This window comes from Anolis sagrei, chromosome 5, assembly GCF_037176765.1.
Source record: "Anolis sagrei isolate rAnoSag1 chromosome 5, rAnoSag1.mat, whole genome shotgun sequence".
NCBI classification, from domain to species: Eukaryota; Metazoa; Chordata; class Lepidosauria; order Squamata; family Dactyloidae; genus Anolis; species Anolis sagrei.
In genome coordinates, this window is record NC_090025.1 from 118,910,187 (window position 1) to 119,154,738 (window position 244,552).

The 244,552-nt window shown below is 39.7% G+C and overlaps 5 protein-coding genes and 1 long non-coding RNA gene across 10 annotated transcripts; 4 read left to right on the forward strand and 2 right to left on the reverse strand.

Annotated features, from left to right (window-relative positions):
- Nucleotides 1–9,977: 9,977 nt before the first annotated feature.
- LOC132775397 (uncharacterized) lies at nt 9,978–18,467 on the forward strand. The gene is made up of 3 exons (XR_009631527.2): nt 9,978–10,046; nt 14,811–14,890; nt 16,573–18,467. It is a non-coding gene; the product is annotated as an uncharacterized lncRNA (long non-coding RNA).
- A 35,401-nt stretch (nt 18,468–53,868) lies between these two features.
- On the forward strand, nt 53,869–102,351 carry KLF3 (KLF transcription factor 3). Of its 3 annotated transcripts, XM_060777829.2 has the most exons (8): nt 53,869–54,438; nt 61,959–62,011; nt 64,075–64,230; nt 81,927–82,024; nt 87,580–88,057; nt 88,827–88,977; nt 93,423–93,583; nt 97,117–102,351. In XM_060777829.2, exons 4-8 carry the CDS (start codon nt 81,968–81,970, stop codon nt 97,296–97,298), a joined length of 1,029 nt encoding a protein of 342 aa, XP_060633812.1. In that variant the 5' UTR covers nt 53,869–54,438; nt 61,959–62,011; nt 64,075–64,230; nt 81,927–81,967; the 3' UTR covers nt 97,299–102,351. The 3 variants fall into 3 exon arrangements, with proteins under 3 accessions (XP_060633812.1, XP_060633811.1, XP_067325128.1); XM_060777828.2 differs by lacking the exon at nt 64,075–64,230 and having other exon boundaries at nt 53,871–54,438; XM_067469027.1 differs by lacking the exons at nt 53,869–54,438; nt 64,075–64,230 and adding an exon at nt 54,584–54,663.
- Nucleotides 102,352–103,936: 1,585 nt separating this feature from the next.
- LOC132776322 (toll-like receptor 6) lies at nt 103,937–115,949 on the reverse strand. 2 transcript variants are annotated; one of them, XM_060777826.2, is made up of 2 exons: nt 109,602–109,702; nt 103,937–108,009 (listed from the first exon to the last, which is right to left on the reverse strand). In XM_060777826.2, exons 1-2 carry the CDS (start codon nt 109,638–109,640, stop codon nt 105,589–105,591), a joined length of 2,460 nt encoding a protein of 819 aa, XP_060633809.2. In that variant the 5' UTR covers nt 109,641–109,702; the 3' UTR covers nt 103,937–105,588. The 2 variants fall into 2 exon arrangements, with proteins under 2 accessions (XP_060633809.2, XP_060633810.2); XM_060777827.2 differs by lacking the exon at nt 109,602–109,702 and adding an exon at nt 115,844–115,949 and having other exon boundaries at nt 103,938–108,009.
- A 6,726-nt stretch (nt 115,950–122,675) lies between these two features.
- On the reverse strand, nt 122,676–130,657 carry LOC132776321 (toll-like receptor 1). The gene is made up of 2 exons (XM_060777825.2): nt 130,555–130,657; nt 122,676–126,950 (listed from the first exon to the last, which is right to left on the reverse strand). The coding sequence occupies exon 2, from the start codon at nt 126,894–126,896 to the stop codon at nt 124,515–124,517; it is 2,382 nt and encodes a 793-aa protein (XP_060633808.2). The 5' UTR covers nt 126,897–126,950; nt 130,555–130,657; the 3' UTR covers nt 122,676–124,514.
- A 2,270-nt stretch (nt 130,658–132,927) lies between these two features.
- LOC137097184 (uncharacterized) lies at nt 132,928–144,465 on the forward strand. Its single transcript, XM_067469029.1, has 3 exons — nt 132,928–133,156; nt 139,177–139,499; nt 144,194–144,465. Exons 1-3 carry the CDS (start codon nt 132,940–132,942, stop codon nt 144,308–144,310), a joined length of 657 nt encoding a protein of 218 aa, XP_067325130.1. The 5' UTR covers nt 132,928–132,939; the 3' UTR covers nt 144,311–144,465.
- Nucleotides 144,466–156,084: 11,619 nt separating this feature from the next.
- On the forward strand, nt 156,085–186,663 carry LOC132776320 (protein NOXP20). Of its 2 annotated transcripts, none has more exons than XM_060777824.2 (11): nt 156,085–156,194; nt 156,332–156,441; nt 158,749–158,883; nt 160,282–160,434; nt 163,384–163,507; nt 165,926–166,011; nt 167,620–167,793; nt 171,587–171,726; nt 173,313–173,385; nt 180,428–180,481; nt 185,452–186,663. In XM_060777824.2, the coding sequence occupies exons 2-11, from the start codon at nt 156,406–156,408 to the stop codon at nt 185,551–185,553; spliced, it is 1,077 nt and encodes a 358-aa protein (XP_060633807.2). In that variant the 5' UTR covers nt 156,085–156,194; nt 156,332–156,405; the 3' UTR covers nt 185,554–186,663. The 2 variants fall into 2 exon arrangements, with proteins under 2 accessions (XP_060633807.2, XP_067325129.1); XM_067469028.1 differs by having other exon boundaries at nt 165,929–166,011.
- The last annotated feature ends 57,889 nt before the right edge of the window (nt 186,664–244,552 follow it).

Consider the following 244,552-nt stretch of genomic DNA (forward strand, 5'->3'; position numbering starts at 1 on the left):
GTTCTACACACAGGTAGTGCCACTCGCGCCGTCACAAACAATATGAATGAGAGGTTTCCAAGTCACCGTATCCTTAACAGTTCTGCTCAGTTCTTACAGATTCAGGGCCATGGCTTGATTAAGACTATCCATCTGAGATTTACGACTTCATCACACAGGCATAATGGCCTGTCCTATGATAGTTCGACCTCATTTCAGTCACGGAGACCACCAGATCCCATCATACAATGTAGACCCGCTCCAGCAGGGCTCCATGCTTTAAGTGAGATCAAATTATCACAAAGGCAGAAAGGAGACATGATGGCCACGTATAAATATGTGAGGGGAAGTCATAGGGAGGAGGAGGGAGCAACCTTGTTTTCTGCTGCCCTGGAGACTAGGACATGGAGCATTGGCTTTAAAATACAGGAAAGGAGATTCCACCTGAACATTAGGAAGAACTTCCAAACTGTGAGAGCTGTTCAGCAGTAGAACTCTCTGCCCTGGAGAGTGGTGGAGGCTACGTCTTTGGTGGCTTTTAAACAGAGGCTGAATGGCCATCTGTCTGGGGTGTTTGGAATGTGATTTTCCCTCTTCTTGGCAGAGGGTTGGACTGCATGGCCCACGAGGTCTCTTCCAACTCTTGATTGAGATTATCCATTTGAGATTTACGACTTCATCACACAAGCAAAACTGCCTGTCCAACAATATTTCGACCTCACTTCAGGCACGGAGCCCGCCGGATCCCATCACACAATGTAGCCCTGTTCCAGCGGGGCCTCGTGCTTGAAGTGAGGTTAAACTATCACAATAGGCAGCACTGACAACATGGGAGGCTTCCCCTGTTGCATAGAGAAGAAGTGGGGATGTTCCAGCAGCATTCTCTCCTGATATTTCACCTGCATTTGTGGCTGGCATCTTCAGAGATTCTGAATTTATGCTTTGCGCTGGACTTTTCTCCCATCCTGGGCAGAAGCTGCAGGACTCAGTGAAGAGTACAGGACTGTCACAAACTGTAGTATTCTCCACCACAGGATGTTCTCTAAGTTCATTATGCTGTTAATAATTAGTAAATGAGTTATCAAACATAATTAAACATAATTAAATGTTAAGAAATACAATGTAAGATTTTCATAAACACAATACAGAAAGTGATTTTTGTTTTGGTCTAAGATTTAAGTCAACATTACAAAATCTCATCCAGTGATAGAAATTCTTCTCACTACTTGTATATCTCATGGAAGGACAGGAAGTTCTCTCATGCCAAGTCCTCGTTTGCTAATAACTTTCTTGTGATACAAAGGGCAGAATCATTGACAGAGGCTTAGTGTTTGACATGGTAACACTTCTACCTTATGTTCTCACACCATGGAGAGTATATATGTTGCTGAAATGAAGAGTCACTCAGCTGTGAAGGTAAATCTTGAATATTCATGTCCAATAAAATGAAGATATTGTATACCAAAAGAAGCTTTAGAAAAGATATGGTGGATTTAGTCACTGGCTTTAAAAAAGGAATTAACTTGGATAAAATCCAGATGTGAGCCGTGATTGCAACGTTGTATTGGGAAAGGGAATTATTGGGTGTATCACATCCTGTCAGAATACACAGCTATTATAACTCTTGCTTATATGTGACCAATCTTTCTATCTCTTACTCTTTAGATGCAATTCTCATATTCCTTACTTACTTACTTAGCTCAAAGATGATGGTCTTCCAGATGTGGTGTCTTGGTGGTGGGTCCGTAAGTGGCTGTAGAGCCCTATTCTTGATCCGCATGTTTTCCCGCAGTGAGGACATTGGTTTCCAGATGGAAGGCGGTCCCGGTCAGGGTTGACTTGATGCGCCTTCCTCTTAGCACGTTTCTCCCTTTCGCCCTCCATTTGTGCCTCTTCAAATTCTGCAGTACTGCTGGTCACAGCTGACCTCCAGTTAGAGCGCTCAAGGGCCAGGGCTTCCCAGCTCTCAGTGTCTATGCCACATATCCTCATATTCCACCCCAAGACCAAAGGAGGAAAAAGCATACCTGTGGAAGTTCTAAGGTTTTGAAATTAAAATATTAGTAATGAGCAGCAAGGTTGAATAGTGTTTACAGTAGCAAGCTGATTCAATATTAGTTCAGCACTAAGGACAGACTATCAGAATATAATAAATCTCAAGGACTAGTTACGGTATACACATGTTCATTTTTCTATATTTTAACCATTGTATTTAATAAAAAAGATTTTTCAAAAATAATGAAGGAGAAACAAGTTACCTTCCAGTAGAAAGGGTAAATTCTTTATAGATAGAACTGAAGAATCTTTCTAACAATATTTGAGCTGTATTTCAGTTATGTAACTGTCAGTGTTTTTGCCTAGGTCATTATATATAGGGGTTCACCATGCTGATGTATAGTCTCTGCTCTGTCTGTACATGTTCTCAAGGTGGCTCCTCCAACTGTCAATGGGGCAAATCCACATGACAGCAGCTCCTCCCATAGTTTCTTCAGGCTATATGGGGCCTTTCCTATTACAGAACCTCTGTTGGGAGTAGGAACAGAAAGAATATCCCTTGCTACATGTTTCCCAGTGAAGAAAAGGGTTTCCCAACTCTTAAGGAACCCTACCAGAAATAATAACACAGCACCAAGATTTTTGCACATTCTTCTTCCAGTATTTGCACATCACAAAATGTTCCTTATTCTATGCAGTAATACACAGGATTTTTCTGTGACAAAACATCCCACCAACAATGGTTCTGAGCCAAATGTGGCACATATACCCATCATGGCCAACTTAAAATACTGGTGGGGTTTGAGGGAGGTTAATACAGGATGGTGGGAGTTGTAGTCCACCCACATCCGGAGATCCTTGTGAATCCCAGCAAGGATGGATTTCAACCAAACCTGACACACACTCATATCATGGCCAACTTAAAATATTAGTGAAGTTTAGCAAAAATTTACAGAAGATGGTAGGAATTATAGACCACCCACATCTTGAGAGCCATGTGAATCCTACCAAGGATGGATCTGGATCAAACATGGCACACATATCCATCATTACAAAAAAAAATCCTTTCAGGGGAGGGGGTTGATCTACAAGATGATGGAAATTGCAGTCCGCCCACACCCAGTAAATTATATGAATTCCACAACAATGCACTCCATCACTTGTACAATTTTACAAATGATCCCATTATGTGGTTATGTATTTTAAAAATCAAACAATGACTATTTCTAAAAAAAAATTGTCATGTCAGGAGCGACTTGAGAAACTTCCCCCGGTGACGCAGTGGGTTAAACTCCTGTGCCGGCAGGACTGAAGACCGACATGTCGCAGGTTTGAATCCGGGGAGAGATGGATGAGCTCCTTCTATCAGCTCCAGCTCCTCATGCGGGGTCATGAGAGAAGCCTTCCACAAGGATGATAAAAACATCAAAATCATCCGGGCATCCCCTGGGCAACGTCCTTGCAGACGGCCAATGTTTTAGTTGCTCATATGTTTTAACTATTTTATAATTTGATGGGGTGTGTTTTATTGTTATGTCCATGTGGCACTGAATTTTGCTGGAGTTTGTAAGATGCCTTGAGTCCCCAGCAGGGTGAGAAAAGTGGGATAGAAATGAACTAATTAAATAAATAAATAATTTAGGCCTCAACAGAAGAGAGCTTTCCTTTCCCCAGAGGTCTGCTAGGTGGGGAAGAAGAAAAGATGGAAGAAAGGCTGTCATCTCAGTCAACATTGGCTTATATCCTAATTATTACCAGCATGTGAACATCAACAGATTACCTTCATGGAAAAGCGGCTCAAAACAGAAGAAAGGTTGTCCATACCTGGACAAACTTGTCCATCCTTCCTCCTCCTCTCTCCAAGCACACTTATGTTCCTGTTTTAGGGGTCCCCAAAACCCACAAATCTAAGCTGTCCATTTTTGAAGTCCGTAAAACAGGGGCAAATGTGTGCATCTTAGACTCCGTGAAATACAGTAATTGAGATACTATAGAAATGGCATAGGGCACATGCTATTGATAATTAAACTGAATTACATTTCAGTTTGAATAGATATATTTCACTGGGAGAGATTAATATTATTTGATGAGTGAGTCAATAACCCTTGACCACACGGACGGATGGTAATGAATTGTAATTTTATTCGGACAACTTGGCCTTATGTAATTATATGATTGTATTTTAATGTGTTTTATATTAGAATTTTATAGGATGTGATGTTTTAACTATTGTGTATGAACTCCTCTGTTTTAAACCGGCCTGAGTCCCTCGTCGGAGGTGAGAAGACCGGTATATAAAAGTTCTAAATAAATAAATATTATCCATTGTTGTTGTTATTGCTTTAGTCTGCTTTGTATCAAATGAGATGTCCTAATAGCATATGAAGCCGATAAGCTTAAAAAATGTGTTGCAATTCCTTTTGGATAATTCACTATTTTCCTGCAAGATATTTTGAAAGAATGGAGCATCCAGCAGGCGGGGTGGGGGGAAAGGATAGGCTCCAGTCAGACGTAACTGGGAACAGCTCTATCTCTACTGTAGCTGTTATCATTTACTTAACGCCAAACATAGATTTGGCATCAGATCGTTTGTAGTCTAAAAACTGCTGAGCAAGCACAGAAAAGGAATCTTTGTCTTAAATGTACAATTTTTTAAAAAAGAGTAAATCATCATGGAGCAAAATAAGAATTGGAAGGAACAACATTTGGACCATGGAAGGCATCTGCTCAGGCAGCCAGAGCGTGAAGTAAGGAAAAACTGCAAAGTGTTGGGGGACAAAACTAGATATTCCCAAAAGCTGCTCCACAGCCCTTACGTGAGCCTCTTGCCTTCAGATGCGCTTTCCTATTGCCAGTTACCAGAGCAAGATACAAAATAAATGGTCGCTTGCCTATGGAATGGGGCAGTTTGTCAGGTTTGCCTTGTTTGCTTTTACTTCAAGCAGCAAAACATTAAGTGAAAACATTGATTCGCATGAACAAATTTAGCTAGGATTAAATTTTATCATGATTTTAAAGGGGAAAATTATGTTTTCTGTGCGACATCATTGATGGAATATGGTAGCAAATGCCACACAACTAACAGTTGAACAGGGATAATAAAAAGATAGATGAACTCACCCGAGTTCACATCACACAGTTCCATGGCAGCATCTTATGGACTTTGGGGATTCAAAGTTTTGATAGAGGTACTTAAAAAGCCCAGCTAGAGAGGTCTAGTGCCTTGCAAATGCTAAGATTTCAAAGGCTATAGCCATGGTAGTTAAAAGGAAATCATAGTGCTATAATTATGTTGTGTGAAAGGGCCTGAAGTAAAATGTTGTGGTTATTATCTCTGCTGCTAAACAGCATAATCAGTGGGTCAATCCAAGGGTTTCACTTGTTTGGCATCCTTGTACCATCTGCAAATTCTCCCTCAGAACATGCTTCTGCTTTCACTAAATTGAACAGCTGAATTCCCAGTGTATTACTTGAGGGGTAATAAATTTGTTAAAATCATGGAAAGCAAACCTGCCTCAGAGAGAACAGAACAGAGCACTTTCTATGGCCTCTATTACTATTCAGAATAATCGAGGAACAGGAAATGGATTTCAGTTTCTGGTAAAAGCAGAGCAGCCAGTATCTTAAGCAAATACACAAGGGGTTTGGGGACAGGGCTGAATGGCTGGTGATAAGACTGCCTGATACAAAGGAGCATTTGCATCATCACATACAAAAAAGGCTGTGAAGCTCTTACTGTTGTTATCATTGTATGCTTTCAAATTGTTTCCAACTAATAGAGTCCTTAAAGTGAACCTATTGTAGGGTTTTCTTGAAGTGACAGTGTGATTTACCCAATGTCACCCAGTGGATTTGTATGGCTGAGTGGGCCACCAAAACCTTGTCTACAAAGTCATAGTCCAATGCTTAGATCATTACACCATGCAGACTATCCAAGATCTAATTAGAATAATTCAAAAAATATCACTCATATGACCTCTTCACACAGGCTACCGGAATCACCACACACCCAGTGACTGGCATTGGGGACCATGGGGAACCCGTCGCTCCACACCCCGCATTGCCCAGTTTACCAGGAAGCTGATCCAACGGAAGCATCGGTTTACCAGGAAGCATCAACTAGGGCTCTGTGGGTCAATTAGCTCTGTGCTAATTGATCCCCAGATCCCTGCCAAAAGTTCTGCATCATGAGATGGGAACTGACAGGCTCTGTGGGTCAACTAGGGCTGATCCAGCATATGCAGCCAAAGTAAGCCCCGTCTGATGAGGTCAATAGTCTCTTTGTAACTCAATGTTGGTTCTCCACTTTCTTCCGACTAATCTCTCAGAGTGAATGTGGCCACAATTTCACAAAAGATAGTCCTCTGTTTGAAGGAATATCCAGTCTACATCTGTTGATAGATGGATAGATCAAGAATGATGTAATGATTTGCTTGTTGGACTATAACTGTGAGAGAACAAAGTTTGCCTCCCCACTTGGGTATGGAAACCCAGTAAGTGACCTCAGCAAGTTGCACTCAAACTCAGGGCAAAGCCGTGACAAAACCACTATGAACAAATATTGCCAAGTAAACTCTGAGATAAATTCACGTGGGAGTACCATAAGTTGAACACAACCTGAAGGCACACAACAACAAAAGCAGCAGCTGCAGCAGCAACAAGAACAACAAGAACAACACAGAAAGCAGAAGTATTGAATTTGCAACAGAAGTGACTGGTCTCGCGAAGCTCTCTTATAGGACCAGGCCTGATTAAATATGGTTTTCTGTGGGCGAGCAGATGGCAACTACTGGATGGCATATGTTCTGTATCAGAAACTAGAGCTGATGTGGTCTATCCAATGTACTTTTCTGAATCAGCACCCCAAATAACCAAACCGAATTTAAAGTTGACCAAAAACTGATGCGTATCCCTTTTGGTACTAATATTGGAGAGTGATCCCTGGTTAAAGTGATCCCTGGTCAAAAAAAAAAAAAGGTTGGTAACCACTGATATAAGGAGTTTGCTTATCTATTTTTTTTTTCAGGTCATGAAAGGGTCTGCTTTCACTGTTACATATTAGTGCTAATTCTAGAAGGGAGGGAGTATTTGAGGATTTTATTTCTGTTTCTGATGGGATCCCTCTCTGAGAGCAGCTAAGTTCTCTTCCATATTGTGGATATCATTCCTACTCTTTGTGAGCCAAATTTGCTTCATCTTCCTGTAGGAGAGGTTGCCTTGGTTCTTCATGGCTCCCATAAGAAAGTATAGCAAGGTACAGCAGTTGAACCAAAAGAGTCCGTAGATGGGCAGTGATTCGTCTCTTTGTGGGTGAATCTCAGTAGTTTAAGCCATGTGATATATATGCAAACAACATACAGCAGACTACTCCTATGATCTTATGGCTATAAACAGGAGTTACAATTTCAGATATTGTATTAAAGCAAAAGAAGAAGAAAACCCCTTTTGCTTGTTGTTTCAGGAGTTTCTTCAAAGACGGAGGAGGAGAGAAATCCCTAGACTTATAAAAATTTCATACTATACATGTATAGCATGTTGATACCACTTCAATTGCAACAGCTGTGTCCTATAGAATAATAAGATTTTTAATCTGATGAGGACTAGAGCTCCCTGGCAGAGAATTCGAAACACCTCATGTAACCTTTTTAGAGGTGATTCATAATGAGTTCTTAATATCCTTCAAGTTTACATAAAATACTCGGTATCTGCTTTCATTTATTATCATCTCTCAACTCTGCTGCTCATCATCTCAAGATATAAAGGACTCAGATTTTATACTGCCTGAAGTTCTTTCGGTGAAATCTTTATCGCCGTGATTCAGACTTTACAACAGCATTCATAAGCAATGATGAGGAGCTTACTAGACTAGATATGGAAACTGATAGCTTGTTGTCTTGCTAATCATGATCTCTGATTGTGCAGGCACGCCCCATTATCTGCCAACATTATCTATTCACTATCCTCCCCCGACTGTTTTCACATAATGAAGTTATCACCCCTAGAAATGACTGCCTGTCTTAACACTGTACAGCACTGCTCTCTATATAAGTGTGCCTCATGATTGCATTAGTCATACAAATAATGAATTTGGCTGAGCTCAAAGCAACCAATTTCCATGTCAGGGAATAAAATCTAGGCAGCAATCTTATACCCACTGAGCAAGGGAATTTATTTCTGAGCACACCTCCACAGCACAGATGTGGGATTGGTTTCCCCACTATGCCTGTGTGAGCCAGATGACATCAGGATAGCCATGCTATCTGACACCCTAGGCAAAGCACTAGGGAATATTTTCCCAAACTTGAATTCTACTCTTTCTACCTGTCATGCTCCATGAAGATCCTTGCTGTTTACCCCCAGTTAAGCCTTTTTTCATTAGAGGGAGCTGTCCAGTCCAGGTTAAATATTGAGGCCATTTTAGAGACAGTTGAATAACACACAAGAAAGAGACAATAAGAAGAAATAAAGATTCAAGAACCTCATTTCGGCCAGAACCGTGTCTATCTCTCAAGGACTTTACTCATAAATACTTTGTAGTGAGATTCCGGAGGAGAGAAAGTCTAAAATTCTTTTCAGTTAATAAACTCTTATTCAACCATATAGTCTCCAATCTGTTCCCTGCACAGCCAGTTCACCTTCCAAGTAGTTAAGATAGCATGGGGGCAGAACACTACCCAAGTACTCTAAGGTAGTGTCTTTGTGTGATATGTGATGTTATTTTATGTGATGTGTTTAATAATGTTTTATCGGGGGAGGGTCAATTTTGATATTTTATACTGTTTTCATCGATGGCATTGGATTATTGCCAACACTGTGAACCACCCTGAGTCCCCTTCAAGGTTGAGAAGGGCAGTATACAAATACTGCAAATAAACAAATAAGCGCTCAACTCGCTGCTCATGATATATGATCCACTGACAATGGCACCATCCATTATGCAGGTGAAGAGTAGGAATTGATGACTAATGCAATTTTTAATATAAATTTACAGATTTCTACAGGATTGAAAAAAAATGTCCAAACTGGATGTGGAGAAAACCAACATGGATTTGTCCATCCACATCCAGGACTTAATTCTGAAAGGTCTCGCTGTGAATCCCTGCTTATTCGACTACGTCAATGCTAAATTGAGCATTGACAAGTGGTAGTTTTATTAATCTGTTGTAGCAAAAACAAGAGGAAAATGTTGGTGGTTCCTTCAAAGATAAGCACAATTCATTTGGCATAATATTTCAGTTGGGAAAATGAATTAGCGTTCACAAACTCTTAAGCCAGATGAGGCTCTTTGCGGGTATTAAACACGAGACTCAATGGCAGACTGGTCCAACATGATCCTCTCCATTTTCAGAATTTTTTATTTAATTTAAATATATGTTTATTTTGTAATTTATTTGATTTACAGTCTACCTTTCTCCCAGTCTAGTACTTGAGGCAGAAGTGATAATCTGCCTTCTAAAATAAGTTACTAAATAAATTCAGAGTGTTAGGAATTAATATGTTTAGGAAAGTGTGTGGATTAAGAAAAGGGTTCTTAATGAATAGACATGCAGAAATTCTAGAAGAATCCTGCGGTAAAAAATAATGAAAAGTTGCCCTTTTCAGTACCAAAACTGAAACCAAAACCAAAGAAAAAATCTGTACCAAAAACTGCATGTAGAAATGCTATTTAAAATGTAAGAGTCAATCATTCTTTGTTGTTCAATGGATGCAAATCTTCTCTTACTTCAACATGAGTGTTTCACAAGTCAACAACAAACACGTGGGTCACTTATTAAATCTGAAAACATGACAAACAGGATGACTTATTCAGCATGGTAACATGCTTAATAACTGCATATGAAGAACAAATGTATCCAAGAAGATCAATTTTAAATCTTCTCAGTCACATATCAGAACCCAGTAATAATTCATTCCCCTGAATGCCAACAAAATTGGTGAACACGCCAGAGGTCAACCCTCTCTTAAGGGCTAAAGTCAATATTTAACTGAGCCACAAGAGCAGAGCTCAGGATGGAATTCTACTCATCTTGCTTCTGCTGTGCATCCAGAAAATGTGTCTTGGGAGAAAGGCAGTAAGTGCAATTGTCTCTTTATTAAATCCTCAAAGTATGCTGGTGAGGGAAGAGTAATTGGAAAAATAAATAAACAGGGAGTTTAAAACTTTGTTATATGATAGTCCTGATCTACACTGAAGACTCACATGCCTAATTATAGGCACTAGTCGAGTGTCCATGAAAGACCTCATCGTACTGGTTGCCAGAATCGCCACACATTGTGGTGAATCCAATAGTGCCCGGTGGGGAGGAACCTGTTGCCCCATGCCCCGACTTCTCCCCTACCTCATCCCACAGGGGGAAGCATCTAACGCCTAGCTTTCCCCCATTGATTTCTATGTAACACGGGAAGTAGCTCTACTTTGTGGGATGGGTGCAGGGGCGGCTCAACCCATTATGCAAAGTAAGCATTTGCAGTATAGTTGATTTTGCCCAGGGGCACTCTTGAGGCGCTCTTGGGGGAAAATAGACCTTGGCATATGCGAGTTGTAGTTACTGGGATGTATAGTTCACCTACAATCAAAGAGCATTCTGAACTCCACACAGAACTCCCACAACGAACAGAAAATATATATCAGTGATTGGTTTGGGCTGGGGGGGGGGGAAGGGGCTCCAAAATACTGTTTGCTTACCGTTGAAAATTACCTAGGGCCGCCTCTGGATGGGTGGCAATGGGCTCCATCACAAAAGGGAAGGCAAATCAGCATATATCGCCAAAAAAGTACCCCACCTGATGACACTGCAAGTCTTGCAGGGTGAAAGCAATAGGATTTTGTTTTCATGAGCAGGGTTGAATATGGCATCTGCCGCTTCAAATTTCCCTGTTCCCTTTGACTTTATATTTAATTTTCAAAATAGCTTCAAATAAACTTATTCTCACAATAAAATATGTTGTTCTGAATTGTGTTCTTATGGCTTGGTCTTGGATAGGAAATTAAAGCATATTAGTTTTTTAAAAAGACTTTTTTTGGATGGATCTCACAGAGGCAAGTAATGGCTTGCTGATATGGATCAAAACAAAGCTCACTTGCATTATTGGCCTTTCCATGGAGGTGTGGTGCTACGTAACCTGTCATGATGAGCACCCGCATCTCAAAATATATGACTGCATTACTGCTTTTAAGTAAAAAGTGGTTGAGCCACACAGTACATATTCATGTATTTACTTACTTGTGTATAAGAGGTAGACCTTACCTTATAAATTAGATGTGTTCCTGGGCATTACTTTTTAAACAAGGGAAAACGGTGTAAGAAGCAGCAAAATATGGTGCCATAAGCACCACAAGACAGCAATTCTACATGTTTCATCCAAATGAACACGCACATAGATAATGAAACTATCAGGTCCAAACAGAATATTTTGAGACTTCTCAAAAACTTCTTCCAAGTGTAGCCTGTTCATGCATGCTCAGTAAGGGAGTCTGGAGGCAGCTGCCTTTTATGTTGCCTGTTGTAGACAGGTAAATGACGCTGTAGTAGAATCACCTAGAATTACAGTGTCTCCTCTCTACTCCACAGTTCACTTATTGTGGATTCGCTGTTTCGCAGGTTTTTCCTTCCCCTTTTTATACTTTCCTTTCCTTCTTATACTTTCTATGCATGTTTCTCACAAAGAAAGAACAACGCTAATTGCATTTTCTGGGGATTTGTGGGGGGGGGGGAAGGAAGAGAAGGAGAGGAGGGGGAACCAGGCGCTGGGCCTTACCCTGGGGCTTCTCTCTGGACTGGGGTTCGGCGTGGCCCTCCTTGGCTTGGCCCTCTTCCCCTGCGGTCTTCTTCCCCACTCCTTCCTTGGAGGCCCCTTGGGTGCCGTTGACGCCACTGCCAGGCTGGGCTGAGGCCTGGTCTTCTGCATTCGGCACTGAGGCCTCAGCCCAGCCTGGCAGTGGTGTCAACGGCACCCAAGGGGCCTCCAGGGAAGGATTGGGGAGCAGCAGAGGTAGCAAGGAGGAGGAGGCCACCACCGAAGAGGACTGTGCTGAGGCCCAGCCTGGAGACAAGCCCCAGGGTAAGGCCCAGTGCCTGGCTCCCCCTCCCCTCCCCTCCCCTCCTCCTGCTCCTCCTTCTCCCCTCCCCCCCCCCCAATGGCTCCCCGGAAAAGGAAATTAGTGTCGTTCTTTCTTTGTGAGATAGATGCATAGAAATTATAAGAAGGAAAGGGAAATCCTACTTCACGGATTTTCACATATCACGGGTGGTCCTGGAATGTAACACCTGTGATAAGTGAGGGAACACTGTATGCTCTTTCTCAACTCAAGCTTTATTGTTTTGTTTACAACAGACATAATGCAACCTAAGACCAAGCAGTGTTTCTCCACCCCATTTTCACCACCCTCTCATTAAAAAATACCCTTGAGGCTAGGCAGAGGAATAAAAGGGGGCTGAGTAGATCTTTTAAAAAGAAGCTTTGTAAAAAGAAGCTTCTTTTCTTGTTATCTCCAGTTAACAAGAGGCTTCATTAACTGAGATACGTAATTTTTTTTATCTCGCCTTCCTCCCAAATGAGATCAAAGGTGGCTCACATCATGAATGAAAACAAAGTGTTACTACCGATAATTATGTTTAAAAATTAAATAAGTGACCATAAAAAAGTGTCAATGCTTTACAACAATATACAATCATTAAAAACATGGGAATAACAATAAAGATGCAGTACACATAGCCCATTAAAGACCTTTCTACACTGACATGAAGTCATCAAATGCCTATCCAAATGAAAAGGTCTTTACCTACACTGGAAGGAGAGCAGGTCAGGGGAAAGATTAGCCTCTTGTGGAGAGAGTTCCCCAGCCAAGAAGCAAGCCACAAAATAGGCTCAGGTGATATATAAAATATCATAAGTGTATAGATTTGCATTTTGATGTTCCAGCTTTAATGTATCAAGCAGTGTTAGCTCTTTCTTCAGAGCAGATAATAGTTATTTAGGAAGCAGAGGTGGGAGGGGGGATGAGAGCAGTATAGGCATGTAAATCCCCATCCTCTTTCACAAGGATTAATAACACTATGTAACAAAATTTGGGGGAAAATCTGTTCCTGGTTTGAAAGTGTTTAATTGTGTGGTTGAATTGGTTGAGACTCAGTGAGATATTCAATGAAAAATTACAGCAAAATGTACTGCAGGATGATAAACTTTCTCCCTGTTTTTATGATAGAACCAATTAGGAAATAACATTTATAGCTCAGGAACATAAATCATATTATATAGTGTAATTAGTTTTCTACCTGCTATGGAAGAAAATAAATTGCCCAGCACATTATGCAAGAATCAGGATATCATCACATTAATTATTAGTAGTATTATATTTATATTTATTTATACCCTGTTTTATCACTCCTGAAGGGGACTCAAAGCGGCGTAACATAAAAGCATTAGTAACCAATTTAAAATATACAAGTATACAAACAATGAAATAGAATTAAATATAAGGTAAAGGTTTCCCCTTGACATTACGTCTAGTTGTGTCCAACTCTTTTGGGGGAGGGGGGGGGGGAATGCACATCTCCATTTCTAAGCCAAAGAGCCGGCATTGTCCGTAAATGCCTCCAAGGTCATGTGGCCGGCATGACTGCATGAAGCGCCATTACCTTCCCACCAGCGCAGTACCTATTGACCTACTCACATTTGCATGTTTTTGAACTACTAGTTTGGCAGAAGCTGGGGCTAGCAGCAGAACCTAACACAGCTCCCCAGATTTGAACCACCAATCTTTCAGTCAGCAAGTTCAACAACTCAACAGTTTAACCCGTTGCACCACCGGGAGCTTCTGAATTAAATATGAACAGTATTAAAAATCATTCAAACACATTCAATGTATATTCAAAGTGAAAACCACAGCACTCCCTGAACTGATCTTTAAAATCTTTGAAAGCCTGTCTGAATAAAAAAGGTTGATGAGGTCCTCCACATCAATTCATCACCACCATGTTGAATCGAGGGCAGCAGGGTAATTCCAGCACCCCTCCCTCCACTTCGTTGGCAGCTGACAGTTCCCCATCACACATGAGGAAGCGTCACCATGTGGCTTCTCCCCGTGGTGGTCCTGTTGTTCCAAATTGAACACATGGAGGCTCCAGTGGTGATGGTTCGGCATCATAGGATGCTGCTGCCCCAGTTGAGTGACAGAGCTGTGTGATGGGCAGTGGGGGGCTCCATGGCTCAACTGGAGCAGAAGGATCCTAGGATGTTCAAATTTCCTCCTATTATGAGGTTGTCAGTCTATGGATAAAAGTCTTTTTTGCACAGAAAACATTTCCATGCAGAAAACAGGTTTCCAATACAGGAAACCGTGTTTTTGGTACAGAGAACTCAGATTTTTTTCTCAGTAGAATAATTTCTATGCAACCCTTCAAAATGTTAAATGTCAAGGGGAAAATTTTCAGAATTAATACTGCTATACTATTTCTCATTAAGAAGGTATTGATTGTTGAATAACTCATTTTTCAACCTGGAAACAAATGCTAACAAATAGCCTTTTCATCTTTAAGATAGGATCCACCTGAATGGCTAAAATTGGCCTCGCTACAAGTTCGGATCCCACCCCCTTTCTTTTTGGAAATGGATCTTTTGAAGACATTCATGCCACATGTGGAATTGACTTGCAACACCATTTCTGCTTTGTTGATTATTTCCCAAACTGCAAAACTATCCTTGTTTTCCAAATAGAGAGTAAGAGCAAAGTAAACTTACTGTAGGACACATCATCTTGTTGTGTTAGGTAAATGAAATGTGAATTCTGGAGAAAGAGAAACGTGAGAACCTAACAATTTTTCTTCCTCATTTAGGCCAATATTCTGAACTTCCTGACACATAATACCTCTGTGGTCAGGAGAAGCAATGTGGTTGCTGCTCAACAGAGTGCCAGGTAATGGATGTTTTCTCTCATCAGGGTGTAACCAGTAGAGTTGATGGTTATCAACACCTCACCCACTTTTCCCAAATAACAACCTTCTTGATTATACTGAGCAATAATCCTCTCAGAAGAAACAACATATTAATATGAATTTCACACCTGTAGCAAGCGCTTGTACATTTATACTTACAACTGACTTTCTGGAGTGCTCCAAGCATTTCACCAACATGATTATCTCAATAAACTTTACAACATAATTGTAGGTGTGAAGAAAATCACCTGGATTTTTAAAGTGAGATCAATGAAACTGTCCTGCTCTTCTGAATGTGTTTGCTTGGTGGGGCAAGCAGGGAGGTGTATGCAAACACACGTGTCATTTCCTTTGTTAGATGAAATCTGCCATGTAGCCAGACACCTACAGAATCCTTACCTTTTTCATTCTGTTGGCTAAATTATGTGAATAATTGTGATTCTGGAGTAATTGTTGGAAAGTATTAAATAGATTTTTTTCAAACACATTCAACATTACTTCTTCACAGGTAAGTGTTATCTCACTAACCAGTTAAAGTTCTTTGAAATTGCCAATAAGCAAATTGACAGGAGTGATCTGATAGATAGTGTTTACTTGGACTTCCCATTTTTGATGAACCGCTTTACCTAAAGTTATAGGAGAAATCATTTTGCATTTTGGGGTGGTAGGAAGATGAAGAATACAGAGAGTAAGGAGAAATAATCCATTCTTGGCAAGAGGAACATGAGCACTATGGTCTTCAGGGCTGGGATGTTTAGCAATTTGGAACCAGTACTTTCTAACATATGGAAAGGTAAATGGCGCTCCATGCAATCATACTGACCACATGACCTTGGAGGTGTCTACGGACAATGCAGACTCTTCAGCTTAGAAATGGAAATGAGCACCACTCCCAGAGCTGGAGATGAGTACCACCCGCCCAGAGCCGAAGATGAAAAGGAGAAGCCTTTATCTTTATCTGTCATTGTTTCTAGGCATTGATTTTTACCTTTGTGTCTGTATATGCTGGAATCCACCCTGAGTCCCCTCAGGGAGATAGGGCGGAATACAAATAAATTATTATTATTATTATTATTATTATTATTATTATTATGCATTTTTTGTGATTGGAATGGATAATGTGATGAAATTGGATTGCTTCGGGTGGTAAGAAAACAAATGAATCAAGGCATGTACCACTGTGGCCAGATCTGACTTCTCCAGGAACTGGCACAGTTGGCGCCCAAGCTTTAATCATGCAAAAGCATTCCTGGTCACTGCTGATACCTTGGCCTCTAGGTTCAGAGCCAAATCCAGCAGTACTCCCAAATTGTGGGCCTGCGTTTTCAGGGAGTGTGATCCCATCTAACACAGACTGACTCCCTATTCCCAGATATGTCTTACAACTGACCAGGAGCACCTCAGTCTTGTCTGGATTAAGGCACTGGTCTAGCACAGGAACTGCTTCCTTGGAATTAGGTGGAAAGGAATAATAGAGTTGGATGTCATCTGTGTATAGATGACACTGCACTCCAAAACACTGGATGACCTCTCCCAGCAGATTCATGTTGAACAGCATTGGAGATAGCACAGAGTCCTGAGAGACCCCAAAATTCAATGGCCAAGGAGTCAAACAGAACCCCCCCCCCCCCCAGCACCGTTTTATGGGACTGTCCCTTTCCAGGAAGGAATGGAGCCACTGAAGAAGAGCACCTCCAAACTCCATCCCAGAAAGGCAACAGAGAAGGCTGATGGTATCGGAAGCCGCTATTTCTACTAAGACATTTGTGTGACATTCTTTTCTGCTGAGATGGGGCTACGATGGTTCCCACAGCATTTTGATACATGTGTGGAACTGACCAGAATATAGTGAAAGAGGTCTATGTTCTATAAAAGCACTTAGAAATATTGTGACCTGGGACAGAAGGCTGAATCCTCCTTTTTACACCAGCGCGTCCCTCTTGTTTAAGTTGCCTTTTTGATAAAAAGAAAAACATACAAAACCAGGAAGTAACAGATATAACACATATAAAAACAGATATTAAAATCCATTTTTAAATATATAAAAAGAAATACCTCATTCTAGGTCCTTATAAGTCATTTTTGTGTGTTCTTGTTCCTCTTCTGCATTTTTCCCTATTTTGAAAAGCCTTTATATAAACAGCTGCAATAACTATGAAGAACGGGGAGGGATCCCTAACCTCTATAAGTCCACTCAGACCTCCATTATTTGTGCATGAGGGAAAAATAAACATGTTAAAAAGCAAATTAAAGTACAAATATAAAGTTACTGTACAAATATAAAGTTACTGTGAAAGAAGAGAGGAAAGAAATGACATATAGAGAAGATGTAGGTTCCCCTTTTGAACACTGCAATAAGGGGAATAAAGAGAGGCACTGTATCCTTCCCCCTCCATGGCTTCTTGGACTATGAAAAGAGGTTCTGAAAATGCACATCATAATCCGTCCACCTTCAAATTCAAAAAGTATTGTGCCACTTTCATGTCATGGCCTTTTCAAATTCCCATGGCTAGCAACTATTGGAGATAATCTTGGCAGACCCTCAGCTGTGTCCAGCCAAGCTCTTCTAAGTTTCTTCTTACTTAATGCCTCTCTGAACTCTAAGTACAGGCAGTTTATAAAACACTTTAGATCTGCCTTCAGGAGTTTATCTACAGACACCTGAACCGCCATAAAGTAAGTAATCAATGATTATCAAAAGCAGAGCTCCACACCTAACTGTGCAATCAAACAAGTACCTAAGACCAAAGGACTGGCCAAGCTGTAAAGTACAAAAGGGTGTGGGGTTCATGTAAGACGAAGTCATCATTTCTCCTTGAAGGGCCTACATATAGAAAGAGGAAGGATTTCTTCAGATGTAAGCAACTTTGTAGAAATATACAGTGGTCAACCAAATCTAAAGAGGGAAGTTACAAGAACTTTAGAACTGCTTGTAGGATGGTCATTTGATTTTAATAATTTAGTTTCTTGCGAAATGCTGCCCTTGATTTTGGCTCTTCCCCTAATCACAGAGCTCTATACCAAGCAAAAGGTTGGCCTTGTAATTTAATAATACAGGCTGCTGCACCAATTTTAAGGATTATAAAGGCTCTTTAGACTCTTTGGAGTGAGTGATGGCTCCTATATTTCTAGAGTACACAATATGCCAAATCAAGTGATTACTTTACCACACATGGCAGAAAGCCTAACAAGTTATCTTATTATCCCTAACAATAGAATCTAAGAATAACAAAACAGATTCTGTACATGTCAATCTCATGTATAATTCAAGGACAGAATTTTGGATTTTGATATGACCCATGGATAAATCGAAGGCCATTCCAGATAGAAAAGAAACTAACAATGTAATCGCAGGAGGGCCAGCCACTCCTGGCCACCTCCAGTTTCCCTCTCAGGGATTCAGAAAGGTAAGACGTTTCACCACAGTTGAGAGTAGAGCAAATCAAAATGTCTTTCAGCTTTTCCTAGGATGAACTAAACTCTTGCTTGTACTATTCTACTCAGAGAAGGCATTGACCCATGGACCTAGGGTTTTCTTATTGATTCTTTGATGGGAATTTCTAGACTAATAGATGAATATATAGGGTAACTAGGAATTTGCCATTAAAATCTGCTGCAAGAATCAGATATGGATGTAAAATATGCAGTATAGTCACCTCTAGGTTATTACAGATATATACAGATAGCACATAAGTGTTGACATCTTGAAATACTTGGATTTTTCTGAGTGGTTGTCAGATTGTGGTTCAATTATCCAGGAAGATTTTGTTTTATAAAAATGAAAAAGTAAAATTACACATATTGAAGCTGAGATTCAGCTACCCACCAAAGGAGCAAGCTGGGAGTCCAGTGCCCATGTGCCCCACTACCTTGCAAACTGAGTTCAACATGCAAACTGAGTTTGAAGGCAACAGGAACAGAGGTTTATTGCTTTCAGGCCTGAAAGGTTGTCTGATACAAAGTCTGTACTCACAAACATCAGTCATAGTATGCAGTACTGTATAAGACATTTATTCTATTTGACAGCCATTCAAAGTCCCCGTGCCCTCTCTTGATTGGTTAGAAAGCCAGTCCAGACAGGATCTAGGTTTTTGTTGGCTGGAGAATCCTCATGACATCAAAGGTGGACAGAGTCTCCTCCATGGTACGAAAAATTAACAGCTGTCATTTGCTAGTTTGAAACCAGAGGTGTTCAGAAGATCCACCCTGGAAAGGGGCAGACAGCCCAAAATGTGTTGAGGCAATATGTAAAACAGTCCATCATGAGATGCAAACCAAGTCCGGTTTGCACAAATGGTGAGCCTCATAGAACACAATGGGCTGTTATGTAAATAAGAATAGTTCCATATAAGGCATACAGATTTAATCTATATGCTTCTGATGTCTGGCGGCAGCTCATCTCCAGACTCCCCCGGGAGATTGAAATCATTATTTGATAGAACTAACTTTTTCCAGCTGGCATTGACATCTCCTGATGGACCCACCTCACAGCGGCGGGGAGCCAGAAAAGCCCACAGGGACACATACAAGTATGACATATTTTGAAATTTTCCCAAAAAGCAAGTGATGCATACTGTAAATGCAGATATGATTCCCCGCTCCAGCAAATCTTAGTTTTTTTAAAAAAAATAAAACATATATGTAAAACATATATGTGAAGGTTTCCAAAAGCTTATAACCATGTAAGTGTCATAAACATATATGTGAAGGTTTCCAAAAGCTTATAACCCTGTAAGTGTCATAAAAGAAGACAGTTGTATAGTTTCGAGACACAGAGCAAAACTCCTTTTGTTAGATTTGTAGATATGGTTTTTGTCTGGGATTAGTGGGCACACATTTCCTCCTCAAGTGTTATATTGATGAAAAGTTAAGTAATCCCCTTTGGAATGTGTCGTTTCCTGGAAATGAAGTTCATTGCAGGGAGAGGGAATATGATTGTTTCAATATTGTGAAACTTCATAAAGTGTAAAAATTATAATAAAATTTATATTTGATTTTTGAATTCATGTTGAGTTTTTTTGGGGGGGGATTTTACAACAACAATATCCTTTCAACATGCCCTCTCACTCTCATCATTTTAAAAAAGTATAGTAAAATTTATTAAGTTTCATAAGGCTGCAAAACATTACCTCCAAATTTGCAACAATGAATCTATCCCATAATTTCAAGTGTTTGCTTGTTTGGTAAGCTGCACAAATCATCATGCATTATCACAAAACCAGGAATATTATCTCATGGGACCAAAAGAAAAGGTGCAGTAAGATCTTGGGCCCACTTTATAAAGAAAGTATCAGGAAAATCCCCATAGTGTATAATAAAGAACACCACCCTAACAGTTATTATGTTGGAATCTGAATTAAAATTCACCCATAGAAATAGTGCACATTAATGATGTACGTAACTGTTCCCCAGCTAATATATGTGGACTGCAATTCTCATAACACACTACCATTGTGTATGCTGGCCAGGGATATTGCCAAAAAAGAGTCAGTATTCTGTAGTGGTTTGGATGTTAGATTTAGGGCATGTCAACACTGGCCAGTTAAGCCCTTGAGATGACCACATGCACCATTGCAGGTCAAAGTCCAGAACTATACAGCTGGGCCAAGACCAGCTAAGTACCATATAACATCTACATGAAGCCGCTGGGTGAGATCATCCGGAGTTTCGGAGTGCGATGTCATCTGTACGCAGATGATGTCCAACTCTGTCACTCCTTCCCACCTGCTACTAAGGAGGCTGTCGAGGTCCTGAACCGGTGCTTGGCCGCTGTGACGGTCTGGATGGGGGCGAACAAATTGAAATTGAATCCAGACAAGACAGAGGTACTCCTGGTTAGTCGCAAGGCCAAACAGGGTATAGGGTTACAGCCTGTGTTGGACGGGGTCGCACTCCCCCTGAAGACGCAGGTTCGCAGTTTGGGTGTGATCCTGGATTCATCGCTGAGCCTGGAACCCCAGGTTTCGGCGGTGACCAGGGGAGCATTCGCACAGTTAAAACTCGTGCGCCAACTGCGACCGTACCTTGGGAAGTCTGACTTGGCCACGGTAGTCCACGCTCTGGTTACATCCCGTCTTGATTACTGCAACGCTCTCTACGTGGGGTTGCCTTTGAAGACGGCCCGGAAGCTCCAATTAGTCCAACGGGTGGCAGCCATGATACTAACAGGAGCGGAGCGCAGGGAGCACACAACTCCTCTGTTGCACCAGCTCCACTGGCTGCCGATCTGCTACCGGGCTCAATTCAAAGTGCTGGCGTTGACCTTTAAAGCCCTAAACGGTTCTGGCCCAACCTACCTATCCGAACGTATCTCGGCCTATCAGCCCACCAGGACCCTAAGATCTTCTGGGGAGGCCCTGCTCTCGGTCCCTCCTGCTTCACAAGTGCAGCTGGCGGGAACGAGAGACAGGGCCTTTTCTGTGGTGGCCCCTCGGCTTTGGAATGCCCTCCCCATAGAGGTGAGATCAGCCCCTTCGCTGATGGTATTTCGAAAAAGGTTGAAGACATGGATGTTTAAACAAGCATTCGATTAATATGGTGCAACGAAATTGATGAACAAGGACTGGTTAATCACAGACGACGAAATTGGATTGCGATTACAATTAAGAGATGCATTGGATTTTATTGGTGGCCCAATAATACTGTGTATTGTGTATGTGTTTTTTATACTTTTTTAATGGAATTTTGCTGCTTCTCGTTGTGTTGTAAACCGCGTTGAGTCGCCGATTTAGGCTGAGAAACGGCGGTATATAAGCACAGAAATAAATAAATAAATAAATAAATAAATAAATAAATAACGTGATATTTAGCTGCATGAATCTGCAATACATACTAGGACTGAAGAAATCTCATGAAGATAGCCAGGATCCAACAAAAGGTGATTATGAGTTATTAGGCTATGTAGATGAGTTCTTTGACACTGGGAGAACAGGGTTTAAAATCCTCCTCAACCACGGAAACCCACTGGGTTACCTTGGAAAGTCACAGCAGGTTGGACTAGATGGCCCTTGTGGTCTAGTCTAACTCTATAATTCTACATTTCTTTGGCCACAGAGAAAGGGAAGGGAAAATTCTCTCTGAACAAATGTGAGAAAAATGCTGCGATGGGTTCCTCATAATTTGGAAATTACTTGAAAACACATAGCAACAACAAATGGCAACAACATCTGGATAGACTTAATCCCACCCAGTACAGTCAAATCTATTTTAAAAGTTATAAAACTATTACAATATGTGTCAAAGGAGATTAATTGTAGCAATTTTAAAGGAAACAGTCTAATTTCTCACTAGTGTCTATTAACTCTTACTAGTTCACAACTTTTTTCAGATCAGGGGACATTCCACAATTAACTGTACCAACTATCTGAAATTAAACCTGTATCATATCCATACTTGGTCCAAGTTTGCTGGTTGACCTACATTACCAGCTGCACATAATAATTACCATCATGAGGTTTTTTCTTCAACACACACACGGTCCTGCTACAACTTACTGTAACAGGAAGAACACATACACATGTATACACATGTGTGAAATGTGGAAGGATGCATACACACATATACCAATACATGTGAAATTGGGAAGGATACATACACACATGCATACACAGATGTGTGAAATGTGGAAGGATGCATACATACACACACATACACATACATGTAAAATGTGGAAGGATACATATGCACACCCTGCAGCAGGGTTTCAAAATAGACCGGCCACCCTTTCTCATGAATTGCTCATTTCCTCTTCATCCCCAGCCCGGATCTGTGACTTTTTGACCCCATCTGCAGCTTTTTTTGAACCTCAGGAGGTCTGAGAAACAGTGGCTGCTGCCTGCTTGATTGAGGAAAAGTGGTCTGCTGTTACCTAAACCAATTCTTCTCCTCTGTTTGGCATCCGTTCTTGTTAAGCTTGGTCTGACTGAGCTTAAACACCATTGCTGCCAAAGAGATCAGCTGGCAAAGAAGTCCGCATTAGTAATGCAGCTGGCTCTTTGCCTCCAGCCGCTGAGATCACTTATTTTTTTTTCCACTGGTCCGCTAGACAGAGGAGCCTACATTCTTAGACCACCACTTCTTCTACATTTGACTCCTTCCTTTATGTATTTATGCCTATCCTCTCAGAAAATAAATAGCTATAGATGATTTCCTTCCTTATTTTTCTACAGACCTGCACACATACACAGTTTCCTTTTATCTATTGATACTATAAAAGGATTGAAATTCACCAAGCATCTGTGTCCTCATTCCACTTGTAAATCTCCTGCTGGCTGGCTCTGACATCCGTTTGCAGGCTTTAACAACAAGTCCCTTGGGGAGTTGCAGCATGCCGGCCGTCAGATAAGTCGCATCTGGCGGTAGCTCCGCACAAGGAATGTGAGTAATATAGATATCTTTATCAGAATTACGAAGACTCCTTGCTAATAACGGACTATATGCAGCTCTGTAAGAAGAATTTTCTATCTCACAACATTTTATGAAGGAACTTTATAATTAAACAGCTAACTGGCTTTAAAGGAGGGCAGCTGTGGCAGGCAGTTTGCTATCTAACTTCTGCAACAGAGAGCTCAGGAGCCGTTGATAGCTCTAAAGAAGTTCAAGTTGCAGTTAAGAAGAATTGAAAACAATAACACTGGTATTTCAGTGTATATAAGAGAATATAATCACGATGGCAACAAAGCCTAAAGATAAGACTGCACCTACATCGCCCAGCAATTCGCCCAGTAAATCAATAGAAACAAAAATCGACCAGCTGTTGTTGGCGTTTGAGTCCATGCAGGCATCGCAAACTCGGGTCGAAACATCAGTAAATGTTTTAGTGGCGGAGGTGGCTCAAATACAAACAAAAATGTCAGAAATGGACCAGCGCATGACAGTGACAGAAACCAGAAGCAAGGAAACCGAGAAAGACTTACATGCTGTTCATCAGGACATGGCAGACTTGAAAGCTGAATTATTAAATCTTCAAAACAGATCAAGAAGAAAGAATATCAGAATTAAGGGTCTGCCCAATGACCTGTCTAATACTGATTTACTAAACAAACTGATTGCCTGGGGAAGAACTTATGGCATCAAACTGCAGCCATCCCAAATTGAAAGAGCCCACAGAGTTTACAGTTCACAAAAATACAACTCCCAGGATGTTTTGGTTGCTTTTGTGAAGGAATCCCAAAGAGACTTGGTCTTAAAACAATTCAGACACATCAAAGATTTGCAATATGAAGGGAGAAAAATTTTGGTATTTCCAGATTTGGCAAAGGAGACGATCAAACAAAGGACAGATTTGCGCCCTATTACCCGAAGTTTGATAGCTGCAGACATCAGGTTTTCCTGGGGCTTTCCAGCCGTTATAAAGATTTACAAAGATGGGAAACTTCTAACTGCCAAGTCAATAGATCAAGGAAAAATGTTACTGCGAAAATTAGGACTGGAACAATTAGCAGCCAAAGAAGATAATGAAGAAAATCATCAAAAAGAAGACTCCGAGGATTAAGAGACATTAAGAAAAGGACTCACAGTTAAAAGTCTGGAGTGTTTGTTTTTGGGGTTTTTTTCCTTTTGCTTGCTTCTGAGTGGGGAAAGGGAGGTTTGGTCTAGTTGATGTAAACTCCAGGTGCACAAGATTGTGGAGAGAAGTTTGGCAGCATGCCTGGCTGCCAAGGTTATATAAACACTGATAACTTCAGTCAAAGAAAAGTTAGAGAAAAATATTAAGTTGATTTAAAACAAAATATAGCATAAAATAAAAATGAAGGAAGTTAAAATGAGAATGGTTGTAATTATGATAAGCGTATAAGGGGTCAAAGGAATGTATTTGGTAATAAATATTACTCGGTATTATATATATAAGGGTAGAAGGGTTAGGATATAATTAAGTGCGGGCCATCTATTGTGGTTTCTCCTCCCGATTGTCAGACACATGTCAGTGTCCAAGCTAGCTGGAGATACAGTCAAAGCAGAATCGGGAAATGCATATGTATGTGGGGGTATAGGGGAAGTAGGGCAAGTGGGGCATTCTGTTATGTTTTTTTGTGTGTCAAATGGGGTGTATGTAAGGCCTGTAATGAGGAATTCATTTATTATGTTTATTACTTTTGTTGATAATGCATAGTTATAAATGTATTACCCTTAACGTTAGGGGTATCTCATCAAAACTTAAATCTCAGAGATTGAGAGCGTATTTAAAAAGGTCAAGACCAGACTTTATTTTTCTGCAGGAGATCCACCGGGGAGGGAGCCATAGTGATATTCATTTGAATTGGGTAGAGCATTATATAAAGGGATCTGGAAGTGCTAGGGCCAGGGGGGTTGCAGTGTTGATTTCACAAAATGTGGGATTTAAGATTGACTCAATTGATAAAGATGACGAAGGGCGAATCTTGATTATTAAGGGTACAGTAAATAATGAGGATTATGTACTGGTGAATATCTATGCCCCAAATAGTGGTCAAAGGGATTTTTTTAGAGGGGTTGACGAAAGGATGAGAAAAGTACAAACAGACAATATGATAGTGGCAGGGGATTTTAATGCAACATTTAATCAGGAACTGGATTCATCATCACAAAAGAGAGGGGATTTACAAGCGAGGCGTGCTTTTGTTCAGTTGATTAATAATTATAACTTAAAGGATGTACTGAGATTAATGAGAGGGAATGAAAAGATATACACATATTATTCAGGAGTGCACAAGGTGTTTACTAGAATTGATTATATTTTCATAACACCACCCCTAGCAAAATATGTTAAAGATGTCTATGTAAATTTAAATTCTATAAGTGACCATCGAGATGTGAATATGATATTAGATTACCAAATTGACTATGAGCCTCTAAAAAGAATGTGGATGGATATAAATATTATTAACAACAAATCTATAAGGGAAAATATTTTAAGAGAATGGGCTGAAATTTGGGAGTTGAATGCAAGGGAACCCCCTTCATATGAGGTGCTTTGGGATGCAATGAAAGCAGTCTTGAGAGGACTGTTTAGTAAATATGCGGCTATACGGAAGAAACAGGAAAGGGAAAGAGAGAACCAACTGATAGGAGAAATAAAAAAACTGGAATCAATGTACCTGTTAACAAAGGATCTAAAGATTATAAATAACATTACAAGATTAAAGAAAGAGTTGGAGGCTAAAGATATAGAAAAAGTTAAAAAAGATATGATGTACACAAATAGATACTTTTTTGAATATAATAATAAAAGCTCAAAACTGCTGGCAAAATTAGCACAGACTAAAAAAGTAAGAAGGGAGATTGGATGTATCAAGGATAGTAATGGCATTATATGTGCCAGAATGGTAGATAAAATTAAAGTGATACAGGATTTCTACTCTAATATGTACAGAAATACAGAAGTGGATATAGCTCAGCTGGATAAATATCTGGAACAAAATTTAGGTAAGAAATTAAGTGAGACACACAGTAAGGAAATGGAGAAATCTATATCTCAAGAGGAAATTAAAGACATCATACATAAATTAAGGAAGGGTAAATCACCGGGTGAAGATGGTATTCCAGCTGAAATTTATAAAACTTATATAGAATTCCTAGTTCCCAAATTACAGATATTATTCAATGAAATATTAAGGGGAAAACCCATACCAAATTCATGGAAACATACTAGGATAATACTAATACCTAAACCGGGCAAAGATAAATTATTATTAGACTCTTATCGTCCTATTTCTCTAATTAACCAAGACGCAAAAATTTTTACGGCAATTTTGGCAAATAGATTAAAAAACTTCGTAGAGGAGTATATTAGCCCAGACCAATGTGGATTTGTTAAGGGCAGGCAAATGTCTGACTTGGTCCGCAGACTGATAAACATTATAGAGAACGCAAAAAACGAGAAAGCTCAAGTAGGCATTATTGCATTAGATATATATAAAGCCTTTGACTCGGTGGGTTGGACAGTGCTGAAATCATTAATTAAAAAATATGGTTTTGGAGAGGGGTTCCAACATATAATAGAACAAATATATTCGGAAAATAGGGCAAAAGTTATAATTAATGACTCAAGTACTGAATCCTTTAGTATCATGCAAGGAGTAAAGCAGGGTTGCCCTCTTTCTCCGGTACTATTTATATTAGTTATGGAATTATTGGCCTCGGCAATCAGGAAGGATAAAGAAATAAAGGGAATGGGAGTGGACAACAAAATCAAAATTAGTTTATTTGCAGATGATACACTCTTGACAGTTAGAAATCCAGATAGGGCACTAGACCGGATAAACCTACATTTAAAACAGTTTGGCAAAATAACAGGCCTAATAATTAATTGGAAGAAAACGGAGGTAATGGCAATAAACCTGGAGAGAAAAGACAAAGAGAAAATAATTGATCAATTTAAGGTTAAGATTAGAAACAAAATTAAGTATTTGGGAGTTACAATACCAGTCAATTATTCAGAGTTAAAAATATTAAATTTTGACAGATTATTTAGGGAAATTCAAGAAAGACTACTAGAATACAAAAAACTTAATCTCTCATGGTTTGGTAGAATCGCAATCTTTAAAATGAAAATATTATCCAAATTTAACTTCCTATGTAATATGTTACCTATTAAACTGCCAGAGGTTGATCTTAAAAAATGGCAGAAAATAGTAAATGAATTTTGTAATGGATCTAGAAGATCTAGGCTACCGAAAGGCCTATGGTATACTTCTCAGAAATTAGGGGGATTAGGAATACCAGACCTAAAAACCTACCATCAGACACATATAATAAAAGGAGTGTTTAGGCTGCTTTCGGAACCTAAATTAATTTGGCGGGAAGTGGAAGGAAAATGCTGGCACAGAGATTATGAGGAAATGTTTTTTAGGTCAAAAATAGGCAAGGAAATTAAGGGGTGTAAAAATAACCTGGCTAAAGATGTCATGGAGACATGGGTTAAATTAAAAAATAAGATATTCCCAGGAGTTTCCCCCCTAACTCCAATAGTTTTACTGGAAAATTTTCCAGAAGACCTGAGAATTAAACTTAAACATAAAAAATTAGTGGAGGGGGAAACTGCTCTCTCCTGGAAGGAGTGGACACAAAACTCGAAGGGCAAGTTTAGTAAGTTAGAAGAACAAGGTGCCCTGAATTGGTTTGAGAGACAACAGCTGTATAATTGGAGAAAGGATTGGTTAAGCAAAAATCCCAGATGTAGAGCACTGAATAAATATGAAGAATGGTTAAGTAAGCTCAAAAACCAAGAAATAATGGGGAAAGGATTAATTGGGAAAATATATAATGGACTAATTGGTGAAGAAATAGGGCTGAAGCTGTTAGAAAACGTATGGGAGGGAGACCTAGGGCCTCTAATAGATTTTGATTGGAAAATGGTCCTGAAGTGGAGAGTGGCTAAGAACCTATCAATAAGATTAAAAGAAAATGTATACAAAGTTATATGGAGATGGTATACTACGCCAGTCAAACAACATCAGATGGATAGCAAGCAAAGTAACCTCTGCTGGAGATGTGGCAAACACAAAGGGACATATTTTCATCTATGGTGGGAATGCCCCCAAGTGAAGAATTTTTGGAAGGATATATTTACCGAAATAAACAACATTATGGGATCAAATATTACTCCGGATGCTAGGTTAGCATTATTAATGGACACCACAAAGTTGAATGTAGAAATAACTAAGAAAGAATTGGTGACTATTTTGCTCACAGTGGGAAGAATTATAATAGCAAAGAACTGGAAAATAATAACCAATCTAACACTGGATGCATGGTACAGGGAAGTTTGGAATGTAGCTTTAAACGATAAACTAACAATGGAAATGAGGGTATTCAGGGGGGAAATTAACAGGTCAGATTTTGAGACATACTGGTCGGTCTTTATTAAATATGTCTTAGAGAGCGAAAATGGAAAACAACAGAATTTGGTTGGTCAGGAATTTTGGAGATGACATTTGATTAATGGCTGATTTATAAATACATGGTGAAGGAAATTATACTTGTTCAGGCCTTGGTGGTGGGGTTATGTGTTTGTAAAATGTTCACTGTTTTGGGTTTTGTCTATTTTGTAAGTTGTTATTGTATTCAAATAAAATCTTAAAAAAAAAAAAAAAAAAAAAAAAAAAAACAACAAGTCCCTTGCGCTGATGTATATTTATTGAATTAATAATTTTGAACTGATACTGTTGTGGATGCTAGGAGATCTTGCTTCCTTTGTTAAGACTGATGGTCCCTGGAACATGGCCTGGAATGAGTTTCCTCTGCTGCCAGATTGTGGCACCCTTCAAGATACAGGGGGAAAAAACATTTTTCAGACTGGATTTCAAAAGAGGAGAGAAGAGAAGGAGAGGAAGCCGTGTCCTGATTGAATGTAACATACTTCAAGTTTCATGGGCTCTTTCTGGAAACTGATTCTGGATTAGAGTATTTGTAGGCTGCTGCAAGGCTCTTGGTTCACTTCCAGTCCACCCTGCTTGTGTATTTATAAGCACAACAGATCTTACGAAGGCACCAAAGATCTCCAATGCTCTCTCGTCCAAAGAAAACTGACCTTATAGCACTGATGCTGGAAATATTCACTACTCACGGAGAAGGAACAATAATAACCATGCTGCATAGTTTTCAGCAAAGTGGACAAATATCTGCAGAAGATTTTATTTCCTGTATCTACTCAGACTCCCCAAGCTTATGTAATAGGTGACTGTGATCGTTCTAGCCCTCCACAGTGACTCAGACCTTTTGAGGCCAGTGGCAGAATGAGTCAACAAGGGGGTGGTGGATAGAAGAAGCCGCAGAGAGATTCATGCTTATAGGAGGATGCTAGGGAGGGGGAAACAGCTGCCAGACTGACTAGTTATATCAGATCAGTGTCTGATGAGAAAGCCTTGACTGTTCTTGACCTAGTATTTGGGTAACTTCTTATTTTGCAAATGTTTGGGTTTTTTCATGAAGTCGCCTTGATTTCGTCATCAGATACATGCATTATCCCACAGGTTTTAAACAAAATAAAACAAAACTCTGCAGTTACATTGGCTATATGTAGATGTGTTTTTCACATAGAGGCAAGTTGTTAAATCAGATTCACACTGGTTGAGAAACTGTGGGATTCACTAAAGCTTCATAATGCTATTTCTGAGGGACTACAACTTTTCTAACCAACCTGAGATGTACTGCAGAAACATTCTGAAGAGATGTTCTCTCTGGATCATCCTGGAACACACCACTTCTAGTTTTAGAAGGATTGTCTCTTCCCACAATCAAAGCTCTTCACCAAAATGAGTGAGATGGATGGCTATGTAAGAGGGTCTTTCCAGTGGTGTCGCACTCTTTTTGGAATGCCTTATTTTGACAGGTATGCTGTGCACCTATGCTGGGGTCTTTACAATACCAAGTGAAGACCTTTGTATTCTCTCAAACATTTTAAGACTCATTTTGCTTCTTTCTAACTGCTAATACTTTTTTAGTTTGCTGCTAATTTTATTTCTGCTCCTTATATACTCTGTTGTGTGGGATTTCAAAATCTGTTTGCTGTTCGTTTCATTGCTTATTATTATTATTATTATTATTATTATTATTATTATTATTGGGCACTGTTTCTAATTTTTAAATGTTTTCATACCACCAGACAACTCTGATTGTCTTGTAGCTTTACAGTGTGATCAATTGATCCATTAACGCAGTGTACCTCACCACTCATTTAGTAGGGATATAAATAATCAGTTAACATCCCTATAAGTACATAGTTCTGCCAGAAGTTCACCATCAATTCATACTGGAAGTCTAGAGAGAAAACCCTATTTTCCTCCCATCCTTCAGGATGTGCTTTGATTGTGCTTTTTCTTTATGGCAGAAGAGGGATAGACTGATGGCCCCTGGGGTTGCTTCTGTTGTTCTTGTTGTTATTACTACTGCTACTACTACTACTACTACTACTACTACTACTACAAAGGCTGGATAGCCATTGGTTGGGGGAGTTCTGATTGTGCTTTTCCTGCACGGCAGAAGAAGGTTGGACTGAAAGGTCTCTGGGGTCTTCCACTGAAATACTGTTACGTTTATTTTGGTCTAAAAGTTTGCCCATGTGAACATTTATTGAGGCTCCATGAGAAACTTTTGTTTCAAAATGAGCTCTGCGGCTGAAAAGGTTTGTGAACCCCTGCTCTAGACAAAATAGGAATATTTAGGACAATAATCATAATAGAGATGAGGGGTGACTGGGCAGCATATCTGGGCAACTTCAGAGTAATTTCAAACATGCCAAACCTAGTGATGCTGCCATATCAAGGCAAGCTTGCCAATGTAGTGAGATCAAACACAAACATCAAGCCACTGGAAAGTGAAATGCAGTGTGGTCATTCCAACCTGTTTTTCAATATTTGTAATAAAGTTGCACCCTAATTTTTTTAATGCTTCAAGTGGTGTCTGCCTCCTCCACAAGCACAGATTTGTCTTTTTTATTATTAAATATAGTCCTCTTTTTGGCTTTTTATGAATGGTCATCCTATGATAAATCCATCTCTTCCAAGAACACTGTTTTGCTCACTCCTTAGCTTCCCACAGTCTATGCCTTAGGAAATTAGTTAAGTGAAAGAAAGGACCTCATTTCTAAAGAACAAAAATGAAATTGTGGAAACTAGAAGCAAATACAATTTTCTACCCATCACAACTTCATCCCCCTCCATTTTATGATAACTAATAGGCTTGTCTTCAAGCTGTCAGCCAACAGGAACTGTGGTAGTCCAGGAAGTTCAGAGCTATCTGGGTTTCAAAAAATTGCAGAGCAGGTGCAAGCTGCAGATGGGAGGGTTGGGTGTGAAATCCTGCCAAATACACAACAAAACCTAATTGAAGGAAGCCAATATTCACAGTCTAAACTGGATAATTTGAATATGGGTGGCTAGGATTCCTGAGGCAACTTAAAGAGTATTCTAGTAGTTCTTTCAGTTGACATGACTATTAAAAACAACTCTGATGCATGCTTTTTCCTATGCTATGGTCTCAAGCTGCTCCTGCATGTAGTAAATATCCACATAAATCACATTGAAATCAGTAAGACTTATGTCTGTGTCACTCTGTGATTGATTCCGGATTAAGTCTGATTACAATACAACCAATTAAAACAAGCTAGAGGAGAAACTCAGTTGAATTCGGACAGTAAAAAATAACATTTGAAGAATTGCAATGTCTAACATTAATTCTATTTTAATATTAACTTTCTGTATGTTTATAAGTGTTTTTTTTTAAAGACTGCGAGCTGCTTTAGGTCTTGGTTCCAGAGATAAAAGCAGGGTATTGATGATTATGATGTTACAATTACGGAGAAGCAGAATTTAGCTCAGATGATGTGTCCACTTTATGCCCATTTCTTCTTTAGTCATTGAAAAGGTGGGGATATTTGGCCTCCATTTGTGTTGGATTATATAACCCACAATCCCTTGCCACTGGTCATGCTGCATTGGCCCCATGGGCATTGTAAGCCAAACTATCTAAAGAGCCAAGTGTGCCCCACTCACTTTAAACTATAAAGAGATTGTTTTCTCTGCCATATTAAATGATCCTGAATGTTCAGATTATTATGTGGAGATGAACACCTAAAATATGGGCTTGAGGGGGGATAGTGGCGAGCAAAACAGGTTGGTAGGAAGTTACTTGGGCCAGGGAGTAAACTGATAGTTCCCACCAGGAACTGGTTCTTTCCCACTGTGGATTTTAAATGTTAAGTTTTCAGTGTGATTGATCTGTTTGCAGATATTATGAGTATATCATGTTAACATACCTCAGCTTTAACAGCAAACATTTATATTTGTATTACCTGGTGGGGAACAAAAAGTGAAGCGGCAATGGCCATGTGGCTGACAATAATGCTTGTTTCTAGCAGATTGGTCCTGGGCATTGTTGTTGTGTTGTTTCTGACTTATGGTGGCCCCAAAGAGGACCTATCATGGGTTTCTTGGCAAGATTTGTTCAGAGTGGGATTTCCTTTGCCTTCCTCCGAGACTGACAGCTTGACTTGGACACGGTCTCCTGTGTTTCTATGCAGCATACCTACTTTACTCCTATAAGGAATTATTGTAGTAGCATATCACAGAAATTAATAATCTGTGTACCTGGCTAAGATACAGTGTTCAACAAATGTCTATTTTAAGTAGTATTTAATATCTGACTCACATCCCAAAGGTATCCACCCTGATGTGTTCCTGTGCATAATCTTTTGGTTAGCCAGCCTACTAGGTATCTCCTTATCATTTTGAAATGACAACAGGAAAACAAAAATGAAAACTCTCCTTTTCTTCTTTGGAAGACTCCCAGAGTTCAATTGTTAGGATAAACAAATCTGCCATGTTTTTCTATGTAACTCAATCTTAATATCACAAATATTGTTCCGTTTAAAATGTGTAGGTAAAGGTTTTCCCTTGACATTAAGTCCAGTTGTGTCCAACTCTGGGAGTTGGTGCTCATCTCCATTTCTAAGTCAAAGAGCCAGCGTTGTATGTAGACACCTCCAAGGTCATGTGGCCAACATAGAATTGGTCACCATGTAGAACTCTTCTCTGGCACAACCTTGGATGCCACAAATAGTCCTTCGAAATATCCACAAGTGACTAAATCATCAGACCGATTGGACTACTATGTTTATCTTCATGTATATCGACATTTATCCATGACAAAGAGAAGTTGTTCCTCTATATTGTGTATATAAGTAATAAACCTGTCATATGACATCATATTTGAAGTTTCAACAACAATAACATAATACTTTATGTATCTTAGTTATAGATATCTGTGTTCTATATATTGCAACATAGGGGCGTGCCATTCACAAAATATCTACCATAATAGGTGTCAGTAACCACAAGGTATTAATTTTCCAGGGAGCAAACTGATGAGTCTTTTACACAAAACGTATGAGTTCTCAAACACCAAATCATTTTTTGAACCTACAACTCCAAGATTCGTTCCTGAAAAGTCAAATAGTCAGAGACGAATTACTTGGCCAAGAAACTGAATACAAGATAGTGGAAGGGTTGGAGCACTGAATACTCCACAGACCACAGAAAACCAATTTCACAGAAGGCAAACATGATGCTCAGAAAAATACTCATACATGAATGAGAAGAATATTCATACATGAATGAGATAATCCCAGTTGATTACCTCCTTTCTCCACAAGTTGGATGGGTGTACATACAGCTGCCAAATTTATTTTGTACAAATGTCACTGTAGGTCCTTCCACACAGCCATATAACCGATAATGGCAAGGCCGATAATCCACAATATCTGCTTTGAACTGGATTCTCTGAGTCCACACTGCCATATAATCCAGTTCAATGTGGATTTTATACAGCTGTGTGGAAGAAGCCTGTGTTTCACATACAGCCCAGAGGAATTACTGGAAACAACAAAGAGATTTGGAAGTTGGTACATCAATCTTCTAGCATGCAAAGCTTCCACATGAATTTTCAAAAGGAGGGAGCAAAGATTGTAAAGTGAGGTGTTTGAAGGCACTTCTCAGTTTATTGTAATCTAGGCAGCCTAGAAAAACTAAGGCTAGACCAAAAATCTTTGCAGATTAAGTTTCTTGTTGCCACAATAATAACCATAACAATAATGATAGTAGTACTTTATTTGTATCCTGTCCTGGAGACTCAGGACAACTCACAACAAAAATGGCAGCCATTCAATGCCAAAGTACATAATAACTAAACCAAATAATTAATATAACACAGGTAAACAAGGCAAATAACAAATCAATAAAACACAATCAAACATTTTGAGCAAATATTATAAGCCGAGTCAATAAGTTAAAACACATATCCGTATTTAAAAGCCTTAATGATTGTCTGAACCAATACTTTAAGAGTTGGTCTATTAATCTGTAATGAAATTCATATTTACTCAGGGAGGGTGGCTTTTGTACTATTTAACCCGCATTAGTGTCTAGAAGATGTTTAAATTGCTCCTCCCAAAAATCAGTGTTATGAAGCTCTAAAATTATATTGGTCACACCCTAATGATATGATACATACACCCATGGCATCTAGATATTAAAATTCAAAACTATGTTGCTTGAAATTAAGAAATAAAGAAAGCCATGCCCTACGTGCTATTTTAACTACATGACAAAGCAGATACAGCTCATCAATATTCAGCATACCAATTTTCCCTGAAAATCAGGCCTTAACATTTTCAAAATATAATGGTCAGTATTCTGCATCATCCACTTATTGAAATGGAAGAAGGAGGAGGAGGAGGAGGAGGAGGAGGAGGATATCATCCTGCAATGGTTCAAGAGGTGTGCAAGGTAAGAGACCAATAGCACTTTTGCACAATTGTTTTGGGATAGGATTATTGGGCAATGAGGCTCTTATCCACATTTGTGACACTATCACCATGATTGTTATACCAGTTAACCTTCTTTAGTAATTGGAGCATGTCAATGGTATTTTTGTCAGGTTTGGAAATAGGGGCAGAAATTACTAAAGTATAGAATTTATTTAAGTACTTAGGTTACTTCCTTATGATACAGAATACTGACCTATTATCACATCATTATCATCTACAGCAGTGCTCTAAACCAGGGGTCCCCAAACTAAGGCCCACAGGCCAGATGCAGCCCCCCAAGGTCATTTACCAGGCCCTAACCCTTACCCTAAACTTTAGACTTGAAAATCCACAACAACAATTCTAATTAACTTTATCTCATCAGCCAAAAGCAAGGACATACTTCCTATTGAAATACTAGTACGTTTATGTTGTTAACATTGTTCTTCATTTTAAATATTGTATTGTTCTTTCTTTCTTTCTTTATGCACTACAAATAAGGTATTTGCAGTGTGCATAGGATTTCGTTCATGTTTTTTTAAATTACAGTCCGCTCCTCAAGAGTTTGAGGGACCATGACCAGCCCTCCCCAGATGATCTTAAGGTCCTTGATGGTTCATAGGGGGAGACAGGTAAGCTGGGCCAGAGCCGTTTAGGGCTTTATAGGTCAAAACCACCACTTTGAATTGTTCTTGGAAGGTAATTGGCAGCCAGTGGAGCTGGTGTAGCAAGGAAGTTGTGCACTCCCTGTAGCCTGCTCCCGTGAGCAACCTGCCTGCCGAGCGCTGGACTAGATGATGCTTCTGGGTCTTCAGAGGCAACCCCATGTAGTGTGTGTTGCAGTAGTCAATTTGGGATGTAACCAGAGTGTGGACCACTGTGGCCAAGTCAGACCTCCCAAGATACAGGCACAGCTGGCACACATGTTTTAATTGTACAAAAGCTCCCCTGGCCACCGCTGAGATCTGGAGTTCCAGGCTCAGCAATGAGTCTAGGATCACTCAATGGTTTGTGACACTGATTTTAGTGGCAGACCTACATGGGAGCAAACAGTCTTCTGAAGATTTTGCTAGTTACTGCTGCAGATGATAATCTGCTTGATTCTAGAGATTAACATCCCTGTCTCCACAGGCTATCACTATGTGCTTCTTTCTAGCTCTGAATGTCAAATAACTTGAATTGACTGACACCACAACCCATTTAATGCACTGGAGAGCAGTGACTTGCCATGTGTTCTTTAGTATCTCTAGCTGTAATCTGATCATCCTTAGGAAATACTTCTGCCAGGTTTTATCGCCCATAATTTCACTGTTGAAAGAATGTCTGTATGTGATATAGTCTAAATAAATGTGCAATTTCACTGGGAGATGTAATATGGCATCTGAAAGTGGTCTGGGAAGATCCCATCTGGGAAATGGAAAAAAAGACCAAGGCCAAATAATGAACAAATGATCCTCAATTTGTATTTTATATTGAAATTGTTTTTCAAAAATTTAAGAAGACATATTAAATTCTGCACAGCCTACTCCTAGGTAGTGAACCTGATTAAGTCAAATATGGCCTTTATCAGAACATCCCAAGTGACTGCATACAGATTAATGGCAAGTGTTTACTTGTGTGGAAAAGAATAAAACAAGACACTTGGGAACATTTTCAAGATGGAGGGTTAAATCTGGTCCTGCATCGAATGTCCTCAGTCTCTCCAAATCAAGTTTGTTCCTATCTGCATTTTGGTTTCTGTTCCTTTCAAAATACTGGGAACTATCTACTTAAACATACATATATCTGTGCATGTGTGTCATAATCTCTTGTTGTCCCAATTTGGCAAGAACAGTTTTGATTAATCTTCTGTCAACTCATTTTTAGCAGTTTTTGAACCGTGTGTGTGTGTGGGGAGGGGGGGTAAAAATCACGAAGCCTGACTGCAGATCCCCACAAAGACCTGTTAGTCCCAGGATCGGGTCCCCCGCTGTCCTCATGAGCTTCTTAGAATCTAGAATCATATAATCAAAGAGTTGGAAGAGACCTCATGGGCCATCCAGTCCAACTCCCTGCCAAGAAGCAGGAATATTGCATTCAAATCACCCCTGACAGATGGCCATCCAGCCTCTGTTTAAATGCTTCCAAAGAAGGAGCCTCCACCACAGTCCGGGGCAGAGAGTTCCACTGCTGAACGGCTCTCACAGTCAGGAAGTTCTTCCTTATGTTCAGATGGAATCTCCTCTCTTGTAGTTTGAAGCTATTGTTCCGCGTCCTAGTCTCCAAGGAAGCAGAAAACAAGCTTGCTCCCTCCTCCCTGTGGCTTCTTCTCACATATTTATACATGGCTATCATATCTCCTCTCAGCCTTCTCTTCTTCAGGCTAAACAAGCCCAGCTCCTTAAGCCACTCCTCATAGGGCTTGTTCTCCAGACCCTTGATCATTTTAGTCGCCCTCCTCTGGACACATTCCAGCTTGTCAATATCTCTCTTGAATTGTGGTGCCCAGAATTGGACACAATATTCCAGGTGTGGTCTAACCAGAGCAGAATAGAGGGGTAGTATTACTTCCCTAGATCTAGACACTATGCTTGTTCTTCTGTATTGGAACAAGATGGAGTGCAAACAGGGGACATCAGTTGGAAGGTATATATGTGTGTGTGTATATATACACACATATATGCAGAGTATATGCATGTATTGATGTATTGTGGGCTCGGCCTCATGCAAGCCGCACCGAGTCCCTTGGGGATATGGTAGCGGGGTATAAATAAACTATTATTATTATTATTATTATTATTATTATACAGTCCAGCATATAACAGAGTGATTAAAAAAAAAAAAACCTTCCGCAGGATCTCTCTCTACCCCAATTGTTCATTCAATCTCTGTTTAAGATTCTAACGTTTAAAATAAAGAGTTTCAGAGAGTTCCAATTGCTCTCTGTTTGTGCTTCCTTTAAACCAGCTGTGAATCCATTTGACAGCCCAATCAGCTGATCAGCTGTTTCAGGCTTTTTTAAAGCACACATGCACTGAAGCAGTCTACACAGGGGATGGGAAATAAATGATGTGTTTTTTGCAAGTCCAGGGATATACAGTGATGTGAACGTGTGTATTTTCCACCCAAAATTGGGATATAAATGGACTTTTTAACACATTCTTTGTCCATTGAAACAAATCAGCTCGGCTTTATTGCTAGTACCATTTAGCCACACACATCCCTTTTAAACCAGTACCTTCCACATTTTAGGTGCTGTGTAGAAGGGCCCTCAGTTTTTCTCTCCTCCTGCTTCTCTCCCTTTTTGACTTCAGCTTACTTCAATTGCTGCAAGCTGCATTCAAAGTGCAAAAAATTCCAGACAGTTAACTAAGCAGGGAGGTAAGACAGGAAATAATGCTGACCTTCCCAGTAGGCTTAGACAAAAGCAACCTGCTGCAGACTCACCTAGTTTGTGTGTTCTTCCTCATTAATGACCTTTGCCATCTTGACCACCCTCTTTTGCTTATCACAATACACTCATTCCATTTGAGGTAGAAGGTGGAAGGAATCATCTTCTTACCGTAATATTTTGTTCCTTTCCATTTATAAGAAAAACGGATAATATATTCACCCCATCACATACAATGTACTTTGTTTCTACATAAATCTCTCATGTGCTGAGCTAGCACATAGGCAAGTGTATTCCCCACCCATTCCACATTCTTTTTATTTATTTTTTAAAAGGGCAACTTCACAACTGCGGGAGTCCAAAAGCAAAATTAAGAAATCCCAAGTCGAAAAAAGGAGAAAATATCTGTCATATTCCAGGGCTCTGTTTAACCAAAACAATACCATGTTTGTGTCAAAAACCTGCTTTACTGAAAGCAATAACTTAAACACTTAGTGTCTTCAATGTCCGACTACAAAACATAAAGACAGCACATGGCTGAAGTTATAAAACAAATTCCCAAGCCCAATGGCACAAGCAAAGTTCCCAAAATAAATTAAGTAATTCATGCAAACCAGTGTCCATTATCCAGAAGTTCAAGCTGTCTTTCCAAACCAGGAGTCACACCAAGAAGTCAGTTCAAATTCCAACACAGAGTTTCAGGTCAACGAGCACACAACCAAGTCCAAGGTACATCAAAGCACAAAACAAGATCTCAGGAATCAGGTCTGGGCATCAGAATCCACATAACCTAGGGGAAAATAGCTAGGTTACACATCCTAATACGATGGATGCTTTTCTTCCAGTGAGCAGTCTCTAGAAAAGCGCCTTTATGAAGCTGATCAGAGATGCATCCCATTTCAGCAGGCTTCCCAAATGATCACTACAGCCTGTGAATCATTATTTGGAAGGGAAAGTCAACCTGACCTCTTACAAACAGGAAGGAGATTAACCCCTTCCAAGCATTCCACAGCAGTTACACTAATATCAACAGACCGTGGGTCATGACAATATTGCTACAGCAAACTAGTGATATATCAAAATTGAGCAATTCGTGAAGAATACATTTTAAAATTACCATAAAAGCTTTGTTCAAGAGGATTCATGGAGAGAAAAAGAGCATTAAAACACATTTAGAAACTGCCTACAAGAATACCCACTCTTAAACGTCACCACAACAATCTAAAGTGAAGGAATCTAACAGATCCCATCCTATGTTAAAATAAGCACATTTATTTTTGCATCAATTGGGAGCTCTGAAGATGATTGCTTTCCCGACCCCACAAATTAAAGATGGAGTCCCACGGGAAATGGCTGGAAGTAGTGTTGTGTTATTTGATGGGCTTTGTAGGACTCTGCCTTTAAAATGTTTTTAAAGTTTAAAGTCTGGGTGTCTGTGTCTCCTGAGAAATCAGTATAACAACCAAGTAGCGACAGTAAGAACAAACCATGGAACAACAGACTGGTTCAAGCTTGGGAAAGGCATACAGCAGGGTTGTATACTCTCACCCAACCTATTCATCTTGTATGCAGAACACATCATGCGATGCGCGGGGGCTTGAGGTATCCAAGGCTGGAATTAAATTGCTGGAAGAAACATTAACAATCTTAGCTATGCAGATGATACCACTTTGATGGCTGAAAGTGAGGGGGAACTGAGGAGCCTTATACCCAAGTTGATAGAAGAAAGTGCAAAAGTTGGGTTGCAGTTAAACATAAAAAACCAAGATTATGGCAACCAGACTGATTGATAACTGGCAAACAGAGGAAGAAAAAGTGGAGGTGGTATTTCATATTTCTAAACATGAAGATTACTGCAGATGCAGACTTCAGCCAGGAAATCAGAAGATGTTTACTTCTTGGGAGAAGAGCAATGCCCAATCTTGATAAAATAGTGAACAGTAGAGACATCACACAGGCAACAAAGATCTGCATAGTTAAAGCAATGGTATTCCCCATAGTCACCTACAGATGTGAGAGCTGGCCCATAGGGAGGACTGAATGAAGGAAGATAGACACTTTTGAACTGTGATACTGGAGGAAAATTCTGAGAGTGCCTTAGACCACAAGAAGATCAAACCAATTCATACTCCAGAAAATAAAACCCAACTGCTCACTGGAGATAAGGATATGAGAGGCAAAGTTGAAATACTTTGGCCATATAATGAGAAGACAAGAAAGGCTAGAGAAGACAATGATGCTGGGGAAAATGGGAGGAAAAAGGAAGAGGGATAGACCAAGGGCAAGATGGATGGATGGGATCCTTGAAGTGACTGGACTGACTCTGAAGGAGCTGGGAGTGGCCACAGCTGACAGGGAGCTCTGGCGTGGGCTGGTCCATGAGGTCACAAAGAGTTGGAAGCGACTGAACAAATAAACAACAACAAAGAAATAGGGGGAACCCTGCGTCTGATGAGGTCCACAGTGATATTATTCCACTTATACTTCCATGGCAACTTCCTATGGAAATCTGGGGTTTGTAGTTTAGCAAAACCCAAGTACTCTCTGCCTGAGAATTCTAAATGTCCCTTCCTAAAATTCAGATTCAAGGATTCCACAGAACATCACCATGGCAGTTAAAGTGGAATACAGCACTGTAACAATATAAGGATCACAAGTGCCCATTTTCTTCTGTGAAATGTTGATGGCATGGTATGTCTTAAATTTATGGTGGGTTCCAGTATTATTACATTATAATTGCTGTTGTAAGCACATTGAAGGGGAAAATGATGATGATATAGATTTTTAATAGTCGAACTGTACAGTAATGGAATAACGAATTCAAAACCAACATTGGTCTTACTATGAGGCAGAGTCAGGTATTGTTGATATTAATTTGAACTGTTCAGCCAAAATATGCATATATTTGTAAGAAGAAAAGGTTCTTACAAATGTAAACTATTATTTATCAGTGAATTGCCCTTATTTTAAAGCATGCAAACTGTTTTATGAGTCTCATTTATGTTATCATAGATCTCTAAGGCTGGTCAAAAGGAAATCTACTCACTGGCCTCAGGCCACTCAAATAAGCTATAAGTAGTGATCTCAAACCAATGCCTCAAATCCAGATCCACTGCTTTCTCCACTCCCTCGTGAAGGCCCTCCCATATTTCAACAGTCAGTGTTATTTCCCTGTTTGCTGAATCTGTAAATAAGTAATTATTTAGTTTACTTATTAAAGTGATACCACACCCTAACTAGGATGAAAAACCAGCCTTACAGGATAATTCTCTTCTCACATTTCAGGTACTTAGAGTGTCACTACATAGTTTGTGCATATCCTAGCGCATGAAACTCTAACAACATATTGTTTGTAGTAAAGGCCAGCTAGCAAGGCCAGCCTCATTTCTAAAAGTTTTACTTCAACTCAGGTCTGCACATGTCCATGTTACATGTAGCCTACCCATAACATTACTTTTCTTCCTCCTTTTAATACCAAATGCATCTCAGAATGGCTTCCATCTATAGTGAAAGATACCATGACAAGTGTTAGTGATATGTTGTTTTTGTCGTTGTAGTTTATTGTAAAATGTGTTTTTATATGTTGTACACCGCCGCGAGTCGCCCTAGGGCTGAGAGCGGCGGTTAACAAATGCAGCAAATAAATAAAATAAATAAATGACAAGGAATTGTCTTTTTCACCCCTTTCTTCTTTATGTTTTATTTTTATTGAATCACTTTTTTTTCTTAAACACCCCCTGCTTTGTTTCCACTAGAAACATAAAATGGTTAGTAAAGGTAAAGGTTTCCCCATGACTCATGGCCAACTCTGGGGTTGGTGCTCTATTCCCTTTCTAAGCTGAAGATCTGGCATTGTCTGTAGACACCTCCAAAGTTATATGGCCAGCATGACTGCAAGGAGCACCGTTACCTTCCCACTGAAGCAGTACCTATTGAGAAACAATGTGATATACTGGTTTGCACACTGAACTCTGGAGACCAAGGTTTGAATTCCCGCTCAACCATGGAAACCCACTAGGGCCGGATCCAGACAGGCTTTTATCCCAGAAGCATCACTGTAAAAAAAACAAACACTGATGTTTCTGGGGGACTGTCCACATCCACTCCAGAAAGTGCATACTTTCTGGGGTGGGTATCCAGATATTGTCTCGGGACTAGCCTAAGAGAACATCTGGAGACTCTACCCTCTTCCCCCCAAGCCTCCAGGCCCCTTAGAAAAGTAATAAAAACTTACGTGCCCTCCATTACAAGCCTCGGATGTCTCTCCCAGCACATAGAAATGATGCACCAGGAGAGTGAGGGGGGGGGCAATTAGCGAGTCATTTCTACATGCCAGGAGAGCCAGCCAAGGCTTATAATGGAGGGCACGCAAGTTTTTATTACTTTTTAAGGGGTCTGAGGGCTTGGGGGAAGGGGATGGGTATTCCCACAGTTTACTGGGCTTATTTGGCCTGGTAAACTGTGGGAATAGTGTCTGGTCAAGGAGGTGCAGAATAAATCCACTATCAAATTCGTTCGCTACAAACCAGGGTTTTCCTGGCTTGTAGCGAATTAATTAGGGACTGTCCAGAATGTTGTGTGGACAGCGCCTCCTTTATTGTGGTAGATACCACAATAAAGGTACTGTCTGGTTGGGCCCTGCTTGTCACATTCCCTCAGACTTAGAGGAAGATAAAGACAAGCCCCTTTAGAACAAATCTTATCAAGAAAACCCTATGATAAGGTCATCAAAAGTGGGAAACTACTTGAAGGCAAACAACAACAACAGCAACAACATTTCTTCAGTGTTCACCTATGAGAAGTCTCTAAACAATTCAGGTGTGGCTGTTCCCTCTTGCTCATGTTCCAGTAACTAGAATTCTGAGGCAGGCTGCCTCTGATATCCAGATCAGGAACCAGGGTTTCCATGAATTTGTCATCACTAAATCCTGAGACAGTGAATTTCACAATTTGTCTATGTGAGTAAAGTAATTTAAATCACCTGCTGTTTTGTTTTGGTAAATGCTTTATTTTTTTTAATACTATTCATAATTCTTATATCTTCTTTCATGCCTCCCCACCCTTTGTGTTTCTGTTTAACAACTTCTCCATCTGTATAATATAATCATTGTATGTAGTACTTTCCTGGTTCCATCCACACTTGACATAATGATATCTGCAGTTTTATTTTCAGCTCCTTTTCCAATAATCTCCAATGTGGATTTTGTTTCTTTTCTTTTCTTTCTTTCTTTCTTTTCTTTTTTTTCTTTTGCGCAGCAGATGAAGACTAGACGGAGGTTTTCATCTGCTTATATGAGACTGCTTTATGGTATCTGGATCACAGCCCAACAGTGACTAGGCAAATAAATTCCTCAGAATAATCCTGAGTTAACAAAAAGCAGCTAACTATTGTCCCTTTCCATTCCACTATTTCCTTATATAGAATACGAGCAGTCCGTGAGTTACAAACATCCGGCTTACAACAATCCTAGTTAAGAACGGGGGTAAGACAACAGGAAGCAAGAGAAATCTATCCCTAGGAAGGAAATTCACTCCTGAAATATGGGGAAATGGTGTCTCCACTGAAAGCTTTATCACCAGTACTTGTTTGCACTTTTATTTTTCAAAATGCAGTGATCACAGGGACAGATAGTGTGGTGAAATCTTCTGAACAGGGGCACAGAGAGCAAAGCAAACTCCACATGGATGTTAACCCTTTTTCATGCTATCCAGAGCTTATATATATATATATATATAGAGAGAGAGAGAGAGAGAGAGAGAGCTGGATATATATATAGCTGGATATATATATATATATATATATATATATATATATATATATAGATGTACACCTACAAATGTACCTGTTCTGAGTCCAGATGTTTTAGACTACAACTCCAATCCTATCTAGCCATACTGACTGGATATGATAAGCAGTAGTGTAGAACATCTGGAAAACAGCAGGTGGGGGAGGCTGTTCCATGTGAAAACAGAGGTATCTATGGAGAGAAAATTCGGGATCACACCAGCACAGTTGACCTAAACACAAACCTATGTGTATTGGGATATGTTCATGTAGTCATGCATGGGGGAGGGGGGAACCCCATAAGTTCATGGGATATAGATATGGCAAGAGGACAAAAACAGAAAATAAATCCCAAACCTTGTTGCATACATACACATCTACACACAAAGGACATATTCCAAGTTCAATGAGTCACTTAGAATGAAAACTATAAACATCATAAAGGTTTGAGAAGGCTTTTGTTTCTAACTTCCATGGCAAAGTTAACTAAGTACATAAATATCATTTCTTTTGTTATGTGTAGCATGTAGACAGACTTGTCAGCCAAAGAAATTCTGCACTGATTTTAATACAGCTTTGCTGATTCAAGGACAAATACTTTTTTGTTACTCTGATATTGACAGTGGTAGCATTATTATTTGTTTGGGATTACAAAAAAGGAACAATGGCAAAATAAATTAGAATGCATCACCTCTTATCGCTATAGTGCAAACCTTTAGCAGCTATTACATTTCTTAGGAACCACAAGAAACAGGGGCATTTAAAAATCAGGTAAAATTCTAGACAATTTGGACCAAATTAGGTTGATCCTCAAGAACAAGTTTCTTAGAATTCTAAATGTACACCAAGATATCAATGTCATGCAAGAGGGTGGATCATAAAAATGCTGGTGGCATGTGTAGAATTTTGTCACCATTAGTTTTAGCATACTGGGAGTGCTGGGAGTGACTGTCCAAATATCAGTATCTGCACTACTACACTTCAATAGACCTGGGCTCACCACAGGCAAAAACATCACACAAGAGGCACCACTTCAATATCATTAGCATTAATAGAAACATGTAACATTAAGAGCTGTCAATATAAGTGTTGCACTTACATTTGTTGAACTAGAATGAATTCCACAAAAAGTTAGAGTTTTAATGCTGTTTTTATGCCTTCCTATTTTAATTGTGTTTATAATTGACTGTCGTATGTTATTATGTTTTAAACTGCATTTTTGTTGGCAAATTTTGTTGTACGTCTTGGGCTTGGTCCCGCTTATAAGCCAGCCTGAGTCCCTTCTGGGAGATGGTGGCAGGTTAAAAAATAGTTTTTGTTGTTGTTGTTATCATTATTATTACACAAAATAAAAGGATCAGTTTTTTTGAAAGGAAAAACTTCAACATGAGCATCTATTACTTTTTTTGTAATTTTGCATGACCTGATAATCCTGTCTCTAGTTTCACTGGTTAGCTATCAGCACAAGTGGGAGGTTACCTGTAGAAAAGAGAGGAAGAATTGGAGTTATAATTAGTGTTATTACATCTATTACATCTTATATCTAAGCATACATGTGTGGCAACAGCACAATCTTTTCATGCAACACCCTGATGAAATACATTCTAAGTATTCTGCAGACACTAAATGAGCAGGCTAATTCTGCTTTTATTTTTTGAAACTTTAAGCATTATTTTATGTTACAAGGCTGTAAATATGTTTCAGAAAATAAAAGCAGACATTAACCTGCTCATTTAGTTATATGGCTGTATTTCAATAGCTACACTTAATGGCATGCTATGTAATTGCTTAGCCAGACATCTCAGGTTGCAACTCATTTTTACAACTAGGTCAGGATAAGTGTGTGATATTTGCCAGTGTTACAGATCAGATTTTGCAGCACTACGATGCCTGACGGATGACTGAAAGTGAAATAAGACAAAGGATGCATTATATATATGTGAAACGAAATACATGCACACGCGTGTGCATACACAAAAGATTCTAGGAATTTGTCTATAGAAAAAACAAATAAACAATGGCCCGATTTGGTCTTAAACCATGGTATGATCATTCTTCATCCTCCCAGTAGACTCAAATCAAGGAAAAGCTTTATGAGAACTACCACTCTTCTTGGCATCCCTCCAGCAACAGCAAAGGTATCCCTCTGAGCAGCTAAATCAGGAAATCCCAACTGGAAGTCGTTGTCTGCCCCCCTCCCCGGCGAGGGTCTTCCTCCAGGGGCAAACCAAGAATGTGCAACCTGGAAGTCACTGAATAGACTCAGAAGCGGATTGGGCAGATTAAAAGACAACCTAGCAAAATGGCACTACCTAAAAGAATCCCATACTTTGTGTGACTGTGGAGCAGAACAGACAACTCTGCACCTGTATTCTCGTCCATTGTACCCTGCCTCATGTACAGAGGAGGAATTGTTGGAGGCTACAAACAATGCTGTTGCTGTTGCCCATTTTTGGTTGAAAGATATTTAACCACCTCCACACCTTCTATTTCTGTCAGTTTTATGCTAATTTATGGAATGCTTTTGATACAAAATAAAAATAAATCCTATAGTACTAGATCTCAGGATCATCCAATCAAATGGGCAGGCAATACATTCCAAACAGCTAGAAGGAAGTTATATTAAGGTACATACAAACAAAACTTTATTAACGTGTGGTGACAGTCAACAGGGGCCCTTCCAAACAGCCCTGTATCCCAGAATATCAAGGCAGAAAATCCCACAATATCTGCTTTGAACTGGGTTATCTGAGTCCACATTCAGATAATGTGGAATTTTCTGCCTTGATATTCTGAAATATAGGGCTGTATGGAAGGGCTCTACATCAGTGCTTGCCTAGACAGAATTACTTTTCTACATACTGTTTTACCATACAGATGGACCTCTTGGTGGTGCAGTGGGTTAAACCTCTGTGCTGGCAGGACTGAAGACCGACAGGTTGCAGGTTCGAATCCGGGGAGAGGCGGATGAGCTCCCTCTATCAGCTCCAGCTCCTCATGCGGGGACATGAGAGATGCCTCCCACAAGGATGATAAAAACATCAAATCATCCGGGCGCCTCCTGGGCAAGGTCCTTGCAGACGGCCAATTCTCTCACACCAGAAGTGACTTGCAGTTTCTCAAGTCGCTCCTGGCACAACAAAAAAACAACAACAAAAAATCCATACAAATCATTATATAACACAGCTGTTGGCATTTTAAGCAATTGAAACCTTGCTTAAAATGCATTTCATTAATTTCTAAAGGACGTATAAATCATCTTTTTTTTCTATATTCCCCAAAATTTCCAGTTTTTCCAACGAAAAATGTAGCATTTGTCCTAGGAGTACAGAAAAGCTTCCATGATCCCTGAAATGAGGGTGGAGGTCAAAAGGGGCATGAGCTTCATCTTTGAAATGACCTGGTTAAATTAGTCCATCAAGATTTCTATGTTATTTAGCCTCTCTGGGAATTATCAATCAGAAGACTATTAAAAGATCACTCACTAAGAATTACTGAATAGCTATTGTCAATGTATAGTCAAAGGAAGAATAAGGGCTCCCTGCAGTATTTTCAGAATGGCATCGTGGTTTGACTACAACTCTGGAGACCAAATCTTCATTTGGCCATGGAAAGTCACACGCTTTCAGTCTCAAAGGAAGACAACGGCATGCATCTTCTGACCAAAACTTGTTTAAAAAACCCCTATGATAGGGTCACTTGAAGGTTGCCATAAACTTGAAGGCACACAACAACAAATTTACTTGGACATAAGTGATACTGAACACATGGAAGGCACTTCTAAGTCACACTGCTTTTAGGAGTCTTTCTCTTTAAAGAAGTTTTAATAGAGGAGAAAAGTAATTTGCCCTCTTCCTGAAAATATATGCAAGCTGGCAAAATAACAACTTGCCTGCCAAGGTGGAGCTTCTGCTTAAAAATGGTTCCACGGTCCCAACTTTCTGGTTTCCTTGTCATGCCTTGATATATGTAGATGAGAGTAAAAAAGAGGCATAAAAGGCACCAAGGTATTATTTGGGTGGCACTCCCATTATGCAGAGATCAACACAGTACTTGCATATGTTGTTGTTGCTATGTATAAGTTATTGTTGTTATATGTTTTTCATATGTGGGAAGACCTCCAACTATGAGCTATATGCATATGTATATGATAATTGATTATATCATAAACCAATAAAATAGCAGATACAATCCTTAACAATTAAAACATATAGAACAAGTATAGATGGCTGAGTAAATAAGAATATTTTAACCTGATGCCAAAAGTATTTCAACACCGACACTGTGTGAGTCTTTTTCTAGAAGGCATTCTGTAGTCAGGATGCCACCGCCAAGAAAGCCCTTTCTTATGTTGTTAGTTTCCATGCTTTCAACACACTTTGCAACTTGTATCTTACTTATCTTCTCAGCAACCTTGTGAGATACTGCTTTATTCTTCTGATCTGATGGACAGAAAATGAAAAATGACACATGCACATGTGTGTGCGTGCACAAATGTATGAGACACTTTTAAGTTGCCTGTTGATTTATGGCAACCACATGAACTTGATAGGGTTTTCTTAACTTTGCGGCAAGACCCAAGGGCCAGATTATCAATGTTTGAATTGCTGCAACTAGATCAGATGAAGCTGAAGACTATGTCTGAGAAGAATGACTCACCTATGATCTTTGTGACTCACTTATGGTGAAGCAGTACCATGTCTTCCTATCTTTCTTTTAGATATTGTGCTCTTTCCCACACAATTCCATCACCAAAAGAAAAACCATCCATCTGCAGATGGAGTAATACCAATTCAGAACAAGAACTGAATTTTATATTGGGTTTTGAAGTATGTAGCCTGGAGGATGAGTGTTTACTTCTTAAGCAATATTTAAATAAGGCCCACCAGATATTGTTGATGTGGACTCCCAACTAACATGAATAATATAAGAGAGCATAGTAGTTGTACATGACAAATCACAGTTTCCTTCTCTTACATTACGTTGAGATCAAATAATACCGGGCACCTATCTACATTTTTAGTGTTGTAGTATCAAAAGTAAGATATTACCATCCACATCTCTCCACAAACTGGATGTGTCTGCATGAAAGTTTGTAAAATAATAATAATAGCATGGGGTCTGAAATCAATGAATAATTGTATGAGCTTCATAGAAATCTGTGGCCACAGAAGGTTGGGTGCAATGGGTATGTCTACTTGTAACAAAAAACAAGATACATTGCAATGGAATTTTAAAACAAAATGATGTGATATTGATATCCAAAAACCCAATAGGCTGGCCTCAGATTTGCATGCATTGTAGGTTTGATTGTCACGTGCAGTGAGACTAGATTCTCAGATTGCCTACCACACTTCCTATGTCACATAACAACAAGCAGCATATGAACCAACTCATTGCTATGCTGGGGTGGCTGCCACACCACAATATGCCACATTACTTGGCCAACACATTCCAAGAGCCTTGCTCCGCTTGGGATGCTCCACAAATGATTCCACGTAAGGCATGATAATTCAGGTTATAGTGCTGTGACATATCAACTTGAGCACCAAATTGTTTTAGTCAGAATGAAACACTGCTCATCCTAGGGCAACAATCCAAATAGTCTTCAATCAGGATATTTAAGCACTCATTCTGGACATTATACCAGTTGCTGTGGGATTCAGGAATTGAGTTCTTTCAAAGAGTCTGTGTGTTTATCAATCTGCTCCTGAGAGGGAAGGAATGTGGTGTGGCAATCTATGGGCTTAATGTTCTGGCTCTGGTGGGGACAATTAGTTTAGTTCAGATAAAATTGGGTGCTTCAAGGGAGGGTCTGAGTGGGGGTATGGAAGAAGAATAATTCCCACTGACAACTCAGACCGTATCATCATCCAATATATAGCACATTTTTCTTTGTTGAGTCTCCACTAATTTGGTGAAGTTTCTGCCACAAAAGCAAAGTTTCTGGAGTAGTACAACTGCTTTCAAAGTAAGGACAACATAATTAAACAGAAAATAACACTTTCTTTATTTTTAAAAAAGTTTATAAAAATTTCAAAAATTTGCCAAAAAACCATGGATAGTTGAAACATTCTGAAATTTGGTGGGCTAACAGTGGTAAATGTGTTCTACCATTATAGCAGGTTTCATCCCAAATGCTTTAAAAATGAGGGATATAGGAGCCCCTGAATTTTCCCCAATTATAATAATTTAATTATGCACAATTTTTGTAACGAAATAGTAACAAAATTTCATTAGTCTCATTATAGTAATGAAATTTTCATTACTTTAGCCCCTGGTGGCGCAGCGGGTTAAACCACTGAGCTGCTGAAATTGCTGACCAAAAGGTTGGCAGTTCGAATCTAGGGGGTGGGTGAGCGCGTGCTGTTAGGGCCAGCTTTTGCCAACCTAGCAGTTCGAAAACATACAAATGTGAGTAGATCAATAGGTACCGCTCCAGCAGGAAGGTAACAGCACTCCATGCAGTCATGCTAGCCACATGACCTTGTCTATGGACAATGCTGGCTCCTCAGCTCAGAAATGGAGATGAGCACCGCCCCCAAGAGTCAGACATGACTAGACTTAATATCAAGGGGAAAGCTTTACCTTTATAAAATAACAACAACAACAACAACACTTTATTTCTAGACCGCCCTTTCTCCCCAAAGAGACTCAGGGCAGTTTACAGACATAAAACAAAAGGAAAACATTCAATGAATAGAAACACATCAAAATAATACAAGATAAAGCACAGAAACAACAGTAAACTTACAACAAAAAACTAAACATTGAGAAGAAAATAATAAAAAAAAAACAATCCAATAAGACATAGTAAACTAAAACATGAGGAAAACATTACAACATAAACCCTAAAAGCAATTATAATACAATTACATTTAAATGGCTTTAAAATTGTTAACACCAGTATTCATTTAAGATGAATTGTAGCAGCCATAAAAGACAAGTGGGTTAGCCAGCGTACCAATGGGTTAGAATGTTCTAACCCTCCTCCTCCTCTCCATATGGTAAAGTGCATAAGTGCTTTTCGGGAGAGGAGGGTAGGGACCATTTTTACTTCTTTAGGGAAGAAGTTCCAGAGACAGGTAGCAGTCAAGGAGAAGGCCCCTTGCTCCCGCCAACCAAGCTTGTGGTGGGGGTGGGACAGAGAGCAGTGCATGGGATGGTCTTTATAGGCAGATTTTTTTTGTTGTGTCTAGAGCGACTTGAGAAACTGCAAGTCGCTTCTGGTGTGAGAGAATTAGCCGTCTGCAAGGACGTTGCCCAGGGGACGCCCAGATGATTTGATGTTTATATCATCCTTGTGGGAGGCTTCTCTCATGTCCCCGTATGAGGAGCTGGAGCTGATAGAGGGAGCTCATCCACCTCTCCCCGGATTCGAACCTGCAACTTGTCGGTCTTCAGTCCTGCCGGCACAGGGGTTTAACCCACTGTGCCACCAGGGGATGCAATTAGACAAATACTTGGACCCAAACTGTTTGGGGCTTTATAGGTAACGACCAGCACTTTGTAGTTAGCCCGGAAGCGAACTGGCAACCAGTGGAGCTGCTGCAGCATGAGAGTCATCCTCTCACAATATGGTGTTCCAGTTAGCAATCTAGCCACAAATCTCTGCACCAATTGCGGCTTCTGAACTATCCTCAAAGGCAGCCCTCCGTACAGAGCCTTTATACTTTTGAAACGCTTTACAAAGCACTAACATCCTCAGTTTTGTAGTGACTGTTGAACCATTTTTGTTATAGATTGCACATCTCTAGTGACTACAAATGAAACTCTCCTGCAAAACATTTTTTGTTTTGTTTCCTGATGACACCATTGCTGTCATAGCATATGTCACTATAAACATATAGCAGCACTTAGGGCAGTGGTTCTTAACCTGTGGGCCACGGAAAATTTGGTCTGCAAGCCTCCTTCCTCTTTATTTTATTTCCACTCCTTTTGCGCCGCCTGCTGCTCCTTCCGTCTCTGCCCACGGCATATGTTCTGTATCAGAAACTAGAGCTGATGTGGTCTTCTTCAGGCGGCTAAATATCTTTTGACCAAAAACGGGCAACAGCAATGGCATTGTCTGTAGCCTCCAAAACTTCTTCCTCTGTACATGAGGCAGGGCATAGTGGACAAGTATACAGGTGTGGAGTTGTCTGTTCTGCTCCACAGTCACACAAGGTGTGGGATTTTTCTAGGTAAAGGTAAAGGTTTTCCCCTGACATGAAGTCCAGTCGTGTCCAACTCTGGGGTGTGGTGCTCATCTCCATTTCTAAGCCAAAGAGCTGGCGTTGTCCAAGGTCATGAGGCTGGCATGACTGCATGGAGCGCTGTTACCTTCCCGCTGGAGTGGTATCTATTGATCTGCTCACATTTGCATGTTTTCGAACTGCTAGGTTGGCAGAAGCTGGGGCTGACAGAGGAAGCTCACGCCGCTCCTTGGATTTGAACCTGCAACTTTTCGGCCAACAAGCTCAGAAGTTCAGTGGTTTAACCCACTGCGCCACCAGGGGCTCCATGAGATTATTCTAGGTAGTGCCATTTTGCCAGGTTGTCTTTTGATCTGCTCACTCCACTTCTGAGTCTGTTCAGGGACTTCCAAGTTGTCCATTCTTGGCTTGCCCCTGGAGGAAGACAGTCTCTCCTGGGGGGGGCATCCAGTTGGGATTTCTTGGTTTAGCTGCCCAGAGGGCTCAGGTTGCATTGCAGCAGGTGGTCAGTGACCTCCCAATTGATGCAAAAATGGCCAAAGATGCTTATTTTAACATAGGATGATTTTTGTTAGATTCCTTCACTTTAGATTGTTGTGGGGTTGTTAAAGAGTGGGTGTCATTTCTAAATGTGTTTCAGTTCTCCAGTTCTTTTAGGTAGTGCCACTTTGCCAGGTTGTCTTTTGATCTGCCCACTCCGCTTCTGAGTCTATTCGGGGACTTCCAAATTGCCCATCCTTGGTTTGCCCCTGTTGGGATTTCCAGTTTTAGCTGCCCAGAGGGGATACCCTTGCTGTTGCTGGGGGGAAGCCAAGAGGAGTGGTAGTTCTCATAAAGTTTTTCCTTGATTTGAGTCTACTTGGAGGAGGCTGGTAGTCATTCATTTAGTTCACAGTGTTCAACCTGAGGCAGAAGGGGATCCACCTCCTTGGCTGGGTCACTTCAGAGACCGACAACAGAGGAGGCCTCCTCCTCCTCCTCCTGGTGCCTCTGAGGCGACCCAAGGAAGCGGCCCCTTGAGTTCCCTCAGAGCGGAGAAAAGGGCGGGAAGGGCGTGACTGCGGTTGTTTTTCCCCGCTTTAGGTTCGCCTCCAGGCAGGGAGGGAGGGAAGGAGGGAGAGAGAAGGCGAGAGGGCGTGTGTGTATATGTGCCTCTCTCTCTCTCTTGCGCTCTCTCTCTCTTCCTGACTCCAAGCAAGGCGCTCACACCTCTTTCCCTGACAGGAGGAGGCTGAGGCAGCTGGAAGGGCGAGTTTGTCGGCGGGGCGGCTCCTCCTCCTCCTCCTCCCGGGGCGCTGGGGGTAATTAGGAGCGTGAGGGGAGCCGCCGCCTCTCCCTCCCTCCCCACCTCCTTCCTTCCTTCCTGAGGGAAGGGCAGAGTCAGTGCGCGCCCGACTTGTTTGTGTGGGAAGGAAAGGAAGGAGGGAGGGAAGGAGGCCGAAGCCTCGCCCCGACCCCTGGCTCGGATTGAGGCCTCCGCCCGAGCCTAGCCGAGCGGAGACGCCCTGCCTGTTTGCCCCGGCTGATCCCGGCCCCTCCCCGCCCTCTCCCTCCCTCTCTCCCTCCCTCTCTCCCTCCCTTCCTTCCAGGGAGCCTGGCAGGGCAGCGCGCGCCACAGAGAGAGAGAGAGAGAGTGAGTGAGCGCGCGGCGCCGGCGTCATGTGACCGCGCTCTTGCTGCTGCTGCTGCTGCTGCTGAGTGCCAGGCGCCTGAGCCTTCTGAGAAGCAGGCGGACGGAAAAAGGAAAGGACGAACGGAGGAGGCTTCGAGTGAGGAAGGAAAGAAAGCCCTCACGTTTCCCCCACACACACAAGGCGACGAGCAGATACAAGGGAAAGCAGGGCCACCCGGACTGCAGGAGCCACTTTTCCGCCTACTGCTGGAGAAAGTTTCCCAAAGTGAGTCTCTCCCAGGGAGGGAGGTGGGGAGCGAGCGACGTGTCTGGTGTGTCCTGAGCCTGGGAGGGGAGGGAGGGAGGGAGGGGGACGGACGGTGACCCTCGAGGCCTGGCGCCTCCAGGACAGTTGCCCAGAGCGAGGACTTCTCTCTCTCTCTCGTGCCCCTTCCTTGAGGATGGCCGGGTGGAACCTTCTCCAGGGACTCTCTTTGGCAGCTGGCTCCGGGTAGGCTTCCCATGCTGTGGGTTTGTAAACTTCTCTGGCTCTGGGAGAGGGAGCGCCATTCATCCTGTCACTGGCAGGTGTGGGATCTGGCATCAGAGGCATCTGGCAAAACCCTCAGGTACCAATGCCACTGTGGAGAAGGAGCGCGTGTGTATATATACATTCATACATACATAAATTGCCTTTCTACTTTTGCTTTAGATCAAATTTATGTAATACACACAGAAACACACACACATATACATTACCTTTCTAGTTCTACTTTAGACCAAATCTAGGCAATACAAACACACACTCACACACACACACACATAGATACATAGATTGCCCTTCTAGTTCTACTTTAGATCAAATCTATGTAATACACACAGATACACACACACACACATACATACATTGCCTTTCTAGTTTGACTTTTGATCAGATCTATGTAATACACACAGAGACACACACATATAAATTATCTTTCTAGTTCTACTTTAGACCAAATCTATGTAATGCAAACACACACACATACATACATACATTGCCTTTCTTGTTCTACTTTAGATCAAATCTATGTAATGCACACATAAATACAGATACACACATACATACATTCATACATACATATATAGATTGCCTTTCTAGTCCTGCTTTAGACCAAATATGAAATGCACACATATAGATGCGCGCACACACACATACATACATTGCCTTTCTAGTTGTACTTTAGATCAAATCTATGCAATGCACATTTATATACAGATGCGCATACACACACATTCATACATACATATATACATTGCCTTTCTAGTTCTAGTTTAAACCAGGTCTATTTAATGCACACATATATACAGATGTGCACACACATATATACATAGGTTGACTTTCTAGTTCTACTTTAGACCAAGTCTATGTGATGCCCACATATATATGGATGCACATGCATACATATATATATACTAATGCACTTTCATATAGATACACACACAGAGATCTATAAATGCACACCAATAGGCTGTTAGGAATTGTAGTTGAAGTCCCAAATTATTATTATTATACTTATATTTATTCCCCGTCCTATCTCCCCCAAAGGGGACTCAGAGCACCTGGAGGGCTGAGGTTTGCCCATGCCTGATGTAAATACACACACACATATATATATATGCACATGCATGCATACATACACACACACACATATATATCGATGCACACATGTACATACATATAGATACATACACACATATATAGATGCACACATATACACAGGCATACACCTGGGATCATTGCAACATTGGACTTGACAGGACTTTGTAACTCACTTTAGGGAGGCATCCCACTTTTCAAGTGGGGAGGGAAGTTGCCCCATGTGGGTTTGTGTCTTTTTCTTGATTTGAGTCTGCAGTGCATGGGGATGCTCCTTTTTGTTTTGTGTTTTTTCAACTCAGACTGCCTCCATTATGACATCCTTGGAGGAAGTCCATTTAAATCGTGACGTTGGTAGTGCTGGCTGGTATTGGGAGCCTATGTGGTGAAGGAGTTTGAGTGTTGGACGACAACTCTATAGATGCCAGGGTTCAATTCCTGGCTCAGCCATGGAAACCCACAGGGTGACCTTAGGGAAGTCACACCCTCTCAGCTAGAAAACTCCAAGATAGGTTTGCTTAAGACAGAAACAGCTTGAAGACACGCAACAACAAAGTCATGTTTTGAAGAGAAACCCATTAGCCTCACCTTAAATTTTGTATATACTGTACTTAATATCCTCAGTCACATCTAAAGTAATGCCTGTTGAAATGGAATATAAGATCCAACATGTTTGGATTGTTTTTTATGTATTATTGTTTCACTGTACCTAAATTCAGTTGCAGGTTGGAAGAATAAATTAATTCCAATGTCAATGTTCCTATTGAAGTCCATATTTGTTTTGAGATGTCATGTTTTCAGTAGAAGTTAAAAGTAGCAACAATAGTATTCCAGTAGTCTAAGCCTCATTGGTTTCATTTGAAATCAGTGTGTTTTTATTGTTTTTAAGACACAACAATCCATCAGTATTAAGTTCTTTTGGGGTAAATGGGTCATCTTGCACACGACTGTAAACATCAGTATTGGAAACATTATTGACACTTCAGCTTCCTCCTTCTCTGAAAGTTGCTTTCCTTGTTCTTAAAGGCATTGTGATGCTATTTATTTTGGATGTTTGTCAGGTCCAGGCTTGGTACTTAAATGCTACATATGTGAGATATAAGAATAGTACTTCCTCTTGAGAAAATTGTGCTTGAATCCTCCAGAGTTTTCTTCTTAAACCAGAAATTCATAGATGAATTCGGTCACACTGTCCCTTCTCATGCTGCTTGCTGGGGGGCTGGATGTGGGCTGTCATCTGAGCTGTATCTCTTGCACAGTTGTGTGTGCAACTTTTTGTAAAGGCAGGAAGCGCCACTGTTCACAGGGCTGAATTTCTTTGAGTTGCTGGGAAAATCTGGGTCTCCTTGATGGTGAGGTCTTTGATGCTTTATAAAGTTTTAAGTCCGCAAAGCTTTATTAGCTGCGCTGAAAACCCTTGAAAAGTTCTTCAATCGTGTTTTCCATAGAATAATTTCCAATGTTTTCCTTATATGGATAGATTACAGAATAGGAATCAGATGTAGATTATGCCACTAGTTTGACCTATAGATAACTTTGTTGTTGTTAATTGCCATCAAGTCCACTTCAGTTTATGGAGACCAACTCGGATTAACTTAATTTGGTTCTTTATGCTTTAAGACAATGGCTTTGTTTTGTTGCACCAAACTTTTAGAATGCTTATTTCTCTTTCCTTTGCTCCCAGTCAGAGTGAAGGCAGACTTCCAGGTTTTTCTTTCACTGAATTTTACACTGGGGAACAAAGATAATACAAAAAAGCAAAATCTTAAAGAATGGCAATGCTTCATAATAATAAAAGCCATTTTCTTTATTTAGGCAACATGTCTTAAGTTTTAAGGTCACCAATGTTGTCGACCAAAACTAAAGTTATAATCTAACAAGTAGAGAAGAGATTTAGCATTCTACAGACTGATGCTCTCAAGATGTGTTGCATGACAGTATCCATCATCCTCAGCCATCATCAGCAAGCAGAGCTAGTATGGAATAGTGAGGGGTTGGCCATCTGCCACATCTGGAGTAATATGTTGGATTAAATAAACCTTCTCTTTTGCCAAAGAAACAGGCCTATAGCAATCTAGTCAGCAGTTCTTTGTAGACATTTACTTTGAAATAAACCCCATTAAACTCAGTGGGACTACATTCTGAGTAAACATGCATAGAATTTGCACAGTAAGCAGATTTTGTCCTTTACATTTCTGAAAGCTGAAAACAAACAAAAATAAGAGAACTGGAATTCTTGTTATGAAAAAAAACCCATGTCATTTAGAAGTGTAAACTTAGACCCCTTCAACACAGCTGAATAAAATCCCACATTATCTGCTTTGAAATTGAATAAATGGCAGTATGGACTCAGATAACTAAGGGCCCTTCCTGACAGGCCCTATATCCCAGGATCTGATCCCAGGTTTTCTGTTTATCCCAGATATCTGACAGTGCGGACTCATATAATCCAATTTAAAGCAGAAAACCTGGGATCAGATCCTGGGATATAGGACCTGTCTGGAAGGGCCCCCAGTTCAAAGCAGATATTATGGGATTTTCTGTCTTGATATTATTCTGGGTTATATGGCTGTGTGGAAGGGCCCTTAATCTAAATTAACATCTGTAAGCCTCTCTAATTTCATAACAAAGTATGGGGCATCTCTATATTTATCTCATCAATCACAATAAAGCAGCAATGTTTATAATATGTTCTTGTCAAAAATGAATACCGTAAGTGCATTTAGATATAAATAAAACTAGATATAAAATGAACTTCAGAAGTGTGCTTCCTGGAGTTTCTCTGACTGGGTCAGTTCAGGCTTCATAACTAATGATGATTTATCATAATAGGAATGAGTGTAAAGATCTGAAACTATTGCTTCTGTTTTTAATTAACCATAATATAGTCTGGCATCTAAATTGCAAACTGTTGTTAATTTTAACTATGATCTGTTTGAAAACAGCCAGCTACATGACAAACAGTTTGAAGTTGTCATATTTCGAAGAATCAGTAGTTAAGATTTGCCAGAGTTCATTAAGCTGTGCTTAATTAAAATAGATGCAACAGCTTCTTCTCTGAACTCCTCTTTCTAAGAAGAGGAGAGAGGGGATGGAAGCACATGGGTCCAAGGTTTGATGCAACAATAAACTATGCTTTTCCATGAAATATGAACCACCAGCTCATCTTTTGTTTTGGTATTTTTTTTCTTTAATATATATTGGTGTTGTATAATAATAAGATAATGATAATAATAATAATAATAATAATAATAATAATAATACTTCATTTGTATTCCGCCCTATCTCCCCAGTGGGACTCAGGGCAGTATAAATTTTTCTTTCTAGTTAACTTTTCCTACACGTGTTGTATTCTGTCTGTGCCTCTATCAGATGTTAGTATGCTCTGACATCTCATACTAAAGACATCCTATATGACTGAAGGCTAAAAAGTACCATGAAGCATAATTGGCTGTTCCTTCTGTTGTCATAATTGGCTGTTCCTTCTATTTTCTATTTTTTGGGAGGGAGGGGACTTTGTAGGGTCCATCCTTGGAGCTATGAGAACAAAGTTTGTGCTTGTTCAAAATATCAGAGTGTTTAAAAAGAACAGGTAGTCCAGGGTTAATTATTATCTTGAACTGTGTTGAAGAACCCTTCCCTTTTCGCCACACCATATACGTTGTGGTTTACTTTGTCTAGTATAGATATTAGCCCAGTGCTTATCAAGGGCAGGTCTCCTTTGTAAGGACAGTAGTTTATATTCACACCCCTCCCTGACTAAATGCTTACACCCAGCTTGTTTGTTTGCTTGCTTGCTTTTCCTGTTTTGTTTTGTTTTGAATCCAGCTGCACATGAATATAGGGGTCAGAGAGGGCCACCTAAATGTTTCTCTGTGCTTTCTTTCCAGCCCAGCCAGCAGAGCTGTTTCCTGTTCTTTGTTTCAAGGCTGGGGTTTGCGTCATACATTCCAAGTAGCATATGTGTGCTCTTTCCTGTTTGAGGCTGTTTTCTGGTAGATCAGTAGCCCAGACCCGGCCCCTTGTCACTGCCCTGCAACTCCCAATCCCCACCCAGTGAATTATCATGTCTCTACACACTCACTGTTGCCTAAGATGCCTGGGTTATGTCACCACCAAAAGGCCTGCATTCACCTATTAACTTACACTATTCTGTACTGTGGTTTATCCTCAAAGATAATTGAGGATTCTTATCCTGAATTTGACTTTTAAAAGAAGAAGAAAAAACAGATTTGACTCCTTTAAAAATAACTTGCAGTAGTTTGAATTGGAAACAATCCTTGCACACCCTGTATATCTGCTGTTCTTTGTTGTTGTTCTTTTCATGTCAGGGGCAACTTGAAGTCGCTTCTGGTGTGAGAGAATTGGCTGTCTGCAAAGACATTGCCCTGGGGACCCAGGCATGGGTTACAATCCTGTGGGTGGGTTCTCTTGTTCCTGCATGAGAAGCTGGAGCTGACAAGATAGGAGCTCACCCCACTTCCCAGATTCGAACCACCAAGCTTTCAGTCAACAGTCCTGCCAGCACAAGGGTTTAACCCATTGTGCCACCGGCAAAGGGACATCCTTTAGTTGAGCTATTCACCAATTTGTGTTAAAATATATTCACATCTGAAAGGTTTTATAGGAATCACTTTTAGTGTTTTTTGATCAGCTTTATTTTTATGTGGAAAAAAACCTAATATTTGCAGCAGTGGTTCTCAACCTGTTGGTCCCCAGATGTTTTGGCCTTCAACTCCCAGAAATCCTAACAGCTGGCAAAATGGCTGGAATTTCTGGGAGTTGTAGGCCAAACACCTGGGGACCCACAGGTTGAGAACCACTGATTTACAGTATTTAAAGTACATTTCCAAGCAATCAGAGAACATCGGATTTGTTATTTCAATAGTGCTAGAAGAAACCTTTTTAAAAAAAGAAATCCCTACGCAAGCCAAAAATTATACACAAATTAAGGCATTGATACTTTTGGAATTGAAATATATTTACAGTTTCACTGTGTTCAGCTTCTACATTGAGACAGAATGTCATACAGGGTTAGTCAAAATGCATAGGCCAAAGTATTCCTAAACCATTAATACTTTTCAGTTGTTTCTATTCAAGACAAACAGTCACATAGATTCTTGTAAGAAGTGCTTCCGAGTCTTCATTTTGAACAGACAGCTGTCATTTTTCTATATTATGGAAAACATTCCTCTGATATGGTAGTACACTGATGGATACAAGGACACATTCGCAGTGAAAGTAGTTAGAAAATCTTCAAGAAGAGTTTCAAAAGAACTTGGAATATCTGTGAATATCTTGGTTTTGCTAGTAATTGAATTAAAATACATTTAGCAGTTAACAAACATTCAAATATAGCCCCCCCCCCCCCCCCCCGGTGGCACAGCGAGTTATACTGCTGAGCTGCTGAACTTAGTGACGGAAAGGTTGGCGGTTCAAATCTGGGGAGCAGGGTGAGCTCCCTCTGTTAGGGCCAGCTTCTACCAACCTAGCTGTTTGAAAACATGCAAATGTTAATAGATCCATGCAGTCATGCTGACCACATGACCTTGGAGGTGTCTACAGACAATGCCGGCTCTTCGGCTTAGAAATGGAGATGAGCACCACCCCCCAGAGTCAGACATGACTTAATGTCAGGGGAAAACTTTACCTTTACCTTTAACATTCAAATGGAAAATTATATTATTATAAATCAGTAAAAAAAGAAGGGGTGCATTATGAATTTAAGGTCAATTAAAAGAATGCTACGAATTTCAGTATTTGTTGTTAGCTGGTATGACAGATCTGAATATAAGAAAAAACACCTTTTACCAGTTCTGCATATTATGCATGTTCAAAGGAAGTTTACAACCAATCTCCTCTAAATTCTGAACTAACATTATTAATTCATCTATGATTAATAAACAGTATCTCAAATGATACCTAATGTTGTCTGCACTAATGCTTGTTATATTGTACAGCCACTATCCAGACCAAGAAACTTGGCCATGGAAGAAGATTTTGTGGGTCTTAACACAGACTAGGACAACCAGTTACATACATTAGTTTTAACCAAGTGCTTTATGGCTGAAACTTGCTTATATTTAGACAGATTGTTAAATTGTCACATATGCTCAGGTTATGCATGAACTTATGATATTTTGCTTTGTTTTTGTTTTCCTCCTCAGAAGCACAGTTACCCAGAAAATACTTGCATGTAATATACAAGATAATCTCTTGGGTAAGTTTTTAAAAATATATATTCATTCTTCTGTCTAATAGCTTTTGAGATATAAAGAGGTATTTTGATTCACAGCATTGTGTTCATAAAAGTGTACCTTACACAACAGCCTCATCTGGATGTCATGCTGTTCCTTGGTTCTGCAGTCACCCTCAGTCTCATATTCTCTTTCATCCCTATTCCTCTCCCTTGTGGCCAAAAGGAGGAATTCAAAACTTTTTACTTCTTGTTTTTCTTAACTGTGTTTTTCATAGCTCACTGACAAACTGGTTATATTAGCTCTTCAAATCACATTTTTAAATGTTTTTTTAATTAATTTAATGTAAAAGACGTGGGGGAGGGCAACCTGTCCTAAAGTCACATATAAGCAGACCAATTAAGATATTTTTCTTTCTTAAAAATCATCTCCCTTGATTTAAACTTCCAGCTATCTAGCTCCAAATACAAAAGGTTATAATAAAGCAATCACGTCTAGTTTTTATTTTATTTTACCAGGAATTTTGTAAAACATAGGAAAATTAAAATATACAGCTTAAAATTACATATATAGGAAGGGTAGTGGCAGAATAAAATAAACTGGTAAAAGTTATATTTAAAATGTCTGGGATTTTTCAAAAAATAAAGTTTTGACTTGATTTCAGGTATAAGACATGGAGTTTTTTTGTTTGGTTTGGTTTGTTTTTTTTTTTTTTTGCTATGGCTGAAAAGACCTAATCACCATTTGTCCCGCGCTGTATGCTGATAATAAAATTAAGACTCAGTATGTTGGCTGGCTTTTATGGATGCTCTACTCTAAATTTACATAGGCATACTAAAATGCTTCTCATTTCAGATTAATGTTTGTAGAATTAAAAACCCCATTCAATCATTTGTGTTCAGAAAAGTAAGGTTGAGGCACAGATGATGCTCCCACTGCAAATAAAAAGGACTTCCCCATAAATTTTAGTGCAGCAGACTCTCAGTTCACTGGAACTCAAGCAACCAGAACTCTTAAGCAACTGGAAAAAATAAACTACAATTGTATACTGCATTCACAAAGCTGTTTTTATAATGCAGTAAAACCATGTCTATCCTAAACTAAACTTAAGTTTGTTTTTATTTGTTTTTAATTATAGTGTTTCAGTATTAATATCAAGTCAAGTTATAGTATGGTATACTTGTGGTGTAGTATTAGGCCTATTTTAATAGTAACTCACAAACAATCAGAAACTACATTTATCCAACATCTTTGGGTGCAGGTTAACTGAAGGTCCTTCCAGACAGGTCCTATATCCCAGGATCTGATCCCAGGTTTTCTGCTTTAAACTGGATTATATAAATCTGCACTGCCAGATAATCTGGCAGATAATTCATTGATGCTCATCCCATTATATATAGCATAGCAAAATGGCATTCCTTATGTAGAGTGGGATAATCAGTTCATGTTTTAGAATTGTTAAAAATGTTTTCAAACTGTGGATGTTTGAATCCATGGATTTCGAATTCATGGCTACAGAGGGCCGGATGTGATTGGGTACCTAACACCATATAGATTATTATTGTAATACAATACACTTGTTGTGTTGATCATTGGATTGCTAGATTGTAATGTACATAGTGGGCCGTTTATATCTGCTTGGGCACATGTGTTAAACTCAAATCCTGTGGGGTGAATGTGGCCTGCCATGTCAGTTTACGTGGCTCTCCAGATGCTTGACCATAACTCCTGTGTTCTTCATAATTAGACATTATGACTACTGCTGATGAGAATTGTGATACAGTAACATCTGGAAGTCTGCAGTGTGTTCTGTTTAGACAGGATAGACAGGATGAATTTAGATACAAGACTTGTGAATATGATGCTTGCCATCAAAATGTTCTTTAACCTTGCTCCAAACTGTCACATGTGTTGTTGGGTTGCAATTCCCATTAGCCCAAGTTTGCATGCCGGATAATCAAAAATTATGGGAGTATTCAATAACATCCAATAACATGTGGCCGGCATGACTGCATGGAACACCATTACCTTCTCGCCAAGGCGGTACCTATTTATCCACTCACATTTGCATGTTTTTAACTGCTAGGTTGGCAAAGCTGGGCATAACAACAGGAGCTCACACCACTCACTGGATTCGAACCGTCAACCTTTCGGTCAGCGATTTCAGCAGCTCAGCGGTTTAACTCGCTGTGCCACCAGGGGGGCCTTGTTCATACATAATCCTAAATCAGGAATTATCACAGTATGCACACATTGTAATAAGTCTAAGTAAATCCTTGGATTATTTTCATTTCCTACAAAAACTGGGTTGATACATGTTGCATTTCTTAAATTTCCCAGAGTTCTGTGGTTCAAAACCGATTGCCTTATTTGCTCCATTCTAATGCTCACCTTTTTTGCTAAATGACCTCAACAAAATTACAATGTGCATTAGATTCGCATCATACTGTAATCTTAGTACTGAGACAAAGCAAAAGGGGAAGTTGCTTCAGGAACACCTGGAGCTCCTATTTGAGGGACATAATCTCTAATATAATGGCCATGGCTCATTGCTATGCCATCCTGGGATTTGTAGTTCTGCATTCTTTGGCAGAGAAGGCTCAAGACCTTGTAAAACTTCAGCCTCCATGATTTCATAACATTGAACCAAGTCAATTAAAGTGGATTCATTTTACCACATAGATGCATCCCAAGGTTTTCTTTCCCGTTGCTGGAAGCTTTGGTGTTCTAAATTACAAAGAGTGCAGTTTTTGCTGCTACACATTATATTCCGCAGCAAATCCTTTTTTTGTTTTCAAGGTTTTGAAAATCGAGTTGTGAATTAGATTCGATGGCGCATTAGACTTAAGTGAATACGGATGGTTGTTCGATAAACAAACAACAAAAACAGGTTTTGAGCATGTGCAGTTGAAACTGACCAAAGTTTATTTTACTTCACTATTTCTGAAGCTAGCTTTCATGGAAAGTGAAAGAAACTCATCTGGGACATCAATGTTTTGTTTAACAGCCCAATGTCAGGATTTGGACATTTATACTTGTTAGCTTAACTCAGATACAGGTCTCATTAAGATCCCAGGTGAACTGGATCATCCTCGTATTGTATTTAGGCACCACAGGGCTGATAGATGTTACTTTGTATGGTGTTTCGCTGCCACAGGGCTAATCCATGTCAACCTAAGGGGTCAGTGTGGAAATGAGCCCAAGGTCAATTCTGCAGTGTGTCAAAGGCTTGTAAAACTGATTTATGCAGTCAGTTGAACTTGCAATAAATCTTAATAATATTTCAGGCCACTAGCTCAATTTTGGAATGGATTAGATTATGCTCATATCAGAATGAAGTTGTGCACTTCATTGATGATGACAGTGTGGATGTAAAATTAAATTAAATCAGGAAAAATCATTTATAGATGTATTAGATCCTTATATTCACAACTTTTAGCAGTGAAAATATGTACAGTATCTGAAAGGTAAATTTGTATAATCTTGCATTTTGGAGAGACAATAACACCGGAAAGAACCCATAAGAGACTCTTCAAAACAAACAAAAATGCCTATGTCAACTAGCTTTGAAATTTTATGTTTTCATTCCAAGGCTGGTTGCCTCCATTCCATGATTTGACATGTGACATGTTTACTCTAAGGAAGAAATAGAATGCTTCCCTCATTAAGATTTCATCTAATGCCAGAGCTTCCTTTTAGAGCTGCTAATAATCATTGCTGATTTACTTTAAGAGGAACTATCATAACATTCATGTAAATTAAACAGAAATATAGTACAGACTTTAAATATTAAGGCAATCCAAAATGGGAAAATGGTTTGTTTCTGTCTGGTACTTGTGGTCAGCATGCAGCTTGAAAGACTTGGCATGCCAGGGAATGACCAAACAGTATTTTAAAGTAAAAATCCAATCATATTTAACTATTTTTCCATACTCATACTTTCTGTTCTTCTTCTTTGGTTTATATTTTTCATGATTCATATATATCCATGCTAATTTTGTGTCTTACTGATTTTCCCTCTGATTTTTACATCTCAATCAGATCTAATAACATGAGCTCTTGCCTCTTTCTGTGTAGCTTGCATGAATTTTATTCCAATTTTCATCAGCAGAGATAAACGTTTAACCTTTGGTAAGAGCATGTAACAGTAATAGGTGTACAATATATAATCTCCCTCTTGAAACTTGTTCTTTGTGTTGTCACCAAAGGAAACCACTGTTAAATTAAAACAGAAGTTACTTTGAACCCTAAAATATGCAAACATTAAAATAGAAGTAAATATTTTAATGATTTTAAAAACAATTAAAACCCATAAAACCGATTAAAAGCCTATTCATGACTAGTTCTTAAAGGCCTCCTTCTTTAAAAGTCTGTCTGAATCAAAACCTGCTGCCAGAAGCATAAGGAGGGGGCCATACTGGCTTTCCTGGGAAGAAGGGAGTTCCAGAATCGAGGGTCAGCCACCAAGAAATAAGGCCTTCTCTCTCATTCCCACTAACCAAGCTTGCAATGAAGGTGGGACCGTGAGAAGGGCCTCTCTTGACTTTGGGCTCAGGCAGGTTTGTACAAGTAGATGTGCTCAGAAAAATAGCCTGACCCTGTATCTGGTACCATAAACTTTTCAAAAGCCTTCCCTTTCAACATAGTTTGTCATGGGAAGGGCTACCACTTGAGAAAACGTCTAATTTATGTCAGCGATGATATTTCCTAATCTACTTGATTAATACTTGAGTTATCTAATTGCACCTTAACTCAAATGGATTAAAATAAATAAATCTCGCATAAATAGTTTGTATTGCCACATAACTTTGAGAGCAACTGTATGTTAAAAAAATTGCATGACATTTTCAAGAATGCAAATTCTCTCAAAACACCTTCCCCCTAAAAATTAATACTGTGCTGTATTGTTAAGACAAGTCTGGAATTTGAGATATATTGCTTGCATTCAAGAAAACACAATTCAGAGCTGTCTGGTTTCAGCAAACTATTGTTGTAGCGACCCTAAAGTGACCCTATCACGGGGTTTTCTTGGCAAGATTTGTTTAGAGGAAGTTTGCCCTTGCTTTCCTCTGATGCTGAGTGTGACATCTGAAGTCTTCCAATGGTTTCCATGGTAAATTATAGTTAGTATTAGCCATAGCTCAAAACTGCTAACTAAGAAAGAAATAAAGGCAGACATTTCCAATCTCCTTGCAACAAAGGTGCAGCTTTATATTTAAAATACTGCTTCTTATCCATGCATGGATTTCATCTCCACTTATCTACACCCCAAAAATATGCATTCTAGGTCCTCCACTGTAATTCTGTAATATGCCTATGCCCTAAATGTAGTGAAAACACAAGGCTTGCTATTATCCATGGTTCCAGATACCTACATGGATCTTGGAATTTATTTCATTCAGATATGGGATTGTACTGTACTATGTAGAAAAACAAGCTGGAAAAATGTTGAACAGGAAAATTACTTCAGAAGAAAGTGTTAAATAGCCTCTCTGTTGCCTTGCCGTTTATTTTTAGAGCTGTTTTTTGTTCAATTTGTTTTTACTAAGAATTTTGAAAATTCACAAATTTTTAAAGTGAATAGAATGTAATTGAGGTTATTAAAAATGGTTATGGAAGAAACTGAAGCTATCTAGGCACAAGGCTTTGGGTTCCTAGCCCTTAAAAGTCTGGATTTGAATCCCTGTGTACCCTATTTTTATAAAACTGACAAGACATTTTTTCTGACAGGTTCCTCTTTAACAATGGGTCTTTCTGTTGGAAACAATTATCTGTTGAATTTGACTTGAGTAGTTGAGAGAGAATTATGTATTTTTGAGGACTGATAAAAAAAATCTACATAATGGGGTGGAATTTTTATAACTAAAGTTTATCTAATACAGAGGGAAGCAAAACTGACAAATTTGTTGATCCCCGGTGAGAACTGTTAATTTTAAAGAAATGCTGGAAATTACTGGCCTTATTGTTTTCATATCTGCATCTCAGACTTCAAAATAGCAGCTCTTCCTCTTATTTCACACACACTTTTTAAATTATTATTTATTTGGTTAGATATGTTTGTAACTTTTTACATTGCAAAATATGAATGAAGATGTGTACTTTCTTAAAATCAGTAGCTATAGGACATTGAGCTACTGAATGCTGAAAATGTGAGTTTTAAAATGGGAATGGAAAAGTAAGGAAGGCTTCAGGAAAGAGATCTCCATATTTCTTCAGCAGGTTTAAGCATGAATGAGCAAGCTTTATCCCTCAGGCCAAATTTGGGCTGGCCCGTCTGTCATGCCCCTCAGTATGAGGCTGCATACTGAAACTGAGCCAACTCAGAAAGGAGGGCAACAAGAGAATGTTTTATCTGTGCCGTGGGAAGTTCAGTTGCTTTGCACTTTTTCTGAACAGAGTTGAAAGAAAAGCAGGACCAGCTGAGTCCCAAGGTTGGGATTCCTCAAACTTCTCAAAGCACTGGCTGAATTTGCTCCTCCTTGGCCTCCTTCATTTGGGAAGGGAGTTAGAGAAGGCCTGAGGACTGAGCCTTGCTTTCTAGCCTTCCCCGTGGAGTCTCCCTCAGCTACCAAATGAAGGAGTTCATCTGACATTACCTTCCTTTCGTGGACTCTTTGGAATTAACAGGTCCACAGATGGCATCTTGCCCATAGGAGGATTCCTTGCTCCTCCCAGTTTTCCTATTCCTTGTAGTAGCAATTAGATCAGGAGGCATCCAATATGAGGTTAGGATACTTTTTTCTATGTTATAATTCACCTTTCCTCTTTCTCATTAGCAATATATAAAGTATTCAATTTTGCGGCTAGCTGAACTAGAGCGTATTAAAGCTCTATTAACACAGTGGGAAAAATAACCTCTACAATCTCCAAAGCAGACACTTTAGAGTAAGTAGAGCTTTGAAGAGTAGCACTTCTGCTACATTTATTACTCGTCTCTCCTTGTGGTTTGAGGCAGGTTACAACATGGTTAAAGCAGAGAGACTATTTGCAGAACTTTTACAGATATAATGAACTTTTAATACTTTAAGTAGTGAAAATAAGTGTAATGGAAATGGAAATATTAGATGTAATAATTATAACTATGTACATTAACTATTCTCCTGTCACCCTCCCCCCCCTCATGAAATAATAGATATCGATAAAGACTAAACTTACTAACAATAACCTTAATACACCCTTCTCTCCTTTTTGCTTGCTCTTTTTGGCACAAGTCTGTCCACACGAAGCAGATGAACATAGCACTGAATGAAACATGTAGAATAATCACAGGATGTCTTAGACCTACACCTATTGATAAACTCTACAAGCTAGCTTGCATTACCCCCCTCCCCTTCTCCGATGTATGACGGGATTTACGACTGTGAGAGAAATAAGGTTGAACATTTTGAAAGGCATCCTCTGCATGGCTATCAGGCTCCTCCCAGTAGACTCAAATCAAGGAAAAGCTTCATGAGAACCACCATCCCTCTTAATGTTCCCCCAGCAACAGCAAGAGTATCCCTCTGGGCAGCTAAACCAGGAAATCCCAATTATGCAACACTTTTGACATGAAATAAATAAATAAATTTGTAACTTCAAAAAGATAAATCATTTTAAGTTACATGGCACAATTTGGGAGAAGACAGGAGAAGGCCACTGTCTTGAACAAGTAGTCTTTTTTCATTTCTGTCCTTTGCAGAAAAAGGTCACCTCCTTTTCCTACTCTCTGGAAACATCCTTCTCCTTGCTACATAGCAGTGAAAGCCAAACTTAAAGGTGATAGTAGGAAAGTGTCTTCTCTCTCTCTCTCTCTCTCTCTCTTAAAAAGTCTTCCCCTCATCCCTGTTTTATTCCGGCTTGAATTTTACACAAGTATTTAATGCTGTTCTTTACTGTTTTCAAATTTTATTTCCAAGGATAAACTTTTCTCCTTCTACTTGGAAAAAAAGTGCCATGCCAATTCATGTACTTCATTTGTTTTTCAAAGTCTGCTCTTTCGTCTTGCTCAACTTTGTGTCTGTATTTCTCTGGAAGCAGGAGCTTGAGACAGGAAGTCAGATAACATTCTGGGCTGATAAGGGTGCACATTGTCTTATTGAGGTGTCTGGAGACTCCTAGCAAAGTTTATATAATTGGAGGGTAAGAGGAAAATTGGAGGTTTAAAATATTTAAAAAATAGTGGTTAAGAAGAATAGCACACTGAGTTTAACTGCTGAATTATATTAATACTAGTATTGGTATCCCACTTCCTCACACCAAAAGTTTACAGTTACTAGAGTAATATTGTTTAGAATACTGTCCTAATTCAGCTTGACATTTAGTACATATTAAGTAGAATACCAGCCTTGTGGTGTCTATATCAAATTTATCAATTCACCTAACAATCATATCAAATGGCTGCAGTTATTCCCAGGTCGTTTAGAACACAATAAAAATGTTTCCTACTTTCCTCCTTTATTTTTTTTATTTTTTATTTTTGCTTTGATCTAAGCCTACAGTTTATACTCTACACTACAGATAAATATTCAGTTGCAATGTAATCAGTAGAGCCAAGATGTTGAAGCATCTTTTCTGTTAAAAATATTAAAGGATTTTCTATCTTAACAAGGAATTATATCTTCTAATACTATTCTTCTTTATTTGGTCTTTATTTTACTTTCTCCTATAGCTTCCAAATGTACATGGATTTTAGTAAAGCAGAAGTATGTGTGTAAAATTGTCATCCATCTCATTACCATTAGATTGATGTAGTAAACCTGTTTCTTTAAAAACCTGTTTCTCTTATCACCCTCTTTGTACTTGCATGTTTTTTTTTCTTTTTCCCTTTCTCCAATCATGTTGTTTCTAGATTTTTCTCCCCTTTATATTTTATATTTTCTTAGATGGTTATTGGGATAGACATTAATTTTAAGATACCCATTTGCATTTTTATTTAGTGAAGTTCTGAAGGAAATAATGGAGACAACATGTGCTAATGATACTTGTTAAAATAAAGCATATTGAATTTCTTTTTGTTTTGATTTTTTGATATTTAGCAGTTTATTTCATGATCTGCGAAGAATTTTGATTCAAATAAGAAAGATTGCTACCATACTTTAGCCATAGAGTCTTTTAATGAAATAGGATGGGCTGTGGATGAGATTTTCAGATAGCTTTGCCTTCAGTGACAAAACTGATTCCAGTTTTAGGAGTTTTTAAGGGTAGGAGACAAAACGCTAACTCATGTTCACTGTTATGGAAATTCCATAATGATAGCAGTAATCCAGATAAGTGTTTTGATTTCACCTTTGAATCAATGCTATTAATATCCTTATATCTTAGAGGGCTAGACAGAATGAGGTCCTTGCATCATTTGTTTTCATTTGATTTAGTTAAGACTCAGTACCTAACACCAAATAAAATGGGCCTGTCTTCTAGAAATGCAGAAGGGAAAAGTTTATAGCTTCTGACCGTTGAAAATGTGCAACCAAGATAAAACAGTTATTCAGGAGGAAAAAAAATTCTACAGAGTGAATTAAGACTTGGGATATTTTCCAAGAATTGTTCTCTAAAGTTTTGCTTCTCGAGTATTATGCAGAGATTTGCATAAGAGTGCTTAAAAGAAAAGGTGTCTTGACACAAACTCTTTACATAATTTTTAAAGTACGTTGCTACTGTGTATACTTAGGCAAATTGACTTTCCTTGCCTTGAACACACAGTTATGTCATAGAGACCAAAAGGACCATCTAGTTTTAGTTCCTACTGTGAATGAATACAGAACTAAAGCACTCATGAAAAATAACCACTCTGATTTCTATTTAAAGATGTCAAAGAACTCATGTCCACAGTTGATCAGAGCAGTCCATTCCACTGTTGAACATATGTTACAATAATGATGTTCTTCCTATTGCTTAGAAGGATATTTTTCTTGTCATGCATACTAGTGTGAATAGAGTTCATCAAGAAAAGCACTATATTTCCTGAGGAATGGAAAGTCATTATTTTGCAAAATTGCAATTACTAAATAGCATCGGAAACTACTGGTCTATAGCACTGTTACTTCTGGTATATTTTCTTAGAAGTGTAGCCTTTAGGCCCTAGAACAAATTGAAAAATGCTAACCTTGGCCTTAATTTGAAAGAAGAACCACTGAATCAATGGGAAATATGTAAGCCATCATTTATATAAATTCCATAGATTCTTTGGATCCAATCTGGTTGGGACCATCAGTTGTACACCCTCCACCTGTACCGATTTTACAGGACAGTCCCAGAGCAGATCTAGACAGCCCCTTGTAGAAACTTCCACAATAAAAAGGGGGCTGTCCAGACAACGTTCTGGACAATCCCAAATTAATTCGGCACAAGCCAGGAAAATTAATTTGATAATGGGTTTATTCTGCATCTTCTTGGAAGGCACGGGATAAACCAACTACTTCCGGGGTTGGACTGCAGTCCAGACACCATTTCCACATTTTTCCAGGCTAGTCTCAGAACATCTGGACATCCACCCCAGAAAGCACACGCTTTCTGGGGTGTGTGTAGACAGGGCCCCAGGAATACCCGCATTCTTAAACGTGGATGCTCGTCTGGGTGGGCCCCCAGTTAGTCCTTGTTGCCTCATTTTAAATTTGCTTTTAAAATACCCCAGTTTTTTTCACCATTTCCCATTTCGCTTTTTATTCTCAGCTTAGTTCAGTTGCTGAAAACTGTATTCAAAGTGCAAAAGTTGTTTACATTCAGAAAATTCAACAGGATTCTGACTTTCCCAAAAAGCAGTTTGTGGCACTTTCACCCAACTTATGCATTCTTCTTCATTCGTAACTTTGCCATTTCTTTCTACACTCTGATGTTGCTTGTGACATTTCATTTGTAAAATGTTGGAGGAGATACAGTTCAATGTAGGCCATAATTTCTTTTTTTACTACAGTGATACTACTACATATTAAGTGTTTTAAAACAGCAAGCCGACCTCATAGCATAGCATCACTATAGAAAGTTGTTTCATTTCATCCCATTCACATGCAAAAGTGCTGATTTTGTTTGCAGAACTGTACAATGTTCAGAATATTCTCTTTGATTACTCAGAAGGAACCCAGGGAAGATGTTAAAAGTAGCTTCTTGGTATCCTTCTGTAATGTAGCACCAAAATAAATTTAGGAATAAGTTGGATGCTGCCCCTGATTTAAGTATTTGGGTGCAAAACATAAAGCCCAGTTTCAAAACTATTTTTGAAGCTAGAAATGAAACAATTTCATTCATCACCTTAGATGTAAATCCAATATTTTCTTGAAGCAAAATAAAGGTTTGTGGTTACATTTTAAATGTTTTCTCTTTATTTCTAAACCTACTCTGTTATACAAAACACTCAGGTAAAAGAATGAAGAACTTTGTGGGTTCACAATGCTTAGTAAAGATCAGGAATACAGTTAGAATTCTATTGGGAAAAAAGTCCTCTGAAAGATTCCAGGATCAAAAAACTTTGGGCACCACTGCTGTAAAAATCCAGAGTGTATAGATTCTAAATCTTGGAGCTTTGTGAAGCACCTCTATTTTCTAAACTGTCTGATCTGTTATTTCACATGTTTAGCAACATGAAGTCGCACACTTACCTACTCTGTGCCTTCTTGTGGTCATCCTGAATAGATTTTTTTTTCTTTGTACATTGAAAACAGAATAATCACATGCTTCCAGGCCATTAGTTTTATGTACATATAGTTAACCTTTTTAAACTGCTTTTTCAAAAAAAAAACCTAATAATAATGTTTTTAATCCTGCAATTTAATTTCAAAATTGAGTTGTCATTGGAACATAAAAGGCAAGTACATGTTTAATATCAGTTGAAATCAGTAGGATTTCTGTACGGAAAAGGTCAGAAGACCATTGTTGCCTCAAGGATTTTCCCTTGATTGAATCGTGTTTTGCTTCTTTCAGTCAAAGCAGAAACTATAACTTCCTTCTTCCTCCTGTCTTCCTTATGCCTGCTCATGCACTCTTCTATCAGGCTACCGTTGCAGAAATACCTTGAGACTTTGCTTGGACTTTACCTTTGCACCTATCCTTATTTGCATACAACAGTAAATTGCTTCACTTGCCTTGCCAAAGTACAGGGTGTGAGCAGAATCTTATCAAAGCTGTGTCCTGTTTGGACAAGTTGTATTGCCTTGGCAAAAATTCATAGGGTGGAGTGACTGGGAGGAGGCAGTAAAATAAAACTGTGTGGCTTTTAAAAACACACGCACATGCATAGAATGTTTGCTTACTGGATCACGATTAATTATTTAGTTTCACTATTTATAGTCTTCATACTTTTACCTATATAAGATATTTGGATCTAAAATAGCATAAATAATTTGTTTTTCAAATTCTTAAAAATGATCTTCCTTGGACACAAATCATTCATTTCCAACAATATTTAATAAGGAAAATATGAACTATTTTTAAAGAGAGGAGAAAAGTTATTCACACAGTCAAGAATGAACCCATTCCAGAATATGCTCAATGTACAGTAGTTTAATAATTTTGGGGATCTGTTTTACCACATGATAATTCTATTTTGTTGTTCCTTCTTGTAGCTTATAAGGAAAACAATTTTGATGTTCAAGTAGAATCTAATGTAAAATTTGCTCCTTCTCTAGAACTTGAAAAGACTATTTTGATCAATGGTTTGATATTGCCAAATACATACTGAAAAGTATTTTTAAAAAACAGTCATAGTTGCCACTTAGAATTAGAACACATTATCATATCATGTATGCAAGAACAAAAAAAAACTATTCTATTTTTTATTGTGTTCCAGCCAAATTTTTGCATCATTCTTTTCTCATTCTCATTGTCTCCATGATCCTCCCAAACATTGATATATCATTTGGTCATTTTAAATAAGAGCTGGGCTTCCATGGCTTCTTAAAGCTGGAAATTTTAAAGTACGTGTTTAGAGGGAGCATTGGTCCAAAACAATGTGTACTTGAAGGCCCCTTGCTTGCATGAATAAGCCCCAGTGTGCCAAATAACACCACAACACTGAAACAAAGTCATGTCCTCGTTTAGTTTAAGAAGTTCTGCTTTTGAGAAAAGAGTAGAATGGGTCATAGGTTTTTTCGGGCTATATGGCCATGTTCTAGAGACATTTCTCCTGACGTTTCGCCTGCATCTATGGCAAGCATCCTCAGAGGTAGTGAGGTCTGTTGGAACTAGGAAAAATGGTTTATATATCTGTGGAATGACCAGGGTGAGACAAAGGACTCTTGTTTGCTGGAGCTAGGTGTGAATGTTTCAACTGACCACCTTGATAAGCATTTGATTGTCTGGCAGTGCCTGGAGCAATCTTTTGTTGAGAGGTGATTAGATGTCCTTGTTTGTTTCCTCTCTGTTGTTGTGCTGTTCTAATTTTAGAGTTTTTTAGTACTGGTAGCCGGATTTTCTTCATTTTCATGTAGACTTGTCCACAGCTGCATGGTGTACGGTAGACTCCTGCAGAAGCGAGAGGATCCCTCTTGTCCTTTGCTGAACGAAGCATTTGTTGGATTTTTTAATTTTATTTTATTTTAGCATATTATTTACCTTGGGCTTGAGAAAGGCGGGATAGAAATATCGTAAATGCAAAGACACCCCCCCCCCCCCGCGGCCAAACCTTGGATAATAGTGAGCCATGTATTTTGGCAATACTTGGGCCATAGAATCACACTGAAGGACCTAGATAAGCCCACAGAGCATTTTTTTCCTTTGGACCTTGGCGAAGTGAAAATCGTTGATAGCAAATCCATGGATAAGGGGGTGATACTATATTTGGCATAACCACAGTATGAAAAAAAAACTCGGCTTTAGGTCCTCGAAAGCCACAGCCAATCTGGCTACCCACTTCTGGTTGCCAAGGGATGTTGTGGCTTGTCACTTAACACTTGGAATGTATCACGATCCAGAGTTACCATTGTCTAGGAAATTGTAGGTATTTGAACCTGAGCAAAAATACAAAATAAACCAGTATGCTGCCAACCAATTGCATGTGGCATTACTTATAATGCATTTCACTTGCATATAATTTTCATGAGCAGTTATAATTGCAGTCTTTATTGGCTTGATCAGGTAATGGCAACAACTGGTAATGGCAAGCGCGGCTGGTGGGGACGAGGGACAGGGCCTTCTCGGTGGTGGCCCCACGACTCTGGAACTCTCTCCCTCTGGAGGCCAGAACCGCCCCATCCATCCTAACATTTAGGAAACGGGTGAAGACGTGGTTGTGGAGTCAGGACTTCGAGGAATGAGACAACACCATAGGACTCTGGATGGAAGTGGATATAGATCCATCTTATTAGGACGACTGACCACTGTAGTTTTATATTTAGTGTTTTTAAAGTTGTTTTGTAATTTGTGATATATGATATTTTAATGAATGTATATGTTTTTATGGCTGTAAACCGGGCTGAGTCCCTCGACGAGGTTGAGAAGCTCGATATACAAAACTGTGAAATAAATAAATATAAATAAATAAACTCATAGACTAATTAAGGATGGGGGCGTTTCTCACTCTGAAATAGTTTGGTCTGTAGATTCCAGCAGCTGACAGAGTATAAAGTACCCTAGGGGGTAATCTTGTCTACAGGTCAATGTGATTTCTGTAACTTTCCTTTTATCAAAAAAGAAAACATCCCCTTCTCAGAAGAGTGGCAAGAGGCAACAGCTTACTCCTTCCAGGAGAACCAAAAAGAAGCATCAACCCTCTCTACTTTCTCCACCGCAATAGTGCTTCTGGCTTTTTTTAATATCTGGATGGAGAAATGACTACAGCAGTCATGGTCAGCTGGCCCTGAAACAGCATTGGTGCTTTCTCCTCTCTGCAGAATGACCCTCAATTTATCAGTGGGTTATATCACAATATACTGTTATTTGGCCCACAAACCTGCCCTCGACTTAAACATGAGGTTGACTTGTACATTTGGTAATGATGAAATGTGTGGTTTCATAGTCATCCATTCTAAATCTGAGAAAGCCCTCATATGAATGCTTCACTTTGTTCACTTTTAAGAACACGCCAGAGATCAAAAGGTTGCCCCTGTTCATTTTTTCATCAGGGTCAGCTTTGGGGGACATGGGTGGGATTTCTGCTCATTTGGTCATTTTAAATCATTTTCAGATGGGGAGATGGGATAGGCACATTGTCCAGTGGATGTCAGGGCCTACAGTGGTAGTGGGCCCTAAAGGGCTGCTCACACACACCCCAGCCACACGCTTGCAATTCCCACCTCTGATTTAATAGGATTTCAACTGTTAACTTGTTGCAACCTCCTCCATTTTCTTGAGTTTTCATAGGCAAGGAATATTAAGAGGTGGTTTGCCAGTTCCTTCCTCAAAAATATAGCACCTAATGCTCTTTGGTGGTCTCTGATCCAAGTATTAATCAGGGTCCACCCTGCTTAGGTTCAAAGCTTAAATAAGATAGAAGACAACATTCTCAATTTTATTCTACAATAATAACTTGTGTGTATCATACCATAGTTTCACAGTTTTCCTTTTGAAAAAGGTTATTTTGAGAAATAATCTGCTTAAAACCTGTTACTACTGGAAATTAATATTGTTCCTTTAATTTTGAGATATTTTGCATTGTTATAATTCTTCCATATTCCTTATTTTGGAAGAAATCGAGTTTAAATCTGGTACAAAAGCACTTACATTATTTGCAGTGTGATTTTTAATGCACTCTTCTTTAGAACTTGCTTGTTTAATATGAAACTATTAAATTCAAATATTTTCTTGTGTCCTTTGTTTAATCTCTGTTTTGTGTATTTTAATATGTATTTTATAGAAATACATTTTAATATGTGTGTTTGTGGTATTTCTACAACGTTTATGGGTTTTAATTATTCCCATAGGAGAAGTGGGTAAAAAACAAAATTATTATTAAATAATGTTATTGAAGAAAAATTCAGGAATGAATTTTAAAATAACATTATTTTGAAATGATGCACATATAAAATACAATGTTTTAGAAATATTTTTAGCACCATCTGTGGATACTGTCTTGCTTATAACAGTTACATATTGTCTAGATCAGGACTGTATAGATATTGTTGAGTGTTTTCTCATTACCAAATGAACCAACATGCCATAATTTGTATGTGTAGAACAAAGAGCCAATTTACTTCTGTCACATATATTGTACATAGTCTTTGTAGGAATAATTCTGGAAGAACTTGATTTTAGTGCAACCCCCCCCCCCCCCCCCCAACAGCCTTGGTTTTTGTCTTTCATAATTCAGGATGTGGGTTTAGAGATCATAGATTTTTGGTGTCTTAAATTGTGGTATTTTCAACGGAAGCGCTTGTTGCCATCATATCTTTAAGCAGCTTCATAAGACTAAGGCTCAGAAGTATATTTTTCCAAAAATTAAAGTCAGGCTACTTTAAATTGGGGAGGGGGGAGGGGTTGCAGGACTAGTGACCAGATTTCTGCTCTAGAGCCTATGGGAATTAACAAATGGATGAAATGGAGGGGGAGGTGTCAATGGACAAATTCTGAAATAGCTAAAAGTCACAAACAACAGATCACCATTACTGAGGGCTATAGCCCCCCTGTTGCCTAATCCTATTTCTTGATAATCTTGATTTTTCAAGACCATTTACTTTTACTGTAACTCCAGGTAGCTACATATCTTGGACAGAAGAGATTTAAGGAGTTTCTTAACTAGAAACCTCCCCTGTATTTAAACCTAGAGTAGTACTTATTAAGTTGCTTAAGGAGACTATCCTTACCACTTGGCTGATCTCAGATCACACCAACTTAAGTGATCGATGTAGATGTACCCCTGGTCTTTTTTCTGATTTCTTGAGTGCAGTCTCCATTCTAATTAATGATTAGGCTAAAATATGGTAAATATTGAACTATTTTAATTTCTTCATTGTCTACTTTAAAGTTATGTAATTCTTCCTTGGTCATTATTAGTTGGCTTTTTTTGATGTTCAACTGTAGACCTGCCTTTTCACTTTCTTACTTCACTTTCTTCTCTAATCATTCCAAGTCTTTGCTCTTTTCTCCTATTAATATGGGTTCATCTTCATGTCTTGAATTGTTGTTTCATGGATCTGTAACTGGTGTGATGAAGACATGCCATGCCATGAGTTTCATGGCCAAGGTTGAGGAATGAAAATATCTGGGGCCCTGAGCAGGAAGGAGCCTGATAACACAGACTGGAGGACTTGGAGGCTGGAGGGAGGAACTTTCGGGTGCTCAGGGGGTGGATTTTTTGGGAGATTGAAAGTGAGAAGTTGCCCATGTTTTCTTCATTCGTAACTTTGTTGTATAATAGTAACCTAGCATTAAAGACATTTCCAAGATTTCCTTGTGGGTGAATTTAACTGCTATAAAGGTTCTGCAATCATCACATGTTGTTCCTTCCTTCAATTTTCATTTTTCCTCCTTCCTTCCAAGTCTAATCCTGCTTTACATATGATATGTTCAGCATAGAAGTTAAACAGAATTGGTGGTAAAATGCAGCCTTGCCAGACTGCCATTCCAGTTAGAAAGCATTCCCTTTCTCCATATTGAATCTTTCCTGTAGTCTCTTGTCGTAAATGCAAGTTAAGCATCAGGGGCTTCACATGTGTCACACTCATTTATTTAACCCCAATCAATTTTTTTCATGCTGTACAAAATGAAAGGTTCTATAACACAATATAACAAAATTTGAAAAATAATATTCCTGGTTTGAAAATTGTATTCCTGATTAATTGTGCGATACTTACGGTACTTTGAAAGTAGTTGTTATACTCTAGAAACTTGGTTTTTGTGGCTGCCACAAACTATGTTGAATTGGTTGAGATTCAGTGAGATATTCATTGAAAAACTAGCAAAATGTGCTGCATGATGTCCCACAAAAACAAAGTTTTTGCAATTTAAAAAACATGTTTATGACAGAACCAATTAGGAAATGGCATTTATAACCCAGGAACAAAATCGTGTTACATAGTGTAATCTATAAAGCACAGGATGTTTTCTTTTGAAATGCTTTAGTATACTCATCCAATATCTGTTTGCAGTATGGCCCTCTGCTTACTACGGTCCCTGGTGTTACCTTTCTTGGAGAGTGGATTGTATATTGAAAATTTCCAATTTGCGGGTTATGATTTCGTTTTCCAAATTTGTTGACACATTTAGTTAGAATTAGAGTAAAATTTGACTCTGTAGTTTTAAGCAGGTGTATTGGTATGCCATCTGTTCCTAGTGATTTATTTCTCCCTGGTAATCTGAATGCAGTTGCCACTTTTCTTTCTAACATTGTATGTTTATCTTCAAATGTTTCTTCCTTGAGTGCACCTGTTATCCTTTCATCTGTTTTATGTAGTTCTTTCAGTGTATTGCTTCCAAAGCTTTTTATTTGGACTTAGTCATGAAATGCATTCTTCTGCTGGTTATAGAGCATCTTCACTCTTGGCTTAAATTTTCATTTGATTTCTTGGATCTTGTGGAAAAGGAATTTTGTTCTTCCTCTCTTTTTGTTATCTACTATTTCTCTGCCTTGATTATTGTAGTCATTCTCTTTCTTCATGTGCACAAGTCACCAAACAGTTGCGTTCAAAGTTCTGACCCTATTTCTGTCATCGTCTACTTTTGTTCTCATCTGTCCTTAACAGCTCAAAGAGTTTCGTCTGTCATTCATTGAGACATCTCTTTCTTTTTTGTTGGGGATAGTGTGTTCATTCCTCTCTAAAAAGGTCTCTGTTTTCATTCCATAGTTCTTTTGGCTCCTTGTCAATTAGGTTTAATAATGCCAGTCTATTTGTTACATTATCCTTAAATTCTATGGAGATTTTCTTCATAATGCTATAGTGTTCTACTTTAGTTTTACTGTGGTATTTGATATTAGCAATTCATAGTCTGTTCTGCAATCTGCTCCCAGACCTTATTTTTAGGGAGAATGGAGCTTCTCCATTTGTGCTCCCACTAATGAAGTCTATTTTGCTTTTATATTAGCCATTTGGTGATGTTGATGTATACAGTTGCCTCGTTGGTTTCTTGAATGATGTGTTTGCCATGAATAAATTGTCAGCCACATTAAACTCTTGCTTTATTTTTTGATCATTGGGGGTAAATCTTGCAGATTTCTTCCATTCTTCCCTCTCTTTTGCTGAAAGTACAACACTTTTTATTTAATTTATTTATATTGTACTTTCTCCCAAGGAAACTCAAAGCGGCATGTATTCTTTCAATATATGATAATAGTTTGATGCTGAAAGTTAGCATTTGGATTTTCTCTATTTCCCATTGAACGATGACATGATTTTCTACCATAATTTATCAGTGCTGTTGTTAAGGCTTCTTTGGGAATCTCAAATATAGGCTGATGTGTGCATGATCCTCAAGCTGACTTACACTATTTCCAAACATAATGTACATTTGTTGCTCTTGGCGTGTGCCTTCAAGTAATTTCTGATTTTTGGCAATGCTAAGGACAAGTCTATTGTGGGATTTCCTTGTTAGAATACGTTTAGAGACAGTTTTCCTTGCATTTCTCTGAGAGTGTGACTTGCCCAAGGTCACCAAGTGGATTTCCATGGCTGAGCAGAGATACTTCTAGTGTCCTAGCCCAACTCACGAACTACGAAACCACACTGGCTGCCATAAAGAAATATTGTAAATTACCATTTCCCTAAACTCCCGTCATACATATCAGCATGCTAATGACTGTAGCATACTGAGATTTGTGGGCAAGAATCATCCAATGAATGCAATATTGTTAGTCATGAAAGCAGGTACAACATAGTACGAACTGAAAGACATGTATTACTGGTTCAAACTGAATTAATCCCCTGGTCATTAGTATTTCATTCTGAGGCATGAACATGCACACAATCTTAATATGAATAGAAGTATGCTAGCAAGAGTTGTTCTAAGGAATAATCTAAGAATATGTGTGTTTCGAATATGTGAATTACAATATGCTTTTTAAGAACTTTTTAAAGTCAGTTTTTTCCCTTATGTTTTTAGAGATCTGAGCAACCTTACCACAAATAGAGGTGGCTGAGAAGATGCTAATGTTTGACCCAGTACCTATCAAACAAGAAGCAATGGAACCAGTTCCAGTGGTCAGTATTAATTTCCATTAAAGTTTTTGTTGTGTATTAGACCCTTGGCAAGCTAAAGGTGGCATCTATTTACACTAATCTTTGGATCACCCAAGAAACAAAAAGTGACCCACTATTTCCCCTGAAAAGCACTGATGTCCATCATGCCCAGGAATATTAATTAGAGAACATCTGAAGTGTTGCATAATCACAGAGAGGTTTGCCTTTAATTATTTCTTATCAGGTAGATATTAAAAAGGTTTGGTTCCCCTGTTTAGAAGTGCAGGGGTGAGGAAATTGCCTCTTGGATTTCTTTCTGCCATGCTATTTTAAAGACATATGGTCTCTATAAAGAAAAGTGGGGGAAAGAAACAGCCTTGTTACTTAGGCTGTAACTACCACACCTTTGAGCTTCAAATAGAATTCCTTTTTTAATGCAATTATTAATTAATTTATTTACTTACTTCATTTCTACCCTGCCTTTCTTGACCCCGAAGGGGACTCAAGGCGGCTTACAATTCCAGCAAAAAAGTCAATGCCGCACAGGTAAACAGTAAAACATATCTCATCAAAATATAAACAATGTAAATATATAAGCAATTAAAACACATATTTCTTTAGAATTTATGCTAGACCAACACAGAAATGTGTAGGAAATAAGGTTAGTTTAGGATCTTCTAAAGTGAATTCGATGCAGTACGCCTATTTGCTTTGTCTGCCCCTGTGTCCTTGGAAAATTATTGTAAAGAGGAAAAAATGAATAAAGGACTGTAGCTAAGACATTGCTGGTAATAAGAAACTTATACAATTAGATCATCTCTGTTTTTGGCTAGTCATATTCCTTCCAGCAGTGATTATACAAGATGTAAGGGTGACTTTAAAACAAAGTTGTCATGGATATTTATAATATTTGTAGAAAAGGATCCAAATGCCAGTATTCAGACATTGGTGGCAGACATGTCAAAAATACATCTTTATAAAATTTGAATATTAATGAATCACTGTCTTGAATTCAGTTTAAAACAAACAAGCACCTCCTTTTTCTGATCAAGAAAACTGAACACTGCATAGTACTTAGTGAAAATAAATCTCTCTTTAAATAATCAGTATGGTTAAAAATGTAAAAGAATTTTACTTTAAATTGCTCTTGAGCCTAAATGGGCAGTATCCACCAGATGCTCTGTTGTCCTCAAATGTAAGTGATGCATTGAGCTTCCTCAGTGTCTCTGTGTGACTGTCCAGTCTCTGAGGGCCCTTTCAAGATTTCCTACCTTGGTTGAATATTAGTAATTTTTAAAGGAGTATAATAAGTATGGTATTCCATTCATAACATTCCCAAGAATTTTGGGCTTTGTGTACCTACCTATTTGAATCTGAAGAACTGAAATCTGGAAAATATATTCTAATTGTATGAGTTCATGGGTTAATTTGGTTCTCCAAATGCATAATATAGTAATTAATCAATTGCCCTATTGATATACTGATTTTAACAGTTTACATTGAAGTATATCCCATTGTTTTCAATGGAAAACCCTACTTCCAAATTGGTATACTGAGGATGATGCTGCAAAATGCAAAGGATTTCGAATACCTGCACAGTTTTGTAGAAACTTTTGACAAGATTTGATACCATGGATGGAAAAGAAACATTCCCATGAATTGCTAACATGAACCCATATTTTAAAACACAAGATCTTACCCTGTTTCCAGTGATGTAAATTAAACTTCCAGCAACTCAAAATGTTTACACCCTCTCAAAAGTGTTCACCCTCTACAATATCTGGACTACTTTGTACATTTTATATATCTTTTCCACAAAGCTATCTGTATTAGGGGTGTGCAAATCTGTTTTCATTTCGAATTTTGTGTGCCCCCCGTTCTGTTTTTGGGAAGATTCCAGGAGAATAGGAGGAGGCAGTTCAGATTCGTAAATTGAAGCCCTGAGTTCCGTTTCAGGTGTAAAAGGTTGAGGCCTGAAAGAAGAAGCACAGTGCTGATTTTTAGGTATATGGTGGTATGGGTGTGATCCTGAAAGATTTACCATGATCACATAATAAGAGTGCACACCCAGAGTATTTTGTCATCTCTGTCAGACTATTCAGTTGTTTCAACACACAAGTGATAAGTTGGTTGCAAAGTTAATTACAGTGTCCCTTGAGTTCCACCCTGTTGATTATATGTAGCATGAAACAGTTAATGTGGTACTTCTATGTGTGTGCAAGCAGTTTTCTATCCATTTAATTTTCTAGAAAAAATGGTTTTGCTATACAAATAGTTATGGTTACATGCCTTTGCTATATGAATAGTCGGCTTGAGGGCCCAAGTACCATTAAAAGGCTTGACAAACACAATTTCAATAAATATTCCAATCATTCACAAGAAATTAGGATTTGCTGTTGATTGTAGAAACCTTATAAAATGAACGTGTACTATGTAGCTTAAAATATGTGAATTCTTTACGATAATAAAACTCTTTCATCATCACAAGAATCATAACATATAGCATATTACTTCAGATTAACTTTATAAGAACATCCACTTCTGGGTGTAAAATGTCAACTGTTCAGCTAGGCTTTGATCTGGAACATGTATGTATTAATGGCAACAAAATATGCATATCTCTAATTGGTAATCCCAGGGAGTAACAAATAGATTTAGGCCAAAATGTTTGTTTCACCTTTGAAGTCTGACATGTGAATGGGGGGGGGGGGGGGGGCGTGTAGGGAAATTGTGCTATTGGGGTTCTCTTTCACCAACCTGCTTATCTCATTTGCATGAAATCTATGTTTTCCTACTAGATTAATTCTTAAGAAAAAGGTTGACATAGATGCAAAACGAAAATCATTAGTTTTTAAAGTTATAGAAACTAGAGAGCCTTATTTATTTATTTAGCTACATCAAATTCAAGTATGTATGTTGCCAAACTCAGATGTATAGAAATGAGAATAGTGATAAATTTGTAATGTTAACAGCTGTGGTGATACTATTTTTTCTGTAATGCTATGCTACATTTAACATTGTTGAAACAGCATAACATTTGAACATAGAATTCATTAGTGATGTCTGTTGTGAATGGGTACAGCTAGCCTTCCACTTTCACAGCTGTTAGGGTGCAAAAAATGGGGAAAACATGAGATACCCCAAACGCACACACCAAAGGCCCTATAGTGGCACATGTGTTCCCTTGCGCACACATTCAAGTGGCATAGGGAAGAGAGTGGGATGAGGGATCAAGAGGAGGAAGTGTGGATAGTGCAAGGGTCTCCTGGCCAGACAGAGGCAGTGCTGTCATTTCCTCCATAAGAGCAGCTGCCAAAGCCCATTCCCGCTGCTATTGCCCTCCTCACAGTACTACTCACACATCCACTTGCCCCATCTCTCTCTTCCTCCCTGCCTCCTCCCTTTGTCTGTCCTAGACACATTTATACTTTTCCCACTGCCTTCATGTGATCCTCTGCATGCTCACATGAACATGCCTCTCCTCCTTGCACTCTCCACATCACATCCCCTAGTAATGGTACAAATGCTTTTTTAGATGATATGTGCCTCTCTGTTCCTGCCTCAGTGGTCACATGCCATCCTTGTGCAATTCTGAGCCTTATAGCACCTTGGGTCTCATTTAGTTCTATTATGTCACTTCTAGACTTGCATTCAAGTGCTCCGTATTGGTATAGCATCCAGGATTTGTTTGTCAAATCACCCCAAACATGCTTTTGGACTAGCTCAAAGTGTCAGTCCTCTCAAAGCACTATATTATGTCAATGTAATTATTTTACCTGGATGAAACATATTTCTGGAATCCTCCTGCTCTTCAATTGCACTTGGTTAATGGCTGTATGATTATCCTATGCTCAATTATAAATATTTAATACCACAATGTTTTGTAAGGTAATAATACAAGATTTAATGTAGGCCTTATCATGGCATTTGTTTGCTGCACATAGCCATACTTTAACTACTGTAGCCAGCTTGGCTGCACAGGCATCCCACGCAGTTCCTTGGGGCATCAGCAAAACAGTCTTCCGTCTGTGAGGAGTGCCATAGGATCCCTGGCGAGGCTCCAGAGAATGCTGTGGTGCACCTTTTGAGTTTCACCATCTCTGCAGTAGTTTGGGCAAACCCTGGAAGCCATAAGGTGTTTAATAAAGTTAATTATCCCTCCTTGATCATTCAGAACCTTAATAAATTATTATTTTTTTCAAATAGATCTTTAAGCTATGATAGGTACAAGATTACAAATTCAGTATCTGGGAAAAGACAAAAGGCAAAGAAGGCTTGATTCCTGAAAATGTATTAAAGGAATATTACACCAAGTTTTAATGCCTTAAATATAATTGTCAAAAGGTGTTACATATTCCCACACTTCTGATTAATTCACATTAAAGCTGGAACTGGAGTTGGTTTGTTATTGTAGGTCTCACTATATCCACAGCACAAAGAAAACACCCCAATAGATTATTCCTATTTAGAAACAGAATGCTGCAAAATAACTCTTAGTTTTGGCAGAAGCAGTAACTATGAGGGCTGATCATGCCAGAAATACATTTTAGATACTCCAGGGTCCTGTTTGCCCACCTTGGACCTCAGTGAATCACACCCACAAATCTTTTAAAACTACAAAAAAGTAAGCAATCTGCTCTGAAAGAAAACAATCCCTTTGTATGTGCCTTTTTGAGTCACCTCTTTATTTCAAAGAGCATTATGTTTTACCACAGTTCTCACCGTAGATTATTGGGCACTGTTTTGAGTTTAAATAATTGTTTTATATGCTTGTGGTTTTCTCTATCATTGTATTGTGTATTTATTTTATGCGTTGTTCCAGGCACAGTATGTAAACCGCCCCAAGTCCCTTCGGAGAGATGGAGGCAGGGTACAAAATAAAGTTATTATTATTTATAGTAAAGGTAAAGGTTTCCCCTTGACATTAAGTCTAGTTGTATATGACTCTGGAGGGTGGTGCTCATCTCCATTTCTAAGCCTAAGAGCCGGCGTTGTGTAAACACCTCCAAGGTCATGTGGCCAGCATGACTGCATAGAGCGCAGTTAGCTTCCCTCCAAGGCGGTACCTATTGATGTACTCACATTTGCATGTCTTTGAACTGCTAGGTTGGCAGAAGCTGGGGCTAACAGCGAGAGCTCACCCTGCTCCGCAGATTCTAACTACCAACCTTTCGCTCAACAAGTTCAGCAGCTCAGTGTTTTAACCCACTGTGCCACCTGGGGGCAGGTATAGATATCCACTTTATAGATTTCAATTTGTCTTCATAGTTAAATACAGTAGTTACGTTAAATTACTATGAAGATGATTCATAGGTAAGCAATGGCCCAAATGCTGTTGTTAGTCCTATCTAGAATAGACCCATTAACTCTGTGAAATTTACCTAAATATTGAATTTATTTATTCAGTAGTTGGTTTGTTGACTCTATCCTAATTAGAACTAATCAAAAAAATTCCTGGCTCGTTTTTTATTTTGTTTTGTTTTGTTTTTAAAAAAACAAACACGTGTGTCTGTTTTTTATGCTATTAATATCAGTATCCATTTCATTTATCTGTCTCCCTTTCTTTTTTCACATAGTCATTCAATTCTAGTTACATGGATCACATGAAAGCCAACAAATACAGTGTCATTTATTCAACGCCGAATATGATGCACAATAAATTCTATCAGTTTCCAGAAGAATTGTGCAATGGAGTTCAGCTTGAGCCCGTTGATCTCACAGTGAACAAGCCACCTTCAGCCGGAAGTTCTCCTTCTCCCCTGAAATTCCAGAATTCCCACAGGATAGCCTCACCTGGATTAAATCTGCCTTCACCCAGCCCGCCAATGAAGAAATTGACGCCACCAGGAATACAGCCTTTCCCTATGCCATTAACTATTCCTCCAGTAATGGCAGCTCTTTCACGCCATGGACTTCGAAGCCCTGGGCTACTTCCAGTTATACAGCCAGTTGTAGTACAACCTGTCCCTTTTATGTACGCCCCTCACCTTCAACAGCCTCTTATGGTATCCACAGTCCTTTCAGAAGAATTGGAAAGTCCAAGTAGTGTGCCAGGTAAAAGCATGCATTTTTGTGGTTCCTTACTACTGCTCCATTTCTTCTCATTTAAAAATTATGAAAGCAGATCCCATGTTCTTCCACAGATAGATATAGATAGATAGATAGATAGATAGATAGATAGATAGATAGTGCTTTGTATCTTTTAACTAGAAGGTGCAGGGTATAGGTTAAATATCCCTTATCTGGTATTGCAAAATACAAAATACTGCAAAATTGCCCACATGTTTGACTGTGAGAGTGACACTGTTTTTCCCTAATAATTAACTAACACAAATATTGTTTCATGCACAAAATTATTTAAAATATTGTATAAATTTTCCTTCAGGCAATATGTATGAGGTGTACAAGAAGCAGAAATGGATTTCATATTTAGACCTGGGTTCCATCTCAAAAATATCTTCATATATACATATATGCAGATACAGATATTCCAAAATCTGAAAAACAATTAAAAATCCAAAACACTCTGCTCCCAAACATTTTAGATAAGGGATACTTACTCAGCCTGTTTTAAAATATCATGCCCAACCTTTTCCACAATTTTTGTGACAATAAAGGCAACCAAAAAGATAAGTGCTGCCTCGAGCATCATTCATGGAGGAATGGCGGTGTTTTCAAGTCTAGGATTTTTCTTTATATTCAGAATTTCCTGTCTATAACTCCCCAAATCACCTTGTCAGCATGTAACTTTTGCAAGCTCTGTTTGTATTCACTCATTCACTTACTCATTTTTGTTTTATGTCTTTGTTTTTGTTTTTGGTAGTCTCTGTCATTGAGTCTTATGAGAAACAAGCACTAAAGAAATCTATCAAGGTAGAACCAGGTCTGGAATCACCTAGGAATGACTACTACACCGAACAAATGTCCCCTCCATTGATGACTTCATTGTCACCCCCTCAAGCAATGTTTCAAGAGTAAGTAGTTAATTGCCTGTTCTAAAATAAGACTTAAATGTTCTTTTTCATTGCAGACTAGATCCAGAATATTCAGAATAGCACAATTTTTACAATTGCGGTGCTTTGTGCCATTTGAAAATAATTTTTGTGGTTGAAAAAGATGAGAGAAAGGAAAACACAGAAGGGCAACAAATGGAATACAATAACATCTGGATTCCTTTGTAAAATTCCGTTGAGCAATCAGAGTGATCGTATTTAAAAAGCTTCATCTCAAAGCACATTTATATTCAGGCAGAATAATGTTCAAAACCTTCAGAAATAGTGGCACTCCAGGCTCCCTTAGACTTAAAAAAGGAGGGAAACTTTGATATGATCAATTAAAATATATTTTTCATTAGTGCAACTATGGTGTTGCACTATTGCCAAAAAAATGCCCAGGAAATACCGAAGTGGAGCCATTCAGAACCTTGTTGGAGTATGTCCATGCTGTATGGTTTGGAGATTTTTTTTCCATTGCCATTTGTGTTTTTCATTACTCTTGAATAGATTTTGTCAGTGATTGATTGCTACAGTTGGCAAGTCAGAAAAGATATTTTTCCACATCAAATTGTCTAGAACACCAGCACTAGAGGGCTTTTTCCCATTCTCCTGCATCACTTGACTTAGCTTTCTTCTTATTTGAGGCATCTGAAGCTACTTGTTTTGATGGATGGTCCTTTCTTTCGGTAAAACATTGTTCTCAATGTCTTATGTCGGCAGTGTTACCAGTAGTAACCATTTAAAATTTATTGAGAGCCATCATGTCATGAGAGTCATCAGTAAAAGCTGTAATATATTGAAAGATAATCTGACTAATTCTTTCTAGCAACCATAAAGACTGCTTGTGTGTGTGTTTTTTTAAAAAAAAAATCCTACCTTGCAGAAATTCCAACAGAAATTTCTATATTGTAATCAAATTCCTTGATTTTATTAGAAGTGCTCGGTGCAAAAAATGAAGTTTGGGCTTCTTGCTTGATAAATAATAAGGAATAGTAGTGGGATAAGTTTCTGCTTCTCCCTTACATCAAGGGTGGGAAACCCTTGCAGCTTTTTTCTAAATAATGTTTTTCTTAGTTTATTTCAACAACGGTAACAATACAAAATGATAAGATGCATATAGCACTATATGACCCAAAAATCATTTTTTAAAAAGAGATCTTGTAAAAACGTTTTCCAGTATTACTTCAATCCCTGTGGAACTGGGTTATCACCAGCATAGTTTTAAACAAAAATGAATGTGTGTGCTCCAATTTCCCTTTGAAAACTATACACTTAGTTGTTAAATTTTCTCTTAAGGCCATATCCCACAGCTTCCTGCATCCTGTGAGCAGATTTAATTCCTCAGCATATTTCCCTCCTCTAGCAATGGCCCTTCTCACCACTGATAATAAGAGAATACACAACATTTGTAATGCAATCTTTTCATTACTATTTGTAAAACTGAAAAGTAATAATAATGTGCCATTATTGTTGATGTACTGGATTAGGTTCAGTATATGTCCCTGGAAGACATATATTTGGTAGCAGTTTAGCCAAACTTTAATCTCTGTTCACATCCTCTCCTAAAAGGAGACACTGTTATTGATTAATGAAAATCAATTAAAGTACCTTCTATATAATGTTTTGCATAGATTTACTTTTTGAAATATGCTGGAATGTCTTCAGAACAAGAGCTGATTCAAGTAGTGTTTCAGACTGTCTTGAGTTGGAAGCATCTTGACCTGTTTAATAGTTGATTCAGGTGTATAATTCCCACCTACCAGCATTCTCAGTGTTACATAGATGATCCTGCCGTTATCCTCCACCATTGGCCAGGCTGGCATAGGCCGATGGGAATTGGAGTTCAACAGTATGTGGTGGGCCACAGCTTTCCCAACCATCAGCTATTTTTTATGTAAACAGGGCTACATGGGTATCAGTGCTAGCCAAGAATGAAGGCTTTCACAGTTATGTTTTCGTGGGTGATGTCCCTTGAATTTGTTTCCATTCAGCACTAAAAATATATTCTAACAATATATGCATGAGCAGTTGGAATCTGAACATTCGGCCCATGTGAAATCCTTTGTCCTTGGTTTATAGGAAACAATTTTTAACACAGACAAATATCACAGTAGACACTTTGTGTGGGGGAGCCATATAAACCACAACAACATGTCTTTTTGGAAGATAATGTTTTATGTTTCAGAAAGACCTCTCTGTATGAATGTCTAGTCATAAATAGCCATGTAAGCTGGACCAGTCTGCCATAGAATACATTCATTATTACAATGAGCAGTAAGGATTGGTATCACTGAAACTTACGTCATGCAATATAGCTTTAACCTATCTATCTATATCTATCTATCTATCTATCTATCTTCTTCTTGCAATCCTAGAGTTTTCCTTTGATTGGAAGCAAATAAATACAGAAAGTTGCCAGTATTATCATTAATGTTATTTTTTGTTAAATATAACTGCTGTTGTTGCAAACAGCACAGCTCCCTCATGCCAAGACCCAGCAGCTAAGGAAAGGCCTGCCCTTCATGCCAATTGCCCTGGTATTGTCCTTGTAGAGGGAGAATACTAGGAAGACATTGCGCCCAGGGCATCAACTCATGAAAGGCCTTCCATGCATCCCGCTGCCACCCCCATTTCCTTGTGTATCTTACGTTTTTAGATTGTAAGCCTGAGGGCAAGGAACTGCCAAATTCACAATTTTGCACTGATTATGTAAAGCACCATGTACACTGATAGTGCTAAAGAAAAATGAACAGACAGACCTTTGATATTTGTAAAGTAGTGACAACTGTACATTTATTACAGTCAGAAGCTGTAATTGCAACTTATTGTTTTCCTGGCAATTTGTCTTGTTGGAGTAATACATGGTATAGATGATGGTGACCACTAATGATGTATCACTATGGTTATTGCCTCTAAAAGTGCAAATTGCATGGGATAAAGGAGGGATTTTTTTAAAAAAAAATCCAACCGACCATTGTTAATTCTTGCCAATTTTAGTATTTCCTAAGATGTCAGCTGCTATACATTTGGTTAAGAACTTTGAGTTCTAAGCACTTATGAAAATCAGACTTCAAATCTAAATAGTGCAGAGATCTTTGTGGCCTCAATTCAGCAAGTTAGTATAAATACCCCTCGTGAACCTATGCTGTATTGAGTGATATTGCCTCCCCTCAATTTACTGAGAAGCTTCTGATGCCACTTCACGTGGTCACCCTGTGCTCCATAGTGAGCAGTCAGGTCCTGAGAAGATCTTGCTATATCCCATAGCTAGGAACAACATAATAACAGCAGCGATGAGATCCTTGGAGAATCCCAGAGGACCTCAACACTGATATCATAATTTTGCATCTTACTTTGGGGAATTAGCCAGACGCCTTCTCACTGAAAAGAGTCGAATAGCCATGTGGGTTACTTGCAGGGGACTTTCAGTGAATTGGGTTGGGACCTTTGGGCATCATGGGAGGAAGAAGGCAATCCCAACCAGAAAAGGGTCATTCATATGTATAGGAGAGGTTTACATCTGTCCCCAACAGATTTCTGACATGCATCTTATAAAATTATCAACTGGTATCTCAGAATTGGGACAGGAGGCATTAATTTCACATAAAGTTACAAGCATTTCTGGAAATGCTAATTAGGTTTAGAGATCATTACTGCCCTGTTAATAGTCAAGTGTTCTGTATCCTTTGTCATGTTCTAAACAGATTGCAGTGGTGGTGTCTTATTTTGAACATCTCACCTGCACAGTAGTTTTTAAGATGCAAGCTGGGAAAACCTTTTTTTTTCTTTTTTCTTTTTTGAGGCTAGAGAGATAATTTCAGACATCCTGTGGGTGTGACACATTTGGTCTGCACACTACTTTTAGGAATTGACATCATTGGTGAAGGGCGGCCGCACCCTTTTGCCAGCCCTAAACAGGAAATTCTTAATTGGTCTCTAAAGGAGTGGATGAACAATAAAGCCATTTGATTTAGCTTTAAAGGCAAAAGAAGTGATAGAGTTAATAACATGAAAATGCTATCAGCCAAATGGGTTCTTTTTTATAAAAAAAAAATCCGTGTTTTACACAGGAAAAGAATGTATGAAGTTTACTGCTAATTGAGCATTTGGAAAATCTAAGCACACTTGTCTAGAAAACTAGAGCCTACCTTAAAAAATAAATGGAAAAAATCCTAACATGTTAGGTAACTTTTTTATTGTTCTTCATTCCAGAAAATGAATAAAAACCTCATTGGGGAAAAGAGCCAAAGTTTTACCACAAAAGTCCATGAAATTTGCTAAGCTTGCTTGAATTTTTCCACATGCATGTAATGTTGATCATGCTGCCAAAAGACAAGAGGGGGGCGGATAAAAGAGCTTTGTGGTATAGCATTTTAAAAGATTTAGCTAGAAAGATTTAATTTTTGAACTGTATCTTCTTTCAGGAATCATCCTTCAGTTATAGTTCAGCCTGGTAAGAGGCCATTACCTGTGGAATCTCCTGACACACAAAGGAAGCGCCGGATACACCGATGTGATTATGAAGGCTGCAACAAAGTTTACACTAAAAGCTCCCATTTAAAAGCACACAGAAGGACGCATACAGGTATGAAACAAATTTAAATAACATTTATTTTCTTTTTAGGAAGCTTCATTGGGTTGCATCAAAACAGTATAAACGTCATTTCTTGGCACATAGAATTAGATTGCGACTTAACCCCAGCCTGAATGTATGAAGTGCAGTGCTTTGCAAGTATCACTTTGCAGGCATCACTGAGAACGGGGAGAAGGGACAGAGTGACTCAGCTTATAATACTTAATTAATGTTTTAATGCTATGTTTTTAATGGGTTTGGTTTTAATGTTTTTGCTTATTTACCAATATATTAATATATGGCATTGAATTGTTGTCTTTGTAAGGCCGCCCTGAGTCCCCTTTGGGCTTGAGAAGGACAGGATATAAATGTGGTGAATAAATAAATAATAATAATTTCTTGAAACTAAAGAAGTGATCACAAATTTGTGCGTGTGAGCTACCTGTGGCTGTAAGGTTTCAGGATGATTTGGACAGCAGAACAACTATAGCTGCAGAAGCAGTAACTGACGTTCCTAAAGCAGGGGCAAAGATGTGGATTCCTCTTTCAGATTGGATTGTCCACCCCTCCTCCTCAGAATGAGTCATGGAAGCCAATGGTCAAATCCCAAGCCCTATTCCTTGCCTGATTCGATCTAGTCTTTCTCCGTCCCAGGTGTCCCTTCCCTTTTTTCAGATATCTAAGAATCCCAGATGATGGGTGCTTTTGTCATCTATCCCCACCCCTTTCCCAATGGGAAATGCTGAAAGAGTAGAGGAAATCTTGCCTCTGTTTCCAGCCTCCATTCTGAGAATGGAGATAGCAGTCTGCATTCATTATTGCAGGGAAAAGTTTTGAGGTGGAACACCCCTATATCTCTGAAATAGTAATGGGATCCCTTGGCTTCAGCTCGCATGGCCAAATTGGAAGGCAGAATACAGAAAGAAGGCTACATGAGGCCTTTACTGAACATGCCTTTGCTGAACGCCGCCATATTAGATAATCACCAACCAGCCCTCAGTATCCCCTCTGTGGGCAAGGCTCTTGAGCACGCGATGGCTTCCCAGTTCCAAGGTGTCAAGGATAAAACTGGACAGAGTGATGTTCCCTGTGGGTTCTGCTGGGTCTCTTATTGGCTTTCAGTACCATCAGCCATTGTATACTTGGCCATCTCTGTGGAATCCGGAGGCACTGTCTTGCAGTGGCACCAATCGTTTTTGGAGGGTCACACTCATGCTATTCCCATACTATTTAACATATGCATGTAACTAGTTCAGGCATGGGCAAACTTCTGCCCCACCTATCTTTTGGACGTCAATTCCTATAATTCCTAACAGCTAAAACACCTAGAGGGAAGAAGTTTACCCATGCCTGAATTAGTAGGACAGGTTTCCCAGCGATTTAATTGTCAGCAGTATGCCATTGACACTCAACTCTATCACTCCTTTTCATTTAACTCTGTACCATATCAGTGTCTGTTGTCACTAATAAATTGGATGAGGGTGAACAAATTAAGAATTTCACTGTGGTGACACACAAACACTTCTGGTTATTTGGAAAGCAGATCAGGAAATACCGAGCACAATTCAAAGTGCTGGCTTTAGCCTATAAAGCCCTAAACGGTTCTGGCCCTGCTTATCTTTCCGAGCGTATCTCTCCTTATGCACCATCCAGGAATTTAAGATCTTCTGGAGAGGCCCTGCTCTCTGTCCCACCTTCTTCACAGGTTCGGTTGGCGGGGACTAGAAATAGGGCCTTTTCAGTGGTGGCCTCTCGGCTATGGAACGCCCTCCCCAGGGACATTAGATCAGCCCCCACCCTCTTAACATTTTGTAAAAAAGTCAAAACCTGGCTTTGTGAGCAGGCTTTCTCAAATGAAGTGTAGCAAATAATTACTTGACCTCAGAACAGCTGGACAAGTGCAATCGAATAATGATTCTGGAAATTAGATGCGTAGGATTTGTTTTTATGTTTTATTGATTTTATTGTTATGGAATTTTTATGGATGTTTATATGCTTTTAACTGTTTATTGTGGCATCGAATTGTACCGGTCTTGTAAACCACCCTGAGTTGTCCTCGGGCTGAGAAGTGGGGTATAGAAATATAGTAACTAATAAATAAATAAATAAATAAATAAATAAAGATTCAATCTGTGTTTGATGAGGTTACGTTTCCCTTGAAGATGCAGATTCATTGCTTGGGTTTGCTTTTCAACTAAGTGAAATCCTGTGGATTTTCCTCTGGAGTAAATCTTGCCATGTTCAGTGTTTATTTTCCATTAGAGATGTGTAGAACTGCAGCACTGGTTATATTTTTCCGTGCAGACTTTGGCCTGCTTATTTTGCTTGCCAGCTAAATGGTGACTCAGTGAAGTTTGCTCTACCACACCCTTTTACATCATCACCAAATTTGTCCCAGATTTACTGCATTATATGCTCACATTTCAAACTTCTTTTTTAAATGTTCCTTTTAAATGACAGAGAGATTTATTAAGACTTGGAGGAAGGGGTGAAGGGATTTCTTTTCCTTCCATTTTTTGAGAGTGTCTCTAAACAAAAAGCATCAGAAAGACAACTGTCAAAAGAAGTCCAGGATAAAATTAAGCAGAAACACCAATGTGGATTTGATTAAAAAATACATCAAAAATCCCACCCAACCCATGGGATATTTTTTAAATATTTCAAATTATGGCTATGTCCCAGAGTACCATTAAATCCACTATTGCAAAATTAAAAGAACATGGGTTAACCACAAGTCTGCCTAGAGAACATAATCCATGCAAACTCAGTGACTCAGTAAATTAGGGGCACATTAGAGAGAGAAAAAACCAAGAGACCAGTGGTAGCTCTGAAAGAGTGGCAAGAAGAAAACTATTGTTGAAACAAAACAACATTTTAAAAAATTTAAAAGGTGCATGCATGGCTTGGTGAGACTAAAATGAAACATTTTGGCTATGCATTAAAGCACTGTGTGTGGGTGCTAAGCCAGCGGTTCTCATTGCCCTGAGAACATTCTCTACATGCTGAAGCACAGGGGTGGCAGAATCATGTTACAGATATGTGTTTTCCTCTGAAGGCACTGAGAAATCTCTCCAAATTGAAGGCAAATACAAGGCAATTCTAGAGGAAAGGGGCCTGGAATCTGGCAAACCTGTTTCAGACTGCAAGGGACCTGGAATTCAGCCAGCGTTTCACCTTTCAGCGGGATAATGACCTAAACACACAACCAAAATAACACTGGAGTGATTTATAAAGGAGAACCCAAATGCCTTAAAATGGCCCAGAGAATATATAACAGTATTTCAAAATATGCTAAATTCCCTGTCTGATCCAAATAAGCAGGGGCAACTTTGCCAGGAAAGAATGGGCAAAAAACGCAAGGTTCCAATGTGCAAAACTAATAGAAACCAAGCAGGAAAACTCACAGCAGTCATTCCTGTCAAAGGTGCTTCTATCAAAAACTGACAGAGAGAAGTCAATGCTTACATAAACAACAAGAGCTATTTTTCACTTACTGATAGTGTTTTTTGCTTTGTTTTAAAAATGTCCTTTTTGTTTTTTCTCAGGGGAAAAGCCTTACAAATGCACTTGGGAAGGTTGCACATGGAAATTTGCTCGATCTGATGAACTAACGCGGCATTTCCGAAAGCACACGGGAGTCAAGCCATTCCAGTGCCCAGACTGTGACCGTAGCTTCTCTCGCTCCGACCATCTTGCCCTTCATAGGAAGCGCCACATGCTAGTCTGAATCTCTCTTCGTCCAGTTTTCTTCGTGTTTCCTTTCTTCTTATTTTTACCTTGTTCATATTAACTTAGATTCAGCTGGCCTGAATCTCTGGATTTTATTGCCGAAAAATCTTCCCAATGGCCAGTAAAAGATGTTTGCTGGACCCTTATTTGCCCTTGTCACGGGTCAGACCTAAAGAATGTGAACATTTTTCCTTCTCCTGGGGATGCTAAGCAAACCCTACCTGCCAGCAAATCAATTAAAATTTCTGTGATCAAGCTGGTTAACTTTGCCATTCAATCAGCCAGTAGATACTGATCATTTGGTTGCTGTTGTTGGAAATCCAGCCTGCTAGTCCTTGCCAGAGACTTTGTGTGCCCTTTAAAGGTTACACATCTCCTTTTTATGCTCAGCAATGCAATAAATGGACCCTTTCTGATGTGGTTGGTGATAGAAGCTTGTTCACAAGACACTTTTTGGATTTTTTTTTAATTCTCAACATGAGAGTGAATGAAAAATTCTTGACTGATGGGTGGCTGTTCTCAACAGAAATGTTGTCAATGTCTCATGTTGTACATCCTAACCAGCATTGCCTCTTTTGTGTGATGTGTAAAATGCTAGCTTGTGTTTGCCTGGATATCTTGCCTCAGTAGTTTTGTTAAGCAAACACGTTCACATATTGTAAGGTTTTGTGTGCAACTGTATGAATGGAGCATACATGGTACTGCTATGATGTGGCATTCAACGATACATGCAATAATCTACCTCACTGAAGAGGTGTGGTAGGCCTGTTCTTCTCTCATCACTCCTCTGCATTTCCTGTCGACTAGAAAACCTCTGGCCCTTGCCTGTCGTAGAATAAGCAGCCACATCTGTAAAATGAAATCTGTCAGCTCACTGCTAGAAATTAAAATTGGGGATCCTACCATGTACACAAGAGAAATGACACAAGGAAGAAAATATCTTTGCTGATGCGCCTCTGTACAATATCACGCACACAAAAGGTGCATCTTCCCCCTGATAAGTTTTGCTGGCCAAACACAACAAAAAAGCTTCACGGATTTATATAAATATTTTGTTGCACAATTCCTTCATTTCCAGTATTGGACAAAAACACTAAGATTCACATAATTAAAAAGTCAAACCTGGTTGATATTATTCTTATTATTTTAAGAAGCTATTGGTTTTAAGGGGATAGCATTCTGTTCACCATCAGGCTTTTTCCTTTGTAAACTTTGCAGTCCTTTTAAAATATTGGAACTTTGGGTTTTCATGTTTTGAAAGAATTAAGTAAATAGAAGCAGCGAGAATAATTAATAAACAAGAGAGAAAAGGACATAAGAATGTACTAGGAAACACTTGTAATGATCTGCTATAATCACATACATTTCAGGTAAACAGCCATTCAGGCGCAACATGGTTTATTCTCCATTTTTAAGATAATGTCTGTTCATACTGTTCCATAAATTGAGTTGGACTTCAATGGTTCATGTTTATACATTATTTCCCAGCACTTTTTGTACTCCTGCGTCCTCTCCCCTCACTTCTTTCTATCTATCTATGGTACTGCTTAACTCTGAAACATAGAACTCCTTAACTTTGGTTGAATCAAGCCTAATTTGGGTACCAAACACTTGCCCGAATAAAATTTAATCCAGGCAAGTTTGAAACAATTTAAATTGCCTTCCTTTCAAGAAAGTGTTCAAATTTAGCTCTCCTGAAGGAAAAGAATGCACAGTTGAAGTTTGGAGTGAATAAATTGTCCCTTTGGAGCAGGCTGTTGGATCTGTTAAATGCATGGTTTGACAATGCAAATATGCAATATTCTGTAGATAGGTATAAGATTCATCCGGGTTTCTCAAACTGCTCCTCCAGATGGTCTGAACTTCAACTCCCAGAAATCTTACCAGCTGTTGGGAATTGTGGGAGCTGAAGTCCAAAACATCTGGAGGAACACAGTTTGAGAAACTCTGTTTTACATCTTGGTACTGGGGAAGAATGAAGGTGAGGCACTTTCCTAGTAATTTTCGTAGGAAATTAGCAAAATAGTCACTTTTCAATTATATTTAAACTCAAACTTAATCATATCTTTACCTTGTTGAACATTTAGGTGTTTTGGGTTTTCTGTGCTCTAGAAATTAAATTGACAAAACAAAGGAGCCATGGCATAACTCGGTCTAGTCAGTAATATGAGTATGTATGTGGCCATTTCATAATCAAATCTTGAAATAATTGGGAATTTTAAAGATCAGCCCTCAATCCTAAAAAAATCTTTATCAGAATTATGGCATGTCTTGCCTTTCTAATGCCAGTTTAAACAAGAAATGACTGTAACATCTTCTATCACAGTAAAAAGAGCAAAAAATCTGTTTTACTTTCTCTAGCATGGCCAAGTAAAATCTGGAAAATACATTATTTTATGTTGTGTTGATAGTCTTGCACTATGTTGCTAACATGGAAAAATCTGAATTGAGAAACTTAAAAAGAGCTTTCTATGTGTCAGCAGCTTAAGACTGGGAAGTAGAGGGAACCATGCCAGGATATTAACCCGAGTGCTTTGAATCCTTCTAAAATTAAATGGGAAATACTTTTTGAACCAAAAACACATGAAAGAAAGAAAAAAAACCAACAGAGAGAGGACAAGGCCCCATGAAATATAACCTGCCAATCCTCTATACTTACTATATCTAAGAAATTATATGGCAGACATCTAGCCTCATTAGGCTTATGATGTCATTAATTTCTATTACAATGAGAGTGAGAGCTACCACTTTATGAGTGCCTCAGATTTTGTAAAAATTCAGATACGTGTTTAAAACATTGGTGATGCTGCTAGTTTCTGAACAGTGTTTAATTCTTCCCCTCAATGTTTATCTGGGGATAAATAGTTCAACAGTTTAACATAGAATGTATGCCGAAAAGTGCCAGAAGACAATGTTGCCTTCAAATTCCAAGTTGCTAGTATTGTTTCATCTGTTGTTTTAAAACCCAAGAACGAAATTGTTATTAATCCCACACCAATTTGTATTCCATCTTATTCTCCTAAAGCAAACACAATTACATTATTTTCATGTATATGCATAGATGTTGCTGTCCTGTTTTAGAGCAATTATGTTTTAAGATACGATTGTGCATCATAAGTACATATATGGAAGAGCAGTTATGGCTAGAATTTGAAGAATTGCTTAAATTTGTTGAAGATGCTGTAGAGGTGGTGAGATTTTTTTAACTTCTCCTGGGAATATCCTGTTGTCTAGCATTAGTTTAATAAACCGGGAGTGACTGATCCATTGCAACCCAGACCATTTCTTTTACACCCGTCAGCTTCAGAAAAGCTTTTACATGTATTTGGGGTGTGAAAGGGTTGCTATTTGGGAAGAACAGGTACAAAATCGTTGAATCTATGGTGGTAGCAGGAATGTATTTTGAGTCTTGGCCAGAGACTATGAGGTTATCCTTCAGATGGAAGATGTTTGCTAAGTTAGGGGAGGAACCTTTAGATTCAACTCTGTATCTACATGAAAGTAAGATTGAGAATTCCTAAATTCCCTTCTGTTGAATTAAATAAGGAAAGATAACAGTCCATGCCTCGAGAAGAGTAAAAATGCCCAGTAGGAGGACTACTTAATATGATAATACAGTAGAGTCTCACTTACCCAACATAAACGGGCTGGCAAAACATTAGATAAGCGGAATGTTGGATAATAAGGATCAAAGAAAAGCCTATTAAATGTCAAATTATGTTATGATTTTACAAATTAAGCACCAAAACATCATATTTTACAACAAATCAACAGTAAAAGCAGTTTAATACACAATAACATTAGGTAGTAATTACTGTATTTACGAATTTGGATAATACAGAACGTTGGGTGAGCGAAGGTTGGATAAACGAGACTCTACTGTAGTGAGATTCACAGCATGTAACAGCATTTCAGGAAGTTGGAAAGTGACTCCGCTGCCATTTTAGTCACGATCCTTAAAACAGAATCATTTGAGTGCAATAGGTAGCTTAACCAGGAAATTGTCTCCTTCCTGAAATCTAGCCCAGATTTTAGCACATGCCTTGAATGTTCTAGGAAAGGGAAAGCAACCGCATGGCAATACTTGTCATACTGAACGCTTGCGAAGCCAGTGCTTCCACTCTAATAGGACTTTCAGGACAATATATCTGCTACATAGTTGCTGCTACCACTTCAATGCTACTGTTGGAAGTGGAATGCGCCTCTTGCCAAGTGAGAAAGGCTCTTTGCATGCAGCCCATCCTCTCAGAATAGTTCTGCTTTTAACCAATCCATGCACACATACAGTGTTGCGCTGCATATGATGCCACCTTTAGGATACCGCTTTGTGGAGGGTGTTATGCTGAAGAGCATTCCCTGATGGACTGCTCTTTTTCCATGCAGAGTGAAGCTGACATGTTTGTAATGTGGTTTTAATTATGCACAATCTGTTAAACAGAGAGAGAGAACAAAGCAGAATCTTATTCCTATTTAGTTTCCAGGCTTAGCAAGGTGTACTTGACTGCAAATCATTTCCTCTTAAACAGAATTGCAAAAGCAAAACAGGAAAAAAACCAAGTATTTTACACGTTTTTTTGAAAAAGGCTATAATTCCCATTGTGTTTTACAAATATTAGCACTTTCTTGCTATTTATATATTTTAAATGTTATACAGTCAAAGTAATCTTCCTGCTTAGCATTTCCCTACGTCTTCACCTGCAAATGTAGCAGGGATATTACATTTACTTTAATACTTGTATAAAACTATGCAGAATTTAAAAAATAAAATGTAATATATTTTATAAGCTAATAATAATTGGGTAATTAATGGTTTCTAGCATGCATTCCTATCATTTGCCAATACTGAAACATTTTGGTAATCTTTCTCACTAAAGATGTGAATGTTTTTATGTACCTTCACTATTTCTACTTTTGGTAGTCCAATGGGAATTCAGTAATGACATTTTGTCATGTCAAACTGTGAACATAAATTTGTACTGTACAGTCCTCATATGTTATATATACCATGCTATATGTATTGTTAATAAAACAAAACAGATACTAAATGTAAATATGTAGTTAAAACTATCCCTCAGAACTCCAAACGTTCGTTAAAAAACCCATTGAAGACTGTCGTGGGTTTACAGTTGCTTTCAATTGTTAACACATTCGTTTTTAGAACAGCTGAAAGTAGCATAAAGGAATCTGTAGTCCACTTGCTTGGGAACAATGTCAAATATGTCAACAGATCATCAAATCACCAGATCCCTTTTGTCCTGCTACATTATACATAAAAGGTGTCTTCTTGAACACATCACTTGCTAAATTAGTACTTTGATGGGAGATCAATGAATCTTGAGTGCTAAAAGGAACAGGCAAATTATTCCTTGCCCATGAAAGCCCCTAGCACATGTAACAGATAGGGATGTGCAAAATTATCATTACTCTGCATATTTTGTATCAAATTCATTTTGTGCATATGAATCGATATTAGAAACATGCAGAAAAGATGGGGGTGGGGGGGGGGAGAGAATTTAAGAATCAAAACACCAATCATTTTCGGTAAGATTCTGTAATATTTGGATGCCTCCCAAGGTGAGTTTAATTTTCTGTATAAGCATTAAGCAACTTTGGTAAAGCCAAGAGGACATAATGTGTTTTTAAAAACCAATCCTGTGTTTTGTTGGCCCGATTGCCTAAGGAAGGCAATGGAGACAGGACGAGCAAACGGGTAGGAGACTGAGAACACAGCATTCTTAGACATGTAGTTTGGGAAGATGAGGGCCCTTGTGGCAGAGAATGCAAAAGGCTCTGCCCTAAACTACATTTTCCAGAATGCAGCGCTCAGCATCAGAAAGCCCCAATGTCACTGTTTAGAGTCAGTATAATAACAAATAACATTACCTGCAGAGGACGTAAGTAATAGTATAAATCTGCTAAGTTGAAGTTATGTGGTTATGTGTCATAAAGACAGACATTCAAGGGGATTGCTGTTGTCATTTTGGAGGTGGGAGGAATAAATTGTTTTTGTCTAAACTTTTTAAAATCCCCAAAAATCTGTAGATGTGCGAATCTTTCTGAAACTACTTGGGATTGATGCCCTGGTTATCTTGTACATTGTATATAACATTCAAGTAGATAGCTCTTGTAGGTTTTTTAAAATGTTATTTATAAAAACTTTGAAAATCCCCCAAAAATCTGTGGATAAGTGAAACATTCTGAAATTTGGTGGGCTAACGGTGGTAAATGTGTTCTGCCATTGCAGCAAGTTTCACCTCAACAGCTTTAAAAATGAGAGAGATAGGAGCCCCAGAAGTTTCCCCAATTATGGTAATTTAATTATTAATTATAGTAATTTATGCAATTACTGTAATGAAATAGTAACGAAATTTCTTTACTCATATAGTAACAAATTTCTCACAAACTATACTTTAGAAACACTTCAGAAATGAAATGCCAGCACCCCAATTTTTGTAATGACTTTTGAAGCATTTTTTAAAAGATAGCACATCCCTAGTAATGGACCAGCACCCAGGGCAGGATTTAGTGTCAATATCCTGAGTGCTATCCTCCTTTCATACTATGTTTTGGCTTGTATCCTTAGTCAGGAAAACATTGCAGTCTTCATGTTGATGTTTGAATAGATGTCCCACACATATAGACACATATATACTAGTGGACTTAAAATATTCCCAAACAAAAATATTTATTCAAGGTAACAGTGCATCTTACCAATAACAGCAACAAAGTCAAAATGGCATAAATATTTCTTTAGTGCAAAACATGTGACATCATTCTGTGATCTAGGTTTAGAAATGGAAGTCTTTGGCCTCTAACCATGCGGCTAATTCAAGACTACCAATTTGTTCACAGATGTCTTGTAGAAATTTGCAAGCATTTTCTAACAATCTGGTGTAGAAGTTTGCAAACAACTAGGTACAACCAAGCAAATTTGAGACATTGTAATACAAATGCTAGCCAGCAGGTGGTAGCAGAAGAATGTAGTTTAATCTGTGCAGCTCCAAGACCAGGCTTTAATTGATGCAATTTGACATCATTTCAACTGCCATGGTTTAAAGCTATAGACTCCTGGGATTTGTAGTTTGGTGAGGTTAAAGATCTTGCAAAACTACAATTCCCGTTATATCATAGCATTGAGCTTCATTAATTGAACTTCATTAATTCTATAGTATCGTAGAATTATAGAGTTGGAAGAGACCTCATGGGCCATCCAGTCCAACCCCCTACCAAGAAGCAGAAAAATCGCATTCAAAGCACCCCTGACAGATGGCCATCCAGTATCGGTGCACCCTAGGAATTGCTAAATCAAACTGAAGCCACTAGTGTTGCAGCTCAAAACCTCCCAGCATGATAATGACTTCAGCTGGAAAGATAAGGCATATTTAGTTATTTCAGCCAAAAGCAAGTACAGATTTGATACAGAAAAAAATACAACTTTCTGTGTCAGGTATTAGCATGAGGACCATTTTGTTTTTGGAGACTCGCGATAGGAAGTTCACTGCAACCTCCATCAGCATATCCAGTGGTAATGGAGGATTGATACTAGTCAAACATTTGTACCCGCACGTTCAAGAAAATTATGCAAGACGGAAGAGCTTTTCATCAGCAACTCATAGTGGCATTGTTATGTGTGAACAGCAGAGTCTTTCTTAACAATGATCCCATCATGCTTCATGGGTCATGAGTGGTTTTGAACTATACTTGGTCTTTTTCTAGAAATGCTACATTGCAGCATTGCTTCATAAATATTACACCATGGTACAGTGGTCTGAGTTGGATTAGAACTCAAAACCAGTGTTCAAATCCACATTTGGCCATGGAGATAAACTGGGAGACTTTGGCAAGTCATACTCTCTCAGCCTCAGAGGATGGTCAACCTAACAAGAACAAATCCTGCCAAGAAAACACCATGATAGGTTAATCTTAGGTTCAATGTATTGTCGAAGGCTTTTATGGCCAGAATCACTGGGTTGTTGTAGGTTTTTTTGGGCTATATGGCCATGTTCTAGAGGCATTTCTCCTGACGTTTCACCTGCATCTATGGCAAGCATCCTCAGAAGTAGTGAGGTCTGTTGGAACTAGGAAAAATCTTAGGTTGCCACACACCAGAAACAACCTGAAGGCAAACAACAATGACACAATAATTGTGTTCTTCATTTCATTTAGAAACCTTTGCACATTTTCAAAATGCTTGTTTTAGAAATTGTGATCCTTGAACTTTACATTTTACTCATAAAATGAACACTTTCTCTGACTATGTGAATATACAAACTGATTTTTAAAAAAATCTAGAATTCTTCCATTTCTTCATTATTAGGAAGCACAATCTGAATGGCTGCCCTAAGGTTAGCCCAGAAAAGTCCATGCTTGCTCTTCTCCTTTGGCCACTCCAAGTACGTTCTCTTGGCCATCAAGGCCTTCAGTTTGTGATACCTGGCAGGAATGATATAGGTAGGGATTGGCTCTAACAAAACAAGGATTAAGCCATAAACATCTTCACTGAACAACTTATGATGGGCAAAGTAGAGCTCATAATGGCACCATTCGCTCTGCACAAAGTTGGGAGACAGTACAAAGATTGACTTGTAACTTTTCTCAACGCAGTCTATGATGTTCTCGACAATGCTCTTCCCTGCCACAAAGTTCCTTTCATGCTGGCAGATCCGGATGGAGCCATCTTCCTTCTCCAGGTTTGGAATCAGGACAGTTTTGACCCAGTCAGAGTCATGCTCGCTATAGGAGACAAAGGCATGGAACTGTATAGTGTTCAGCTGCTGACTCTTCCAGTTCCTACGTTTAACTTGGGTCCACTGCCATATCATCTTCAAATACCATGGGATATCGAAACGGAGGCAGACGATGCAAACAGCTACTCCTAAGACCACTGTAATAATCAGAATTACAGCAACAAGGAGAGTCACATTACAAGAAAGTTTTGAAATGTGAAAATTTGCTAAAGGTGTTCCCCTTACATATTCAGGTTTTTCACACATGTAAGAATCAGGCCATCCAACCAACTCCACTGATCCCTGTTTCCCAAGATTAATGAACTCTCTTAATTCACAGGAGCACTTGAACGGATTGTTTCCTCCTTTTAATCTTTGGACGTATTGGCAGCTTTCAAAGAATTCAGAAGATTGAGAAAGAACAGAATTATTTTCTATGTTCAGCAATCTGAGACTTCTGAAATGATCACATCCAGGCAACGCAGTTAACTTATTAAAAGCCAAATTCAGCTCTTCTAAATTGTTCAGCTTCAGCATCTCTTTGGGAACCCTTGAAATATGGTTCTCGTGCAGATCCAAAATTTTAACGTTGACTGGCAAACATCTAAAGACTAATTCAGACAGTATGTTAGATGACAAATTCAGTTCAACCATATTGTCAGCCCAGTGGCACTTATTCTCGCTATCATATTGCAAGAAATTGTGACTCACATCCAAATATTTCAGAGACTTCATGGTATTTGTCATTAAGCTCACTTTTGTAAGATCTTTAAGGTAATTCCTCTGCAAAATGAGTGTTTCTAGGAGAGGGAGGTTGTTGCAATTTTGGAAAAGTATGTCAGTCAGTGTGTTGTTTGAAAAACATAAGTACGTGAAGCGACTGGGTTCTGAAGGGCAATGCATGAATAATATACCAGAATCAGAGATTGTCAGAGCTGGAATGTTCATGTCTGAAAAAGTTTTATAAACAATGTTTTGATCAATGCTCACGGTACCAAGTCTGGTCTGTTCAATGGTCAAAGCCTGTAGAGAGGTATCAATGTTACTGAAAACTGCATCGTCAAATTCTAAAACGGTCACATTATAGATATGGAAATATCTAATGGTAGATTTCCACACAACCGTGAAAACATTCACGATATCTCTCCAGCCAAGTTCTATATTAGTCACTGTTAAATTCAGCAGTCTTCCGTTTTTGTTGAGTTTCGATAGAAACGTTCCCAAATCCTTGATTTGGTCACCTTGAATATTTGAAAGCTCTAAACGTTCTGTAACATTGAGGTCTAGATTCGACAGAATGGGGAACCTCCTTATGTTGGGGAGCGCAATCCGAAGGTTTTTCATATTGAATGCTGGAAGGAAAGTAGAGTTATATTCCGAGAGATCTTCTAAGCCCAGGAATAGAGTTTCTACTTGCAAATGAGCCAGAACACAGAAATCTGGTTTCTGCATTCTCCTAGTACTCAGGCCAAAATACTCCAGCTTCCATGTCGTGCTTGAGTCAGAGCAAAAGGTCATCTTTATGTCATTATTATAAGAGACATCTAAATGCCTGAGACTTGGCACAGGAAAACCAAAAAGAGCCTGCAAGTTGTTGTGGGATAAATCTAGATACTGTAGGTCTTCATTGTATTGGAAGACACTGAAGTTAAGCACTCTGATCTGGTTGTCAAACAGCATTAACACTTGCAATTTGGGAAGGGAACGGAAATCAAAAATCCGAATTTCTTTAATTTGGTTGTGGGATAAATCCAATACTGTTGTTCTTGATGGTATGTTCTTTGGAACTGTGTATCGGGTTGTCCTAGAATAGTTTGCTATGAATCCATCTTCCGTAGAGGCAGAGATGATATTACAAGATACTGCAAATATACAAATAGAGACAAAGCTGCTGGTGCTGGAGTATTTTCTTTTGGCCATAGAGTACGATGGTTCTTTCAAATCCCTTTGGAAAGCTTGTTTTTCAGTATTGGTCACAGGATCCTGAAAAACAATTCAAAATTGCATATTAATATTATTTAAAATTAATTTACCAAGGATTTTTAAATTTAATTTTTGAATATATTTATACTAAAGAAAGAAAAGAAAACAGGCATGGAAAAATACAGTAAAAGAAGAAAATTTACATAGAGTTGGAAGAAACCTCAAGGGTCATCCATTCTAGCCCCCTGCCAAGAAGCAGGAAAATCACATTCAAAGCACCCCCAACAGATGGCCATCCAGCCTCTATTTAAAAGCCTCCAAAGAAGGAGCCTCCACCATACTCCGGGACAGAGAATTCCACTGCTGAATAGCTCTCACAGTTAGGAAGTTCTTCCTCATGTTCAGGTGGAATCCTTTCCTGTAGTTTGAAGCCATTCTTCTGTGTCCTACTCTCCAGGACAACAGAAAACAAACTTGCTCCCTCCTCCCTATGACTACCCCTCACATATTCATACATGGACAGTTAATAACTTTCACTTTCATGTCTCCTCTCAGCCTTTTCTTCTGCAGGCTGAACATGTCCAGGTCTTTAAGTTGCTCCTCATAGGGTTTGTTCTCCAGACCCTTGATCATTTTAGTCGCCCTCCTCTGGACACATTCCAGCTTGTCAACATCTGTCTTGAATCGTGGTGCCCAGAATTAGACACAGTATTCCAGGACAGAATAGGTGTAATTTCCATCTTTCTCTACAATGCTTATAAGTCTTAATATATGAAATATTATGCAATATATAAAACATCATTCATATACTTCTACTAAACCAAACCTACTAATGATCAAAACCCACAGCTATTATATTATTCCTCTGCAAAACGACAATTAAAGATTCCCAGTCTTTCAAAATGTTAGCTATGACTTCTCTCTAATCAAAGCAGATATTTTGTCCATTTTGGCTAAATTATTCAGTTGCAATGGTCAGTCATTGTTGGTATTGCACTCTTCCATTATTGTGCATAAAATATTGATCATATCAATCATTCTAATACCAATGTAAACCTTACAAAATGCCTCTTCTTTTATTAAATGAATGTCAACAGCAGTTGCTTAAAAGAATCACATATCTATTAAAATATTCACTTAACGCATCTTTTACAAAACCTTTCAGTGGAACTAGCTCTGAACTTCTTTTCAGTATGGATCCACAAACTCCCTCATCATGCCCAGAAACCCTCCAACTCCTTATGAAATACGTATTTCGACTACCTCACTGCCCATTAAAAGAGTCCCTGGGATCAATGCACTCCAAAGAGAAAAGTTCTAAACATCTATAAGCATAAGTGACACTTAACAAAATTGTTCAAAACCTTCTTCTATCACAGTAAATCAGCATGCAGTTCAGTAATTCTAACACCCATCAATGGGTGAAACCCTTGTGTCACCTGAACTGCTGACCAAAAGGTTGGCAGTTCGCATCCAGAGAGAGGAGTAAGCTCCAGCTTCTCATATGAGGACATGAGAAAAGACTCCCACAGGATGGTAAAACATCCAGGCATCCACTGGACAATGTCCTTGCAGACGGCCAATTTCACACCAGAAGCGACTTGCAGTTTCTCTTTTTTTTCCTGACATGAAAAAAAAAACAAAACACCCACCTTAAGGCTTCCAAAGAAATGGAAGAAAATAATGTCCATTCTTAAAGCATTGCCTTAAAGTGAGGGCAAAAAAAATGGTCCCTGGCTTTCTAATCCATAAAATTCATTTGCTTGATAACCATAGTTTACAGAAAAGACTGATTTTTAAAAAAAATCAATAAAATAACTGTATTTTTTTTAAAAAAATGCAAACTTATTGACCAAATTAACACGGTTACAGAATTTGTCTCACTCCTCTCTTATGAACTAAAAATAATGTTCTTGTTACAAGAAATCACTGGGTGCTCTATACTTCCTCTTTCTAGGGGATTTTTTTTCATATTGCAAGCTGTGTGGTGGTGACGCCCACATTAATTTATTCAGTCATTTTTAAACTGGCCCTTCTTCCTTCCGCTTTTAATGGACTCTGAAAATGTAGCTAAATTACTTAAACTATCCCAAACATTCCATCATAATTTAAGAAAGGCAAAGAAAAGCAGCAGATGCAATAAAATCCCGAGACAATAATTGAATTCAAATGACTTAGCAAAGAAAAAGGTTTTGAACTGTTCCCCCCATTTAATTCCATATTCCTTGAGAATCTAATCCATAATAATAATAATAATAATAATAATAATAATAATAATAATAATGCTTTATTTATACCCTGCCACCATCTCCCCAAGGAGATTCAGGGCGGCTAACATGAGGCCAAGCCCAACAAGGCAAAAAGAGTACAAACATACAATAATACATCAAATAAAATATAACAAAAAATACAAAATAAACACAGGATATAACATAAAATAACAAAAATTGAGCAAAGTGGGCAGGGCCAATAGCAAAGGATAGGATTTTTAAAACACTAGGTGAGATGGATGAGTAGGGTAGTGTATCTAGGGGGAGGTTCAGACAGGACAAACAATGGGGTTTCTTTATATATCACTTTTTCCTGGTCACATCAATTAATCCACCAAAACCGGACTGGACATGTCCATTGGAACTGTCTCTGGCTGGATCTACACTGTCATATAATGCAGTTTGAAACTTAACTGCATTGACCTACTTTATACGGGTTTACACTGAACATATAACAACATTTCAAACTGCATTGTATGGCCTTAGGACCTAATCCCATGCGGTCTGGGCTCTTTTCCATGCATTTTAGAAATGGACCCCCACAGAAATCATTGCATGACATAAGGACACTCTGTGGGACTCCATTTCCATAATGCATGGAAATGGAGCCCAGAATGTGTTTTCAGGACTCGGATGCTACCCAACTCCAAATTGCGAAAGTTGGGAAAAGGAAGTGGGGCAGCTGGCCATCCCAGAAGATGGACCTCAAAGGTAGGGAATGAAGTAAGATGGTTCCCTTCACTTTTCCCCACTTCCCCTTGCTCATGGGATGAGGTCAAAAGTCATGGTTTCAAGTTCATTAGGGATACAAGTGAGGTTGTCCTCAAAGTGCTTTGCAAAATAACAGGCATCCCTACATAGATCTGATTTCAAAAAATCTGCTCATCACTCTGAAAAACCTTTGGTGGACAGGTAAAGGAAGAGACAAAAGTGATGAAGAAATACAACGTGTTTCAACTAACACTGCTGCTACACAAGTAAGATGATGTAGTTTCCTACTTGGGTTCACAAGTTTTGTGTCATCTGCCTACTAGTTCTTGTCCCAACTATTTCACCATCTGTTGATCCTCAGAAAACAATGGACTTCAAAGTACTGCAGAGGAATCATAGAATCATAGAATCAAAGAGTTGGAAGAGACCTCATGGGCTATCCAGTCCAACCCCCTGCCAAGAAGCAGGAATATTGCATTGAAATCACCCCTGACAGATGGCTATCCAGCCTCTGTTTAAAAGCTTCCAAAGAAGGAGCCTCCACCACACTCCGGGGCAGAGGTTCCACAGTCAGGAAGTTCTTCCTCATGTTCAGATGGAATCTCCTTTCTTGTAGTTTGAAGCCATTGTTCCATGCCCTAGTCTCCAGGGAAGCAGAAAACAAGCTTGCGCCCTCCTCCCTGTGGCTTCCTCTCACATATTTATACATGGCTAGCATATCTCCTCTCAGCCTTCTCTTCTTCAGGCTAAACATGCCCAGCTCCTTAAGCCGCACCTCATAGGGCTTGTTCTCCAGACCCTTGAACATTTTAGTCGCCCTCCTCTGGACACATTCCAGCTTGTCAATATCTCTCCTGAATTGTGGTGCCCAGAATTGGACACAATATTCCAGGTGTGGTCCAACCAAAGCAGAATAGAGGGGTAGCATTACTTCCCTGGACCTAGACACTATGATCCTATTGATGCAGGCCAAAATCCCATTGGCTTTTTTTGACAACACATCACATTGTTGGCTGTTTAACTTGTTGTCCACGAGGACTCCAAGATCTTTTCACACGTACTGCTCTCAAGCCAGGCCTTGTCCCCCATTCTGTATCTTTGCATTTCATTTTTTTCTGCCTAAGTGGAGTATCTTGCATTTGTCACTGTTTAACTTCATTTTGTTAGTTTTGGCCCATCTCTCTAATCTGTCAAGATCGTTTTGAATCCTGCTCCTGTCCTCTGGAGTATTGGCTATCCCTCCCAATTTGGTGTCATCTGCAAACTTGATGATCAAGTCTTCTAGCCCTTCATCTAAGTCATTAATAAAGATGTTGAACAGGACCGGGCCCAGGACGGAACCCTGTGGCACTCCGCTCGTCACTTCTTTCCAGGATGAAGACGAAGCATTGGTGAGCACCCTCTGGGTTCGTCCATTTAACCATCACAGAGGTCAAAATTCACACCCAAGAAGTAAATTGCTATTACAATTTTATCTGCAGCGATTGCTGCATTTTATTGAAGATTTTAATTAGCAGGGGATTTATATACTGTTTTAAGTACATCTGTTTTATGTTATTGACATTGTTATTGTTGATAATTGTTATATGTTATATATATTCCGCTGCACTACTACCTGCTTTTGTAAGCCACCTGAGTCCCTTTTGGAAGATGGTAGCGGAATATAAATAAAATCATCATCATCATCATCATCATTATTAAATGCATGATAGTTTGAGGTTTGGAGCTTCATGGCTGACCTCCCCCATTAAATTCCTTTCATCATAAATTACTAAGGCAGCATATGAGAATGTGAAATAGACACATAACCATAAAATAGAACGACATGAGCCAAATATTGAGCTGCCTTCATTGTGTAATAAGTTTCTTTTTTAAAAAAAATAGTAAGATATATTTTTGTCCCTGTTATATTTCATCATCCCTGGGAATTTCCCTCCACATTGCACAGAAAGAAAGATCTACTGTCAAGTGCAGTAGGAAGTTATACTATAGCACAATTCACACAATTCCCACCCATCTATATGTAACAAAATTTGAAAAAAAAATCCTGGTTTGAAAGTTATTTCCTGTTTAATGGTGCAGTGCCTACTTTGAAAATAGTTGTTATACTCCAGAAACATTGTTTTTGTTGCTGCCACAAACAATGTTGAATTGGTTGAGATATTCATTGAAAAACTATGGCAAAATGTGCTACAGGATGTTCTGCAGAAACAAATTTTTGCAGTATAATAAAAAGAAGTTCCATATTTTTATGATAATCATGATTATAAGTTTTATTGATATCCCGCCCCCTCTCCCAGAAGGGACTCAGGGTGGCTTACATCAAGTAACAGTTAAAACAATACAAAAAATAGTAGATTGATCAAATTAACATAACTTAAAATAGAACCACTGCAATTACTGAAAACATAAAATAACATAACATAACATCATAATAGAACCAATTAGGAAATGACATTTATAACCCAGGAACAAAAATGGCGTTACATAGTGTTGTTATTATTATTACCTTTAATATTACTATTATTACTAATAGTAATATTACTGTCGAAAACTTTCATGGCCGGAATCACTAGGTTGCTGTGAGTTTTCTGGGCTGGATGGCCATGTTCCAGGAGCATTCTCCCCTGACATTTTGCCCTCATCGATGGCAGGCATCCTCAGAGGTTGTGAGGTGTGTTGGAAACCAAGCAAGTGGGGTTTATATATCCTTGGAATGTCCAGGGAGGGAGAAAGAACTCTTGACTGTTTGAGGCAAGTATGAATGTTGCCACTGGCCAGCTTAATTAGCACTGAATGGCCTTGCAGCTTCAAAGCCTGGCTGCTTCTTACCTGCTTCCTTCTTTCTCCCACCCTGGACATTTCAGAGATATATAAGCACCACTTGCCTAGTTTCCCCTGGTGGCGCAATGGTTTAAACCCTTGTGCCAGCAAGACTGCTGACCAACAGGTCGACGTTTCGAATCTGGGAAGAGTGGATTGAGCTCCCTCTGTAAGTTTCAGCTCCTCATGCGGGGACATGATAAAAGCCTAGCGCAAAGATGGCAAACCATCAAAACATCTGGGCAACATCCTTGCAGACTGCCAATTCTCTCACACCAAAAATGACTTGCAGTTTCTCAAATCACTCCTGACATAAAAAAAAAACTTTTCTCAGACCTCACAACTTCTGAGGATGCTTGCCACAGATGTAGGTGAAATATTAGGACAGAATGCTTCTGGAACAAGGCCATACAGCCCGGAAAACTCACGGCAACTCTGTAATATTACTAATATTATGTTAGTAGGTAAAGGTTTTCCCTTGACATTAAGTCTAGTTGAGTCCAACTCTGGGGGATGGAGTTCATCTCCAGTTCTAAGCTGAAGAGCCAGCATTGTCCATAGACACCTCCAAGGTCATGTGGCCAGCATGACTGCATGGAGCGCCATTATCTTCCCACCAAAGTGGTACCTGTTGATCTCACATTTGCATGTTTTCAAACTGCTAGGTTGGCAGAAGCTGGGCCTAACCCCGCTCCCCGGATTCGAACCACCAACCTTTTGGTCAGCAAGTTCAGCAACTCAGTGGTTTAACCCACTGCACCACCAGGGGCTCCCAATATTACATTAGCTCTGCTTTTTACCCTGAGATTGGGACTCAGTGTGGCCTACAATCAGAAAAGAGTACAATACACTCAAATAGCTGGCATTAAAATAAAAGTAAATGATAAAAAATTGGAAAACAATGTACACCCTCCACAATATGGAGCCCCTAGTGGCGCATTGGGTTAAACCCCTGTGCTGGCAGGACTGAAGACCGACAGGTTGCAGGTTCGAATCCGGGGAGAGCACGGATGAGTTCCCTCTATCAGCTCCAGCTCCTCATACCGGGACAAGAGAGAAGCCTCCCATAAGGATGATAAAACATCAAAACATCCAGGTGTCCCCTGGGCAAAGTCCTTGCAGACGGCCAATTCTCTCACACCAGAAGCAACTTGCAGTTTCTCAAGTCGCTCCTGACAGGACAAAAAAAAACTTTCAAACAATTTTAAAAAAACAGTACAATCTATAACAACACAGGCTTTTTAAAAGGCCTTCAGTTCTAGAATCATATAATCAAAGAGTTGGAAGAGACCTCATGGGCCATCCAGTCCAACTCCCTGACAAGAAGCAGGAATATTGCATTCAAATCACCCCTGACAGATGGCCATCCAGCCTCTGTTTAAAAGCTTCCAAAGAAGGAGCCTCCACCACAGTCCGGGGCAGAGAGTTCCACTGCTGAACGGCTCTCACAGTCAGGAAGTTCTTCCTTATGTTCAGATGGAATCTCCTCTCTTGTAGTTTGAAGCCATTGTTCTGCATCCTAGTCTCCAAGGAAGCAGAAAACAAGCTTGCTCCCTCCTCCCTGTGGCTTCCTCTCACATATTTATACATGGCTATCATATCTCCTCTCAGCCTTCTCTTCTTCAGGCTAAACATGCCCAGCACCTTAAGCCGCTCCTCATAGGGCTTGTTCTCCAGACCTTCTCCAAGAAGTCCTTGGAGAGAGAGAGAAAGTCTTCCCACAGGGTGTGTGCACTGCAGAATTAATGCAGTCTGACACCACAGTTCAGTGCCATGGGATCCTGAGATTTGGTGAGGCCTCAACACTCTTTGGCAGGGAAGGCTGAAGTCCTTGGCAAAATACAACTCCCAGGAATGCAGGACATTGAGCCACAGCAATTACCTTAAGGAGACAGGGCATTTAACCCAGCCTCCATAGGCAACAACCCAGTCATTGGGAAATGAAGCCTTAATATTCAAAGCAAAAGAAGCACCCACTGGCAGCATTGGGAGCAATACAAAGCCCTGCTAGACTGGCACCACATTGAAAGGAAGGGAAGGGGGAAAGAAAGGGAAGCCCTACTTTGTCTCTTTGCTGCCTGTGGACTCACCTGTTTAGTCAGACGATGGCCAGGAAGCACCAACGAGGGAGGGAAGCCTCCCTTTCTCGGAATTGGGCGGGAAGCAGGAGGGGAGAAGGACTCTGAAAGAGAAAGCACTCCCTCCTTCCACCCGCCCTCGAAGCCCTCCCAAAGGCGGGTGTGGCCTCTGTCCACTCACACGCACTTTCCTCTGGGCTCCTTTCCCTCTCCTCCTTCCCTTCCCCAACTTTTTAAACAGGTGTTAAAATTTCTCCTTTTTATAAGGGAATTTCAATGGATTCAAATTCTTTGCAGCACACCCAAATACCTGGGAGTCACTTTGGACCGTGCTCTGACCTACAAGAAGCAGTGCCTGAACATCAAGCAAAAAGTGGGCGCTAAAAACAACATCATACGAAAGCTGACTGGCACAACCTGGGGATCACAACCAGACACAGTGAAGACATCTGCCTTTGCGTTATGCTACTCTGCTGCTGAGTACGCATGCCCAGTGTGGAACACATCTCACCACACTAAAACAGTAGATGTGGCTCTTAATGAGACATGCCACGTTATCACAGGGCAGGCCCGTAGCCAGGATTTCGTTTCGGGGGGGGGGGGGCTAAAAATTTTCCAGGGGGGCTGAGTTTCGGGTGGGGGCTGAGTCTGAGTGAAAGAGGGTCTAGCCTAGCAAACCTTTTGTATCATTACCCCAATACCCCCATGCATATGGGATATATTGATTATTTATTTATTATTTACTTCATTTGTTGACCGCCGTTCTCAGCCCTAGGGCGACTCACGGCGGTGTACAACATATAAAACACAGTTTACAATAAAGCAACAACACAATGAAATATCACCATAACAACATAACTATCAATAATACAACAATCATATAATTACACTAACTCATCCGTGCCGTCTCATCGCCGAATCACAAACCAATCTCATAATCCGTATTCCGTTCCAGTCATCATTGCCAAATGGTGAAGCACTTAGTTAAACGCCTTCTCGAATAACCATGTCTTTAGGCTCCTGCGGAATGACATAAGGGAGGGCGCCTGTCTGATGTCTACAGGGAGGGTGTTCCACAGCCGGGGGGCCACCACCGAGAAGGCCCTATCTCTCGTCCCCGCCAGACGTGCCTTATGGTGATTATGGTGATCAGATCATGATATGAATAAACATAACAGTTTAAATAATGCACCAGTAAGGCCTTTTCGCGAACCACCATGAGAATTTCGGGGGGGGGGCTGAAGCCCCTCAAGCCCCCCTCCCCCCGGCTACATGCCTGTCACAGGGTGTCTGCGCCCCACACCACTGGAGAAATTACACTGCTTAGCCGGTATTGCACCACCTGACATCCGCCGGGAAGTAGCAGCCAATAGTGAAAGGACCAAGGCAGTGACATCTCCAGCTCATCCCTTGTTTGGGTATCAGCCAGCACATCAACGACTTAAATCAAGACATAGTTTTCTTAGATCTACAGAGACACTCGCTGGAACACCTCAGCAAGCGAGAGTCCAAAAGTGGCAGGCTCAAACCCAGAACCTCAACCAATGGCTGATCCCAAATGAGAGGCTCCCCCCTAGGCACACAGAAGACTGGGTGACTTGGAAGGCGCTGAACAGACTGCACTCTGGCACCACGAGATGCAGAGCCAATCTTAAGAAATGGGGCTACAGGGTGGAATCCTCGGCATGCGAGTGCGGAGAAAAACAAACCACTGACCACCTGCTGCAATGCACCCTGAGCCCTGCCACATGCACCAGGGAGGACCTCCTTGCAGCAACACCAGAAGCACTCCAAGTGGCCAGATACTGGTCAAAGGACAATTAATCAACTACCAAGTTTGCAAAATCTGTGTGTTTTTTTAATCTGTTTTTTTTTTTGTTCTGTTAGAAATGTAATACAATGGTATGGTTGCTGATGACACGATAAATAAAATGGATTCAATTTCACACTGCATTGGGTTTCTGTGAGTTTTCCAAGCTGTATGGCTGTGTTCCAGAAGCATTCTCTCCTGACGTTTTGCCCACATCGATGGCAGGCATCCTCAGAGGTTGTGAGGCCTCTTGGAAACTAGACAAGTGAGGTTTATATATCTGTGGAAGGTCCAGGGTGGGAGAAAGAACTCGTCTGTTGGAGGCAAGTATGAAAGTTGCAGTTGCCCATCTTGATTAGCACTGCAGCTTCAAAGCCTGGCTGCTTCCTGCCTTGGGGAATCCTTTGTTTATTTATTTACAGCATTTATATACCGCTTTTCTCACCCCGAGGGGGATTCATAGATAATGGCAAAAAATCAATGCCTTTCAACTACAACACTAAAACCACACTTTAAACATAAATAATATTAAAAACAGTACATCATCAAATATCAAAACAGTTATTAAAACCATAAAACAATCTCATCAGTCGAGTCGCCATTCCAGTCCTTGTCCCACTAAAAGCTGCATACATCTATTGTCCGAAGGCCTGGACCCAGAACCATGATTTTAATTTTTTTCTAAAGGTCAGGAGCGAGGGAGCAGATCTTACCCCCTTTGGGAGGCGGGGGGCCACAGCTGAGAAGGCCCTGCTCCTCGTCCCCGCCAGCCGCATTTGCGCTGTTGATGGGAGTGAGAGCAGGGCCTCCCCGGATTATCTTAAATTGTGAGGTGGGACATAGGGGCAGATGCGTTCGGACAAGTAAGCTGGGCCCTAACCATATAGAGCTTTATAGGTCAAAACCAGCACTTTGAATTGCGCTCGGAGATGGACCGGCAGCCAGTGGAGGGTGGTATGGGGGTGGTATGCTCCCTGTATGCCGCCCCAGTTAGTAATCTGGCTGCCGCCTGTTGAACTAACTGAAGTTTCCAAACCGTCTTCAAAGGCAGCCCCACATTGGGAGGTGTTGGCTGGCCCTGATTGTTTCTTGTCTGGAATTCCCGTTTTTTGAGTGTAACTCGTTATTTACTGTCCTGATTTTAGAGTTTTTTAGTAATAGTAGCCAGATTTTGTTCATTTTTATGGTTTCCTCCTTTTTGTTGAAATTGTACACATGCTTGTGGATGTCAATGGCTTCTCTGTGTAGTCTGACATGGTGGTTGTTAAGAGTGGTCCAGCATTTCTGTGTTCTCAAATATTATGCTGTGTCCAGGTTGTGGCGCAGCTGGCTGGGAGTCAGCTGCATTAAGATCACACTGACTGAAAGGTCATGAGTTCAAAGCCAGCCCAGGTCAGAGTGAGCTTCCAACCAATTTTGTGTAGCTTGCTGTCGACCTTTGCAGCCCGAAAGACAGTTGCATCTGTCAAGTAGGAAATTTAGCTACCATTTATTTAACTAATTTACAAGGCCATAAAAATCTCCAGTAAGCATGCAAATAATGAGGAAGTACTTGATCAGTGTCACAAATGGTCGGTGAAGGAACAGCTCCCCTGGTGGCCAGAATACTCTCAAGAAAAGCTGGAATGTTAGATTGCCTCTGTGTCTGTCTATATATGTTGTGTCTATGGCATTGCATGTTTGCCATGTAAATGTAAATTGTAATCTACCCTGAGTCCCTGCAAGGTGAGAAGGGTGGAATATACATACTGAATATAAATAAATAAATAAATAAATGTTATTATTATTGTTATTAATAAAATACTTTTAATAGTTGATTCCAGTTGTTCTGGCACTCTCATCAGTTTAATTTGGTCAGTAATATGTAGAGTGACTAATTTGAATAGTAAATAATGTTTTCAAAAATTGTAATGCTATTTTGTGCCCCAGATCAGAACTGAAACTTATTTGCAAGTCTTTCACTTCCTCATAGTTTGGAAGAATTTTCTGAATTGCTGTCCTAAAGTTAGTCCAGAAAATTCAGTATTTGGTCTTTCTTTCCAGCTGCCTTTTATGCTCCATTCTGCACACTGTCTCTGTTTGCAGGTGCAGAGGAAAATGCAGACATTGTTGTAAAGAAAGGCAACACTTCTCACATGTGCAGGATGAAAAATGCTTACTTGAGGGAATATGAGAAATACTTACTGGAATGTTAAAACCAAACGAGTGGGGGGAAAAAGTTTCTTCAGCCCACGCTCAAGAGCCTTCTCCCATGTGAATATTTCCTCTTCAAAAACCACAGTTATGCGGAAGAGTTGTTTTAACTTTCACGGTTAGCGTTTCTTTGTCTCAGCAACCCAAATAACATTTGGCTAACGACTTACCTGTTTCCTTCTGCACAGCTTTTATAAATAAACAAGAATAATTTGTGTTTTCAGTTTGTCTGCCAAATATATGAAAGCCATAGTCCACCTTATCTTTGGATGGTCATTTATATATTTTTTTACCCTTACAGAAATTGCTGGCAACAGTTGCAACTTTTTATTCCCACCCCCACCCCCACCCCTTCCACAATCGGATTTAAAATCCAGGATACACTGGAACAAAAAGTCCCAAGTGGAGCATGTGCATCACTTTGCTGTGGTACATGTTGGGTGTTTGGGGAGGGGGGGTTGGCATGTCATGGCATCAGTTGCAACATTTGTGTGCTCCACAACATTATGGAAATATTCCAAATGAAACCCAAAATTCAAAGAAAAGTCCCTTTCAAAGCATAGGAACACATCCTAACCACTCACTCCCATCCAAAAAAAAACCCACCCAGTTTTGAAAACCTTCCTACTGCAGTTTGGGGATATTGGGATGTCCAAAAACTAACAATAAGAGAAGAAAGTCCACTGATAAGGAATAAGTAAGTATAGAGGGCAGTATCTGGCAAAAACAAAGGAGGCATTCATGTTTCCTTAGGCCAGCATGAAGGGCCCCAACTTATTTGCATAATCTGATTTGTTTTCTTTATCTACTGTATAGACTTCAATTTTGCTTCTTTAAGAATGCTTTGTCAATGACCATCATTTTGCAGTGATGTGGTTTATTTCTGACACCACTGGCATCAAAGGCCTGGGAAATATATATTTTAAATGACTACAGAATATTGTTTACTCATCTCATCCGTGTCACTCACAGGAGTTACTGACCACCGAGGATTGCTGGGTGCGGCAAGCTGGAAGAAGCTATACAGAAGTCAATAAGATGGCCCAGAATACTAGCCAATACTTTTTGGCAAGGATCCCTTTGAGGCAAGGCATGCACTCCATCACTTTACTGAGAATGTAATGCAATGTATGGCAACATTAATAGCTCATAGTAGACTTGAGTATTGAACAGCAGAGTAGATTTCTTTTGTAATACTGTACAGTGGAGTCTCGCTTATCCGACCTTCACTTATCCGACATTCTGTCTTATGCGACGCCCAACTTTTACTCCAGAAGTTCCCCTTCAATTAAAGGAACACTCCCAAAATCTCTCTCCATTCCCAATAAATGAAAAAGGCAAGACATGGAGGAGGAGGAGGGAGGGAAAGAAGAAAAGGGGGAAAGAGACAGGACCAGAATTGGAAGCATCCTCCCTCCTTCCCTTTGTGATTTCCATGCTCCTCTTCCGCATCCAGGCACTTCCTGCTGGGCCGCTCTAGCCCCGAAGCATTGCCTTACCTTAACCCTTTGTGGCTCTGTTGTTAATATTCTAGGTGTCTAGCACCCCATCAGGTGGGTAACAGTAGGAGACTCCGCATTATCCAACAGAAGTGTTTTAGATTTGGGTGTCCCATCTTGTCCTGTCCTGTCCCCCTACCTCTTCGATTTCATTTACGATTCATATACAGTTTATACACATAGCCTGAAGGAATTATGTGCGTGTATGTGTGTGTGTTTGTGTACAGTGAACCATCAGAAAGTAAATTGCAATCACTCATATAGATAATTTCAGATTGTAGATGATTTTGAAATCTCAACAGTTAAATGATGCTCAACCTATATAAGCTCTTGACAAAATGTTTTCAGAACTGCCATCTTTCACAGCAAATACATTAAATTTAAAAGTCTATGTTAATGGTGTCTACTGTTAATAATTTAACCTGAAAGTTTACATTAAAATTGACACACAAGGCCTCTGGTTTTCTAGGTCATTAGATTTGTCAGCTTGAAAAACTTACTGTTAAGACTCCAATAGCTGAAGAACGATGATCCATAAAAAATCAGTGTTTTTTTCTTTAAAACTTCATTGTGACCAAATTAAATAGCGTCTTACTTGTTCTTACCGCTCTCTTGTGAGCTAAAAATAAACTGCAAGTTACAAGAAATCATTTGAGTGTCTCTGGTAGCACTTCTTCTTTTTAAGGGTTTTTATTGTTGTTGCCAGCATTTGATTTACATGTGATATCCTTTCATAGCATCAACTCAAAAATGTTTAAAGGAAAAAAAGAATATCAGAACACAACCTTTCCTCATAAAAAGATGTCTCTTAGATTCATACATGGTAGAGCTTCCAGTTCAGTTTCATGTGGATATGCTCCTTTTTTCTAAGTATACACTCAACTGCAATATGACCCTGTAACTTTCAATCTCTGTGTGATAACACTATGTAACAAAATTTGAAAAAAAAAATCTGTTCCTGGTTTGAAAGTGTTATTTGAAATGCTTACTGTGAAAGTAGGTGTTATACTCCAGAAACTTCATTTGTATGGCTGCCACCAGGTCCGTAGCCTGGATTTTGATTCGGGGGGGGGGGGGGGGGCTGAGTTTGATTTGGGGGCAGGGGGACTGAGTCTGGGTGAAAGAGGGGGGGTCTACCCTAGCAAACCTTTTGTATCGTTACCCCAATACCCCCATACATATGGGATATATTGAGAATGGTGATCAGATCATGATATTAATAAACAAAACAGTTTAAATAATGTACCAGTAAGACCTTCTCGCGGACCACCATGAGAATTTCAGGGGGGGGGGACTGAAGCCCCTATAGCCCCCCCCCCCCCCCCCAGCTACATGCCTGGCTGCCACAAATTATGTTGAATTGGTTGAGGATCTATGCAATATTCATTGAAGAGCTATAGCAAAATGTGCTGCAGGGTGTCACGTAAAAACAGAGTTTTTGCAATTTAATAAACTTTCCTCATGTTTTTATGATAGAACAAATTAGGAAATGATATTTACTTCCCGGGAACAAAAATCAGGTTACGCAGGGTGCCTCCAGACAGCACCAAATCATGGGTTTTCCATGAGGGGCAGAAGAACCCAGGACCTAAGAGGTCTGCACACAGTCCAGACTTGCTGCTTTGTTATGGGATTTCAAAGCCCGCAAGATAGCCATCACAGGACATCCACTGGAAATTTCAGCATTTTTTTTAAAAAACCTTTAAATGTGCATCATTTGTACAAGTTTTGTTCCTGGGTCATATGTATCTGTTCCTCATTGCATTTATCATAAAAACATGGGGAAAGTTGATTACATGGCAAAACCTTTGTTTGTGCGATACAAACTTCATTGAATGTGAGAAGGACAAAGTTTCTCTTGCCAGGATAAAGTTTTCTCCCTCTAGTCAACTGTTGTCATGTTTTTAGGATACAATGAATCAGGAACCAACATGTATAACCCGGGAACAAACCAACATTTAAAAAATCCTGTATTTTCTGAACGTAGGGACATAACGAGATTCGAATATCTGTATTTTCTGACCAGAACTGGAATATTCCAGCAACTGAAAATCTCATGGTTTTAGCACTTTGTAGTAATTCCTCCCATGTTTTCAAGAGGCATTGTTTAGCCACCCTCCATTTTAAACTGGGAGCTCCTGGAATAAAAGCACTGTGTGGATGGGCCCATAGTGTAATAAAAGAGATCTTTGCCACTGTATTAAAAATAGGATCTAGTCAGTGGAATCTTAAATCTTACAAGGTTTTTCTTCTCTTTGGCATAGGTCTCCACAGAATGCAGTGCACTTAATCCATATGAAGATGATAACACGTAATGCCTTGGTGCTTGAAGGAGACCTCTCCCCCCTCTCTATGTATTTGATATTCTGATGATTGAAGTCTGCTGGAGAAACCTTCATTGGTGTTCCACAATCAAGAGGGTGTAATACTTTAACTGGGATTAAGAGCACAGGACTCCCACAATAATGATATTATAATAACTTTATTTTTATACCCCGCCAACCATCTCCCCTAGGGGACTGGGGGCGGCTTACAAGGGACACGCCCAAGATTACAATTAAAACACGCGTGTAAAATACTTTAACCAATTAAAACATCAGGTAAAACAAATAACAACACAATTGAACGCAATATAAAAACAAAAGGCTGAAAGAAACATAGCTGCGGTACAGATTCAATGAATGCAATACATTTTTACAGGAACACAGGAAAATGCAACAATACAGAGAAACTGGGCAGGAAATACTGTCAAGCACACGTTGAAGTAGGATGTATGCCAGTGTAAAATGCGGTCCGGTGTAAAGTGCGGAACTTCAAGTAGGCACAAGAAAGTTACTCATGAGCTGCTTAGTCAAAAGCGCACCGAAACATCCAGGTTTTTAGTTGACTCTGAAAGGAGGGCAAGGTGGGAGTCTGTCTGATTTCCCTGGGGAGGGAGTTCCAGAGATGAGGGGCCACCACCAAGAATGCTCTTCCCTTGTCCCCACCAACCGCACCTGAGACGGGGGCAGAAGCGGGAGAAGAGCATCCCCGGAAGATCTTAAGGACTGCATGGGATCATAGGGAAGAATGCAGTAGGTTTGGCAAATTGACCAACAAACCTGATCAATTATTATTGTTTTTTTAAAAGACACATTAACATTATTTCACACAGTAAATCAGATAACAAAACCTAACTTATCTACAACTCCTTCATTTCCTCATTGTTAGGAAGCTTAATCTGAATAGCTGCCCTAAGGTTAGCCCAGAAAAGTCCATGCTTGCTCTTCTCCTTTGGCCACTCCAAGTACGTTCTCTTGGCCATCAAGGCCTTCAGTTTATGATACCTGGCAGGAATGATATAGGAAGGGATTGGCTCTAACAAAACAAGGATTAAGCCATAAACATCTTCACTGAACAACTTATGATGGGCAAAGTAGAGCTCATAATGGCACCATTCACTCTGCACAAAGTTAGGAGACAGTACAAAGATTGACTTGTAACTTTTCTCGATGCAGTCTATAATGTTCTCGACAATGCTCTTCCCTGCCACAAAGTTCCTTTCATGTTGGCAGATCCGGATGGAGCCATCTTCCTTCTCCAGGTTTGGAATCAGAACAGTTTTGACCCAGTCAGAGTCATGCTCGCTATAGGAGACAAAGGCATGGAACTGCAAGCCCTTAGGAGGAACCTCAGGCTGGTTCTTCCAGTTCCTGTGTTTAACTCGAGTCCATTGCCATATCATCTTCAAATACCATGGGATATGGAAATAAAAACACAGAAAAAACATAATGGCAGCTCCAACAATAGTAGCAATGGCAATAACTGTAATCAGAAGTGTCGTGTTGCAAAGGATTTCAGAAACATGGAAATCTTCTAATTTGATTTCCCTTAAATGTTCAGGGTACCAGCACATGTAGGAACCAGGCCAGCCAACCAGCTTCATAAGTCCTTGTCCTTCAAGATTAATGAACTCCCTTAATTCACAGGAGCATCTGAATGGATTTTGTCCGGCTCTTAGCTCTTTGGTGCTCTGACAGGAATGGTAGAACTCAGAAGATGGTGAGACAATTGAGTTCATTTCTACGTTCAGTACTCTCAGGCTTTCAAATGGAAGACATCCAGGCAGATCAGCAAGCTTATTCGATGCCAAATTAATTTCTTCTAAAGACCTCAATTTCATTGTATCTTTGGGAATGTTTAAGATGTTGTTACTCTGAAGATCAAGGATTTGAATATTGGGTGGCAAGCATCGAAAGACAGACTCTGACAACATGTTAGATGCCAGGTTGAGTATAACTAGGTTTTCTCCCCAGTGGCATTTATTCCTATTGTATTTGCACTGTAGCAAATTTTTACTCATGTCCAAATATTTCAGGGATTTCATGGTACTGGTCATTAAACTCACTCTGAAAAGATTTTTAAACTTATTCCTTTGAAGAATAAAGCTTTCAAGAAGGGCAAGGTTGTTGCAGTTTTCAAAAACAGTATCCGTTAAGCTATTGTTTGAAAAACCTAAGTGTTTCAAATGACTGTATCGGAAAGGGCAAAGCATGTGTATCAAACCTGCATCAGAAATGGTCAAGACTGTAATGTTCATATCTGCAAACAATCTATACATACTTGTTGGTTCAGAATGAATCGTTGTGAATATAGTCTGCTTAATTGTCAAAGATTTGATTGACGTATTCGTGTGATTGAAACGTACTGCGTTTGGAACTTCCAGCTGTCCTCCATTAGAGAAAACAAAATGTTCAATGGAGGATTCCCATACAGTCTGCAGAATGTAGATCAAGTCTGTCCATTCGCACTGTATATTATTCAATGTTAGGTTTAGTAAAGTTGCATTCTTAAAATTCACTAACAAAGTATTCAAGTCGTTGATTTGTTTCTCTCGGATATTGGACAAATACAAGCTTTCTGTGGCATTGATTCTGAGATCTGACAGCACATGGAAATCACTGTTTGAAGGACTTATAATATGAAGCTTCTTTGTGTTGAAAATTGGAAGAACTCCAACATCATATTGAGAGAGGCCTTCTAAGTCCAAGAACAGACTATTGAGTTGTAAATGAGCAAGAGACCTAAAACTTGACTTCTGTATTTTTTTCACACTGAAACCAAGATGTTTCAGATTCAGCATTGTACCAAACTCAGAGCACGGTGGTATGATGGAATAGTTATTGTAAGAGAGGTCTAGATATCTGAGACTTATGATCACATAGCAAGACACTGTCTGCAAAATGTTGTGGGACAGATCTAAATGTTCCAAGTCTTCATTATATTGGAAAATACTGAAGCCAAGCTGTCTGATGAGGTTATGAGACAGAATAAGGGTCCGCAGCTTGGAAAGAGATCTGAAGTCAGACATCTGAATTTCAGAGATACTGTTGTGTGACAAATCCAATACAGTTGTCAGAGTTGGCACATTTTTAGGAACAGTAGCTAGAAATCGATTGGAATAATTTGTTGTCAAACTGTTTTCCACAGACGGTTGGATATTTGTGCAGATGGTTATTATCAAGATAAAAGATTGATGGAAAAGCTTGGTGACTGATATTCTTTCATTTGATCGATTGCACATGGTTTCTCTAGCTTTGCTTGTTGGAGAACATCAACTCCCAGATTGACCACAATCCTGTAAAAAGGATTTGCGTTAGAATGTGAATACAAAATGTTTAGAAATTCAAAATAATTTCTTATACTTATCAGATGTTGAATATTTTAATTTCTTACTGATTTCAGTCCATGACTGCGCTGACAATTTCAACAGAATGTATGTCAAGACATTATATCCATTACAATTAGATTCTAATCATTGTGAGAGGACTTTTGTGTCTCCTCCCAATCATTAATTGAATATGTCAGGAAAGGAAATAGTAGCATTGCTAGTGTTTATCCAAATTGAGTTATCACCTGGATTAAAACACTTGCTTTAATCCTGGTTGTTACAAAGCCAGTAGTAGAAGCCTGTTTAATAAAAATGACAGTCTGAAAACTGGGTAAAACTGTCCATTTCAAGGACCACATTATTAGATCAAGTGCTCCCTGTGCAATAAAAGGTAAAGGTTTTTCCCATGACATTAAGCCCAGTCATGTCTGACTCTGGGGTGATGGCATTGTCCATAGGCACCTCCAAGGTCATGTGGCCGGCATGACTGCATGATGCGCCGCTGCCTTCCTGCCGGAGCAGTACCTATTGATCTACTCACATTTGCATGTTTTCGAACTGCTAGGTTGGCAGAAGCTGGGGCTAACAGCGGGAGCTCAACCCACTCCCCAGATTTAAACCTGCGACCTTTTGGTCAGCAAGTTTAGCACCTCAGCTCTTTAACCCACTGTGCTAATAATAATACTACTCTTGAACATTATTTCCCATTGCCCAGGTTATTTGAAAAAGTCATTTTTTAAATTTTTTACAAAATGCATAAGGTTGCAGGTGAACTACAACTCACATCATGTCAGGTTAACCCCCTGAAACTACATCACTACAGTACTTAATTTGTCATGTTGGGCAAGTTTGCTCTAGATGCATCAGCGGTGGGGATCAGTGTGCTCTCTGGCTAGAGGGTAAACTACAACTCCCACCATGGTGAGTCAGTGCCCTCAAACCCCAACGGTAGATTCAGTTGGTCATGGGCATTCTGTCTGCCAAATTTGGTCCTGGTTTATTGGTGGTTACAACTCCCAGAAATGAAGGTCAGTTCTCCTCAGACCCCTCCAGTATATTTTGTTGGTCATGGGGGTTCTGTGTGCCAGGCTTGATTCAGGTCCATCATTGGTGGGGGTCACAGTTTCTATGGTTGCAGGAGAGCTACAACTCGCAAAACCAAGGTCATATACTGCCTATATCCTCATACTTACAATGGGAATTGTAACTAAAAGTCACCAGCACTATTTGGGGGAGAAAGCTAAAGACCTTGTCAAACTACAATTCCTGTCATCCCACAGCCTTGAGCCATGGCAATTAAAGCGGTGCAACACTGCACTGATTTCTAGAGCAGGCATGGGCAAACCTTCTAACTTGGGGGGCACAAGGTAGATCCGAATGGGGTGGGCGGGCTGGGAGGGAAGGGGTCCTCCCCAAGTCTCCTTGCTGCCCTTTCCTCCCCTTCCTCTTCTCTTTTGGAGGCAGAAAGTGAAGGAAAGACAGGAAATGTTTGGATTCCTTGGTCAAGATGAAATAGTGGATAGAAGAGGAAAAAGTGTATCCATTACACTTCATATTGCTGACTCCTGATATAGAATCCTGGAGGTGGAAGAGATCTCCAAGGGCCATCCAGTCCAACCCCCTGCCATGTGTAAGGAACCATCAAAGCACTCCCAATAGACAGCCTCTGTAGAAAAGCCCCCAGAGAAGGAGACTCCACCACACTCCAAGGCAGCCTATGCCACTCTCCAACAGCAATTACTCTCAGGAAGTTCTTCCTAACCTTTTCAGCTGAATCTCTTTCCCTGCCATTTGAAACCATTACTCTCTTGTGCCCTGGTCTCTAGAGCAGCAGAAAGTCAGTTTCCCTCCTCTTCCTCAATGGGATACCCCTTAAAATCTTGAAACATGGCATTTATGTTCCTTCTCTACCTTCTCTTCTCCCAGTTAAACATCCCTCAGGTGGCACAATGGGTTAAACCCTTGTGCCGGCAAGACTGAAGACCGACATGTTGGAGGTTTGAATCCGGGGAGAGTATGGGTGAGCTCCCTCTGTCAGCTCCAGCTCCCCATGCAGGGACATGAGAGAAGCCTCCCACAAGGATGGTAAAACATCAAAACAACTGGGCGTCCCCTGGGCAATGTCCTTGCAGACAGCCAATTCTCTCACACAAAAAACGACTTGCAGTTTCTCAAGTAAAAAAAAAGGAGAAGGAAGGAAGGGAATGGAGGGAGGGAGGAAAGAAGTAAAGACAAAAGGGAAGAAGGAAGGAAAGAAGGAAGGGAGGGAGGGAGGGAGGGAGGAAAGGAGGGAGGAAAGAAGAAAGGAAGGACAAAAGGGTGGAAGGAAGGAAGGAGGGAGGGAGACATTGGGATGTAAGGAAGGAAGGGAAGGAGGAAAGAATGAGAAGGAAGGATATGATGGTTAGGGAGAGGAGGACCTGAGAAAAGAGCCCAATGGGCTGCATCCAGCCCCTTGGGATGGGTTTCCCATACCTGTTCTAGAATGTAGATAGTTATATTAACTGTATTGGTTTTGCTTATTGTTTTTCTTATTTTATTGATGTAAGCCGCTCTGAATCCCCTTGTGGAAATGGTGACGGGGTATAAATAAATTATTATTATTATTATTATTATTATTATTGGGTTGTTGCCGTTTTTTTTCGGGCTATATGGCCATGTACTAGAGGCATTCTCTCCTGACGTTTTGCCTGCATCTATGGCAAGCATCCTCAGAGGTAGTGATGGTTACAGAGGATGCTTGCCATAGATGCAGGCGAAACGTCAGGAGAGAATGCCTCTAGAACAGGGGTCCTCAAACTTTTTAAACAGAGGGCCAGGTCACAGTCCCTCAAACTGTATAATTTGAAAAAAACCATGAATGAATTCCTATGCACACCGCACATAACTTATTTGTCGTGCAAAAAACACTTTAAAACAATATAATAATTAAAATGACATTTTAATTGTCATTTTAACAAATATAAACTTATTAGTATTTCAATGGGAAGTGTGGGCCTGCTTTTGGCTGATGAGATAGGATTGTTGTTGTGTGCTTTCAAGTCATTTCAGACTTAGGTTGACCCTGAGCGAGGGCCGGGTAAATGACCTTGGAGGGCCGCATCCGGGCCCCGGGCCTTAGTTTGAGGACCTCTGCTCTAGAACATGGCCATATAGCCCAAAAAAACCTACAACAACCCAGTGATTCTGGCCATGAAAGCCTTCAACAATACATCATCATCATCATCATCATCATTATATACAAGTCCAGCTTTCAAAGCACAACACCAGGTTGGTTCTTACTTCAGAGGAAACATTGTTCTGTGGGTGATCCCAGTTAAATAAAATTAAGAAAAAAGCCATAACAATAAAAATATGTTTTGTAAAACCATATACAGGGTGCATAACAGGCTTCACATTTCAGCTAAGCAAAAAGGGAAATAGAAAGCAGAAAGGACAAGGAAAAAGAAGTGAAAGCAATGAATGGCCCCATCTGCTCAAACTTAATGTCCCACTGGTGAAAACGGATCAAGAGGGGTCTATTCAAAGCACACAAGCTGCGAGGGGCTTCCTTTCCTGCTCTTTTTTGTACCTGTTTGCTCCCACGGGGAAAAAGCGGCGTGGGATGCACCTCTCCGTTTGTGTTGCCTCGCAGTAGATCCCAGGATCCGCTTGGTTTCTAGGCTGGAGGGGAGGGATCCAGAGAGAAAAGGTCCCTCCCTTCCTCCCTTCCGGCACAGTCAACAAGTGGGATGGGAACTGAAATGTTCAGAATGGCGAGAAATCATTTCTTCCTCTTCCCTCCTTCCCCAAACTGAGTAAGAGGAAACAAAGCATCTGTTGTATTGTCGAAGGTTTTCATGGCCGGAATCACTGGGTTGCTGTGAGTTTTCCGGGCTGTCTGGCCATGTTCCAGAAGCATTCTCTCCTGACGTTTCATCTGCATCTGTGGCAGGCATCCTCAGAGGTTGTGAGGTCCGCTGGAAACTAGGAAAGTGGGGTTTATATCTCTGTGGAATGTCCAGGGTGGGAGAAGGGACTCTTGAGCGAATCACCTCCCAACAAAGGATTCCCCCAGGCAGGAAGCAGCCAGACCTTGAAACTGCAAAGCCATTAAATGCTAATCAAGGTGGCCAATTGAAATATTCACACCTGCCTCAAGCAGACAACCGTTTTTTTCTCTTACCCTCCACATTCCACAGATATATAAACCTCACTTGCCTAGGTAAAGGTAAAGGTAGTCCCCTGACATTAAGTCCAGTCATGTCTGACTCTGGGGTGTGGTGCTCATCTCCATTTCTAAGCTGAAGAGCCAGTGTTGTCCGTAGACACCTCCAAGGTCATGTGGCCGGAATGACTGCATGGAGCGCCGTTACCTTCCCGCCGGAGCGGTACCTATTGATCTACTCACATTTGCATGTTTTCGAACTGCTAGGTTGGCAGAAGCTAGGGCTGACAGCGGAAGCTCAGGCCGCTCCCCGGAATTGAACCTGCGACCTTTCAATCAACAAGCCCAGCAGCTCAGTGCTTTAACCCACTGCGCCACCGGGAGCTCCCCTAGTTTCCAACAAACCTCACAACCTCTGAGGATGCCTGCCATAGATGTGGGCGAAATGTCAGGAGAGAATGGTTCCTGGAACATGGCCCTCCAGCCTGGAAAACTCACAGCCATGAAAACCTTCAACAACATATATAGAATAGCTTTGGGTTGCTGTGAGTTTTCCGAACTGTTACTTACTTACTTACTTACTTACTTAGGTGATCCCTTGTTGTCTGAGTAGGATTGTTTTCCAAGATCAGTGTACTAGCGGTGGGTACATAAGTGACTGTGGAGCCCTATTCTTGATTTGCATCTTCTCCCACAGTTTTTTTTTGTTGTTGTTGTTGTGTTAAGAGCGACTTGAGAAACTGCAAGTCACTTCTGGTGTGAGAGAATTGGCTGTCTGCAAAGATGTTGGCCAGGGGACGCCTGGATGTTTTGATGTTTTACCATCCTTGTGGGAGGCTTCTCTCATGTCCCCGCATAAGGAGCTGGAGCTGATAGAGGGAGCTCATCCACTCTCTCCCCGGATTCGACCTGTGACCTGCCAGTCTTCCACAGTGAGGGCATTGGTTTCCAAGTGGAAGGCAGTCCCGGTCGGGGTTGGCATGATGCGCCTTCCTCTTGGCACGTTTCTCTCTTTCACCCTCCATTCGTGCCTCTTCAAATTCTACAGCACTACTGGTCACAGCCGGCCTCCAGCTGGAGCGCTCAAGGGCCAGGGCTTCCCAGATCTCAGTGTCTATGCCAGAGTTTTTAAGGTTGGCTTTGAGCCCATCTTTAAATCTCTTTTCCTGCCCTGTGGAATGACCAGGGTGGGACAAAGGACTCTTGTCTCCTGGAGCTAGGTGTGAATGTTTCAACTGACCACCTTGATTAGCATATAATAGCCTGACAGTGCCTGGAGCAAACTTTTGTTGAGAGGTGATTAGATGTCCTTGTTTGTTTCCTCTCTGTTGTTGTGCTGTTGTAATCTTTAGAGTTTTTTCTGGCTACCAGTATTAAAAAAAACTCTAAAGATTACAACAGCACAACAACAGAGAGGAAACAAACAAGGACATCTAATCACCTCTCAACAAAAGATTTCTCCAGGCACTGCCAGGCAATCAAATGCTAATCAAGGTGGTGAGTTGAAACATTCACACCTCCCTGGTCATTCCACAGATATATAAACCTTTTTTCCTAGTTCTAACAGACCTCACTATCTCGGAGGATGCTTGCCATAGATGCAGGCGAAACGTCAGGAGAGAATGCCTCTAGACCATGGCCATATAGCCCAACTCAGCCTAATGTTTCCCTACCACATGTTTTGGACTCCATCTCCCAGAATTCCTTGCTGTTGGCCAAACTGGGCAAGGCTTCTGGGAGATGAAGTCCAAAACAGAGGGAGGGCTGGAGTTTGAGTGAGGACTCTCCGCGGGTCCTCCCTGTGCCTGGATGGGAGGGCCCGGGACAGAGAGGGAGGGAGGGAAGGAAAGAAGGCAGGCTGGGCCCGGTCCCCGCCCTCGCTTTGTGGCCGCCCCTGGCTGCCGACGTGGCCGGAGGAAGGAGGGCGGGAAAGGGGGCGAAGTGCGGGGCGCGGCGGTGCTGCTCCTGCTCCCTTCTGGCTCTTCTTCTTCTCCCGGGAGAGGGACCTCAAGGCTTTGCTTCAGAGGTAATGGGGCTTTGGGGTGACAAACAGCCAAGGCACCTCTTCCCAAGTTTTCCCCTTTACTTTGGAATGTTGTTGTGATGAAGGACCCCATGAGCATCACTCTTTCCAGACTGGATGTCCCATCCTGAGGGTAGATCTCTCTCCCTTCCTGTTGTCTCACCCTTGCTCTTAACTAGGAGTCGTTTGTAAGACGGGGACTGCCAGTATCTGCTGTATCTGAACTGGATTATATGAGTCTACACCAGGCATGAGCAAACTTGGGCCCTCTAGGTGTTTTGGACTTCAACTCCCACAATTCCTAACAGCCGATAGGCTGTTAGGAATTGTGGGAGTTGAAGTCCAAAACACCTAGAGGGCCCAACTTTGCTCATGCCTGGTCTACACTGCCATATAATCCAGTTCAAAGTAGATAATCTGGACTTTATATAGCAGTGTTGATGGAGCCACACACACACACACACACACTTTATTTGGGTGTGCATTGGTACTAGAATAATAATATTCTCTCCAAAGGGGACTCAGGGCCAAGTCCAAAGATACAATCCACAAAATAAAATACAGAATGCAACAACAAAAAATTACATCAGAATAAAATACATACAGTAGCAAGATAGGAGCCCCCGGTGGCGCAGTGGGTTAAACCCCTGTGCTGGCAGGACTGAAGACCGATAGGTCGCAGGTTCAAATCCGGGGAGAGGCGGATGAGCTCCCTCTATCAGCTCCAGCTCTTCATGCGGGGACATGAGAGAAGCCTCCCACAAGGATGATAAAAACATCAAATCATCTGGGCGTCCCCTGGGCAACATCCTTGCAGACAGCCAATTCTCTCATACCAGAAGCGACTTGCAGTTTCTCAAGTCGCTCTTGACACGACCAAAAAAAAGTAGCAAAATAAAATAAATGAAGCAGATTAATACAATATAAAATCGAACAGAATATGCAGGCCAAATGGATGAGGTAAAATGATAAAACCCTGAATGAGGTAGGAATAGAAAGCATGTAATTGAGTGGAGCCCAAAAAGGATAAACAGTGGGGTAGGTTCTTGGTTTAGGATTGGGGGGGGGGGAGTGCATCATAGGGGCAACACTATAGATGGAGCAAACAGAAATGGGATAAATGGTCACTCTCTGAAGGCACATCAGAAGAACCAAGTTTTCAAGTTTTTCTTGAAGGCTGCTAAGGTGGGGGATTGCCTAATATCACCAGGTAGTGAGTTCCAAAGTCAGGGAGCCACAGCAGAGAAGGCTTTCTCCCTCGTTCCCACAAGTGTTGCCTGTGATAGAGGGAGAGGTGAAAGGAGGGCCTCGCCAGAGGATCAAAGGGATCGTGCAGGTTGGTGGTAGGAGAGGCAGTCACGAAGGTAGGCGGGTTCCAAACTGTTTAGGGCTTTATAGGTAATAATCTGCACCTTGAATTGGGCCTGGAAAATGAACGGTACCCAGTGGAGCTCCTTAAACAGCGGGGTTGACCACTCCCTGTAATTCACCCCCAGTTCTTAATCTGGCTGCTGAACATTGGACCAATTGAAGTTCCTGTGCCATCTTCAAGGGAAGTCCCATGTGGAGTGCATTGCAATATCCAGTCTAGAGGTAACTAAGGCATTAATATAATAATGCGTTAAAATAGTAAGGCGTTAAAATAATGTGTGTTAAGTCTGAAGAACATCGCATGAAAGTCTAGCGGTTAGCAGATTTATTTATCCTGCCATCATGGACAACAAGTTAAACATTATCCAACAATGTCATGTGGCAGCTAAAAAAGCCAATGGGATTTTGGCCTACATCAATAAGAGTCTAGTGTCTAGATCAAGGGAAATAGTCATGCAACCCCATCTTCTGCCTTGGTCAGACCACGCCTGGAATCACACAGTGTCCAATTCTGGGTGCCACAATTTAAAGGAAGTTGGAATGTGTCCAGAGGATGGCGACTAAAATGATCAAGGGTCTGAAGAACAAGCCCTGTGAGGAGCAGCTTAAAGTGATGGGCATGTTTTGCCTGCAGAATAGAAGGCTGAGAGAAGACATGATGATGACCATGTATTAATATGTGAGAGGAAGTCATAGGGAGGAGGGAGAAAGCTTGTTTTCTGCTGCCCTGCAGACTAGGATACGGAACAATACCTTCCAACTACAAGAAAGAAGATTCCACCTGAACATTAGGAAGAACTTCTAACTGTGAGAGCTGTTCAGCAGTGAAACTCGGAGTGAGGTGGAGGCTCCTTCTTTGGAGGCTTTTAAACAGAGGCTTGATGGCCATCTTTTGGGGGTGCTTTGAATGTGATTTTCCCGCTTCTTGGCAAGGGGTTGGATTGGATGGCCCACGAGGTCTCTTCCAACTCTATGATTCTAAGCAAATTGAGAATACAGTTATAATGCATAAAAAACACAAAAGTTTAAAAACTTGGCATTATACTAAATTTCCTTTGATCAGAAGCTGACCACTTGGAGTGCCTCTGGTGTTGCTGTTAGAAGCTCCTCCGTTGTGCATGTCACGGGGCTCAGATCACATTGCAGTAAGTGGTGTGTGGTTTGCTCTTCTCGGCACTTACATGTCACAGACTTCACTTTGTGGCCCCATTTCTTAAGGTTGGCTCTGCATCTCGTGATGCCAGAGCACAGCCTATTCAGCACCTTCCAGGTCTCCTAACCTGTGTGCCCAGGAGGAAGTTTCTCATCCAGTATCAGCAACTGATTGAGGTTCTGGGTTTTAACCTGCCACTTTTGGACTCTTGCTTGCTGATGTTTTCCTGCAAATATCTCTGTAGCTCAGGCATGGACAAACTTCACCCCTCTAGGTGTTTTGGACTTCAATTCCCACAATTCCTAACAGTCCGTAGGCTGTTAGGAATTGTAGGAGTTCAAGTCCAAAACACTTGGAGGGCCGAAGTTTGCCAATGGCTGCTGTAGATCTAGAAAGCTATTTCTTGATTTAAAACATTGCCATGCAGGCTGATATCCGAACAGAGGATGGGCCAGAGATGTCAATGCCTTGGTCCATTCATTAGAGGCTGTGACTTCCTGAAGGATTTCAGGTGGTGCAATACCAGCTAGTCAGCAGATGTCAGTATAATACAAGCAACACACTCCTAAAATATGCTACTTCCAGGCACAGATTTGATTATGTTGTTATCCTGCATTTTACATCATCCCCAACTCTGCATTCACAACATGAATTGAGTTATTCATACAGTGCTATAAATACCAGTTTTGGAGCTGTGGGTTATAGGGGATTGGCTATATTATCTGTAAGTGTTGCATACTTTATAAACCTAAAATATCACTATGTAACAAAATTTGAAAATAAGTTCTGGTTTGAAAGTGTTATTTCTTATTTAATTGTGCGGTATTCCAGAAACTTCGTTTTTGTGGCTGCCACAGACTGACGAATTGGTTGAGACTATGATATATTCATTGAAAAACTATAGCCAAATGTGCTGCAGGATGTCCCGCAAAAATAAAGTTTTTGCAGTTTAATAAAAAAAAAATCCATGTTTTTATGATAGCACCAATTAGGAAATGACATAGTGAGACGTTCCAGAAAACAACATCTTATAGCACATGACATTTGTTATGTCATACATTTCTGTGGATCAGAGTCCATTTCGTGATAAGATATAATTCATGTCACTTTTGTTTATTTCTGGGCAGCCCTCACAACAGGTTATGCTGATAAACTAGTAAACAACTTTGAAAAATTCTCAATGTAATCAAAAGTCAGGCATATTGTGAACTTCAACATTTTACATTTCAAACATTATCTGGCGAAACCACAGTCTATACAGTTCTTTAGGGTAGTACTTTCTCAGTTTAAATTCGGATCAGTGTATACAGTGGTTCCCATCCTTTTTTTGACCTGTGACCACTCTCCAACATTAGTTCCAAAAGGGTTATGAATAATTTAGTCAACTTTAGATATGGTTTGGTTATTTGGGGTGCTGATTCAGAAAATTACATTGGGCAGACCATATCAATTCTAGTTACTGATGCAGAACATATGCTATCTGGGAGCCCCTGGTGGCACAATGGGTTAAACCCTTGTGCCAGCAGGACTGTAGAGAGCGCGGATGAGCTCCTTCTGTCAGCTCCAGCTCCTCATGCAGGGACATGAGAGAAGCCTCCCACAAGGATAGTAAACATCAAAACATCCAGGCATCCCCTGGGCAACATCCTTGCAGACAAAAAATTCTCTCACACCAGAAGCAACCTGCAGTTTCTCACATTGCTCCTAATAAGAAAAAAAATCCAGTAGTCACCATCTGCTCACCCACAAAAAACCATATTTAATAATCTAGAGCTGATCTGGTAGTAGTAATCTTTTGTCAGCCTCTCCCCTCCCAACATCCCCATTGCCTTGGCACTATAAGAGGGTTTCGTGAGACCAGTCACTCTCATTGCCGCATGTTTTCGAGGCAACTGTGTAGTAATGGTGAGGCCACGGACCATAATTTTGTTCTTTCAGACCACTGGTGGTCCACGGACTACAGGTTGAGAACCACTGATATATGTAGAGCACAGATTGGAAAATGTGATGGGTCTGGCAGTAAATTTGTTGCTTCTGGGACTGAATGTACTACTAAAAATACCTTTCCTGCAAAAATTTTAACCATAATCAGAGTGGAGTCCATTTCTGGTTTCAACAAGTGTATATTGAAAGGGTGAGTTGAATGAGCTTTAAAGAAATCTATTATTATACAGTGCAGGGACTTCTGCAACATACCTTACTTAAAAGCTCAATTGTTATTCTTGGGGGTTTACAAGAGAGGTGTTTTTTAAATCTCTACCCTCTTTTTTGGACAGAAAAGGGGCATGTGATATGGCAAGGGCTTCAAAAACAGTTTTAGTGACTGTATGAGACCCTACAATGAGATACAGAATCTCTTTAGATGTGCATCATTTCTGTCCTCCCAAGCCATGTTAATGTTTTATTCCACTGATTAATCCAGTTATCATCATTATTATATAGACTGTGAATGATGGACCACTATTCATGTGTAGCTAATTTGTATGATGAAAGCAGGGCCATATCATTAAAGGTTCTGAGAGCAGTGTCCATATTGAAGTAGGATGTCGTCCATTTCTTTTCAGTTCAGTACGACTGCATCTGATCTGACATTCCACTTACTTACTTATCCCACCTCAAAATAGTTTTTTTTTTTCTTTTCCTTCCCTCTTGTTTGGACACTCAATTAGATCATGTTTGTGTTTCTAATGTTCTATATGACAGAGTGAAACTCTATGCCTCTGTGCCAAATAGTTTATTAGATAGATAGATAGATAGGAACAAAAAAGGAAATTTTCTTATATCAGACAGCAGCATCACCTTTAGTCATATTATGCTGCTACAATTGAAACAATTCAAAATCAGTTATGAACAGTTACCATCTTGAAAAGTACAGTAATGCTTATGTGAGAACTGGCTAAAACAAGTGGATCATAATTTACTTGCATAGTCAGCCTTTGCACTCCTTCCTTTGTTATGGTTAAACTCTAATTAATTGCAATTACTGATTTTGTATTCACTATGAGACTAGAGTAGTGCCATTACCTTGCCTCTGAAGTGGTACCTATTGATCTACTCTCATTTGCATGTTTTCAAACTGCTAGGTTGGCAGAAGATGGGGCTAACAATGAGAGCTCACCCTCTCCCGTGGATTCAAACCACCAACCTTTCAATCAGCAACTTCTGCAACTCAGTGGTTAACCTGCTGCGCCACCGCGGTCCCTTAATAATTATTGATTCCTGGTTTAGACAAGGGAAGACATATATTTAGATATTTCCTGGTTTAATTTTTAATAATTGGTCAAGGATGGGTGATGGATTTTTGTGTGCAAACTTGATGCATATCTCAGTTTATTATGCCAAAAATAATAATGTCTTACAAAGACACCCTGTATAATTTTGAAATATTCCTTATTGACTAAGATTGTAAGAGACACACTAAGTAGGATAATTTTATTTTGTTTTGTTTTTAATTCAGATAGACTGCTATAAATCTTATAATTTCTTTTTTCCCCTGTAGAATTAAAAATGTCGGGTGCCCCAAATGACAGGTTAGTTCAAGAGAAAAATGAAGAATTATTGGAACCTGGCGGTAATGTTTCCGCTTCTGATACCGTGATGCACAGTGAAAAGACAGAACTAATGTCATCCCAAGATGATGAGAGAGAAGTTTCAAAACACTGCAAGAATGAACCGGAAGATAATCTGATAGCTTTAGGGAATCTTTCACATGAGGAACTCTCTAGTGGAGATGCAGCTGAGAATATTCTTCCTGAATTCAGCGAATCTGTGAGCCTTGAAACAGAACCTGGATCTGAGGAGCCAAATGAAGAGAGTGACTTGGTAAGAAACAGTCTTTTCTGATAATGATTCATGTTACTTATATATGACATCCAAGGTATCCCAGTTATAATTGTCCTGCACATTTCTCAGACACAGAAAAGAGGTGGCTTTATCTAAATATCTAGTTACTATTCACTGAATATTTAGTTACTATTCACTGAATTTGGCTGGGCAGTTGAAAAATAAAAATATTATCTGAAGGTTCACTTTCCCACCCACCCCCTCCCATATTTTGTGTTCATAGAATAAAAATGCATATTAATGTAGCAAAGGAATGTGCATTGCTATTAGTCATGTGCACAAAATTTGTTTCTCTCGTTTCATACGTTCATTTCATTTATTTATTTATTTATTCTGATGCACAAAACAGGAAGGTGTCTCCCGATATGAAAATAAACTCAACACGAAAGCAGGAAGGGAGCGGGTACCGGCTCCAAGACTGCTTTACAGCATCAGAGTTATAGAGGAGTGAAGAGGGATTGCGCTCAGGGTGAAAGCTAGCCAGCTCTGCTGCCATTTCGTGCTGTCATTACCCCCTTCACTCCAAGGTCAGTGCGTGTGTGGCATGCAGACCCAGAAAGCATCCATGCCTGCAAGTGCCTTTCTGGATCTGCACAGTTGTGGAGCAAGGCCGCTGGCAAACACGATGGAGGGTAAGCCCCAGCAAGCCGCCAGTTAGATGGGCTCCCTTATCTCTCAGCCCATCCCACCTACCCCTGCCCCCCACTCTGCCTCCATGAGTGATCTGTGAGGAAACACACAACTTTCTCAGTTCTTGTGTTTTCCACACCCCATTTCTTTTCCCCACTGGCTGCCCATGCAAGCAAGAAAATGTGCAAGCAAGAAAATGTGCCCTCCTTCCTTGCACTCCCTCATTCCATTCCCACCACCACTACCACCAGCAGCCCACATGAAGCACTTACAGCCAGGCCCAACTGCCCCACCTATTTGATTTCCTTACAGCAACTAAAAGATTTGACCACTGATTAAACCTGAGTATCTGAACACAACCCAATATGGACACCGGTGTTATCCAAGTCCCTATTTAAAATGACATATGATATCAGTGGAGGTGGCAGTAAGTAAATCTGTGAATAGACAAACTGGCAAATGTGGAGGACTGCTGAACGTGTATGCATAATGTTCTTCCATTCTTTTAAGTGTGGGCTATTGTAATTCCTTGGTTTCTCTGAATAAAAATGTTTGGTAATCAACAATGAACAAGCCCTGGTTATGATTTGTGAAGCCTTATACAGCTCAGATCTAAACTGAATAAACAGCTATATTCTCCGATATGGGCCCATCCATATCCATAGCCTTGAGCTTAAGCCTATTTGGCATACAGTATCTCCCTGTACGGATCTGCCCAGGCTCTGATGGCCTTTCTCTCAACCACAGTTAGTGGCAATGTGAGAGAGGGCCTTCTCGGTGGTTGTCCCTCGGCTTTGAATGGATCCTTCCCTGTTGGCAGGCTAAAATCTTCTTATTCAGGTAGGGTTTTAAAGAAGAGTGAGCTGGGGGAAGCTATAGGATTGTTTACAAATCATTTTGACATTTAAATGTTTTAAGGAATTTAATTAATTGCTTTGTTTAATTCTATTTTAATATTTATATGTAATGGATTATTAAATGGAGGGATATGAGAGAAGCCTCCCACAGGATGGTAACACATCCAGGCATCCGCTGGGCAATGTCTCTGCAGACGGCCAGTTCTCTCACACCAGAAGCGACTTGCAGTTTCTCAAGTCGCTTCTCACATGATTAAAAAAACTTCACTGTTTTTTAAAGTGTGAGCTGTCTTTGCGTCTTAACTGAGATAAAAGCGGGATTTGAATTTCAAAATGATGAACTCAGATTCAAAGCAATATATTTCCCAATGGCAACATGTTGCAGTTACACAAAAAGTTACAAACTGTTTATCGAGTTATCCAATTATTTTGTTTTACTAACCATTTTGAGCTAGAAAAAAATCTTTAAAAGCAGCAAAAATTTCATTCATGGGCAGTTCATGGTTGTATAGCAATTAAAAAGGCAATTAAAATATAGCAATTTTTAAACATTGTGTTTTATAAACACTCTGTATCATCATCATCATTATCATCATCATCATCTGAGATCTTTGGGGGAGGGACTTCTCTTGCTCCTGGTACTCCATAGTTACACCTGGTGTGGAACCAAGAGAAGGTCTTCTTGGTGTCTGCTCCCATCCTCTGTAGATTCATTCCTTGGGAAGTTAAATGGGCTCCCTCTTTGTTGTCCTTTTGTCACCAACAGATTCTTTATGGATATATTTTAAAAAAAATATTTCTTGCCTTTGCATTTAAAAAAATATGACTTTTAATTCAACACATAATTTAATTGCATTTTTTAGCATTACTTTTGTAATTTTATCTGTCTATCTCTCTATATACCCATATCTCTTCTTCGTTTTATACATCATTTTGGGAGAAACCCAAAGTATAAATAAATAAATGCAATATAATATACCATTCAAGTGCTGCTTTAGGAATAATCTTTACAAAGAAAAAAATGGAAATATTTATGAACAATCTAGAATTTTAGTTTCCTAAATGCAGGGGTGCAACCACACACCAAGACAAACATCAGGAGAGAATGCTTCTGGAAAATGGCCACACAGTTGGAATAACTTACAGCAACCCAAAACAAGATACCTCTTTATTTATTCAGATTTGGCTAGAATAGATGTGTAGCCTATCCACCTCATGGTTCTCAAAGTTGTTTAAGTGATAGTAATAATAATTGTTATTAATTTGTTACCAGCCTCTCTTCAAAGCTCAAGGTAGAGTACAACACAGTTTAAAAATATAGATCAAAACATAAGACCATTAGTATAAAGACATAGTCCTGAGATTATAACATGCTAAAATCTAGAGAGGAAAAGTTGTTAAAACAGTAGTTCCCAACCTTTTTTTGACCAGGGACCATGTTGACTAGGGACCTCTCTTCAACATTAGTTATTAATCAGTTTTTGATCAGCTTTAGATTGAGTTTGATTATTTGGGGTGCTGACTCAGAAAATTGCATTGGCTAGACCACATCAGCTCTAGTTTCTGATACAGAACATATGCCATCCAGTAGTTGCCATCTGTTTATACACAGAAAACCATATTTAGTAATCTGGAGCTGATGTGGTCTATCCAATGCAGTTTTCTGAATCAGCAACCCAAATAACCCCAGGAACAGGCTTAAAATTGAAGACACCAAGGCTTCCAGGCGCCACGTGGAACAGCTCTATTCAAGGAGCGGGGAGGAGGAGAAGCAGCAGTCAGGAGGCTTGTAGTCTCCCCTGTTGTGGTTAGTCAGCCTCTCCCCTCCTGACATCCCTGTTGCCTTGGCACTATAAGAGGGTTTCATGAGGCCAGTCGGTCACTTTCGTTTCAATGGTGTAGTAATGGTGAGGCCATGGGCATATTTTAGTTCTTGTGGACCACTGGTGGTCTGCAAGTACAGGCTGGGAACCACTGCTTTAATAGTATTTCAGCATTGTTTGTATGTGTGTGCTCCCTACTTGCACCAAAATTTACGGAAGAAGAAGAAGAAGAAGAAGAAGAAGAAGAAGAAGAAGAAGAAGAAGAAGAGGAGGAGGAGGAGGAGGAGGAGGAGGAAGAGGAAGAAGAGAAGAAGAATCAGCAGCAGCAGCAGCAGAAGTGATAATGTGATTTGCCACTAGTTTTAATGAAAGTGATGTATTTCTGCATATTTCATCTCCAGAAATACATTGATCTACATCCAGTTTATAGTCACAACTAGATTAGACCCATTAAATTAGGTGCTGAATGGAAAACCATTCAAGTTGCAGTCTCAAAAAGTAACTTTTCTGAGCTGTTCTGAACTTTTCTTGGACTAGAGATAAAATGATTTGCCCAAGACTTTTGGAAAGTGTCAAGTTGGCCCAAAAGTGAACTTTTCTTGGACCAAGAGTGGCCCAAAAGTGAAAAATAATAGCTTTAATATGTCTAGAACTGATGCTAAGATCTCATGAAAAGTAAGAATTTGCCAAGAGGTGGCCGCATAGGACTGGCAGCTTCATATAATTATTGCTTGTGCCTATCATAAATAATACAACCATAGCAGCATTTGGTGCTTTTTTTCTGGTCAGGAGAATTTAATCAATTTTCAATCAGGCTGCATTCAGCTAATTTTTCATGTTAGAATGCAAGCTGAAAAGAAGCCTGATTGATTTCAAAGGGAAAGGGATATAAGCACAGGCTTCAGGAAGAGGCCATTTATTTGCTCCATCTGACAGTGGGTGAAGAGAATCATGCACATAAATAACTAATAAATCAGCTTCTTTTCAAGCCAAAGTATCCAGCACCCATGAAAACTGGAGTTATAAAAATGGAACAAGTGCATGAAGGTTTTTTAAAGGCATCTGAATGTTTAGGCTCTGTAGTAACTTTAAAGTTTCTGAATATTTTTTTCTGTGTTGGTATGTAGTGGATTGCAGGAAGTGTTCTGGGCAACACTTCTGCACAATGAAGTGCATAAACCAGGGCCATTGGGCTTTTTCGACTTCTTGTTTGGCATAACAGGGTCTCTTCCAATTTGCTGTCGACCTGATTATAATGTCAACTAACCTTCAGTCAACACAATTCACTATACTCAAGAGCTGTCTACAGCTTTACATGAAAAATACAAAATGACTGACATACAGTGTCCTTTTTTTTTAACAGGGTACAGAGTCGGCACCTAAAGGAAGTGGATGGACAACTTGGGGATCGTGGGGCAAGTCCCTGTTTTCAACAGCATCTGCCACAGTTGTTAAGTATCCCAATGTTGTCACTATGTAAAAACAATTAAATTATGATACCTTCTTGCTATGAAAAACCCCTTAGGGTCAACCATTTCCACACTAGCAGGTCCCATAAGATATATCCATCATTTTCTTTACAGCCAACTAAAATTATAATGAAACTGCATATAACATTGATTTAGTACAGTGTTTCTCAACCTGTGGGTCTCCAGGTGTTTTGGCCTACAACTCCCAGAAATCCTAGCCAGTTTACCAGCTCTTAGGATTTCTGGGAGTTGAAGGCCAAAACATCTGGAGACCCACAGGTTTAGCAAGTTAATTGATCTTTTTCCTGCTACCTCATTTCTTGCAAAAACTTCCATCCAACCACTCCCTTTCTTTCTGTTGTTGTTGTGTGCTTTCAATTCATTTCTGACTTGTGTCAACCCTAACTAAGTTGAACTTTTCATGGGGTTTTCTTGGCACGATTTGTTCAGAGGGAGATTGCCTTTTCCTTCCTCTTTGGCTGAGAGAATGTGTCTTATCCAAGGTGGTCCAGTGAGTTTCCATGACTTAGGAGGTATTTTAACCCTGGTCTCCAGAGCCATAGTACAGTACAGCACCCAAACCACTAAACTATATTGCTCTCCTTTTCTTCTGTACAGATCTTTGCAGGTTGAATGAACTAAATGGGCAAAATGTTAAAGCTATTTTGGGAATAGGATCTAGAACAGTGGTTCACAACCTTTGGGTCCCCAGGTATTTTGGCCTTCAACCCCCAGAAATCCCAGCCAGTTTACCAGCTGTTAGGATTTCTGGGAGTTGAAGGCCAAAACATCTGGGGACACACAGGCTGAGAACCACTTATTTAGAACATTAGATAACTGCTTTTATATTCTGACTGCAGCTGGAGTGGGTGCACTACCCAGTTGACATCAGAGCCACCTGTTATGAACCCCAAAAGATTCCTGTTCTTTTGATGCAGAGTGTTAAAGGAATAGTAAGGCAGTTTAGATCAATGAGACACTTCAAAGACCAAATTTGGTTTTAAGACTTTTCGTGCAACATTTATTGAAATACAGTCACCTTAAAATCATATCAGAATCACATCAAGAGAGAGCTCTCATTCATTCATTTCAAGCATTCATACTCACACACACACACAGGCCTCTCTGGACAAAGATTATCAGCTTTCTCCAAGAGGGTGTGGACATTCTGTTGCCACGGTTCAGGAAATGTGCTTAATTTCAAGAGTCCCCTGCATTTATAGCCCAAAGTCAGTCAGTCTTTTTGATGAACATGTTGTTCTGTTCTCATAGTTTCAAGACATCCACATTCCAGGCCATATGACTTATGGGGTACCACCTTTCTGCACACCTCATTGTCCATTGTTATTCAACTACATATTATTGCTTCCTCACTTTGTCTGCCAAGTCCGACCCATATGCAAACTCCATGTTGATTCTTCAGGCCTGTTTCTTCTGGTCTTCTTCATGCATTCACATATTCATTCTTTACATATCAACTTCCCTGGAAGCAACTCCAAAGGTTTATTTATTACTAGCTTGGGTATCCAGCATTGCCCGGATTATTAGTAGTCTTAGTTAACATTGGGCAAAGCACTCACTTAGCTTTAGATCAGTGTTTCTCAACCTGGGGGTCGGGACCCCTCAAGGAGACACGAGTGGGGTGTCAGAGGGGTCGACAAAGGCCATCAGAAAACACAGATTTTTTTTTATTCTGTTGGTCATGGATGTTCTGTGTGGAAAATTTGGCCCAATTCTATCATTGGTGGGGTTCAGAATGCTCTTTGATTGAAGGTGAACTATAAATTCCATCAACTACAACTCCCAAATGTCAAGGTCTGTTTTCACATTTGGGCATATTGAGTATTCATACAAAGTTTGGTCCAAATCTATTATTGTTTCACAGTGCTCTCTGGATGTAGGTGAACTACAAAACTCAAGGTCATTGCCCACCAAACCCTTCCAGTATTTTCCAGAAGGCTCTTTGATTGTAGGTGAACAATAAATCCCAGCAACTACAACTCTCAAATGACAAAATCACTCCCCCCCCCCCCAAGCCCACCAGTATTCATATGTGGGCATATCAGGTATTTGTGCCAAATTCGGTCCAGTGAATGAAAATACAGTTATGAAGTAGCAACAAAAATAATTTTATGATTGGGGGTCACCACAACATGAGGAACTGTATTAAGGGGTCATGGCATTAGGAAGGTTAAGAAACACTGATTTCAAGGAAGGGCATGGGTGTCTACTGTACTAAATTATATAATATGCCCATTGCATGATCATATAAAAGTTAATGAAAAGTGCTTAGAGTACTAAAATCATATAGTAAAGTACTGAAGACCAAATCCATTGGTTAACATTGGGCAAAGCACTCACTTAGCCTCAGAAGAAGGCAATGATAAACCCCTTCTAAAGAAATATTGCAGAAACCCCTCCTATGACAGGGTCGCCACAGGTCGAAAACGATCTAGAAGCCTATCTACATACTTTGTTTGAAATAATTTATTGCAATTTGCACCTCTATATACAACAGTTACCACCATGTTGTCCTTGGTATTTTAATTAATAATCACTGCAACATTGTCTAGATTACAACATTATCACAACAGTGCTGCAACATGATCATAGCATAGCTACTTGCATACAAATGTTTACAGTTTCTTCCTTCATTTGTTAAAATTACACGTGATGATCTGCTGCTGTGCTCAGCAATTAAAAATTTGAGGGATAGAACCAGAATAAGAGAAGCTTGAATTTCATAAAGATATAACTGAAATGCAGTGCAGTAGCTTCATTAGCAATGCTGCAGTTTGTTTTCTCCCAGTTATCATTCTCTGTTTAACTGTCTTTATTATGCACACTAAACAAATTAATCTTTTTCAGTGAAAGAACGAGCAGGTTTCCCCAAGACAGTATTTAACTAAATTAGATGCATGCTTTTAGAAATTTGAGATGTCAGGAAAATGATATATACGCTATGCTATGTGCATATAAACTTTCTGGAATTAAGGACATTCATGGCAACTTTGTAGAGATCCCATTCTTTCTGGAAAATCTTGTGGGAGGAACATTACCCTGAGAATGAGATGGAGAAGCAGAGTTTTATTGTTTTTCTCTTTTGTGTGTATGTTTGTAGAAAGAGAGAATGGATATTACATTATCATTATGTATCTTTGAGGCCAGGCTTGAATAAGGGGCTAGTGTGAATGGAACTATTCCTGTCAAGAGAATTAGGAATAATACACTTTATTTCTATTCCGCCCTTCTCCCCTAGTGAACTCAAAGTGGATTACAGCATTTACACACACAGGCAAACATTCAGTGCCTTTACAATCATTTACAATGAGACACACATACAAAGGCAGGGGCTTCTCTTTTCATTTCCAACTGCTGGAGATGGTGCTCATCTCTGGCTCTGGGGAGTTACTTTCTCCATTTTCAAGCCGAGGAGCCTGCATTGTCACCTCCTGGTTGTGTGGCCAGCAAGATTGCTTTTAGCATCTCTTTGCCTTTTCCGCCAAAGCGGTACCTATTTATCTACTCACATTTGCATGTTTTTGAACTGCTCGGTTGGCAGGAGCTAGAGCTGACTTATGGAGCTCACCCTGTCTCGCAGATTAAATCCGCCAATCTTCAGATTAGCAGTTCAGCAGCACAAGGGTTGTGCCAGCGCAGCTCCTGTATAGGCCATCATCCCCCAGGAAGGCTGTATGGGCCATCATCCTCAAACCCAGAAGCACAATTTTGGATTTAGGCATGTGTGTTTGTATGCAGAGAAACACACACACATATACTCATCATTGTGTGTCCAATTAAGGATCTGTGCTCTTGCTAATGATTTATTCATCTTCTTTTAATATTTTGAAAGCATCTAACGCATGTACTAAGAAAAGATATTCCCCAGGGAAAATAAATAGATTATCATTTCAAAGGATACTCAAGATTATTGGAAATCAGTGGGGAAAATTAACAGCAAATAATGAGTTCATTTGAAGTATTCAAAAGTCCAGAAAGAAGCAAACATTGAGATGACTTTTTTGAGTAGATAATTCAAAGTATTGTCAAGAAAAAATTAAAAATAATCAGAGGGGATCCAAAAAAATTTCATAGCACTTGAGACCAAAAAATAAATCAGATTAGAATTTAGTGGGTTGTAACTTGATTGTTATCTGAATGTAGGCCTTTTGAATTCAGCCAAAATCCTTTAGTATATTTCTGCTCACTTTTTCTGCTTCCACGAGAATCAGTACCCTCCTCTAGCTTTCCCTGTGCATCTTCGAACCCTTCTCTAGAGATCTAGGAAACATAGAGACTTGTCACAGGAGAGGATTCAGAAGAAAGTCTGAATTCTTCAGGCATTGAATACTAAGCATGTGCATTCGGGCCAAAAGGTATGCAGTTTTCTGGTCCGTTTTCATCTGACCCCTCATTTTGTTTACCGAAAAGCTACCGGAAAGGGGAGGGGTGATGTTGCACTCCAGAGCTGGAAAAAGGGCCCTCTTGTCATTAATACACCACACCTTGGTTTAGGAAAAATACAATTCTTTTTACTGAATGATGAATATAAAATAAATTGAAGCCCAAAGGTAAAAAGCCAAAAATGAAACAGCAAACAGCAACTTGTCATTTGTGTATGTCTGCCCCCACCCTATCTAACTGCTTGGAAAGTGAACTGGTTGTGCAGGGAACAGATGGAGGGTGCTTAGACAAACAGTCAACAATATTTAATAACTGAAAAAGACTTCAACCCCTTTTTCCTCCCGGGTCTAACTGGCACAGTCCTCAGAAAAGAGGTAAAGCCCTTGAGAGAGGAGCTCTGAATTGCTTACTTATCTGCTGTTACTTCTCTTGTTGGTGTCTCTGTCTGTCTGTCTTTCTTTGGTGTAATGCTTGAACTAACTTTAAATTGAAATATGTTTGACTTGGTTCCAACATAACTCCATCTGGACTTGCTATTTTGTGGACCTTCCTGGCCTTCCTCTCACCTCACCTTCCACTTCTAAAATGGCTGGTTCTTCAAGGAACAATAATAATGATACTCCTCCAAGGGGACTCAGGGCAGCTCAAGAAGGGTTTTGCCTGAGGTTCCACCCTTGGGAGGATTCTTAAAGGGGCTGGGAGGGGTGGCTTAAAGGGAAAGAGGCTATCTAGACTGACCCCTCACAAAACTTGACATAATGCGAATCCCCTCTAGCTAAAGATGGCTTAAATAGATGTAAACAATGAGGGTATTTACAGTGGCATGGCAGTGATGTGAACAAAAAAAAGGGGGTATACATTCTGCAAAACTGAATCCAATATTAAGAATGGACAAATATAATCTTGAACCAAAAGACTTCAAACAAAAAGCAAGATAGGGAAGTCCCCTTTAAAGTGTTGAAAAGACCTTGAGGAAGTAAATAAAAAGGACTATAAAGAATTAATGGAAAAAGATTAATCTTGATATGATAACATTATCTCCCATGTCTGACTGATGCCTGCTTCTCTTGATCTAGAGTTATTTCTGCCAACAATATGCCTCAAGCTCAGTTTGATCATTTTAAAATATACCTGGGGAGCAATATACCAAGATATGTAATAACATCTGGTCCCCAGCAAAATTGCCGGCTAGCGAATAAACTGGATGACTTAATAGCACCTACAGGCATAACATTGGATAAAGACTAACTGAAAGCCAGAAAGTGCCCCCAAAGTATTAATTAGTTTTAGGACTTCTAGTATGAAATATCCTCCTGATAAATAGCAACAGGTCATGCAAATACAGAACTGTCCTGTATTCAGCTTGTTCGTGTACAAAGTTGAATCAAGAGAGCACATAATAAAGGTCCTCAGCATACGTTCAGTATCAGAGTGGACAACCCTGTTTTGTGTGGGAAACTAGAGAATTCCATTTTGTGAAGCCTTTTGATGTAGAAGAGAGATACAGACTTTAAATCCATTCAAGGACTAAGAGAAGGAAACCATATTTCCCCAAATAACTGAAATGAAGCCAATGTTGTCAACTGCTTTTTAAAATGTTAGTTGCCAGCTGGCAGCCTGTTAATAAGCAAACACAGACATACGTTTACCCTATGCCTGTTTATGTCTATTTTGGATTCTGAAGCACTATTCCCCCTTTCACCTGGGAAAGAATGCTAGGATCACAGAAACATCTGGCTATTTCAGTATAGCTAGGTGCAAAATGATTACACCCCTGGAGGATCCCAGTGGACCTCAGCACATTAGGTAAGCATATCATGCTCAGCTACGGGGATATAGTAAGATGCTTCTGAGATCTCCCTCACTCTCTTCCAGATATGGAATACCCACAGGAGGGGCCTTCAGTAGCTCTTTGGTGGGTCCAGAGGTGGTGAGTCATGTTAGGGAAATTTCCCATAAGAGCAGAGTATTTAAAAATGCAAAAACAGGGTATTTAACAGAGCATTGAGTTCACAGCAAGCAGCAGCGATAGTGTGGCTGTAAGAATTCTTGAGGTTAAGGAAGCGAGGCGCAGAGTTCCGTCTTTAAAATTTCAAAAGGTTTATTAAAACATTAGAACTATACATCTTGATAAAAAAAGATGGGCCTACACTTTGTCTCTAACTCCATTACTTCTAAGTTCAAACAAAAAGAAAATATCTAAAGACTTCATTCTCCCATTCACAGAGACTAGAGAGAGATCAGAATGAAAAGGAGGGGAATCAAAGAATGAATGACCACAAGGCCTTAAAACAGTGGTTCCCAACCTTTTTTTGACCAGGGACCACTTTCTAACATTTCTACCAAAAGTGTTATGAATCAGTTTTTCGTAAACTTTAGATTCAGTTTGGTAATATGGAGTGATGATTCAGAAAATTGCATTGGATAGACCACATCAGCTCTAGTTTCTGATACAGAACATATACCATCTAGTAGTCACCATCAGCTCACCCACAGAAAGCCATATTTAATAATCTAGAGCTTGATGTGGTCTATCCAATGCAATTTTCTGAATCAGCACCCCAAATAACTCCAGGAACAGGCTTAAAAATGAAGAAACCAAGGCACCCCCGCTTCCAGGCACCACATGGAATGGCTCCACTCAGTGGGAGGTAGGAGGAGGAGGAGAAGCAGCAGTCAGGTGGCTGGTCGCACCTTTCGTGGGTAGTCAGCCTCTATCCTCTCGACATCCCCATTGCCTCAGCACTATAAGAGGATCTTGCAAGACCAGTCTTTCTCATTGCAGTGGTGTAGTAATGGTGAGGCCGTGGACCATATTTTAGTTCTTGGGGACCACTGGTGGTTCACGGACTGCAAGTTGGGAACCACTGCCTTAAAACAAAGGGAACATGCATCCTGAAGACTTCCATTCTACGTTATCAGTTGGGATGGGAGGAGAAAGGTCAGAGAATGAGAAAAAAACAGAACAACAACAGACATGCAGGAATGAGGGGAAAATGATACCCTCAGCCTAGCTTAATGCTATCTTTCAGCTTCTCATTGAGGACTGCAAACTTAAAAAAAAACCTTGTTGCAGGATATCCTGCAGCACATTTTGGTATAGTTTTTCTTTTTTAAAAAAATTGAAATTTTTATTGAAATTTTATCATGTGAAATAAAGAAAATGAAAAAAGAAATCTAAAGATAGTATTTCCTTTACAAAGTGGGAGAACATTTGCTTGTATAGAAAGTAGGAAAAAGAGAGAAAAGAGAAAAGAAAAAGAGGAAACAAAGAGAAAAAGAGAAAAAAATGAAAAATTTGATACTCTAAAAACTGTAAAAAAGAAAAAAAAGAAAAAGATATTTGTTGACTTCTTTCTTGCTTTTGATGGTCATTACGTTTATTTGGAATTACTATTATGTTATAATTGTTCTGCTTCCCCTACGTCTTCTTTTTTCCTTAAGATTGACTGTCTTCAGCAGATGAGATCTATTTTCGTCTGTTTTAAGTAGTCTTTTACAAGGTCCCAGTTGGTCTCTTTCTTAGGTAGGCCTTGGTTAGATGAAAGCCAATAGGCAAGTCTGTCCATATTCATAATCTCTAGCACTTTGGTCAGCCAGTCTTCTTCTTTTTGTCTCCAGTTCCTGGCGTACACTATTCTGGCAGCAGTGACCAAGAAATTAAACAAAATCTCTTTATTCTTGTCTTTTTATATATCTAGCATGCCATATAAAAATATTCAGGCTCTCTTTGAATTTTTATTTTTAAAATCTTTTGTATGGCTTCATTTATGTCTTTCCAAAACTGTTGCGCTTTCGGGCAGGTCCACCAGGAATGGAAAAAAGTTCCCGTATGTTGTTCCCATTTCCAACATTTGTTGGATGCGTTTTTATAACATTTAGAGATTTTATATGGTGTAATGTACCACCTATATAGCATTTTAAGCCAATTTTCTTTCAAATCAAAAGAATAGGTATATTTAAGTCTTTGATTCCAGGCTTTTCCCCAATGTTTTAAGTCAATTTGGTGTCTAATGTTTTGGTCCGATTTCACCATACATTCTTTTATTTGCTCTTTTTCTGTTGTCCACTCTAGTAGTTTTTTATATATTTTAGTAATCAGTTTATTTTGTGTCTTCATTATATTGTCCCAAAAGCCATTTTTATCTGCAAAACCCAAGAATTTCAGACTTGAACAGTGTAGGGTTGAATTCCAACAAATGGTTCAGCATAATGTAGTTTCCCACTCAGAACTACTATGCTATGCTGAGCCAAATAGAATTGCTGCCCTTAAATCCCATTAAATGTCAACTAGACCCAGAACAATGTCAGCTCAATCCAGATTGCCATCTCCTGTGCTTCTGAATTTCCTTTTACACTGGAAATAGACAAAGATTTAAAACTTCTGACAGCCCCAGAACAACCAGTAGCCATCTGGAAATCTGTGCTATACACCAAAACTCTGCAACCCTTCAGCATGCCATACTGCTTATTAATTCCTGCTGCTGCTCTTGTTGTCTGCCATAGTCAGAAGACGGCACGGTTATCTGGGATTCTTTATTGTAGCCCATTTATTTTATTACTTGAAACCTCTTTTGCTGCCAAAGTGGACCAACTCTAATTGAACATAATATCTGAGCACTGAACTCTACTTTTTCTGGCGACATTTTTCAATCCACTCAGTTTTGACTCCCTCACGTTGCTGTAGTGTTAATGAGGCATCACTGCCAGTACAGAAGTGGCATAATGCCAGTGTAGCCCTCTACTCTGATGCTGTACAATTGCCTGTCCAGTTTTGCCCAGCATGCAGCCAGACATACAATGAGAACACAATGCTTTCAATCAGTCAGAAAGGTAAACCCACATTTGTTATGCTGCGTTTGTGTCCCGTCCTTCCCTCTCAAACGCTTTTGTCCGTGCACATGCTTTCTCAACCATGCTATTTCCCAGCCTTACAGTATCTTATGTGGTATTACAGTCTTTGGTGGCCAGTTATTATTGAAATCATGAGCATTTCAGATTGTGATCACAGAACCTTGAAGCGCTATAAGAAGTTCTTCTCATCCATATTCCATGCACTTTATTGCTTCTTGTTCTAATTGAATATCACTGAAGCATAAAAATACAAATAGTTTGCTCCGAACTAATATCCATCTATTTTAGCCCAGTGGCAGTTTCTCATAAAATGCTTATTTATTTTTTTGATACATAAACTGCACTAAATTAACTCCATTTTTCTGATTACAATAAAGGGGATGATCCAACTAAATTTAGATATAACAATGTTCAAGGCAACAAGGCAATTCTCAACGTATTTATTCAGTTCTGTTCCTAGTACGACCATAGGATTGCTCACAAAGAGCCTGCCACTGATATAGGTTCTTCTATAGGAAAAGCTGGGTGGACAGAAATAATTATGTATTAAGTAACCAAAGCAAATGTGTAAAATGCCAAATGCCTTGAAAGATAAATCTTAAAATAAAAGTGCATAATCTTACTGAATAGATCAATATATGTCTGAAAATCTATGTAGTTAATGTTGACATGTGACGTGTTAATTTTAGGCCACTCTCTGTTTGCAGTGGTTTCAAAACACCAACTATAGATTATATATAAAAATCATATATAAGGTGTTGTCGAAGTCTTTCATGGCCAGAATCACTGAGTTGCTGTGAGTTTTCCGGACTGCATGGCCATGTTCCAGAAGCATTCTGTCCTGACATTTCACCCACATCTATGGCAGTCTTCCTGCCTGGGTGAAGTCAACCAGAAAAGTCAGCCATAGCAGAGCACCTGATGAACCACCCTCAACACAGCATATTATTTGAGAACACAGAAATGCTGAACCACTCTAACAACCACCATGTCAGACTACACAGAGAAGCCATGTGGACAATTTCAACAGAAAGGAGGAAATCATGAATATGAACAAAATCTGGCTACCAGCATGTAAAAAAAATCTAAAATCAGGACAGTAAATAAAGAGCAACACTCAAGCAACAGGGTTATTCCAGACAAGAAACAAATCAGTGCAAGCTAGCACCTCCCAACAAAGGATTCCCCCAGGCAGGAAGCAGCCAGGCTTTGAAACTGCAAGGCAACTCAATGCCAATTGCAACATTCACACTTGCCTCAAACAGACAAGAGTTCTTTCTCCCACCTTGGACATTCCACAGATATATAAACCTCACTTGCCTATTTTCCAACAGACTTCATAACCTCTGAGGATGCCTGCCATAGATGTGGGCGACATGCCAGGTGAGAATACTTCTGGAACATGGCCATACATCCCGGAATCATAGAATCAATACATATGTAATTTCTAGACTTGTGCTCGGATCTGTTTTTCCTTTGGTACCTTCAGAAGCACGTACAATCATAGAATCATAGAGTTGGAAGAGGGCTCATGGGCCATCCAGTCCAACCCCCTGCCAAGAAGCAGGAAAATTGCATTCAAAGCACCCCCGACAGATGACCACCCAGCCTCTGTTTAAAAGCTTCCAAAGAAGGAGCCTCCACCACACTCTGGGGTGAAGAGTTCCACTGCTGAAGGCTCTCACAGTCAGGAAGTTCTTCCTAATGTTCTTTCTTGTAGTTTGAAGCCATTGTTCCACATCCTAGTCTCCAGGGCAGCAGAAAATAAGCTTGCTCCCTCCTCTCTATGACTTCCTCTCACGTATTTATACATGGCTATCATCTCTCCTCTCAGCCTTCTCTTCTTCGGGCTAAACATGCCCAGCTCTTTAAGCTGCTTCTCATAGGGCTTGTTCTCCAGACCCTTAATCATTTTAGTCGCCCTCCTCTGGACACATTCCAGCTTGTCAATATCTCTCTTCAATTGTGGTGCCCAGAATTGGCACAATATTCCAGATGTGGTCTAACCAAGGCAGAATAGAGGGGTAGCATGACTTCCCTGGATCTAGACACTAAACCCCTATTGATCCAGGCCAAAATCCCATTGTCTTTTTTTGCCACCGCATCACACTGTTGGCTCATGTTTAACTTGTTGTCCACGAGGATCCCAAGATCTTTTTCACATGTACTGCTCTCGAGCCATGCGTCCCCCATTGTGAAAACTAACAGCAAGTCATATATAAGGTTTATCACATTATTAATATAATTGTAATATTTAACATTTGCAATATTTGTTTGAATGTTCAAAGCACTTCACATACGTTATCTTAGGGGAATATTTCTAAAAATCCAAATCAGTATTATTACGATACTGCAGACGGGGAACAGGATCAACTGAAGTTGGAAGGGAACTGAAATCTCTTGGCAGGTTTTCCACTGCTGCTACTGGCCCAGCGATGAACACTGTGTTTTTCTTGTTTTGTTTTTTTAAGTAATTAATGTATGCAGAATTGTTTCATATAAACCATATATGTTCTGCTGCAGGTCAAGGACTAACTGCAGTTAAAGAAAAAGCAGCCACCCTCAGAATTCATGTTCCTTCCTCTGGGCCATCAGAAGACCCACATCCCAGCACAGCTGAAAACCTTGTTGCAAGTGGTAAGCGAGGCATTATCCTTTCTATTTGTTAATAGAAATATGAAATGGCTAGTCTTGTGTCAGTGCAAATCTTTAATCTGTGATCATGCTCTGACATTACTAGCATCTGGGATTCCGGGGTTCTTTTTTCCTTTCAGACACGGAAGAGACCCTGCCACAAAACTCCCAAGAAGATGCAGTTTCACCTTCATCTCCTTCTGGGTCACGCGGAATGTTTTCAACCATTTCTAGTGCTGTACAGAATACGGTAAGCAATTCCCGTGACAAAAAGAGCATTGAGGAAGGGCAGTCCAGAAAAAGCAAAGAATACACATAAAAGAAAAGAAAGCAAATAAATAAATAATTGAAAACACAGTTGAAAAGTATGAAGTGCTTTATCTGCTAACGGGCAAAACCAATGCAGTCATCATTTAGAAAATATACTCCAGAATAATTATCACCGGTATATGGAGAAGTCATTTTTTTTCTTTGCAGGACATATCAAACTGCCTCCACTTGCCTTGTAGACAGTTTTGGACTTTTGTATCAAAAGCTGAAAGCAGCTGGACCGCAGCTTCTCATCCCGAGTAGCAGATGCTACAGCTTTGTTGTGATAGATGATGTGTTGAAATGCTCCAGGCACATACAGGGATTCATAAACTCCCAAACCATATTGACAGCAAGACAAGCTGTCAACATTTGTGAATAATTCAGATTTACTGCATGGTGGCAAGACTGTGGCGTGACCATGTCCAGAGCCTTAGGGCAGCAAAATGGGTTATTGCACACACTCCCTGCGTGCCTATAGGATTCCTGCAAAAAAGGACAGTTGTGTGTGAGCAGTCCATCTTCTTGGTGCAATGCAGTAAACTAAAATCAAAGAGCGCATCCACAGACCTAGCTGTGTACATTCCATGGAATATTATGGCTTATTTGCTGCTTGTTGTTTTTGTTTTGCTTACTTTTTGCCATCTGCTGTGATTTAACAAAAGAAGAAAGCATGGTAGTATATACAGTATTTAGTCCCAAATTTATCCCCTCAGAATTGTATCTTTTCAGTATCCAGTTGAGAAACGCCACCACATTTGCAGTAGAAGTTCTGCATTTTACGCAAAGTTTGTAGAGATGTGTGTTCTGGGATGTACCTTCAGTTTACAATAAATGTTTTTACAAGTGCAATGGGTGCCTCACACTAACTAAGCTGCTTTCTTAGATAACCACTGTTCACTTGTGCTTTGGAAGGAATATTAATTCACACTGTTTGAGAAGATTAACCTCAATTGCTGAATATATTGCCAAAAAATTCAAAGGGAACCCCAGGTTGAAAAATACCTGGCTTAATACAAAATACTAAGATTATTGTATATTTGTGTTGTTGACACTGTCTTGTTTTTGCTTTTGTCCCTTTCAATTGATGTATTTCCTTTTCACTAACTTATTAATTATTTTGCCAATAATCTTTTGGAAAAATGGAAATCTCTAGAACTATTTGGATATTTTGTGATCTTTATTAAGGCATGACCTTGTTAGAAGTCAACCTTTTGAAAAATGATGCCATAACCTCTTGGTAAAAAGCATGACCTGTTAGAGTCATAACCTTTTGGGAAAATGTCATTCACCAGCATTCATTCAAGGCAACTAGGTTTCTCAGTATTCCAGTGTACTCTCTCTCCCTCCCTCTCCCCCCCCCCCTCTCTCTCTCTCTCTCTCTCTCTATATATATATATATATATATATATATATATCAATCAGAGCTTCAGAAGTGTGGCTTTTAGTTGCCTAAAAAAATCTACTCTCCCTCAAAACATATTTGACAAAAATAAGCAGACTTCTTTAAAAGTAACATTGTTGATTTACTCACATACATGTACTTTGCATATCAATCCAGTTACAAATAGGATTTGAAGTAGTTTTTCTGTGTAGTTAACATGCATTCATGCCGGCCCCATGACCTTGAAGGTGTCTACGGACAACGGCGGCTCTTCGGCTTTGAAATGGAGATGAGCACCACACCCCAGAGTCAGACATGACTGGACTTAATGTCAGGGGACAACCTTTACCTAACACAGGGCATCATTCTGAGAATCAATAGTCCATAATCAAAAGCATCTCTCTGTTTTGAGAGTCTAATAGAGTCTTGTTTCTAGTTTGAAAGTCCAATGGGGTCTCTAAGCATACTGTTTCTACTGAAGTCTAAACTGTATTGTTCCTAAAATAGAGTCTGAGTCCTGAGCAAGCCCAGTTCTGATCACACGGTCTGCAGCCCCTCCCACAACAAAGAGTTAAAGTAAAATTGCCTACCAATACACATATATACAATATAATAAGCAATTATATATATATAAAACAAACAACTAGAGGAGGCTTGAGAAGGTTGCGATTTCCAACATAATCTGTATTTGAGCTGATGAGCGAGCCATAAGTCTTACATAAGTCTTATTTGGAGTTGTACAAAAAATCAAGAACACCTGGAATCCAAAGCAAATTGTTTCCAACTATTCAAATTGATGTGATTTTCTTACAATTTAGCTTTGTGATGCACGTTCATAATAACACTATTCTCTGAATTGCCCAGGGCAAAAGTGTCTTAACTGGTGGCCTTGGTGCTTTGGAGTTCATTGGCAAGAAAACCATGAATGTCCTTGCAGAAAATGATCCTGGATTTAAGAAAACAAAAATACTGATGGAGCGAACCGTTTCTTTATCTCAGGTAAAAATAGCCAATTCTGATAATATGATAATCAAAACTGTTGGAAGTAATACAACAGGTCTGCATAGCTGACTATGATGATAATTTTCCAGAGCTTCCGAGTTTTGCTGTGATCCTTATAGGCTAAAGCTAAGGCTGCCAGACTCATTTTCATGGATTTGGCAGCCGAATCAACCAAATACATTACACCAAAATGATATTATGCACAACCCTATTATATATTTCTGTCAAGACATTCTCCTGTATGATCTCTATTGGAATGAATGAAAGAAACCAAGGGCACATCCTTCTTCTGATAATAATGACCAAAAATAAAGCCTTTTATTTCTAATTTCACAGGTGGTATTTTCACTTGAACTATTGTTTATGCTTGGTGTTACATTTGAAACCACTTAGCTTTTTTTGTTTCTATATGTTTTTATTGCCGACACAGGTAGAATAATATCATAAACGTGTGTGTGTGTATGTGTGTGTGTGTGTGTATGATACTACTTAGCTTGAACAACTGGCTCAAATGCCCTAAAGCAGTGGTTCCCAATCTGTGGTCCATGGATCACCAGTGGTCCAGAAGAACAAGAATATGGTCCATGGCCTCACCATAACTACACCATTGCCTCGAAACCAGGGGACAATAAGAGCGACTGGTCTCGCGAAACCCTCTTATTGTGCCAAGGCAACTGGGATGTTGTGAGGGGAGAAGCTGACTACCCACAAAAGATTACTACTACCATATCAGTTCTAGATTATTAAATATGGTTTTCTGTGGGTGAGCAGATGGCGACTACTGGATGGCATATATTCTGTATCAGAAACTAGATTTGATGTGGTCTGTCCAATGCAATGTTCTGAATCAGCAGCCAAAATAACCAAAGCAAATCTAAAGTTGACCAAAAATTGATTTGTAACCCTTCTGGTACTAATGTTGGAGAGTGATCCCTGGTCCAAATGGTCCCTGGTCAAAACAAGGTTGAGAACCACTGCCCTAAATGCAACCAATCCCATTTCAATTTGGAAGCAAAGCAGGGCAAGCCCTAATACTTGGATGATAGAGTATCAATGACTACCGGGTGCTATAGGATATATTTTTGATTAAGGCAAAAACTACTTTGACTTTTCCTTCCTATGAAATTATGTTGCCACCATAATTCAAGAGGCAAGTTGATGGCACAACAACAGCCCAAATACCACTAATTGGAAAATCTACATAGAGAATCTTGCCTAACATCTTTTACTAGATTCATTGTAATAGAATTATGAAATACTTCACCTCTGCTGGTTTGATGTAACCCCAAATTTTACTATTATTGCCTAGAAGAGGAGCTGAGTCGGAAGGTAATAAACTGTGTCAAATCTGCCACGCAACCAATAAACCTGTAGCAATGATCTATATTCCCACAGCTGTTGCGAGAAGCCAAAGAGAAAGAGAAGCAGAGGCTGGCGCAGCAAGTGTCATTTGAAAAGACGGCACATTATGGGCTGCTTTTTGATGAGTTTCAGGGTCTGTCTCATCTTGAAGCTCTGGAAATTCTATCTAATGAAAGTGAAGCCAAGGTACAGTAAATGGACTGCATAAATCAAGATAACAAGAAGTCTTAGTATGGGATACATTTTTCAAGAATAGCTCCCAGAAAGATTGAAACCCTACCTCTAAGAAAGTCCTTTGCCTCAGCAGGCATAAGCCTTTGCCTTTATTTATTTGACTATTTGAATTTATATTTTATCTTAACCTGTTGACCCAGTTGTTTACAATATGTGAATTTTTTTCCATCACCTTTTGTTCACAGTGTATAGGGTCACTCCAGGAAAATAAATTCCCTGGTTGTCTCTCTTTTTCAAAATAGTGTGCTCATTGATTCCATGACGTGCTTTAAAAAGAATATTCAAAACAGGTTTTCATTGTTTCCTGCATAAATACATATTAAATCAGCTAAGCTCGTCCCATTTTCATAATCACCCTTTAACTTGCCCCAGTTTTTCCCCTTCTTCATCCCATGAAATGCATACTCCTCTCCATCATCCAATTATTCTTTGTCATGTGTAGGTCTTGTACAGTTTTGGATTTCCCTCTATAAGATATTTTTGGATTAAAAAGGTTCATATGACAGTTAGCTCTCATCTCAGTGGGTTTGTTAATCAAAGCAGTCAGTAGTCACTCATAACACTCAGCCATAAAATAAAGCGTGGAAATAACAATCCTGTACTCACTTACCCTGAAGTAAACTTCACTGAAATCGGCAAAACTTACATATAAGGTGTCAGTATAAGTACATTTGAACCCAGTTGGGATTACTTCCAGGAAAATAAAAACCAAATTGCACTACAAGTCGTTTTTCTAAGTTCACTTCTCGAAAAGAAATTGTATTTCTCTTCTGCTATCTTGAACTTGTAAATTGTTTTCCTCCTTCACTGCAAGCACAAGAGCTTGGATGTATCAGACAGTGTGCCTTTCAACCAATATATGTTTGTGTGTTTGTCTGTTTGCTTCTCTCTTTTTTCTCTCTTTCTCTCTCTGGAAATAACTAAATGTAGGCATGATTAAATAAAATAGAAAGTCCTGCATAGTTGTATTAATGGAATTTAAGCATCAGCTTAGGTTCCATCTGCACAGGCCACATGATGCACTTCTGGAAACCCAGAACCCCCATAAAAATGGCATTCACGCCGATTGAAAATACCCTTTTGTAAAAGTATGCTCTCCCATAAAAGAGCAAAAAAACAAACAAAAAACCTTGTTTGAGTAAAATCTTCTATTTAATGGTATATATCCACATGTATTTATGCAAGACAATTTTTTCAGTTTTTCAGTTTTAGATGGTTAACCTGGTTGTCTCTGATCTGTTAGAGATTACACCAATGCACAAAATATAGCAGTTCTTCAGAAGTGTTTTTTTCAGTGCCCAAGAATAGCTATTCTCCCATAAAACATCTTGTTTCTTTATAACACCAACAATAACAACAACTTTATATTCTGCTCTATCTCCCCAAACATAACATTCAATGCCCAAATACAACAATACACCCATACTAACAAAATTGGTACAACCCAACATATAAATATGAATTAGAACTTTACAAACTAAAATTAAATAAAAACACAGCCTGTTTATCATGCTCTCAAGAGTAGACTTCATTAAAGGTAACATATTTGGTTTACTCACAACTTTCATGTATTCAGAAAACAGCTATATAACTTGTCAATCCAGTTAGATATAGGTTTGAAGTACCCTATATGCTTGAGTATACGCCCAATTTTTCAGCTGTTTTTTTAAGGCTGAAAAAGGCCCCCTCGACTTATACTTGAGGCAAAGTTATATATTATTTTACTCTGTTATTATTATTATTATTATTACATTTATCATTTTCTCTATTTATTATTGTTATTATTACATTTACATTATTTTATTGTATTATTTTTATTGCATGTATTATTTCACTCTATTTATTATTATTACATTTACATTATTTTACTCTATTATTATTAATTTTATTTCATTTATTATTTTACTCTATTGTTACATGCTCAGTGGTTGCCACTAAGTTAAGGACAAGAGGGGGAAGGTAAAGGTGGCAGTCCAGGCTGCTCAATGCCTTGCAGTGTGGACATCTGTCAGCCGCTGAGCAGGATGTGAACTCCAGTGGCACAGATTTGGAGTATCCCACTCCTGATCAGCATCAATATATGTGGTCCATGTAGATAGGCACATAATTGTAGTCTGCAACTAGAATCCTTTACACATTTATCTGGGAGTAAGTGCTGTTGAATACGGAAATAATAATAATAATAATAATAATAATAATAATAATAATAATAATAATAGTTGTTCTTCTACTGACACAAAACACATGATTTATTATTATTATTATTATTATTGTTATTATTATCTTTACTCGCTTCTCCTTGTAGAACTTAATTTTGAGTGCACCTATGTAAGATTGTTCCAGTTGTTGAAATAAGTACCATAAGTAAGTATAGCAGACTGATAGTGATATGTAATTCTGTAGTTGGAGGGACTTTGCTTATAAATTGCGGCACATAATGTTACACAGATGTAGCCCTGTGCATTTGTATTGGATTGGATGAACCCAGTGCAGCTGGCTGAATAGCAAAATACTTTTTTAGTTTAGATGTAAGTGAAGAGAAGTGTTCATTGCCACACCAGTTAAAGTATTTTTATTCAGTAGAGGTTTACATCATGATCATAATGGATGTGATATAACTCTGCTATTAAAGTTCAGGAAGTCTGACCCCAAATGGGAGACCCATGTGATCTATTTGGAGAATGAGTCATGTGTAACAAAAAGACATAAAATATTAAATCAAACTTAGACATCTTATGGTATGGTATTCAATTCTCAATATAGGATTTTTAACAAGTGTAGACTTGGAGAGAGAAGATTTGCCTCATTTATTTCACACATGATGTGCTAGAGCTAAATTGAAATGCTTTGTCCCAGCTATCCGTATCTTGGGTTACTTTCAGTAATTGCTTCTTGTTTCAGATACAGTCATATTTATCCTCACTTGAAGGAGAAGAATTGGAAACGATAAAAAATGCTCTAATTGCTATTAAGACCATCTTCGTTCAACAGGAATCAGACAGTGAAGACACTGAAGTGATGACAGGTAGTTTCACAATTACCATTATAGAAAGAATATTGAGAGACCTCCATGTTTAATTCAAACTAGTGCATTGGTTGATTTCTGTTTGTTCTGAATGACTTAATCCTTAAATAATCTCTCAATTTAAGGTGCTGGTTTTAACCTATAAAGCCCTACATGGTCTCGGTCCTACCTACCCTTAGAAAAGCATTTACAGCCCTGTGCTTCCAAACAATGCCATCATGCTGGCTAGAGCAAAGATAGAGAGTAGTGGTTTTCAACATGTGGGCAGCAGCCCAGTAGTGGGCCACAAGAACGAAAATCTGGTCCGTGGCCTCCTTCCTCTTTATTTATTGTATTTATTTTATTTCCGCTCCTTTCCGCAGGCTAGCCAGCCCTGCTCCTTTTGGTACTAATCTTGGAGAGTGGTCCCTGGTCAAGTGTTCCCAGTTCAAGTGGACCCTGGTCAAAGTGGTCCCTGTCAAGTGGGCCCCATTCAAGTGGACCTTGGTCAAAGTGGTCCCTGGTCAAATGATCCCTGGTGAAAGTGGGCCCTGGTCAAGTGGACCCTGGCCAAAGTAGGCCCTGGCCAAAGTGGTCCCCATTCAAGTGGGCCCTGGTCAAAGTGGGTCCTGGTCATGGTCCCTGTTTAAATGATCCCTGCTCAAAGTGGGGCCTGGTCAAACTGGTCCCTGGTCAAGTGGTCCCTTGGTGAAATTCGTCCCAGGTGAAAGTGATCCCCATTCAAGTGGGCCCTGGTCAAGTAGACCCTGGTCAAAGTGGGGTGTGGTCAAGTGGGCCCTGATCAAATAAGGATTGGGAACCACTAATACACCCAATGACTTTGTATTTGTGAATGTGGGGAAAGAGAGGATTTAATACACCGTTTTGGAATAAAGGGCAGCATGGCAACAGTCAGTTATCTGTTACTTGTTAGCAGATTATTCCAAATAAAAAATATTAAATATTGCCACGTTTGCAGTCACAGACCAAAAATCTGAGCTAAATTAGTAAAGTCCACAGCGGATGCTAGAAACGGAAATGGAGATAGTTGGGAATGATACTCATCAGACATTTGTTATTGTTATCATGTCACTACTACTATAACTTTAAAGAGCCAGTATATGGAGTAACTTTTAATATTTAATATACATCAAAAGTTGTATATTATTTGATGTTGTGGCTTATGGCTGGTACAATAAACCATTCATTGATTCATTCACTGAGACATTGTGTCCTACCATACAGGCCTGGTAGATTACTAAGATCGAGTAATGTAACACTCTTCTCCACTCATCTCATGGACAGCCGTCACTTAAAATTGGCTAGAGATGGCACATTCTTTGATGCAGCACCAAAACTTTAGAACGCTTTACCAGAAGTGATAAGAGCAGCTCCCACCCTCTTGGCCTTTAGGAAAAAATTGTAAACTTTCCTGTGTGGAATACCTTTTAACTAATGGTGACAGAAGCCAAGGAACCTGCACATTATAATCACATTTTACCTCCCTGGGTATTGTAGACTGTTTAATTAATTAATTAATTAATTACTCTATTTGTATCCTGCCTTTCTCTACCCCAAAGGGGACTCAAAGCGGATTTACTTATGGTAACTATTCTATGCCTTTGAACTACAAAGAGTTAAAATACATTAAGTTAAAGATTTAAAAATTAAAATTAAAATGCACTTAAAAACCTATAAAACATTGCAATTGCTATTAAAAATCATGCCAGCCATCCATTTAATCTGTTTTGATAATTTTACGTACGAGGTGGAGCAACTTGGAATTATTTTAATGGGTTATTTTATATTGTTATGTTTTAAGAATGATTGTAAACCGCAGTGAGTCCTTGGAGAAGGGTGATGTAGAAATGTCCCAAATAATAAATAATAATAAATAATATCACAGATTCGCACTGGAGGACCTAGAGTTTCCTAGATAAGTATTCTCCATGTATAAAATAAACCTGGAGAATACTTCTCTAGGAAACTCTAGAGAAGGTCTTTATTTCCATAGGAATCCTGTGCCCTTAACCCTAATGAATGTAGAGTGCATTCATTAGATTTATTTGTGTGTTGACTCGTCATTCATTAAATTATTAGTCAACTAGACGAGATTAACCAACATGATGCCAGCCCCTCATCTTCATATCTGACTTGGGGACAAATAGAAAACAGAAAAGAGTTATCAAATCTGTTAATTATAGCAAGATCTGAAATTGCTTTGAAGTGAAAAATGACAACTGTTATCTAATGAAGAATGGCTAAAAAAACCCTGGAGATGTGTAACAGGGAATTTTACTCATTTGATAGAAACAGGAAAGGGAATGAATCATTCAAAAGTACATAAATAATTACGATCTGTGTCTTTTAGGAATGGGAGATGCAGTCAAAAGTTTCAAGAGACACTTTTCTCTTCATTTTTTTCACTTTCTTTCGCAGAAGATATGGGAGATGAATTTGTGACCATTTTTACCGAACTGCTGTTTGAACTACATGTTGCTGCAGCTCCTGACAAGCTTAACAAAGTGAGTGGCTTTGTTTACTAATTTACCTAGGAAATAAAAAAAAATCCTTCTCATCTTGATTAGCAGACGAGCAAGTAACTTTTTCTAGCAACTGAGATCAGAGTGTTTGAAAAGTCATAGCAGACAACAAGGGTAATGAATGCAACTGTGGTTAAGCAATATCGGTAAATAGAGAGATGTGGTGAAAAATAGCCAGGCCAGATTGGAAAATTGAATTAGACCTCCAAACTCTAACATGTCAGTTTATTAATCATACCCAGAAAAATCTATTATCTTAATTGTATTTTAAAATATGCTATTCTTTATGGAATATTTAATCTCTATGGTGTCTATTGGGGTCAGCGGTGGCTCAGCGGGTTAAACTGCTAAGCTGTAGAACTTGTTGATCAGAAGGTCGGCGGTTCAAATCTGCGAGACGGGTTGAGCTCCATTGCTAGCCCCAGCTTCTGCCAACCTAGGAGTTCAAAAACATGCAAATGTGAGTAGATCAATAGGTACTGCTTCGGCAGGAAGGTAACAGTGCTCCATGCAGTCATGCTGGCCACATGACCTTTACGAACAATGCCAGCTCTTCGGCTTAGAAGTGGAGATGAGCACCACTCCCCAGAGTCGGACATGACTAGACATAATGTCAAGGGGAAACCTTTACCTTTACCTATGATGTCTATTGATAACACTATGTAACACAATATTTGTTCCAGGGTTATACATATCATTTCCTAATTGGGTCTATCACAAAAACATCAAAAAGTTAATTAAACTGCAAAAACTTAGTTGCGGTCTGCACAAAAGGTTAAAAATGGCCTATGAAAGGTTAAAAATGGCACATTGAAAGATTAAAAATGGCAGCCACAAAAACAAAGGTTTCTGGAGTATAACCACTACAGTAGAATCTCGCTTATTCAACCTTCACTTGTTTAATGTTCTGTATTATCCAACGCAGTCTGCCTCTTGCTCGGATCCATTGCTGTCAATACATTGCGATATTTTGGTGCTAAATCCATAAATACATTAATTACTACATAACGTTACCTTGTATTGAACTGCTTTTTATGTCAATTTGATGTAAAACATTATGTTTTTATGTTTAATTTGTAAAATCATAATATAATTTGACGTTTAATAGGCTTTTCCTTGATCCCTCCTTATTATCCAACATTTTCCCTTATCCAACAGTCTGCTGGCCCATTTATGTTGGATAAGTGAGACTCTAATGTACTTTCAATGTATGTACCACACAATTAAACAGGAAATAACACTTTCAAACCAGGAACATAAAATGTTTCAAATTTTGTTGCACGGTGTAATTTTTTGTGCTCCAAAATAGCCGAAATACTGTATGACAATTATTCATATCATAATAAGTGCTGTAAATGAAAGACACAACAAACAATGGAGCTAATTGAGAGGAAAATGCAAGCACTGTTCTGTGTACAATAGGCATGCATTACTATAGTTCTTACTACCTGGGACAGTGAAAATAATGGGCAGCTTCTTTATGCAGGACTGTAGATGTGCAGTTCTTATACATAACATATGGGAAGTCTGTATGGGCCTCCATGCCAGAATACTAACCTTGTGTTGTCTTTTATGGGGATTTTCTCATAGGCTAGAAAGAAAGCATATGACAGCTTGGAGAAAGCTAGTCTCCCTGCATCAATAGAACCAGAAGAGTACCAAGCAGAAAAAATAGGAGAAAATGAAGAAAAACAACAAACTGAAGAAGAGTCTCACATAGAAGAACCTGGAAATAAAGAAGAAATGAAGAAGAAAAATCTAGAGGTCAGAGATGAGCAGATTTCTGTTTGACTGGATGATCATTAACCACATCCAGGCACTCGTTGGGTTGCCTGTCTTTGGTGCTAGGCCTGCCTTGATCACCCTGTATCAGGAGAGAGATGTGGCAGGTCCTGTCTATATTTCCTGGGTTCCTCATAACACTCAGCACAGTCAGTCATAGCATTCTTCTCAAATAGCTGAGTTAGGAGTCCTGCTGGTATTATTTCAAGATAGAGGAAGTTGAGTTTTGGTCCTGTAGGACTAGTATGTGGTTTCCTAGGATCTTACTCCTTGTACTCATTAATATCTTCATCAGAGTTGGAAAAATATTGGCCCTTCAGATGTTTTAGGTTGCAGCTCCCACGATCCCTTACCATTGGCTGCAATAATTGGGGTTTCTAGTAACACTATGTGACACGATTTTTTTCCTGGTTTCTAAATATCTTTCCTAATTGGTTCTATCATAATGTTGCACTCCGGAACAGGAATAACCCTCCACGTTGAGTAGGGAAAACAATCCTTTTATTGAAGATAAGTAAAAGCAGCAAAGTAAAAAAGGCATTTTAAAGGGATAGATAAATCAATTAAGTGAAAAGATAAGTAAGAACAAATTAGTCCAAGGTAGAGTTCAGCAATGTCCAAAAGCAAAGTCCACAAGTCTCTAACAAAATCCAAAGAACCAGGAAACGTTGATCCAAGGCATGAGCAGGTAATCACAAGAGACAAAAAATTAAACAGTAAACAAGAAATCTTTAAGCATGAATCTTCCAAGCAAGGCTTCTATGAGACGAGGACAAGAACTTAGCAGGATTCTAAACGATGCTTCATCTGGCAATATTTTCCATGCTTGGAACTTTTAAGCCTTTCCAAGCACTCAGAAACTGGTTTCGCTTTCCTTTAATGGCCCTTATTTTTTTGTGTTGAAGCCTGGCAGAATGCTGAAGGCCTTGCTCAGCCTGTCTGTTTTGACTAATTTCCGCCCGACTATCTATATGTTCATTAGTCTCCGCAGGTGCCGAGTTGTTTTCAAGCCCCAAATCCTGGAAACTCTCTGGGAGCAATTCAGGGAGTAAATCATCATCCCTATACCCTGTAGGAACATTCTCATGGGAAACTATACTTTGAACAGTTGTCTCTCTCTGTCATTCTCTGCATAAATATCACTGACCAAACCATTGCCATCTTGAACCTCATTTACATCATTCCCCACATCCAAAGCACCCTGATCCTGAAACACAATCACAGGCTGAACTCCAACACATAAAAACATGGAAAAATATTATTATCCTTCAGCATCTTGTAGCACATTTTGCTATAGTTTTTCAAAGAATCGTTTGTGGCAGCTACAAAAACAACGTTTCTGGAGTATAACAACTACTTTCAAACTAAGCAAGCACCACACAATTAAACAGGAAATAACACTATATCAGGAACAGAAAAAAATCAAATTTTATTATATACTAGCTGTCCCCTGCCACGCGTTGCTGTGGCCCACATGGGGTTTCTGTGTGGGAGGTTTGGCCCAATTCTATCGTTGGTGGGGTTCAGAATGCTCTGTGATTGTACGTGATCTATAAATCCCAGCAAATACAACTCCCAAATGTCAAGATTCTATTTTCCCCAAACTCCACCAGTGTTCACATTTGGGCATGTTGAGTGTAGAGTTTGGTCCAGATCCATCATTGTTTGAGTCCACAATGATCTCTGGATATAGATGAACTACAACTCCAAAACCAAAGGACACTGCCCACCAAACCCTTCCAGTATTTTGTTTTGGTCATGGGAGAACTGTGTGCCAAGTTTGGTTCAATTCCATCATTGGTGGGGTTCAGAACGCTCTTTGATTGTAGGTGAACTATAAATCCCAGCAACTACAACTCCCAAATGACAAAATCAAATTTTTGAGTGAAGGATATACATTGGGTTGTTAGGTGTCTTGTGTCCAAATTTGGTGTCAATTTTCCCAGCGGTTTTTGAGTTTTGTGAATAATACAAACGAACATTACATTTTTATTTATATAGATTGTAAGTGGAGTCCCAAACATCTGGAGGACCAGGGTTCCATTATCCACTTCATCACAATTTGCTAATAGCTAGTCCTTCCAGGTCAGTGGTTCCCAACCTGTGGGTCCCTAGGTGTTTGGGTCTACAACTTACAAAAATCCCAGCCAGTTTACCAGCTGTTAGGATTTCTGGGAGTTGAAGGCCAAAATATCTGGGGACCCAAAGGCTGAGAACCACCATTCTAGGTAGAGAAAATGCACCATTTTTTTCCCAGTGAGGTTGCACTTCCCTGGAAAGATCAGATGCACAGCCCCAGACTTCTCTTGGATCCTTCTCTAGCAACAGAGGATGTCTCGATGGCAATGGTTGCTTTGGAAACCTCTAAGTGACATTTCTGCAATACATTGTACACTGGGCTATCCTTGAAGATGATTCAGAAACTGTAAATAGCGGAAAATACAGCGGGCAGGTTATAAACTGAAACAAGGCATTTTTCTGTTCCCAGTTCAGCTGTGCTGATTTCTGGTTTGCTACTAGACCCAAACTGTGTGGTGTTCACCTATAAAGCCTCGGACCACCAATATTTCACGGGCTTCGGCCTCTGGAGCTGGCAGTTTGGGAACATTCCCCCCCTCCCCGAGATTCCTAGATACAAGGAAACTTATATGGTATCAATACTGTTCTCTTTTGAATGCCCAGGAAATATGCATTTATTTTGTAAGACTGTTGAAGAGTAAAAGTATCAAAGATGTTGTAAATCATTATTTTCATAGTTTGTACTGCGATTATGAATTGGAAGGGTTTGTTGAATTTAGATATGGGGCCGCAGTGGTGCAGCGGGATAAATTGCTAAGCTGCAGAAATTGAAGGTTGGTGGTTTGAATCCGTGGGATGGGGTGAGCTCCCACTGTTAGCCCCAGCTTCTGCCAATCTAGCAGTTTGAAAACATGCAAATATGAGTAGATCAATAGGTACTGTTTTGGCAGGAAGGTAACGGTGCTCCGTGCGGTCATGCCTACCACATGACCTTGGAGGAGTCTACAGACAAAGCCGGCTCTTCAACTTAGAAATGGAGATGAGCACCACCCCCCAGAGTCGGACTCGACTAGACTTAATGTCAAGGAGAAACCTTTGCCTTTTTAGAAGCAAGCACTGCACACAATTAGCAAATGAATGAATAAATTGTGACTCCCACACTAAGGTTGCAAACTATTCACAGCATTTCTCTTCCCAAATTTCATTATAGTACCAATGACTAATGCTGAGGATGGGTCTTTGAGTGTGTCAATCTTCTCAAAGGATTTCTTTAACATCCTTAGTCCTTATACGTTTGGAAATTTCTAAAAACAGGTCCCTTAAAAATATCAAGCTTCGGTCCACCATTGCATTTTCTGTCTTAAATCAAGGCTTTATGTTGAAAAAAATGGAGTTGTTTACATTTAAGGAGAAATTTCTGTAGTTTTGGGTAAAATAATGCTATTTAAATCTGACTTCAGGTTCTAATGTTGTGTAGGCCATTTTCAGATCATAAGAAGGATATAAATCATAAATGTACTAATAATAAGAAGAAGGATTTCTTACCATTACCTATAGGCTAAAATATATTTTATTACAATGTGCTGGAAGGATGGCTTTTTAATTATTAAAACAGAATGTTCTTATTTCAAGATGTGTAATAAATTATATTTGCAGGACATTTACAATGATATTACAGTATCAGTATATTGCTTCTCTTACAATTCATATCAACTGTAATAAACTGTAGTGCTGAGTCTTAAGTATTTCTTTCCAGGAAATATACATGCTGTCTATTGAAAGCCTTGCTGAGGTAACGGCCCGTTGCATCGAACAGCTTCATAAATTAGCAGAATTAATTCTTCATGGACAAGAAGTTGAAAAGCCTGCCTTGGATCAAGCAAAAGTTTTAACGAGGTGAATATATTTTTTTTGTCCTCATTCTTTTAATGTGTGTGTACAGTCAGCCTTCATATTTGCTGGGGTTGAGGGCACAGGATCCTGTGAAAGTGAAAAACCACAAATAAGAATAGAAAATATTGTCTAACATTGCACACTGGTGCAGACGTTGACACCTCCCATCTTAAGACCAGGAGCCCCTGCTGACACAGTGGGTTAAACCCTTGTGCCAGCAGGACTGAATACCGACAGGTCAGAGGTTCAAATCCGGTGAGAGCGTGGATGGGCTCCCTCTGTCAGCTCCAGCTCCCCGTGTGGGGGCATGAGAGAAGCCTCCCAGAAGGATGGTAAAACAACAAAAACATCCAGGCGTCCCGTGGGCAACGTCCTTGCAGATGGCCAATTCTCTCACACCAGAAGCAACTTGCAATTTCTCAAGTCACTCCTGATGTGAAAAAAAATATATCTTAAGACCTTAAGCCTGGTCACTGTACCACGTAACCCAAATTTCAGGCCCCATGTACACTAATTATTATTATTATTATTATTATTATTATTATTATTATTATTATCCTGGGAAGTGTTGAAATTGTCTTAGAAAGACATTCCATTTCCTCTTAGACAAATTTTCATCCTTCTTTAAAAAAAATAGGAACAAGGGAAGTTTATTTACCATACCTGTACCCTGCCCTTCTCACTTCAAAGGGGGCTCAAAGTGGCTTTACAAAGGTAACCAATTCAGTGCCACACATATACATATCAATAAATAAACAAATGCATTAAAATACAAAACAATTGAAACATCAACATTAAATAATCAATTAAAATCTCACAATCCAAGTCATATTCCAGGGCTGTTCCAAGTCGTAAATTATGTTATTAGTAATCTCTTATTGCACTGCTCCAATTTACTGACTAAAAGCTTGGTCCCGAAGCCATGTTTTTAGTTTTTTTCCCCCTGAAGTTCAGGAGGGAGGGGTGATTTAATTTCATTGGGGAGTTCCATAGACAAGGGGCCGCCACTGAGAAGGCCCTGTCTCTCGTCCCCACCAAAACTCACCTGGAAAGGAGGTGGGACCTAAAGCAGGACCTCCGCCAACAATCATAGCCTCTGAGATGGATCATAGAAGGAGATACATTGTCTTATTTATACTGAGCAAGACTGTGTCTATAATGTTGTCTTGTGCCTTTTCAGGTTTTCTGATGAGACTTTCACAACTGGAGATGGCAGGAATAAAACCTGGCATCTTTTGACACAATGCATATTTGCTTGTTGCATGAGTTGTACCCAGTATAGCCTTTTTCCCTTCTGTTGCAGAAGTTATTTTCATTTTTCCTTATCATTATTATTTAATGACAATAAATATGTGGCTAACGATTTCTTGACAAAACCTTGCTAATATGTAATACCCTCATGAAGATGCCAATTGTTGTGAGCTCTAATTAAATCAGTAGCAGTTACTTGCTACTCATCTATATACATTTAGCGAAATATACACCAAAATGTTTGAGAATAGGCAAATGTACAGTTAAGCATATGTAAATGCACGTATGTGTGTATGAGAAGGCATTGATCATTGTCCCGTGTTTTTTTTCTTCAACAGTTTAACCCATACAATGTGTAACGAAGTCTCCTCTCTATCAAAGAAATTTTCTGGTGTTTTAACTTCACTTGGGGTAAGCACTTATTTATGTGACATCAAGTAAGAAAACTGGAATAATGTTTCTTATGAGAAGCCAATGCGCATAACATATTTCATGATGGAAACTATAAATATAGCAGTGAGCATTATCTACTTCACTGGCTACACAGCTTACCATTTTCATATGCAGAGAGCAGTAGATTTGAGTCTTGTTTTCCTCACTTTTAAAAAATGTCTCCAACAAAACCCAAACTCTGTAACCATCTGATATATTTCAGGCTAATAATCCTTTTCTTACACAGTAGATGGGTTTGCAGGAGGCTGCAGAGATGTTATTGCTGCTACCAGGAGTTGATCTCCAAAAGGATAACTGTGCTCTACGTTGAATCCCACTATCATTGATACCAATGCATTGGGACTATGTATTTTTTTAGACCTCAGAAGTATTAGAACTCAACCACATTCTGCACAAGGTTTTAGCCCTCATCAAGGGTTTAGATAGATGCCTAGATAGATGGATGAGTTAACTGGCTGTGAGTTAGCTAGATAGCTAGGTCTTGTTAACCTCTGTAGATTGAGGAAAGGCAACTCTTGATGGCTACGGGAGCTCCAAGAAAATGATATGATAATTGTAGCAGATGTTATTGATGCTAAGGGGGGGGGGGGGGGGAGGTGAGTCTTGGGAAAGGATTGAGAGAAGGATAAGTTTGCTAAAACAAAACAAAAAAGCCAAGGAAATGCAAGCAACTAAGACTGGACCTAAAATAAATATGGTCCAGATGTATGATGTCAACAGGATCAGGACTGCACTAGTGCTTCAAATGAGCTATTCCTCCACCCACCCAAATGAACTATCCCAATCCCCCCTCCCCAAATACACTGAGTAAACCACTTTGAGTCCTCCCAGGGGTGAGAAAGGTGATATATAAATATTGTAAATAATAAAGAGCTGAAAAAATGTACAGTGGAACCTCAATGTAAGAGCATCACAACTTAAGAGTGTTTTGAGTTAAGAGCCATTGTTTGGTCTTTGTTTTGCTTTGACATACAAGCAACATTTTGAGTTAGGAGCAAGTGCCAGAGGGAGCACTAGTGCCAGAATACAGGTCTTTGGGGCTGCAAGGGAACAGCCTCCATGCTTTGTGCTCTTGTCTGCTTTGAAGAATTTTGGTTTAGTTGATTTTGTATGGTTTTTATTCCTGGTATGTTTGGCTTCATGAAGAGAGAGAAGGAGAGTGAGCAAGAGGGGAGGGGGGAATAGAATGAGTACAGTATGAAGAAACTGATGCTTCTGTCTCTTTACTTTGTGCTTCCTTGGCTCAACTTTGTGCTTCTACCATTCTAAAGTTGATTTTTCTTTTTTTTTATTGTTCCATGTGAATGTTCATTTATACATTATATGTTATTTATAAATTACATTTTCTTAATTTAAAAATGTAAAAAAATGGGGGGGGGGGTTCTGGCGGCTGGATCACATTAATAGCATTTCAGTGGGGAAATTTGCTTTGAGTTAAGAGCTCAGACGTGGAATGAATTAAACCCCTAACTCAAGGTGTGTTATTAATTCCAGAGAAAGAAAAATAACATGTCTCATTCCTATTTGATGATAACATTTGAAAGGGAGCTCTTACGAGTCCTTTTTCTGAGTTGACACTCTTTCTGAGTTTCTTTTTAAAATTATTTTAATTATATTGTTTTTACGGATAATTTAAGTTAGCGTTAAAAGAATTTGTCTGTTTCTGCATTTTTTCTCCAATTTGTCAGATTTCTTTGAGACAGTATCAATAAATATTTATAACAAACTGAAAAAAGATCAGCCTGAAATATTAATACTATCCAGCTTCAAAACTAAGCATTTTACATGATTTCGAGCTTTGGCTTCGACGTCTTTGCACTCCAGCAGTTTTGCTTGATATAACTATGCAAAATTTCAAAGGGATTCATCTGTGACATGTTCTATGTTCATAGCAAACAAATATCCACACACAGCTGAACTATAGATGTGGAAGTTCAAAGTAAAGAGCAGAGGTTTTTGGCCTCAGAAGTTGTCATTTCCTTTCTGAGGGATATGCATTCAAAATTGATTTTAACATACTTCATTTTCTTTTAATGCACTATAGGACTTCAAAGCAAGAACCAATGTTGTGTAATGATTTGAGTGTTGGACTATGGCTCTGGAGACCAGGGTTTGAATCCATGCTCAGCCTTAGGCATGTCAACATTTTCTCAGCCTCAGAGAAAGGCAAACCTTCTCTGAGTAATTCTTGCCAGGAAAACCCATGAGGATGCAAAAGGCCCTGCGTTAAACTACATTTCTCAGAATGCAATTCTCAGCATCTGAAGGACCCAATGAGGGTGCAGCAGCCAGACGCTTAGAATCAGTCTAATAACAAGAAATGAAATTATTGAATCTGCAAAGAGGACTAAAGTAAATAAGTAATAGTATAATTCTGTGCTAAGTTGAAGTTATGTGGTCGTGTGTCATAAAGACAGACATCCAAGGGAATTGCTGTTGTCACGTTTTGGGAGGATAAATTATTTTTGTTTAAACTTTAAAAAAAACCCAAAAATCATAAATGTGTGACTCTTTTTGAAACTTCTGGGGATTGATGCCCTGGTAATCTTGTGCATTGTATATAAAATTCAAGTAGATAGCTCTTGTAGTTTTTTTAAAAGTTGTTTATAAAGATTTTGCAAATTCCCCCAAAATTTGTGGATAAGTGAAACATTCTGAAATGTGGTGGGCTAACAGTGGAAAATGTGTTCTACCATTGTAGCAAGTTTCACTCAAATAGCTGTAAAAATGAGCGAGAAAGTAGCCCTTGAAGTTTCCCCAATTATAGTAATTATGCACAATTACTATAATGAAATAGTAACAGAATTTTGTTATTCTCATAATAATACATTTTTCACAAACTATACTTTAGAAATACTTTAGAAACAAAGTGCTAGCACCCCCCAGTTTTGTAATGACTTTTGAACCATTTTTGTGGGTTGCACATCTCTAATATCTATACTCACATGCAAAATATAGATTGCTAGAGAATCTTGATTCTCTCAAAGTCAGTGTCACTGCCACTATGCATAATTTGACTGAGGACAAAACTGGTCATATTTTTTACAATTGTCTAATGAGCCAATTGCGAAAATCTTATTTCTCATGAAGTTATTTTAAGCATAGCAACAAGGTGTGGAAACAGCTGCGAGAGGATTATATGCATCAGACATTACATATCCATTTAGAGAAGTTGCAGCCTGCCAAATTAATAGCATCAACACAAAACTGCTAAAGATTTCGACCATATAAATAATGACTGTGCTGTAATTCTGTCCTTGTCGCTAGAAGTCCACAATTAACTGAGAAACTGCAATTGCTTTTCCTGCTTATCATTATAGATTTCCTTCATGTTGTTTGGCCCAACCATTGATTACATCAACCAATATTGCTTAACAGACACTCATTTTATGTTTCACGGGGTTTATATATACTGAAATAAAAAAGGGAAGGGTAATGATTTTTTAAAACTATTGACTTCGAAATAGTTCTGTTATTTTTATAGTCTTGTGTCCGTCTTCTTTCCCCCTGTTTTCACAATCCCTTGTCTTCGGGGATGATGATGGTCATCATCGTAACACTGACTCTGATGATTGCAGTGTGAGAACTTGAAGCAATAGATAGGTCCCTGTCTCAAAATCTTACAATGAAGGAGTGGGTGAACTATAGGGGATAAAGTTGTTCAAATGGTTTTCATGCAAAGAGATTTGTATTGGAAAGAAAGGTCTTTTCTCCAGCAACAGTAATAGTGCCCAATTTGGGCGGATGAATGTGTAAGAACCAAGTGAAGGTAGAAAATAGGTCTTAGGATTCTCAAAAGAAAAAGGGGGGTTTACTTTATTTTTATCCCATAGGGACTCAAGGCAGCTAACAATGAAATGGCAGAATACAATACACATTTCGAAACAAAGCAAATACATATACATATAAAACTTTTTAAAAAATAAATATTTGTGTCATGAGTATAGAAGTTACAATACAGTTAAAATACAATAAAATATAATGGAAATTATCTTTAATAATACACTTTATTTATATTCTGCTCTATCTCCCCGAGGGGATGCAGAGTGGATTGCAGTATACACATATATAGTAAACATTCAATGCCTTTTATACATTGAACAACAATGACATACAATAGAAAAACAAAGGCAAAGGTTTCCTTTTTTCATCTCCGGTGTCTGGAGGCAGTGCTCAACTCTGGCCATAGGGAGATGCTCTTGTTCCATTTTCATGCTGAGGACCCTGTTGTCCATAGACACCTCCTGATTGTGTTGCTGGCGTGGCTGCATGGGCATCTTTTACCTTCCTGCTGAGGCAGTACCTATTGATCTGTTTTGGGTGAGTGGGTTATTAATGAAAGACCCTCCTCATAAATATACAGTAACTTATTAGCAGCAGCATGACCCAACACCAGTTGCCCAAGGTGATAAAAAGAACAAAAACACACAGACCAATGTTATCTCTTCCATAGAAGGCTTTTCTTTATAGCAAAATAATATGGTTGCACTATGTACAAGAACAAGGTTTTCATGACACAAATGAAGTTCAACCTTCACGTTGGAGCTTCACACACGAGGCTTCCTCATACAGAGGCTTACCTCACACACTGAGGCATTCTTATACTGAGGCCTAACACTGAGACCTACAAACCCACTGAGGCCCTTCTCTCACACTGAGGGCTGCCTAAGACTGACGGCTATTAAGCTACAGGCACACCTGCTTATATTGAACAGCAGCTTTTGCTGCATCATTGCATCCATTTAACTCTTTCAGTGCTTGACTCACATATATGTAATATATGTAATTTAAAATACCTAGTTAATATTTAATGTTTCTGACATGATCAACTCACATTGCATTTTGAACTGCTAGGTTGGCAGAAGCTAGGGCTAACAGCAGGAGCTCACCCTGATTTTTCTTTATAGCAAAATAATATGGTTGCACTATTTACAAGAACAAGTTTTCCATGCAAACCTTCTGGTCAGCAGGATTTCTGCAGCTAGCGGTTTTACCTGCTGCCCCAACTAGACAACCCCCCCCCCATTGCCCACAAATCCCACTCACAGCATACTCAAAAATTAAGGGCAGATCATTCCCCAAATCTGCCCTTAATTTTTGAGAAAGGTGGCAGATAGATTAAGCAAGCAAGAAGTTAAAGAAAAGCCAATTTCTTAATATGTTTTTTCTGCCAAAGCAATTCTATCACGACTGTGTGAGGACTTGAAAAGGAATGCCATGATGTAACGGGTTAACTGGAAAGACATGTGGAAAGGCAGCTGATTGGCTGGGTTTGCCAGGGGCCAGAGTTCTGATTGGCTGCTGCCTCTGGCTTGCTGCTGAGACTAACAGTTCTAACTGCCATTTTCACTTTAGACAGTGAAGAGAGTGCTGGCTGCCAACTCTCTTGAAGCTTGATCGTTTTAAGGCATGAGGCATATTTAAAGACTATTTAAAGGGACTATTTTATTCCCTCTGTTCTCTGTGTGAATGAAGAGAGACTGCTGTATATATTGTTGTTTTGTTTGAACTTTAGAACTGAAGTAAAGATACTGTTACTTGTTACACAAGCCTGAGTGACACTTTATTATACTGCAGGGTATATCTTGGTTTAATAACTGTGGTAATGCTTCTGTTTATTCACATTTACCAACCCCCACATATTGGACCAGAAGATAGCAAGAAAAGGTGTACCCAGCTGCTGCACTTTCCAACAAAAGTCAATGGGAAGAATATTCTTTTTTTATGAACAGCAGAGAGGTAGTATTTTCATAATGCTGCCCTGAAAGAAGTGACATAACTTGGTGGCAGAATGAGCAACCAGTATAAAGGCTTTGTGCTTGATGCACAGCAGGGATGGTGATGTTGTATGCAAATACGGCTGAAAATTAGATAAAAAGTAGAAGGGTTGGGATGAAAGATAAGAAGCTCAGGTTTGAAGATACTGAATTGTGAAATTGCAGTATAACAGATGAAAATATAAGCTGACTGGAGATTCAGGAATGTAAAAAAGGACAGTATGTTCTGTGGTGCAGAAGAAAGGGTTTCATTAGCCCACAATGGTGCTGATTATCATGGGATTTACTGAAGTCTGCAAAGAATAGAATGCAAAAGAAAATAGAATAGACTAAAAAAGACCTCCCTGGGAACTTCAGCCAAAAACAAGGCAGCAAAATAGCTGTCCCTATAGAAATACTGAAAACAATTAGGCGAGGGAGAAAGAAGAAAGGGAGCAACTCATTATACAGTAGAATTGCTGAATCTTAGGGCAATGTTGGAAATAGCAACCTTTTACAAGCCTCCTATACTAGCTATTTGTTATGTATATAATTCAAGTTGCTTACTATATTGTATGTGTGTGTATTAGTATGCAGTTTTCCCTTAACTCTATGTTGTTTCAGGTTGTGGGAGGGACTTCAGACCATGTGATGAAGTCTGGGACTATTCAGAGTGGGACTCCATTGTGGAAATCAATACTGTTTTTTCTGGAGCCCCCGGTGGCACAGAGGGTCAAACCACTGAGCTGCTGAACTTGCTGACTGAAAGGTTGGCGGTTTCGAATCTGGGGAGTGGGGTGGGCTCCCACGGTTAGCCCCAGCTTCTGCCAACCTAGCAGTTTGAAAACAGGTAAATGTGAGTAGATCAATAGGTTTTTATGTGACATCCTGCAGCACATTTTGCTGTAGCTTTTCAGTGAATATCTCATTAAGTCTCAACCAATTCAACATAGTTTGTGGCAGTCACAAAAATGAAGTTTCTGAAGTATAACAACCATGTACTTTCAAAGTAAGTACCACACAATTAAACAGGAAATAACACTTTCAAACCAGGAATAGATTTGTTTTCAAATTTCGTTGCATAGTGTATTTTATGTTTGATATATTGTATTGTTGTTTTTGGTGTTGTTGTTTTTTTGCCATAGTAAGACCTTATTTTCAAAATGAATTATCATATGAAATAAATATTTCATTTCATTATATTTTCTCTGTATTAAATTTTAATCATGTTTTTATTTGAACAGAGTGACAGAAAGGCTGAATTCCTTAATCCGATGGTTAATGGTGTATTGCTGGAGGTAAGATTTCAACTACCATACATAAGGAACCCCTTTGCTGCCCTTTTCAAATTAAACTTACCGTGTCTGTATATTTCTGTGAAGATACAGCAAACTTAGTTACTTCGTTAAAATTCCAAGCCATTTCATCAACAGCATTGAGTCGTTCATCCGTCATCTGCAAATGCTTAGCAGAAGCAGTCCTACTACATTTTCTAGCAAAAGTGAAAAGAAGCTGTCGAAGGATTTCATGGCCAGAATCACTAGGTCGCTGTGAGTTTTCCAGGCTGTATGGCCATGTTCCAGAAGCATTCTCTCCTGACGTTTTGCCCACATCTATGGCAGGCATCCTCAGAGGTTGTGAGGCCTGTTGGAAACTAGGCAAGTGAGGTTTTTATGGTATCTGTGGAATGTCCAGAGTGGGAGAAAGAACTCTTTTCTGTTGGAGGCAAGTGTGAATGTTGTAGTTGACCACCTTAGAGAGTCACCCTTTTAGCTTCTTTTTCTCCTTCATAAAATATTTCTAAAAGATAATTATTAATATTACTGATAGTTATCCCAGCAAACAAAAAGAGAATCCTACCTCTTCTCTAGAGTAGAAAGTAGATACAGCTTTAAGGAAGCAAAAACCCAAGCAGAAGGGAGATTGCAGACAGTAGAGAAAAGAGAGGAGATTTTTAAGGTAGTCCAGGAAGAATGTCTCCACTGAGTTTCAGGTCATCGCTCTTCCTTCCCTGGGCCTCCTTAAAATGCCTTGAAAACCTGTGTGGCATGCTGCTAGTGCTGGGAGAGAAAGCATGTGCGTTTTTCTCTCTAGAGTAGCATTAAGAAACATTAAACCCAGTCTCCTCTACAAAGAGAAGGGAAAGGATCCAGAAAGAGTGGTAGCTTAACTCTGATGCTTTTTAAAATCCAGGTCTTAATGAAGGACATAGAAGGAGAGCCTGTGGGAAGTCCACCCATAATGGGCTGGATAAGGTACACTACTTTCTTAATCCTTTTGCTGACACCCAAGCTCCCTTGAAGGAAAGAAAGGAAAGGGTAAAGGAGAGCCTCTTAAGTTCCCAATTTCCACCGATGGACCGAAAAGAGCCACTTTTTTGGAGCTTTTGGGAGCCATGCAAAAATTGATATGGGGGGGCTTCCAGTATCCGGCATACAGAAATGGATAATTAACCTGAAATGCACAAAGCCTAATGGTTGCGTGATTTCTTGTGGGTGTGCATATGAAGTGGTATAGGGCATACATTTTGTAACTCAAAACTTAGAGCTGTTAAGGGGAAACTGATGCCAATTTTTTGAACCAGCATGTCAAATATACCCGGGAATAGTTCTAACATTTGAGCCATCAAAATGTATGTTGGCTAGTTTTATCATAGAATCATAGAATCAAAGAGTTGGGAGAGACCTCATGGGCCATCCAGTCCAACCCCCTGCCAAGAAGCAGGAATATTGCATTCAAATCACCCCTGACAAATGGCCATCCAGCCTCTGCTTAAAAGCTTCCAAAGAAGGAGCCTCCACCACACTCCGGGGCAGAGAGTTCCACTGCTGAACGGCTCTCACAGTCAGGAAGTTCTTCCTAATGTTCAGATGGAATCTCCTCTCTTGTAGTTTGAAGCCATTGTTCCGCGTCCTAGTCTCCAAGGAAGCAGAAAACAAGCTTGCTCCCTCCTCCCTGTGGCTTCCTCTCACATATTTATACATGGCTATCATATCTCCTCTCAGCCTTCTCTTCTTCAGGCTAAACATGCCCAGTTCCCTAAGCCGCTCCTCATAGGGCTTGTTCTCCAGACCCTTGATCATTTTAGTCGCCCTCCTCTGGACACATTCCAGCTTGTCAATATCTCTCTTGAATTGTGGTGCCCAGAATTGGACACAGTATTCCAGATGTGGTCTAACCAAAGCAGAATAGAGGGGTAGCATTACTTCCTTAGATCTAGACACTATGCTCCTATTGATGCAGGCCAAAATCCCATTGGCTTTTTTTGCCGCCACATCACATTGTTGGCTCATGTTTAACTTGTTGTCCACGAGGACTCCAAGATCTTTTTCACACGTACTGCTCTCGAGCCAGGCGTCCCCCATTCTGTATCTTTGCATTTCATTTTTTCTGCCAAAGTGGAGTATCTTGCATTTGTCACTGTTGAACTTCATTTTGTTAGTTTTGGCCCATCTCTCTAATCTGTCAAGATCGTTTTGAATTCTGCTCCTGTCCTCTGGACTATTGGCTATCCCTCCCAATTTGGTGTCATCTGCAAACTTGATTATCATGCCTTCTAGCCCTTCATCTAAGTCATTAATAAAGATGTTGAACAGGACCGGGCCCAGGACGGAACCCTGCGGCACTCCGCTCGCCACTTCTTTCCAAGATGAAGAGGAAGCATTAGTGAGCACTCTCTGTGTTCGTCCACTTAACCAATTACAGATCCACCTCACCGTAGTTTTGCCTAGCCCACATTGGACTAGTTTCCTTGCCAGAAGGTCATGGGGGACCTTGTCGAAGGCCTTACTGAAATCCAGGTACGCTACATCCACGGCATTCCCCGCATCTACCCAGCTTGTAGCTCTATCGAAGAAAGAGATCAGATTAGTCTGGCATGACTTGTTTTTGATAAATCCATGTTGACTATTAGCAATGACTGCATTTGTTTCTAAGTGTTTGCAGACCGCTTCCTTAACAATCTTTTCCAGAATCTTGCCTGGTATCGACGTGAGGCTGACCGGACGGTAGTTGTTTGGGTCGTCCTTTTTTCCCTTCTTGAAGATTGGGACCACATTGGCCCTCCTCCAATCTGCTGGAACTTCTCCCGTTCTCCAAGAACTCTCAAAGATGGTTGCCAATGGTTCCGAAATGACTTCCGCTAGTTCCTTCAGTACTCTTGGGTGTAGTTGATCTGGCCCTGGGGACTTGAACTCATTAAGAGCGGCCAGGTATTCCTGGATGACTTCTTTCCCAATTTGGGGTTGGATGTCCTCCAATCCCTCATCCACTCCATCTTGCTAAGGTTGAAGACTCTCTTTTTGTGAGAAGACCGAGGCAAAGAAGGCATTAAGTAGTTCTGCCTTTTCCCTGTCCCCTGTCAGCATTGCCCCATCTTATCCTTGAAGAGGTCCTATCGCCTCCTTGTTTTTCCTTTTTCTACTGACATAAGAATAGAAGCCCTTTTTATTGTTTTTAATGTCCCTGGCAAGTCTGAGCTCGTTTTTTGCTTTAGCTTTGCGGACCTTTTCCCTACAGGTGTTGGCTATTTGTTTGAATTCTTCTTTGGTGATTTCTCCCTTTTTCCACTTCTTGTGCATGTCTCTTTTGTGTCTTAGCACAGTTAGAAGTTCTTTGGACATCCATTCTGGCTTCTTTGCACTTGTCCTATTTTTTCTCTTTGTTGGCACGGTTTGCAATTGCGCCTTGAGTATTTCGCTCTTGAGAAATTCCCATCCATCCGTAGCTCCCTTGTCTTTTAGTATCTGTGTCCACGGAATGCTGCTCAGTGTTTCCTTCATTTTTTGGAAATCAGCTCTCCTAAAGTCCAAAATGCGGGTTTGACTTGTCTTAGTTTCGGCCTTCCTTTGTACCTCAAATTGCAGGAGCACATGGTCACTTGCCCCTAAGGATCCTACCACTTCGACCGCATCGATCAGGTCCTCCGCATTTGTTAGGATGAGATCAAGAGTAGCCAATCCCCTTGTTGCCTCTTCTACCTTCTGGACCATGAAATTGTCTGCAAGGCAAGCGAGGAATTTGTTGGACCTTGTACTCTTGGCCGAGTTTGTTTTCCAGCAAATATCGGGATAGTTGAAATCGCCCATGACTACTACATCTCTTTTCTGTGCCTGTTTGGTCAACTGTTGGCAGAAGACTTCATCAAGATCTTCCTCCTGGCTTGGGGGTCTGTAGTAGACGCCTACAACGACATCTTTTTGAGTCCCAGTTCCCTTGATTCTTATCCAGATGATTTCAAGCTGGTTTCCCAGATTGCTGTCTTGAATTTCTTCTGCAGCATAAGAGTTTTTGACATATAAGGCTACTCCGCCTCCTCTCCCCTTTGTTCGGTTTCTGTGAAAGAGGTTATACCCCTCGATATCTACATTCCAGTGATAGGAGTCATCCCACCAGGTTTCAGTGATGGCTATGATATCATATTTGTGGTGTAGTGCTAGAAGTTGGAGTTCGTCTTGTTTATTTCCCATGCTCTGTGCATTAGTGTAAAGACATGTGAGCCCCTGGGATCTTCCCTTGAGCTGTTTAATTGGGATTATTGTGCTTTTGGTACTTGGTCCTTGTTGTGTTTGTGCAGCCCTCCGTCAAAGGTTAGAATATTTCATAGTTCTACCATTAAGCTAAAAGACTGGTTCACAAATCGAGAGGTTGAAGTTTGATTCTTGCCTCCATTGTAAACTCAGTGGATGTTTTTCAGTGAGTCTCTTTCCTCAGTCTTTATCTGCAGATCAAAAGAAAATCATGAATGTGTTGTTGAAGGCTTTCATGGCCGGAATCACTGGATTGTTGTAGGTTTTTCAGGCTGTATGGCCATGTTCTAGAAGCATTCTCTCCTGATGTTTCACCTGTATCTATGGCAGGCATCCTCAGAGGTTGTGAAGTCTGAATGCCAAAATACTTTGAGTGCACCACATTTCTCCCTTAATGTGAAACAGCAATAGTAGTAGAATGACTTCAACCATGCTCATCTTCATGAATATAGTCATGCACTATTATGCATTAGTTTGCTATATACAGCATCATGAATAAATATCGTGTGTACCTATACATGTGTTAATTGAGTGTGCATACATGTCTGGGAATCCAGTTTCCCAGTTGCTTGTACATATTTATATAGCATCAACATAACATTCATTTCCTGCATTGATTATAGTGCATGTTATTGTCCTCACTTGGAAGCAGGTTTCATTGATTTCGAGGTAAGTGGGATTGAAGAATCAATGAAACCCATTACTATATATTGTTAACGTACATTTTCTTTCTTCATCAGGGCTGCAACAGCACCACTTACATTCAGGATGCGTTCCAGTTATTGCTTCCGGTTCTCCAGATCTCTCATATCCAGACAAATTGTTTGAAGACACAACAGTGACCTCTGAACCAGCAACCTAGTTGTATATAAAATTCAAAACTATCCCCAAATCCATTGGGAGATCACAGAGCCTTTGAAGGACACTAGATGCAGTTTTGCACATAGAGTAAAACACTTTTGTATTTAGCTAACTATTTAAACACATTGTTACATAATAGGAAAAAATCTTTCATATCATTTGCGTTAATTTAAGATAAAACATGTTCATTGGTGGAAATTAACATGGGACACTGATGTACTAAATAGAAAAGCATCATATTTGAAGCATTGTGCTGGCCTATTTGTCAGCAATGCCGGAATGAAAGCCTTTCCTGTAAAATTGATGTCATATATTTAGGTACACATTGATGCTCTCTAAATTAAGTGATTACTGGTTGCTGCAGATTTTTTAGGATTTAACAAACCAGTAGGATTATATGATGGGACAAGAGGAGGCCTTGCTTTGTAATCTGACTGTCCTTTACTGAAATGTGACCGGGGTCACCTGAGAAAAGGAAGATTACACTAAAGGATTGGATCATACTGTTTTTTTCTTAAATTAGGTACAACATTGTTTTCCCCATTTCTACATCAGCTGTAAATACAGGCTGTGTATCCCTTATCTGAAATGCTTGGACCAAAAATATTTTTAATTTTTCTCATTTTGGAATACCTGCATTTCTATAATAATGCATGTTTTGGAAAATGAAAATCTCCAGAAACATTTTGGAGATTTTATGATCTTTGAAAAGGTATGACCTTGTTAGAAGTCACTGTCTTTTGAAAAATGATGCCATAACCTCCTGTTAGAGCCATAACATTTTGGGAAAATGGCATTCACCAACACACACACACACACACACACACATATATCTGCAGCAGAATTTCAGAAGTGTTCCTTTTAATTGCCCAAATACATTCACTCTCCCTTAAATATATTTACTTTTAAATCATGCTCTCAAGAGTCAAAAATAAGAAGACTTCTTTAAAAGTAACAGTTGGTTTACTCACAAACTTCATGTATTCAGCATACAGGTACTTTTCTTATCAATCCAGTTACAAGTAGATTTGAAGGAGTTTCTATGTGTAGGTAACATAGGGTCAGGCCCGTTGCCTGGGCAGGGGGGGGGGGCTTAAAGGGCTTCAGCCCCCCCCCCCAAATTCTTAGGGTGGTCCACAAGAAAGTCTTACTGGTACATTATTTAAACTGTTGTGTTTATTCATATCATGATCTGATCACCATGCTCAATATATCCCATATGTATGGGGGTAGTGGGACAATGATACAAAAGGTTTGCTAGGGTAGATCCTGAGCAGCCCCCCCCCCCCCCCCCCGGGAATCAAACTCAGCTCTCCGAATCGAAATCCTGGCTACGGACCTGCACAGGATATCTTTCTTAGAATCAATAGTCCAAAGCATCTCTCTGTTCTAAAAGTCTAATAGAGACTTTGTCTAGTCTGAAAGTCTAGTGAAGTCTCGAAAACATACTTCTCTACTGAAGTTTAAACTGTACTGTTCTAAAATGGAGTCTGAGTCATGAACAAGCCCAGACCTGATCACATGGTCTGCAGCCCATCCTACAACACAGAATTACATTAAAATTGCACACCAATACACACATATATAATACAGTAAGGGATTATATACATAACAAACAACTAATGGAGGCTTGAGAAGGTTGCCATTTCCAACAGCATATTGAGATGTATTAGATATGGGATCCAAGCTAAACACAGCATGCCATCAGGCTGTGTGAAATATAGGCATATTTCAAATACCCTGATGGCAATTTTAAATAATATTTTAAATAATTTTGCGTGTCAAACAAAGTTAGTGTATGTTGAATTATCAGAAAGTAATGGTGTCATTGTATCAGCTTTATAGGTGGAGTATTTTGGATTTTGGAATTCTAGATAAGGAAGGCTCAACCTGTAATTTAAAGATAACCAAAATATCTTCTTACCTTAACACTCCCATAAACGGATGAAAGTATTTTATTTCTAGATATGAAGTCATTTCAAATTAACCTCAGAGACCTTTGTGTTAGTTTCTGAGGGCCACTCTGTAAATGCATCATGGTGGGCTAAGAACTTTCTGGTCCAGGCTCTACTACTCCTGCTCTCTGATAATGTTCCCAATCTAACATGAATAACTATGTTAGGTTATTGCAGTAAAGCTACAGATTTATTATGACTAGAGTTGTTTTCACCAAGGCCATGAAGTATTATCCTGCATTAATAGATGTATATACATTTGGTTGTAGGGAAGGTAGGGATGGAAAATGTCAACAGTGCAATTAAAGTTTAAATGCATACAGAATAATCTCACAGTGCCCATTTACAGATCATTGATGATGATACTAATGCACATATTTTACATACATTATGTATTGCTGATAGGCTGCCAGTCCATCAAGTTCCACATCTACCTGTATGGGCTAAGGCTTTGCTGTGGATGACATTGCTTTTAGTCTCCTTTTGGAGAGAAAAAGTGTGGTATAAAAACATTAATAATAATAATAATAATAATAATAATAATATCCATTAGTTTGGGTAATACGGTGTAAGCACAAAAATGGTGTTTTATTTTGAAGTGTGGTGCTACCGTTAAGTGCCTTCATTTGCAAAACCAATGCATACTTTATAGCAGAAGTCCTTTCACTAGTTAGAAGAGATTTCCAAGCATTCGTGCCATAGCGCTGTGCCATTTAAAGTGATGGCCCATAGACTGGTGCCCATCAGCTACTGCACCCCAGAATCATAGAATCATAGAGTTGGAAGAGACCTCGTGAGCCATCCAGTTCAACCCCCTGCCAAGAAGCAGGAAAATTGCATTCAAAGCACCCCTGACAGATGGCCATCCAGCTTGTGTTCAAAAGCCTCCAAAGAAGGAGCTTCCACCACACTCCGGGGCAAAGAGTTCCACTGCTGAACAGCTCTCACAGTCAGAACAGAAAGAAGCAATTCTAGTCAATGGGCACAAATACCATAATGGTCCCTCAGACAATGAAAAAAGAAAAATACCACTCTCTCGTATCAGATAGCTAATGAAACACTAATATCGTATTGTACTTTCTGTTAATTTGATTCAATAGTGGGCTGACGTTTTACTGAAATGTTGTGTATGGAAGCATTATACGTAGAATTTTGCAATAGCCACGTGCTTGGAAATAAACCTTTGTTTCTAATGAGTTCCTCCAGTGCAGAATACTCAGAATTATTCCTGAGAGAAAACGACTGGAAGAAGTGATGGAAGTGGATTGCCATAATAGAGGTGATCTTTTAGCTAAAGGTTGTACAGGAATATGTTGTATGCCTTGGGGAGATCATTTAAAGAGATGGTAGGAGAACCGTTTAAAGCACTAGATTGCTTATTTGAAGCCGTCTTTAGTGCAGATTTTGTTGAATAACTTAAATTATGCATGTAGAGGGCTAGAGCTTTGTCCTTCAGGGAAATGAATAAGAAAGAAGCTACTAAATGAAACGCAGTGCTGACTGTCCCTGTTTGGTTCCTAAAATTGACTTTATATTGCTCTTTATGGAGGTATATGTACTGGCAGTGTTATATATTAAAATGAACTGATTCATTGAAAATCAATTTTCTCGGTTAATGGTTGTGTTGAAAACAATATACCTGAAACAGAACATCAGTACAGTATTAGATGTTGCGATGAAGAGGCTATAGGGCAAGAAAGGTGAAAAAGTGGTATGGGAAATTCTATCTAATTCAAATGCATTCAGGTCTCCAGGGCCAGATGAACAAGAATATTAAAGGAACTTGCAGATGTATTCTCACAGATTGAGTCTATAATCTTTGTGAGCTCATCAAAAACCAGTGAGGTTCCTAAAGCTTGGAAGTGAGCAGATGTCCCATCTTCCCAATTGAGTACTAGACAAGGATTAGTTGGTCAGTTTGGTATCAGTACAAACATCAAGAATACATCTGTTAATCATTATGCCATCAGTCTATGAACACTTAGAAAATAATACGGTGATGACCAAAATCCAGCATGGATTTACCAAAAACAAGTCATGCCAGACTATATATTTTCTTAACGGAGAAGAGCAGAACTAGATGTGCTGCATCCTGATGTCTGGGAGGATATCGACATGTTTCCTTAAACCAGTGGTTCCCAACCTTTTTTTGACCAAGGACCACTTTAACAAGGAACCACTCTCGAACATGAGTACCAAAAGGATGACGAATCAGGTTTTGGTCAACTTTAGATTTGGTTTGGTTATTTGGGGTGCTGATTTAGAAAATAGCATTGGATAGACCCCATCAGCTCTAGTTTCTGATACAGAACATATGCCACCAAGTAGTCACCATTTACTTGGCCACAGAAAACCATAGTTAATAAGCCTCGGCACTATAAGAAGGTTTCGCAAGACTAGTCGCTCTTGTTGCAATGGCATAGTAATGGTGAGGCCATGGACCATATTTCAGTTCTTGGGGACCACTGGTGGTCCACAGACCACAGGTTGGGAGCCACTGCCCTAAACTGAGGCTTCTTATATTGCTGGCCCAAGGTTACCTTCTCCACGCTACACCCATTTTCATCAAATAGGAAACTTTACAAGGGCAACTACATCATGTCACTTTGACAGTTCCCCAAGAACTCCCACTGGATTGCCATATCACATCTTAGGATTGTGGAGATCCTAGAAGATCTGTATCACAATGCTAGACAAGGTTCAGAAGATGCCACAATGTCACAAGTAGAAGATCTGAGGTGCTAACTCTGGCCAGTGCCAGTTCATAGTGGGCTTAAGGTGTCAAATCTAGCAAGCTCCGAACCTCTTTGAACTGTCGAGTCTTAGTGGCTCAGTTTTGGTCTGCTCAAAGATGCCAGCCTTGGGTCACTCTGAGTGATGGCAAAGCCTTGTTCCTTCCCCTTAGTGAATTTGCTCTAACATGTATGTTTCTGAAATGTAATTAAGAAATACACATGTCTGCATCTAACCAGGGGAAAATATCACATGAAAAACTGTAGGAGGAGTGAAATCTGGCTTGAATGTGTATACATGGAAAGGATCTAGGAATCTTAATAGACTAGAAAACAGAATGTTGGTGGACAGGTAAAGAGATTTAAAGATGGGCTCAAAGCCAACCTTAAAAACTCTGGCATAGACACTGAGAACTGGGAAGCCCTGGCCCTTGAGCGCTCCAGCTGGAGGTCAGCTGTGACCAGCTGTGCTGCAGAATTTGAAGAGGCACGAATGGAGGGTGAAAGAGAGAAACGTGCCAAGAGGAAGGCACATCAAGCCAATTCCGACTGAGACCGCCTTCCACTTGGAAACCAATGCCCTCACTGCGGGAGAAGATGCAGGTCAAGAATAGGACTCCACAGTCACCTATGGATCCACAAGAATACTGATCCTGGAAGACTATCCTACTCGGCCAACAAGGGATCGCCTAAGTAAGTAAGTAAGTAAGTAACAAGCCTAACATGAATCAACATTGTAATGCAACAGTAGAAGAAGCTAATGCAGTTCTCTACTATGTCAACAGAACTGCAGTGTCCAGATTTAGTTTTATTTATTTTGTATCAAAGGCATTGCATAAATAAAAATGTTGTAAGGCAATGCTTTAGAGTTATGGTGACCTCATGAATTTCCATGAACTCCAGGGTCCAATATCAGTAAAGATAAAGGAAGAAAAGAAATTTAAGGACATCATAATTCTTGTTTTTCATTTTAATCCCATCAGGATCATTTTGGCAAGATAATCTTAGATTTAGGCCCTGAGTTTGCAAGACCTTAGCCGAGCTGTTGATAATATAGTGACTTGGCAGGGTAACTGCCAAAGGTCACAGTCGATGATAATTGTTAACAACAATAACAAAAAGCTTAGGGTTAATATAGGTGTATCACAAATTCTTATAAAAAGAAAGAAAGGACAACTGATTCATAAATAGAGGATTTCTTTTCTGGTTTAACCCAATACACCTGAAGCACAAGCAGGTTGTGTGTGTGTTTTCAATTGAAAAGAAATTTCTTGTTATATAAACCACTCACAGAAACAAGCAAAGTAGTTTTAATTAAATTGCAAAACCCGATATTTCTTGTTCTATTTGTAATATATCAAATTAACAATGGCTATATTTTAGCTCTGTCTCCACCACCTATGTACTTTGATTCCTATTGGTTTCCAAGTGAGGTTTCAGTTGCACCATCAGTGAATTTAAATAACACTGGAAGAGCACTAAAATCTTTTAACACATTAGAGAACTACCCAACCTGAACAACTCCTGCTGCATCAAGCCAAAAATACCCACCAGATGTTAGTCATTTACAGAACTCAATTAACTTGTTCTGTTTTGTGCCTGTGGCGACATAAACAAAGACTGCCAAGCAGGCAGTTCAGTTTTGTGGGTCACTAGTTGTTCACATGTATTAAACATGCCTAAATCCAAAGATCCTCAGGAACAGAAGTGGGAAAATACAGACCTGTAAACAAGGAGTTTCAATTAATACTTGTAAAGCAGGGGGAGGAAACTAAAATACAAAGAAAGCTCCCTTTTCTCATTAAATAGTACAGTTCAGGAGGAGGTCTGGGTTTGTCAACATCAGGTGTCCCCAAACTAAGGCCTGCGGGCCGCATTCAGCCCTCCAAGGTCATTTACCCAGCCCCCACGCTAAACTTTAGACTTAGGGTCATCCTAAGTCTAAAACAACTCAAGGGCACACAACAACAGTCCTAATTAACTTGATTATCTCATCAGCCAAAAGCAAGCCCACACTTCCTATTGAAATATTGGTAAGTTGCAATTGGTTAAAATTGTTCTTCATTTTAAATCTTGTAAAAAGTGTGAGGACCCCTTGTCTACATGACCCTTTCACTTCAAGGGAATGGAGATTAAAGGGTCATGGAGACTACTGCTCCCTAAACTGTGGGTCCCAACCTTAAATGGGACCCCTTACTTCAATGTTGGGGTCATGAAAACATTTGGCAACACTAAAAGGTTTTTGAACTACCACCTAATAGCTGTTTTAGGCATTACACGAATCTGTTAGCAACAATGTGCAGTATTAAAATATTTTCAATTGTATGCTAATGCTTTTATGTTAAACCACTTTGAGTCCCCTTCAGGAGAGATAAAGCAGGGTGGTAGTAGTAGTAGTAGTAGTAGCAGCAGCAGCAGCAGCAGCAGCAGCAGCAGCAATAATAATAATAATAATAATAATAATAATAATAATTATAATTATAATTATAATGATAATAATAATGATAACAACAACAGTAGACTGCAGAAAATGCTGTAGCTGTACTTGATAAAAAAGGTAAATCAACCTCTTTAACAAACCTTATAAATGGTGATTTATTATCAGCAAATAATTGATTTTATACCTATTTCATATACCCAGGGTCACATAAACATTTCCTGAACAGAAAGGAATCTCAGGTGTATAATGTAGACACTCCACCCACCCCCATACAAATCAGCACTCCAGAAGGTTTTCTCTTGGTACCCTTAAGCTATGCAGAATTTCACTCTCTTACACATGCACTACACACATATATACACAGTGAATTTATGGGCCAAGTCCCGCTTGTAAGCCACCCCTAGTCCCTTCCGGGAGATGGTGGCATGGTATAAAAAAATCAAGTTGTTGTTGTTATTATTATTATTATTATTATTATTATCAGTATTATTATTATTTTACTGACACAAAAACACAGTATGACACAGCAAACAAGATATATGCTGGATTTCATATCACAAAATCACAAGCCGAACACTTCCCAAGCATTTAGGACTGTGTGATATATTTTCAAATGATACGCACAGATCCAAGTAAGATGTCCTTTTGCAGTTGTCAGATCATGATTTTGTCCATGTTTATTGTTTCCAAATGCCAGCGAGATCTTTTGGCATGGCACCCAGTGTGCCAATTACCACTGAAACCACCTGTACTGGTTTATGCCAGAGCCTTTGCAGATCAATTTTGAGGTCTTGATAATGGCTGAGTTTTTCCTGTTATTTTTTTGACAATTCAACTGTCACCTAGTATGGCAACATCAATAATCCAAACTTTTTTCTTTTCCACAGTCGTGATGTCTGGTGTATTGTGTTCCAAAGCTTTGTCAGTTTGGATGTGAAAGTCCCACAGTATTTTTGCGTGTTCATTTTCCATTACCTCCCCCCTCCTCCCCCTCCTCCTTTTTCTGTAACATGCGCGCACACACACACACACTGACCAAAAATGATGAGCTGAGAGACAGACACTTGTGCTCTTTCATATTCTATGTTGGACTACACCTCCCATAATCCTTTACAATTGACTATGCTGGCTACAGGTAATAAATTGCAGCAAAGCAGTATCAGGAGAACAACAAATTGTCCATAAGTAGTCTACATGGTTTTAGCATATGTGAGTGGAGCAGAGGGGGACAGAATAAAGCTTTATGCTCATCTTTGGTGCATCTTGCCATCAAGAAGGTTCTCTTGTGTCCTCAGGAAACATGCATGCAATGGTGATGGGACCAAAAGAAAGCTTTCCCTGAAAGATCTTAGAACTCAAGGAGGCTCATACAGAGAGACACCATCTTATAGGACCTTATCAGACACAGGAAGAGAAGCATCTTTTCCCCATTGTTCTCCGCTGTCAGAATAGAGTCTCACAGAGCCCAGGGCTACTTCCGGCTGGACTCCATGGGGCTCCATTTCAGTAGTGGAGAAAAGTGGAGAAGACAAGGAGAAGAGGAAGCAGTGAAAGACGGAGAAACAATGTGGGAAGAACGAGGACGGACCTCGACAGGAGAGAACAGAACCTCATGGTTCCCTTCACTATCCCGCAATTTCTCCCGCTGTCCCCTACTTTATCTCTGCCCATCTGATAAGGTCCTTAGACAGCTTGGACTGAAGGTGCTGTTGTTGCTGAACATTGCTTCCTATATCTTGGCTACAATTATGGAAGCAAGGTACACAGTTGTACGTCTACTTGACATAGATCCCAGAAGACAAAGCAAGGGCTGACAATCTAATTTCATCCGAGTTATTTCAGTTACACTCCAGGTTTTAATGGGGGGGGGGGGGATGTCATGGCTATGTTATCCATATTACAAGGATTTCTTTCAATGTAGTGAGGTCCAAAATAGGATCAGCTCCAGAAGGTAGAAAGGATAAAAATATCCCGGAACAACTTGTCCCACAAAAGGATCTCACATCACTGCCATATTTCCCTTAATTCCAAAATAGAAGAGTGGGAATTTTTTCAGTTTGCTCAGGCTATTCCTTTCACATTAGCTGCTCTCCTGAAGAGGTTTTCTTTATCCAAACACTTTGTCGAAGCATTCCCACAGTTTAGAGAATCAACAGTATATTGTGATATAGCTCAAGAGGAGTTTACTAAAAACCCTTTTTTTTTGTTTCAGGAGAGACTTGCAAGTCACTTCTGGTGTGAGAGAATTGGCCGTCTGCAAGGACGTTGACCAAGGGGACACCCGGATGTTTTACCATCCTGTGAGAGGCTTCTTTTGTGTCCCCACATGAGAAGCTGGAACTGACAAACAGGAGCATACCCCACTCCCTGGATTTGAACCACCAACCTTTTGGTCAACAGTCCCGCTGGCACAAGACTTTAACCAATTGCGCCACCAGGGGTTCCACTAAAAACCCTGAAATGTACACACAAACTTGCTTACTCCTCCAGATACATGATTTTTTATAAGAAAATACCAAATGGGGAAACTACCATTACCAACTTGCCTGAACGTTTTTTATGATGATTTCCATTTAGGCAAAAAATATTTTCTAAACTTAGTAGTCACTCTTCCTATTAAATCTGAACAGTTGGGCATGGTATATAGCAATGAGAGAAGCAATTTTCAAAGCTGCTGGGGATGGGGGAGCCATATAAATGGAAGGGTTTGACGTTATGAAGTATTAAAGGGATGCTAAATCGCTGCATATCATATTTGCAATGGGCAGTTTACAATCTGTTCATCCTGATGGATTTAGCACTAGGGAGTCTGAAGCCCTGGCTCGGCAATTTCTGTCTGCCGTTGGTAATTTATGGAGAAATTGTATCCACAAATAATGTGTCAGCAACACAGAATGAATTTGGGTCCTAGCTCTGCCCAAACAGCTTCATTATGTCCTCTGGAGCAATAATGAATGGGAAGGAAGGAAAAGTTGCAGTGGAGATAATGAGATGGAATGCTAATGGCTTTTGCGTGTGCAAAAAATAGGATTGCAATTTATCAGGTAATATTAAATCCATTTGGTCCCATTTGGTTTACGGGGGAGGTTGCTACCAAGAGCCAAATCATTACGGTATGTATGCAAAACTTTGAGAGAAGCATCTCCCAGGGACACTCATACCTCTGGAAAACCTTTAGCCCTTCAGATGGTTTGCTGCCCTGGCAAAGAACTATGGTAGGTCAAAAAGAACCAAACCAGAATAGGCTAATATCAAGTGCAATGATCCAATTAGTGTAGCTTAGTAAAATATCATACTTACCCTGCTGTTGTCTTTGTCTATGTGGGTGTTTGTATATATGCACCAGCAGGATAAGTATGGTTGTTTACTAGGCCACAATAATATATTCAATCTTTTCTCGTGAAAACTGCTTCACTTAAACTGCTTTCATTAAAGTTTGGTAGGATCTTTCAAAGCATTAAAAAAAGAAATTACAGCACAGATAATTTCCTGTAAAATATATAGGTAAGAGGCACCTGCCATATGATTTCACTTGAAATACATATGTAATTTCTAGACTTGATCTGTTTTTCCTTCAGTACCTTCGGAAGCACGTACAATCATAGAATCATAGAGTTGGAAGAGATCTCATGGGCCATCCAGTCCAACACCCTGCCAAGAAGCAGGAAAATTGCATTCAAAGCACCCCTGACAGATGGCTATCCAGCTTCTGTTCGAAAGATTGACGCGTGCCAGGAAAAAAAATAGTTTTTAAGGAAGCCCAGGGAGGTTAGTTTCAGGAGATCATTGCTCTTCCTTATTTTGAAGTGGGGAAGCCACCTTAAAATGCCTTGGAAAGAGTGCATGGCATGGTGCAGGCCCAGGAGAGAAATCACACATGCCTGCCTACAGCACCTCTCCTCTAGAGTAGAAACAGCTTTAAGAAGCCTCCTTTAAATGCCTTGGAAAGAGTGCATGGTGTGGTGTGGGACTGAGAGAGAAAGCAAGCATGAGCACCTAACCTGCAACCCCCTCTCCTCTAGAGTAGAAACAGGTAAGAAGCCTCCTTAAAGCATGCGGGTCTGCCTGCAACAACTCTCCTCTAGAGCAGAAACAGCTTTAAAGCATCCTTAAAGTGCACGCACCTGCCTGCTACTGAGACCCAGCCCAGTGAGTGAGCAAGCAAGGGAGGGAGGGCGGCAAACGCGGGAGAAGCAGGAGCCTGGAAGAGGTGGCTCCTGGTTCTGCCACTGCTGCTGCTGCTCTTGTTGCCCTCCCTCACTCACTCACTCACCCATCCTCCCTCGCTTGCTCACTCACGAGGTCAGGTCCTGGCGGCAGAACCAGGACTCGGCCCAGTGAGTAGTGAGCTGGGTGTGTGTGTGAATGAGCGACTGATCGAGAAAGGAGGCAAAGGTGGCACCAGTTGCAGAAGCAGGAGCCTGGTCGCCTCTTACAGTAGAGCCTTGGTTACTCGACATTTCTGCTTATCCGACATTCTGTTGGCCCATTTATGTTGGATAACCAAGACTCTACTGTACAGGTGAAAATACAATGGCTACTGTAATTTCCCAGAGATAAGAGACCAGTTCTGGAGATCAAAAGCAGGGAATGGAGGATTTTCTCCTGGAATATGTATCAGGAATGATTTTGAAATGGAAAATAACTAGAACAATGATCAGAAATGAGACTACAACGAAAAAGAAAATGTGGCTGCCTTTTGCATTGGCTTTGTGGCTTCTCTGCAATGTTTAATTTCACATCTGCCATGTTTCATACACCTGGGTCTTCCAAATCGTCCTACTTTCTTACAAAGGCTTGGAGAACATAAATATGCAATTTATGTTTAATTTAGAAACAATGTCTCAGGAATAGCATCTTGATTTCCCTCTCTACCTTCAGGGTGACTAGACATGCATAGCAGCAAAAACCAAGAACATTGTTTATTGAGTAGTTGCCCAGCGAAGCATCGAAGGAATCCCAAGAACCTATTATGCATAAAGCAACAAGCGACTGTGTCATTCTGCTGCTTCTTAAGATTATCAGTAGCCTCCATGCATCCCCAAAGAAAACATTTGCAATTCTGCTGATTTCTGCAGTTTTAATTAGTTTCCAGCAACTTCTCTAATTTATCAAAATACATAATGGAAAATTCTGGAGAGAATATGTTTCCACTTGCAATCAACAACGGTAAGAGAAACACTATCCAAATTGGGTCACATCTTACAGGTTTGGAAAGAGGCTGCAGGGAATAGTGAAAGATTAAAGATGAAACAAATCCTAGCTTTCTGTTAACTAAGAGTTTGAACAATTTGGAATATTGGTATAGAATTACTAATTATCAGTTTAGGTCTTCGGAGATGCCCAGTCAGGTCTTTTGTAATGCTATTTATCAGAAATAATCATTGTTTGGTTTTCGATTTTAGAAACACATATGGCTCTCTGGATTTGGATGCTGAGTTAACCCCCCCCCCCCCCAAGGCGCTGCCAGTATTTTAAGATAGTCATGATGGGTATCTGTGCCAAGTTTGGTCCAAAACCATCATCAGTGTCTTTCACGGTGCTCTCTTGATGTGGGATTGTCATGATGCCACGGCTCTGCCAGTACAGAGGCAGAGATGAACCAAACAAACTCCCAGTTTTTGCTAAACAATTTAATTAAAATTGACTGTTTTAATAGTCCAAACTATAAAACATAAAGATAGCACTCAGCCACAGAATATAAAACAAAAACTGATAGCAAACGCTACACCATAGTCAAAGAGTCCACTTCAGTGGTCAAATGCTTAGAGTTCAATGAGCAAAGTCCAAGGATCAAGAGTCTATATTGTAGTCCAAAGCCAGTCTAAAGTTTCAAGGTTCCAGGGTTCCAAGAGTTCAGGAGACAGGTCAGGATACCAAAAATCCAGAGACCTGGGGGAAACCAGCAGCATCTACCACCAAAATAAGACAAATACTATTCTCCCAAAGATCAGTCCCAAAGCTAGCTCCTTATATCCAGAAACACCCAGCTACAACCTAGCTCGTGCATATGCCTCCACCCTGGATTGCTTTCACCCATGAACTCTTACTTACAGATTACTCAGCCCTTTAGATCTTAGACTTACATTAACTCTTCCATCACCAACTGCTAAGCCTGCCACCACCAACCACCATCAACTGCAGAACATGATAATGACAGAATGAACTGCAAATCCCATCATCCTGGGTCAAGTTTCCACAAACCCTTTCCAGTATTTTAAGTTGGTCATGGGTGGGTGTGCCAGGATTGGTTCAGCTCCATCGGAATCAAATGCTGACTGTTTCAGAGTCCATGCCTATTATTATTTCAGAATGCCAGATCTATCAAGATGGTAGAAATGAAAAATCTTTACCAAATGGATTTCACAGAATCATAGAGTTGGAAGATACCATATGAGCCATCTAGTCCAGTCCCTTGCCATGCAAGGAAAGCACAAAGTACCGTTAACAGATGGCTATCCAGCTTCTGTCATTTCTCAGTAAACTGGCTTGGTGTTTAGATCTTTCTGCATGCAATTGAAATCATCAGTTTTATCCTTGTTTCCCTGAATCATCTGCTAATAAAACTGACTTCACAGCTCTGCCACTGCATCATAACAAAACTGGGTTGTGTAGTATTGGATTACTTTGCAGGGTTGTCATAAACTAGAACTTAGCCTCCTGGAATTTATTTCCATGAATTGGAAGGGCATTTTCTGTCATGCTTGTGGTTTGAGGGGTAAAATGTTTACTAAGATCTGAATAAGAAAGATCATATGCTCATACTCTTGCTGTTGGCATGTGTAGAGGATTTAAAAGACATACTGCAGCTACCTTGCACTTTTTGTTTTGTGACTATTATGTGTTTTTTAATATGCTAGAATAATTTCCAACCAGCAAAGACTAAAACAATGGCTTTAGAAAGAACAAGGAAATTCTTCCTCCAGGGAGAGGGTGTGTGAATCATTGTTATGACTGGATTTATAACTCATGTCTAACACCCACATTCTCAATAAGAATGATTTTAGAAATTATTCTAAGGACTTTATTACATCGAGGAGGCAAACCAGCATAGAAGCTGGAGTGTCACCTTTGGTGAAAGTTCCTTTTCCACAACATTGTACAATATCCGTTGCCAGACTACTGCTTCCTCAGAATGAAGCCATCCCCAGCTATTGTGGCACTGTGTCACAACTAGGCTTGTGCATGTAGGCGCATGTGGCAGCCAATCATGGCTCCTCCTCCCCTATTCGACATCACGTGGTGGCCTGTGAGCCCTGCCTATTGGACCAATCAGAATAGAAGGATGCTGTGATGTGTCTTACGCAAGCTGTGTCCGCTTCCTTAACTCTGTTTCCGAAACCCAGGCTTCCTTGAAGGAAAAAAAGGGAAAGATCCCAGGAATGGAAAGGGAAGCCTTGTAAGTTCCTCATTGTCACTAATTGGCTGGATCTAGTCACATTTTTCAGCTGCGGACCAAAAACGGCTTTCCAGCTGTCCGCCCATATTCAGAAGGCATGCAAAAATGCATACGGAGCTCTAGCGGATTCCAGGCAGCTGAAACGGATCAAGGTTCAGCCAAAATGCACAGGTCTAGTTGCAACCATTCATATCCCCTAGTTCTGCCACAGTGCCACAACTTATTTAGGGTGATGATCCTGGGCACTTCTGTAGTGACATGTTGGTGATATCGGGCTGGGATTGTCCTCCTCTCCTACTTTCTCTTTTACTTTATGATTTACTCATGCTTTACAGAATTATGAAGTTTCTTTTTAAAAGGTTGGGGCAGCACAACAAGAAGATGTAGTTACACTGCTCACACCGAAGCATGGCTGCATGACCCCAATCTGCCAAGAGGTTACAGTTGTACAATACCTGCAGTTATGCAACAAGGAGGGTCACTGTGCCGGTAAGATGCCAATATCCTTCATTCCACAAAAGGCATGGGATAGTAGTATGATGCAACCAAGTCCATAATCTCTTTTAGAGTACTTGAATTGACAGCTCTGTCTAATGTATATTAAAATAAATTTAAGGCTCATGGCAAGTGCCTGTCCCCCCATCCTGGACACCTCATGAGTTAACCTTAATAGGAGATGCATGCCTTTTACTAGATTCTTATACATTTGATGCTATTGACGCATATACACATTGGGGCCGCAATGGCACAATGGGTTCAACTGTTAAGCTGCTGCACTTGCTAACCTGAAGGTTGGCAATTTGAATCCACGGGTCAGGATGAGCTCCTGCTGTTAGCCCAACCCCTACCAATGTAGCAGTTTGAAAACATGCAAATGTGAGTAACTCAATAGGTATCACCTTGGTGGGAAGGCAATGCTGGCTACATGATCAAAAGTTGTCTACAGACAACACATGCTCCTCAGCTTGGAAATGGAGATGAGCACCTCCCCTTGAGCCAGAGATGAGAGGGGAAGCCTTTGACTTTGTCTGTGTATTACTGTTTCATTGTATCAAGGCATTGAATGTTTGCCTGTGTCCGTATATATGCCGTAATCTGCTCTGAGTCCCCTCAGGGAGATAGGAAGGAATATAAATAAAGTGTTGTTGTTATTGTTGTTGTTGTTTGTTTGTTTGTTTGTTTGTTTATTTACTTCATTTATACCCCACCTTCCTTCCCCTCAGGAGACTCAAGGCAGCTTATAATTCTAGTACAATTCAATACCAGTAAAATCAATAGAAAAAAACAGTAACACACCTTCTCCATTAAAACAGTTAATAAGTAGTCAATAAACACATTAAACAGTAAACAGATTAAAACATATGAAGCGCATAGTTCCATTTGTCCAAGATCCTTGTTCACAATCCATATTCAAACCGTGTCGAAGCCCGTAGTCACTTCATATATATATATATATATATATATATATATATATACTTTTTTTAAAAAACCGCTGTGCTCCCCTCCCCCTCCCAAGCCACAGCTTTTACATAACATCTGTCCAAAATTTCAATTCTTCTTGTGGAGGTAAGTTTCCTTCTTTATTTTTTAATCCTTTTTTGATAAATGTTCTCCATACATCAACAAAATCACTTTGTTTCCATATACCTATTTTAACTTTTAATATACATGTCAACTTATCATTTATTGACAATTTCTATACTTCCTTATACCACTCCTCTATTTGTATATTTATTTCTTTTTTCCAATACCTTGCTATAAGCAGTCTTGCTATTGTTAATAAAATTGTTATCGCATCTTTATCCTCTTTTTTCAATTGTTTATTATTATATAATGATAATCAAGCTATACTAGGACTTCTTTCTATTTTAATATTCATTATATCTTCTATTTCTCTAAATACTTTCCCCAAAAAATTATTTACATTGCCAACACATATGTATATATGTCCCTGCTTCTTGACATCCTCTCCAGCAAATTTTTGAATAGTTTTTATTTATATTTGCTATTCTTACTGGTGTTAGGTACCATTTCCATATTATCTTATAATAATTTTCTTTAAACCGTAGTGATAAATTCTTATTCTTTGAATGCTTATGTGCAAAGACATGCCTAACTTTTTGCTGTTGTTGTTGTTGCAACTCATTTAAGACTTTAATTCAATGGGACTGCAATGCAGCTGACTTCAGCTCTGCTTTTGGGCCAGTTTTAAAAGCTGACCATCCTGGTACATTGTTGTTGTTCATTCATTCAGTTGCTTCCAACTCTTCGTGACCTCATGGACCAGCTCACGCCAGAGCTCCCTGTCAGCCGTCACCACCCCCAGCTTCTTCAAGGTCAATCCAGTGACTTCAAGGATACCATCTATCCACCTTGCCCTTGGTCGGCTCCTCTGCCATTTTCTTCCATTTTCCCCAGCATCATTGTCTTCTCTAAGCTTTCCTTTCTTCTCATGATGTGGCCAAAGTACTTCATCTTGGCCTCTAATATCCTTCCGTCTAATGAGCAGGAGGGCTTTATTTCCTGAAGTATGGAATGGTTGGATCTTCTCATGGTCCAATGCACTCTCAGAATTGTCCTCCAACACCACAGTTCAAAAGCATCTATCTTCCTTCACTCAGCCTTCCCTATGGTCCAGCTCTCACATCCGTAGGTTACTATGGGGAATACCATTGCTTTGACTACTGGTACATACCATACAATAAAGCTCTCCTATACAAATGTTTCCTGCCAGGGCATTTAGACCAGAATGGGTTCAAGGGACTCTAGGAAATGAGTACAATATACATATTATATATATATATATATATATATATATATATATATATATATAAAAATAAAATATATACACACACATATATATATATATATATACATATATATACATATATACATACATACATATATATACATATAATCTATCTATATATATATAGATATAGATATATATTTCCTAAGATTTCTTCTTTTTGATATGAATAAAGGTTTGATATGAACCTTTGCCCTTTCATAGTGAATTTATAATACGTAGTTAAAATATTTTCAATTGCTCATTATATATATATATATATTAAATTTTTCAATTAGTTTATGATCAGCTTAATCAGTTTATCAGTTTTATCATGTCTTATCATATTTATTTACTGTATTGTTATAAGTGTATTATTTTAACTTACTACGTGGAGTGCGATCAGGTCTTGTCAGGCCTTCTTGTTTTGTTTCTTATTGTGATATGGCCTAAGGGCTAATCAATAAAATTACTTCTACTAATTAGTCCATGAGCAGAAAAGCCATTTTCAAAACAACAATATTAATTGTACGCAAAATCTTTTGCGCATACATGAGCGTAATGAGCCGACATAACAGGTGCCTGGACTTTCTAGCTTTCTAGCATGATGAGGGGTGGGGAGTTTTGTCCCTAACTCCTTAGGTTAGTGGTTCTCAACCTGTGGGTCTCTGGGTGTTTTGGCCTACAACTCCCAGAAATACCAGCCAGTTTACCAACTGTTAGGATTTCTGGGAGTTGAAGGCCAAAACATCAGGGGACCCACAGGTTGAGAACCACTGTCTTAGGGCCTGGGATAATCCCAACCTGGAAGCCTTAGTTCAGTCTTCTCTGTAGTTGTAGCAAGCATGCAATTCCTAATGAGTAAACAGTGCATCCAAAGCAACCTTAAAATGCTACAGTTATAAAAAAATATTTCTAATGTTTATTTTTTTTCCTTAGCTAAGAATGATTTATGCCTGCCTGTGTTTATAGCTCAAGTTATTAGGACAAGTGATAGTAGGCAGTATTTCATAATCCGTATATGGCAGAATTGCCTGTGGAAATCTCATTGTACATACGAACTTGGCTGCTTATCTCAGCTTGCCCAAAGAAAGGTCACCATAAATTATTTTGCCTCTTTTAAGCAGTTTCTGATGGGGGTTATCAAACATTTAGAAGGGCGCCTGGCAATCTGTGGCTTTAAAAGCCAAATGGCAACGTTGAAAGTAATTTATTTATGACCCACGATTACAATTATATCCCGTATCAGGCTGAAAAGGAACAGCATAACTTTTTTGGTCTGACATTAAGAAACAATCATGCAATGGTATCTCTGAAATATCACAATTATGGTATATGGGGCCACATGCAAACCCAATCCATGGCAAACACATTACAGATTGGAACCTAAGGACAATGGAGAAGGTTGGAGAAGGGGGATGTAATACTGCAACATCAACTGACTGACACATCCAATTTTACATTGCTTGTAAAAGTAACGCTTCAGTGAATAAGGTTATGACTATATATAACATGAAGTATACCACCGCTCTCCCCAGAGTCTGACATTTTATGTTTCCACATCAAAAATGTCGCCAGCTTCAAAAGCATATTTCTCTCTGTGTTTATTCCTCCTTATCATTTGTACCTATTAAATTTAATTTCACTGAAATCCAGGTCAACAGGGACATCTCTCTCTCTCTCTCTGTCTCGTTCTCTTACTTTTTCTGTATTCTCACTTTTCTGAATTAGAGAATGTCCAGGTCAGGTAGACAATGAGAGCAGGTTTACCTCCTGATCATACTCAATTGTACTAGGAAGAGGCCAACCCCATTATGTTCAACAGGATACATGTCCAAGACAATGCATTGAGAACTGAAGACAAGGCAAGTACAGAAATGACAAAAGAATGCAGTATTACCTGTGTATCTTTCCGAGGTTTCATATGAATACAATACAAACAGCTGATAATAGCGAACTCTATGGAAAAAACAAACTTCCAGCCCAAGAATACCATAAGGTCATGCATCTCTACAAACCTGTTTCTAGAGGTGGAGCCCAGTTTCTGAATGATCCTCCATCCAGAAATTTATTTTATTTATATATCGTATCAGGAGTGAACCAAGGGTACAGTTGTAATGTATTTTTAAAAAAACACAAAGTAACAAAAATGTCCTTTGACCAGTAGCTGGCCACTTGGAGTGCCTCTGGTGTTGCTATAAGGAGGCCCGCCATTGTGCATGTGGCAGGGTTCAGGTTGCATTATAATATTTATTTATTTGGGGTTCTTTTACCCCGCCCTTCTCACCCCGAAGGGGACTCAGGGAGGCTTACAAAGGCAAAAGCACAATTTGATGCCTGCATCATAAAACAATCATACACAAAATTACATCAATTCACAGTTAACAACAATTCATGCATTATAACCATAAAACCAATACAAACCCAATTTCTCCTCTTACATGGTCAGCGTTCGCTACCTCATAGATCTAGTTTTACGTTCCACTTCATCAATCCTGTTGGTCTTACTCGCCTGATTGTCTAATTTAATTGCCAGAGTGCCCAAAGGCCTGGTCCCATAACCATAATAGGTGGTCTGTGGTTTGCTCTTCTCCACACTTGCATGACGTGGACTCCACTTTGTGGCCCCATTTCTTAAGGTTGGTTCTGCATCTCATGGTGCCAGAGCGCAGTCAGTTCAGGGCCTTCCAAGTCCCTCAGTCTTCAGAAAGGAGTCTCTCATTTGGTATCAGCCATGAACTGAGGTTCTAGGTTTTAGTCTGCCACTTTTGGACTCTCGCTTGCTGAAGTGTTCCTGCAAGTATCTCTCTAGATCTTAGAAAACCCTGAAATAATAATAATAATAATAATAATAATAATAATAATAATGTTTATTTATATACTACTTCCTTTCCCTACAAAAGAGACTCAAAGCTTTGAGTCTCTTTTCACCAAGGTCACATCATATTCATGCCAGGCATAAAAATACGTGTGTGTGTATACACACACACACACACCTTTGTGCTATTAAACATACAAATATTACTTTTTATATTTTTATTAAAAGTTTTCTATGTGTACATATAAGTAAGAAAGAAGAAAGGGGCAGATATAGGGGCAGTAGGGTAGACATAAGGGAGGCTAAAAAGGGTGTGAGGGGGGTGGTAAGGCTTGAGTCTCGAGTAGGGAAGGGAAGGAAAAGAAAAGAAAGGAGAGGAGAGGTAGGGGGCGGGGGTGGAGGAAGTTGTTGTCTTCCAATCTTCCTCATCGTGGTTAATTCCTTCTCCAATCACTGAAATGCTTCTCCTTTTCTCTCTCTTTGTTGGGATTGTTTTCCCTATAAAAGGTAAAGGATTTCCCCTGACATTAAGTCTAGTCATGTCCGACTCTGGGGGGTAGTGCTCATCTCCATTTCTAAGCTGAAGAGCTGGAGTTGTTCATAGACTCCTCCAAGGTCATGTGGTTGGCATGACTGCACAGAATATCATTACCTTCTCACAGAAGCAGTACCTATTGATTTACTCACATTTGCATGTTTTTGAACTGCTAGGTTGGCAGAAGCTGGGGCTAACAGTGGGAGCTTACCCTGCTCCCCAGATTCAAACAGCCAACCTTTTGGTCAGCAAGTTCAGCAGCTCAGTGGTTTAACCTGCTGCACCACCAGAGGATCCTTGTTTTTCCTATAGTTGTCTGTTTAACATACAAATATTAAAATGCATTTAAAAACTACACATCCACCTCAAAATCTCATTCACGCCATCCTCAGCAGACCACTTCTCATCATTTCAGAAACATCTGATGGTAAAGATATATTTTTACCTTCCTGCAAGAAGCAAGCAGAGATGGAGCCCTCCCTCTCTCGCTCAGGAGGGAGTTCTAGAGTCTGGGAGCAGCCAACAAAAAGGCTTTTTCCCGTGTTCCCACCAAATGCACTTGAAAGGATGGTGGGACAGAGAGAAGGCCCTCTCTAGAGGATCTTCATGTTCTAACAGGCTCATAGAGAGAGAGATGATCCTTCAAATAACCTGGATCCAAGCCGTATAGGGTTTTATAGGTTGAAAGAAGCACTTTTTAAAGAGCTTTTTCCTAAAAAAAATGGCAACATGTTGCTAAAAAATAATGAGTACTGTTCAAAAAAACAAATAATCAATGCTAACATATTTGTTTTTACAAATTATTTCTCAAGCTATAACAGACAGTAATGTGACAGTTGGGGCTGATGGTCCCTATGGCAGTGAATTAATGAATCTAAGGTTCTGAAGTTCAAGATCAGTACCTTGGACAGTTCATTTAGAGGCCCCGACAAACATGAAAGTCAGCAGCTATCACTAGATAAGAGCAAAAATGATCTTACTGTTGACTTGGAGCTATCTCATACAAGAGGTTCTGAATGTCATGGAAAGGAAACAATTTATAGATTATTAAATTTGCCCGTCCGATCCCCCCTCCACCCACTTGCTGGTGATGGTTAGTTGTGTTTTAGTGAGTCTCTGTTTCCTGTGCCAAAGAAGACTGTGTAGAAACCCAACTAATGATCCAACTAATAAGCATTATTTTGACATGCTAAGATGGCTGGTTTTTGGTACTCTGCCCTATGATGAAGGATGGGGTGGGGGGCCTTTGCTGCTCTCCTTCCAGCAGTTGGTGCCTTCAACCAGTCCTAAATGCATCACTAGCAACAAAACCATGAATATTGTATATTCTTTCCGTATACATTACACTAGCAATGTCAAAATAATGCTCATTAGTTGGATCATTAATGCATTCCTGCTCAGTCTTCTTCCTCTGGGGAGCTCACTTCCTATCAAATAAAATTGTCAGCAGTATGCTGATGACCCGGTCATGCTACTACAGTCTTGAAAAATTGAGCCAGGATGTGTGCTGAAGTGTTCTGGGGGCCCAAAGGTTTAACAGACTCAAAGGATGAGTTTATTGATCAACTCTACTGCCTTGGAACAATATCGATTGGTATTTTCTTCTCGTAATTGCTTCTGAAACATATTTTCAAGTTCCTTATTTTCACTGCCCTGGCGAGAAGATGCTCTGTATAAATAATGCACGGGTTTGCATCAGTCCATTTGAATGATAAATGATCAAACTTTGGCATTGGATGTTATAAAGTTTAGTTCGGGCAGATAAATAGCAGAAGAGGTTCCTGTTCAAGGACTAGAGAAAATGTCTCTGATACTTGTCTTAAAACAGAGGATGATTTTTCAAGAATCCTGTTGGATAGCTCCACCTAGAATATATCTCTTGAATCAACAAGTAGATACGAGGGATATGCGAAAAGTAAGTTTACAAGATTGTTTTTAAATACAAAGAATGAATATATTTTAATAACACTTATTTAGATTGTATCATAGGTATTACATTATTTGAGAACCACTGATTTATTTTATTTTATTTATTTATTTCTCATATTTCTATCCCGTCCTTCTCAATCACCAAGGGGGACTTACGAGGCCATTACATAACAATTTAAATAATTAAAATCACAATTAAACATAAGACATAATTAAACAATACATAAGCCATCATTAAAACAGTAAAAACAGTCTCATCAGCCATATCGTCATTCCAGTCACATCCCTTTAAGGTGCTGTTTGCATCTATTGTCCAAAAGCCTGGTCCCAAAACCATGCCTTTAATTTCTTTTGAAAAGCCAGAAGGTGGCCGATCTTAATTCAGTTGGGAGTGTGTTCCACAGGTGGGGAGCCACCACCGAGAAGGCCCTGTCTCTCGCCCTCATCAAGTACATCTGTGCTATTGACGGGAGCGAGAGCAGGGCCTCCCTGAATGATCTTAGGTTTCAAGGTGGGACATAGTGGTGGATGCGTTCGGACAAGTAAGCTGGGCCAGAACTGTATAGGAAGATATCTTACTAAATAATAGTTAATAGTTCTTAAAGGGGGCACAGAATAGAATTCAGTTGCCTTGTTGTTTGACCTGGTTGAGTGCAAAAGTAACATCAGCTCTCCTCGTTTGCAGGTATAACTTCTGTGGATATTATTTTTCAAGGACTTTAGCAATCTTTAGATCCTCCAGTGCAACGCTGGAGTTGTGTTGGAGGACCTAAGGGCAGTCTACGGTGGTAATAATATGGTTCAATATAGCTCAAAACTGTGGTGTCCACATGGTACATAGTATGACCATATCTCTTTCTATGAAACTGGTAGACATTTACAAGCTCTCTGTCCCACCACCCACTCAAGCGTGCTTAGTTGCATCATGGGAGAGGACCCCAGACTGTGGAACTCCCTCCCAAAATAGACCAGGGTGGCCCCATTCTTGCTGGTCTTCTGAAAGCAGGTCAAGACCTTTCTCTGTCAGCAGGCATTTGGGGAAGGAAAAGGGACATGTTGCTAAGGAGGTTGTGGATCGCATATTTGTGTTTTAAAATGCATTTTAATTGTATTTATTATATTTTAACTGTATTTTGACCTAACTGTTTCATTGTTTTTTAAGTATTGTTTTAAATGGAATACAATGTGTGGCTGTTACTTGCCTTGAGTCCCCTCAGGGAGAAAAGTGGGGTATAAATAAATTAAATCATCATAATCATCATGTGAAATCATGACCCTAACTCCTTAAATCAGGATAAGAAAATTCATGCAATACTCTGACTTAGGCTTAACAATGTACTTCAGTTCATCCACATGTAATAAAAATTGCAAGGCTAATTCAAATCAAGGATGGGGAAGAACTTAAAGGAAAAAACACATGCTATCATGACCTCATCCCAACGTGAAACAAGTTTAGGAATGGAGAAGGAGCTGCAGACCAGCCCTAGAAGGGCTGTCCTACAGGGGACCCAAAGGAGAAAGGTCCAAATGACTTTTCCCACCAGGAAATTCATGCTGTGCCTGGCCACTTTCTGAACTTTTGTTGCATGGTGTGGCTGTTCAAAACACACACACACCAGCACAGTGATGGAAGAAAATAAACACATCCTGGGCTACAGATTCACAAATTGCATGGATGGCAATCACAGCAGTGCATATAAACACCTTCCAGGTTTTTGGCTCATTTTAATACATGTGTGTAAGGACATATACATGTTCACTTCACATTGACTCTTGCCTCATTCCATTCGCTTTATGAGGCATGTGTAGATGCATCCGAGACTTCTGTTAAAAACTAACTATAGAGGTGTGCTGGATGTTGGAAATAGTAATCTACTTTAAGGCTCCACTGGTTATTTGTTGGTATTTAATTCTGATTGCATAGTGTATTGTATATGTGTGTACTGGTATGCAGTTTTCCTTAACTCTATGTTGTGGGAGGGGCTGCAGACCATGTGATCAGAACTGGGACTGTTCAGGACTCAGACTCCATTTTCAAAATAGTATGCTTTCAGACATTAGTAGAGGCAGAAGCCATTAGACTTTCAATATAGAAAAAGTATGCTCTTATAAGTCTGAGAAACCTACCTGCCTTGTATGAATATTAGTGGATATTTACAACTCAGGACAACGTTGACTCAAGCCAGTTTTTAACTCTTCTCGGGGAGATTCTTGATTTTTCCTAAATGGTAATGAATGCCATTTTCAAAAAGGTTTTGGAGATTTCCGTTTCCCAAAAGGATATGACATCATTTTCCCAAAAGGTTATAACTTCCAACAAGGTCATAATTATCAAAGGCTTTCATGGCCAGAATCACTGGGTTGTTGTAGGTTTTTTTCGGGCTATATAGCCATGTTCTAGAGGCATTCTCTCCTGACGTTTCGCCTGCATCTATGGCAAGCATTCTTAGCATTCTGAGGATGCTTGCCATAGATGCAGGTGACATGCCAAGAGAGAATGCCTCTAGAACATGGGCATATAGCCTGAAAAAACCTACAACAACGCAAGGACATAATTCTCCAAAACTGGAAGACTTAAGAAATTTCTAGTAAGAACACCTCTCCAGGAATCTCTAGTTCCTCCAACACCTTTCTATAATTAACTTCCAACAGAAGTCTCTAGGTCAGAGGTCTTTGAGCACAACTCTAGAGTCACATTCACTGTTTTCGGGTGAATTTATTCCAAGCAAGCAAAGGAAAAGGGATTTCTTTTCACTCAAACTAGTTTCCTCATGTATGATTTTGTGATGTTCTGCATCTGAAGCAGGATGACAGAAGCAGCTCGTATATTTTTAAAAAATCACAATTGAATTCATACCCCAGAGACTTTTATTAGGGTAATTTACCAATTCGGATGAAAATAAGGCCAGGCATTTATAGAGCTGAAGACATTCTAAATCATCAGCTCCTTTGTTTTTATAAACTACACAAGCCCAGGAGCATAGGTATTATAAATGACACCCCAAAGTATGAGACAGCTCCATTTTCTCATTCTCAGTGGATTCAGATGAACAGCTCTGCACTTCATTTCACAGAAAAGAAGGCCCTATTGACTATCTTCTTGAATGATTGTTTCAACTCAGTCAAATTAGTTTTCTCGCCCATATTTTATAGAGTCTGAGAAGGTGCTGGAACCATTGTATTTTGCTTAATAAGCAACTACACAAATGAGCATTTTGCGCATTCATGCGCTCACTGTGCTCTTCTCTTCTTATATCAAGTAAGCAAATTGAGGCGTATATAATTAAGGTGTCATTAAGTACTTTAAAATGGAGAGAGAGCAGACCCATAGGGCACCATTGAACATAATATTAATACACATAAGCAAATAATAACTAAGGTTTATGTAAATAATATAACAGAAACAGAAAATAAGGCCCTTTTCATCAGGATTTCCCTAAATGAAACAACTACTTATGTTTATTTGCACCCCGATGTTTTGCTGTCATGTTTGCAAGTTTGCATGGGACATCATTTACCTTCCTGCTGGAGGCGGTACCTATTTATCTACTCGCGTGACATGCTTTTGACCTGCTAGGTAGGCAGAGAGCCAAGATTGACAGTCGCAAACTCACCCTGACTCATGGCTTGAACTGCAGGCTTTCCTGCAGATACAGGTTTTAAGCACTGTGCTATCACAGTTGTATCTCTGAATGTAGCAGGATGTATCTCTGATAATCCTCCCACTTTCCAACAACAGGGAATGGTCATCTTGCAGGGGCTGCTTTAGCCTGAAAAGTGAATTCTGGAGAGGATTTTAGTAACTGTACAGTCAGTAATGAATTCCTATCTCTGCAACAAAAAAGTGAGTTGCAAAGCCAACCTTGGCCATGAAAATTCCTTACTAGAATTTTGGCTCACATTTCCTTCCAAAAATAAATATACCCATTCAAAAATTATCATCACCCCCTTAAAATCATATTCAAAATACATAAAATATGTGTGATTCTTTCCAATATTATGTGAAACATTGAGATTATCAATGATGGTCGTATCTCACTAAAGAATGCAATTTAGAAAGTGTATTCTGAAGATTAGGGGCCGCGGTGGCACAGCGGGTTAAACTGCTAAGCTGCAGAACTTGCGGATCGAAAGGTTGGCGGTTCAAATCCATGGAGTGGGGTGAGCTCTCATAGTTAGCCTTAGCTCCTGCCAACCTAGCAAGTAGAAAACATGCAAATGGTTTTTTTTTATCTTTATTAGGTTTTTCAATTTTATAAACATATAAACATTTAGCCACCCCGTATCGGTAAGTATGTTTTACAGATTGCTTGTTCATAAAAGTCTGAATAGGCTATACATGATGTAGAAAACTTCTATTGTATATTAGGGGGCGGTAGAAAAAGAGAGACATAAAGAATACACACATAAAGAGAAGAAAGAAAAGAAAAAAAAAGAGACAAGAGAAGACACGAAAAACAACAGATAGAAGCATATCCCCCTTCACCCCCCTTCCCCCACGCACACATCCTAATACCCCCCCCCCTTTACACGTACCACTCTTCATACAAACCAAGTGCCTGACAATACACAAAGTGCAAAATACACACAAGTTAAAAATAGACTTCCAATTTGTTTCCTGGCAGTATAATTACATGTAATATTGCGTCACCCTATTACTCCTCGGTTTTCGAGGTGGGGTTTCCTTTTTTTACTTTGGCCTAGTTATTTATGTACTTAGATATTTCCCTTATCATTTAGTTTTTCTTTCTTTTCCCTTAGCAGTACTCTCTTCAGCCCTCTTCTTTTCATAGTCGTCTACAGCTGACCAGTCCGTTTGTTTCAATGGATTGCCAGAATTGCATTTTAAATAAAAAGTTAACTTATCCATGTCTCTGATATCAAATAGTTTGTCTAACCATTGTTCTACTGTTGGAGTGTGTTCTTCTTTCCATTTCTTCGCGAAAGCCATTCGCGCCGCTGTTGTTATGTACGTAAAGATAATATCTTCATTATCGTCCAGATTTAGATCTTCATCGGTGAGGCCTAATAGGAAGTAGTCGGGCTTACACGGAATGTTCTTTTTTTTCTGGGACTCTTCTTGTATGTTTTTCCAAAACTTCAATGAAACTGGGCAGGGCCACCATTGGTGGAAGTAGCTTCCCATCTGTTTTTTACATTTCCAGCACGTGTTCTGGTAATTCTTGTACATCAGACTCAGCTTGGTTGGTGTTAGATACCATCTGTGGAAGGTTTTGAGCCAGTTTTCCTTAAGTGTAACCGAATAGGTGTATTTTAGTTTCTTCTTCCAGATACGTTGCCACTCTTGTAGTTTTATCTGTCTGCCTAGGTTTCTTGCCCACAGGATCATACAGTGTTTAACTTCTTCCGCAATGTTAGTAGATCAATAGACGAACAGCGCTCCATGCAGTCATGTCAGCCACATGACCTAGGCGATGTCTATGGACAATGCCAGTTCTTCGGCTTAGAAATAGAGATGAGCGCCATCCCCCAGAGTCGGACTCGACTAGACTTAATGTCAAGGGGAAAGTTTTACCTTTACCTTTACCCTTAAAATGTAAAAAACCTTATAGTTTTGCTGTTTTAAGTTATAAATTAAACTATCTGCCCACTTAACACTTCTGGACCAGTTCTCTAGCCCAGGAGTTCTCAAACTTTTTCAGTAGTGGAACCCTTTTTGAAGCAAAAGTTTCTTGTGGAGCCCCAATAAATGTGTATATATTACATATTATATTATATTAAATGTATATATCAGACACAGGCACTTTTGAAGAATGATTTTAACAGTATTTCAGTGGCAGACCCCAGGAGCCATCCAGTCCAACCCCCTTCTGCCATGCAGTAAAAGCACAATCAAAGCACCCCTGAGCAGTGGGAGGGAAACAGGGTTTTGGAAGCAAGGAAGGCAAGGGGAAAAGGCTGTTGGTGGTGAGGAGTGGGGGGAAGCAGGAAAGAAGAAAGAAAGGTTGGAGGAGAGGGGGAGGAGGAAACCACAGAGCCCCTCAATATCCTTTGCAGAGCCCCAAGGGCTCTATGGAGCACACTTTGAGAACCACTGATCTAACCACTGTTGCTCTCTTGATGCAAGTCTGAAAAGAGTAGCGGTAGGCTTCTGAGAAATATAATCCAAGCAAAGCTGATAGATATTTCATATCCCAAAGCATAACTTATTCATTTATATTTCTTTTAAAAAGTCATGGCTCTGTTCAAATCTATAGTACAGGCAATCCCCGAGTTACAAACACTTGACTTAGAAATGACTCATAGTTAAGAACAGGGGTGAGACAACAGGAAGTGAGAGAAATCTACTCCTTGGGAGAGAAATTCACTCCTGAAAGAGTTACCACGGGAAAACAGTGTCTCCACTGAAGCTTTATCACCAATCCTTGTTTCCATAACAAGTCAAAGTTTTCAAAATCCAATTCTCACAAGCCACAATGACAGAAAATAAGATGAAATATCCTGAATGGACAGAAACAGCAAAATAGACACCATGGGGGTATTAACCCTTCTCTAGACTATAGACAGACAGATAGGCAGAGAGGTAGAGATAGATAGATATATAGATAGATGATAGCTAGCTAGCTAGCTAGCTAGCTAGCTAGCTAGCTAGATAGATAGATAGGTCAGCTGTGACCAGCAGTGCTGTAGAATTTAAAGAGGCATGAATGGTGGGCGAAAGAGAGAAACATGCCAAGAGGAAGGCGTGTCAAGATAACCCCAACTGGGACCGCCTTCCACCTGGAAACCAATGCCCTCACTGCAGGAGAAGATGCAGATCAAGAATAGGGCTCCACAGTCACCTTTGGATCCACCGCCAGTACACCGACCTTGGAAGACAATCCTACTCAGACAATGCTCTCCTAAGTAAGATAGATAGATAGATAGATAGATAGATAGATAGATAGATAGAGATAGATAGATAATAGATAGTTATTTGGCTGGAGTTGCACTTTAAAAATGTATCTGTTATGACTTAAATAAAAATTCAACTTAAGAACACACCTACAGAACATATTTTGTTCATAACTTGGGGGCTGCCTGTACCATGATGGCATTAATTCACGACGACAGAACCATTTTATATAACTTTACAATTTTCATAAATAAGTTTATTAATCCAATTAATGAACCAGAGCAGGAAAGCAGTCATAATATATAATGAACAAAGTAGTATTCTTCCTCTTTTCTTTCCAGGACTTTCCAGTCATTTTCATAAATCTTGACCATCAAAGGAGCCTTCAGACACACAATAGCATCCGATGTTATTATGGGCCGAGTGATAAAGCAAAGGCATTATTAGTTGGGGCTACTAAAGACAAAAGGATTGAAGCGAGAGACAGATTCTTTCCTGAGGGGATGAAAATAATGGTCTCATAAATACATCTTCCAATGTTAGCCACCACTTTAAAACTTGCGAGTATAAATTGCGTTCCCTGGAGTGCTCAGCCAGACAAGGAGCTATCGACTCTTTCCCCCCAGTAAAGATTGAAATGCCACAAGTTTCTCAGTTGTAGAGAGGAATTATTGAGAAGCCTGCAACTCTCAAAGAAATTGACAAGACAAGGCTATTGGTAATATACCAAATGAACGGTGAGCTGCCCAACCCTGGACAGGTTAAAAACTGCCTTCCCATTTGCTGACTATGTAATTGGTTTTGGGGGCCAGGGATTGTGCTTCGTTTGAAGCTATCGCTCAGACTTTCTGGCTCACAGTAATCTATATATTTTTTTCACAGATAAGGATTCTTCAGCGAAACTACATTACCCAAGATTTATTAAATACCGTGCACAGAGGTGTATGTTCCATTAGTACTGAGCAAATTATTGATGATCCTGGAAACCTTTCCTTTATGTTTGATCTCTTTTGACAGGGCAGAAAGTTATGTCAGGAAGCAATCAGAAGTCAAGGTCATTGCAGTGGAGTTCAACCCGAAGTCAAGTTGGATTTAGTGCACTGCGAAAGGAAAAAGTGTCGTAAATAGATGCATCTAGCTACATGAGCTCTCAGTTAACCAGCACCCAAGGGGATTGGTAGGTGTCGGATAAAGGTAGTTTCTGGTTGTTTGAGAGTCACAATGGGTTTAACCCTTGTGCCAGGTGAACTGCTGACCTGAAGGTTGGCGTTTCGAATCCGAGAGACAGGGTGAGCTCCCGTCTGCCAGCTCCAGCTTCCCATGCAGAGACACGAGAGAAGCCTCCCACGGGATTTTTTTTTTGTCATGTCAGGAGCGACTTGAGAAACTGCAAGTCGCTTCTGGTTTGAGAGAATTGGCCATCTGCAAGGACGTTGCCCAGGGGAAGCCTGGACGCTTTGATGTTTTTACCATCGTTTTGGGAGGGTTCTCTCATGTCCCCGCATGAGGAGCTGGAGCTGATAGAGGGAGCTCATCCGTGCTCTCCCCGGATTCAAACCTGTGACCTGTCGGTCTTCAGTCCTGCTGGCACAGGGGTTTAACCCACTGCGCCACCGGGAGCTCCTCCACAGGATGGTAAAATATCCAGGCATCCCCTGGGCAACATCCAATTCTCTCACACCAGAAGCAACTTGCAATTTCTCAAGTTGCTTCAGGCAGGATAAAGCATCTATTAAAAATAGGTTTAACTAATAGTATACCCCATATTATACATAACATAAACTCTGTATTGACTTGATATTAATATTGAAATCCACTAATTAAAAGCCAATAAAGACAAACTTAATTTAATGTAATACAGTTTTACTATATTTGAACACAGCTTTTTAAAACTTAAAGTATTATTTCTTAGATTTTTGGTCAGTTGCTTGAGCGTTCCGGTTGCTGGAACTCTGCTTAACTTAAGAGTCTGCTGTACATATTTTTTCAGTGTTGATTGGTGGCTTCTATGTCGGTAGGGAAAATACTTAATTGGGTTTTAATCCAGACTTTAATGGAGGTATACAAATTGCAAAACATACCATTGGCCTTTTGTGCCCCACACAAATAATAATAATTATAATAATAATAATAATAATAATAATACTATCTGCCTGTGACAAAGAACTGGTGGGATCACAAGCCAGAAAACGTTACAGAAAATGAACACGTCAAACTGCTCTGAGACTTCCGAATTCAGACAGAGTTTTGGAGCACAATACTCCTGGCCTTACAATTGTGTTGAAAAACAAAGGATGGATTGTCAATGTTGCAATCCCAGGTGACAGCAGGATTGAAGAAAAACAACTGGAAAAGCTGACACAATATAAGGATTTAAAGATCGAGCTGCAAAGACTCTGGCACAAGCCTGTAAAGGTGGTCCCAGTGGAGATCGGCACACTGGGTGCAGTGCCTAAAGACCTTGGCCTGCACTTAAACACAATTGGCACTGACAAAATTATCATTTGCCAGCTGCAGAAGGCCACCTTACTGGGATCTGCACGCATCATTCGCTGATACATCACACAGTCCTAGACACTTGGGAAGTGTCCAACGTGTGATCCAATACAACATTCAGCAGAGTGATGTTGTCTGCTGTGGACTCATCTCGTTGTGCTTCAAATAATAATTTATTTGTATCTCCCCTGGGGACTCAGACCAGATTCCAGCAAACAAAAAATACAAAGACAAACATTTAAGACAGCTATAAATATGAATACATTAACGATCCACCCAATCCCCAAGCAAACCAACATTGAACAACTAATTATAACATCATAATAATAATAATAATAATAATAATAATAATAATAATAATAATAATGTTATTCTTCTATCCCGCCACCATCTCCCTGAAGGGATTTGGGGTGGCTTACAGATGGCACAAAGTGCCTAAAAGCAAACATAAAAATGAAGCACAATATAAAATACAATAAAATAAAACACGCATATAAAAACCTCAATTCATAAGACCTAAAAATTACACAAACTATTAAAGAATAAAATTATATCGAACCATAAAGACACGAACCTCAATTTACAGGGTTCCCAAAGGTTCATTAAGATATTTTAAAATTAACTATAATTGCAATAATGTCCACAGCGCCGGCCGACCCACCAGGGCCAGAGTGCAACGATGATATCTAGTCGGAGGTGTAATTAGCTGACTGTCTTTCTCTAATCCTCCTCTCCATATGCTAAAATACATAAAGTAATATAAAAAAATTCAAAAAACAATCCTAGATTTTGCCATTTTGTATAAGGAATGCCATTTTCCTATGCCTTTGCATATAATGGGACTTAAGCATCTATGGATATTGGTATGGTAGAGGAGCATTTCTCAACCTAAGGGTCGGGACCCCAGTGAGGGGAGTGTCATGAGGAAGTGTCAGAGGGGTCACCAAAGACCATCAGAAATCACAGTATTTTCTGTTGGTCATGGAGGTTCGTTGTGGGAAGTTTGTGGGGTTCAGAATGCTCTTTGATTTTAGGTGAACTATAAATCCCAGCAACTACAACTATTGTGGGTGAACTACGTATAAATCTCAGAAACTACAACTCCCAAATGTCAAGGTCTGTTTTCCACAAACTCCACCAGTGTTCACATTTGGGCATATTGAGTATTTGTGCCAAGTTTTTTCCAGATCCATCATTGTTTGAATTCACAGTGCTCTGTGGATGTAGGCAAATTACAACTCGCAACCTCAAGGTCAATGCCCACCAAAACCTTCCAGAATTTTCTCTTGGTCATGGGAGTTCTGTGTGCCAAGTTTGGCTCAATTCCATCATTGGTGGAGTTCAGAATGCTCTTTGATTGTAGGTTAATGATAAATCCCAGCAACTACAACTCCCGAATATCAAGGTCTATTCCTCTAAACTCCACCAGTGTTCACTTTGGGTATATTGAGTATTCATACCAAGTTTTGTCCAGATCCATCATTGTTTGAGCCCACAGTACTCTCTGGATGTAGGTGAACAACCCCAAAACTCAAGGTCAATGCCAACCAAACCCTTCCAATATTTGCTGCTGGTCACAAGTGTTCTCTGTGCCAAGACTGGTTCAATTCCATTGTTGGTGAAGTTCAGAATGCTGTTTGATTGTAGGTGAACTAGAAATCTCAGCAAATCCCAAATGACAAAATCTATACCCTCCCCCCCAACCCCACCAGTATTCACATTGGAGTATATTGTGTATTTGTATCAATTTTAGTCCAGTTAATGAAAAAATATTCTGCATAGCAGATATTTACATTAGCAAAATTATAGTATGAAATAGAAAAAAATTCATTTTATGGTTGGGGGTCACCACAACATGAAAAACTGTATTAAGGGGTAGTGGCATTAGGAAAGTTGAGGAACACTGCACTAGAGGGTACTGGAATTCCAGCAGACATCAAGGTCCTGCTGTATTTTGTGATTGGGTTCAGTACCTTGGATAGCTCCTTTAACGTGTTGAACCTTTCCAGGAGCACCTTCTTACATATGCTTGGTTCTCTTTGAAAGGAGGTCATTAAAGACATATTGGCAATATGTGTTGTTGTTGTTTGCCTTATTGAGGAACTGCAAGTGCCCCAACCAGTCATAGGAATCCTCCAAATTAATTACAAGGAAAAGATACCAACAGAGTTAGTGAGATCCAGGCCAGTGAGATCCAGAGTTAGTGAGATCACTTTAAATATAAAATGTGGTGCTGGAGAAGAGTTGTACAGAGACTATGAACTGATAAAAAGGCAATAAAGGGTGAGAAGTTTCCTAGAGAAAATCAAGTCTGCACTCTCCCTAGAAGCCAAGATATCTAATTTGAAGCTATCTTACTTTACCCATATAATGAAAAGATGACTTGTCAGAAAAGATAATAATGGACCCCAGACTCAGTCAAGTCTGTAAAACCAATATAAAGCAGTTGATGATAGGAATCCTTGGAGGTCTCTCATTCCTATAGTGAACTCAATGACAATTAACAACAACAGACAAGCTGAGTTCAAAGAGCCAGCACAGTATCTAACTGGGTCATGTTTCAGAAAGAGAAAAAAAGACAAAGTTGTGTCAGGTAACTGTGCCAAGGTCAAAGAGCCAAGGTGTAGGAGAAGCTTTAGGAGTGATGAGAAAGAGAGGTCATAGGAGAGAAAGATATATCTGACTGTTTATGCTGCCGTTTCCCACATCACAGCCTGTGATATATCTGAAATAGTGATCAATCACATTCTCTAAGGAAGGGGAGTGCTTTAGTGCAGCTATATCTTATCATTGTGGCTTGTGAGATCTTTTCCTTCTCTTGGATTTGGATATCTGTTTGCACCGGTGGCACAGTGGGTTAAAGCGTTGAGCTGCTGAGCTTGCTGACCGAAAGGTCACAGGTTCGAATCCAGGGAGTGGTGTGAGCTTCCATTGTCAGCCCCAGCTTCTGCCAACCTAACAGTTCGAAAACATGCAAATGTTTCAATAGGTACTGCTCCGGTGGGAAGGTAACGGCGCTCCATGCAATCATGCCGGCCACATGACCTTGGAGGTGTCTACGGTCAACGCCAGCTCTTCGGCTTAGAAATGGAGATGAGCACCACACCCCAGAGTCGGGCACTACTGAACTCAATGTCAGGGAAAAGCTTTACCATTACCTTACCTTGCCTCTGAGGATTCCTTCACACTACACAACTATAGCACCACTTCAACTGCTACAGCCTACATTCTACGTAGTTTGATGAGACATTAGAGCTCTTTGGCTGACAGTTTTTAATATTCCTTCCTATATGGCAAGTCCCAGGATTCCTCTAGCTAAGGCCCTAATCTTCAATCTGGAAGGTCTGTCCTCCTGGCTGTCATCCTTTAGGTAGAACATGGCAATAATTAACAATGGGAAAGCATCGTTAGAAGCAGATTGTGTAAATATCCCAACAGACAATAAATCCATTTGTCCATATCTTGTTGTTCATTCATTCAGTTGCTTCCGACTCTTCGTGACCTCATGGACCAGCCCATGCCAGAGCTCCCTGTCAGCAGCCACCACACCCAGCTCCTTCAAGGTCAAGCCAGTCACTTCGAGGATACCATCCATTCATCTTGCCCTTGGTCGGCCCCTCTTCCTTTTTCTTTCCATTTTCCCTAGCATCATTGTCTTCTATAAGCTTTCCTGTCTTCTCATTATGTGGCCAAAATACTTAATCTTGGCCTCTAATATCATTCCCTCAAATGAGTAGTTGGGCTTTATTTCCTGAAGTATGGACTGGTTGGATGTTCCTATATCTAGGGGAATAAAAAACAGCCCAAACAGTGTTAGCTTCCACATCCAAATTCATGTCTCTGTATCTTTCTCAGTGTCAAACTGTAGTCTGTTATTTCCCTCTGATACACCTTGATCGCTTCTCCTGCTTAGAAGGGTGTATGTTGGAATCTGGATGAGGTCTGTTCCAAACTTCAACAACCTTGTTTAAGTATCATAGGTAAACGTAGCTTTCCCCTTGACATTAAGTCAAATCTAACTCTGGAGCGGTGGGGGGGGGGGGGGGGGGTACTCATCTCCATTTCTAAGCTGAAGAGCCAGCATTGTCTCTAGATGCCTCCTAGGTCATGTGGTTGGCATGACTGCATGGAGCACCATTACCTTCCCGCTGAAGCAGTACCTACTGATCTACTCACTGATCTACTCACATTTGCATGTTTTTGAATTGGTAGGTTGGTGGAAGCTTGGGCTACCATCCCATAGATTCAAACCGCCAACATTCTGGTCAACAAGTCCTGGAACTTAGCAATTTAACCTTTAACTTAGCAATTTATCATAGCTACCACTTATTCAAAGAAACTTTCTACAACCTGACACATGCGTTCCATCAGCCTTTCCAAGGGTTGCCTGTGGTTCAGAATGATAAGAGGCATAGTGTGAAACATCCATGCAATGTGCACCAGATGTCCAGGCAGCAGCTGACTCATAATAATATAGGCTGAAAATCTACATGGACTAACCATCAAATTAATTAGGGTGTATCTCTATTACATTGTCACATCAGTTTCATACCAGTTTTACTCACATGACTCCATCTCAATGAAGTCTGGGATTTGTAGTTTGTTGAAATATTCACAATTGTGTACTAAAGAACTCTAGTGTTGTGATTCAGGGGAATTGCCTTGAGCACTGAAGATGGAAGACATGCTGGCTACCACTGTTGTTGTAAACACCTCCTATTGGTATGAATTCACTCTTCCTCAATCCCCATCCTTCAAATGTAAAACTATCTGTTTTATCTAGTACCGATTAGAATACTTCTAGTAGTTTCAGACACTTGTGTTTTTTCTTTTGTTTCTGTGGAGTTTGGACCCAGATTCTTTGACAGAATGACAAGGGAGCAAGGGAGAGCAGAAGTCTGAGCAGCACTGACTACTCACTGAGTTCTCTTTGCCAACATCTTGTTTCTACCTCCAAGCAACTGTTGCAATGAAACTTAGATATTGAAGAGGCAATTGATCTGCAACTGACCACCTCATTCTGCCTAATGAGGTACCAGTTGCAATTCAATTGCCTCTCCAATTTCCGAGCTTTGGTTAATGAGAGATTTTAGTCTATTCTGTCGGTATTCTTTCTCAGGAGAGCTGCTGAATTAAGAGGACTTTAAATTAATTTCTTTTTCAGACCCAGAGCTAGCATTCCCAACTCTATTGATGACGAGGCATTGATTTAATTTGGATAATGCATTACTTTCAAGAAGCAGAAACAGCACATAAATCTTTTCCACCGCTGCTCTAGTGTTGGACCTATGAAGCCTGGTTTCGGGCCAGAATACGGTACTGAAACAGTTTTCATAGCTCTGACCACCAACCTATCTGAATAAAAGAAACATGGGCTGTCATTCTATCAGTGAGTTTGGTCTCTTTTGGCCAATGCAGTGGTTTGTGTTTCCCTCATCCCTATTGACCAAATCTGCCTAAAGTACTTACTGTAGGGCCACTGCAGTCCCCACTCCTCTCTCTCATGTGGGAAGCGGATTGGAGAAGCATCTGGTCAGAGATGAAATGGTTATATCATCTGTCAGGACCTTTAGAGGACTTCAATGGACCTCAGTGAATGATGTAATAATGTGTGCCTGGCTCCAGGGACAACCAGACTCTTCTCCAATCCTTCCCAACTCTCCACCACCAGACACAAAATGATCATGAGAGGGAGAGAGTGTTGAAGTTGCTCTGTGGATTGGCAAAAAATCAGTTGTAACATTCTGTTCCAGCAGATCTATCTAGATTATTTTAGATTTATGAGTATGATTCCATTGTTTTAAATATGCATTCATTTTATATACTGTTTTAAATGAAATCATATGGGATTTTTTAAATAGTTGCTTGTGACCAATCTGTTGTTGTTCCCTGCCTCAACCCTTAGGGAGAGGAGGGTAAGAATTAAACACCATATTTCATTGCATAATGTTGGACATTGCAATCTTCTTCAAGCCTCCTCTAGTAATCTCTATAAATAAAAATGTAATGTTTGTTTGTGGGATTAACATAACTCAAAAACCACTGGGTGAATTGACACCACATTTGGACACAAGACACCTATCAAGCCAACAAGTGACCATCATTCATAAAAACACTGAAAAACACAGCGGAAGAGACTTTAAAAGCCAAAAAATACACTACAACGCTTGCGCATAACCACATATATACACAAATATACACACACACACATATATACATATGTATACACACAAAACACATATACACAGACTGGGCCAAAGAGACTTAAAAGCCAAAAAATAAATTTTACATTACAACACATGCGCAAAACCACATACATGCAGTCTTCCCTCACTTATCGCGAGGGTTACATTCCAGAACCAACCGTGATAAGTGAACAACTGCGAAATAGGGATGCCCCCTCCCCTTCCCTTCCCTCCTAATCCTCTTTACCTTCATCTTTACCTTCGCCACCTGTGCCTCTTTCTATTACTTGGCAGCAAGAGACCACAACGGTGACCAGGAGGAGGGAGGTAAAGAGACTGAGGAGGAGGAAGAGGGAGGTAAAGAGGGCAAGGGGGGAGGAAGAGTTGCCCCCTCACCCTCTTTACCTCCCTCCTCCTTGTCACTGCCTCACTATGCCTGCGAAACAGCGAGTCCACAGTAAGTGAACCGCGAAGTAGCGAGGGCACACTGTATACGCAAACACACATATATACACAAAGGTAAAGGTAAAGGTTTTCGCCTGACATTAAGTCCAGTCGTGTCCGACTGTGGCGGTTGGTGCTCATTTCCATATGTGTATATACACATATACACAAATATATACACACACATATACACACCTATACACACACAAAACACATATGCACAGACTAGGCCACAGCAATGTGTGGCAGGGGACGGCTAGTGTTTGTACATAATCCTGTTGCTTACTTATTGTGTATATGTTCTGATATGCATCTTCCTTAGCTCTATGTTTCTTGAGAGGTTGTGGGAGGGACTACAGACCACATGATCAGACTCCATTAGAGCTCACACTCCATTAGACTTTGGGTCTGCTCATACAAACATTTGCCTGCTGTTGATTGTAAGAAAGATGCCCTGTGCCATCTGAACAGAGAAACTATCTGAAACATATCTGTAACTGGACAAATAAGCTATGTACCTGTGTATGCTGAACACATGAAATTGTGAGTAAACAAAATGTTATTTTAACAAAGTCTACTTCATTTTTGTCTCTTGAGTGCATGATATGAGACAAGTTGTTTTATGGGTGAGTAGATTTATTTCTGAGCAACCAAAAACATTTCTGACATACAGTACTACTATTTTGAGCACTGGTATATTTCCGATGTAATAATCTGCACAGTGAAGCAACTTTCTTCAATACCAGTTTGAAACTGTATTAAACGATCAGTGTAGATGAGGCCTGAGACATTTTTAAGGACATATAAATATTTTAATAATAAATAATACATACTATCCTTTAAAGTTCAATGTGGAGTAAAAACCCTAATGATGTGCACATTGAATCACTAGGCTGACTACTATTTAGGGCTGAATACATTACATTTCTGTATCTGTGTAGTTGGAACAAAACAGAATAAGCATTTATGTGTGGATTTCATTCTGAGATTCTTTCTACAAGTCAGAGACTGCAAATGCCTCCCCCCCCCCCCCAACATATGCAGATGCAGCATGTGGTGCCATTTGACAGGCTGAGACTACCAAACAATTCAACATAGCTGTGGAGCGTCTCTGCTGACTGACAGCTTGTTTAGTAGCTGAACAATAGATTTTGTCAGGGGAAATGAAGCCTCAAACCAGATCTGTCTGTCTAGACTGTTTTTGTTTCTAAGGGTAGCTATGCTCAAAACCCAGACACCAAATAGCATCAAATAAAAAAAAAGAGATTTCTCTTGCATTCATAGGGTTTCATGTTTTCAGCTTGAAAGTTCCTTTTCAAGGAGAAATCTATTATAGTTAAAATTGCAAGGTCCTGCCAATAGTTAGTTGCTATTGTGATTGCCAACTTCAAAAGGTAACTTCATAAGAAATGTTAGTGTATTTTTACAAAATGCAAATTCTGCTTGTTATGGATCTGTTGTATATAACAAACTCTTCTTCTGTCAGCTTATTATTATCGCTCACTACGAGCATGGGACAGCACCCCAGGGAACAACACAAGGCATCATTTTGAGGCCACTTCTGTCACTATAAAAATAACTGAAAAGTTAACAGTTGTACCACAAAATAATGTTGTTCCTAGGAAAAAGGTAATTATGAGTTATGGGATGAATAGAAACTTATCTTAGAACTTAATAATTACAAATGGCTTTGTTATGTATAATTGTGCAAGTATATGTGCCTTCAAGTTGCCTGTTAACATATAGTAACCCCATGAATTTCACGGGGTTTTCTTAGGCAATACTCAGCGGTTATTTTGCCAGTTCTTCCTTCTGAAATATAGCCTGTAGTACCTGGCATTTGTTGGAAGTCTCTATCCTTGCTCAGCTTTCAAAATCAGATGTGATCGGGTACTTTTCAGGTAGTTCAAACTCTGTTGACATATCTCCCATACCTTTGTATAGATCAACTGGGGTCTTCTAGGCCACATCTAATAATAATCATCATCATCATCATCATCATCATCACCATCATCTTTATTTATACCCCACCATGAGGCCAAGCCCAAAATTACAATACAACAAAATAAAATGCAAACAAGCAAATTATAACATCAAAATAAAATACATAAAATAACAGAGTATACAATAAACAAATGCAAAATAACACGGTGGAGGAATAAAAACACAATGGGCAGGTCAAATGCACAGGATAAAATTGGTAAAACCCTGGGTGAGATAAGTGAATGGAGTAGTATGTGTCTAAGGGGAGAACTCAGAAGGGGTGAACAATGGGGTTGACTTTTACTAAAGGATGAGAGAAAGTGTATCATGAGGACAGATCTGTATTGGGACGGACAAGATACGGGGGTATGTCTTCATTCGTCAAAGGCACGCCAGAAGAGCCAGGTTTTTAGGCCTTTCTTAAAGGCTGCGAGGATGGGGGCTTGCCTAATCTCACTGGGTAGTGAATTCCAAAGCTGAGGGGCCACAACAGGGAAGGCTCTCTCCCTCTTCCCCACAAGCCGTGCTTGAGATGGAGGTGGGAGTAGGAGGGCCTCCCCAGAAGATCGAAGAGATCATGCAGGCTTATAGAAGGAGATGCAGCCACGAAGGTATGTGGGTCCCAAACTGTTCAGGGCTTTGTAGGTGATAACCTGCACCTTGGATATGGGACCAGAAAACGAATGGCAACCAATGGAGCTCGTTGAACAGGGGGGTAGACCGCTCCCTGTCATTCGCTCCAGTTAGCAGTCTGAGTCATTGGACTCATCTGGCATGCCATATTCTCCTACAAGAGAATGAGAAAATTAGAAAATTAGCATCCTGTTGATTTCTAAAAAGGAAATGGATCCAAGTGCACAGAAGAGTGCACATGGTTTGACTCTTTCCATGGGCAGGGAAGTCATGATACGAGATTGATATTTTCACATCCTTGCAAAGTATATATTCTATCTTTCTGCAAGCTACTCTGAGTGCTTCTAAAGCCAGAATACTAGATATCCATAGTACAGGTCTGGCTCATGACATTTTGCTGCCATACAGAGAAAGTAATCACCACTCATCCTCCCTGTTCTACATCCAAACATCAACTGCACTGGCAGCTGAATCTGATGTGAACCACATCAACTGGAAATATCCTAACAATCTCATATCTATGAGCAGAAGGCTACTTTGATCAGTAAAACCAACAAAATTATTAGAGAAACAGTGTTGTCCATAAGTCCAAACTAATTAATTAAAATGTTCAGTCTCTTCAAAAAATGGGGTAAATCCTTCATTAGTACCAGTGAGGACAGAACTGAGAAGTCAGTTGTATCACTCTGTCTAAAAAAGAGGTCTGCTCTAGTGTTGTATTGAATGATGGTTCTGATCAAACTTATTCAGTACATTGCCAACTTAGTGAACTTTTTATAACAATATTTTTGTGTACAATTTTTATTGTTTGCTTAATTGCTCCTTATCATCAAACCCTTTTTCAGATCTGCATCTTTCAAATGGACCCACTCCTGTAAGCCTTTCCTGAGTGAACTGCTGCTTGAACTGACATTTCCTTCCATCACCAGAGGCTTCCTTATAGCTTCACCTTTGATCTATAGTATTTTGCCATTGTGTGCCTTCAAATTGTTTCCGCCTATGGCGACCCTAAGGCAACCATATCACAGGCAAGTTTTTTTTTTCAGAAGAAGTTGGTCATTGCCTTCCTTGGAGATGAAGAGAATGTGACTTCCACAAGTTCACCCAATGCATTTTACTGCTGAGTGGTGATCTGAACTCTAGTCTCTAGAGTTATAGTCCAATGCTCAAAATACTAGACCATACTAACTGTGAGAGCTTCAGCAGTGGAACTCTCTGCCCCAGAGTACAGTGGAGGCTCTTTCTTTGGAGTCTTTTAAACAGAAGCTGATGGTCATATGTCAGGGGTGTTTTGAAGGCAATTTTCCTGCTTCTTGGAAGGGGGTTGGACTGGATGGCCCATGAGGTCTCTTCCAACTCAATGATTCTATTATTCATGCTTCATCTACAGATCCAATTTTTTAAAAAATAAGCTAGTTTTGGGATACTTGGGGCTATATTCCGAATTTATTTCACACAGAAACAAGTGAATCCAGTCACTACCTGATTTGCACCCATAAGTCAATTTTCTTGAACACAGACAAGTAAAAGTTAAGCACTTAACTCTGATTGACTTTAGTTGGAGTTAAACGGTCCTCTCCACAAATGAAATGCAAGAAAACAAGCAATGCAATTCTCTCCCATTTAAACCACTGGGATGCAAATTTGTTCAACACTCGCAGGCTCAGACTTAACGTTTGTGATATGCATATTGCCTCTTTAATTGATTATAAAAGTTCTTTCTTTCATGTACACGAAATAATTTGGCAAGCACACCCTCTACTTCTTGTGCAAAATATAAGAGGGAGCTGAACAGTCTTCAGTAGAGACAGCAAATCTGTTATGAAATGCAACACAGATGTGATAAAGCAGGAAATGAATTCTCCCCTCTTTCATCTGCTTGCCTCAGAATGCCATTCACATCATCTGTGATATCCAAATGCCTTACACATTTTGAGGAGCGTGTCTTCAAAAGACTTAAATGTGTGGCTGCTTTTCTCCCTCTCCTCCCCCGCCTGAACTCAGGCTTCAGACAGCAGCCAGACGAGTTGGCAATTTCGCTGCATTGTGATCTGAAAGCGTGACACTCCAAACAGAACAGGCAAAGCAAGAACGAAGGCAGTTATCTTCAGCTCCCAGCTAACATTCCTTGGTGCATTCTAAATGACTGACAAATCCCTCTGGAAAATTATTTCCTCAAACAGAATTGTAAAAGACGCCCTGTTTATGCCTTGGAGGCACCCAAGCTCCACCCATCTCTGCAATTCAAAAATGCTGTTTTGATGCTTTGTTTCTCCAATAGAACTATTTTGTGCCAAATTTTGACTATTACAAAATACAGTAAGGCTTCCATATCTGTGGGAGATTAGTTCTTGGACTTTGCGTGGATATGTGAAACTGCAAAAAATATCAAACACTATTGAAATGAAGGGCTCCCAACCTAAGAATAATATCAAGGTGTGCTGAAGAACTCAGAAAATGCTCAAAGAGGATTTATTTCATCACACAGATGAAACTGTAGATACTGATCTTGTGGATATGGGCATCGTACTTTATGTGCAGAATATGGTTTCCAGTTCAAAAGTGTCCTACAAGTGGAATAAGGTTTCCAGTTCAAAGTGTCCTACACCCTGAGGTTTTGGGACCAAAACATGAGACATAGGAATAGCTCAGGGGTCCTCAAACTAAGGCCCGGGGGCCAGATACGGCCCTCCAAGGTCATTTACACGGCCCTCGTTCAAGGTCAATCTAAGTCTGAAACGACTTGAAAGCACACAATAACAACAATCCTATTTCATCAGCCAAAAGCAGGCCCACACTTCCCACTGAAATACTAATAAGTTTATATTTGTTAAAATTGTTCTTCATTTTAATTATTTTATTGTTTTTCAGTGTTTTTTGCACTACAAATGAGATATGTGCAGTGTGCATAGGAATTCATTCATGTTTTTTTCAAATTATAATCTGGCCCTCCAACAGTTTGAGAGACTGTAAACTGGTCCTCAGTTTAAAAAGTTTGAGGACCTCTGGAATAGCTCCTGGTGATGTCCTTCAGTGTTTCACATCAAGTATTTATTTATTTATTTATTTACTGTATTTATATTCCAACTTTCTCCCAATATGGTACCAACAAGAGATGCTCCAAGACAGCCTATTCTACTGTCAATCTAGCACTTTGCTAAAGTCACAAACTAAGGATTTCATCACATGTAGCAGGAGGCCCCGGTGGCACAATGGGTTAAACCTTTATGCCGGCAGGATTGAAGACCAACAGGTCTGAGATTTGAATCCAGGGAGAGCGTGGATGAGCTCCTTCTGTCAGCTCCAGCTCCCCATGCGAGGAAATGAGACACGCCTCCCACATGGATAGCAAAACATCAAAACATCCAGCCGTCCCTTGGCAACGTCCTTACAGATGGCCAATTCTCTCACACCAGAAGTGACTTGCAGTTTCTCAAGTCGCTCCTGACACGAAAAAAAATCACATGCAGCAAAATCAGTGTTTCTACACACTTAAGAAACTCCAACTGCCAGTGCTCTTAATGTGACACAATTTTCAAACGTGGGGTAAAAGTATCTTGCCATTTCTTAAGTGTGAGTTTTCCTGATGATTCCTAAGCCAGTTGGTAAGCAACTTATTCTTCAATTCCCCATGTAGAGACGTGTAAAAGCCCGCAATTTAACATGTGATGGGCTTTCCCTGTTGCCCACTTGTAATGATAACAATGATGTCACCGTGGAGGTAGGAGCTCGGATGGGCAGTATTGATTCCTTTCTTCCACAATTTTGGGACCGAGGAGGAAGGAATGGTAATTTGTATCTCTTTTAAAACGTAAAATAGACTTACCTTTTGAATTGAGAGCTGTCTGTACTTATAAAGAGAAATTTTAATATCCAAAGAAAACAGTGGAAGAGACAGTGGGGGAAGAAATATGTCTCTTGTGTGATGAGAAAGCAAACTGATTTATTTATTGATTGATTTATAACATTTATATGCCACCCTTCTCAGCCCGAAGGGGACTCAGGGCAGAGCGCAGCATATAAACAGCAAACATTCAATGCCGGACATAAATAGACCTTGTATATACATAAACATTAAAATCATTTGTTTTGATGTTAAACTCCATTGTTTAAACCATCACAATCATCTACATCAAATCTGGTTGGCACAGTAAGATTTTATATTGCTGCCTTATTGCATTGTCCCAAAGGCTTGGTCCCACAGCAAAGTTTTTATCATCCTTCTGAAGGACAGGAGGGATGGGGCTGGTGACAGGAACAGGATACCAACGTGCCTTGTCTCATCTCCACCATTTGATGGAGAAGGAGGGAGGGGATGTGGGGCACCACAAGGGGCTGTCTGCAGAGGTCCAAAGTAACTAGAAAACAGAATGCAGTAATATTTCTCTATAACTTTAAATTTTACCATATCCATGCAGAATCCTTTGAGATAGTTGTTTACAGCAGCAAATTCCTTAGTGCAAATTCCATATTATTTCCCAGTGTAATTTCCCATCTGATCTTCCATTTCATAACTTCCTTCCAACGTAAGCCTTATGTTGCTGTGGAGTATTGATATAGTTATTTTGGCCATCCATCATTACTGCTATTAATGTGTGATTCATGTTTCCTTCCCCAGAGTTTTCCCTGTAGAATTTCTAAGATGGCTTCTTCAGTCCTTCTCATTTTCTTCATTGAAATTATAGCTTCACTGATATTGAAATGTTTGTGGAATGATATATGGCCCTTCCTTCTTCTTTTTCTCCTTGCAAGCCTCCCTCTTGCTGAATTGAAAGCAAGTGAAAAACACTAAGCACAGTCTCATCTGTCTCATCAAAGCAAGAGACAATAATTCACGATTTATGCTTCCATTTATTCAAACAAACAGCAGGGAGCTTTTTAAAAAAAGAAAAAAAAGAAATGTAGGTCGTGAATAGAAAAGGGCTCTTAGCTGTATTATGGATGAAGTCTGGTTTTGTGTAAGCATCTTATTGAATGATTTTGGGCATGATCCAAAGAGCTACTTTGGCTCTCCCAAGGGGATTGTGCAAGGTTAATGGAGATCCATCCCCTTACACCCATACATATACACACACATATATACCTTGTTGACTTTTGAAATAGTTGGTCCTTGTGCGTCGTAGCAAATGGCTTCCTTGAATTTCAAAAACAATTTGCTTTGTAGCATGAGGGAAGCTTAGGCCCCATCTACACTGCCATATGATTGTATTCTATAAGTCTACATGGACCATATAATTCAGTTTGAAACTGAGGCAGTGTAGATCTGGACCTAAATTTATTTATGTATTTATTTATTTATTAATTTACTGTATACCACCTTTCTCAGCCCGTAGACAACTCAAGGCAGCTAACAGGGTAAAATTCGATGCTTACAATATCATAAATACAATTAAAAACATAACATATAATAAAAATTAAACATAACAAATAAAATATACATTTATAGTGTCTCCTTGTTAAAAGCGTTGTCTGGTCTCATTGTCGTAGTTCCATTTTCTAAATCAGTAGTATCAGCAGTATTAGTATCACCTGCCTTTCAGATCCTGTATTAAGATACATATATGTCTTACATCACTATTAGGGCTGGGCGGTTTCATTTCGTAATTTCGTAATTCGTTAAAAATTCATTTTTTTTTATAACGAAGCGATAACGAACCATTCAGGAGCAACTAAAAAATGAAACAAATTTTTAAATTCGTTTCGTAATTGCTTCGGATTCGTTTTGTATTCGTTTCGCTATCGTTTTGAAATCGTTTCGTTATTATTTCCGCATGTCTGGGGCAAGTTTTATAGTTGTTGTTTGTTTAATCAGTGAAAAAAAGTTATAAATATCACACCAACAGTCAACAACAGAGGGAGAGGGAAGCTTCAGAAGTTCCCCCTGTCCCATTTGGAGGTTTTTTAGCGTATTGCACGGTCGCGTCCGCCATTAACGAATCGATTCGTAATTGTTTCGTAATTGTTTTGTAATTTACGAAATTTCGTAAATATCGAACTTTTTAAAAGAAAAAATTCGGAATTCTTTTAAAAATCGAAACGCAAAAACCCCCAAAAAACGAATCGATTTTAGAAACAAATTTTTCCGTGGTTGCCCAGCCCTAATCACTATGCCTCCTGATGTTACCGTTTCTATACCACCTTTTAGGTGTTTCGCTACCCAACCCATAAGATGGCAATTTCTGGAGGAATGCATCCAGGTACTTTCCTGGAGGACCAAAACATATTCGTCCTCCAGATGTTTTGAACTTCAGCTCCCACAATTTCTAAGCTAGCTTTAATTACTTTAACTGGGCAAGCAGGAACAGCCCTGTGCAGGGACCTCCATAGGTCCTGAAGATAATAATAATAATAATAATAATAATAATAATAACTTAATTTTTATACCCCGCCACCATCTCCCCGAAGGGACTCAGGGCAGCTTACAAGAGACAAGCCGAAAATAGAGATTAAAAAACACACAATAAAATAAAATAAAAACAAACTAAAAACGACAACAAGCATCAGAAAAAAACATTATGATCACAGTACACATTTTAAAAACAGTATCATGGCTGAAAGATTAAATGCTGAGTGCAGAGGGATCAGGGAATGTGCAATCGTTCCTAGATAGAGCCAAGGGAAAGTGTAAGATTTGCTTCAATTTCAATTAAGATCACAACTGGGAAGGTAACGTCCATTAGGCATTTACAGTAACAGGACTACAGGTGGGAGGGCCAACTAAAGTGCAAGGAGCTATGGCAAGATTGAACCAATTCTCTGGTGAACTGCCTAATCAAATGCACAACGGAACAGTAGATGTCCGTACTAAAGGAAAATAACTGAACTTGTTGCTGACGATCCTTCTGCTCTGTAATAACATGACCCTGTTCAATGAGTTGCATGGCTCACAAGGTCAGTCAGAGAGGCGCTTAGGTCGATGCATAGTTGGAAGATAATTTTTACCTATAGCCAAAAAAGTGAATTACAATGCACCACTGCAACTCACTAGCAAGATGCCAGCCAATATTATTTTATTAGGCATTCTTTTTCACGAGGCATACTGAAGGTAAGGTGATTGCAAGGGCTCACTAGATGAAGCGATGGCTTAAATACACATAACATTGTTCAGGGAAATGTTTATCATACTGTATACTATGTCAGTATTATAGGTATAAGTAGAAATGTTAGTCAAAAATGGACCCAAAAATCTAGGTTGACTTATCCACAGATGAATGCAAGTACTGTACCTTAACCCTTATCTCTTTTTCTGAGAAGGAATGGCAAAAGGCATGTTTACTGTACAACCTAAAAGAAGCACTGGTCCCCTCTACTCTCCATTCTGGTGCTGCTTCTGGTCTGATTGAAAAAATGGCAGAAACAGCCAGTTGTTTGGCACTGTTTTCCTTTGCTTCATCTTCCGCATCTTTTGATATGTACTATACTGCTTTCCCTCCAGATAATTTCTCTGGCTTCAGTCCAGATTTCTTCTGATTCTCTGGTGTTCTTTAGGTTATTAGAAAATACAGTCATGGTTAGTAAAGACTATAAGAAATGAGGAAGCTCACATGACAAAAGGATTGATTGAATAAAAGGAACCATGACCCCCAGATTGCAAGGCCTAAATTGAACTATTTTTTTATCATGTCAGAAGCAACTTGAGAAACTTCAAGTCACTTCTGGTGTGGGAGAATTAGCCATCTGTAGAGACCTTGCCCAGGAGACGCCCAGATGTGTTACCATCCTGTGGGAGGCTTCTCTCATTTCCCAATCGAACTATTGCTGACCAGGGTTCATGGAGATCTCATGGAGGAAGCTGGACCTGGACAGCGCCGAGTGCAAGATGCTCTTGAAGGAGTACTTCCTGTGGGAAGGGGAGTTCAAGCACGTGGGCAAGTCCGTCAACCAGGGCAAGATCTTCAGGGCAAGAACTGTTCATACAGTTGCCAGAAGTCAAAGCCAATTTGATGGCAAATAGAAACAACAATCTTATTTGCTGGATCAGGGTTACTTGACTGGAAAACATTATTTTTTACACCATAATATGACACCATAATAACTATTGTGGTAGCTGTAACACAAAAGAAAAAAAAAGCATTGTATGGGTGGTCACTGAAGAAAATAAGCAATACAAACATGCGCTCTGTCACTGGCTCATGAAAACACACCTTTGTTTCCTCCTGAGATTTTCGATGAACACAATCTTTGTGTCTCAACTAAGAGAGTCTGCATATAGAATTCTCTATTACATCTCATATTTTGGATTTTTATTGATCAGTCAATAAATAAATCTCCTCTTACTGCACTATATAATTCCTGTCCGGACACATAAAAAAGATTATTCCCTTTGGGTTTACTCAAACCTCTGCATTGGCTCAAACCATTCATCAATGTGACATTTTTGAGAACAGCTGCTACCAAATATAAAACTGTCTCCGGTAATAACACTGCAATAAAATGAAAAATTATATATAATCTGAACTCTTTCCACACTGCAGTAGCTTTTATATGTCCAAAGGCCACATAAATATTATCCACCAGGTTTTACATTTACTCCTATCCACAGTTTCCTCACAATATCTGAAAGTCTGCCTGCACACCATTTGCTTCCACATGGGACCTTTGCTGTAGTAGTGCAAAGATACAGAATAAAGATATCCTGTAATATTTTCAGAGATAGAAATGCTAGCAGAAAGAGGCTAATACAACTGATTAATCATTAACAGGTTTTAAAAATCTAGTTCAATTGCATATATTATAGGAGAAAAATAATGACTGTATTTCTTCAGTTTGAAAATGCACTGTATTTCATATACAAACATTTCTAAAAATGGGGTGCATCTTAAAATCATAGGTGTAGCTTAAAGTATTTTTGTTGGTGGTGTTGCTGAAATTAGATGGTGTCTTACAATTGTAGTATCTTCGTTGTAAATTGTTATTTAACTATAATTTAAATGCCTTTACTAAATTAATGAGGTTGAAAAATGTTGCCCATGGTTTTACTCCTACTCCCTACTCCACCAGCTTCTTTACCTATTTTGAGTTTGGAAAGAAGGGAACAGAGGTATGAAATTTTGAAAACTCACTTTCTCATTGTTGTCTGAAATCTCGGGTCCTCCCGATGTGCTACACCTCCCAATTGGTCCAATGAAATATACAGGAGTTGAAGTTAGGAATAAAAATGTATTTATTCAGCTGGACACTGGGGAACCACAATTCCCGAAAGCCGTTGTGACCTTCAAGTACAAGCATAGATATTACATGGAGAATTACACACATTTGGAAACATGACAAATAAAGACGACTGGTGTGGTTTCAGGATCCACAATCTCATTGGTTCACAAATACATTCATTTACAGTTTGTGGTTGGTGCAAATTACGATCTGCAATCCCATTTGTCCTAATTTGCACCAACCATAAACTGTGGGGCCAATTCTGGATGTAAGTAAACTAAAATTCCAAATTCAGTTAATAATTTAGTTAAATAAGCCAAATGTAATTAAGTTGACACTTTACATTAGAAAATTTCTAATTTGATTGGCAACTTGATTATTAACAAGTTAGTCCCTGTGTGACTTTTTAAAATCATCACTGTGCAAATAATGGATTAGGAATTTAGAGGCGATCTCTTATGCCTCCTCCCACACACACTTTGTTATGGAAGAAAATTATGAATAGCTGTAGCAATTACAACTGGGAATGACTGCCACTCACCTCTTTTATGACCACACTTTGGGGCACACATTTACTGTTTAAAACAAAATACTACAGGAGATCCTAAACTGAAGATTAATTTGTTCAGGTAGAACATCCTCCCAGATCACCAACCTTGCCAGTAACCTTGAGTGATTTTAATGAAACATTTTTCTTCTTTTATAATTATGCTATTCATCAGTTTAATTATTTTACATTTGGTATTTAATAGGCTTGTGCTTCGGGGTAAACCTTGCTCTGTTTCGTGTCCCAGCTTTCATTGGGGCCCTCAATCTGTTTTTAAGAGCCCCCCAAAATTGAGAGGGATTGTTTCATTTCAGGGCCCTGAAATGTGGACCATTATGGAGGGGGGGGGGCTTCCCACCCACTGGCTCCCCTTCCCAATACTTTTCTTACCCGGCATCTGTTGTTTCTCTTCTAGAGTAAGATGCACTCAGCTGCTGGTGCACTCTGGGCCTGCCTGCATGCCCCACCAGCTGCCATGTGCACCGCCATATTCTCTGAGTGTGCGTGAGTGCTGGGATCTGCAGGCTGGCCCAGAGTATGCCTGCAGCCAAGCTCCAAGCCTGCCTGCATGCCATGCCACACCACACTCTCCGAGAGTGCATGTGTGATGGGACCTGCAGGCAGGCCTGTTGCACGCCTGCAGCCGAGCTCCGGGCCTGCCTCCACGCCCCGCCAGCTGCCACACATGCCTCACCACACTCTCCGAGAGTGTGTGTGCCAGGGCCTGCAAGCAAGCCCAGAGCACGCCTGCAGCCGAGCTCTGGGCCTGTGTACATGGAAGCAAGGAGGCAATTTCGGCTTGACATGAAAGCAGGCTTTCGTGTTGAGCAGATTCCCACGTGGGGAGGAGGTTTCCCATTTCATAATTTTGGAGAAACAGAAGACATGAAAGAAATGGTACAAACGAATTTCACATATATGTCTAGTATTTAATATTGCTTTGGGTTTATTGCAATTTTTTAAAAAATAACAAGCTCCAAAGCAATTATTTCAGCAAAGTGCAATTGTTTAAACAGGTATAAAAATAATAGATGTTTGGAGTGTAGATATATGCTTAACAATTTGGCTTCAGTCTAAGAATGAAAGATTTCTTTAGCCCTGATATGCCACAGTTGCTTCTCTTCTTTAGTTCCATAAATAGAAAACTACGCATGTAACTCCCATTACTGCTAATGGGAAGTGTGTGGTCATAAATCTTTGTTAAAAGGCATGGAGGTACTTTTTGAATAACGCGAGCATTCTGATTTGCATAGCATCTACTGGGTTGAGTCCATGAAGTTTTAATACAGAACAGCACTGCCTCTGATAGAAAAAGGCAAAGTCTCCTCTGCCCAACATTAGGTTAATAAAGGTTCCCACACCACTACCACCACCGAAGTAGGTTAAAAAGTAATAAAATCAATAAAACGCTGCAAGAAAAGAGAACACCATAAATACACCAAAGGGATACACTTGCCCTGATTATTTCTAAGGTAAAAACAAGAGGGGAGGGGGACATAAAAGCAAAATGTTTTTGTTATTTTGCTTGTTCCTCAAAAACATGCAAGACACACCAGAGTTACAACACTTGCTTGGGTTTGGTTGCCTTTAGAAGGCATTCTGTAATAGTTGTGTGAACTTGCAAATGTACAAGTCATGCGCAAGTGAAGGCAGGCAGCTTAAACAGGCCAACTTCAAATCCACTGCACTGAAATCTGTGGCTGTAACTTGGTTTTCTCTTTTTTATATAGTCGCCAAAGGTTGAAGTTGATTAAAAACAGTTAACCACAACATCCAAGTATTAACCAGATTTTAAAGGGCCATTATTTGATCTCCATATGACTGCCTTTACTCACTCCACATCCACCCTGAAGGATCACATGTTGCTGCTTTTAAATCTGTGATTGGGAAAATTAGGAAATGCTTGTGCTAGCTGCTTTTAAGTGGATCATTTTATTTATTTAGCCTTTCTTATAGGGCTTTTTATAGTAGAAGTGGGCAACCTTCAAGCTTGTGAAATCCACTTTGTTTTTAAAAGCAACCAAACTGAGATCCAACTCAGACTGCATCTACACTGCTATTCAACCCGTGTAGAAAATGTATTAGGCTGGTGTGTCCACATGACATAGACAGGCTAATGCAACTGATAAGCCAATAAATCTGGCTTGACCCCGGGTTAGAAAACACTGGGAAATATTGAAACCATCCAGAAAAGTTTGGACCTTTCCTGGTGTTTTGGCCTGCATGATCTGAGATCATGTCCCCATAGCCACACCATGTTATTCTGACAGCAATGGAGATTTGGCTGAAGGGAGCCTGCTCTCAGGCTCCATCAGTGCTATAACGACACTGATTCAGGAAGTATAGACTCTGAAGGGATGGTAAAGCATCCTTTTCCTGTAATTTTTTGGTGGAATGAGGGCACAGGGAGGGTAGGAAAGCCAGCTGATGCCCAGCCCTGCCAAACTGACTTCATTGCATTTGGGCTGTTGGACCAGTTTCCCATTGCAGAGGCAGTTTAGGGCAGCCTGGACCTCAAGTCCTGGAAGGCTTAGTTAGCATATCTACATTTTATAGCTAATTGCCTGTCCTGCTTTACAGAATAGCCTTAGCGGCTATTAATTCCTATCAGAGAGAGACAAGTGTTACCACCAACATAAATAAGTACAGAAATCTCACTGTCAAAGCTTATACTAATACACATGAGATTGCAGACATTTAATGTATGTAAAGTTAATCCTTATCTTTTGAGATTTAAACATTATCAACACTGATGTATGTGCTCTGAAATTGAAGCCTGGAAAAGGTTTTCTCTAGCGTCTCAAGATCTTGACTTGTTGTCAATATACTGATAACTTAACAAGTCTTCCCTGGCATAGATTTTTCAATTTGCTAGAGGTTGGAGGTTCAGCAACAATTTTTCAAAGATGGTATATTACGTACAAAATGACAGAGAAAAATCTATTTCTCTAGACATATGATGAAGTATTATCAGCAAGAGGTTATTGAGGCATAGGTTATTTAATTGAGTGAAACAATAATGTACACTTCACAATGAAAGCAGTCCATGCCATATCACTTCATACAGTCTAACAAGCCAAAACCATTTGAAGGACCATATTGCCCCATATGAGCCACTCCGAGTTTTAAGATTGACAAGGAAGGAGCCTCTTTCTATCATCTTCATAAGTACAGTTGGCAAGAGAAGACCTTCTCAGTGGCTGCTCCCATACTTTGGACCCTCCTCCCAAGGGAAGCTGAGACAGTTCCTTTTTTGTTGTCCTTCCAAGCCTTTGGAAACTGATTTTTATGATGGTGTAGTGTTCTACACTGGTGGTGCAGCGGGTTAAACCACTGAGCTGCTGAACTTGCTGACCAAAAGGTTGGCAGCTCAAATCCAGGGAGCGGGGTGAGCTCCTGCTGTTATCCCTAGCTTCTGCCAACCTAGCAGTTCAAAAACATGCGAATGTGAGCAGTTCAATAGGTACCTGTAAAGACACAACATCCTTTTAACACACGAAATATATATGTAATCGGAAAGCTGTCACCAATTAATTATTTGTGTGACATATTATAGAGAAGGGGGATATATATGTGCCTATGTCTTCGTGAGGCGATGATGCTGGCACAAGGGGAATTGTAATTCACTCTTTGAACACACTTTCTCTGTACTATGGCGCCTTTAATATTATATGTTTGTTACAGAAGTGTAATCTTTATATGTCTGTATATATTGCCTCTATTTATAATCCAAACCTGGAGTCAATATGTAGCTTCCGTTTTCTTCTCACAGGTTTCTTCAATGTAATCACAAACTGACTCTCAGCTGTGTAACAGTACCACTTCTGAGAGAAAGTAATGGCGCTCCATGCAGCCACGATGGCCACATGACCTTGGAGGTCTCTATGGACAACATCAGCTCTTTGGCTTAGAAATGGAGATGAGCCCCATCCCCAGAGTTGGGCACGACTAAACTTAATGTCGGGGGAAACCTTTACCTTTACTAATTGATCTACCAAGGTATAAATTTTGTATCATTTAGCATTTTCATGTGCTTTTACTTGACTTTTAAATCTTACAGTTTGAAAGCTTACATTGGTTTTAAAAGGCAAGAGAAAAACTTTTTCATAGCCTCCCCATCATCTCCAATAAAGAAAATGCATTAGAGGGGAAAGCAAAAATTTAACATTATTGCAACTCTGTAATAGCAAGCATTTATAAACTGTACTTTAAGGTACTGAAAGCACTTCACATATTACCTTCGTAATATTTACATCAACATTGTATTTTAGGTCATTCTTAGTATTGCTGTTTTATTATTATTGTCCCATTTATTCAAGGGTTTTAAAAATAGATTAATCCTACAGCATACACCATTGTTCCTCTGTTGCCTGAAGAGCAGGCAGTAAAGCTGACACAATGGGTTGTGACAATCCTAGAATGCAGTCTAGTGTTATCAACAGCTTCAAATCAAATGAACAAGAACAGCCCACAAAAGGAATGCAATGGACATTACAGGAAATGGGACAAGGCAGTCTTCAAATTAAATGAAACTACAGCAATTATATATCTGTCATACACATACACAATTGCATAAAGCAATACATAAACCCGATACACATGCATGCATTCACCACATTCACCAGCTTCCCATCTCTTCCTTAACTATTCATTATTTGGGAAAGCAAACTTCACTAAGGGAAACATCTGAAAATGCTTTGCAATTTGTCCTTAGTTGTCTGTATTGGCTCAATGGCCTACAAGGTGTCAGTTGCTGGTTCTATGCTACCAATGATTTGGATTCTGCCCAAAAGCCAAGGAATCAGTGTGCTGTCACTGCATAATATGTCATGTTCCAAATGTTGTCGAAAAATTGATCCCCCTCCTCTAATAATAACTATAAATTTATAATGTATTTTACTGATTTATGCAAGCAGATATTGGATAGATTTTTAGCCACCCAGCTCAGCCCAAACATTCTAGGAGGATTAATCTAATTATTTACCAAGCATAAAAGATAAACTGAAAATCTGGTTTGGCAAGAAAATCCCTTCAGGCTAGAAAGCCCATTATCTGCTTCCTCAGATAATCCCCCTCTTTTCCCCTCTTCTCTGATACCATTGACTCTAGAACAGCCATGGCAAACTTCAGCCCTCTAAGCTGGCTGGGATTTCTGTGAGTTGAAGTCCAAAACACCCGGAGGGTCGAAGTTTGCCTATGCCTGTCCTAGAAGGAAAGCACACACAACTATCTTGAAATACCGTATTTACATGAATATAAGACTCTTTTTTTGGCTAAATGACCATGCCAACTATCTTGAAATACCATATTTAATTGAATATAAGACACACTTTTTTGGGCTAAATGATGTCAAAATTGGTGTGCACACTACATTTGCATAATACAGTAAAGCTAGGAAAAGGCTTGGACAGTGGGCACATGAGCACAGGCACAGGAGAGGCAGTGGGAGCACGCATCGGCCTCTCTGCCTGCTCCAAATTGCTGCCACCTTTGCCTCCTCCTTCTCTACTCCTGCCATGTTCATCTCCACTCACAAGAGCCATATCCACCGGCTCCACACAACCTTCACCTGCCTCGGTCAGCGTAGGCGGTGAGGGGATCAGGGCCCAGTTTAGGCTGTGTGCAAAGAGGGGGCTCACCAGCAGCAGATGGAGGTGGCTCTGACGAAGTGGCACACACGGGGTGAGCCCCGGGAGAAGAGGAGGAGGCGACAGTGGTGGTGACTTGGGCAATATAGGGAGGCCAGCATTCATTCCCACTGCATTCCCACTCTTTATGGAATTTTCTTTCTTCTTTTCCATCTTTCCCTCCCTTTCTTTTATTTCTTTCCTTTCCTTCTTTCTCTCTCCCTTCCACCTTTCCTCTCTCTTCCTTTTGTTTCTTCCCTTCCTCCCTTCAATCCTCTTGTGCATTAGATTTGAGCAAATACAGAAACTATTTTTTTCCAATCTGCCATTGAAGAAGAACCCTTGCAAATAATATTTTATTATTCTTTTTCATTTCTTAAATACAACTTATACACTGAACAAAAAAAAGCATATCAGATCCAGCATAGATGAATGGAAGTTCACTGTAAAGTTTCTGATACATCCACCCACTGGGAAGGAGGAAATCTCATAAACCATAGGCAATGCCCATCTAAAGAGACAATAACCCCACACCCCTTCTTTGTAGAGGTTTGCCTTGAAAAATACTATGGAGACTCTCCTGTGTCTGCATTCAGGTTTATGCTTTATTATTAATAAATGAACAAAGTGGGGAGAGGACTCACATATGTATGCACAAGAACTGAGGTTCCTGGGCACCCAAAGAAACTATATAATATATGTGCTTGTGAAACTGTTGAGGACTGAACATCCAGGAAGCCAACCGATATCCAGTATGAGAGGGAATCCCCTCAAGGAAGCAAGGAAAACACCAAAAAGTCATCCTTAGAGATGTAATTAAGGACAGGTTCTGAGCAAGCCATCCAGATGTTTCAGAAATATCAGATATTATTATTATTATTATTATTATTTGGTTTACTTCTACCCCGCCCTTCTCACCCCAAAGGGGACTCGGGGCGGCTTAAAAAACAAGGCACAATTCAATGCCCATATCACACAACAATAATAAGACAAAATAACATAAATTAGCAATCAACCCACAATTTTACATTACATCTATAAACCAATAAAACCAATAAGACCAATAAAAATCCATACAAACCGATACAAACCAATTACTCCTTGTTACCGGTCAGCGTTCGCTATCTCATAGTTTGATTTCCAATTCCACAATTGTCATTCCTGTCAGTCCAATTCGTCTGCTGTCCTTATCTAGTTAATAGATTGCCCGAAGGCCTGGTCCCACAACCACGTCTTTACCTTCCTCCTAAAGGAGAGGAGGGATGTTGATGCCCTAATTTCCCCTGGGAGTGAGTTCCACAGGTGAGGGGCCACCACTGAGAAGGCCCTGCTCCTCGTCCCCATTAGCCTCACTTGGGATAGCAGTGGGGTCGAGAGCAGGCCCCCCCCCCCCGAAGATCTCAAATTCCTGGGTGGGACGTAGAGGGAGATACGTTAGGACAGATACACTGGACCGGAACCGTACAGGGTTTTGTAGGTCAAAACCAGCACCTTGAATTGATGTGCCTCAATGAAACCTGTATTGTGTTATATGCTTTCAATTAAATCATTTATATTTACATTATTTATTTATTTATTTATTTATTTATTTACCTTACTTATATACCGCTGTTCTCAGCCCAAAGGCGACTCACAGCGGTTCACAACAAATACAAACAGCAAAAATTCAGTGCTACAGTATAGAAACAGTTAACAACCTAACACATTACACAATTAATAAACAGTTACTACAATACCCATTCACTATCGTCTCGTCATCAAAAACATGTTCCAGATTCGTCATCCATTGTTCCATTCCAGTGTTCATTAACCAATCATTGCGCTAATTATTCGAACGCCTGCTCAAACAGCCAGGTCTTCACCTAGTCTAAACGGGATGTAACCAGAGCATCATCTTTGTCTCTGGAGCTCGCACCTATTATAAACTCCCACAATGCCATCCTGGAATATTTACATTGCCTCAGAATACATTCCCATGTATAACCTTTTTCCTTCTGGAATGATCTTCCAAATGGCTCCAGCCTCAAATGAACAAATAGCACCTTTATATTTTTTCCTGCCACAAGGGAGACTCCATCCACTTCTGACATCATAGGGAGTCCAAAGCCAACGAAAGCCCAAAACCTGGCTTGACCATTCCTGAACCAATAAATAAATGAGTAAGTTTCCTATTTTTAGGCATCAGAAAGTGTTTCTAAAGTGGGTTAAGAGGGGCAATAGAGCAAATCACTGCTGTAGTGGGTTTGGGGCCTGCATGTATTTTTGTGGGCGCCACTTTCAGTCATTTCCCTTTGCCATTCCAACTTCTCGTGAGCCACCGGAGAGGACATCTGTCTGTAAGCTACATCTTCCCACTTTCGTCCCATCCACTTCCTTTCAAACAATATTAACATCCAAATAAGTGTCAAGTGGAAGTCCAAACCGACTGGAGGACCGAAGTTTGCTCCTGCCTGCTCGAGCGCC

What these genes read in the sequence shown, in the direction of transcription:
- KLF3 (XM_060777829.2), top strand. Translation starts at nt 81,968, where the DNA reads ATGCTAATGTTTGACCCAGTACCTATCAAACAAGAAGCAATGGAACCA. An exon ending in CAATGGAACCAGTTCCAGTG is followed by an intron (nt 82,025 to 87,579) that starts GTCAGTATTAAT and finishes TTTTTCACATAG; the next exon opens with TCATTCAATTCTAGTTACAT. An exon ending in ACACAGAAGGACGCATACAG is followed by an intron (nt 93,584 to 97,116) that starts GTATGAAACAAA and finishes GTTTTTTCTCAG; the next exon opens with GGGAAAAGCCTTACAAATGC.
- LOC132776322 (XM_060777826.2), bottom strand. Translation starts at nt 109,640, where the DNA reads ATGGACATTATTTTCTTCCATTTCTTTGGAAGCCTTAAG. An exon ending in ATTTCTTTGGAAGCCTTAAG is followed by an intron (nt 108,010 to 109,601) that starts GTGGGTGTTTTG and finishes ATTGTTTTTCAG; the next exon opens with GATCCTGTGACCAATACTGA.
- LOC132776321 (XM_060777825.2), bottom strand. Translation starts at nt 126,896, where the DNA reads ATGTGCAATCGATCAAATGAAAGAATATCAGTCACCAAGCTTTTCCAT.
- LOC137097184 (XM_067469029.1), top strand. Translation starts at nt 132,940, where the DNA reads ATGGGAGGGCCCGGGACAGAGAGGGAGGGAGGGAAGGAAAGAAGGCAG. An exon ending in CTCAAGGCTTTGCTTCAGAG is followed by an intron (nt 133,157 to 139,176) that starts GTAATGGGGCTT and finishes TTTCCCCTGTAG; the next exon opens with AATTAAAAATGTCGGGTGCC. An exon ending in CAAATGAAGAGAGTGACTTG is followed by an intron (nt 139,500 to 144,193) that starts GTAAGAAACAGT and finishes TTTTTTTAACAG; the next exon opens with GGTACAGAGTCGGCACCTAA.
- LOC132776320 (XM_060777824.2), top strand. Translation starts at nt 156,406, where the DNA reads ATGTTTTCAACCATTTCTAGTGCTGTACAGAATACG. An exon ending in AGACACTGAAGTGATGACAG is followed by an intron (nt 163,508 to 165,925) that starts GTAGTTTCACAA and finishes TTTCTTTCGCAG; the next exon opens with AAGATATGGGAGATGAATTT. An exon ending in CAAGCAAAAGTTTTAACGAG is followed by an intron (nt 171,727 to 173,312) that starts GTGAATATATTT and finishes TTTCTTCAACAG; the next exon opens with TTTAACCCATACAATGTGTA.